Source organism: Marmota flaviventris, chromosome 1 (genome assembly GCF_047511675.1).
Source record: "Marmota flaviventris isolate mMarFla1 chromosome 1, mMarFla1.hap1, whole genome shotgun sequence".
Lineage (NCBI taxonomy): Eukaryota > Metazoa > Chordata > Mammalia > Rodentia > Sciuridae > Marmota > Marmota flaviventris.
This window is the reverse complement of record NC_092498.1, coordinates 203556946-203801669: the sequence shown is the minus strand read 5'-3', so window position 1 is coordinate 203801669 and position 244724 is coordinate 203556946. Positions and strand designations below refer to the sequence as shown.

The following is a 244724-nucleotide window of genomic DNA, read 5'->3' as shown; positions in this document are numbered from 1 at the left end:
ACCACTGACAACAGTCACTACCACCTTAGGCTCTTCTCCTTCATTGTGTTTAACAAAAATGGGATCATACTCTACAGCTTATTCTGAACAGTCATCCAATAATATCTTTGAACTTCAGTAAATAGTAATAAAACATTATTTCTTGGTACAGGGGATTGATTCCCTACTGAGCTACGTCCCCAACCCTTTATTTATTTTGAGACGGTATCTCTAAGTTGCTGAAGCTGGTCTTGAATTTGCGATCCTCCTGCCTCAGCCTCCAGAGCCACTAGGATTACAGGCGTGCGTCACTGTTCCCATCTTAAAACATTCTTTTAAAAGACTAGGGAGGGCTGGGGTTGGGGCTCAGTGGTAGAGCACTTGCCTAGCATGTGTGAAGCCCTGGGTACGAGTCTCAGCACCAAGTAAAATAAATATATATATTTTAAAAAAAGAGAGACTAGGGAATTCGTTTTATGTAGATCATCTGTTCAACCACCTGCATCTAAAGTATCTCAGCTGCTTCTCTCCTACCCGCTTCAGTGCTGAGAATGAAACCCAGGCCCTGGAACGTGAAAGGCCAGCGCTCCACCGCCGAACCACCCCCGCCCTGCCTTCAATGCTCTGCTGTCGTACACTAGAGAACACGAGCATCTTGGGCATGTTCTTTTGCTCCATCAAGGCTCCCGAGCGCTCCGCCGCACTGCACAGCTTCGCGCACTCGCGCTTCCTGGGGCTGTGCGGCAGGTGGCCGCCAGAGGCCGCGCAGGAACCGGACGAAGCCACCGCGCACGCGCAGGACGCTGGGCGCACGTGTGGAGGGCGGTGGGCGGGAGGGGAAAGGTGGGAGGTGAGAGGTGAAGGGGCGGGAGTTGCGCGGGCGCCACGCACCGGACCGCGGACCGGGAGCGCGCACGCCGTGCCGCTGTCGTCGGGAGCTGCCTCGGCCACAGGTATCTCCGCGCGCCTCTGCGGCGCCTGCCGGCTTTGGGCCCGGCCTCCGTCTGCCGCCGGGGAGTGTCCAGCAGCTGCGCGGGCCTCGGACCGCAGCCCGCGGGGGCTGCCGGTCTCGGTCACCCGTCCTCACACCACCCTGTTGGGCTCCGCGCCCCCGCCGCGCCCGCCGTCCGACCCTGCCCGGCAGTTCTCCAGGACCCCGAAGCCCCTAGTCCCGCCCTACGAGGTCTGGCTGGGCTCCGCACCTCCGCCCCAGCATCATCTGCTCCGAGCCTGCTGTAGGGCTGCGGGGGTTTCCGGAGCACAGGGAAGCGTGTTGTCCGTTTTTCTCTCCAGGTCTGAGAGGCAGCACTACTGTTTGCTGGTTCGTTCGATTTCTAGTTCTCTGTGTAGCTTGCACCCTCAACTTTGCTCACTGATGTTGATTCTGTTGACTTCCAGGTGGGTGTATCACCCCAGTATATGCAGGGTTGTAATGTCACGCCAGCGCCAGCTGCAGGGAGCCCTAGGTGTGGACTGCGTGCATCGCAGCGCGCTGTGCAACTGGAAGCGATGGAGGGACATTGAATCCCTGGTGCCGGCAGGCTCCCCTAGTGCCGACGCTTACTACACCCCTTTCTGCGGTGGCAGGTAGAGCTGGGCCACTAAACTCTTTCTGGCGATTTGGTAATAATTCTTGTGAAGTGAACATAGGTTTCTTTAGCGATGTTATCCTTGTGTATGTTTCTTTCATTTGACCAAAGGTTTTGTGGAGTTTGGTTATGCAGTGCTCTTACTGGTGTGCTGCTATCTCAGTGTGTTGTGCTAAAGGTTGAAGGTTTTAGTAAGGAGTGGAGATCAGGTGTACTTACTTGGTGCTGAATGCATTGTAGGTGTTCCTAAGTGATGCTTAATTATTTTGAGACGGGGTCTCGCTAAGTTGCTGAAGCTGGCCTTGAATTTGGTTATCTTTTTAACCATGTGTTAATATAGTTTAGATTTTAAATGTTTTACATATTTTCAGCATTCCCACTGGCCACATGATATAAAAAACATAATACAAGTATAAATATTATCTCCATATTCATTGTTTTGCTCACAAGTTGAAGTGGTAAGAATTAGTTTTCATTTATTATGGACTAATCTGGGGTTTGGAATGCTCTCTACCTTGTTTTGCTACTGTGGCAAAAACAGCCCCTCTCTGGAGGCTTCCCTGTACTTTGATAATCACCAGTTTAGGACCCTTCCAAATTAGTTTATTGTCATGAGATGAGTAAAACTTTTCTCCTAGTTTATGACAAGATAACAAAGGCATCAAGGTTGTGATTTGCCTGATGGGCATGTGAATAAGTTAACTGTCCTGTTAGGGAGGAACTGTGCCTGCTGGACTTCGGGTACACATGTATTTATTAGAATTGGTGATAGACTTTAGGGATTCCAGCGCCTAGCCATTCATATGAATGTGTCCCAGGAACCCTGGAAAGGCACTTAGGTTCAGGTGCTGTTTATTTACTCTCACCATGGGTGGCCATTTGCTGGCCACCCATGTTAGTTTTACTGGCGAGCAGGTACTCTGTATACAGTTTGTGTCATTACTCCCATTGGGAGTGGATTCCCAGCTGTAAAGGATGGATCAGGCCTTCAGACCAGGTGTGCTGGACTCTACCACTTGAGCTGCTGCCCTTGTAACTTGTTATATTCCTGCACTGGCTAAAGAAACAAGGTGTACTACTCAGGGGGATGCTAAGTACAGAGACAGATTGGGTCACTTAATAAGCCCCTGTCTTAAAAATAAATAAATAATTAAATAAAGGGCTTGGGTTGTAGCTCAGTGGTAAAGCAAGCTGTGTTCAATCCCCAGTACCAAAAAAAAAAAAAAAAAAGGAAACAAGATTCATATGCCTTCTGCCCCCTGAATTAACACTTCTGGGTTGAGTGCTTATGCTTTCTGGGCACTCTTCTATGTGCTTTAATGTTATCTTATCTTACTTAATCCTTATAATCAACAAATGAGATGATACTATTATCCTTTCTGTTATGGATGAGTTTTAGAGAAGTTATCTGACTGGCCCTGGCTCACTGGCTAGTTAGACCTAGGTCTGTACCCAGGACCAGGCCCTGTCTGACAATAGAGCTTCCATGTTTTCATGCTATTGGACCTGCTGACTTTAGTCTTCTGTTTGCTGCATTGGCAGATGAAAGGCAGTGGAAGAAGGTATTGGGGTGGAGGGAGGAAGACAGTGTCACACACTTGAATTAGACATGGTAGAACTCAGCTGAAGACAGCAATTTAACCCATGATTTGACAGCTTCCACTTGGGCTGTTAGGGGCATTGAGTGGGAATGCTTGTAGGGTTTCTGGGTCTTACATAAGCTTTGCAGTGGGATCCAAAGAGGGTGTGTATGCAAGTATCAGAGTTACCTGGGTTTTAGGGGGGGAAAAATATTTAAACTGATCTTTGTGTTTATTTGAGACTTAATTTTTTATGCATTTTATAATGTACAGTATATTGTCACAGTAAGTCATGTATATAATTTATATGTAAACATATATATTGAGGGCATGTACTTAATTTTTTGGGGGGAGGGGGCAGGGAAGGGTGAGTCTCACCATGTTGCTCAGGCTGCTTTGAACTCCTGGGATGAAGAGTTCTCTTGCCTCAGCCTCCTGAGTATCTGGGACGACAGGTATATGCCCTCGCCCCGCACAACTTGAAATTTTGTTTTTGGGAACTACTGGTTTCTTTGATATTTACCTTTTTTTTTTTTTCTTTTTTGAAAAGAAAAAAACCCAGGGCCTCGTGTATTCTAGACAAGTGCTCTACCGCTGAGGTACATCCCCAGCCCTTTTTAAATTTTATTTTTATTTTTATTTTTTTTAAAGAGAGAGAATTTTTTTTAATATTTATTTTTTAGTTCTTGGCGGACACAACATCTTTGTTGGTATGTGGTGCTGAGGATCAAACCTGGGCCGCACGCATGCCAGGCAAGCACACTACTGCTTGAGCCACATCACCAGCCCTTAAATTTTATTTTGAGACAAGGTCTTGCTAAATTGCCCAGGCTGGCCTTGAACTTGTGATCCTCCTGCCTTAGCTTCCTGAGTAGTTGAGATTATGGGTAGGCAAGCCCACCCTGACTGATTCTTAGCATTTTCTGAAAGTATAGAATATGCAAGGCATTGTGTTCACTGGTTATTCTTAAGCAGGAGTCTAGTGAAGTTCAGTGTAATTCCACATAATCAGAGAGGATGAGTATTCATATAAATAACCAATTACAGCTTATTTTTTAAAAATTGCAATCACAAATGTGAAGAAGATCTGATATTTCAATAGTCTATGTCTCAAATTTAGCACCAGTCTTAAATTTGAAACTGTGGTAATTGATATGGCCCTGTAGACAAGACTAGAAGTTAACATTTTGTTGAACTCTTATTTTTTTTAATTTGTTCTTTTTAGTTATACAAGAGAGCAACATGCATTTTGACATATGTACATGGAGTATAACTTTCCATTCTTTTGGTTGTACATGATGTGGAGTTTCACTGGTGGTGTATTCACATATAAACATAGGGAAGTTATGTCTGATTTATTCTGTCTTTTCTATTCCCATTCTTCTTCCCTTCCCTTTATTCCCCTTTGTTGAACTCCTATTTTATTTTATTTTATCTTTATTTGTGTATTTTTAATGTGCTGAGGATCGAACCCAGTGCCTCACGCATGCCAGGCAAGCGTGCTACTACTTGAGCCACATCCCGAGCCCTAAATTTCTATTTTAAATGTTAATTTAAGTTGGAGACCAAAGCGACTAAATCAGTTCACATAAATATTGCAGTTGTAATAATTCTATTTGGTCCCTTCTCGATCTAGAGTATTTTCAAATCTAAAGATTGAAATTCCAAATACATCGATTCTTTATCATTTTTTACAATCAGACTTCATTTTTCTTCAGTGTCACTGCAATGATTGATACATTGTCTCAAAATGAACAGCTTTGAATTCTACCTAATTTTAAGAAATCTTTATCTTCTTCCAGTTTATCTTTTCACAGTTGAATGGAATAATTTGTGTTTTGGAGATTGAATAATTATAACAGTGAGTTTTGAGAAAGAAGTGTTTTCCTAACTAGAGAAAGTGTTTTTACCTTTGGGAGACATTATTACTTCCTACCATTGGTTTTTAAACTTCAGCATGAATCAAAGTCACCTGCATGGTTTGTTTTAACCCCACCCTTAGAGTTGCCCATTCTCTGGGTCAGAGGTATGTCTGGAAATTTGAATTCCAAACAAATTAAACTCTCAAAGCTGCTGCTGCTGACCTGGGTACAGCTTTGAGAGTTTCATAGAAAAGCACCTAAATTAACTCCAGCACAACCCTGGGGCTCACCTGTGCTTCCTGCTGAAGCCCATCTGCATCAGTCAGTTTCATAGTGTTGGCTTGCCAATGCATTATTGACTTTTGTTTTTAGCCCATTTTCTTATTACTTTTAGATGATGTCATAATTAATATTGTATTCTTGTGGATGCTATGGCACATGCTTGTAATCCCAGTGACTTGGAAGGCTGAGACAGGAGGATTGCAAATTCAAGGCCCGCCTCAGCCAATACATGAAACCCTTAGCAACTTAGTGAGACCCTGTCTCAAAATAAAATTTTTAAAAAGGGCTCTGGAGGAGCTGGTTTGTGGCTCAGCTGTAGAGAGCTTGCCTAGTGTGTGTGATGCCCTGGGTTCGATCCTCAGCACACATAAAAATAAATAAATAAAACAAAGGTATTGTTTCCAACTTCAACTAAAAAATAAATATAAAAAATAAAATAAAAAGGACTGGGGGCATGGCTCCAATGGTAAAGTGCCCCTGGTATATCGCCAGTAACCCTCCAAAAAAGATTACATTCTCAATTATAAAAGTATTTCCATTTCCCCCCTTAATCTCATATTTCTAAATTTCTCAAGAGGTTCAAGTATTTATTTATCTATCTTTTTTGTGGTATTGGAGATCAAACCCAGAGCCTCTCCAATTCTAGGCAATCACTTTACTACTGAGCTGTGCCCCCAGGTCTTTTTTAAAATTTTATTTTAAGACGGTCTCTAATTATCCAGGCTGTGGGCTGGGGATATAGCTCAGTTGATAGAGGACTTGCCTCGCATGCACAAGGCCCTGGGTTCAATCCCCAGCACCACACAAAATAAATAAATAAATAAACAAACAAAAATAAAATTACCCAGGCTGGCCTATAATTTACAATCCTGCTCCAGCCTCCCATGTTGCTGGGATTATCTGTATTATCAATTCTACTGGTTTATATCTATTTTTTTTTTTGTTGTATCTGGGATTGAACCCAGGGATGCTTTACCCACTGAGCCACATCCCCAGCCTCATTTTGTATTTTTTTTAGAGACAAGGTCTCATTGAGTTGCCTAGTGCCTTGTCATTACTGAGGCTGGCTTTGAACTCACTATCCTCCTGCCTCAGCCTCCCAAGCCACTGGGATTACAGGTGTGTGCCACTGTGCCAGGCTTGGGTTAATTTTTGTGTATGATATAACAGGGTATAAAGAGTAAGGGTCCAATCTTAATCTTTTGCATGTGACTGTCCAGCTAATTCTATTACAGTTTGTTGAAAAGACTGTCTTTTCTCCCCATCAAATGGCCTTGCTCCCTTTGTTGAAAATCAATTAATCATAATTGTGAGGGTTTATTTCTGGGTTGTCTGTTCTGTTTCACTGGTCTATATGCCTGTCCTTATGCCCGTTTCACTGTTTTGATTACTGTTGCTTAGTAGTAAGTTTTGAAATCAGGAAGTATAAGTCCTTCAATTTAGTTCCTCATTTTCAACATTGTTTTGAGTCTTCAGGGTCCCTTGAGATTCCATGTGAGTTTTAGAATGGGCTTCTCTGTTTCTGCAAAAAATTTTGTTGGTATGTTCAAAACAGTTACATTAAACCTGTAAGTTGCGCTGGGTGGTGTGTTGCTTTAAGTATATTCTTCGAATTCATGAATATAGGCATTCTTTCCACTTATGTCTCTAGTTTCTTTCAGCAATGTTTTGTACTTTCACTTTATCTTTGTCCCTCCCCTGTTAAATTTGTTTCTATTTTTTCTTTTTTAAAATATTTTTTTTTATTTATTTTAGGTGGACACAATATTTTATTTTTACGTGGTGCTGAGAATCGAACCCAGTGCCTCACGCATGCTAGGCGAGCACGCTACCACTTGAGCCACGTCCCAGCCTCTATTTTTTCTCTTTGATACTATTGTGAATGTAATGTTTTCTTAATTTTCTTTTTAGGTATTCATTGTTAATGTATGGAAATGCATCTGTCTTTTGTATATTCATTTTGTTCCTGCAACTGATGCATTAATTTTGTAGCTGTGTGTAATTTTTAGGGTTTTCTACATATAGAAGTATGTCATCTGAAACAAATAATTTTGCTTCCTTTCCAATTTTGATGTCTACGAAAAGGGGGAGATTAGAATGGGAGAAGGTGCTTGACTCTGTGCTTTGACTAGAAAAATTTTTTTCCTCCAGTACTGGGGAATGAACCCAGGGATGCTTAACCACTGAGTGACATCCTCAGCCCTTTTTTATATTTTATTTTGAGACAGGGTCTTACTGTGTTACTTAGGGCCTTGATACGTTTCTGAGGCTGCCTTTGAACCCCAAATCCTCCTTCCTCAGCTTCCCGAGCTTCTGGGTTTATAGGTGTGTGCCACCGCCCCAGCATCCTAACCCTTTTTATATTTTATTTTGAGACAGAGTCTCACTAAGTTCCCCAGGCTGGCAGTCTTCTTGCCTTCATCTCTCGAGTTGATAGCATTATAGGTTATGGCTCTATGCACAGCTGGCTAGAATTTTCAATACAGTATTAAATAAAAGTGGCAAAAATGGTCATACTTATTTTGTTTTTGATCTTCTACCATTGAATGTGATGTTAGCTGTAAATCTTTTATATATGGCCTTTATCATGTGGAGATTTTTCTTCTATTCCTATTTAGTGTTTTTATCAAGAAAGGGTGTTGAGGGCTGGCGTTGTGGCTCAGTGATAGAGCTCTTTGCCTAGCATGTGTGAGGCACTGGGTTCAATCCTCAGCACTGCATATAAATAAATGAATAAAATAAAGGTCCATCAACAACTAAAAAATATATTAATAAAAAGAAGGGGGTGTTGAGGGCTGGGCATGTTGATGCATGCCTGTAATCCTAGTGGTTTAGGAGGCTGAGGCAGGAGGATCCAGAGTACAAAGCCAGCCTCTTGAATCACTGGGATTACAGATGTAGGCCACCATGCCCAGCTAAGATAATTTATTGGGTTTTTTTTTTTTTCCCCCTAATGCTGGGGATTGAACCCAGGGCCTCAGGCATGCCAGGCAAGCTCTGTACTACTGAGTCACATCCCAAGCCCTCAGATGCTTTTTCTGCACCAATTGAAATGATCATTGTGTTTTCTTCTCTCATTTTGTTAATCTCATATATTACATTAATTGATACTTGTTTGTTGAACTCTCTTTGCATTCTGGGAATAAGTCTTTGTCATCTGAGATGAATTTTTACTATCTACTTTTTATAAAACTCAGTTCCCCTTATGTGCTAGATACTATTGAAAATCCTGGAAATTCAGCACTGAACAGGGCTGTCTGAGTCCCTGCTTTCAATAAGCTTATGTCATAGGGGAATGGGGTGATACACAGAATAAATAAAGAAAATTTCAGTGGAAAGTGTTGCTGTGGAAAGCAGAAAGTTGGCAAAAGCACTTAGCTCAGGGGCTGCACACTGTGGGTGTTTGCTGTGGTTTTAAGTAGGGTAGAGTTAGACTGGCAGGGTGGAGGGAGGTGTTTTAGTTTGAGTTGGGACAGGTCTTTCTGAGATGAGAGGTGAGATGGTGGCATTATGTAAAGATCTGGGGACAACTTTCCCAGAAGAGTAGGCAGTACAGAAACCCAGAAGTAGGACTCAAGCTTGACAGTCCTTCCCACTGTCAGAGTCTGGAGGAGGTTGGAGGAGGGAAGGTCTGAGAAGTAGATAGGGCCCAGATTTTGTAGGGATTGTAGCCTTGTAGTAAGCTTGGATTTTACTTTAAGTGTAATGGTCAACATGGGAGTGTTTTAAGCAGAGTAGTGACATCAGTGATTTGTGCTTTAGAAGATGTATGGAGGCTGGTACTCCTGTCCCCCATGGCGCATGAGGGAGAAGCCGGGAGCTGATGATATGTGATCTGATTGGAATCTAGCTGGGAGGTGTATTTGTTATAAGCAGCAGATTCAGATGTGGGCTCCTTTCTGGGTTGCTTCTTAAACTTTGGCCTGAGCAATAAATAGGGTGGCTAGCAGTATAATTAACTGAGATGACTGAGAAAAGAACAGGATTTTGGCCAGGCATGCCTGTGATACTAGTGGCTTGGGAGGCTGAGGCCAAAGTATTGGGAGTTCAAAACCAGCCTTAGCAACTTAGACCCTGTCTCAAAATTATATATAAAAATGGGCTAGTGATGTGGCTCAGGGTTTAAGCTTCTCTGGGTTCAGTCCCCATACCAAAAAACAAAACAAACAAAAACCAACAGGATTTTTTTTGGGGAAATCAAGAGTTCTGTTTCGATCTCACTTTAGAGTTGAGATGTTTATTAGACATCTGAGTGGAGATGTCAAGTAGAAATGGGAGTTTGAGGGAGGTGCTTGGGGAGAAGCTTGAGATGCATGTCTGAGAGTCATCAGCAAACACAGGAGACTTGAACCAGCAGACTGGGTTGGAGACTTGAGCCAGCAGACTGGGTTTGAAATTCTGGGGAGAAGGGGCAGATGAAGAAGCCAGCCAGGAACAGTCTCTAAGGAGGCAGCAAAGGAGGCTAAGAAGAAAGGAGCACACAGGGGGACATGATGAAATTGAAGGCTAGGAGGTAGCATGGTGCACGGTTTTGGGATACTCTCAGCCCTTTCAGTGGCTGCCTGTGTTGGTGTTTGATCCTGAGAGTCCCAACTCAGTTCACTAAGTGGTTTTGCAGCTCTTAGATTGAAAGGATGGAGGCTTCCTTGTGTTCTCAGTAGCCTAGGGGGCAGAGGTTGCCAGATACTGTTTAACAGGAAAAACTTTGACAAGTTACATAGTAAATTTCTTGTTAAGATACAAAGTTAAACTTTCAGTTAAGGCAAAAGATACAGTTTGGGAAAATGGAAAAGATGTATGGTAGTGATGGGTGCACAACAATGGGGTTGTACCTAATGCTGCTGAACTGTACACTTAAAAATGGTTAAAATTGTAATTTTCTGTTTTTATATGTATATGTGTGTGTATTTACTGCACAAAGGTACATCACTTTGTCACTGATTATAGTAAGATAAACCTTTAAATATGAATGGTAGACTGCTCATATTGGTTAAAGTGAAGTATTTTTTGGAGAGGTATTGTGCAATCAACTTTCTTTTCTTTTTTGGTACTGGAGAGTAAATCCAGGAGAGCTCTACCACAGCCCTTTTTGAATTTTTAAAATTTTGAGACACAGTCTCACTAAGTTTCTGGGGCCGACCTCGAACTTGAGATCCCCTCCTGAGCTACTGGGCTTACAGGCACACTCCACTGCTGTTCACCATGAGGAGTGTTCCTTGGCTAGGAGTTGGAACCAGTGCCAACCATTGTCACACACTGTGACCTGGGTTGTATGGCATAATCTCCCTAAGCCTCAGTTTCTTTATCTATAAAACAGGATTTTGTGCGATGTGATCTCATCTCTCTCATCTCTGAAATTCTGTAACTTCCTAGTCCCTTTTGCCTACTACCTGTCTGAAAGTTGGCACTTTATAGTCTGGGAAGTGATTGAACATTTGGGAGAATTTTGTAGTCCCAGAGCATATCATAATCCATAAGTTTCCATAGGTGGAAAATGTTATTTAATATCAGACTATGGATAAGGAAAAAAAAGCATTTGCATGCCTATAATTCCAGCGGCTTGGGATCCTGAGACAGTAGAATCGTGAGCTCAAAGCCACCTCAGTAAAAGCGAGGCACTAAGCAACTCAGCGAGACCCCGTCTCTAAAAAATACAAAATAGGGCTGGGATGTGGCTCAGTGATCGAGTGCCCCGGAGTTCAATCCACAATCATAAAAAAAAAAAGAAAGAAAAAAAGAAAGCATTTGAAACTTTAGCAGGCGTTGCAATTTGAGGCAGAAATAAAAACTTCATTTTTTAGAAAAACCAAATATTTGGCAATGAGTATCATGTAAATGTGATTTCAGTTTATCTGTGAGGCTTCACACTGTGTGACTTGACAGGGACCACAATGCTTAGAAGGTGTTTAAGCCCTTTGCCTTCAAGAGTGTGGAATGAGTCTTGGGGCCTGGTCTGGGCCCAGTGATGAACAGTGTGGGAGATATGGGGACAGGAGACCCTTGATGGCAGGTGGCTGTGGAGTGGCCTCAGGAGAGTTGTTGGAAGGGATCAGTGAAGTCTGCAGTTGGTATGCTGGGGAGAGCTCTGAAGGTTTCCAGACTCTGTCCCCAAATAAAAGAGCCTGGGTGAATCTCATTTCCTGGCTCTCTTCTGTGCCACACTTCCCTCATAGACAGCTCTCTGCACTCTGGAACCATCTTCCATGCAGCATTTCTATTAAGAGCTCTTGAAGTAGCAATAAAACCGATTCATCAAACCTTCCATTTTTGGGATAAGATTGTGAAAATTATCAAGAGCCTTGGTATCTTCCAGCAGAGCACACTCCTGATAGGAAGTCAGGCAAGGAGCCTTCAACATGTGTGGCTGGCAGCGGGAGGCTGGTCCTGGCCTTGCTCCTGCTAGCACCTGTTGGGGCCAAGGCTGAAGGCACCGACTCCCTGGGCCATAGGTCTTATCCTGTGTAATGAGACTCATAATGGCCACTCCCCATGGGCTGCTGGATTATTTCTAGCTTTAAGATGGATTCTTTGCTCACATTCCTATCAGCAATCGGTTATCTTTTTGTTAAGTCTTTCCTGACTAGGTCAAGATGGAGTAAAACTGTAGGTCACTGGCATTGAGGAAAAAAATCTTTAATATATTTGTTGTTCATTTGTGAAGGGAGTTGGCATTATGTGCATGGTTATTTATTATTGCAGCCATGACAACCAGTAAACGTAATTAAGACTTCATTCAATCTGGATGTTTCTGTACCATCCCAACCATTATTCTAAAATGTGGCAATAGTCATCCTCTTGTATGGGTTTGTGCTTCGAACTGTTTGAAATCAGCTTTCATTCATTAACTGAAATTCCTTTCTTTTTTTGGTACTGTTAAGTTAATCTTCTGAAAATTCTTCCAGCTTATGTGGCTAATTTTGATTCTTAGAGAAGCAAAGTTTCCTGCCCTGAGCATTGGTCCACTTTGCAAAACAACTTTCAGAAAAGCTTCCCTGAAGAGAGGAATTGTTTGCACCAGTGGACTAGTTTAGCATAGTGAATGGACCCGCAGTGACTTTCCACCCTGCTTCAGGCAGGCCCTGGGTGCTCTAGGGAACACAAGGTGATTCAGCTGTGACCTTTTCCTGAGGGGGACTACAATCAGTAAGGGCAGGCCAGAGAGTCCACAAGAACAGTGTGTGATGAAATACAGCTGCAGAAGCTCCAAGACGGCTGCTGCTTTTTACAGCAAAGTTTTCCTCATTTTTTTTTTTCAAGTTCCTTCTGCTTGCTCATCTTTAAAAAAAAAAAAAAAAATTAACTTTTTAATACAGGAATTCATTCACATGACACAAAATTGAAAGGGGGCAATAGAGTATACAAGGGAAAGTTTGCCTTCCATCTTGTTGCTGGCTACCAGATCTTTCCCCAGAGGTGGCTGTTATCTATTCTCAGGTGTCCATTCAGGGACGTTTTGTGCATATACAAATACTCAGAGAATGCTTTTCTTTTTTTTTTTTAACTTGAAAGTAGCACACTGTATGCCCCCCTTTTTTCCCCTGAATATTTCTTCTTTTTTAAATATTTATTTTTTAGTTTTAGGTGGACACAATATCTTTATTTTACATTTATGTGGTGCTGAGGATCCAACCCAGTGCCTGGTGAAGAGTTAGGCAAGCACTCTAACACTGAGTCACAATCCCAGCCCCCTGAATATTTCTTTGTGATTGTCCATTGTCAGTACCTGAGAGCTGAGCTGGGCTGGGCAGAGAGTTCGTGATAGAGCACTTGCCTAGATGCACAAGGTCCTGGGTTCTATCCTCAGCACCAAAAAGCCAAAACAAAAATGCACAAGAACTTCTTCATTTTCTTTTACAACTGAATAATATTCCATTGTCAGGATGTACCTAAATTTATTTAGCTAGAGCTCTGCTGATGGAACTATAGCCAGTTGTAACTTGTGTTGGCATGAGTGACTTCCTGTGGCATCAGTCCATCCATAGCCAAGTGCTTCTGCCCATCAGTTATCAGAGGCAGGAGAGCTGGGTTGATGAAAAGGTGCTTTTGTAATTTTGATAGCTCTTACCAAATAAACCTCCACAGCAGTTTTATTCACGTATGTTCCTAAGTAGCATATGACAGTGCCTCTTTATCCACACCCTTACCCACACTGTGATACCACAGTTTGATCTTAACAATTTGACAGGTGAAAAATAGTTTCTCTGTATAGATTTCATACATCCTCATACCCTCATACCTTTCAGTTCAACCTGCAGAAAGGTTGAAAGAGTAGAAGAATGAATGCTCATATTATCCCAGTGGGAGTTTTAATTTATATCTATCTGGTTGCAATAAGATTGAAGGACCATTTATTTATATTTATATTTTATTTTTAGTGAAAAAGCTGTTCATATCCTTTGACCAGTTTCCTTTGAGCACTGGTATTTTTTCAATTGATTTTGTAAAAATGTCTTTATTTATGAGGAAACCAGCATCTTGTTAGTGATATGAGTTGCAGCTATCTTTTTTACTTAGGATGGTTTTGTCATAATTTTTTTTTTTGGTTCTCAGTTGGTTATATATTGGCATTTATTTATTTTCAAGTATTTCCTGAGTATCTGGGATTACAGGCATGTACCTCAGCTCTAGAAGTGTCATGTCTCCAAGGAAGGGTCTGAGGGGTTCCCATAGAGAAGAGGGAACTTGACTCAGATCAGCGGGGTTCTTGGCATTTGTGTTGTAGAAGAATTTCAGCATGTGCCATTCAAAGGCATAGACAGGAATATTTGGGAAAGTAGATAACATGTTTAAGGGAGAATGTGTGCTGTCTCCAGAGGGAGAGACAGCCACCCCTTGGTGTAGGGTGTTAACATTTATAGAGGATTGGACTAGGGGCTGGACTAGAGGTGGAGGCAGGGTGGAGTTGCGGTTTCATGCCAATGTTCCCTCTGCTTGTGCTTTTCCCTCATTTTACAAGGGCATTGGCAAAGGGCCTGTTGCTCAGGTGTTGCAGTTGTTCCTGAGTGCTTTTTGGATGTCAGTGAATTCACGGGTGTTTCCTTTGAGACTCAGAATCTTTGTTACAAACCCCTTTCAGAAGTACCTATTTATTTATTTATTTTTTAAAGATGTATAGAGATGTGTAGTCAAAAGTCTTAGCCCAGAGCCTAGCACATGGTATATAAATGCAAGTTATTTTTATTTGATAAATGAAGAAAGCTGGAAAGAATTTTCAGTACATTTTGAGGGGACCTGTATAACAAACAAATGTGCCCTTGAAGTCACTAGAGAACCATTAAAGGCCTTTGTGCAAAGGGTGACTGACACAAGCAAGTGTTTATTTTTGGCAGCTGTCCCTACTAGCAGTATTGGAAGATGAACCAGAGGTGAGGTGCAGATGCAGGTAGCCAAGTCACACAGGAGACTTCTTAGAATCGCACTGGCTAAAGGTTATGGGGATCCTGCCCTGCTTGCCATTAGTCGAGTTTAGGATATATTAAAGATGTGGGCACCATAGGGTTGACTTAATTTGGCAACTCTTGGATTCTGGATTTGGTAAGGCAGTGGTTCTCAGAGGACATGTTAAAACACAGATTGCTGGGCCTCATGCCAGACTTGTCAGTCCCTCGGGTTTAAGGTAGGTAGGCCCAATAATCCCCCACCCCCTTATTTTGGTACTGGGGAATGAATGCAGGGCCTTCTGCATGATGGGCAAGCACTCTATCACTGAGCTACATGTTCAGCTCAATAATTTGCATTTCTCATAAGCTTCTACTTGTTGTTGCTGCTGGTTTGGGGAACCACACTCCAAAAATCACCTTGGAAGAGGGAAGGATGAAAGAAAGGAGGCGGTTTATAATCGGGACAGTTGTGAAGAACAGGATAGATGAAGCGCTCCTTATTTAAAAGACTTTATGGGGGCTGAGGTTGTGGCTCAGTGGTAGTGCTTGCCTTGCATCTGTGAGGCATTGGGTTCAATCCTCCTCACCACATAAAATGAATAAATAAGTAAGTAAAACAAGGATGTTCAACTAAAAAAGTTTAAAAAAATAAAAATAAATAAATAAATAAATAAAAGACTTTATTCAGAGAAAGGGGATTATTATCTGACCTTCTCGGAGAACACCTCTCAGAAGCTGAGAGGAAGGTGTGTGATGAGCGCTGTCCTGATAATCTGTATCTGACTCTGGTTGGTTGGTTTGCTCATTACTTATTCAGCAAGTTTTTTCTTCGCCCTGATGTACAATCATGAGCAGGGAATTTGTTGATAGTCTTGACAGAGGACAGATAATAAACCAGGGAACAAACCACTCATAGAATTAGAGTTCTTAATGCTCTGAAAGAGAAGAAATAGGCTCTGTGCCTACGGTAAAGGGAACTACTGGTAACATTGTCAGGGGAGGTCTTTTTGTAGAGTGACATTTCACGTGAGACCTGAAGGGTGGAAAGGAGCCAGCCAATAAAGAGAAGAGGGAATAGAGAAGGGAACAATATGTGCCAGGGCCTTGAGGTGGAAATAAGGCTGGCACACACGAGGCATTGGAAGATAGCAGGGGACATGGAGGTGTCACAAGGTGAAGATGGGGAGGACCAGAGCAGGTTGTACAGAGCCCTTGGAGCAGGGGCAGGCATTTGGGCTTTGTACTAAGTACAGAGGGTATCTGGCCCAGGACATTGATGGAATCAGGGTACAGTGGCGCATGACTAATCACAGCTACTCAGGGGACTGGGATGGGAAGATCCCAAATTCAAGGCCAGACTGGGCAATTTAGCAAGACCCTTTCTCAAAAAATAAAAACAGTGGGGGATGTAGCTCAGTGGTAGAGCACCCCTGGGTTCATTCCCCAGTAACACTAACACATACACACAGAGGAAAATAAAAAAAGAATCTGTGTCCACTCTGACCTCTGAGACAGGTGGATTGAAGGATAAGAAGGGATCTATGAGGCTTGGAAGGTGGCAAGACAAGATCCACACAATAACTTAAATCAGAAATGTATTCCAATACTATTATAAAGGTGTATATTGGTTACTTTCATAATTGGAGTATCAGTATTGGGGCTCATAAAGAGGGCTTCAGGGGTAATACTGTGTTTTTTGATGTGGAGGATATTTAGGATACATGGCTATTTACTTTGTGGCAATTCATGGAGCTGTAGGTTTATAGGATGTATGCCTTTCTGTGACATTTTAAATTTTAAAAGTTTATCTGAAATTAAAAAATCAGTACTCATAGTAAAAAATGTAAAAGTATAGAAAATTAATGAAAAAATTTCTTTATGTAATCATACCACATGAAGACCAGCAACCACTAACAACATTTTCTTCTGTTCTCTTTATGTGTACTTTTTGCCTGTAGTCTTTATTTTTTCTACTTTATTTAAAAGTAGTAGATGGACTGGGAATGTATCTCAGTGGTGTAACACTTGCTTAGCATGCTCAAGACACTGGGTTCCATCCTTAGCACCTCAAAAAAATTTTAAAAAGACAAAAGTAATATGTGCCCTGTGTAGACAGTAAAGTACAACCTGCTTCTCACAATGAAATGATGATGTGATTGAAAAAAAAAAAAAAAGAGATACTGACAGCCACATTGTGGAAAGTTTCTTTAATGGCAAAGAATCCTAAAAATTTTGAAGATTTTTATGTAAAAAAAAGGTAAGGATTCTGGGCTGGGGATATAGCTCAATTGGTAGAGTGATTACCTTGCACGGGCACAAGGTTTTGGGTTCAATCTCCAGCATCACACACATAACACACACACACACACACAAAAAAAAAAAAAAAAAAAGGATTCTGATTCTGATCAAGGTGGAGTAAGCATACTCTACCATTTCTTCTGAAAGAGTACAGATAGAATTCATGGATAGAATGCATGGATAGGTATATGAACCCCCCCAAAAGATAAATGGTAGCAGATGGATTGGGGAAGGAAACTAGAACTCGAAGTATCACTGAACTGTAGTAAGCTTCCCGTCCCCCACTCTCCACCCCATATGATATGTTCCATCCTGGGTGGACTCAAAGGCAGCCCAAACCTGGAGCCTTCTCTTTCCAATCTGAGGTACAGGAAAGGGGATCCCACAGATCAGGAGTGGGAGTAGAGGAAGAAATTTCATCTCTATTATTTGCTTTGTCTTTTCCTACTTTCTCTTGCCCTGGTTGCTATGCAGTTCTGTATTAGTAGAGGCAGCAGTGACATTGGTGCTGGGGGAGAGAGGAATTCTTTAATAGGCAATGGATACAAGAGGGACTGGTCCCAAGAGCACAGAGGGAATTCTTTTTTATTAATTGTTTGTTTGCTAGATATCAAACTCAGGGCATTCCTTGCAAATGCTAAGCACACACTCTACCACTGGGCTATGTATCCCCAGTCTGGGCCTGGCTGTCACTTTTTGATGATCTTATCCTCTTTAAATTTTCTTTTTTCCTTGTGGTGCTGGGCATTGAACCCATGGTAGTTTTACCACTGAATCGCATCCCCAGTCCTTTCATTTTTTACTTTGAGACAGAGGCTTACTAAGTTGCTGAGGCTGGTTTCAACTCGTGATCCTCCTGCCTCAGTGCTTGTTTTTGCTTACAGCGGGGTCTTCCACAAAGGCAGTATTACTTATGAGTTTATGTAATATTGTCCATTCAGGCCTCCAGGGCAAGACTGTCTTTAGATTTGGGAAGCAGAGTTATAGATTCTGATCTGAAGCAACCTGTAAATGTGGGGCAATGTAAGAACATATTTTTGGCTCAGGTTGGGTAAATTTTGCTTTGGAGTAGCTTTGCATTAAAATTTATGCTGTGGAATAGAGGTGAGTAAAGTCTCTTCTTGCTAGGTTCAGGTAGATGGGCTGTGTAATGAACTAGAATTTAGATTTCTTTTTTTCCAGGTGTTGTGGAAATTATTAATAATTAATGTAAGTAGTAAAGATCAGTGGACGTTAGAAAGATTTGTATTGGCTACAGGGTGAAAGTGAATTAGATAGCTTTTACCTCATATTAATAGTTCTAAGTGTAACAGCTGAACTACAGGTAGGCTCCCCTCTCTTTGTTGCTGATGTGTGTGCAAGAAGGCCTGGGAAGGGGTTTGGGGCAGTAAGATTTCCTGGAGTGCCTAATCTTGGGAAACATTTAAAGGAAGAGGTGTGGGGCTTCTCAAGGACCAAAGTTTGAAACTGCAGCTGGCTTGTGGCTGCCTGTCTTTAGGAAACCCCAGAGTCTTTCTGTAGCTGCACACCTCCTTACGGGCAGACGGGAGGGTTTCCTGGGCAGAAGCAGCTAGTTGCTTCCTCAGTTGCTTTCTGTGTGCTGGGTGTGGAGCACAATAGTGGGTGCTTGAGATTTCTTTGGCCTTCATGTGTGGGTGAGCCGCGTGAATGATGGAGCTGTTAAGCACCTTTGCTGCTCAGACCAGCAACTCTTACCTGCTGCCTTCTGTATCCATTGCCTACTGAATGGGCCCACAGAGTTCTTAGTATTTCCTTAGAAAGTTCCTGGCCTGGAAATTGCACATACACTTAAGGCTGGTGCTTCCAGGAAGGTGGAAAGAGTGACAACCATTCCTTTTAGTTTGTGCATTAGTTGTGGTATGACTCCTTCTCATTTCTGGTCTTGACACTTTTGAGGAGTCATCCTTTTAGCCTGGGTTTTTACCAGGGATCCTAATCAAGCCAAGACACATGTCTGGACAGGTTCCCTAGAGCACAGACCAAAGAAATGGTGACATGGAATGGAGAAGTGGATTTAAACATGAATTCCATTGGAGAGCTCAGGAAGAGCATTCTAAGTTCTTGGGCCTTCTACTAGAGTTTTCTATTTGATTTTTTTTTTTTTTTTGTTGTTGTTGTTGTTTAAGGGTCTTTGTTTGCAAGCAACAGAAATGAACTTTGGCTAATACATGAAAAAAGAGGATATGGGATGGCATACAGACTGGAAAGAAAAGTTGATGAGCCAGTCTTCAGAAAGGACTAGAGCCAAAACAGCCTGGGGATCTTGGGTGCAGGAACATCTTTGGGGATGAATAAGCATCACCAATACCCAGTTCCTCCTCCTTTATGTTCAGAAGTCAAAGTCCAGTGAGAGAGGCCCAGCTAAGAACTTGAGCTGGGAGGGGCCCCTTGCCTGATGGCCAAATACTGTGGAGGGAGTGGGTTCCCCTGAGCCACAGAAGGTTTGTATTTCTCATAAAAGGGCACAGCTACTGGGCAGGTAGGAGCAGGAGAGGCCTCTGTCCTCCCTGCATCCAGGAACAGCTACAGGACTAGGATCCTGCAGAGGCTGCACCTAATGCTATTACAGATTGCATGTAGTCTGGTAACTCTTACTCAAGCTTTTGGATGTTTTTATTGAACATTCTTTATCAGTAATTGTCATTTGTGTTAAGAATGTGTTTTTTTGTGGGGAGGTGGCATCCTGTTGCAAAGGTTTTTTTCCGAGTATTTTTCTCAAGCTGGCCTGTGCACAGAGGAGCAGGGGAAGATGTGCCAAATGCCCATTTGGCAGAGAGCAGCTGAAGGTGATATCTGTTACCCAGGTGTGCTTTTCTGTGCCACATGTAAAAAATGCCCTCTTGGGAGTGGCCTTTTAGAAATAGCTAAAAGAGAAGAACAGGGCTGGGGCTGGAGCTAAGTGGTAGAGTACTCGCCTAGCATGCATGAGGCACTGGGTTCAATCCTCAGCACCACATAATAATAAAATAAAGATATTGTGCCTACCTATAACTAAAAAATGAATATATATAAAAAAGAGAAGAACAGAGTTTATAAGCAGAATTTAGAGGGGAAGTTCTTTGGCTTCTTGGGTTATACTAATTAATGCTCAGAGATGTTCAAGAGATTACTGTGTGTGTGTGTGTGTGTGTGTGTGTGTGTGTGTGTATTGGGACCCGAGTCTCCAGACCTTTTATATGGGCATCTTGAGACCATTCCCCAGCCACATAACTGCTACCTACCCTTGGCAGCCCTGGTGTGCAGAGCCATGTACTCTTTGTTAATTGGCTTTTCTCCCTTCTCCCCAGGTTTCTGCAGATGGTTTGCATTGTCAGTGGTTTCCAGCGTCTGCCAGGCTGATCCATGGTCACTTTCCGGGATGGCAGCAAGGTGACTTCAGCTGAGGATGACCCTGACTGAAAGGCTGCGTGAGAAGATATCTCAGGCCTTCTACAACCATGGGCTGCTCTGTGCATCCTACCCCATCCCTATTATCCTTTTCACAGGACTCTGCATCTTAGCCTGCTGGTATGTTTCTGGGCTGCCCTGGATTTAGTGGGCCAGTGTCTTGGGACAGTAGTTTTCTGGACCTTAACTGCTATGCAGCCCTTGAACTCTGGGATTTTTATGCAGTGGGCACAACACTTCTTTTTTTTTTTTTTTTTTTGTTTGTTTGCAGTACTGGGGATTGAATATTGAATCCAGGGCCTTGTGCTTGCCCAACAAGCACTTTACCACTGAGCTACATCCCCAGCGCCTTTTTATGCAGTGGGTACTTGAGCTTATTATAGCTGCTGAGTGGAGAGCTCTAGTCCTGGGGTGTTTAGCCAATAAAATAAAAAAGTTCAGGTTGGCCCTGACTTGGTGATTTGCCAGATTTGTTCATGTCACTCTATCTCAAAATAATGTTCAGCTGGGCACAGTGGCACATGATTATAATCCCAGCTACTCAGGAGACAAGGCAGAAGGATCACAAATTGAAGGCCAGTCTCAGAAACTTAGCAAAATCCTATCTCAAAATAAAGAGGGCCAGAATGTAGCTCAGTGGTAGAGTGCCTCTGGGTTCAATCCCCAGGACCATCCCCCCCAAAAAAGAAAAAAAAGTTTAGATATTTATAAGAAACTCTGAAATAATTTAAAAGCATGATCCTCTAATTTTCCTTCTTAACAGTTGCAGTTTCCTTTTAGTACCTGGTTAAAAACAGGAGCCTTCAAGTATAAGGCCAAATCCATTTGAGCAGTTCCTTGGATACCCTCTTGCTGGCTAACTCCAGAGACTTCCTTCTCTGCTCTTTAGTCATTTTCTTTTTCTTCTTTCTTTGGTATTGGGGATTGAACCTACGGGTGCTTAACCATTGAGCCATATCCCCAGACCTTTTTATATTTTATTTAGAGGCAGGGCCTTGCTAAGTTGCTGAGGTTGTCTTTGAACTTGCAATCCTTCTGCTTCAGCCTCTGGAGTTGCTGGGATTACAGGCATGCACCACCATGACTGGCTTCCTTCTGACCTCTTGCTGATGTGTGGGGCCTGCTGTGTTGCCAAGGACTGTAATGAGAGCTGTAGGTGCCATTGGTACCAGCCTGTCTTTCTCAGGGCCTCCTAGAAGCCTGAAGACTGGCTAGTAGGGTTGTAAAAGAAGGGGCTTGATGTAAGAAGATCCCTAATGACCCTTTCTTCTAGAATATTGACGGCCTTGTAAAGAGCCCACCTTATTGTTGTTTCTTCTGGAAAAAACCCTGGTTTCCAGATCATTGTGTATCTAGCTTGTAGGTGTTGTCAGTGCTGTGCTGGAAGGAGACTCAGGACAAAGCCTCCAGTTCAGTCTTGTTGTAAATGATCCCAGTTCTCCTCTCATTAGCAGGAAAACGGGAAGCATCATTCGTGGAGCATGCACTACTGGGTGACAGGTCAGTGCTTCAAGTATATAATAAAGATCTTACCTGGCCTCAGGGTAAACTTATGAAATGGTTCACTTATACTTCCATTTAACAGAGGGGGTTGGTAGTGTAGAGATTTGTCTTGTCCACACAGCTGATAATTGAAGGCCAGTCTCAGAAACTTAGCGAGTTGGGAAACTTGGGTTCAAATCCAGGCACCCATGGTACTCATCTCCCTGCCTCTCCTCACTGGCTCAGTGTATTTGTATTGGAGTTTAAACTTTGCTAAATTGTGTTGTACAGAATAAAATACTTGTTGTGACATACTGTAAGTGATGAATTAGGAGTACTCTGGCAACCCCATTTTTATTTTTTTTCCTGAGTTAATTGACACCTCTCTCAAACTTTCAAAGTCATATTTTCTAGGGCTGGCCTATGGCTAAGGTGGTTTCCAAACCTGAGCTAGCATCAGAGTCACTTGGAGGACACATTAAACACAGATTGCTCAGCCTTACTCCAGAGTTTCTGATTTCATTAGGTCTGGGATGGGCCCCAAAATTTGCTTCTGACAAGTTCCCACACCAGGAAATACTATGACTCATCTTTCTTGAAAAACTTCTCTGACCTTCTGCCACATTACTCAGCTAAAGCATTTCCTTTTCTCTTTTTTTGCGGTGTTGGGGATTGAACCCTGAGCTTTGCATATGTTAGGCAAATGCTGTATTACTTGGCTAAATCCCCAGTCCAAGTGTTTCCTCTTTTATTCTAATTTCTGAAGCAGTTTGTAGCAATACTCGTGGTTGTTGTCACTCATATTGCCTTCTGTTGAAGGAGGTTAAGTTGAAGAGGTAGTTGTTATTCTTTTTTCCAAAGACAGCCCTAACTACAGGAAAAGGGAAGGATGTTTCTTCTTTGCCATTTGTCTTCTGGATACCTAGTGTAGTGACTGGGACCAGGCAGCTTCCTGGCAATGATGTAGCATGTGTGTTGCAGCTGTTGGGTGCTATTGGGTCTTGTCTTTGAATGAGTAATTTGATATCTCATGAATATCTCAAAATAGACTGTCCTTGGATATACAGCATGAGGGCCTCTGCTATGCAAACTCCATGAGATTGCCAAGGTCTCAAGTATGGGGGACACTTCCCCCACTTGGGTTGAATTAGAATGGGATAGGGGCCTGGGTGCACCATGGCACATGTCTGTAATCCCAGCAACTGGGGAGGCTGAGGCAGGAGGATCACAAGTTCCAAACTAGTCTCAGAATTTAGTGAGATCCTCAGCAACTTAGTGAGACCCTGCCTCAAAGTAAAAAGTGAAAAGGGGCTGGGGATATAGCTCAATGATAAAGCACCCCTGGTACCCCTGCTTACCTCTGAAAAAAAAAAGAATGGGATGAAAGGTTGGGGAGTAGGCAGATGCAGTAATGACACTGTTTAACTACCAGTACAATGCAACTGCACCTGAGTTGGACAGATGCCCACCTTCTACTTAGCAGCTGGCTGAACCCCCATCCTGAGAGAGAGGGTGAGGCTCAGGCTTGAGCTCATGGGAAGGAAGGAAGATCAGCCTTTATTGACCACCAGCTCTGTGGGTCATCAGGCGCCGTCACACGTGGCAGGTACTTCATTTAGTCTTCCATATCCTTGGAGATGAGTGTTTTCCCCTAGTTCTCTAAAAGATGAGATTTGCTTCCTAGAGCTAGGAAGTAGTAAGTGCCATAGCTTGCAGATCCTTGTGGCTGATCCAAATGCATCCTGTCTCCACTTCACCCGGGGAAGTGAACTTTGAGGGGTACTGGTGCTGGTACCTTTCATTGTAAGGAGTTTGCCCCTTGAACAAAAGGCCCGAGAAAAGGGTCCCAGCTGTAGTTGCCAGAAACAGGGCAGGAGGGCTCTGCCTAGGCAGAAAACAAAGTTTTTTTTTTTTTTTTAATATGTATATTTTTTAGTTTTTAATTTTATTCATTTATCTAAATGCCATGCTGAGAATTTGATCCAGTGCTTCACACGTATGAGGCAAGTGCTCTACCACTGAGCCACAACCCATCCCAGAACAGAGGCCTTTTAAGTAGAGTGGCTTCTTCAACAGAAGCTGAAGAGAGAGCACAAAGAAGGTTTTACCTAAAGGTGGCCAGATTCGGTGCAGAGACATAGTCTTTCCCTTCAAAACCCACCATGTTAGTCTGGAAATATAGCTCAGTGAAACACTTGCCTGACATATCAAGCCTTGGGTTCAGTCCCCAATGCAAAAGAACAAAACCAAAAACAACCCCTCCCATCTCAGCCCAGGGTCATTGGTTGGATAGTGTGCACAGCAGATGCTACCTAGCCTCAGTACAGAGGGCGAAGTTGAGAACATTTGAGCCAAGCCCTGCAGGAAGAATAAGCAGCATCTTCTCGCCTTTTTACTGATGATAGCAGATGATAAATTATTAGAATCTTCTGGTCAGGAGACCAGAGATGCTGTACCCAGCATACAAGTCTCTCTGTCACCTTCTGCCCTGGGAAACCTTTCTGCCCAGAGTGGCTCTGTCTTTTTCCAGAGTCTCAGGTGCCCAGAGGAAACAGTGTGGGTGATAGACAGTGTTTAGTAGTTCAGTTAGATATTCAAGTTCCATTTAGTTGCTTTTTAGTCCTCCTGGGTTGAAAGATTTGTTCGGCTTGAATCCAAAGGACCACTGCACCTAATATCTCTCTTTGGATCCAGCAGCACCTGAGCTCTAATATTACTTTTGCTCACCCCTATTCACCACCCCTGGGTCACCCCAGAAATGAACAGAGCAGGGCTAGAGGGGATGATGACTAGTGACAGCTTAGGATTATGCCCTCCCTCAAGCAGAAGACTCCTGGGAGTGAGGGGGCAGGTGTACACAGGAGTGACACCCCTCTCAAATAGCACCGAGGGTGTGGCTTTCCCCTCTGAGCTTTTGTGGCTGTAGGGTTCAGTAACTGAGAGCTGAGGACAGTTCTTCAGATGACCTCAGTGCTGAGCCTTGTGCATGAGCTGCTGTTAGCTGCTCTTCCTGCTTGGTCCCTGGGTGCAGCACCTGCTACTTTCCTCTGGGAAAATCTGATGAAACTGGTAGCAAATGGGCATTGTGGCAAGAACTGTCTGTTTACATTTCCTAGAGGTTAGGGCCACTGGGACCCAAGGGGAGGCCCAGCAAGGCTGAGGGTGCTGTTGCTCTGGACCTGTTGTGGTGAGTGGGAGGTGTACCATAGTGTGAAAGAAGAGGGTGCCAGACTAGCTGGCCCTCCCCTGCCTAGCCCTGTGCAGGTCAGAGAAGGATACTCATGGTGAGACATGGTGGGTTTCAGCTTGGAGAGGAGCTTGGAATCATAGCAAGGGCATGCAAAGCCTCCTGAAGGCTGGAACCTTGCAGGTGCTTGAGAACAGACTTGGCCTCTCTCCCACTCCTTTTTCTTTGCAGGAGAACGGTACTGTCAGTTGTGGCAGACATCTCAGTTGTGGTGGCCTCTGCTTCTTAACTCTTTCCCCTCTCTGTCCGCCTCTCCTTCACGATTATTATGGTCTCTTTGGATCACATGCGGGGCTGTTCCGGAAGCTTACATACAGGGTGAAACTGCACTCACAGGGAGGTGGTTGGGAAATGAGATGGCAGGGAGGGTGCCTCATGCCTCACCCAGCGAGCTACTGCCGTGAGCAGCCGGGTGTGCTGCTGGGGATGCAGTGGCTGTGGACATCTCAGTGCTCCCCACCTGAGTGGGAAGTTACTGTCTAGCCAGGGCTCTGCAAACTAGAAAGGGTCAGGTAGTAAGTATTTTAGGCTCTGCAGATCACCTATTATAGTCTCTGTACCTATTCTTTGGTTTTTGTTTTTGATTTATATAACCCTTTGAAAATGTGAAAACTATTATCAGCTCACAGACTACACAAAAACAGGCCATGGCTTGGGGGTGTAGCTCAGTGGTTGAGTTCATACTTAGTATGCACAAGGCCCTGGGTTCAATCCTCAGCATGAAAAATAAACAAACAAACAAACAACAGCCGTGGGCTGGGGTTGTGGCTCAGTGGCAGAGTGCTTGCCTTGCACATGTGAGAGAGGCACTGGGTTCAGTCTTCAGCACCACATAAAGATATTGTGTCCATGTGTAACTAAAAGAATATTAAAAACAACAAATAACATCCATGGCTAGATTTGGGCTGTTGTCTGCCAGCTCCTGACCTAGCAGCATCAGCCATTGGTTGAGGGCTGCTTCTAGCTAGTGTTAATTCCTAGCACTTGTGACCAGTCACAGTAAGGCAGCACAACACTCTCAGGTGAAGAGGTGTAAGTCCTGGTATTTGGAAGTTGAGCTAGCATGCCCAGAATTAAGATCAGAGGGGATGAGCCAGGTATGGTCACATACTCCTCCTTGGGAGGCTGAAGTAGGAGGATTGAGACCAGCCTCAGGAATTTAGTGAGGCCCTAATCAACTTAGTGAGAACCCGTCTCAAAATAAAAAGGGCTGGGGATGTAGCTCAATGGTTAAGTACTCCTGGTTTCAATCCCCAAAAACAAACAAACAAACAAATAAATAAATAAATAAAATAAAGATCAGAGGGGATGAGGGTAGGGCACCAGCAGCTTCTGAGAATGTCTTGGGTACTCCTGTGGGGATAGGCCATATAGGAATGACAATAAAAAGGCGTGTGGCCAATGAGGGACGAAGGGTACCAGTCATAAGAGAGCAGGAGAGGAGGGCCCTGGTACTAGTGGACTCTGTAAGCCACACATAGGAATTTGGACTTCAGTTCCAGATCTGATTAGGAGATAAGGAGGTGATTTCAGGACTGGAATCAGTGATTCAAGCTAGGCCAGTGAATGATTCTAGGTGACAGTTGATGGTTGCTTCCTTTAAGAGGAAGCCATGGAGGTGGTGAAACATGGTTGATTCCAGATGTGTCTTGAAGGTGAAGCCCTTAGGATTTTCTGAGGACCAGATGTGGGATGTAGGAGAAAGGAGTTAAGATCAAAGTGCTTGGCTGAGCAGCTGGATGCATGGACCTGAGACAGGAAAGGCAGGGGAGGTTTTAGAAAACTGCTTTGTTTCCTCTGCCCTGTAAGATCAGGGTGCACCGAGATATAATCTGGTTTTAGAAACAAGTTTTGCAGAAGCAACATGGGGGTTGGTGGTAGAAACTCCTGGGTAGCTTCTTCCTCAAAAAAATGTCTTTGGTCTTTTATTCCTGATCTAGGCACGATAAGTGTTTCTGACATCTGAAAACTGCTTAACACTTTGCTACCAGGCTTTCCTTTTGGTTTGGAATGTGTGATCACTGTGGATAGATTTTTCTCTTGCCTTTTTTCTTTCTGTGGAATCTTTTTCTTGATATTTTTATTATAGCTATATTAAAAGGAATATATGTTTCTTAAAATTTTCAAATAAGCAACACAGTACAGGGCAGCATAGCATGATGTTAAGAAGACAGATGTGGGCCAGATTGCCTGTGTTCGCACACTGGTCTTGTCATTTTCTAGATGTAGCTTCTGCAGGACTCGTTGGGTTGCACTACAGCTTGAATGAGTAAATACATGGAAGGCACCATCGGTGACTGGCACATAGTAGGTGCTCCATAAGAGAAGCCATCATCATTGTGCCAGACAGAAACAGCAGGTCCACTGTGAGCCATAGAAGCCACATGGGGCACAGGCACTTTGACAGCTCCTGGGAGTTGGGGGACCCAGCCCAGTCTTTGGGGAACAGGGAAAGCCTTCCTGGAGAGAGAAATGTACAGCCCGGGCCTTGAAATGTGTTGCCATCAAGGAAGAGTGGGCAGGAATGTTCCTGTAGGTTCACAGCCTCAGAAGCAAGAGGGGACAAACCACGAGGAGTTATGTGGGATCTAGGACAAGGCTGGAGAAGAATTGAGTTGTTTTAAGCTTTTCAAAACCTGTGCGGGGCTGGGGATGTGGCTCAAGCGGTAGCGCGCTCGTCTGGCATGCGTGCGGCCCGGGTTCCATCCTCAGCACCACATACCAACAAAGATGTTGTGTCCGCCGAAAACTAAAAAATAAATATTAAAAAATTTAAAAACAAACAAACAAACAAACAAAAAAACCTGTGGACTTCCAAAGGGGGATGAAGGGAGGGGGATAGGAATAGGAAAGACAGCAGAATGAACAGGAGATAACTTTCCTGTGTTCTTGTATGAATACCCGACCAGTGTCCCTCCACATCGTGTACAACCACAAGAACGGGAAGTTATACTCCATGTACATATAATGTGTCAAAACACACTCTACTGTTGTGTATAACTAAAAAGAACATATAAAAAAACCTGGATTTCTAAGAGACTTTGTTCTAGGAAGTGGACACTGAAGTGTGCTGCCTTACGGTCTCCTTCTGCTGGAGTGTGCAGACTCCTGGAATCCATGGATGCTTTTAATCGTTCAAGAAACAGGCCATGTTTAGCGTAGTTTGAAGCTGACTGCTTGAGTTGAAAACCTAAGTTGATTGACTCAGCTGCGTGACCTTCAACCAGTGACTTAATCATTCTGTGCCTCATTTGTAGAATGGGTATTATAATAGCACTCACCTCCTAGGGAGAAGTATTCTTTGTTTTTCTTTTTAAATATATGTATATATTTTTTTAGTTGCTGATGGGCCTTTATTTTATTTATATATGGTGTTGAGAATCTAACCCAGTGACTCACCCGCTCTACCACTGAACCACAACCCCAGCCCCTGGAGAAGTATTCTTATAGCTAATATATGAAAGTGCTTACACTAGTTCCTGGAGCATACAAGTGACATATAAGAGTTTTCCCTTATTATTATTCAACCTCTCTCTGGGCTTCTACTTGAATAGCCTAAAAATAAGAGCAGATTCCAAAATAACATATGCATGTTCTAAAAGGAGAACAAAATCTGACCACATCCTATGTTTTGCTATGCAAACTTGGTAATCACAACTTAAACTAATTTTTATCACATTCTATCATAATTGTTTAAAAGAATCTTCCTTCCTAATCAGAGCATCTTGGAGACAGATTGTAGTGTTATTTTTTTGTATTCCCAGTGCCCAGCATGTAGTACATACTTAATGTTTTTTAAATGTAGGTGGGTAAAGATGAGAAGATTTCACAGATGAGGCCAAGTGGCCAGTGAGCTTATGAACAATTCTTTTTTTTTTTTAATTTTTTAAATATCTTTATTTTTATTTATTTATATGTGGTGCTGAAGATCGAACCCAGGGCTTCACACATGGTAGGCGAGCGCTGTACCTCTGAACCACACCCCAGCCCTGAACAATTCTTAGCATTGTTTCTTCTCCGCAAAATATACATTTAAGCCACAGTGAGACTGAAGGTGCAGCTCAGTGGTGGAGTGCTTGCCTCACACGCACCAAGTTCCAGGTTCTCTGCCCAGCACTGAAAAGAAAGCCCCAGAGATGTGACTGTCTCCTCCAACACATGGGTAAAATTAACTGGACTGACAGTATTAAGTGATGGCAAGGATTTGGAGCAACCACAACCCCTATTACACTGTGATGCTGGAAACATAAGTTTGTACAATTGCTTTGGAAAACTTTGGTAGTGTCTTAACCTAACCATATACACTGCAGGTCTTGGAAACCATTCTTGGGGTAGACCCAGCACAAATCAGAACTTATGGCCTCCAAAAGCCATATTTAATAAGCATGATCATAATAGCTTTGCCCTTAATGGCTCAAACTGGAAACAACAAAATGTTTCTTGACAGTGGAGTAGAAAATGCACTGTAATATATTCAGTCAGTGGAAGAGTGTGTGTGTGTGTATGAGAAAATTATCTATGGTGTGTATCAGTGTGGAGGAATCATTGAGTGAAAGCAACTAATCATAAAAGAATATATAAGTAGAATGGATTATTTCACTTACGTGACATTCAAAAATAGGCAAAACTGGGGCTGAGGCAGTAGCTCAGCGGTAAAGCATGTGCTTGGCATATAACATTTGTGCACTGAGCTATATACAAGTTATTTGTGAATTTTAAAAAGTTGTTTTTTTTTTTTAAGTGAGACCTAAAACAAAATAGCACATCTGTTTGTCAAGGCAAGACCAGTTTGTTTGTTTGTTTTGTTTTTGTGTGTGTTTTTTGGTACCAGAGATTAAACCCAGGGGTGCTTTGCCACCAAGCCATATCCCCAGCCCTTTTTTTTTTTTTTTTTTTTATGTTTTATTTAGAGACAGGGTCTTGCTGAATCACTTGGGGCCTTGCTAAGTTGCTGAGGCTGGCTTTGAACTCCTGATCCTCTTGCCTCAGCCTCCCGAGCCACTGAGATTATAGACGTGTGCCACCCTGAGCCTGGCTGCAGGGCCAGTTTTTAATTTGCACAAGATGTGTCCACTTGGTCTGATGTCACCCACAACCTCGTCACGTCTGTCCCTTTAAGGGGAGCAGTTGCTCAGCTATCTGAATCAGAATCCATCTGAATTTTTGTAGCACCCCTGCCCATTATTAAGTGTTATTTGATGGATTTGTTTGTTCGTTTGTTTTTAGTCTCTGAGAACATTCAACCAGTCTATCAACTGGACTTCCTTGTAGGCTTTATGTGTCAGGAATGTTGGGACCACCCCAGCCTTGGTGACTTCTGGCCGTTCTAGTGTTTTGTGCCCTTGTGTGGCCCTCCTGGCAGAGAGAGCCTAGCCCAGGCTGCTGTGTCCCGTGTCACCAAGGTCTCGCTGACTCTGCCCGCCCTGCATTCTCATTCCTCTCTCCTCTTCTTTTGTCGCAGCTACCCACTGCTGAAGCTCCCCCTGCCGGGAACAGGACCTGTTGAGTTCTCCACTCCTGTGAAGGATTACTCGCCCCCGCCCGCGGACTCTGACCGCAAACAAGGAGAGCCCTGCGAGCAGCCCGAGTGGGTAGGTGCTGGCCCGTCCTCTCTGGGGAGACCGTGGGCCGGCCGCTGATTGGCCAGGGTGGGCTCCACAAGCCAGAGCCGGTGTGGTCAGCCTGGGACTCGTGCGTTCACCGTACCTGAGCAGATTCATGAAGGCACCAGAGATATTTAGTTATACACTTAATGAATAACCTTTATTGAAAGGAAGCTCCAAGTGACGCAGAAGTTGGCTGTCCTAGAAAAACTGGGATCTGCCTTCAACCTCAGGGTGGCCAGCTGGGGCTGGGTTCATACCTGGGCTACTTGCACACCGTGGAGAGGTGTTACGTGACTGGCCATCTGCTTCTTCCCCATGGGTGGACATGAGAACAGCTGAGCATGGCTGAGTGTTCAGTCATCAAAATTACCCATACTGTTTTAATATTTGCATCCTGTACCTAATTTTTTCAGATGTGTTAGGTTCTACTTTATTCTCATGACTCAGGTAAAAAGTGCAGTACTTTTTGATCTTTTTTTTACAAAAGGTGGTCAAATGCTTCAGTTATTTAGTTCATATAGACCAACACTGGATTAGAACTCTCAGGCCTCCTGACCCCAGCCTACTGCTCTTTCCGGGCTGTGCTGTTCTCCATAAACTGTCTCTGGGCTCAGCACTTATGTTAATGAGAAAAAAACAGTTTCTCTAGTTAAGCTCAGACTGGAAACCTGCTTACTGCAACCCTGCTCTTGTCGTTTGGAGCATAAACAAGCTAGAGTAGCTCATCTCTAGGTGTTTTTTCCTGCTGTGTAATGGACAGTGTGCCTGTCCTTCTTACGTTGTGCTTTGGTTGTTGCTGGACTTGCTGAAACTCTTGAGGAGGTAAAGTGAAGTTCAGGGAATAGAGCTCTCCTACCTTCTCTTTGACAGCGATGATACCATTCTACCAGTTTTCTTTTTAGTTTAATGTAGCAGCCAAGTAACTTAATGTGAACTTTACTGTTGCTGAAATAAGAGACATATCTGGTGGCTCAGTATGTGTGACCACTGCCCATGGTGTCAGTAGGAAGTACACAACCCTGGCTTGGGGACTCTGCCTGTGAAGGTCAGAGGGAGCATGGTCTGATGATGGTAGAAATCATTTCTAAGCCAGGTGCGATGGCACACGCATGTAATCCCAGCAGCTTGGGAGGCTGAGACAGGAGGATCACAAGTTCAAAGCCAACCTCAGCGAAAGTGAGGCACTAAGCAACTCAGTGAGACCCTGTCTCTAAATAAAATATAAAATAGGGTTGGGGATGTGGCTCAGTGGTCGAGTGTCCCTGAGTTCAATCCCTGGTACAAAACAAAGAAAGAAAGAAAAGAAATCATTTCTATGGCAGCCTGTAGCTTCATGTCCCAGGTTCACGATGGGACCTTCTTGGTTTAAACCTCTCACTTTTGTTGACCTCGTAGTGTAGGTTTACTCTATAATGGAATGGATGGTTCCCAGGTCCTAACAGGTTAGACTTGTGTTTGTGGCTGTTTCTTGGCTGGTCGAGTTCATTGGGCCTGACAGTGAGGGACGGATGTTTAACAAGATCCCTGGGGGGTGGGGGGGACTTGGGGGTTGCAACTTCTTTTCTCAGTGCCCTTTGTTGGCCTGGGATGATGACAGTGAGTGGTTGTGCAGGGTCACTTGATGGTTCAGTAATCAGAAGTGTCTGTTTTCTCTTTCTGATTGGAGCCTCAATTCCCCTGTAAGATGGAGAAGGAGACTTGGGTCTCTGTGCAGCCTCCTGGTATCACATAGCTCAGTGGTCATCCCCTCACCTCCATTGACTGTCCACGATACAAATACAGGCAGTGAAACTGGAGTGGTGAGGGTTGTTTTAGTTACGAGGAACAGAAAACCCAAACCAGAGTGAGTGAGACTCCTGTAACTCTAGCAGGGCAGGGCTGCCTTTAAGCACTACATGGCTTTGACCTCTCTGGGTCAGCTCTACTCTTGTTCCTCCCAGCGGTGGCTCTAGGATGTGAGGGTGATGTCCTGTGACATCTGTCACCCCATTGATGGCTCGGGTAGACTCAGCTGATCTGACTGCCTAGATGGGTGTCCCTTCCCTCCCTTACTATTCTACGTGTGCCCCTCCCAAAGCCGTGCGCCCAGTGCATGAGGACTACCTTCTCTGATAAAGGAGGACCGTTTTTCGGTCAGGACTCCGTGAGTAGCTGTGCTCCCTGGTAGAACCTCCAGGTCCAGCAGTGGCTCTAGGAGCTCCAGTGGGTGGTTGTGAGGAGTTGGGGTGGAGCCCAGGACTCCTCACGTGCTCGGCAAGTGCTCCACCACTCAGCCGTGCCCTGGCCTTTCCAATCCAGTGGAGGCAAGGGAGTCCAGCTGGCTCTGAACCGGGTCCCCTGCCTGTCCCATCACCAAACCCTGTTGCTGAAGCTGGGTGCTTTGTTGTCAGCCTCCTGGCTGAGAAGGCGAGAGGAGAGGAGGCTTCCAGAGGGAAGGTGGGAGCACACCAAGGAACCGGGCCCCTCCTCCCTTCCTCATCCCCTGCTCGGTACTGCCTTTGCCTGTTTGCGGTGTGTCCACAGGATGTCAGGGACACCTAGAGGCCCACCGTCCTTGCGGAGATCCTGCTCAGGCTGGGAAGAGAAGATTTTTTTTTTTTAAGTTTAAAATAAATAAATGTTAAAGAGATATGGGTGCCAGTTAAAAGAGTCCCAGTGGTCAATGCTAGAATAGTTTTTGCAAAAAACAAACAAACAACAAACTATGGAATATATATATTTGTATACCTAAATTATAAATATTGGTAAGTCCACCCTGAGTCCATTTGATTAACTAAATGAATAGTAAATGGAGGATGTAGACTATCTCCTAGGTAAAAAAAAATATATATATATAAATAATTTATGTAGATACTCCTCTCTCAAGAAAGTCAAACATAACTCTCCACTTGCCAGGTATAGACTGCGCATAGCAATTACCTCCCAAAGAGTACGGTACCGGTGCCCACCTGCCATCCTAGTGACTTGGGAGACAGAGGCAGGAGGATTGCAAGTTTGAGACTGGCTTTGGTAACTTACTGAGACCCTGTCTCAAAATAAAACAAAAAAGACTGGGGCTGTAAAGCACCCCTGGGTTCAGTCCCCAGTATCAAAAAAGGAGTACAGTATGGAGAGTGTGAAGAGTGACTCTGTGGTGAAACCTGAAACCTGACAGGTAAAGTGACAGAGGCTAACCACAGTAAGGGTTGTGCTGGTGATATGTGCTCTTGACCTGTGAAGAGGAGGGCACTTTACCTCAGGGTCTTCCTCCCCGAAACCCACAACCCTAGACTAATAAGTAAAATATCAGACAAATCCCAATTGAGTTGCACCCTGCAGAACACCTGACCAGCACTCCTTAAAACATCAGGGTAGCTGGGTATTATGACTCAAGCCTGTAATCCCAGCAACTCAAGAGGCTGAGGCAGGAGGATGGCAAGTTCAAAGACCACCTCAGTAACCTAGCAGGCCCTGAGCAACTTAGCAAGACCCTGTCGCAAGATAAAATATAAAAAGGGCTGGGTTGTGGTTCAGTGGTTAAGTACCTTGGGTTCAATCCCCAGTATCAAAGGACGGAAAAATCTACCAAAAGCAGGAAAGTTGGGTTGGGCTGTAGCTCAGAGGCAGAGTGCTTGCCTAGAATGCGTGAGGCTCTGAGTTCAGTCCTCAGCACCACATAAAAGTAAACAAATAAAATAAACAAATTCTGCCCATCTACAACTACAAAAAAATTTAAAAAAACTTTAAAAAAGCAGGAAGTCTGAGGAACTGTCATAATAAATATAATATAGTACCCTGATTAAGATCCTAAAAGACAAAAAGGACATTAGGCAAAAACTAAGGAAATCGGAATACACTAGGAAGACTACCAAGATCAAGTGTCATTTATTTATTTATTTTTTACTGAAGATTGAAACCAGGGGTGCTCTACCTACCACTGAGCTACAGCCGCACCCCTTTTTATCTTTTATTTTGAGGCAGAGTCTTGTTGAGTTGCCCATGCTGGTGCCTCTTGGGATCCTCCTGCCTCAGCCTCACATGTAGCTAGGAGTACAGGTGTATCCCACTGTGCCTGGCTTTCCAAATTTATTTTTAAAATTTCATACATTAAGGTTCAGTCTTTGTGCTGTACTTGGTTTTGTGAATTGTTCGGTTTGTGGTTAAGCCCCTCTGATAGATGTTTAGAGAAATCTCATTGTGGTTCTAGTTGGCATTTCCCAGATGACTAGTGATGTTGCTCGCTTTTTCAAGGGAATGTTGTACTTGGCTGTGTGCTGCGTGTTTAACTGTTTGGCTCCTTTGTATTGAGTTGCTTTCTTTCCATGTGGTTGTGAATGGGGTGGGGAGGGAAGGAGCTCTCTTCTCCTTTGCTGAGGGGCTCTTCCCCAGGGTGGGTGGGGGAGGCAGCCTGCATTTGTTCCTCCAGAAAGGTCTCTGATTGACCCTGGAGTTCCTTTTGTGGAGTTTGGCCAGCTCTGAGTTGGAGTAAGGGCCTTCTGGGGCAGGAAAGGGCAGTTCCCCCTGGGCAGAGGGCAGGTTTTCCCAGAGGAGAAGAACAAAGCAGAAACAAGATTTTGTGACCTTGGGCAAATTACTCAATACTTTTTGCCTTAATTTCCACAATCATAAAATGTAGACAATAATTATACCTACAATAAACATTGTCCCAAGGATTAAGTGAAGGAATGCAAGGCCTTAGTCCAGTGCCTGCCCATTGTTTGCATTTAGCAAATGTTCTTGGGCTGTCACCATGGTTGTCATTGTCTTTGATTGAGTCTGGCTGGCCAGAGCAGCTGGAGAAGGAAGGTTCACCTACTTGGACAGCCCTGCAGTGTGACCAGTGGGAATGCCATAGGCTTCCCTGGCTCTCACCCGAGTGCATCGCCTCTCTCTGCTCCGTCGACTCCCTGATGGAGTCGGTTTGGTTCAGATTTACAGACGCCTGTGTTTTACACATAGTGAATGCTCAGGGAAGGTTTCCTTTTCTTCTTTTTCATTGATGCATTATGGTTGTACATAATGGTGGGATTCGTTGTTACACATTCAGGAAAGGTTTCTTGTTGAGTAAAGAAATGGCAGGTGTGGGCCTGGGGTTGTGGCTCAGCGGTAGAATGCTCGCCTAGCACGTGTGAGGCTCTGGCTTTGAAATAAACTTATGGTGTCCAACTAAAAAATAAATATTAAGAAAAGAAAAAAGAAATGTTAGGCTTGTTGAGGAGACAGTGAGTCTGCAGTTTTTCTTGGAGCCTGGTAGGTGGTAAAGTAGGTGGGACCAAGTTGAATCTGGGCTATTGAATTTAAACTAATCTGTAGGCAGAGGAAGCTGTTCCCTTAGAGGCAAGGCCACTTGTGTCATTGATAAGAAGATTGATCTTACTGAAGACCAAGATGACTGTGTCTCATACACCAGTTTGTTTTCACAGGTTTAAGGGGTGACATATTAGCCAGAAACTTATTTTGGTTGGTAGTCAGTGATCTGGTGAGGCCTGAGATTTTATTCCCATTTCCCTGAGTGAGTCAGGAAGGGAACCCAGTGGGCTCAGGGAACCCAGAGACCTTTGCCCGAGGCACAAACCGGGGAGTAGTGGAGCTAGAATTTGAACTCAGGTGGGTCTTCTGAACCTGTTCTTCCCTTTATCCTCCCTTACTGGCCCAGGCGAGAGGACAAGGATTGGAGCCCTCTTTTCCAGAAAAGCAGACCTACGGGAGTCCTCTATATTGTGTTCTGAAGGGAGCTGTAGGTGGGTCAATGTGAAGGTAAAATACCTGAGTTGGTAGTTCTGTCTACATGTGAGGGAAGGATTGTACTTAAATTTAGAAAAAGAAAATAATTTTTTTTTGTGTGTGTGGGGGGTTGGTACTGGGGTTTGAACCCAAGGTACTTTTCCACTGAGCCTTTCTTTTTTTGAGATAGAGTCTCACTAAGTTGCTAGGGTCTCACTAAATTGATGAGGATGGTTTTGAAGTTTTGATCCTCCTGCCTCAGCCTCTTGAGTTACTGGGATTACATGTGTGAGCCACCACACTCAGCCTAGAAAATAAAATTTGAGGACATACTCAGGTCTCCTGCACTGTCCTGGCTCTCCTAGGCCAGCCTGTTGTGGAAACCTGAAGCGTACACCAAGTGCCACCTAGCAGTCCACAGGGGTGGCTGAGTTTGTTCCATGCTGGGCTTCCAAGGCTAGTGTTGCGGTGTCTGCCTGAACCTGGACACAGACTTCCTCAGAAACCCTGAGCAGGGGTTTCATGCTGTAAGTGGTAGTGGCCCAAGAGGCCCTGCTGGCCCCCAGGACCTCAGTTTCTCCCCACGATGCTCATGCTGGGCCTTTGCTTCCTTAGCCTGGTCTCCATGAGCACTTCAGAACTGCTCAGGGAGGTGGCTGTAGAGGAAAAAACAAGCCTTGAGAGTCACAGCCCTGGCTTTTAATCCTGTCTCTGCTTGCTATCAGCTGTATGACCTTGAACACATCTTTTATCTCTGAGCCTGGGTTTTCTTATCTGGTCCTCAGGCTATAGTAATCTCCAGAGCTCTTCCTCCATGCTCACTCACAGGCTGGCTGTCAGCAGGTCCTTGCAGACTGTTGAGCTGAGTCCTTCCTCACTGGATGTTGGAGAAAGGCTCTCCTTGGTTCCTTACTCACAATATGGCATCTGATTTCATCAGGCAGTGGTTCCAAAAGAGGGGTGATTAGTCAGTGTTTTGTAACCTAATCTCAAAAGTGACATCACTGTGGTGTATTGTTTGGTAAAAGCGTGTCAGTAGATTCAGCCTGCTTTTTAAGGGATGGGATCACACAAGAGCATGAACTGCAGGAAGCACAATTTATTGGGGACATGTTAGAAGGCTACTTACACTGCCCCCATGTAGCCATAAGTGCCCACCCCTTTTGTTTTGGTATTGGGGATTGAACCCAGGGCACTTAACCACTGATCTACATCCCCAGCCCTTTTTATTTTTTATTTTGAGGCAGGGTCTTTCTAAATGACTGAGGGTTTTGCTAAGTTGCTGAGACTGGCCTTGAACTTGCTGGGGTTTCAGGTGTGCACCACCATGCACAGCTCAGGAACCCCTTTCTGCACAGGATACCTGGATTCTGTTGGTCCTTATGCCTCCTCTATCCTTAGGTCCTTATCCTAAATAGGATACCATATTTCATCTGTGGCCAAGTCTGTTTCTCACTTGAGTGTCAGGTAGGGACATTGAGTGGTGGGCCCTGCCACATCTTCACTGCCATTTTAGAGTCTCCCTCCCTTCCCTCCATGAGCATCTACCTCTTATTCTCAGAGGATCTTAGGTTCAGAGGCCTGAGGTGCTTGAGAATTCATGCCCCCAGGAACAGTCCCCAACCGGTAAGTGCAGGAGCCAGCAGGTAACCCTTTTGTCCCTCAGGTATCCCCAGAGATCACTCACTCAACACCCCAGGTTGGTTGGTTTGTTTTTTGTGCTCAAGATGAAACCCCAGGGCTCTTTAGTACTGAGCTACGCCCCCCACCCTTTTTATTTTTGAGACACCAAGTTGCCTATGGTGGCCTTGAATTTATGATCCTCCTGCCTTAGCCTCCCAAGTGACGGGGATTACAGATGTGCACACTGTGCCTGGCTCTTTTTTTTTTTTTTTTTTAAGTTATACATTGACACATATCTTTATTTTGTTTATTTATTTTTATGTGGTGCTTATGTGGTGCTGAGGATCGAAACCAGGGTCTCTCACGTGCGAGGCGAGCGCTGTACCACTGAGCCACAACTCCAGCCCCTGGGCCAGGCTCTTTTTTTTTTTTTTTTTTAAGAGAGAGAGAGAGAATTTTTTAATATTTATTTTTTAGCTTTCGGCAGACACAACATCTTTGTATGTGGTGCTGAGGATCGAACCCGGGCCACATGCATGCCAGGTGGGCGCGCTACCGCTCGAGCCACATCCCCAGCCCTGTGCCAGGCTTTTAACACATCCTTTGTCAACTGTCTCCCTTCCCTGTTTCCTACACTGCCCAGGTAAACTCATCTTAGGATCTGCTTCTGGGGGCACTCAAACTAAGGTAGTGACAAGCGATAAGCCAATCCTATGGAATAAATCACCAAAAGAGGTTTTTTTTTTTTTTGGGTACTAGAAATTGAACCCGGGATGCTTTACCACTGAACTATCCCCAGCCTTTTTTATTTTTTAACCTGAGACACGGTTTCCCTAAGTTGTCCAGGCTGGCCTTGAACTTGTATGATCCTCCTGCCTCAGCCTCCTGAGCCTCTAGGACTATTGGGCATGCACCAGCATGCGCAGCCATAAGAGAATTTTCATACCCAGAAGAGGGAACTTGCAGGCACACATGTTGGATGGCGAGTTGATGATAAACGATCGGGCCAAGATCTTGAAAGAGCTAGGTAGATGTGGAATCCCTGCTTGGAAGGTTCCGTTGGATGTCAGTGGAGATGAATCAAGCCCTGGCCAGCAGGAGGAGGCCTGGCCAAGCTGGAGAGCAAGCCTGTGCGGAAGTCCCATGTGTATCTGGTTCCCATCTGGGCAGGCTTTCCCCCTGGAGGAGCAGACATAGGAGCTGCAGGGAGTTTGGGTGGAAAGTCAAAGGAGAAAGCGATGTCTAGGGCAAAGGAGTAACATATTCCTAGAAAAATCTGATGAAGTCTGTGGCACTCCCCTGCTAAAAATGATGATGGTAGTGACAGTGTGTGCACTTCCAAGCAGAAATTGGAATAAACTTGCGGAGCAGGGTCCCCAGAGAACCCTGGAGCCTGTCCTTAGATTGAGATTTCTGGTTCTGAAATATGTTCATTAGCACTCTGATGAAATCCTGGCCCCCGTGGTCCTGGGTTCGAGGGAGGCTGAAGAGCATTGGAGGACCCTGGAGCTGTCCTGGCCTGGGATGGACTTGGCTCAGTTGCACAGGCTTGATAAGCTGGTGGGTGGGTGGAGGGTCTGAAAGATGAGGTGGGCACAGGAGGTGATGTGTGCAGTCACAGCCTTGTGCCAGTGGGAATAATCTGTGTCCTTCACAAGTTTGAGAGGTGACCCTGTGGGATGGCTCCTCTTTCAGAGCTCCCCCTTCTGGGCAGCTCCTTCTCCCACAGGTAGAGTGTGAGCCCGTGGGCTGCTGCTTCACTCAGAGCCTGGCAGCCTGTTCTCTCCAGGTGTCTCAGTTCCTCTGGTGATTTCTGGTGGTCTGAGTGTGGTACAGAAGACAGCAAGTGAGGCCTTCCATCCCCAGAGCCCTCACTGACACAGGGTCATGAACTCAAAGTCACAGAGCCCCAGATTATGTTGTCCCTTTGTGCCCAGGGGTGCTGACTTGCTGTCCTCCTAGGTCAGCGTCCTGACCCTTGCCCCTGAAGTCGCTGGAGTATGGCACCATTCAGTGGCTCTGTGGCCTTCTTGCCATCCACACACATGTGCTGTGGCGCTCTTGACTGTGGCATAGGCGTGGAGTCAGCCCCTCATTCCTCAGCCAGGCAGTCCCTCTGGCCTGTCTCTTTCTCTGCCTCCAGTTGACAGGACCTCTAGGGCCTGCTTTCATCAAATCAGGTTGTCCCCGCAACTCAGAGTCACTTGGCCCTTTTCCTTTCCTTTGGGTGCTGGGGGTTGAACACAGGGGTGCTGTACCACTGAGCCACTTCCCCAGATCTTTCCATTTTCATTTTGGCACAGGGTCTCACTAGGTTGCTCAGGCTGGCCTCAAGCTTGTGGTCTTCCTGCCTCATCCTCCCAAATCCCTGGCATTATAGGAGTGCGTCACTGCGCCTGGTTGGGTTTTTCTTTGTTACCTGTTAAAGTGCAGACGGCTGAGCCAGGCTTGGTCCTAGCCCACCTCAGTTTCCCTGTGATTTCCTTCATTCCCTGCTGATCTGTCTTGTGCCATCCAGGCCTCTGTGCTCTTAGTGCCCTTTGTTCATCCATCAGATGCCCTCCCTCCCTCATCCTCACAGCCACTCGGCCACAGCTGACCTAGCATGTATTTTAGGGGTGCATTCTGACGATGCCTGTCACTGGGGCTTGCACACACTTGTCACTACATGACTTTTGTATACTCTGTAAGAGTAGACAGCAGGTTCTACTGAGAAAGTGTAGTGGGGAGACCTGTGTTTGAGTCCCTGTCTAGTTCTGAAACCCCCGACAGGCACTGAACAGGTCGGATTGTCGTGGGGCCAGACAGAATGATGTGCCCTGCTGTTTATTACTGCCATTTCTGTGACTACTTATCTCTGCATGTGCCATTTATATTCCTGTGTGTATTTGTGTGAGGGAGGCAGGTGAGGACCTCTGGATGCTGCAGGAGAACGTTGTCATCCCTCTTCCACAATGAGGAAGACGGAACCCAGAGAAGTTCAACGCTCTTCCAAGACCATGTAGTTAGAGAGCCAGAATTTAAATGGGGTCTTTTGATCCTCGCAGCCCATTGCTGTGCTGTGTGTGCGAAACCTGGATCAGTGACACAGGCTGCATCTTTTTGGGAGCTGATAGTTTATTGCACAAATTTCTCAAAAGCTACATAGTGAGCATTTTAGGCTTTGCCGACCACACAGCCTCTGTTGCATTCAGCTCTGCCACCGAAGCATGGGAGCATCCAGAGACAGTAATGGAAAGTTGGGGACAGTGTTCTCGGAAACTTGATTGAGAGGAACAAGCCCGGGCCCTGATTTGGCCTGTGCATCACAGCTTGCTGACAGTGGGTCCCACAGTGCTGTGCTCAGACAGTTGCTCAGTAAGTCCTTTCTGGATGTGGGCCCATGTTTCTCTCTCCTGTGCTGAGCTGACCTTCCTGCTCTGCCCCCATTTCTTCTGCAGTATGTGGGTGCCCCTGTGGCTTACATCCAGCAAATATTTGTGAAGTCCTCAGTGTCTCCCTGGCACAAGAACCTTCTGGCAGTAGATGTGTTCCGCTCACCTCTGTCCCGGGCATTCCAGCTGGTGGAGGAGATCCGGAATCACGTGCTGAGAGACAGGTACCCCTGTCAGGAACCCCCCTAGACCCCTTCTGAACTGAAGTGAGCATTACAGCCCTCAGTATAACTCCAGCGAGCCAGCTAGCTCTGCAGAAATAGAACAGACAAGAGGATGAGGGGAGCCTGCTCTGAACTTTTCTACATTCTTGTGGGTCCACTGTGGCTGCATTCCCCCTGGGCTGTGCAGATGGCACAATTAGAGCCCCGATCCTCACATCTTAGAGTGCGTGCTCATAGGCCTGCCTCTGGTGAGCTCGCTAAGGACTCATGACTCATGTGGCTTCTCATCTCTCCGTTGTTAGATGTGAATGTCATAATGGCTCTGATAACAAGAAGCGAGCTCCAACTGGGGACATCTTCAGAAACCTTAACCCAGGGCCCACTTCCCAGCCCACTTCCCGGCCTCTGGAGCACTCTGACTTCGCAGGCCGTCACTACCTGGTTTTAGTTAGCTGATGACTTTGACAAGGATTTTGGTGAACTAAATAACACCCTAAATTTCTCCCTATTCCCCCCTTGCCCACTAAATTGGCTATTGTGGGGGCTGTGCCTGTTCTTCCACGTCCTCCTCTCCTTGGAGGCGATGTGGGCTCCATGTTCACTTGGAAGCCCCGGCAGCCACGTGGTTTGGTTGTTGACCCCCTGGCAGTACTTTCCCCTGATGGCAGAGGTGCTCCCTAAGTGCGGTGGGCCTGCCCTGCGCTGGCGGGCACGGCAGATACCTTGTCCTGTCTCCTGAACAGCTCTGGGACCAGGAGCCTGGAGGAGGTGTGCCTGCAGGTGACCGACCTGCTGCCAGGCCTTAAGAAACTCCGGAACCTACTCCCTGAGCATGGCTGCCTACTGCTGTCCCCTGGGAACTTCTGGCAGAATGACCGGGAACGCTTCCATGCTGACCCTGACATCATTGGCACCATCCACCAGCATGAGCCCAAAACACTGCAGACTTCAGCCACACTCAAGGGTACCCCAGCACAGGTTCCCTGAGGACCCACGAGGGAGCCTGTTGGCCACTATCTCTCCTGTGATGGGTGCTCTGGCAGATCAGGGGTTGCCCTTACTCCAAGGGTGGGGGTGGGGAAGGGCCCTTGGTGGCCCTGCAGTGGCTGCCATTCCTTGTCAGTGCCCATTGGTCTCTGCCCGCAGACTTGCTGTTTGGTGTTCCTGGGAAGTACAGCGGGGTGAGCCTCTACACAAGGAAGAGGATGGTCTCCTACACTATCACCCTGGTCTTCCAGCGCTACCATGCCAAGTAAGGCCATCAGGCTCTGGGTTCTGACTGCTCCATGGTGACACGAGGCTGAGAGGCCCCTGTTCTGCTTACAGTGTCCCCTGACAACTTGGATAGTGTTTTGGCCTCCTGGTAAAATGTTATATCCCTTAGACCAAAGGATGTTGCTTGCTGCATTCAAATGGGGATGGCTGGATGGCTGGCCAAGAACAAGGGACTGAAGCAGGCTAATAGTTCAGTGTCCCTGTGTCTCCTCCAGTTCTCTCCAGGCGAGGCAGGCAGCCCCAGCAGATAACTGCTGAGTCCTCCCCCATGGAGCACAGCAGGCGGCCCTCCTCAGTTGAAAGGACACTTGAGGGGCCTCCAGTCGAGCCTCCTGGGCCTTTGGTGATCGTGGAGTGGCATAATAGATCAGGGAAGGACGGGGAGATCCTGAGACAACGTGGCCAGCTTTGTAATTCTTCCAACACCCCTGGAGACTATGAGGAAGCTTAGAACCTTAGAGAAGTTTCCTCCCGGCATGGGGGAGAGAGGCCTAGAAGGACCCCTCCAGAGATTTTCTCGTCTCCAGGTTTCTGGGCAGCCTGCGTGCCCGTCTCATGCTCCTGCATCCCAGCCCCAATTGCAGCCTTCGTGCAGAGAGCCTGGTCCATGTGCACTTCAAGGAGGAGATTGGGATCGCTGAGCTCATTCCCCTTGTGACCACCTACATCATCCTGTTTGCCTACATCTACTTCTCCACACGTAGGTCCATGGCGGGGAGCGTCTCTGCATCACCCACTTCCCTGCCTCTGGTGGGGCTTGGGGTAGAGATGTGGAAATGCTAAAGCTAGAGTCTCAGGGGCTCAGGTGGGTCCAGGGCTCCTCTTACTTCTTAGGGAAAGACGCTTCCTGAATTAGAGTTCCCAAAGAGTATGTCAAGTGCACGAGACTGGGAAGTGTCTGTGACTGTCCCTTTCTCGTGGTTAAACCAGGAACCTCTTTCCTTGATTGTCAGGGCAGATTCTGCTCCCAGGGGATCAGTTAAGAAGGGCCAGGGGCTGGGGGAGGTGCTGCCCTGATGTGCCCTCTCTGCCCTCCAGGCAAGATCGACATGGTCAAGTCCAAGTGGGGCCTGGCCCTAGCCGCTGTGGTCACGGTGCTCAGCTCACTACTCATGTCTGTGGGGCTCTGCACTCTCTTCGGCCTGACGCCCACCCTCAATGGCGGGTAGGTCCCCAGCAGGTTCCACTGGGCCACAGGGGGGCCCTCAGGCCAGAGAACCTTGCACATCTGGGCACTTGGCCCTCCCTGGACTGGACACTTGCTGTTCCCCAATGTCTTCACTTTGCAATTTTTTTACCTTTAAGAGGTACATATTCTTTCTCTTTAAGCTCCCAGGAGATCAGTTAAGAAGGGCCAGGGGCTGGTTTGTATCCGTACGTGTGTGTATAGTGTGTATCTATACATATAATATATACACAGGTGTGTTTGCTTATATGATTTTGTGTATATATGGAATATATATTTTGTGTATCCATGGGTATATAGTGCATATGTGTAATGGATGTGTTTGTATTACACACACACACACACACCCACCCACCCACCCACCCACACCCTTCTTGGCGGCTTTTGCCACAGAAGGGTGTGAAAGGTACATTTCTTTTCACTGTTAAGAGATTTAAAATGCCCAATCAGAGAGTAGGCTTAGAGTGAGCTTTGTCAAAGACATGAGAATACTGTGACTCGTCACCTTTGTCAGTAGTATTTGTTCTGCCCTTGCTTTTCCTCTGTGAGTCAGTCTGGAAGCCCTCCCCTGTTTGTTCTCAGGCTTTGGTCCCCTCCTCTCTGACTGGCTCTGCCTACCTGTTAGTGTTACTGACCCCCTGGTCCGTCCCTGATCTAGGCTTATCTGCCTGATTATAGCAAAAATGACCAATGGTCCTTCTTCCCTCCCTTACCCACTCCCTTCCTTCCTTCCATTTATTTTGTGGTTTGGAGGATAGAACTCAGGGTTTCGCATGTGCCAGGCAAGCACTCTACAGAAGAGTGGCTTTGTGTTGTTTCTGTCACTTCCCTTATCAGTGGAACTCCTACTTCCTTTCCCAAGCCTTTCTCTCTCTCTCCTTTCCTTTCTCTCATCCCTGCCTGAGACCTCTCCTCACTTCCATCTTCTTGGAGTCTGTCAGGAGTAGCGTGACCCTGGCTCAGCTACCTGGAGGTGTCCTTTAGGAGCAGTTGTTGTTCTCCAAATGCAGCTTGTGAGCAAAGGCTTTAGGTCGTTTTTTACCCTTTCCTTTAGTTCAGATGGTGGCTGGGCCTGGAGTTGTTGTGTGGGCCTTGGTGGCAGTCACTGCTCTAGCCAGCAGAGTCTGCATGGCCTGGCAGTGGGACGGTCGCTCTCCCCAGGGGCCACCTCCAGCCTCCTCCTGTGCTGGTGGGAGGACTGGCATGATTGTTGGTGCCTTGGCAAGGCTTTGGACCTGCCTAAAAGCCGAGAGCTATACGGACAGAGGCCCTGGCGTGTGAGGGCAAGGCAGGGAGGGTTTCACCCTGTGCCTGTGGGAGCTGCTTGGCAACCTCCACTACAAGCTGGAAACCCCGGAGCCTCCTGAGGCTCGAACCCTGTGAAAACCAGCACTATTTGGGAGCCTGCCACAGCACTGTCCCTCACCATCTCCTCCATTCCCAGTGAGATCTTCCCGTACCTGGTGGTGGTTATCGGGCTAGAGAATGTGCTGGTGCTCACTAAGTCGGTGGTCTCGACCCCAGTGGACCTCGAGGTGAAGCTGCGGATTGCCCAAGGTAACACGTGGGGCCCTGTTCCTCTTGCTAGTGTTCCCCTGAGGAGATGGAGCCCTTGGAATCTGCCCAGCTCTGGCTGCCAACATAGCACTCAGCAGGCCAGCAGGCCTGGACAGCTTGTTACCAGGTGCCCCAAGGAACCATGGCGTCACTGGACACTGCTTGTCCTGGTTCATGGGTCAGTAAGAGAGGAAACCAGACTCTGCTACAGAGGTCATGGTTGGTGGTGACCTTGCATCTGGACCAGTGCTAGTGTTTTCCTGCCACACTCTATCACACTACGCCAGGTGCCTGGGCTGTCACTCTGGAAGTGCTCCTCTACAGCTGACCTCACAGTGGGGAGCTGGGGATTGGGAGTTCTGTGAAAAGTGAGAAAAGCAAGAGCCTGTCCCGGGATGTCTGGTCTCTTGAGCAGCCTCTTCCTAAAGCCCATGTATGTGAGGAACAGGCTGGAGACTGGCTGTTCATTCATTCATTCATCCAACCTCTGTGAGTGTCTAACAGGCCAGACCCTGCACAGGGGTCCTGAAGAGATGAGGCGAAATAGTCCCTACCCCATAGCACTCAGAGCCTTATCGAGGCAACAGTGTGATAGTGTGGGGACCAGGGACTTGCCATGGAAGAGCCAGCTAGTCCTCCACTCCAGCCACTCTGCCACTGGTGGGCACGCTGAGGTCACCCATGCTGACCAGACAGGATAAGCACATGGAGGTTCTGTGTGCTTAGAGTGGTGATCCTTGCCTTTCCTCAGGACCCTGCTTCTCCCTCTAATGGCTGTAGCTCTGCCCTGTAGCTTCAGTGGGCTGGGCCCCCTCCCCATGCCTCTGCCCTTCTGTGGACCATGAGGTGGTGTGCAGACACGGAGCACAGGGAGGTCCTATATTGCCCCCATCCATGCCGTTATTGCCCCCTCTGCAGGCCTTAGCAACGAGAGCTGGTCCATCATGAAGAATATGGCAACTGAGTTGGGCATCATCCTCATTGGCTACTTCACCCTCGTGCCTGCCATCCAGGTAAGGCCCCAAGGCCGGCTGCTTGGTTGAGCATTGAACCAACTGCTGGGCTGTGCAGCTGAGGCAGGTTGCACCCTTCTTTCAGCAGTATCCTGGTCTATGAGAAGGGACCCCTTCCCAGAGTGTGCAGAGGGCTCTGGCATGCCTGGCTCAGCAGCACTCAGTAAATCCTGATTGGGCTACAGAATCCAGAGCCTACCTGGGCAGTCCCTGCCTTTGACCTGTCCTCTTTTTTTGGGGGGGGGGGGAGGGCTACCAGTGATTGAACTCAAGAATACTTGACCACTAAGCCACATCCCCAGCCCTATTTTGTATTTTATTTAGAGACAGGGATTCACTGAGTTGCTTAATGCCTCACTTTTGCTGAGGCTGGCTTTCAACTCGTGATCCTCCTGCCTCAGCCTCCCAAGCTGCTGGGATTACAGGTGTGCACTACTGTGTCCAGCCTGACCCTGTCCTCTTAATCTTCCCTACCTGCTTTCTCCCATTCGGCCCAGTAGCAGAAGGAGGCTCTGTAGGCCCAGCAAAGCTGGCGTCTGGCTATGCACTTCATCAGCCCTGGCTGCCCATTGCAGGCAGAAACACTGGAGTCCCTGAACTGGTCTCACCCTGCCCCACAGCTGCAGCCTCCAGATGCATCATGACCTGGTCTCCCTGGGGGTGGACTGCCACCCATAGTACAGTGACCCCATGCCCTTAGCAAAGTGCCCTCCTTCAGTTGTGGGGATAGAGAAGAAAGCACAAGGGCTCCAGGCTTTTCCTCCTCAAAAAATCAGTGTCTGCCAGGCAGGGTGCAATCCTGAACCTCTAGAACCACTGTATGTCACACCCTGTCATCTTAACATACAGACCAGGGAAGGGGAGGAAAATGGAAATCCCAGAACATTCCATCTCTTGACAGGACGTGGGGAGCAGAGAGAACACTTTTTTTCAGTTTTATGGCAGAATAAATCCCTCCTGCCCTCTCCTTTCATTGGTCCAGTACAGTTACCAGCCAGGAAGTGTTCTGAGAGCCCTGAAATTGGGACAGCCCTGAACTTTTGCTAGATTTGTGGCATGTGATCAGGGTCAGGGCTCAGTGGGAGGGAGGGTGCTTTGGGGAGCAGGCTGATGGGCCCAGAGATTTCCAAGGTGGATCAGGCCCTCCTCTCTCTGGGGACAGGAAGATTCAGGGAGGGCACCACCTTTCCCAGTCCTTTGGAGAGGGTTGAGGGATCTGCGCTGCCCCCTGGTGGTGATGGGGTGAGCAGCTGGTCTCTCCCTCCCAGGCTGCTCCACGTTCAGAGCACAGCATCAGCATCTCTCTGCCTCTCCTGTGCCCTTCCTGCCACTCCCTTGCAGTTTCTGAGATGCCTGCAGCCAGGAAGCTGCCTCTCTGGGCTCCCTGCCATGCAGTCATGGTGCCCCTTGTGTGCTCTCATCTAGGAGTTCTGTCTCTTCGCTGTCGTGGGCCTGGTGTCTGACTTCTTCCTCCAGATGCTGTTCTTCACCACCGTCCTGTCTATTGACATTCGCCGAATGGAGGTAGGAGTGGCTGAGTTCCACCCTTCCCGCCCTCCAGGGAGCCTCTGGGTGAGAGAGGGGCAGACCCCAGGCCTAGGCAGTGCTTCCACACAGGCAGTCTCTGGACAGCACTCAGGCCTGACTATTGCCCCACAGCTAGCGGACCTGAACAAGCGACTGCCCCCAGAGGCCTGCCTGCCCCCAGCCAAGCCTGGTGGGCGGCCGGCTCGCCAGGAGAGGCAAGTAGCTGTGCGGCCGTCCACACCCCATACCATCACACTGCAACCATCTTCCTTCCGAAACCTGCGGCTCCCCAAGAGGCTGCGTGTCATCTACTTCCTGGCCCGTACCCGCCTGGCACAGCGTCTCATCATGGTACGTGCCTGCCCTGCCCTCTGGGATGCCAGCACTAGATTCCCTTGGGGTGTCGCCCTTTGCCTTGAAGGGGAGCAGTGCTTCTTAGGCCCTAGTGGCCCCTTGAAGCCTGGCCTTGGGAGCTGCCCACTGTGCCCTCCCTGCCCAGATCCTGGTGGTCTCTGAGGAGATAAGCCTACCTGTGCACCTGTGGAAGAAGGAGCTCCAGGGCCATCAGCTAGATAAGTGACCAAGAACTAGAGCCCGCAAGACAGAGTGCTCTAGACTGGAACCACCATGTGGCAATCGTATTTCCTGGGTGTGGTTCCTTGGCTGCTGTATAACTTGCAGGCAGCAGAGAATGCTAGGCAAAATAGATCACCAGCTGGGCCAGGCCGGCAGCACCTGTCCTGAGAAGCTGGAGGGAGAGGGGAGTGAGGCTGAGGCCTCCGTAGCAGGTCAGGCAAACTGGTCCTCTGGCCATGCTGACCTGGGAGTGGTGGCAGCTCTCTAGCCCTAGCTGAGGGGGAGGTTAGGGTTGAGGGAGTTCTGTGTCAAAGCTAAAGGTGCTCCAGAGATTTCCAGGCCCCTCCAGTAGCAACTACCAGCAGGTGGCACTAGGAGGGGACTTGGGGAGGCAGAAGGAGAGGACAGGCCAGGGCCTGTATGATCTCTCTATACACCCAGGCCAGAGGTCCCTGAGCCCTGATGCCCCTCTGCAGGCTGGCACCGTTGTCTGGATTGGAGTGCTGGTGTACACAGACCCAGCAGGACTGCGTACCTACCTTGCTGCCCAGGTGACAGAACAGAGCCCCCTGGGAGAGGGCGCCCTGGCCCCCATGCCTGTGCCTAGTGGCATGCTTCCTGCCAGCCACCCGGATCCTGCCTTCTCCCTCTTTCCACCTGATGCTCCCAAGCTACCTGAGAACCAGACATTGCCAGGCGAGCCATCTGAGCGTATGGGTCCAGCAGAGGGTGTTCATGACAGCCCAGTTCCAGAGGTAACCTGGGGGCCCGAGGATGAGGAACTGTGGAGGAAATTGTCCTTTCGCCACTGGCCCACGCTCTTCAGCTACTACAACATCACGCTAGCCAAAAGGTGAGCTGGGCTGTGCCGGCTGCCCCTCTCACTTGGTGGTCCACTTGCCAACCCCTCCCCCTCAGGTGGGAGATCCACTGGGTTGAATTATGCATTGAATTTCAAATAAAACAATTCAAGATTGAGATATGGGAATGGGAGCTCTCAGCAGCCACCACTTGAGAGGGGGGCCTTGAGTCCTGGCTCTGAGGAGCGATTGCTCCTTCTTCCCCTGGGCAAGAGGAGACTTACCCACTCTGCCTGGCAGGGTGAGGGAGTTACTTACATGGCCCTGATGGCTGCTTGGCTGCTAGTGTCTGGGAGGGAGCCAGGGGTTGGGGTGCCAGAACAGAGCGTCCACCCCTGTCTCCATCCTGCATGCTGAGAGGACTAGTTGGGGAGCAGTAGTAGTCCTGGGTGGAGAGTAGGGAGGGGAGATGGCTGGTGGACAATGGCAGGAGAACCAGTGAGTGGTCCCTGCTGCTTGTTCCCAGGTACATCAGCCTGCTGCCAGTCATCCCAGTCACACTGCGTCTGAACCCAAGGGAGGCTCTGGAAGGACGGCATCCACAGGATGGCCGCAGCGCCTGGGCCCCACCTGGGCCAGTGCCCATGGGACTCTGGGAGAGCGAACCCAGAGTGCCTGGTGGGGTTCAGGCCCACCGTGACGTTACCTTGTACAAGTAAGGACAGGACAAGGTGAGGTGGGGTGGGCCCTTGGTGTTTGACAGGTCGACAGGCCAGGCTCACACCCCTCCCACACAGGGTGGCAGCACTGGGGCTGGCCGCTGGCATCCTCCTGGTGCTGCTGTTGCTCTGTCTCTACCGCGTCCTCTGCCCGCGCAATTACGGACAGCCTGGCTCCGGCCCTGGTCGACGGCGGCGCGGGGAACTGCCCTGTGATGACTATGGCTACACGCCGCCTGAGACGGAGATCCTGCCGCTGGTGCTGCGTGGCCATCTCATGGTGAGCAGTGGGTGAATGGGTGGGCCACCTGTCTGGGCACAGCCTGTGCCAACATTGCCTGTTCCTGCAGGACATCGAGTGCCTGGCCAGTGATGGCATGCTGCTGGTGAGCTGCTGCCTGGCCGGCCGAGTCTGTGTGTGGGACGCGCAGACCGGAGATTGCATCACCCGCATCCCGCGCCAGGGGTAGGTGCTGTCCCCTTATGTCCTCAGTCGTCTGGTGCTCTGCCCCGGACCCCGCTGTGCATCCCCATTTCACCCCATCCTCTTGGCCCCCTCCCAACAGGCAGCGCCGGGACAGTGGCAGCAACAGCGTGTTTGAGGCCCAGGAGAGCTGGGAGCGGCTGTCAGACAACGGGAAGGCTGGCCTGGAGGAGCTCGGACACAGCCCCCCACTGCGACACCGCCCTCGAGGCCCTCCACCACCTGCCCTTTTTGGGGACCAGCCAGACCTCACTTGCTTAATTGACACCAACTTCTCAGCACAACCGCGTGCCTCTGACCCAGCTCAGCCTGAACCCCGGCACCGCGCGGGTTGCAGCCGCACTCGGGATGTCCCAGGTTATGACTTCAGCCGCCTGGTACAGCGGGTGTACCAGGAAGAACCGCTGGCCACTGTGCGCACGCCAACCCTGCGCCCACCCTCGCCCGGACCCGTGCTGCCTCTAGCCCCTGAGAACGAAGGGGGCTCTCCTGAGAAGGGCTCCCCTTCTGCCTGGGCCCCCAGTGCGGATGGCTCCATATGGAGCTTGGAACTGCAGGGCAACCTCATCGTGGTCGGCCGGAGCAGTGGCCGGTTGGAGGTGAGCCCAGGGTCTATCCGAGCAGGGCTCGCGGGCCTTCCTGCTGCGTAGTACTCACCCCTCCTGGCTTGCAGGTGTGGGACGCCATTGAGGGTGTGCTGTGTTGCAGCAGTGAAGAGGGCTCCTCTGGCATCACAGCCCTGGTCTTCCTGGACAGAAGGTAAGAGTGCTGGGCTGCCTGCTGGCCCGCCTGCTGGCCCCTGGCTGCCCTCTACTGGCATGGAACTTGACTTCCTTTCTGGTGCCCAGCCCCACACCTGTCCACCTGGTACAGAGGGGTGGTGACTAAATAAGAGTTTTGGGGTATGATGTGCTTGCAACAGGGCCCACAGCCACTGTCACAACTGGCAGTGAGGACAGTGTTCTTTTTTTCACCCTTCCAAAGTCAGTGTTTCTTAGAACCTGATCCATACCAACCTGTCTGGGTCTCAGCTGCATTTTTTACTTGCAGAGAATCCATTTTCAGAACAACTTTGTTAAAACTCTTACTTGGGTCCTGGCTGCTGCCCCTCTTTCATCCCTCCCTCCTGTTCCTCTTGCCCCTTGGCACCCTCTTATGAGGGTGTTCCTGACTCCTCTCTGTACACACACTCCCAGGGGCTCCACCTGTGAGCTTATGGACTCAGGCCATGGCCAACAAACAGGTCTTCACCTGTTGGAAGCCAGCTTGTCCTTCAAAGACTGGCTGTAGATGGCGTCACCCTGTAGGCGGGAGCCATTTTTCCTTTGGAGTTGGGGAGGCCCACCCGCCTTAGCTCTCTTGGTGTCCGCCCGCCTTCTTTCCTGCAGCACTGGGAATCTTGCAGACCTTTGCCCCCAAGCTTGTGAGAAATCCTCCCTTGCTGCTTTTCTTAGGGAAAGTGCAGTCTTGTGTCACCCCAAAGGTTCCTGCTGGCTGTGTCCTCACCCCTTTCCCCTCCCCATGGGCACAGGTTGTAGACATGCTGGAGTAAGGTGTTTTTTTAAACCTCCATTCCATAATTTTGGGGCCACTGGGCAAACGTACCTATCCCTGTCAGCCTATGGCTAGGAATTCTTGGGAGAAAAGAAAATCCTTGTTTTTTCATGGAAAAAGGAACAGTGGGCTATGTGGAGGTCAAAGCTGCTTTTACATGATGAGACAGACAGCAGCCCCTGTGGCCGTAGGTCCTGTTTGCCTTCTCAGAAATGTCCGGGGCTCCTCCACTTGTTTTTGTTTTAATTCATAGCTGGACGTGACAATCACTAGGTACCACCATACACATTCAGGTCATTTAAATCTCACAGCCACCCTGTGAGGTGGGCACAATTGTCCCCGTTTCATAGATGAAGAAACTGAGAGGCAGAGAGAGGCTAATAATAGGAGTTACAATTTAAACACTCAGGCTCCAACAAATATTTTCAGCACCTTGTGTTGTCCTCTTGGTCATAGTCCCTCCTGTCACTTCCTGAACTGGCCTTTTGTCTTTGTTGTTTCCATCTCACTGAGGGGGAGCCACCCTGCTATTCTCTTCCAGGATTGTGGCTGCTCGGCTCAACGGTTCCCTTGATTTCTTCTCCTTGGAGACCCACACTGCACTCAGCCCCCTGCAGTTCAGAGGTCAGAGGGTCTGGGGCAGGTGGGTGGATGCTGGGGGTGCAGACAGCTGCCTTTTACACACTTGGCCCATTTTCTTTAGGGACTCCAGGGCGAGGCAGTTCTTCCTCATCCCCCGTGTACAGCAGCAGTGACACCGTGGCCTTTCGCCTCACCCACACAGTGCCCTGTGCACACCAGAAACCCATCACAGCCCTGAAAGCTGCTGCAGGGCGCCTGGTGACTGGGAGCCAAGACCACACGCTGAGAGTGGGTAGTGTGCGTGCGCGTGTATCTGGGGCTTGGGGGTGCTGGAGTACTACAGGAATGATGGAGGCACTTCCAGGCCAAAGTGTAACTTAGGAAATCCCAGACATGACAGCTTGCTCATTCCTGTCCCAGGTGTTCCGTCTGGAAGATTCCTGCTGCCTCTTCACCCTGCAGGGCCACTCAGGAGCCATCACTTCTGTGTATGTTGACCAGGTGAGGGACAAAGCTAGGGTCCTATTTTCTATTCCGTGAAGAAGTAACGACCCCACCCACTGGAACATGCTTATTGACAAAGGTGGTCCACCCGTACTAACCAGCTCCCTTGCTTCTTCCCCCAGACCATGGTGCTGGCCAGTGGAGGACAAGATGGGGCCATATGCCTATGGGATGTACTGACTGGCAGCCGGGTCAGCCACATGTTTGCTCACCGTGGGGATGTCACGTCCCTCACCTGTACCACTTCCTGCGTCATCAGTAGTGGCCTAGATGACCTCATCAGCATCTGGGACCGCAGCACGGGCATCAAACTCTACTCCATTCAGCAGGTAGGCAGGTGGGGGCTGGGCCTAGGGTTCCAGGTGCTTTAGAGAAGACTCAAGACACTGATCCTCTCCTGGCCTTGCCTTCAGGACCTGGGCTGTGGCGCAAGTTTGGGTGTCATCTCAGATAGCCTGCTGGTGACCGGCGGCCAGGGCTGCGTCTCCTTTTGGGACCTAAACTACGGGGACCTGTTACAGACAGTCTACCTGGGAAAGAACAGCGAGGCCCAGCCAGCCCGCCAGATCCTGGTGCTGGACAATGCTGCCATTGTCTGCAACTTCGGCAGCGAGCTCAGCCTGGTATATGTGCCCTCTGTGCTGGAGAAACTGGACTGAGCAGGCAGCTGAGACCCCCCCACTCAGCTGGCTGCATGGGGGCCTCTTGCCCAAGCAGGGCTGGGGTGCTATGAGGGGCCAACGCACTGGACCTGTACTGAGGGCGGGAGCAGAGTTGTCTTGTGGCAGCAGTTCCTGTCTGTGATATTAAACTTTTTAAAAAACCACGTGATGGGGCTTGAGCTACTTGTCTCCCTTCCTCAGCGATGCAGACAGCACAAGTGGCTTGGGTTTGGTCCCAAGTTGGCAGACTCAGACACTACAGCAGAACAGGTTCGTTTATTTAATAGCAAAGAGCTGGAAAATGTCAGGTCTCACAAAGGAGCAGAACCTGGCCCAGGGCCTTAAGTATCTCTACCCAACAGGGCTGCCGGCTGGGCCTGGTGGGGCTAAAGGCAGCAGGAATGGGAGTTAAGAGACTGTGCCCACCCACAGAAGTCTTGTGGCGTTTGGGTGGAAGAGATGACGTAGTGTGTGGACCAGGCAGGCAAAGCCTGCTGTTCAGGTCTTGTTCAGTGTCCAGAGTGGATCCAGAAGGCTGAGTGGGTCGTCAGTGGGCCGGGCAGCCCGTAGACCCTGCCCATTATGGGCTTGCAAAAAGTTCTGCTTGCTCATCCGCTGTTTTCCTCTCAAGGAGCTGTCCAGGGAGAAGGCCTCTGGGGTCAAGGAGGCTAGCAGCTCCAGGGAGGAGGAGGGGGGCCCTAAGCTGGGGGTTTCAGCTACTGGCTGTTCCTCCTCAGGCTGGGGGGCTTCGGGCAAGGGTGAAGAAATGGGGGGTGGGGAGGAAGGTGGTGGGACTGGGATGGGGGTTGGCTCTGGGAGGCTAGATGGCGGTGGGCCTGGAGGCTCTGCAGGGCCAGACATGTTGGCAGCAGGGGAATCCGAGCCCCCAGGGGGCCGGATGCTGAGCTTGGCAATGGTGGCCTGAATGGAACTGATGGGCACGTCCCCACCGAGAACGAGATCCTGGGAGTCCTGAGGAAGGTGATTCTGAGAAGACAGAATAGGTGAGAAGAGAGATTCGCAAGCCCCAGCAGCCCAGGGAACCTTCCTTACCTTCTGGCTGATGCTTATGCTGGCCAAGGTTTTACATGGCGGGGGCACCCCGTGGCGCTGTAGGACCTGCTCCACGTGTCTCACCACTGCCTCATGGCAGAACCTGAGGTGTAGCTGAAGAGATGCATTTGGCCTGGTTGGCTGAGCAGAAGCCATCACGCCCATCCCAGCCGCCACCCATCCACACTCACTTTCTCCTGCAACATGTGCTTCCTCTGCTGCCGCATGCGCCGCACCAGCTGAGGCAGCTCGGGGATCCCATTTCCAGCCTCCACCTCCTGCACAGCTGCATAGAGCAGTGCAAAGGCTCCTGTGCGGCCTACACCAGAGCTATGGCAAGAAGAAGGGGGTAAGGCCAAACCAAGAGCCCATGAAGGAGGAACCCTCAGGCTGCCCACCGCTACCTGCAGTGCACAATGATGGGCGTGTGTAGGGGTCGCTGGTGCAGGTAATGCGTGTGTACCTCCTGGATAAAGCGCAGCAGGTTACCTGGGCTGTCGGGCAGGCCTCTGTGGGGCAAGGCAGCATTATGGAAGAGTCAGGCCTGATCCAAGGCCCATGCCCGTCACAGAACCAAGGGGTGGGCTGCCTTCCCCCACCCCAACCTTGTGACCACCCACGTACAATTCAGGCCAAGTGGGGAAGTGGAGGTGCACTAGTGAGCGCTTGAGGCTCTGGTCGCGGAACTGCAGGCTCAGCACACGTTCCACGTGGGTTTCAGTGGTGCGGACACTGCTCAGTGCCAAGCTCAGGGCTCCATGCACCATGGATTGGCCCCTCTCAGTGGGGAAGTAGCGTGCCACCTTTTGCTTAAGAGCAGAAAGGATGAAACCATTAGGGCTAGTCTTCCAGAGTTCCTCACCCACCATCCCTTGTGGGTATCCACCCTAAACTCCCTCTCACCTTCTCGATCTCAGCCTCAGACACCAGCATGACAATGACAGACACTTTCTGCTCATGCACCATGAGCCAGAAGTCAGCAGCTGTGCCAGGCAGTGGGGCCTGGGTGGCCACTAAGGGTGGACAGTATGGTGAAAGCCCCTCCACACAGCTGGCATTGATGTAGTCATCCTTGCCTGAGCGCAACACCACACGGTTACTGTCATAGGGCATGACGTCCTGGTGTCTGTTCTTCAGTGAGTAGCAGCGGGCAATGGCGATGGAACGGCCTCGGGCATCGTGTTCCTGTGCATCTTGCAGCTCCCGCCAGACGGCATCCAGAGCTCCTGCATCCCCTAGTTGACCTCGAAAAGACTCCAGCTCCTGCTGCAACTGTCGAAGCCTCTCAGGATGCTCATATGGGTCCCGCTCGATCAGCCGCAGGGCCTGTGGCCGCCGGCCCTCAGCTGCATCCACCTTGGTAGGCTGCAGCAGGGGCTGCCCACCCCCAGGAGGCTGAGTGCCACCATGTTGGCTCTCAGGGCTAGAGGAGAGCAGGTCTGCAGCCGCAGTGCCTCGGCGCAGGCACGGCGGTGGCTCTGCTGCTGGGGGCCGAGAGGGTACGGGGCCAGGCCCCGGCGATGGAGCAGGTGAAGGCACCAGGTGGGGACTAGGAGTGGGCTGGCCAGTAGGCGGAGGACCTCGAATGGAGAGGGGGACTGCCTGGGGGCCCAGGGGCCTGGGAGATGGGGCAGGACCATATGCCAGGGTGGGATGGGGAGGCTGAGGTGGCCCAGGGCTGGGGAAAGGCAAAGCCCCCGAGTGTGGGGGCAGAGGATCTTGAGAAGGGCCTGGGTAGAGTTGGGTGTGCATGGGGGGTGGTGGCTGCCCCAGGCTGACACCAGGTTGAGAGGTGAAAGGGTATAGGGGTTGTGCCGGTATGAGTCCTGAGGCCTGGGGTGGGAAGAGGTGTGGATGCTGGAATGGAAGGGGCTGCTGGGGGTGCTGAGGTCCAAATGCTGCCTGTGGAGGCTGAGGCTGGGGTGCAATCCTGGGGGCTGGAAACCCTGTTGGGATGCCAGGAGGAAAATGGTGCTGAGATGGGGGTGCTGTGAGGGGTGGCTTGGTTCCTATAGGGTAGGTGTAGGGTGGGGGAAGGGGCTGTGATGGGGGAACTGGGAAACATGGCTGGGAAGGAGTGGGGGTGGGGTTTGGCCGGGGTGCAGCATGGCTGGAAATGGGGGCCTGGACACTATCTACTGTGGTGGTGGCTGGCCGAATTGCCATGGCCAACTCGGGGCCTGAGAACTGGGGAGGTGGGGCTGAAGGCAGACCAACTGCTGGGGGTGGCCCTACCCCCCCATAGGGACTGCTCACAATACCATGCTGTGGGGAGGACCGGGGCACAAGGCCCATCTCTGGTGTGTAGGTAGGGGCTGGGTAGAGAGCAGGCCCAGGTGCCATGGGCATTGCAGGGGGGCCTGAAGCCCTGGGCTGCATCAGCTGGGTAGGGCCTGAGTAGGTGCCAGGGGGTAAGGGGCCTGAGAGATAGTGAGGTCCTGGGCCTGTGGAGCTGGGGAAGGGGCCGGGAGGAAAGCGGAGTGGAGTAGCAGTTCCCAGGAAGGTGTCAGGCAGCCATGGGCCAGCCATCATGTCAGGGGGCAAACTGCGCAGCTCCTCGGGGGGGTCTCCTGTCTCCACCACCTCACCCTCCTCCCTGCGGGGTAGCAGTGGCTTTGGGGCTGTAGGCCGTGGTGGCGGCTTCTTCTTCAGCTCCCTGTGGGATAAGCAGGGAAGTAAGACCAGCCCTCAGGAGGTCAATCCATGCCACAGCCTGGGCCATACCTACCTCTCTAGGAGCTGCTGGCGGGCGGCCTCTCGGGCCTGGCAGGTAGACTGTGCTCGTTCCAGCAAGGTAGCCACCTTGCTTTCCAGGTCTGCATAGAAGTCCTTGCCCTCCTGTGACTTTTTCATCAAGTCCTCATAGGCTTCATATGAGGCCACCAGGGTCTGCAGTGTAGAGTTCCACCTGCAGGCAGAAGGGCAGAAATGAAGCATACCACTAGGGCCAAGCTCCTGGTAGGGCAGAGACCAGAGTACAGCCAGACAACTGACTTTTGGTCCAGTTCGCTAAGCACCCGCCGCACAGCTGCATATTGCACATTGGCCTCAGTCAGTGCACGAAGGACGTTGTCCTGGGCAGCCAGGTTCTGCTCAAGGTATACCCTCAGCTGGTCATACTTCTTCAGTTGCTCCTCAAACAGCTTCTGAGGGAAGGAGGGAGGGAGGGAGACTCAGGGCCTCACCATCTAAGAGACAAGCCCAGAAGCAAAACCCCTCCACCCTGCTCACTCAGCATACCTTCATCTCTGAGTGGTCTGTGGTGACCAGAGAGGCAGTGATGTCATCCTTTTGAATCAGCTCACGCAGCTGCTGCTCTAGAGACACGCGTTGGTCCCGCATCTCCTGCACCTTGGCCAGGATGCGCTTCAGGTTCTGCAGCACAGCCTTGTCCTCTGGGGGCAGCAGTAGTCAGTGAGGCCAAAGAACCCCCAGGGTCTGAGCCTCTTCCTACGGTGACAGGCAGACTCACCTGGGGTGAGGGCTGGTGTGGGCAGGGCAGCCCGGACCTGGTCCAGTGGCCCACTGAGCAGGCGCAGGTTGCTGACATGCAGATTCATGGCACGGTGCAGCTCGCTGTTGGTGAAAGAGGCCTTCTCGTGCACTTCCATGTACTTGGCCCATTCTCGCCTCACTTCTGCCAGCTCAGCTTTGGTGACAGCTGGGCTGGCCCCAGCCTGGCCCACTGCCTCCTGCAACTTCTGCTCTTGCAGTTCATCCTCTTCCAGAAGGTTCTTGATATCCTTCAAGGAGGCCTCCACATCCGTGAACACGCCTGACAACACTGGGGTGTATTGGGGGAGCAGCCCCTGAGGCAGGTAGACCAGGCTCCCCAGACAGAACTGCCCACTCAGGCCAGGGCCAGTGTGTGGCCCAGGCATGCTGAACTCCACAGACATAGGGTTCAGTGATCCACAAGGGTGTGAGGGTAGATGCCTGAGCCAGGACTTAAGAAGATACAGCCTCCATCTTTAGTGAATGGGCCATAGAGATGAGGCCACAACAGATGATATGCGTGGTCCCCCTCCACCTGCCTACTTTGCCACTTGCTCACCTTGCATGGACTGAACAAGGTTCTTGACAGTGTCAGGCCGGACGCTGAGTGCCGCACACTTCTCCATGAGCTGGGGTGGGATATGGCTATAGGCATCGAGGTTGTCCACTGTCTCAGGATCCAGCTGCATTGAATCCATGAATTGGCTAGGGGGCAACAGGGCCAGGTGGGTGCTGAGTGCTGACCCAATTCCATGTCAAAGGGGCCTGCTAGGATAACCCCCTCCACTGACGCTGGGCACAGCAAGTCACTACCCCCAGCCTCTGCCAAAATGTGAATCCACAAGCACTGCTGGACACAGTGAAATGGAAGGGACGTGTTCCCTCCAAGACAAGATACCTTATGATCTAGCCCACAAGCCCCAAGCAGGAAGGCAGGGTGAAGAAATCTTGTGGTACAGATATTTGAGACCTCACACCTCTCCCTTTCACAGGCAACACTGGAACCCCCACAATGCCTGATGTGTCTTCCCTGTCCCCAGCCCCAAGTCTCATACTTACTCAAGGACCTCATTCTTATCTTCAATTTTGGCCATCATCTCCCGAAGCAGCTTGGCTTTCTCCTCACTGTGGAGAAAGTTATGAGCCACATCTCTGAGACACCCAGCCACCTCTGCCAAGGGCAGGGGCAGCCCATCCCACCCACCTGTACAGTGATGAGGCCTCATGGGCAGCCATGGGTACCAGTTTGGCAAAGATGTCAGGACCTGTAACAGCTGGGTCTGTGGGGTTCACCGGCAAGGGCTTCACCAAGGGGGCTCCTGGAAGATGGAGAAAGAACTGTGGAGCTCTGGCTCACAGACCCCAAAGCTGCCATCAGTCCATCCCCCCTACACCTCCCCTGACACTACTTCCCAGACCTTTCACTGGCTGAAGGGTGTCCAGTGCTGGGACTGCCTCATGGTAGATGAAGTCATTGTCCTTCTTGGCAGAATTATATCTGAGGGTCAGCAATGAAGAGACGAAGAATCAGGGGTCAGTGGAGACCCACAACCTACAGACTCCCATTTGGATTATTGTTCCCTGGCACTGGTGGCTTCCTCCCAAGGTCACAGGCAGAGAAACAAGACCTTTATAATAAGAGGAAATCTGACCACCTCAACCCCACAGACTCACTTTCCTCCAATGACATCCATAGCAAAACGAAGTGCATCCTGCACAGTATCAGGCTGGCCCTGTGGAGGAGGGACAGAGGGCATCAGCACTAACCAAGGCCAGTGCCAGAATACCCAATGGGCCTTCTCCGTGTGTGCGCAAGGCTGCCAGACCTTCCTCAGCTTTACCTTGGCCAACTTGATAGCTTCATTGAGCTTGTCCAGGGCACTCTGGAAGTAGGCCACCTGTGGAGGGCAAACCCTAGTCTTGTCTTTGCCTGGTCCTTAGTGTGCCTCCCTACTCACCCTGGCCATCAGGCAACCAACCATCAGAAGCCACGAAGCTATGTGTTAGCCCAGAAAATAGCACCAAGGTAGCATCACCCTACAGCTTACAGTCCAAATAGCCTCCCTCTCTGGGGAGCCTGCCAGGCCTCCTGAGAACCTTAGGGAAGAGGGCTGCACTGGTGGGACAACATTAAGACACACCATGCCTATAGCAGGGCAATAGCAGGTTGGAGAGAGACCACCTCCCCCATTCTGTAAGGGATGGAACCAAACTAGGATCCAATAAGGCTGGACAGGTCCTGAGTGTTCTGCTCACCAAAGCCCACTCACCCGCTCTCCAAATTTCTGCTGCTCCTCAGCCTGTTTCCCCATGTGCAGCTGGAAAGAGGAGGCACCATGACTTGTTTCCTGAGCCGTGGCACCTTGGCCCAACCCAGACTCAGTGACCCCTCGTACTCACATGAGCCACAGCTGCAAAGTAGTAGATCTTCATTTGCACCAGTTTCTTCCAGTCCTTCTGGATCCGGCCCAGCAGTGAGGCAGTGTCAGGGTTCTCCAAGGCCCTGCACGCCTCCTTGTAGTAATCCACCACCTCAGAGCCAGGATAGGGTTACTTGGTGGGGGTCAGGGGCAAAGCAAAGACCCATGCTTAGTCCCCTCTCTACCTGTGCACTGATGCGAGCCACGAGAAAGCTCTTCCTGTTGTCTAACATCGACTTCTCCAGCAGGCACTCCTGAGCCTGGCCCTGGGGTAATACATGCAAGTCAATCCCTTGGTCACCTGGAAGTCTTTCCCCTCCCTAGGGCAGGGAGTGGGAAAACCAAAGGATCCCTTTCTTTGCTGTCCTCCCCTACCCCAAGAAGCACTGTCCTGTGCCTGATCCACCTAGAGCTCAACAGACCAAAGCCAAGGACCCTGCTTGTCTCTTACTGCCACTTGTGCATGGCAGATTCAGCCCCTTTTGGCCATTTCTGGATTCAATTCATTTTCAACAGGGCACTTACCAGCATGAGGTTCACATTGAGAGTGAGGATCTGGCGGCTCATGTCAACACTGTACGCCTGTGTGAAGTGCTCACGCAGGTAGGCAAAGGCACCTGCTGCACATTGGAAGTGGGTACAGGAGACCTTCATGCCCTGCAAAGGAGGAGGAGGAAGAGGGCTTCTGTCTAATCCCATGGGACAGGAGTCATTCAAAATGTACATGTCCCGCCACTGCCCCCCTCCTCACCTCCTCAGACACCCTCTTGTCCATGGCCCCCAGCATGGAGTGCAGTGCACCTGGGGAGGCAGAGAACATGGTGTGAGGAGAGCTTAGGGCTGCTTCCCCAGGCTGCCCATGCCTGTGTTGAGGGTGAGGCAGAAGGTCTGTCATCTTAATCAGGAGAACAGGTCTGAGACTGGAGCAGTCAGTGCAAAGACACCCAAGCTAGAGCAAAAAGGAAGCTCAGAAGCCTTGCCAGGTCTTCTGTCTTTAGCTCTGCACTTGGCAGGTGGACAGGGAAGGAAACTCCTGTCCATAGCCTAGGGATTCATCTTGAAGCTTCAGGGATGCTACACAGAGCTCTAGGGCTCCCCATGCCTCTCCCTGAACCAGGATAAGGATAACCCACTGGGTAAGCCAAGGCCATGCCATGAGGGGGAGGGAATGCTGTCAGTCAAAGAAGAAAGGCCATCTCTCCTAACCACAGAGCACACAGTGGCAGCTCTGTGTAACAGCCAGCTCAACAGAGGCTCTCCCAGCACAGTGACTCCCCATGAGCCCAGAAAATAGCAGAGAGCTGGCAGAGCTCTGGTGAAGTCAATGGAAGGGCCAGAACCCAAGTATCTTCCCCCTCACTAGCCATGGCCTTTGTGGTCACCTGATGAGCGCAGGGCTGGGGAGCAGGGGCTATGGGGAAAGGATCAGGCAGCTCACCAAGGTTGTAGAGAATGCAGGCCTGCTCATACTTGATGTCCTCATGGGCCACAGACTTGCCTGAGAAGATCTCAGTCCTATAGACATGACAACTCAGTCATCTAGAAGGCCGGAGTTGGCCAGGGCCTAACTACCCCAGTGTGGGATCAGAGAGGTGAGGCCTGGGGAGACCATACTAGGCTGCTTGCCATCCTCTGCATCAAGAAGAAAGGGGAAGGGAGGAAAGGAGCCACAACCCCCCAGGCTTCCAAACTACCCAACCCTGCCTGCTAGCTCTCACCAGGTGACAGGGACAGCAGCCTCCTGACCCGAGCCCATGGGCACCCGACTCTGCAGATAGTGGAGTTGGCCAAGGTACTTTCGGAGGACACTGCAGCCCTCAAAGTCCCGTGGGACACGGACAGCATTCTGCGGGTCAGAATGGGAAAAACAGAATTGCTGTCATTTAGGGTACAGGATGGGGAGGCCAGCTCACCCACAAATACCAAGAAATATACATCATCCAGGCATGGTGGCACAGGCCTGTAATCCCAGCAACTTGGAAGGCAAAGCAGAAGGATCACAAGTTCAAGGCCAGCCTTAGCAAGACCTTGTCTCAAAAAAAAAAAAAAAAAAAAAGAGCTGGGAATGTATCTCAGTGGTAGAACACACTTGGGTTCAATCCCCAATTACTGCCATGTTTCTAGAAGGCTGGTTGCAACATGTTATAAAATTTTTATTGTACTTAACTCTTTTTTTAGCTTTAGGTGGACACATATATTTTATTTTTATATGGTGCTGAGAATCGAACCCAGTGCCTCACGCATGCTAGGCGAGCACGCTACTACTTGAGCCATATCCCCAGCCCCTAACTTTTGACTTACAGTTCAAGACATCAGGGAAACCAAGTATTTGGATGTGCATTCTAGGATATTCATCACAACATTATTATATATTACCAGAGTAAAAAACTAGATGCTACCAAACTTTCCATTAAAGAATTTGCTTAAATAAATTATATTGAGGCTAACTAACCACACGAGTGAACACTCTACAAACATAGAACTATTGATACATTAAGATGTTTTGTGCTGGGATTGTGGCTCAGCAGTACAGCACTCCCTTAGCACAGGCAAGGCGCTGGGTTTGATCCTGAGTAAATAAATTAAAAAAAAAAAAAAAAAAAAGATGTTTTCTGCCTACTATTAGGCAAAAAAAAGCATGTCATAAATGACTGGTATGATCTCATTTATGTAAAATCACATATATAATGATATCCAAACAGGTATGCTGACAAAAGGAAAAGATTCAGAAAGTGACACCCAAATGTTAAACAGTTATCTGTGATTAAAGTGATTTATCTATATATGTAAATATAAAAATGGATATGTGCCTTATGGAGACATATATTTGATTATTTATAATAACAAATGTTTCACATTTGGGGTGGGGGAGAGCAAATGAATACCCTGCTCAAACAGAAAAGCAAGACAATACACCCTCCAAGGAGCAGGTGCCCAATGAGGGGCTGGGTCAGAAGCACTGCAAACCCTGGGCCGCCCTGCCCCACCCTGCTGAGAAGACCAGAGTTCCTCATTGGTGTGCCACAGCAGTGGGGCCAAGAGGTCAGGCTGGCCAGCACCAGCTACAAGAATCCTCTGGGACACCTACTGGGGAGCTCGGCTTGGGATGCCAGACAGGATGCTCTCAAGGAAAGCATTTGCCCTGTGGGACAGCAGAGAGCCCCTCACTAGCCCCACTCTCCACCACTTCCTGGCAGTGTCTTAGGAGGCTATCTCCCCTTTACACAGGAGGATAATCTCCCTTGCGAGGCCTCTAGAATGCCCAATGTGAGGATGAGGCGTGTCACAGTCACTCAGCTGAGGAGTCACTTCAGGGGTTTGTCCCACAGGCCAGGGCTTCTCAAATCTATTCACTCTTATCACACCCTCTCTCATGACCTCTACACATTCAAACCCCACTTGTACTTAACATTTTTCTTTAAATCAACCCATTTTAAAAATCAGATCTATATCCTAAGCAGTAAGAGCTCTGAAATAACAGGTCTAGTGTGCTAGCTACCCACTTTTCAATACTCACTAAAGCATATACAAAAATACTAAAGTAAAAAGTATTTGTCTTCTACCTCCTAAAACCACCTTTGGGGAACAATGAAAAGAATTCCCCTTCCAGGTCAGACAGATCCACTCACACAGTGTTACCCAACCAAGCATGAAGGATCCTCTTGTCAGAGGCTACTCTGACAAGCCTCGTGTGGTGAGCACAGCAGTGCAGGAGTTGGAGAGCAGACTCTGACTGGTGCCACCCCCACATCACCCTTGCACCTGACAATTTTATTCCCTATATCAAAGTTAAGGATTTAACAGTTACAAAAGGGAAGTCTTCTTAGAAACAGCTAATCCAATCCCAGTTTTACAAATGAGGAAACAGAGGCTTACATCAGGGGAAAAGATTCCCAAATTACACCCACCTTCCCTTGTTCCTTTACAAATCACTGAGTTATGGTAAAGGGACAACTTGACTTTTGCTGTTTCTGCTTTGTACATATCTGGGCTGTGACACACTTTCTCTTACTCATTAAAAACCAGACCCATGTTAATTCTAAAATTGCTCATTTAGTTTTTACTTTTATATATTGCTGACTCTGGGAATAATCATCAGTATTCTAATACAAAATGTTGTCCTGTGGTCTCACGGGTTTAAGAAACACTGATCCAGTTCAACTCCCAGGAATGAGCCCAGGCCCAGGAGGCTGTGCCCAGGCAGTACAGGTCTCTTGGGGGTGGCTCTCTCCAGACCACTGCTCTGTATAAGCCGCTGTCCTCTGCTCAGAGGCTTTGGAGATGGGTGACAATGTTACTCCTGTGCTGTTTGTATATGTCTAATGCATGCAAAATGGTGCTAATCCTAAGGATTAAGATTATTTTACTAGTTTTCAAACTTTGTTCAAATAAATTTTGTTAAAATTCAATTTGAAGATGATTCTGGGAAGATAGTGGAATAAAGAAACACCAGAAATCCATCTCCAGACCTAGATAACAAACTGGCAGATCAGATCTGCTTTAAGTAACTACCTCAGAATTCAGGAGGCTATTAAATAGTAAAGGCTTACAACCTCCAAGGGAAGGGTGGGACAGTAAATTGTGGTTAATTTCAGCTCCTAGCACAGTAGCAGCCACCTATTTCCCACCCCCAGCACCTAGCAGGCAGTTACACGTAGTTCCAAGAACATCTTGTGGGAACCAGGGTGGGCAAAAAGGATTCTATTCTGCAAACACAGGAGATAATGTGCTCCTATTGCTGGTTCTGATCACAGAGATGCACAGAGGCAGAAGCCATTGTTACTACACCTCCCTCCACTGTTGGAAGCACCTCCACCTCTAGCTGAAGTACCTTCTTCCTATCCAGCAACACTTCATACTTCGCTTTTTCCTCTTATGGAAGCCATATAGTGAAGAGTAGAATGTCCAAAAGTAATCACCCATATAGGGGAAATCTGAAAATCACCACACATGCCCAGGGAAACGCACAGGCTCAGAAAAGACCTAAGACGACCTTCAGTTAACACCTCAGGTTGATCCATGGCACAGAAACAGCCTACAACAACCAGGAAAAAACCCACAAAAGTCAGCAAACCCCAGGAAAGGGATGAATCTGATTTCCAGTGATATTACATCATAGATTTAAATGCGCATTTTTTTTCCTGTGTGTGTGTGGGGGGGTGGACCAGGGATTGAACCCAGGGGTGCTTTACCACAGAGATACATCCCAAGCCCTTTCTATTATTTATTTATTTATTTTTGAGAGAGAGAGAGAGAGAGAGAGAATTTTCTTTAAAAAAAAAAATATTTATTTATTTATTTATTTTTAGTTTTCGGCGGACACAACATCTTTGTTTGTATGTGGTGCTGAGGATCGAACCCGGGCCGCACGCATGCCAGGCGAGTGCGCTACCTCTATTTTTTATTTTGAAACAAGGTCTCACCAGGTTCTTAGGGCCTCACTAAATTGTTGAGGCCTGCCTAGAACTTGCAATCTTTCTGTCTCAGTCTCCTGAGTCACTGGGATTACACGTATGTGCCCCTACATCCAGCTTGAATGCCCAAGAAATTACAAAGCATATGAAAAAAAAAAAAAACAGGAAAGCATAGCCCATTTAAAATAAAACCACCACCAACAACAAAAAATAAATAAATAGGACTGGGGCTCAGCAGTAGTGCACTTGCCTGGCACGTGTGAGGCACTGGGTTTGATTCTCAGCACCACATATAAATAAATAAAGGTCTATCAACAACTAAAAAAATATATTTACAAAAATTAAAAAAAAAAAAAAAACATTGATAGAAACTGTCCCTGAAAAGACCAGATGGTGGAACTACTAGGCAAAGACTTTAAAAATGATCATTTTTTAAGAGCCTCAAAGAACTAAAAAAAGATGTGGAGAAAAATCAAGAAAATTGGGCTGGGGATGTGGCTCAAGCAGTAGCACGCTCGCCTGCCATGCGCGCGGCCCGGGTTCGATCCTCAGCACCACATGCAAAAAAAGATATTGTGTCCACCGAAAACTAAAAAAATAAATAAATAAATTTAAAATTATCTCTCTCTCTTCTCTCTCTCTCTTAAAAAAAAAAAGAAAGAAAAATCAAGAAAATAATATATGTAAAAAATGGAAATATGATAAAGAAATAGAAAACCTAAAAAGACACTGGGTGTGGTAGTATACAGTTATCCCAGTGGCTCGGAAGGCTGAGGCAGGAGAATCAAAGTTCAAAGATAGCCTCAGCAACTTAGGAACCCTGTCTCAAAATAAAATATAAAAAAGGCTGGTATGTGGCTCAGTGGTTAAGCACTCCTGGGTTTAACCCCCAGTACCCCCCCCCCAAAAAAAAAGACACCTCCCCACCTGCCCTCACCGCTCCCAACAAAAAAATCCTGGAGCCAAAAAGTGTAACAATTGAGATGAAAATCTCACTAGGAGACTCAAAGACAGATCTGAATTGACAGAAGAAAGATTCAGCAAACCTGAAGATAGAATGATGGAAATTACTGAGTCAGAGGAATGGAAAGAAAAAAGACTGAAGAAAAGTGAACACAACCTAAGGGACCTGTGGGACATCATCAAATGAACCAACATAAATATTGTGGAAGTCCCTGAAGAGAAGAACAGGCAATATCCGAAGAAATAATGGTGAAAAACTTCCTAAGTCTGATCAAAGCCATGAATATAAACAAGCAAATAAACATGAAACAAGCTCAACAAATTCCAAGAAGGATGAACTCAGAGACCCACACTGAGACATGTTATAACCAAAGAGAAAATCTTGAAAGAAGCAGTGGAAAGCAATTCATCACGTACAAGGGATCTCCAGTAAGATCATCAGCAGATGTCTCACCAGAACCTTTGAAGAACAGAAAGTTCATATTCAAAATGCCAAAAAAGAAAAAAAGAAAGAAAAGAAAAAATTCAACCAACAATCCTATATCTGGCAAAACTCTCCTTCAAAAGTGAGGGAGAGGGCTGGGATTGTAGCTCCGTGGTAGAGCACTTGCCTAGCATGTGGGAGGAACAGGATTTAATTCTCAGAACCACATAAAAATAAAGGTATTGTGTCCATCTACAACTAAAAAATAAGAATTAAAACAAGTAAAGGAGAATTTAAGGCATTCCCAAATAAACAAAAGCTGAGGGAGTTTGTTACCAGTGGAACTTTCATTGTAAGAAGTTCTTAAGGGATTCCTGCCTGTTGAAATGAAGGAACACTACACAGTATAAAGAAATAAAGATCTCAGTAAGGGCACATACATGGGCAATTATTAGAAACAAAACCCAAAAAACTTTAAAATTATTTTAATATTATTTTAACAATGTTATGTGACATTTTTTGTTTTCTACATGATTTAAAAGACTAATAACATCACTCCTATACTCAATCACTCTTACTTTTTAGGGAATGACAAAATCTCCTACACTTTGAAATTATAAATAAAATTTTTACTTAAACCTTCTTCTATTATTCAGTTGAAAAAAAGTTGTTTTTAACTACTAAAACAGAATGGGCAAGTGAGGTGAACGGCCTTTTTGACAATGTTCTTCTGTTAAGAACCGTGTCACTTTCCTTAAAAGTCACACATGTTCCTCTACTCCGGCAAAAAAAAAAAAAAATAATAATAATAATAATAATAATCCACATATTAAAAGCCCTCAGCTAGCACTATACTCAATGATGAAAGACTGAAAGCTTTACTTTAAGACCAGGGAACAAAACAAGAATGCCTGCTTTTGCCATTTCTATTAACATGGTGGTCCTAGCCAGAGCAATCAGGCAAGAAACAGAAAGGCATTCAAACTGCAAACAAAGAAGCAAAATTTTCTCTGTTCACAGAAAAGATGATCTTATGTCCAAAAAAATAAAAAACCTTCAAGATTATCCTCAAAATTCTTAGAATAAACAAATCAGCAAAGTTGCAGGATACAAAATCATCACAAACAATAATCGCATGGGTCTCTACATAACAACAGTGAACAATAAAGTCTAATTTATAAATTAGGCACAGTAAGAGATTAACAATAATTAATAAGATAGGATAATAACAACATTATACTAATAGTACAAGTTATGTAAACGTGGTCTTTCTAAATATCTTACTGTACTATACTCATTCTTGTGATGATGTAAGATGATACAATGCCTATATGGTGAGATAAAGTGAAGTGATATAGTGTTAGGCTACTATGGAAGGTTTACCTGAAAACAAGTAACTGCAATATAGTAAAAATTAACCAAGCCAATCAAGATGAACACTAAGTTATTAATGGACAGATAGCACATACAGCATGAATATCCTGGACAAAGGGATGATTCACATTCCCTGTGGGACAGAGTGGGACAACATGAGATTTCATCACACTACCCAGAACTGTGCACAATTTAAAACACAGATTATTTACAGAATTTTCTGTCTGATATCTGCAGGCCAAAGTTGACCAAACAAGCCGGGGGTGGTAGCGCACATCTGTAATCCCAGCAGCTCAGGAGGCTGAGGCAGGAGGATTGCAAATTCAAGGCCAGACAGCAACTTAGCAAGACCTTCCGCAACTCATGGAGATCTTGTCACAAAATAAAAAATTAAAAAGGACTGGTGGGGGGCAAGGTTGTGATTCAGTGGTAGAGCACTCACCTGGCATGAGTGAGGCACAGGGTTTGATCCTCTCAGCACCATATAAAAATAAATAAAATAAAGATATTGTATCCAACTACAACTTAAAAAAATAAGGGAAAAAAAAAAAAAAAAGGACTGGGGATATAGCTCAGTGGTAAAATGACCCTGGGTTCAATCCCTGGTACCAAAAACACAAAGTTGACCACAGATAACTGAAACCATAAAAAGTAAAATCACAGATCAGTAGATGACTCTACTCCTTAATAGGTACACAAAATGAAAAAAGTTAGACTTGTATGACAATGTGAATACACTTAAAGCTACTGATCTGTATGTTCACTTAAAAATGGTTAAGTTGGTAGATTTTATATATATCATAATTAAATTTTTTTTAAATATTTATTTTTTAGTTTTAGGTGGACAAAATATCTTTATTTTATATTATGTGGTGCTGAGGATCAAACCCAGTGCCTCATGTATGCTAAGCAAGCCCTGTACCATTGAGCCACAACCCCAGCCCCACAATTAAAATTTTAACATAATTTTTTAAAAGTTAGCTAAGTTCCTTGTAATAAGGCTTCAAATAAATAATACATATTTTTTCCATAATTAGTTTATGAACTATTGTATAGTAATGTATTTTCCCTTGTGTTTATTAGAAGTTAAAAGAGTCTAAAGTCTGCAATGGTGTGATTGAACCCGAATTTCAGTGATATAAATACTAATTCTTTTTTTTTTTTTAATTTTTTTAGTTGTCAATGGACATTTATTTTATTTATTTATGTGTGGTGCTGAGAATCGAACCCAGGGCCTCGCACATGCTAGGCAAGTGCTCTACCACTGAGCCACAATCCCAGCCCATAAATACTAATTCAAAGCACATAACAAAGGCAGATACTATGAAGGGAAAAATGAGATGAATCAGATTTATAAATATTATACATGTATAAAATTTGAAGTCTATTAAAAATACAATAAACAAAAACTATTGTTTTGGAAAAATATTTACATGATATAAGGGAGCAATATCATTAATGTATGAAGAAGTCTTATAAATTAGTAAGGAAAAAGCTACAATACCCTATTAAAAAAAAATTAACAGATAATTCCCAAGATATAAAACAAACCCATTAACAATTATACAACTCTACCATTAACTAAATGACTAAAAATTAAAATTAAATATCCTTTTCATCTATCAGACTGCCAAAGTTGACAAGGAGTAGCAGGACCAGGTACATATCCTCTTTGGAAGTGAACAGGAAAATGTGTACCCCACTTACCCACCAACTCCTTGAGACAGGGTCCTAGAAAGGCCCACATACGCACAGAAAATATAACGATATTTTTTACAATGATGAAAAGTGGAAATGGTTTAATATTCTCAAGAGGAAGCAGGTTAAATTATAAGGCAATATAATGGTCACAGGTCATTTAAAATACTCTTATCATATGTTCATTGATACAGGACATAGTCATAGATTATCAAGTAAAGAAGGCAGGTTACAAACCAGTACAGGTGGTGAACAGAATCCTACAGTGATTTTATATTATATATATATATAGTGTCCCTCAGTATTCACAAGGGATTGGTTCCAGTATATCTGCAGATACCAAAATCTGAGAACGCTCAAGTCCCTTATATGAAATGCATGGTATTTTCCTCCACATAATCATCTCCAGATTACTTATAATGCCCAATACAATGTAAATGCTACATAAATAATTGTTACTACTTTTTAGGGAATAAAGACAAGAGAAAAAGTCTTTACTTATTCAGTACAGACTCAACCACGGAAGTTTTAACTATATTTTCAACCTGTAGTTGATTGAATCTGCAGATGTGGAACCCATAGACATAGAGGACCAACTAATGTACAAAAAAATTATAAAAAGGTGTTTTAAGATTTTATTTTGGGGGCTGCGGTGGTATCTCAGTTGGTAGAGTGTTTGCCTTGCATGTGTGGGACACTGGGTTCGATCCTCAGTACCACATAAAAAAACAGTTAAATAAAATAAAGGTATTGTATCTGTCTACAAACTAAAAAACATTAAAAAAGATTTTATTTTTGTTTTTAGTATTTGCGAATGTTTCTACTATCAATTTCACTGCTTTTGCAGAGGAAAAAAATAAGACCACAGTTCTAGGTGTTTTCTTTACCTCTCTATCAATGATCATGACTACCTAAAAATACCATCATCTTACCTGTCTGAGCAACTCCAGCTTCTTCAGTTCCTCATTGTAGGCTTCTGGGTTCTCTCCATAATTCTTTAGGACAAACTAAAAAGACAAAGAAAAATGCAAGCTAGTGAGATAACACACACACACACACACACACACACACACACTCCCCCCACCCTGTGATCTGGGCAATCATCAGTTAGGATATACAATCAAGTCCAGACCCATAACTGCAAGCTTGTCTCCCAGCCCACCAGGGAACTCTACCTTCAACAATGGGCAGCATAAGATGCTGAGCAAGCAATCTCCTCCTCCTTAGATCACAGTGGAAAATAAGACTACACACCCTACGTAAGTACCCTAGCAGGTCCTCATACTGCTGTGGCCTGCTCTACAAAGTCCAGGATTCTGCCAGCTCAAAAAGCCAGGCAACTTAGCCGGCTGAAATGGGACCCTAGGAGAATCCCCTAAAGGGTCACAAACTCACAAACTCAAACCTCCCTCCAGAATTGGGCCTTGCTTTGTTCTGGAGTGACAACCATAACTCTAAGCACATGTAGGCAAGAGGCACCAAACAACAGTGAGAGTACAAAGCTTTCCTCACCTTCCTATTTTCCTTTCTGGGAAAGTGCACCATAGAAATAGGTGATCTGCAGTGTCCTGTCTGCAGAGACTGCCCACATCAGAGAGGGGACTGGCATACCTGCCCACAACAGTACTCACCACCTCAAAAGCTTTCTTTCTTTAAAAAAAAAAAAAAAAAACTCTTAAAATATTTATTTATTTTAGTTGTAGTTGGACACAATACCTTTATGCATTCATTTATTTATTTATTTTTATGTGGTGCTGAGGATTGAACCCAGGGCCTTGCAAGTGATAGGTGAGTGCTCTACCACTGAGCCACAACCCCAGCCCTCAAAACCTTTCTAGAGGGTGAGCATGCACACCAGCCTAGAGGCGTGAACCAAACAGCCCCTTGTTCAACTAAGATAAAAAGATAAGGCAGTTGGAACCACCCCTGCTACAATACCTGTTGCCTGGTGTGTTCAAATTCTGGGGGCCAGACCTACCAGTTCCACAAAGGACATTAATGATCAACTCAAGCTGAGGCCCTAGCCAAGGCATGTGAGGTGAAAAAGGGAGGAAGCTGAGAAAGGCTGTCTAGTAGCACATTTCTCTCACAGCATGTCTGTAGCCTGCCCAACTTTCCTGTGGTCCTTTTTCACGGCTGGCTACTAAGGAACTAGCCGGGCAGAAACCTACAAGGTTGTATGACAGCTTCTATCTGTTCTAGCAGGCAAAGGGAGCAGAAGGACAGATAGAAGGGAGGTATTGCAGAATTAATTACAGCACCATCCAGTTACTGAGTCTAATTCACTCTTCTGTTCATTTGGTTTCTGAAATTCCCTGTATCTGTGAGCTTTTTCCTCTGTTCCCCTGCCACCTCTGGCCTGGACAATCCACCTATTCAAACCCATCCCAACCCAGGCTTGAACTATCTTTCTAATACAACTCTAATGTCACTCCTGGCTTTCAATCCTTCTGACACACACACACACACACACACACACTCTCTCTCTCTCTCTCTCTCTCTCTCTGAAAAAATAAACCCAAAACACTCTTATCTCAGGTTAGTGATATCTTAAGAAATATGATTTCTAAAGAGAAATATTGGGGCTGGGGCTGTGGCTCAGTGGTAGAGACTTGACTAGTACGTGTGAGATACTGGGTTCGATTCTCAGCACCACATAAAAATAAATAAATTAAATAAAGGTATATTAAAAAAAATAGCTGGGCATGGTGGCGAACACCTATAATCCCAGAAGCTGAGGCAAGAGGATTTGAGTTCAAAGCCAGCCTCAACAAAAGCGAGGTACTAAGCAACTTAGAGAGATCCTGTCTCTAAATAAAATACAAAATAGGGATGGAAATCTGGCTCAGTGATTGAATGCCCCTGAGTTCAATCCCTGTACCCCCCCCAAAAAAAAATAAAGAAATACTATAATCTAAAAAGAACATGCTACAATAACTTCCTAAAGCCTCCAAGACGAAATCTAATCTTGGCACAGAGTTCATGACTTTTTGGAACCTGCTCCCAACATCTTTTAAGAATTGTCCTCTGGCACATCTCAGGGACACCCACCCCATTATACTTTGGAATGACTGATCTCAGGTGTTAAGGCTTGTTACATGTTTTCCCCAGACCATGTGTTCACAGAAGGGCCAATGACCCACCCTTGCCATGCCAAACAATAAGAGTGAGTAAAGGTAGGCCTTATTAGAAAAATGTGTGCTCAGTAAATGGCTGCCTTTATAGGAAAGGGAGGAAACAGATGGCAAGAAAAATTCAGAAGATGAGGCATTTTATCCAACAATTAACCCAGTCTCTTCAAAAATTAATGTCATTTAACAGGTAGGGACACTAGGGATGTATCTCAGTGGTTAGAGTGCTTGTCTAACATGTGCAAGGCACTGGACTTGGTCCCCAGCACCACAAAAAAATAAAAGTAAATATAAAGGCAGGCCTGGTGGTGCATGCCTGCTACTAAGGAGGCTAACACTAGCTACTCAGGAAAATGACAAATTTAAGCCTGGGCAACTTAACAAAATAAATTTTTAAAAAGGGAGAGGGAAAACCTCAGTGTTAGAGCACTTGACTAGCATGCTCGAGGCCCTGCGTTCAACTCTCAATCTTGCAAAATAAATGAATAAAAATAAAAAGTAGGAGGCAGAAGACTATTCTAAATTAAGAGTGATTAAAGCAACAATAAACAAGTGCAATATGAAAACTTAAGACTGGATCAGAATTTTTAAAAAAGCTCTAAGATATTTTGGGGTAACAGGTGAAACTTAAGTAGTAAAGAATTATCACAAATATTTGTAGGTATAATAATACTGTAGTTATATAGGAAAATATCCTTAACCTTAGGAAATGCATGCTGAGATGTGTCCAGGAGAAAAGTGAAGATGTCTAAAACTTATTTTCAAAGGGTTCACAGGATCAATCAATCAATCTATCTATCTAGAACAAATATGGTGAAATATAACCATTAAGATGAGGTAGTGAAGCTGGTAGGGTAGCTCAGTAGTAGAGTAAGTGCTCTGGGTTCAATCCCCAGCCCCACTTAAAACAAAAAATAAAAAACCACTCTAGATACCAAGGATTTGAGTGAGCACTGCATTAATTCTTCCAACCTCCCTCTCAATGTTTGAAATTTAGAAAATTGCTTTAAGAGTTACTGAAGAACTAAATGATACCTGAAAAACACTTTCCCCTTTTTGGGTCCTTTGAGAAGGTAAAAGCCATGAAAGAAATGCCCCCGAGCCAGGCATGGTGGCACATAGTTATAATCCCAGCGGCTCACGAGGCTGAGGCAGGAGGATTGCAAGTTCAAAGCCAGCCTCAGCAACTTAGAAAGGCCCTAAGCGACTTAGTGAGACCTGTCTCAAAATAAAATGAGCTGGGATGTGGCTCAGTGGTTAAGTGCCCTTGGATTCAATCCCTGGTACAAAAAACAACAACAAAAAAAATCTCCTTAAAAATATTCAACTACATGCGTGTGCGCGCGCACACAGACACTCTCTCAAACCTTAATAATTTTCGAGGATTCAAAGACACTGTGAAGCCCATTTATGCACTCTTGGTTAATAATTCTCCCTCTGATTTATCTAAATCCTCCTCCCTTACCCCCTCCCCCATCAAAACAAAACAAACCTTCATAAATATAAAATATAAAACTATAAGGTAAAACTGAACTATCTAAATGAGAGTATGTTCTTTGATTCCCTTTTAGTAAGAGGTTTTAGGTTTACCCATCTTCAGGTTAGAGAAAATAAGTAAAAGTGCAGCCTAGAGGCCCCATGAAATAGAAGCCAAAGGAATCAGAGGGACACTGGAGTGTCCTAAAAGGTTAAGAACATCTGTCCCTGCTGTTCACCCAATGGTGAAGGGGAAAGAACTGCTGTCCCCACCCCCTGCAAATTGTCCTTAGAGACACATGCAACCTGCCTCACTGCTCCTCGAAAATGAGCAGCAGCAGACACTACTGAGCTCTTACCACAGGCAAGGCACTATGCTGAGGGCCTAACACTCATCTTTACATGCCCCACAAGGTGGACACCATTATGATCATTACCATATGACAGATGAGGAAATGAGGAAACTGAGGTAAAGAAGTTAGGGGGCATTTGTCAAGGTTCCAGTCCTAGTAATTAATGGGACAATAACCAAAACTCAGGCCTTCATGCTCTAGAGCCCAAGTTACATCTTAGATCAATGTGCTTCTTTTTAAAAATATGATTCCAATAAATAACTCTGGAAAATGAGCAGTTAAAATAAATCCCTTACCACTGAGACCATAGAGCAGCCAGGATGTTTTTGAAACCCTGACAAAATCCTCTATGACTGCTAATTACTCCCCACTACCAAAAGGAGGAAAGAGGCTGAGTGAAGTCAAGAATAAGGAACAGAGACCCTCCCAACCTCCCTGTATTCGGAGACTTTGCAGAACTCCTAACAATCAAGCGAGGACTCTGAAACTCCCAGCAAAGCTTGAGAAGGCAGCCCTGCAGAAGAGACATTGAAAGGACACCACGCACCTGCACAACAGATGGAGGACCTGGATCAGCTGGGGTTGCTTCTGAGAGAGCAATACTGGTGGCAAGGTGGGGGGATAGAGGTGAAAAACAGCAAGAGACTGGCTTCATTTCCAGAGAGATACCAAGAGAGAAGCCATTTCCAGAGAAAAATCCAAGATACAGTTTCAAGTTTTAGCTGTTGCCCTGAGCTGCTATAAAATCTGGGCTTGGATTTTTTTTTTTTTTTTTTATGTGTGTAGAACGGGGTTAATATTACCACTCACAGGGCTATCATAAAGACTTGAGTTTTTTTTAATATAACTTTATTTTATTTATTTATTTTTATGTGGTGCTGAGGATCGAACCCAGGGCCTTACACGTGCGAGGCGAGCACTCTACCGCTGAGCCACAACCCCAGCCCTTAACACTTGAGTTATTTTCTAAACAGGGAGAGAATGCTCAGCTGAAAATACTATTTAGAGTATGTCAAGACCTGTACTAAGGACTCAAACTTTTTTTTTTCTTAATTTAGTACTGGGGATTGAACCCAGGGGTGCTTAACCACTAAGCCACATCCCCAGCCTCCTTTTTTAAGAAATATATATTTTATTAGAGACAGAAATATATATATAATATATAAATATATATTTCTCTAATATATATTTATATTATATAAATATATATTAGAGAAATATATATTTATTAAAAGGGCCTCACTAAGAGGCCCTAAGAGACTGGCTTTGAACTAGTGATCCTCCTGCCTCAGCCTCCCTAGCCACTGGGATTACAGGTGTGCACCATCACACCTGGCTTCAAACATTAACTCTTGATTCTCACAGGCTTGTACAGTTCCACTTAACGGGAGAAAAGTGAGGATCAGATTAGTTATGCGATTATTTGTAGCAGTTGAAGGAGCAAAGAAAGACCTCTAAGGAGCAAAGAAAGCCGTAAATCAGGGTCTGGCTCCAGCGGCTATGTGTTTTCCTTGTTACTTTATTCAGTCACAAATGGCACAGAATTTTATAGCTAATGATCACTGGAAATATATATCCTGGGTCCTGCCATTATAATACTATTGCTGAATGTCAAATGAGACAAATTTTATTAAGAGAAGAGAGCAATGCCAAGGAAAATCATCCCCTTGGTCCAGTTAGCAAGCCTGAGAGAGAATCACAGGGCAATAAGTACCCAGCACGAGAAAAGACTTTCATCCTGTCCTAGTCTAATCCCCACATAATCTTTGAGGCCTCTTTCCCACATCTCATCTGAATGGTCCTTAGTTTGTCTGAACAAGTGAAAACTCAAGTTACATCTCATAGAGGGTGCTAGAGCTAGACAAAGTCATTCAGCCCACACTTGTAAGCCCAACAACATCATCTGACAAAAATTTATATAAAAACAATGAGTACAATAAATACAAGTATTTATTACTTCCCAAGTAAAGGAAGAATCCTAAGTGAAATAGATACAGGCCCTTGGAGTATGAGATAAAAGTCAGAGAATAAAGTAGACAATCCAGGTCATCTGCGCCTAGAGCCACTCTGCTGTAAAACACAAGAGGGAAAGACAAGTTCAGGCAGACCAGCTGGGTGACTCCAAATCTGTGATAAGAAATTAATACAGGTCAAACCACAGGTAACTAACAATGTCCAATACCCTCATTGCCAAGTACCCAGAGGCCTTTTAGGCCTTTGATCCTCTCATTTAACTTTCTCTGTGTGTGTACATATAAGCTTTTTTCTTTTTTTTAAAGTGTTAGCTATCCCATGGGAAATCTGGAAGGCAGGGAGTAAGGGACTTCCACAAACCAGAAAAACCAGGCTCTATCTAGATGTAAATAAGACGAACAGTAGTAAGAAGAGCCAACAAGTGTGTGCAGTCTGTGTTGGAAGTCAACTGAGTGATCAGACAGTGAAGACCTGTATGAATTCAGGGAAGGGTAGTACAACTGCCAGGCAGCCAAAGGGATCCTAATGAGATATGCTTCAACCTACATGATAAGCAGAAGCAAACAAATTCCAGTAAAGACCCAAGCAAGGACAACGATCAGATGTGGAAGAAAGTGTGGCTGAAAGTTCCCATTGGAGTGGCCTGGTGAAGTCAAGTCATAGAAGCAAGCTCAGCAAGCAGCTGACAGGCCTGAAAGGCAGGCAATTTCTCTGGAGGACTCTAGGAGGAAAATGGAGATTTACAGATCAATTCAATCCAAGTGGGAAGAGGTGCAAGAGAAGCCAAAGGAAAGGCAAAGAGGCTACCAACCCACACTTGATGGATTACTACTTGGATGGCTAGAAGGTAAGCTCCAGGAATGCAGAGATTTTTGTCATCAACCATATTCCCAAGGGTGGCACATAACAGGCACTTAATAACTATTTGTTCAATACAAGAGGCAGGGATGGATGCATCATTTCAGTTCAAGAGAGCCTGACTTGAGCTCAAGTGCTATTGGTTCAGGGCAAGTGTTTGGGAAAGAAAGAAAAATCTTTAAACGCGAACACTTGTGACCAAATCATTCACTGATAAAGAGCAGAAGTCATCCTTCTTCTGTTTCCAGTGAGTCAGCAAGATCTCTAAAGTGCAAGTAAGAAGGCACAGGGCTGCATTTGTAGCTCAGCGGTAGAGTGCTCGCCTAGCACATGTGAGGCCCTGGGTTCGATCCTCAGCAACACATAAAAATAAGTAAATAAAGGTATTGTGTCCAACTACAACTAAAATAAATGAATAAATAAATATAAAAAAAGAAGGCGCAGGGTGGACTGGGGGGACATGGCTCACTAGCAGAATGTTTGCCTGGCATCCACAAGGGCCTGGGTTCAACCCCCAGCACCAAAAATGAAAAAATAGAAGTGCAAAGCCAGCAGCACTTCTTCACTAAAAAAATCACTTGGGTCCAGGTATATCAAACTAAAGTTTAGCACTGCAGTTCAAAACCAATTTGCTCTTTTAACTCCTATTTCCCATTATTCTATAAATGGAGGCACGCCCATTGGAAATGAAAAAAATCAATATTGTTAAAAGATAAATCCTGGGGCTGGGGATGTGGCTCAAGCAGTAACGCACTCGCCTGGCATGCGTGGGGCGCTGGGTTCAATCCTCAGCACCACATAAAAATAAAATAAAGATGTTGTGTCCACCAAAAAACTAAAAAATAAATATATAAAAAAAGATAAATCCTTCCCAAGTTTAATTTAATGGAGTTATCTGAGTAAAAGCAAGAATACAACAACAATTTGCAAATCAGGCAGTCCTCCAACCAGTGTAGGTTCACAGAATTCCAACCAACATCATCTGACAAAATTTATATAAAAACAATGAGACACAGAAAACAACTTAATTGACTACAGCTTAGTCTATCAATCAGTCAACTGGTTACAGCTTAACTAGTTGGTTGTTTAGTCTAATTAAGTGGTTACAGGGCTTCCTGAAACCAACCAAGTGACAGTGATTAAACCCAGTGACTGTGATTAAACTTTATACTAGTTTGGTCTTTTGGACCCAGTCCAAATGTATGTCTTCCCACAAACTATACTTAACAATACTAACCACCATGAAAGGTTTTGTCAAAAACCTAGCCCTCACAATGAAACTGTCTAGAAACTCCTATTCATCCTTTAGAATCCACTTCTAGCAAACGTCCCGACAGCCCCTCCTTAGATCAGTACTTTGGTACACTGCAAATACTTCTCTTATACTAATGTCATTGCGCTAATTTTTAAATTTTCCCTACCAGACTATGAATTCCATGGGGGAAAAGACAGATTCATTTGTCTGCAATCACCAGGACTCGGCATAGTTCTTGAGAGGCTGACATAAACAGAATCAATTTTTAACTTTACTATTCTAAATTAAATTATTTCCCCCAGCTCTGAGCAAAAAAAATAGAGAAAGACAAGGGGACCAGTGGCAGAATGTAGAGAAGGGGCTCTAGAGTTAGGGAAAGAAGAGTTCCCAGGTTACACTGGCTTCTGCAGAAGGGAGGAGTCCCATGTCTAGGGAAACAATTATTTCTTGAGCAGTTCCTTCACAGGGGCCCAGGTGCTCTCAGGAAAGTCACTGCTCACAGTATCTTACTGACTTCACAAGATTGACCAATTAAAAAAAAAGTTAAAACAAAAACATCTCCCACGAGTTTCTGGGCTGAGAAATCCACTGAATTTCTATATAGCTAGGGTTGCCATAATTAAAATCTAATTTAAGTTCCCTCTTGACTGTCATTCAGTTATTTGAGAAATACTTTCCTGACTGCCAACTACGTAGAAGGTATTCTGCTAGGTTATGAGGAACATGGAGATACTGTTTAGAGATTCCAACTGAAGAGGAGTTGTTAAAACAACACATATTACTGTCATCAAGGAAAGAAACAGAGTGGAATTCAGAGTATTCCACTCAGGGAAGACTAATCCAGATGAAAGGATTAAGGGAGAGAGCTCATACTGGACCTTAAAGATAGAACGAGTATACACCATTAAAGAAGGACGCTACCACCACATTACAAGGCAAAATTGAGAGCTCTAGGAGGAGGAATTTCATGACCAAAAGTATATAACAGGACACACAGCATGTTAAGGAAATGGCTATGAGCAGAATCTGAGACACCTGTACCAGAAACACATACATCAGGCACAGTAGGGTTTGGATTTTTGGTTTTTTAGTTGTAGATGGACACAATACCTTTATTTTATTTTATTTATTTATGTGCTGCTGAGGATCAAACCCAGTGCTCCACTCATGCAAGGCAAGCAGATTACCACTGAACCACAACCCAAGCCCAATAGTAGGGTTTTGATAAATGCTGAAAGAAGTGAACTAGATTAGGGAGAATTCTCAGTGGGAAACAAAGATATTGTCTTTAGCTAAGTGCAGTAGTATATGCCTATAATCCCAACTACTCAGGAAGCTGAGGCTGGAGCATCTCAAGTTAGAGGCCAGCCTGGGCAATTTAGGGAGACTCTGACTCAAAATTTAAAAAAATTTAAAGAGGATTTTTTAAAAAAGCCTTTATTTTATTTATTTTTATGTGATACTGAGGATGGAACCCAGTGCCTCACACGTGCTAGGCAAGTGCTCTACCACTGAGCTACAACCTCAGCTCCTCAAAATAAAAAATTTTTAAAGGGCATATGGGGTAGCTCAGTGGTAAAGTGCTTGCCTAGCACTTGGGATTGAGCTGGGTTCAATCCCCAGTACCCTAAAAAAAATAATAGTAATAATAATTGACTCATTCTGTAAAGCTAGAAAACAAAAAGTTTTGCTGTTTTAGAAAAACTCACCTGGTTGTGTTTTTACAAAAAAAAAAAGCAGATGTGGAAAGTGTTAACAAAATTCCGGAATTTTAGATCGGTTTATCTAATTTCCTGGTTTTACAGCTTGGGAGTGTAGTTCAATGGTAGAGCACTTGCCAAGCATGCATGAGGACCCTGGGTTCCATCTCCAGCCAAGGAGGAAAAAAAAAAAGGAATGCAAACTAACAGTGCCTGAACTAAGGCAGTGGTATCATGAAAAGAAGATGGGAGACAGTTTCTTGGGAAACTACTTCCAAACTCACTTTCTCTCTCCTAGTTCTTTCTCCAAGTGTTGTCTGCTGCTTACTCCAGCAGCTAAAAACCCCAAGGCCTCCCACCTGCAGCAACCTCCAGGTTGTTCCTTTTAACTTCTACTCTGGCCCTCAATGCCACGGGGCAGCCGGTCCTAAAGCAGCAGCTAGTTCAATCACCACTCAATCTCTCACAAAGAAGCCCCTTGCCTCGGTCAACATCAAACCCGTCTCCTCTGTTCAACACAATGACTAGTAAGGTCTCTCTGAGAGCTACAACACAACATGTTGTCCCGGCAGTTTTGAAAAGCGGTAGCCCTCCTAAAAACGGCAAAAATTGTGTGTTTAGGTTCAAAAAGGTTTTCGAATAAGATTCTTCTTGTGAAGAGACCATGCAGAATTGTAGTCAGCGTCAGGGGCTGAGCATCTCTATAGGCCACCGGGGGTTGCGATACTCAACACACATCCTGTGCCATCCTCAGCATCTGTCCAGTGGGGTGGTGGGTGAAGAGCCCACCAAGGGCCAGCCGAGCAGCAGAACTTGCACGGTCTGGGCTGCCTACCGCTCCCAGTGGGGCGGTCCTGCCGTGGAAACGGGCGGGGCAGTACTGGGTTAGCACGTCGCCCTTAGGAAGTGGAGCCTCCGTGGGACTGCAGGGTGGCCCGGGGCAGAAGTAGGGAAGCGGTTCCGGCAAGGATGCGGGAGCTTGCTTGCGAGGACAAGCAAGAAAGGGAAGGACTGTCCGCGAGCGCAGGAGTGGGCGAGGCGGAGGAAAGCCGGCCTGCGACAGGGCTTCACAGGGACGGCGCACAGGGGGCGTCATGCGCTGCCAGACGACTGAGATCAGCGGCGGACAGGGAAAGGTGGGAGGAACGCTCACCTTCTTCACGGCTGGCTGGAAGAGGAAGTCCCCGGCCTCCTTCAGGTCCAGCCAGATCATGGGCATGCGGGGCACAGCCTCCATGGCGACAGCGCCCTGCGGCCACTGGCCGCTCCCTTCGCCGCTTAGTTGCGGGTTCAACCGCGCGCACGGCCCCGCCCCTCCGCGCCGGAAGTCGCTCGTCACGCGGAGACGCACACTACCCCACGGCCTGCTGGGAGGCGCAGTCCGCCCCGCGCCGCCTTTTACCCAGGTGGTCTCCGATTGCGCATGCTCGGTTGCCTTCGCGTGGAGGAAGTCGGGAGGGGAAATTCCGCCGAAGGAAAAGGGTTTCTGGGAGTGGTGGTTTCTGTCCGCTAAGCGGCGAGGTCCTGCCCACTCAGTGCTTAGTATGGGCCAGTTAGAGATTTCACTGGGAATTTACATTTCCAGTATCCTCGAAGGCCGAAGGCCGCGGAGGACTGGGGCTGGGGCTGTTTGAAGTTGGTGCGCGGCGGGCCGCGCGAGAGGAGTAACAGAAAACATCCCTCAAGGCGGTGCGAGGGAGGCTTCCGGGCCATTCCAAGTCCTCGGAGGACGCACCGAGTGGAGACTGGCGTATTTAGCCCCACTTGGAAGGCCTGGCACTGCCTGAAAGAACAACACTTCCTCTTGTGGTAAAAGGAAAAGAGTGGACTTAAGAGGACCTAGGAGCTCCCAGACTCCGGAAGGGCCCTTGTCTCCAGAAAGGCGACCTGTAGGGCAGAAATTTTTAAATCCTATGTATATACTACCTAGTTTTAGAAATAAATAGAGAATGGTTTGCAGATAGTGCAAAGTGGAAGCCTTTTGTTGTCTTCCAGGAGAGAAGTGATGGTGGCTGTAGTTGGGGGAGGTAAACAGTGGGCAGAGAAACTTTGTGCCCACTTTGAAAAACATGTGAAGACTATTTTGGCGATAAAATGATTAGAACTAGGCGTGGATGGATTTAAGGGGAAGGAGGATGTCAAAAGATAATTTCCAAGTCCCTAGCCTATGTAGCTGGTGGCTGCCGTCCTGTTTGACATGGTCGGGTTCAGGTCTGTGAAGCTGGAGACAGATACCTTCAGAGGAAATGTGGAGCAGACCATGAATGTAAGATGTGGACTCATAAAGCAGGCTTCAACTCCAAAGCAGGGTCCAGGTCTCCTTTGCAGTGAAACCAGAGCCTTTCAACACTCAGTCAAGAGCCTACCTTCATGCCAGCTGGACATAGAGCAAAGAGGAAAGAAAAAAAGCACACCAGTATTCATGGCAGCGTTATTTACTATAACCAAAAGATGGAAACAACTCAAATGTCCAGCAACAGATGAATAGATAAACCAACTCAGTTTATACATACAATGGATACTATTCAGCCATACAAAGAAGGAATTTCTGATATACTAAGCGAAATAAGGTAGTCACAGAAGAACAGATATTCTTTATGATTCCACTTATAAAAAAGAAATGATAAAAAGAAAATTTTGTCATCTTAAAAATATCTTATTTCTAGAAGACCATCTTGAGGTCACTTTATCAGAGGTGGAGGAATTAAGGACAAGTCCCACACCCTTCAAAACTACCCAACACAATTTATAGTAAAGGAAATGCAGAAGTGTAAAAAGGCTTCCCTTAAGGCTCTCTGATGGTAAGGTAGCAGTCAGGTATAGGGTTGATATAGAACTGCAAGACCCAGGTATAGAAGCTGGGTCCAGAGCAGACTGAGGAGTAGGAGCTAGTGTTGCTAAGCAAAGAGGCAGAAGCTTAGCCACAGAACACAGGGTAGCCCCCAAACGTGAAGCCAGCAAAGGGTCAGATTTAAGCAGTTGCAGGTCAGTATGAGCCAGAACAGGAAGAGAAGCAGGGTAGGAGCCTATAAATATGCCTTTCAAGACATCGAGAAGACATGCAGGCTAGGTACAAAAAGGAGCTCTGGCCAGGTTCTGGGATTCAGAGCAGCCAGGCAGATTGAGCTTCTGAGCTTCCCAGAGTGACAACTTTGGGTGGCAATGATTGTCTCCTTCCTTGATCCTCAATCCTCTAGAATGGGAATACCTGGCCCCACTTGGTGTTTCTGGGGTTGAGCTACAACAGACAACCTGTGATTTCCAGGTGTATCAGTTTTCTAGAGTTGCCCCAATAAAGTTCCACAGAGTAAGTGGCTTAACATGTTTATTTTCACACAACTCTGAAGGCTGGAAGTTCAAGGTCAAGCTGTTTGCAGAGTTGGTTTCTTCTGAGGCCTTTTGCCTTGGCTTGTCAATAATCATCATCTCCATGTGTCTTCAGATCTCCCTTTGTCTCCAAATACAGTACTGGAGATATGACTTCAACATAGGAATGGGGTGGGATGCAAAATTCACATAATAAGGTTTCAATTACACGAAGGGTGATTGGTGTGAAAAACACCAAATACCTGCATAGGTCTTGAATACTGAGGCCAGGATGGGACAGCAACAGTGGGACAGCAGAAAGTATGTCTCTGGGGGAACAGGGGTTGGGGGTGGGGGTGCCCTCCTAACACATATTTCTCCAGCACAGTTGGGAGTTACAGGAAGCATAGCTTCAATGGTACTGGAGAAGAGTCAGCTTCATCACAAGGGGGCAGCAAACACCTAATTTACCCAGGTCTCCTGACATTTACCTTAAGACAACTTCATCACACTTAGCAGAGCTGCATGGGTCTTCAAAGATACACACACACACACACACATGCCCTTTCCTGTGTTACCCATGTGGAAACAGCCTGGGCTTGGGGAGGAGATCACCTAAAGTCTTCCAGCAAGTGAATATAAGAGACTGGGCTGAGCATGGGTCCCTTACGTTCACTTATTCAGCAAATATTTTCTGAACACCCACAGTGTCCTACAAATGGTGTCCTATAAAATGGGTGAGGGGTTCACCCTCGTAAGGTCACATTCTAGCAAGGGGAGATGTATATCAACTATAAAGAACAGTATGTGGGCTCAGGTTGTGGCTCAGTGGTGGAACACTTACTTGCCTAGCATACATGAGGTGCTGGGTTCAATTCTCAGCACCAGATATAAATAAATAAATAATATCCATTGACAACTAAAAAAAATATTAAAAAGAAGAAGAAGAAGAACAACAACAACAACAGTATGTTAGGGGCTGGGATCATAGCTCCATGGCAGAGTGCCTGCCTAGCATGTGTAAGGCACTGGGTTTGGTCCCTAGCACCACATAAAAACAAAATAAAGGCATGCTATCTACAACTACGAAAAAAATTAAAAATAAAAAACAAACAAGCAAAAAAAAACCCAGTCTGTTAGATGGCAACACCTGCTATGGTGAAAAGAAAAAAACAGAACAGGGATAGTTTTGGGAGGAGGACATTTGCAATTTTATATCAGGTAATCAAGGGAGGCTTCACTTTGAAGATACTTACTGAGCAGAGATCTGAAGGAAGTGAAGGAGCAAGCTAGGGGCATAGCTAGGGGAAGCATATTTCAGAAAGAGAGCCGCAGATGCAAAGGCGCCAAGCCAGGACTATATCTGGCGTGCCTGAAGAACAAGCAGGAAGCCAGAGTGGCTGAGGCTGAGTGCCTGTGGAGAACAGCAGGAGGTGAGGTCAGAGAAGCACTGGGAGAGGGGAAGAAGGTTGTATATTGCATATTGAGGACTTGGGTTTTTCTTTGGACAAGTTGGGAGACCATAAAGAAAGTTCATAACAGAACCAGAAATATGGTCTGACTTAAGCTTTATAATGGTCACACACACTACTGTATGGATAGACTAAGGAGGGGACAAGAAGAAAGGGCCCACCAAGGATTTCAGATTCCTATGACACTGTTCTGGGTTCTGGGAGAGTGTGTGGAGGGTCGAGAACTGCACCACTTGGATTCAGCCTTCAGCGTCTTCACAGTGAAGTCTGGGATGTGGACACCCAGAAACATATGAAGGGACTTCAGGATAGTACATTTCTCGACAGGATGGGGCAGAAGGGTTTAATGTGCTCAAACTGGCCAAGGAGGCCAGGCCACCTCCACAGAAGTGGGTTGGGGTAGTGTGAACCCAGAGTGACTGAGAGGGTTGGTGAGGAAGAAAGGCTTCCAGGAAGATGAGTGTAGTCCATAGGTTCAGTACAATTCCCACCAAACCTTTTTTTTTGAGGGTGGGGGAAAATTGACATATTTCCCAAATATATATGGAAAAGCAAAGGCCTTAGAAAAGACTAGACAGCCCTAAAAAAGAAAAAAGAAAAAAAAAATAGAAGCCCTATCCCACCAGATATCCAGACTTGTTAGAAATCCTAGTAATTGGGTATTTATTCAGTGTGGTTATTTGCTCAGGAATGCAACATTAGACCATCCAAATGGAAGAGAGAACCTAGAAGCCGGACCCAGGACATCCACCACGTAGATTCCAGAGGAAAGGAAAGGTTACTGAATAAGTGACTCAGGCCAACCAGTCACCCATCTATATGAGACAAAAAATAAAGTGGAGACTCTTTTGGATTGAGTTTTCACCCAAAAATATATTGACGGCATACCCTATTACCCTCAGTATCTGTGAATGTGACATTATTTGGAAATAGGTCTTTGCAGATGTGAAATTAAGATGTGATCATTCTGGATTGAGGTGGATCCTAATATGCATTGACTGGTAACTTTATAAGAATTTTTGTGGAGCTGGGGTTATAGGCCAGTGGTAGAGTGCTTTTCGAGCCTGTGTGAGGCACTAGGTTCAATCCTTAGCACCACATAAACATAAAAAATAAAATAAAGGTTTTGTGCCCATCTACAACTTACAAAAAAGAAAAGAACTTTTGCCTTAAGTCTGTGACAGCAACTCATACTCAAGTTTCTAACCTGTCAATCTGCCCTGTACACTTTGGACTAGCCAACCCCCACAGTCATATGAGCCATTTCCTTAAAACAAATCTCTATCTCCTGTTGGCTCTGTTTCTCTGGGAAGCCCTCACTGGTATAGAGTCATACCTCATGCTATGTTTCCAGTAGTGTTTGAAGTCAGGAGAGTAGTTTAGATTTTTGTTTTGTTTTTTGGTGTCAGGAATTGAACCCAGGGGCGCTTTACCACTGAACTACATCCCCAGCCCTTATTTATTTATTTAGTTAGTTGGGGGAGTTCTCACTAAGTTGCTAAGGTTTTCACTAAATTGCTGAGGCTGGCCTCAGACTTTCATTCCTCCTGTCTCAACCTCCAGAAATGCTGGGACTGCAGGGTTGCACCACCATTCTCATCAGGAGAATGGTCATCCTTGGGGCTGGAAGCAGAGTAGAGATTGGAAATGGGATACACAGAGGACTTTGGGGGGATTCTGAGAATGTTCTGGTTCTTGGTTAGGGCACTGGTTTCAGGAGTTTGTTTCCTTCAGGAAAAGAAAACAAACTGCATACTTATTCTGAACAATTTTTTTTGTGTATATGTTGCGTTGTTCAATAAAAAGTTAACACAAAAACTTAAGTCCAGTAGATTAGGGACCAAAATGAGAAAGACATATATTTATAATTTTTAGAAGAAGATATAGGAGACTATCAACTCCAGGAGGGAAGGATTTCTTCAACAAGACAAAAAACAACAATAACAATAACAAATAAAAATAAAACAAAAAACCAAGCACCAGTAGTGATGGAAGATCAATAAATTAAACTTAATTTGCATTAAGAAATCCCAGTGAGGGCTGGGATTATGGTTCAGTGGTAGAGTGCTTGCCTAGCATGTGTGAGGCACTGGGTTTGATTCTCAGCACCACATACCAATAAATAAATAAAATTTAAAAATTCAACAACTGGGCTGGGGTTGTGGCTCAATGGTAAAGTGCTTGCCTATCACCTACAAGGACCTGGGTTCGATCCTTAGCACCACATAAAAAAATTAAATTAAATAAAGGTGTTGTGTCCAACTATAACTGAAAAATAAAATATTAAAAAAAATTAATCAGGGGACTAGGGATATAGCCCAGATAGTAGAATGCTTGCCTTGCATGCACAAGGCCCTGGGTTCAATCCCAGTACCAAAAAAAAAAAAAAAAAATTAATCAACAACTAATAAAAATATTAAAAAAAAAAAAAGGAAAAAAGAAAGAAATTCCAGTGAACAAAAGACATAAAATACAGGTGCTAGCTTAAAGAGGCTCCTACTTGCCAACTCTGGGACAATTTGAGTATTAAAATAAAATAAGGATAGAAAGAGATTATAACCCATTGAATAAAAGAATATATAAATTTACATAAGTATAAATAAATAAGTGAGGGTAAAAGCCTTCTCCACTGTAAGAAGCCAACAGACAGATGACATTAGAAAATCAATATTTGGCAAGCATTTTAATAATTCAGACATAATTAATAATGGACATAAAAATCAGTGCACTTGAGAAGTAAAGTAGAGGGTAATTGCCCAGTCCCACAGTGTCTCCCCACAGGGCACTTATTAGTTACAAAGGGAAAAGCAGAAACTGTGTATGGAGACACCTGGCACACCTTGGCTTAGCCAAGTGATCAGACTTAATATCACCAGCAATGTGTCTTAGCCAAATGATGAGATTTAGTATCATCAATGAGATAAATCTACATCATATGCCTTCTGGTATAATGCTCTTAATATTTTTTTAAATTTTCAATTGATTATTGTTTTTAGTTGTAGATGGACACAATACCTTTATTTTATTTATTTTTATGTGGTGCTGAGGATTGAACCCAAGTGCCTCACACATGTTAGGCACGATCTCTGAGCTACAGCCCTAGCCCAGATGCTCTTAATCTTAATGTAATTATGAAACAACATTAGACAAATGTAAATGAAGGACATTCTATGATATAATTAGTCTGTAATCTCCAAAAAATTTCAAAATTCAATGTTCTGAAACACAAAGAAGTACTAAACAGACAACAAAAAGAATATAAAACATAATATGGAATTTTTCTTCTTCTTCTTTTTTTTTTTTTGCAGTACTGGGGATTGAAAGCAGGGGTGTGCTCTATCTACCAATGAGCTACATCCCTAGCTTTTTTTTTTTGAAACAGGGCCTTGTTAAGTTGCCCAGGCTGGTCTAGAATTTTCCCCAGCCTCCCAAATAGCTGAGCTTATAAACATATGCCACCATGACTGCTCATGACATGGGATTTTCTTTTGCTTCAAAGGACATTGCTAGGAAAATTGATGATATCTGAATAAGGCCTGCAGATTAGATAATGGTAGCATATCACTGTTAATTTTCTGATTTTCATTATTGTCCAGAGGTACTTTTCAATGTAGGGGAATGGTCTTGTTTTTAGGAAATAGACACAGAAGTATTTAGGAGTTAAAAGGCTCTGTTCTTCTCAAGTGGCTTGGGGCTCAGCAGGGTGTGTGTGTTATACATTTAGAGTGAAAGAGGGAGGGGCAAATGTAAAGTGTCAACATTTGGAGAATTTGGGTAAAGGGTATGATGGAACTCTTGCACTATTTATGTAACTTTTCTGTGTAAGTCTGAAATTATGTCAGAATTAAAAGTGAAAAGAAAAACAAGACACTGTAAAGAAAGTGAACACACAAAGACAAATTGGAAAAAGATATTGCTAAGTCATAATCAAAGAAAGATTATCATCTAGAATATATAAAGAATTCTCATGGGGCTGGTGTTGTGTAGAGTGCTCACCTAGCATGCACTAGGAACTGGGTTCGATCCTCAGCACCACATAAATATATTGTGTTCACCTAAAACTTAAGAATACAAAAAAAAAAAAAGGATTCTCATGAGGGCTGGAGTTGTAGTTAGTTCTGGTAGAGCACTTGCCTCACATACATGAGGCCCTGGTTTCAATCCTCAGCACCACATACAAATAAATAAATAAAAACAAAGATATTGTGTCCATTTACAACTAAAAATAAAAATATTTTTTAAAATTCTCAAGAAAGACAGCACAATAGAAGAAGAGGCATACAATTTGGACAGGAACTTACAGGAATAGCTAAAAATCACATGGAAAAATGTCCCTCTTCATCAGTAACCCCCCCCCAAAAAAAAATGCAAACATACTATACTGAAAGGCCATCTTCAGATGGTGAGTATGCACCAGTCAATAGTATGTGTTGCATATAGTCCGTGATGGGTATGAATTACTTTCATGATCCAAATGAAATTCCAAAAATAAAGCTCTCATAATGCACACACAAAATGATAATGTTGAGGTGTTAGTGAGGATGTGGAGCAACAGGAACTCTGATCTGCCACAGCTGGGATTGTATATGAGTGCCACCACTTTGGAAACTGGTATTGTCTAGTCAAATCATCACTGTTTATCATCGCTGTGACCAGCACAGGGCTGTCTTTTTGCCCTGCAAGGAGTCCCGCCCACAAACACCAGGAGGTATGTCCAGGAGAATGATCATCACAGCCCAAACAGGAAACAAGCAGGTAGAGTGTTTGCCTAGCATGTGCAAGGCCCTGGGTCCAATCCCCAGAACCACAAAACAAACAAACAAACAAACAAAAAACATTTACAAAAAGGTAGGTGGGCGCTCTGAAGAAGAACCAAAAGAGAGGTGTTATAGGGTCTTGATTTAACATCTGAGCAGCCATCTTAAGTGTTAAGTTTCACTTCCCTGTACTTCCTCTCACTGGAACTCCCCCCAGCCCCATTAGTGACCTACCCCATGGTATCATAACCCCAAGCCAATCCCAGAAGGACACGACCCCATGACTCTGGGAAGCCATGGTGCCATGGACCTAAACCAATCCCATGCTATTCCCACCCGCCCAGCTCTGCTGCAAGCACCCCCAGCCTCTCCCATAGCGCCACAGCTCCAGCTCCAAACCCCTACCCCACAAAAGCTGAGCCCCGAACACCTCACCTCAGGCGCCTCTCTCCACTCTATAGAGGGATGCCCTTTATTTGGCAGCTTTGACAAATAAACCTTGGTGTGGATCTCTGCCTGGTCTCAGTCTCACTTTCCTTTCAGGTGTGGCTTGGCAGGAGAAAGAAGACAGGAGGAGAGGGAGCTCTCCTGGTCTCAGAGCTGGCAGAGTGGGGGCCAGAGCAGGAGCACCTCCATCATATGCCTGTTCTCCCAGCTACCATCTGGGTTCCTGGAGTTTGGAAGGCAGCCTTCTCCCACAGGCCCCAAACAATTGGGAACCTGCTCCATCAGGGCAGCAAAGAGAGGCTGCTGGGCCTTGCAGCACAGCCTCTTCCTCTAGGAGGTCCTGCCCCTCCAGAGACCTCATAGCACTGGACATTTTCTCCTGCCAAAAGGCTCCAACACATGGAATTTGCAAATAAGGAACAGGTCAAAGACCTTTGAAGTCCATCCCCAGAGTCAAAACTGCTCCCTGGGGCTGGGGTTGTGGCTTAGCTGTATGTACAGCGCTTGCATAGCATGTGTGAAGACCTGGGTTCGATCATCAGTACCACATATAAATAAGTAACATAAAGGTATTATGTCTACCTACAACTAAAAAATATGCATATTAAAAAAATGGCTCCCAGGCTCCCAGGGCATTGCCAGCAGATGACCCCAAAACCATAGTTTTGCCATAACACAGCCACAATCCTGGGGGCCTTTGGCTGCACCAAAGTCCAGCAGATTTGAATTATGGGTTTTGGAGGGTTTTTTTTTTTTTGGGGGGGGGGGTTGTTGTTGTTTATTTGTTTGTTTAGGGATAGTTTTAATTCTTGGGTAGGTGGCCCCATTGGACCAGTATCTGTGAAGGGAAAGGGAGCAATGGTGGATTTACCTGTTTCCTACCTAGAACAAATTCCCCAATTCAAGCCATTGATATGGAGGGACTCCAGGGGCCTTTCAGGATTGTAAAGCTTACCCTCCCAGATTGCCTGGTGCTGGGCAGTGAACAATAGCACAGACAAGTGTGACAGAACTTTTGAGACATCTGGCCCTTGTAGGGAGACCCTATATTCTGGCCAGCATCCCCATGGGAGAGCCAAACCCATTGGGTCAGGATTGGGGTCAGTCTTGGGTACTCTCAGATGCCACCAAGGTCTCTGTGCCTGGGGTAGTGAAGTAACTGGTGTCCACAGTGCTGGTTTTGGAACAAGAGGTGTGTGTCTCCATGGAACCAATGTGGCCACAACTTCTTTCTTCACCTGACTCAACTTGCACATGTCCCTTGGGTAGTGGAGCAACTTGTGTCCACAATCTGGGTTTTGGAACATCAGGTGTGTGTCCCCATAGAACCAAGGTGGTCACAGCCACTTTCTTCATCCCACTCAACTTACACAGGCCACTTGAGCAAGGGCTCCTGGGATCTGTGCCCATCTCCTGACCAACCCAATACAGCAATGGAAAGCTGAGGCCTGAGAAAGATAGGGGCTTTCACAAGGGCCCACTGCTGGACAGGGGGTGGGGGGGTCCTTTCTTCACAATTCCAGCCCTTATGAAAGGTGTAGCTCCAGTCATCTTTTCAAGAGAGGTGTGGGAGTCATGGGGACATTTAGGAAGAGACCTAGGTCTCTCTTTTGAGCTTGTATAGAGCACAGGGGCACATGTACCCCTGGAGGGACCACTCGCTTGAACAGTAGCTCTTGCCCCTCACAAGTGGAGGACTTCCCTAGGTGTGGGAGGGAGGTTCTATTTCCCAGTGTTTAGGACATCCACTGTCCTAGACCTGGCCCCAGTGGAGGCAAGTCTTGGAGAAACTTCCTGCTGGACACCTGGAATCCTGTCCTCACCCCCGGAAGCTCATCTCCCAGCAACTAGACCAAGACCAGCCCTGCAGCCTCTCCTCTGAAGGGAATGCGCTGCAGTAGATAACTCTAACTCGGGTTGAAATCGCATCATCCCCACTTGCCAGCTCTGTATCTGAACCCGGTTCATAACCTGCTGGTGCTTTAGTGTCCTCATCTGCAAAATCGGGTTAATGATGGCCCCCTTCTCTGTGTTTGGCAGAGGCAGGCACTCATGTTTAGTAGGGGTCTTGGCTGTGCTGCAGTAAAAGCCACCACACCTGAGGCTCCCTCTGCCTCACAAGTTGGCGCAGGGTCTCCACCCATATCAGCTTTTCTTTGCTTTACAGGCAAGAAAACCAAATCACAGAGAGATTGATTAAAAAGCAGCAAGAAAGTGGCAGAGGTGGGATTTGAACATGGACGTCATAATGGGACTATTGAAACTAAGGCAAGGCTCACAGGCTGTACTCTGAAACAGCTCTGGGTTGATTATAAAACACAAGTTATTGAAAGATTTTTATGTAGCTATCAGAGTTTGATCATCTGAACTCACATTCCTAAAGCTTATCTGTCCAAAAAAATAAAAATGAAATAAAACACACACACACAGGGGTCGGAGTTGTGGCTCAGTGGTGGAGCGCTTGCCTAGCATGTGTGAGCCATTGGGTTTGATTCTTGGCATATAAATAAATAAATAATAAAGGTCCATCAACAAATAAAGAAAATATTAGTTAAAAAAATCCACGTGCAATGGCACATGCCTGTAATTCCTGTGGCTCGGGAGGCTGAGATAGGAAGGTCGCAAGTTAAAAGCCCGCCTCAGCAAAAGAGAGGTGCTAAGCAACTCAGTGAAATCCTGTCTTTAAATAAAATAAAAAATAGGTCTGGGAATGTAGCGCAGTAGTTGAGTGCCCCTGGTACATCCCCCTGCCAAAAAAAAATTTTTTTTCATCCACTTGAGAGCCTCCTACCTCAGCCCCCAAGACTGACTCTGCTGCCTTCCAGCCTCAAGCCTTTGGACATGTTATGTAGTCTTAAGGTTTGATACAATTATAAAGGTAACAGGGTCTAGCCCTTATCCATGGCTATCAGATGCTTGAGTCCTACATTTATTACAAGCTTGTGTTGCAAGTAACAGAAAAGCTCACACAAACTAGTTTAGACAGTAAACCTGGAGGCCCTCCACCTTCAGGCAAGGTGTGACCCAGCAGCTCAGTGATGACAAGGATCTGCTTCTTTCTCCCTCTGCCTTCTGTGATGTTGACCTCATCCTAAGAGTGGCCCATCTCATATCACAAGGTATCCTCTTTGTCTCATGTAGTCATGTCTCCTTTTAATTCTGGAAGGAAAGAAAGCCTTGTACTCTCGCCAAAAGTTTTGAGATGTATTCTAATCAGACAAGGTTAATCACATGCCCACCCTGAACCAATGGTATAGTGGCGAGATGGCAGGCACTGGTTGGCTTAGACTAAGTCAAATATTCCACTCAGAACCATGCAGATCCTCAAAAGGAAACCGGGACCTGTGTAAGTTAGGTTTTCATTGCTATGACAAAATACCTGACAAGAACAACTTAGAGAAAGGAAAATTTATTTCGTTCACAGCCTCAGAAATTCAGTTTGTGGTCAACCAACTCCATTAGTCTGGACCCAAGGTAAGGCAGAACATCATAGCAGAAGGCAAATGGCAGAGAAAAAGTTCTCTACTCTTGGGGGCAGGAAGTAGAGAGAGAAAGGGGGAGGGGTCACAAGGAAGATGAACCCTTCCAGGACATATCTCCAGTGACCCATCTCCTCAGTCACACCCCACCTGCCTAAAGGACTGATTAGGTTACAGCTCTCATAATCGAATCAATTCATCTCTGAATATTCCTGCGTTAACCTAGGAGTTAATCCTATAATACCTCATATCCACACCACAACAAAGCCTCATTGGAAGGGAAAAGAAGTAGGGGAAATAGATGCCCCTCCAGTCTCCTACAGTTTTCCTGCCAACTGGTTTTCCAAACATGGTTCAGTGTCTCCCAAGCTGCCTCTACCATGTGAGATTCCAGCTGCTGTCAGGGGGCTGTCTTGTTGACATGTCTCCCTGACTCTCCGACCTTTGGTTCTGGCTCCAGTCCTGTAAGGCCATAGAACAATCTGGTTGTCTTGTTTGTTGTCTTTCAGAAACAAAGTGGTGCATGTCTGTGATTTCAGTGACTCAGGAGGAAGGAAAGAAAAGAAAGAAACCAAGAGGAGAATCAAAGTCTTCTTGTTGTTCCTCTCCTCCAAGTCAGGATCCCCAGTTTCCCATTATTCTACAGCCAGGTCTTGGCTGTGTCACTTGAACAACTTTCCTAACTTGCAGGGGCCTCATTTTCTTCATCTGTCAATGCTGGAGATAATGTGAGCTTCTCAAACTGGTGGGAAACCCTGCATTAGAGTCTGCAAAGTCCCTAAACGAAACACAATGCAGCATCTAAAACTTTTTTTTGGCAGTTCTTGGGACTGGACCCAGGACCTTGTGCATGCTAGGCTAGCACTTTACCACTGAGCTACAGCCTGAGCCACCCCAAATCTTGATTTTACTGGATTTTCCCACTCCCAAGGAAATACAAAACATCTGAAAACACTTATGGACAATTCAACAATAAAATAACAAATAACTAAATTTTAAAATGTGCAAGCTGGTCACGGTGGCATGAACCTGTGGTCCCAGCTACTCAGGAGGCTGAGGCAGGAGGATCACTTTACTCCAGAAGTTTGAGGCCAGCCTGGGAAAATGTGAGATCACGTCTCTTAAAACAGCAAATATGCAAAGGACTTGGGTAGATATTTTTCCCCAAAGATATACAAATGGACAATAAGCACATGAAAAGATAGTCACCTTCATTAGTCATTAGGAAAATACAAATACAAATTGAAACCACAATGAAATACAACTTCACTATTCTTAAAAATATTTTGTTTTAATTGTAGTTGGACACAATACCTTTATTTTATTTTTATGTGGTGCTGATAATTGAACCCAGCGTCCCTCACATGCTAGGCGAGCGCTCTACTGCTGAGCCACAACCCCAGCCTCTGGAATAACTATTTTTTTAAAAAAGAGATAATAACAAGTGTTGACAAGGAATGTGGATTGTATTGGAATCCTCACAGATTGCTAGTGAGAATGTAAAATAATACAGCCTCTTTGGAAAACTTAGCAGTTTGGCAGTTCCTTAAAAAGTTGAACCATGGGCTGGGATTGTGTGTGGCTCAGGGATAGAATGCTTGCCTAACCCACATGAGGCACTGGGTTCAATCCTCAGTACCACATAAAAATAAATAAAATAAAGGTATTGTGTCCATCTACAACTAAAAAAAGTTAAACCATAGAGTTATCATATCAGAAATTCCACTCCTAGGTGTAGATCTAAGATAATTGAAAATATCTCCACTCGAAACCTTGTACACAAATATTCATAGGAACATTATTCACAATAACCAAAACATGAAAACAATCCAAAGGTCTATCAACTAAAGAATGGATAAATACAATGTATTATATCTGTACAATGGAATACCATAAAGCCATAAAAAGGGATAAAGAGGCTGGGTATGGTGGCATACCCCTGTAATCTTGGTGACTTAGGGGCAGGAGGATCTCAAGTTTGAAGGCAGCCTCAGCAATTTAACAGGGCCCTAAGCAACTTAGCAAGATCTTATCTCAAAATAAAAAGGGCTAGGGATGTGGCTCAGTGGTTAAATACCCCTGGGTTCAAACCCTAGTACCAAAAAAAAAAAAAAAAAAAAAAAAGGAATAAAGAGTTCTCCATACAGATATGCTACAACATAAATGAAACAAAAAAACTGTGCCAAGCAAAAGAAGTCAGAAACAAAATGCCATGTAATATATAATTTCATTTACATGAAATGCCCTAAGTAGGTAAATCATAAAGACAGAAAGTAGATTAGTGGTTGCCAGAGCCTGAGGGAAGGGAAAAGTAGAGAATGAGTACAAATGGGTGCAAGGTTTCTTTTGGGGGTGATGAAAATATTCTGAATTGTACATTTTAAAAGGATAGGTCTGGAGCTGGGATTATAAAGCATCACATACAGGGCCTAGAGTTCAATCCTCAGCACCCTCCCTCAAAAGGGGGTATGTGTGAATTTTATGCTATATGAAATTTATCTCAATAAAAAGAGCTTTACTAACTTGGAAAAAAGATCCAGTTGCAGATGTATTATGGAATAGAATCCAAGTTCCATGTGGGTAATATCTTTGTTTCTGGGATCAAAGCAGATCTACCAGATAGAGACAGCAGAGTCCTGTACTGGACTCTCTGAATGGACCTCTTGTGGCACAGGTGGAGATACAAAGCCCAGAGTGAAGGGTCTGTGTCCAGCCACCACAAAGGTCCCTTGCTCCAGTTCAGGGCTCTCATATCACTCTAGGCCCTAGGCTGTTGCCAAATCTTCTTGCCCCTCTTGGCCAATGGTATTTCATAACATTGCCCAACACTTGGTTTCTAGCCAAGGAAAGGATTAGCCCCCCCTTTCAGGAAGGCCTGAGCCTCATGTGTCACCAGAAGCCTTTAGGCAAGGTCCCTGAGTAAGACCTAAAAGGGGCTGAAGGTGGCAGTGTGTCAGAGAGGAGACAATGGCAGGGGCCTGGAAGGCACTTGTATTGGTGGTGGGCTTGGCAGTAGTGTCCTGTGAGGCCTATCGCCGTCTGAGATATGAGGATATCGTCAACAAGGCTGTGAACATCTACAATAGTGGGCAGCGGGGAAAGCCTCTCTTCCGGCTGCTGGAAGCCATTCCACCTCCATCGGTAAGTGTCTGTGGGCTCTATCTGGGAAGCAAGCAGCAGGGGTCATATACCCATGAGGCTGATGGGCAGGGCACACTGCCTGGCACAGGCACAAAGTGCGTGGTTGACATCAGCTATTATTATTATAATGTTTCTTCCACCTGAAGGTAAAACCAGATTATAATCTTAGCCTGACCACTGCCTGGCTGGCCAGTTTGGTGTTTCATCCAGCAGGGGGTCTGGGAATCCAGCTTTCATTCAGGTCCTGGGTTTGAGGGAATGTGAGAGCCCTTTCAAGTGGACCAGTCTGGCCTTTGGGGGTTTCCAGCTTTCCCATCCCAGCTGTTGTTAGCTCTCTCAGGCAGCTAAGGGTCAGGGCAGGGGTTCTTGTTCATATTTCACAGGCAATTATATTAAGAAGCAAAGGTAGGAAGGTCATATAGGTAGTGAGTGGTATTCTTTGGATTTCTTTTCAAAAGACTGCACACTTTAAATCGGCTGATTTAATCTCAACAAGCCCCAGGTTTGGTAGCAAATGCTAAGTCCCAGTTTCACCATGTAACCTTAACCTCTCTGTGCCTCCATTCCCTCATCTGTAAAAGGGAAGATGGTCATGAGTTTTCTGTTGTTTCTTTAGAACTTTACCTTCAGGATCCCACTCAACTTCACCATTAAAGAGACAGTATGCATTTCCACCCCAAGGAGCCAGCCACAAGAATGTGCCTTCCGTGAAGGAGGGGTGAGTCTCATCCCTCCAACTCCCAGTCTTGGGTGAGGGGAGAGGCCCTCTCCTCCCTTTGGCTAAAGGGGATACTGTCTGCCTCCATGCGTCTCAACTACCCACCTTTCCAGAAGTTTTGAATGTGTAAGCCTTTTTCAAAGTCAGATTTTCCTTGTTGCTTATTTTTCCTCCAATATATTGTCAATCCTTATTACCAAAGCGATATACCCTAAAAAAGAACAAAGTGTGACCATAGTCCCCCTCAAGACCACTGCATTTATTTATTTATTTAAGCTGTGAGGGATTGACCCCAGGGGTGCTTAACCACTAAGCCATATCCCTAGTCCTTTTTATTTTATTTTATTTCATTTTGAGGCAGGGTCTCGCTAAGTTGCTGAGGCTGGCTTTGAACTTTTGATCCTCCTGCCTTAGCCTCCTGAGTCGCTGAGACGGGCCACACAGGACACTATTGCCAAGCAGGCCTTCCCTACCGTGCCAGGGGAGACCACTGCTTTTTTTTTTTTTTAATATTTATTTTTTTAGTTGTAGTTGGACACAACTACATTTATGTGGTGCTGAGGATCGAACCCAGGGCCTTGCACGTGCTAGGCAAGTGCTCTACCACTGAGCCACAACCCAGCCCCGAGACCACTGCTTTAAAAAAAATAAATTGGAAAACAACATTTAAAGTCGTATTTCGGTACTTCACATTCTAAAACATTTCTGATCAGCAACCCCCACTACCCAGGGACAGTCACTAACCGTTGATGCATCTTCCTCGGTATCTTTTTTTATGCACACATATATTCTAAACAAACACGGTTTCCTCTGGGCACGCTAACTCACGGATGCCTTTTCCTAATAACGTACCTGGACTTCCCTTATTTTCATGGGCATCATCTACTCCGTTGGGACCTTCCCAGCGATGGCCCCTCACTCCTGCTCTGGCTGGTGCCTGTGGTGTGAGGACATCTGGGGTTCTCACGGGCTGGAGCCGTGGGGTTGGCGCGGGTGCGGCTTGCCCTTGGGGGCCGGGCAGGGGCGCTGTCGTGGAGGGTGGCTGGACGCTTACAGCTCCCGCCGGGCTCGCCGCAGGAGGAGCGAACTTGCACGGGAGAATTCTCGCGGCGGAGGGTGAGCTTCCTGATCCTTACCTGCGACAGGGTCTGCGAGAACCCGACACAGGTGAGCCATCGGGTGGTGACAGGGACAGCAAGGGCCGACCACAGGAAAGCCGCGGTCTGGATTCCCTGTAGGTACACCGTCCCCTAGGGCTGGCTTTGCCCCCGGTGCTACCCTCACCGTGGCGCAGCCACGTGGGCCACTGGCGCCACGCAGGGAGCCTCGGGGAAACGGGATCCTGCTCCGGGAAAACGGGATCCTGCTCTGGCCCATCAAGCTCTAGAATGCGAGGAGGAGGGATCCGTCTTCCTGAGAGATAGTCGTGGCCCTGCGCTCCGCCCGGGAGATCCCTCGAAACTCCCCTATTCTCCCCCAGGCCTGCCCACGGCCTCTGGGCCCGGCTGGTGGGAGCCGGGGCGTCTTAGCTGCATCACATGCTCCCCGCCCGTGCCTCAGTCTCCTCTACCCCGCCTTGAGGGAGGGCCCCGGGCAGGGCAGGAAAGAGGACGATCCATGACAGTCATGGTGGTGACCAGCCAGCATCGTTCCTGCAGGTCAACAGGGTGACGCGTTCTGATGATGACCCTGCTGAAGATTTCCTGGGCAATCTGCCGCCTGCGGCCAGGGAAGCATATGAGAAAGCCAAGTACGACATCATCTCCAACATCCTGAGTAATTTCTAGGGCTGGCGAGGACAGCTTCCCCTACCCCACTCATCCACCTCCCTCTGCTACCTTCAGCACCTCCTTCCTGCACAGTCCAGGGTGCCCCCTTGCAGAACACCCCCAACCCTGAGCTGAACACTGCACTGGGCCTTTGCACACTGCTTCTCTCTGCCTGGACTTCCTGCCCCTCCTGTGTCTGTAGGTTCCACCTCCAAGGCATAGCTCATAAGTTACCCCTTGCAGGAAGCCTCCCTGCTCTCCCAGGGCAGAAGTGGACTCCCCTCATCCCCTCACTCACAATTCTCAAAGCCATGTTGGTATTATCTGCTATATTCCCAGTCAGCTGACTGTGGAGTGAATTTCTCAATGAGATGCTTCTGGTGTCCTCGGAGGGCAGTTTCTTTTGTGCAAGACACCTAATACCCTTGCTTCCTGCCCAGTTACTGTGACAACCAAATGCCCCTTCACATATCCAGACTCTTCTAAGGAGATCAACATCATCCTTGAGAAGAAAGGGTGGGGGTGTCAATGAAAAGTTTCTGATATAAATGACTGAGTGAATGAATAAACTGTTAGAGACTGGACTGAACTGGCTGAACTTGGGTGAGGAGATCAGTGAAACTGGGCCCTTGGTGGGGGGTTAGGGAGATTTGGAATCCCTAAGGTCAGGGCAGGGTCCATGGAGAGAAATGGAGAACAAGGACAGAGGGGCCAGGAAGGCAGAGTAGTTGGCCTCCAGCCTCCTCAACTGCCTTTACTTCCTTTATGCCTCCAACTTTATCACAAAGCTTGTCAGAACTTTTCCCTGAACCCTGACTTGTGTATCAGTGCCTCCTGGACACTTCTCTGTGGAGGTCCATGGGGAGTCACACTCTCAGTATTTTCCTGCAGCCTACCTCTAGCATGCAAGTCTTTGCTATAGAAATGACTTAATGAAAACTCTCTTTCCAGGGGCTGTGGTGTAGAACCCCTTGGGGACATTGGATTTTTAATAATGGGGGCAGCAAGGATTCCTCTTTGTGAATCATAATAATAGCTATCATTATCTGAATGTCACATTCCATAAGTGTCTCATTTAGTTCTCAATACTGTCTTAACAAACTATACACATCATCTGCAACTTTCAGTGAGGAAACCAAGTCATGGTTTCCTCATGGGGAAATTGGTTCACTGCCTATAGCCCAAACTCTAACTCCCTTGCCATCTAAAACCTGGTAACACCCACTGGTGGGTGAGAGGAGGGATAAGGGAGATGACATATAGTGACCTGGAGTGGTGTTACCAAATGGGCTGAACAGAATAAGCTGAGACCTTCAAACCCTATTCCCCATGGTAGAGAAAATGGTATTTGCCATCCTCCTGCCTCAGCCTTCCAAGTTGCTGACATTACAGTTGTGCACCACCATGCCTGGCCAAAATGGGCAACTTAATAAAACCCTGTTTCCTGTTCTCATTGGAGTCACGAACACTGTCAGTTATGCCCAGCAGATGTGAAGTCAAATCCTTTCCTGCTCTAAAACTTCCAGTTTAGGTTTCCTTTAGTTTCTTGAAGATTAAGTAAAATTTCGCTCCAAATTAGAGCCCAATTTTATTAAAAGCCACAAAATAAGATCTGGGGCGGGGGAGGGGGCACAGAAAGAACAAGGCTTGTTTGAATTTAAGCTTTAAGAGGTATGAAATTTTATCAGTTTTGTTCACTGCTTTAGCTCCATACCTAAATTTCAGCATTTGTTGATAAAAAAAAAAAAAAAAAATCTGGCTCTGGGTTAAATCCCTAGCATTTCAAGACAATAACAGAAACAAAACAACAAAAAAAGAAACAAAAAAAAACTTTAGGGGCTTAGGGATGTAACTCAGTGGGTAGAGCACATGCTTAGCATACACAATACCTTGGGTTTAATCTCCAACACCACCAAAAATAAAATAAAATAAAGATCCATAACAAATGATAAGATTTGATATCTTTGAATAAATCAGTTTTCTTAAGATACATAAATGCAATGCATTAGAATCCACTAGACTCTTAATAGTGTTTGTTTTTGAAGGTAATAAAAATAATCTTAAAATTTACAGGGAAGAATATTTGTTTAAGAATAGCAAGAAAATTGTGAGAAAGAATGAGTTGGGACAAAGTGACTGTGGCCCAGAAGGGGTAATAGAGGGTCTACTGAAAGAACAGGAAACCCTAGAATCAGGTCAAATATATACAAAAAGGAATATACATCCAAAACAGCAGTTCCATCAAATATGGAAAGGGGATTTTTAACAAATGAGGAGGCTTAACTTGTTTATTGCTGCCTGGAGAAAAAATAAATAAATAAAAAACAGCTGAAAACAATTCTAACTGGATTTAAAGAATGATTTGTTAAAAACAAAACCATAAAATCTTTCAAGAAAATCAAATGGGGGCTGCGGATGTGGCTCAAGCAGTAGCGCGCTCTCCTGGCATGCGTGCAGCTCGGGCTCAATCCTCAGCACCACATACAAATAAAGATGTTGTGTCCGCCGAAGACTGAAAAATAAATATTAAAAAATTCTCTCTCTCACTCTCTCTTTAAAAAAAAAGAAAATCACAGCCTTTGGGGACAGGAATCCCCCGTGTTTCTCCTTTGCTAGCAAGGCAATAAATCTTGAAAAAAAAAAAAAAAAAAGAAAGAAAATCAAATGACCCAAATCTGGAAAAAAAGAGAAACTCATCTGAGGTTCACTGGCAGAAAAATACACCCCTGGGACATGACATGGTTTTAAAAATGGATAGCTGGGCTTGGTGGTGCACTCCTGTAATCCCAGAGACTTGGGAGACTGAGGCAGGAGGATTGCAAATTAGGGGTCAATCTTAGCAATTTAGTGAGATCTTGTCTCAAAAAAAAAAAAAAAAAAAAAAAAAGAGGATTAGGGATGTGACTCAGTAGTTAAGTGCACCTGGGTTCAATCCCTATTACCAATAAATAAATACATAAATAGATGGATGGATGGATGGATTAGAACTTGGCAGAAGGTATGGAGAAGATGGAAAAAAGCTTTCAAATATGGATATGCAGACATGTATAAACAGATGGTTTGCATGAACATGGGAAGAAATAAAGATAGTATATTGTGTTAACAAGTGGAGGCTACTGATAAAAATGGCAGGAGAACAAGGAAAATGTCAATGGGAAAGTAAAAAGTGGGGATTTGGTTTAGCAAAGCAGAATTATGAAACATATTTCGTGTTTATGTGATATGTGGAGGTATGTTTGGGATAGGCATGTGCATATGCATAGAGGAATTAAAAACTACAAAACAGCAAGACTATGCAACATAAAGACACATGTCTGTGTCAAATGACAAAAGAAGGATCTTGAAGTTCACCCATGTGAGAGGACCAGTGATCAGGTTCCACACACCCAGACTCCAGCACAGAAGCTGTTCCTCACACCATGGAGAACACAATGCATTTGGAGCCCACAGGTCACTTTATCATCCCAGCCAGACCTCCACCCTGGGACCCAAAGCCCCATATGGTCAGAAGAGGTTCCTCTACTTGGGAAATGACAGAGCAGACCTTGGGGACCCAGGAGCCATAGTGAGAATCAGTGTTTTGCTGCTTTTGAGTCATATTTGACATTCAATATCTTTTTTTTTAAATATTTATTTATTTATTTTTTAGTTTTCGGTGGACACAACATCTTTGTTTTTTTTTGTATGTGGTGCTGAGGATCGAACTCGGGCCGCACGCATGCCAGGCGAGCGCGCTACCGATTGAGCCACATCCCCAGCCCCATCAATATCTTGCATATACACAGTGTATACTGTGTGTGTGTGTGTGTGTGTGTGTGTGTGTGGTACTGAGGATTAACCCCAGGGGTACTTTTTCACTGAGCTACATTCCCAGCCCTTTTAATTTATTTTTTGAATTTTGGTACAGGTTCTCATTAAGTTGCCCATGTTGGCTTCAAACTTGTGATCCTCCTGCTTCAGCCTTCTTAGTTGTTGCCATTACAGGTGTGCACCACCATGCCCAGTTGAGTTTTATAAATGGAATCATACAGCATATACTCTGCTGCCTGGCTGTTTTCATTGCACATCATAATTTCATGATTCATCCATGTGGTTGTATCAGTAGTCTGTTTCTTTCATTGCTTAATTTGGACATATCACAATTTGTTACCTATTGATATTTTTTGGCCATTTGTTGAGTGACATTAAATGGTTCTACTCCTCTTTTAGTTTGTTCATCTATAAAATGTCTCTTCAATCAGGCTGTTGGGAGGATATGATGAGACAAATCCTATACAAAGAATTAGGGAGAACTCTGCTTGGAATGGAGGGGCTAAGTACCCCCAAACCCTCTGTCCCCAGGGTCACACATCCTATCTGTGGGAGATGTGTCTCAACTGTCCCCCAAATCATCCCCAATGAACAGGGCCTGAGGCCCTGGGGAGCCACTGCAGGGGTCTTGGCATGCTATAATTTGATTTGCAACTTTATAATTCCACTCTGGTTATTCTGCTGACTAGAGACTGCAGCGGGTGAAAGGGTAGACATAGGGAGACCACTGTAGTAATCCAGGTTCTAAGAAAGATGCCGCAGTCTGGCTGGGCACAAAATCACGAGCCACCACACAGCTTGTAGATTCAAACAGCAACTCTTTATTCCCGAACTCACACCAGCCGTCTACAATCATGTTCTGGGGAAATCCACGTTCTCTGCCCAAATCCACCCCCACTGGGCTTCTGTCTCCCAAAAAATACTGTCTGAATCCCGTGAGAACTCAAGGGGAACTCAGGCAGCAGGATACGCCCTATTCCCAGCAGGAATAATCTTAAACCTGGAACCACCCTAAACCCGGATAGTCCTAAACTGGGAACGCCCTAAACTCGGATCATCCTAAACCGGGAACACCCTAAACCCGGATCCGCCTTGGTCCTTGAGCAAGGTCACCTACATGCAATGTCACTGCAAAATGTCCTATTTCCACGAGTCCTTCCACTAAGCAACATGGGGTACGCTGGCAAGGAAATTGTCATACCTACTTGGCTAATGGCTCCCAGCAGAAAGATATGATGATTTGGGGCTGGGGTTGTGGCTCAGTGGTAGAGCACTTACCTAGCATGTGTGAGGCACTGGGTTCAATCTCTGGCACCATATAAAAATAAAAACAGATAAATGTGTTCTATCCATCTACAATTAAAAAAAAAAAAGATATGGGGTGTGTTGAGAGCCACAGCCGAAGGGGCCCCAGCAAACTTCCAGCTGCCAGCAAACTTCCAGCTGCCGGCTGATGATTGGCTCACAGCGGCCCCAGCAACATCTAGCTGATTGGCTCCTCTGCGGTGATGCTCATTGGAGATGCTCATTGAGCTGTTTCCCTGCCCTTTCAGACTGTCAGCTGATGATTGGCTCACAGCGGCCCCAGCAACATCTAGCGACCCGCGACCTTGGCGTTATCAGCACCAATACAAATAGATCAAGGAACAGACAGACATGGGTTGGATTTTCAGAAAGGGCCACTGAGACAATAAAAATTACTTGGAAATCAGAAAGACCAGTATGGGTTCCTCAGTGGCCCCTGACTAAAGAAAAGATACAAGCAGCCCATGACCTGGTCAAACAACAATTAGCGGAAGGACATATACAACCTTCTGTATCTCCCCATAATACTCCCATTTTTGTCATCAAAAAGAAATCTGGTAAATGGAGATTATTGCAAGATTTAAGAGCCATTAATAATGAGATGGTTATTATGGGACCTGCTCAATCAGGGATTCCTCAATTGTCTGCTTTGCCAAAAACCTGGTATGTTTTAGTTATAGATATTAAAGATTGTTTTTTTTCAGTTCCAATTCATCCTGAGGATAGTCCACATTTTGCATTTACTATCCCTGCACTGAATCATGAAGGTCCTGATCAGAGATATGAATGGAAAGTACTCCCTCAAGGGATGGCTAACAGCCCAACTATGTGTCAAATTTATGTTAACAAAGTAATCCAGCCACTTAGAAATCAAAATCCTGAACTACAAATATTTCACTATATGGATGATGTATTATTAGCACACAAAGCTAAAAACACATTGCTAGAATGTTATGCCACACTTACAAACTTATTAAAAAATTATAATCTAGAGATAGCAATAGATAAAGTACAATTAAATTTTCCAATTAATTATTTAGGAGTTCTATTATCCTCAACCATGGTCTGTCCACCAAAAATTCAAATACGAGTAGATCAACTCAAATCACTTAACGACTTTCAAAAGTTATTAGGAGACATAAATTGGATAAGGCCTTATCTAGGTATACCAACAGGAGAGTTGGGACCTTTATTTGATATCCTAAAAGGTCCATCAGATCCAAATTCACCCCGAATGTTAATGCCTGAAGCAAGAAAGGCATTAAAAATCATTGAAACATATATGGAAAATATGCATTTGGATAGAATTGATATAAGTTTGCCTTTATTATTTATTGTACTACCAACAAAAAATATTCCTACAGGAGTATTTTGGCAAGAAGGTCCATTATTATGGATACATTTATCTTATTCTCCTAACACTATCCTTACTAGGTATCCTGAGGCTGTAGGACAATTAATACTCAAAGGAATAAAAGCAGCAAAGGGAGTGTTTGGAATTTCTCCCAATAAAATTATTACTCCATATACTATGAATCAAATTGATGAGTTAGCTAATGAGTTAAATACTTGGGCAATAATCATGTGCAAATCTAATGTTTCATTTGATAACCACTTACCATCTAATCCTTTATTGTCTTTTTGGTCATCACATCCTATAATTTTTCCAAAAATGACAAGAAAAACACCTATCATGAATGCTCCAAATATATTCACTGATGGATCAAATAATGGTACAGCAGCAATAGTTACACCTGATCAAACTTTTACATTTTTAGTACCCAAACAATCAGCTCAAAAGGTAGAGCTTAATGCAGTATTACAAGCTTTTGTGATGTTTAAAGATTCTGTATTTAATTTATTTTCCGATAGTCAGTATATAGTTAACGCTACAGTATCCCTTGAAGATGCTGGTAGGATTTCCCCTTCCTCTACTGTTTTCTCTTTGCTTTCCACTATACAAAGTCTAATCTGGGACAGAAAAGATCCATTCTTTATAGGACATATCAGGGCACATACAGGATTGCCTGGAGCCCTTAGTTTGGGCAATGATTTAGCACTTAAAACTACACATGACATACATATTTTCTCTACACTAGAAGAAGCTATAAATTTTCATAAAAAGTTCCATGTCAATGCTAATACTTTACAAAAGCATTTTAAAATAACTAAGGAACAAGCTAGACAAATAATAAAACAACGTCAAAATTGTGTGACCTTTTTACCACAAGTTAAAATTGGAGTCAATCCTAGAGGACTGATACCTAACCATATCTGGCAGATGGATGTCACACACTTGCCAGAATTTGGAAAATTAAAATATTTGCATGTTACAGTTGATACTTCTTCTGGATTTTTGATGGGCTCCCTTCATGCTGGAGAAAAAACTAAAGATGTTATAGCTCATTGCTTACAAAATTTTGCCACTGTGGGCATTCCAAAACAGTTAAAAACAGATAATGCCCCTGGTTATACTTCTACCTCTTTAAAACAATTTTGCTCATCATTTGGCATTACTCATATAACAGGAATCCCATACAATCCACAGGGACAAGGCATAGTTGAAAGAGCTCATCAAACTATTAAAATGTACTTATTAAAGCAAAAAGACGGAATTGGGAAGGGGTATATATTCCCCAAAGATAAACTTAAAATAACCCTTTTTACTCTAAACTTTTAAAATTTGGATTCATCAGGACTTAGTGCTGCGGAAAGGCATATATGTCCAAAAAATGTGCATAAGCCCAAGGAACTTTGGAAGGATATTCTAACAGGACAATGGAAAGGTCCTGACCCAGTAATTGTCTGGAGTCGGGGGTCTGTTTGTGTGTTTCCACAGGGAGAATAGCAGCCGATTTGGATTCCAGAGAGATTAACCAAGGTCCTGACCCAGTGATTGTCTGGAGTCGGAGGCCTGTTTGTGTGTTGTTTCCACAGGGAGAACAGCAGCCGATTTGGATTCCAGAGAGATTAACTAAAGCGATTTCTACAGACCAAAAAGAAGATGATTTGACTCAAGTCCATAACAGCTGATATCCAAAACTCCAGTTTGGCTATCCTTACATCTGCGATAGAACCAGGATGCTTTTTTCAATATCTATTTTATTATTGCCCTTTCCCATATTCTATTTTGTTTTTTGAGCTCATACAGACCTAGGTTAATGTTTTGCTGATCAGTTCTATTTTTTGACTATAGAGTTTTTAAACATTGCAATGGAGATTTCACCTGTAAAAAGTTATAAGGCCTTTACTATTAGGTTATGTGTTGCATGTATTATATTATGTGTGCACACTTGTGTTTTGTGTTATATGTTTGAATGTACGTATGTCCATATATCATATATGATGAGCGCTCATGAAAAAATGGATCCAAATATATATTTTTTTATTCACGTGATTTAAATGGTTTAATTTAAATTGGGTAAACAACTGTTGAGGATTGTTTTAATATGTAAACAAAAAAGGAGGTTAACAGATCTGTTTGTTTACTTTCACCTTTCCTTTTCATTATATTTAATAATTCTCTTAAAGACAATGTAAATTATTAAGAAAATTGTTTTCTTTTAGTGCCTTCTGGAATGTTACATAATTTTTTCTTTAGCCATTATTGCCAGAATTCCTATCTTCATCCCAGTGCTGGTGAATATAAAGATAAAACCAATCTACAGCTTCTGCAATAGCCATCACTGAACTGCTTGTAGAACTTGCCTGGACACATTGTGAACTCACCTGTATGCATTGTGAACTATCTGTTGGTGCAGCGACTTGTGGTAGTGTTGGGGTATTTTTGCTGATGATGTCATCGGTGGTACAATTTTTCCAAAAGGAGCCGTCAATTAGCTTGGTGTATCTTCCTCCCTTCTGCTTGTCATGATCGTTCAGCTAAAATTTGGGGGCCAACAGAGGTGAGGCAAAGAACCTCACCACCCCCCCCCCCCCCGCTGGTACAAAGACCTCTCCACAGGTGTGGCTGTATACTGGACCGGTAGTCAGTGACGGGTAAGATCCAATTGCAATGGTACCAACCTAACGGGTAAGGACCATATGTACTATTGGGCAACCTAAGGCAGGCACGGTCTGTAAGCCACATGCTTGTTGTTTAAACAGAGAGGGGGAGATGTTGAGAGCCACAGCCGAAGGGGCCCCAGCAAACTTCCAGCTGCCAGCAAACTTCCAGCTGCCAGCTGATGATTGGCTCACAGCAGCCCCAGCAACATCTAGCTGATTGGCTCCTCTGCGGTGATGCTCATTGGAGATGCTCATTGAGCTGTTTCCCGCCCTTTCAGACTGCCAGCTGATGATTGGCTCACAGCGGCCCCAGCAACATCTAGCTGATTGGCTCCTCTGCGGTGATGCTCATTGGGCTGTTTCCCTGCCCTTTCAGACCACGGAGCTGCTCATTGGAGGACTTTTTTGGCTCTGCCCACGTGACCCAGCCAATCGGCCTCAAGAGCAGGAGGATGGTGGGAGGTGGTGAGGCTTGTGGTTGAGAGAGAGGCTTGTGGGAAGCCAGTGGTGGCAGTTGGGGCTCTGAGGGTTTTTCCTGAGGAGCTGTTTTGTTTGGCGTGTGTGGTTCTAAAAATGAAGTTAGTTTCTTTTGACAAGTGGCTCCTGATTGTGCCCAGCCAGACTGCAGCAGGGGTGGACTAGAGTGGAGGCAGAGGAGAGAACTGGATTTAAAATAGGGGTCAGAGGGCTGGGGATGTGGCTCAAGTGGTAGCGCGCTCGCCTGGTATGTGTGCGGCCCGGGTTCGATCCTCAGCACCACATACAAACAAAGATGTTGTGTCCGCCGAAAACTAAAAAAAAAAAAAAATAAATAAAATAAAATAAAATAGGGGTCAGAGATCTAAGTCGTGCCTTAGCTGTTGAGAGGAAGAAGAAGAAATCAGTGACTCTCATCTTTCTCCCCTCCAAAACCCACTGCTGGGTTTCTGAATGAGTAATTGGGAAGGTAAGAGCTACATGATGAAGATGGGGAGCACCAGGGTTGATCAGGGTTGAGGGTAAGGTCAAGGTTTTCATTTTGAACAGGTTATAGTGGGGCATATCTAAGAGAAAATAGGAATCTCTGTTGGTCCAGAAATAAGACTTTAGACTCCTTACATACAGGAAAGGCTATATTATATAAGGAAAGCATATGGGGTGAAATCTGAACCCAGGGATAAACTCAAAGGTTTCTTGTATTTGGAACTTAAGAAAAAGATGGAGTGGGCAAGAGTGAAAAACAGCAAGATAAGTACCAGAGAAGGGAGAGAAACAAAGTGAGGGTTTATAAACAAGCTCTCAATTAACTTAATCCCTGCTAGTAGGGCAAGAATCTCCCTAACTATAAGGATCCAACTTGCTAGGAGAAGCAGGTGCCCATTCTCAGGGAGACTTCAAGCAAATAGAAAAATTGAATCGGAAATTCTAAATCTCATCTCAATGATAGAGACCCAGGTGGCTTCATTGGTGAATGTCATAAAATATTTTAGAAAAAAAAATCCTTCAAAAACTCTTACAGAAAGAAGATAAGAAACACTTTCACATGCCTGTAATCTTAGCAACTCAGGAAGTTGAGGCAGAAAGATAGTAAGTTCCAGGCCAGCCTCAGCAGCTTAGTGAGGCACTAAGCAACTTTGAGAGACTTGGTCTCAAAATAAAAAAATAAAAAGGGTTGAATATGTAGTACAGTGGTAAAGTGCCTTTGGGTTCAATCCCCAACACAGGTTATAGTGTGTGTGCGCTTGTGCGCGCGCGCACACACACACACACACACACAGAAAAAGAAACACATCCAACTCATTCAATGAAGTTAGCATTACCAACTAAAGACATCACAAGAAAACAACAGAAAAAAATCTGTTGTGAATACAGATGCAAAAATACTTCACAAAATATTAGCAAATCACATTCAACATCATAAAAATCCCCAACTAAGTGGGATTCATCTCAGAAATGCAATATTGGATCAACATCTTGAAAACTAATTAATGTTATAACTATATGAACAGGCTAATGGACAAAAAACACATCACCTCCAAGATGAAGAAAAATCTTCTCATGAAATCTAACACCCATTCTCAAAAAACTAACAATAGTATGAAACTTTCTCAACTTGAAAAAGGTAAAGAATGGGGGTTGGGATGTGGCTCAAGCGGTAGCGCGCTCGCCTGGCATGCGTGCGGCCTGGGTTCGATCCTCAGCACCACATACAAACAAAGATGTTGTGTCCACGGAAAACTAAAAAAATAAGTATTAAAAAAAAAAGGTAATGAATGAAAATTCCATAATTTAACATCAGAGTGAATGGTGAAGGACTGAATGTTTTCCTCCCCAAGATTAAGAACAAGTCAAGGATATTAACTTTTGCTACTTCCAGTCAACCTTGTATAGGAGGTTCTGTCTAGTGGAATAAGACAGGAAAAATGAAAGATATCCAAATTGGAAAGAAAGAAATAAAATTGTCTTTATTAACAGATGATATGATCAAGTATTTAGATGGTCCCAAGGAGTGTACACACACACACACACACACACACACCCCACAAAAATCTTAAAAGATGAATGGACTAAATTTCCATGTTTACAGAAGGCTTTATATTGTCAAGATGGCAGTTCTCAAATTAATCTATAAATTCCAGTGCAATATCTATTAAAACCTCAAGGGGATGGGGGTATAGTTCAGTGGTAGACCATTTGCCTTCCATGTGTGAAGTCCTGGGTTTGATCCCCAGCACTGTAATAAACAATTACACAAAAAACTCAGAAAAGACTTTCTGTAGAAACTGACAAGCTGATCATAAAGTTTACGTGGGAAATCAAAGTACCTAGAAAAGTCAAAATCATTTTGAAAAAGAACAAAGTTGAAAGCCTTCAGCTTTATGATTTAAAGCCAGAGTAATCAATATTACACAATTATGAACAGGCATATAGATCAATGAAAACAGAAATGAGAGTCAAGAAATAACCCTTATACTTAGGGTCAACTGACTTTTTAAAAAAATATTATTTTAGTTGTAGTTGGACACAATACCTTTATTTTATTTATTTATTTTATGTGGTGCTGAGGATTGAACCCAGCATCTTGCATGTGCTAAGTGAGTGCTCTACCGCTGAGCCACAACCCCCACCTCTGGTCAACTGATTTTGACAAAGGCACCAAAGCAATTCAATGGAAAGTATAATCTTCACAACAAATGGAAATTCACACATAAAAAAGATTAGAGAGCTTCCTTATACCATAAACAAAAAATAATTAAAAATAAATCATATATCTACATGTAAGCTTGAAACTATAAAACTTCAAAAAGTTAAGCTATTACAAACAAAAGCATAATGTGATAAACTGAACTTCATCAAAGTTAAAGAAAACTTTCACAATTCAAATTGGGCCCAGTGGAGCACATTTGTAATCCCAGCTACTCAGGAGACTGAGGCAAGGAGATGGAAAGTTCAAGGCCCACCTGAGCAATTTTGCAAGATCCTGACTCAAAGTAAACATTTTAAAAAGGGCTGGGGATGTAGCTCAGAGGCAGAATGCTCCCAGGTTCAATCTCCAGTACCAACCCCTCTCACCAAAGGCACCATTAAGAACATGAAAAGATAAGCCAGGTGTGGGAGGCTGAGGCAGGAAGATCATCACAAATTCAAGTTCAACTTAAGCAGTTTAGTGAGAACTTCAGCAATTCAGCAAGACCCTGTCTCAAAAAAATGAAAGGGGGAGAAAAAGTGAAAGGAGTTGGGGACATCATAGCTCAATGATAGAGCCCCCCCTTAGGTTCAATCTCTAGTATTAAAAAAAAAAGAAGGAAGGAAAAAGAAAATAAAAGACACAGACTACATAAAATCATAGCCCTGATAAAGGATTTGTATGATCTGTATTCAAAATACATAAAGAATTCTTACAACTTATTAATAAGACACATGACCCAATTAAAAAATGAGCACAGGCTAGTATGCGCTCGCCTGGCATGCGCGGGCCGCTGGGTTTGATCCTCAGCACCACATAAAAATAAAATAAAGATGTTGGGTTCACCGAAAACTGAAAAATAAATATTTAAAAAAATTCTGTCTCTTCTCTCTCTCTCTTTAAAAAAAAAAAATGAGCACGATTTGAATAGATATTTCATCAAAGACACACAGCTAACAAGCATATGGAAAGATGCTGAAAGTCATTAGTTGAAACAGAAATGCAAATTTAAACCACAATGAGATGCCATTTTGACCCCACTAGAATGGTTATAATTAAATAAGAAAGAGGGGATGAGGTGTAGATGGGTGATAGAGCACATGTTTAGCATGGGTGATTTCCCTGGGTTTGATTTCCAGCGCTGCAAAACAAAACAAAAACCTGCTGGGTGGGTATGGTGGCCCATGTTTTAATGCCAGCTATGCAGGAGCCTGAGGCAGGTGGCTCACACAAGCCTAGGCCAGGTTGGGAACCTGTATCATAATAAAAAATAAAAAGGGCTGGGATGTGGCTCAATGGTAAAGCACCACTGCTTGTAGTCTCCAGTACTACAAAAAGAAGAAAAAAAGAAAAACCAAAGAACAGGCTGAGTATTGGCAAGGACAGGGAAACTACATTGCTGGTGGAAATATAAAATGGTATAGCCACTTTGGGAAAGTTTAGCAATTTCTCAGAGTTAAACATAAACAGCATATGAACCAGCAATTCCTCTCCTAGCAACCTATCCAAGAGGAATGAAAACATATGTCCACTAAGACCTATACATGAATATTCATAGTAGTATTATTCAGAATAGCCCCAAATTAGAAACCATCCATCAATTGATGAATAACATGTGGTATATCCATACACTGACAATTCAAAAATAAAATAAAAGGAACAAACTGATACATCCTACATGAAAGAACCTCAAAAACATTAACCTAAAGTATGCAGCTGGGCTAGGCGCAGTGGTGCATGCTTATAATCTCAGCAGCTCAGGAAGCGGAGGCAGGAGAAATACAATTCAAAGCTAGCCTCAGTAACTAAGTGAGGTCCTAAGCAATTTAGCAATAATCTGTCTCAAAATTAAAAATAAATAAATAAAAGGGTTGGAGCTATGGCTCAGTGGTTCAATGCCCCTGGGTTCAATCTTGATACCAAAAGAAAAAAAAATATATATATATATATATATATGAAGCTGGAGTTGTAGTTCAGTATCAATGGTAGAGCATGTGTGTGCTTAGTATGTACAAGGCTCTGTTTGATCGCCAGCACCTAAATAAATAAATAAATAGAAAGCCAGACACAAAAGATCACATATTGTGATTCATTTACACAAAACAAGGGGCAAGGGATGTAATCCAGTGGTAGAGTGCTTGCCTGGCCTAGCATGCACTGGTTCCTGGTGGGCCCTGGGTTTGATTTCTGACACTGAAAAGGAAAAGGAAAAAAATAGCATATAAATCAATTCACATAAAATGAACAGGAAAGGAAAACTTATAGAGACAAAAAGTAAACTAATTGCTTGAAGATGGGGGTGGGGAAGAGGATTAACTGCAGGAACTTCTTAGAATGCTGAAAACATTTAATGCTGAAAACATTTAAAAATGGTAATGGTTATATAACTCTATACATTTACGAAAAATTAGTGAACATTTAAAGTGGATGAATTTTAAGCTTTATAAATTATGCCTCAATAAAACTACTGGAAAAGCAATGATGTGAAATGGAGGAAGACTAGAGAAGCAGGAGGTGGTGACCAAGGAATGTGGAAATACTTGACTGTCTGTAGATATTCCAAGAAGTAGTTATTGAGGCTCTTCTTTGTGCCCAATGCTAGGCACACAATAATGGAGACTTCCAAGGAGCTGATCACCAAGCATGGACTAGCACATACAACAGATGAGCAAACAGGCCTCTGCGTAGGGCCACCAAGCCTACCCTGTTGTTGCAAGGACAACACCTAAACTGAGACCTTGAAGGATAGTTTTAGGGAGGCTTTGTGGAAAGAAGTGCCATATTGTGGTGTCCCTTCTGCCATGAAATGGAATTTAGGTTTATATGAATTGTAAAACTAGAAAAAGAGAATTCACTAGGGAACTGAACTGGTCGTGTTAATGAGAAAAACATCTCTTTACCACATACTTGGGATAATTCTAAGATAACTGGATTAATATTGTATAAATTTTTTGGTTGTGTACTGTTATATTATTATGAAAATCAGCAGTGCTGGACTTTGGGGTGGAGAGAAGTGGGCTCTGAGGCTAGTTGTGAGAGGAGAAGAGTCCAAAGAACAGAACACAAAACAAACAAAAAGCAGATGAGTCTTCTCATCAGTCTACTCTTCACCATGGTTCTGGTGGAGAGAGTTGCTGCTTATGTGGAAAGGCCTGGGATTACTTTATAAGCGTTTGGCCTTTCTCCCCCAGCACAGAGCCCTTAGATAATCTGGCTGCTTGATTTAGCACAAGGGTACTCTCTTTTATGATCTTCTGCTCATTGCCCATCACAGTAGGGGCTGAACTCTCCACACATTGGACCTGGAGGCTGGATGATTCTGTTGCTTCCGGATTGAAGGTGAACCAGACTGAGTATGAACATCTGCTCTCAATTCTTGACAGTACCACTGATGACTCAGGTTAGTTGACAGTTAAAATGAGTGATGCAGTGGGCACAATGGTGCACATCTGTAATTCCAGCAACTTGGGAGGCTGAGGTAGGAGGATCACAAGTTCAAAGCCAGCCTGGGAAACTTAGCAATACCCTATCTCCTAAAATTAAAAAAACAGAAAGGGCTGGAGGTGTAGCTCAGTAGTAGAATGCCCATGGGTTCAATCCCCAGTACTGGGCAGGGCTTGGGGGGAGGGCTCCCTGCTCTTAGGGATTACTGAGAGGACCAAGTGAGAATTGAGTGGTTATGTGTGAAACATGGGGGCTATGTGGGACATAGCACCCTCCCCCCAAAAAAGTTGCCATCCAAGAGTATCACCAATGGATGAGACCACAAACTGACTTTCCATATTATATATATATATATAATATATGTATGTATTCCCCTCAACCCCCAGTGTTGGGGATGGAACCCAGGGCCTTGCACATGCCAGGCAAGTGCTCTACCACTGTGTTACACCTTAGCCCACAAGCTGACTTTTGGAAAAGCAGGAGTGAGAGTGATGACTCACATGTGTAACCAAAGAGAACACAATGTAACCTTAGGAAGGCAGATCTGGAACATGGCTGTATTTGGGTAAGTGGAAGCTAAAAGCAGTTCTCATCACCACGTAACCTGGACCACCTCAGAGTGCTGAGCTGTACCCCAGTCCTGGGAACCCCCCTCTGAGGAGGGACCTAGGAATAAATATGTGGTTTGAAATTGTCCCAGTAGCTTTCATGTGTGTACCCAAGCACTTCTGCCCAAAAGCATTAAAAAGGAGCTGGAGGTATTGGTTTCCAGCAGTCAACAGGGCAGCTGTGTTCCATTAGGGAATTCTGGAGTTTTCCAACAGCTGAGTGAAGAGAAGGGGAAACCTAAGCGTGATGGAGAGCTGGACAGGAGCACAGATGCAGCAGCAACATGCAAATGGAGTCTACGTTTCCCCACCAGAGCTCATCTGATAAAAGACATTTTTTCAAAAGCTGCTTTTGCTGTGTATACACCTGGCATTTCCCTTATTTTCACAAGACTATTCATATTTTATCCAATATATTTATTCACTGAATTGCAGTAAAATATGATTTACTTATAATAGTTAAAAAATAAATCAGAAAAGAGCAAAAACTATTAGGTGTGTTCTCTTTATTTCTCTTTGGTTTCTTAACACAAAAGACATGCGTTCCATAAATAAAAGATATTCCGTGAAATGATAAATTGGGGTTGAGGGGACTGAACTCCTACCCAGTCAGATCTCTCTGTTGTGAAGTCAAGAGGCTGGTCTTTAGCTCCTATCTGGAACAATTTCAGGTGAGACCCAGAAGGGGAGGCTCTGTGTGTCATCCAAGGTGAAGTGTCCAAGGACAATGAAAGCCATAGTCCTCTGTTCAGAGGTGGGCTAGACCCCAAGCCCGCTGAGCAGAGAGTATCTGCCCTACTTTATTTTGGGGTACTGAGGATTGAACTCAGGGGTGCTCAACCACTGAGCCACATCCTCAGCCCTTTTTAATATTTTATTTAGAGACAAGAGTTTTGCTGAGTTGCTAAGAGCCTTGCTTAGTTGCTGAGGCTGGCTTTGAACTCACAATCCTCCTGCCTCAGCCTCCCGAGCCGCTGGGATTACAAGTGTGCACCACCACACCCAGCTGCCCTACCTCCTTGTTAAAACCTTTTCACAATACCTTGGGCCGTGCCTCTTCTTTTCATGGTGCTATTGGAAAGATTCCAACACTGAAGAGCCAGACCAGCCCTTTGGGATCTGACTGGGTGAGTGTAAAAAAATTAGTGTTTGCTCAGTTGTGCTCAGAGCCCAGATCAAAGCACTGGTTTGATCTTACATGGAAACAGTGACCTCAGGTGTGCAGTGCAACTTCTGCGGTAGGAGGTGGGAGTGGACTCAGGAAGGCCACCACAAGAGCAGCAGACTCTGGGAAATATCTATCATCCACAATGGCATCCCGAGGACCCAGCAAGACCTACTCAACAGCTACTAGATGAGCTCTTCACAATCCAGGCTCATCAGTGCTGCTTCAAATTCACAAACAAAAGGGTCCATAACAAGATACACTGATACACTCTTCTTAACAGGAAATGCAGACCCCAACTTCCTTCAGAGTCTACCTCTGTAGACAAACCAATGGCGAGTGAGAAATGCTGGGGCTTCCCAAGAGCCCAGGCTATATCAGCTATCAGATTGTTGAGTCTATTAAAATAAAAACATCACTTTCAAGTGCTTGTAGCAGAGGCCCAGCTCCTAAGTTGCAGGCAACAAAGGTCCTTCCCTCTGAGTACATGGCGATTGCACACACAGGTGAACCTGATGGTCCTGGGGTGGGAAGACAGCCCCAGCTCCACACTGTGCCTTTCTGAACAGGCTTCCAGGCCACTCCAGGAAGGCAGCAGAGGACAAGAAACCAAACAGGTGGAGAGTGGGACCCTAAGACTCAGTCTTGTGCTAAAAGGAATCGTATCCTCTTTTAGTCCTTTACTGGAAGAATTTTAGAAAACCAGATTTTGGCAGCAGCAGTTGAAGGACAGCCCCACTGCCCAGTGCACTGGTAACAAAAAAAGTCCTCCTTTTTGGGTCCTGCTGTGCTACATTAAGGTCCCATCCAGGGGGTAGGAGGAAGGAGCATAGAGTCTTTTCACGAGGTCATTTGCCAAGATTAGAGGAAAAGATATAAAATCTGTTCTTTGCAGCAGCAAAAGATTCTTTCAGCCTTTTGTTTTTTTATGTCATAAAGCCAGCTTTGCTTGAACATAAAGATCCACCTTGCTGGTTGGTCTGCCAAGGAATACAGGGAAGACAGACCCCTGGAATTGGCGAGTTGATGGTGGAACAGTGGAATGGCAGGGCAGATGAGGTTACCAGACCAAGCTAGCTCATGGCTGGTAGAAGGAGCAAGCCCCTGGTTAAGTTCTAGAGGTATGAATGGCAATGTGCCCCAGCAACATTATAATGAGGAAAATTATACAAGAATGATACATGGGCAAGTAAGAGTCTGTGAAATGCCGTTTCCTGCTGGTCAAAAAAGGAAGGAATGTAAGTGGGAATGGGGAATCTGAATGAGTGCTGTGGTGGCAGTGGGAGATAATCACAGGGGCATCTGGAGCCTACGGCGATAGCCAGGAGCTCCCACCTAGAAGAGTGGCAGTAATTCAGCAGACTCGCTAAGCCTACAATTAAAAAAGTCCTCTGATGGTGGGTGTGGAAGACAAACCCCATGAGCACCTTGCTCTAGGACCAGTCGAGAACGCACTGATTCCAGACACAGTGGGGCTCAGAGGGAACCCCATCTTCTTTGCGAGGCCTCAGGACCCTGGGATCCGAATATGGGAGTAGATACCGCCATGCTCGTGTTTGACGGTTTTCTGTTTAAATATATATTTGCCTTTAGTGTCTTTATATTTTCTTCCTGCAAAAAATTGTTCACTTAAAAAAAAAGGTATTTTATTTCCAGTTTCTTTCAAGTGTTTCTTTGTTTAAATTTCCTTCAGTTTCTTTCAAGTATCATTTTCCCTTCTGAGTCTCTTGGGCAAGATGAAAAAGATCTCATTGAAATCCCAAAATTAGACATGGGAAAGACATCTGTCCTCCCTGCTTACCCAGAGACAAGGATGAAATCCTCGGTGCACTACCGTGGAGGAAGAAGCATGCTTGTGTGCCACGAGCACGCTGCTGTAGTTGCACCATTGCAGGCAATAAGAACACTTGGGTGTGTCCTTTCTCTCCCAGCTAGACCCCACAGTTTTCAACAGCCCTGGCCGCTGCAGCCTTCCCTGGCAAACTGGCCACAAAATGGCAGAACAAGCAGGTGAGGAGCATCAGATGGAAGACCTTCGGCGAATGGGCGGCTCGCTGACCTGTGGTGGGAGCGAGCTGGGCTTGGATGGAGCCTGTGGATGTGTGGACCAGCAAAGCAGTTCTGTGTCACTGGCTGCGGGACCCAGAGGGGCTTCTGTCCTGTGCTGTACGTCTTGATGACTCAGGGTCACAAGGGCTGCACAGTGAGGGAGGACTAAAGCACCTGTAAAAACTGTACCTCTGGTAAACTCATATTTCACCCCATCTTCTGGTCCACAACCTCTCCTGAGAGGGATTGTCCCTGGAAGGAAGCGCCTATGTTTGTACCAAGTCCCTTCCCCACCATATCCCATCCTCTGTCTTAGATGGTGAGAAGAGGGATGCAGCCCACACCAACCCCTCCCTCATGGCATGCCATAGGGGCCATGAATGTCCAGCGGTCCGTCTCTGGGTCATACATCTCAACTGAGCTTAGGTTCGACTGCCCATCATAGCCCCCTACAGCATACAGGCGCCCACAGCTGGCCACAAGGGAGACCCGGCTTCTCCGTGTGTGCATGGGTACCATTAGGCACCACTGATCTGCCACAGAGCTGTACATCTCGGTGATGCTGAGGAAGCCAGAGCCATCGTAGCCTCCACAGACAAACATCTTGCTTCCCAGGGAGGCAGCGCCATGTCGACAGCGCTTGTTAAGCATGCCAGCTGCTGGGTGCCAGGTGGCTGTGTGGTGGTTGTAATGCTCCACCTGTAGTGGGGAGAGAGGCACAAGTAAAGGACAGTCAGAGACAAAGCCTGACCCGTAGGTGGCCTTGCAGGGCACAAAGGCCCATGTGGAATCAGACTCTGGAGGATCCTGGGGAAAGGAGCTTGGCCAGTAAGCTCTGGCTCTGATGCTCTTCCTTGGCTGTGTGCCTGCTCTCAGGCATGTGGAGGCAGTAAGAGAGGATCACTGAATATGACTTCTGGGTACATCCAAGGATGCCCTGCTAGGTAATGACAGAGCTGGGATGAGAGCAGGATCTCTGGACTGTCCAGAGGGCTCTAGGGAACTATTTTTAAATGGCTGTTTAGCATTTAAAAAAAAATTTTTTTGGTAGTATTGGGATTGAATCCAGGGGTCCTTTACCACTGAGCTATATGCAGTCCTTTTTGTTTTGAGACAGGGTCTCACTAAGTTGCTGAGGCTGGCTCTGAGCTTGCAGTCCTCCTGCCTTAGCTTCCTGTGTCGCTGTAGCTCAGATTATAGGTGTGTGCCACCATACTCAGTTGCTGCTGAGCTTTTAAAAATCATAATTGTAATTTCAAACAAAATATCCAGAAGAGTTACAACTTTATTCAATTTCATGCTTACTTTGGGTAGAAATTTCAAAAGGTCTTTTGTGGTATTCCACAGACAGCTAAATGGGTTTGGGGGATAGCAGTGACTACACTTTACCCCTCCTTTGTGAACACTGGCTCTCCCTCTCTAGAAATTAAGCATTTCTGAGGATGAATGACACAGGCTGAAACCTCACTAGGTGATGTTTTATCCAGCAATGGCAAGGCTGAAATATTCCTCAAAATACTCTCAAAGATACAAGGAGTAGGTGCCCTTAGCCCAGGAGGAGCTCAAACTCACACTGTTGAAGATCTGCAAACCGTCATGGCCGCCCGAAACATATATCCTGCCCTCAAAGATTGTAACCCCAGCAGCACTGCGGTTTGAGCTCATCGAGGTCACCACTGTCCACCTTCAGAAAAAGTCAAAACAGGAGGAGGGAATGAGATTCAGTTTTCCTGTCCTCCTAAGACAGCTTAGTAAGTTCCTGATGAACTGTGCTAGGTCTCCTATGCCCTGGACAATCTCCCCACAATTTTTTTTTTTTTTTGACAGGGCCTCACTAAGTTGCCCAGGCTGGCTTTGAATCCACTTCCCTCAGACTCCCCACTTGCTGATGCTAGGATTACAGGCTTGTGCCACCATGCCTGGCTAACTTTCCCTACCAGTTATTGCCTCTCTGACCACTTCTGCTGATTCTCTGGCTGCTGCTTCTCACCTGAGCTTCAAACCCATAGCCCAAGTTCTCTGTTCATCACCATGAACACTCAAAATCAGCATATCTCAAACCGTTTTTCCTATACAGATGCTCCTCTGACGAACTCACTGGTCCTGTTAGTGGAAGCTTCAGCTACCTAATTTCTTTATTTATAAAACCCCAGCATTTATTTGGCTTTTTCTCCCTCACTCTCAACATTCTTGTGGTCCCTAAGTCCTGGCTGGTCTGTTTCCTGGTCATTAGTTGTCCCCATTCCCACTGTCACTGTCTAGTTTTGGTCCTTACTTGGACCAAAAAAATCTGGACTAAAAAAAATCTCTTAGATGGATTGGCTTTCCGACCTTTCCCACTCAAAGCTCATATAGCCAGGGGAATTGCTCCTCCAGTGGCTCCTCATTGTCTCCTTTCAGGCATAATCTAAGTTTCTTAGTGTGTTTATTTACCAGATAGTCTTCACCTATCTTCCCTTTACCCTTACAACATACCACCCATATCTGCTATCTTTCTTCCACACTCCACACTCCTACTCCTAGATCCTAATTGCTGCTGTCCTTGATTACAGTGAACACATTCTTTTTTTCCCTGTACTAGGGATTGAACTCAGGAGTACTTTACCATTGAGCACTTTACCACATTCCCATCTGTTTTTTTTTTTTTTTTTTTAATTTTGAGACAGGGTCTAAGTTGCTCGCTAAATTCCTGAGGCTGGCCTTGAACCTGTGATTCTCCTGCCTCAGTCTCCTGAGTTGCTAGGATTACATTTATATGCTGCTGTACCCAGCTTATAGTGGGCACATTCGTATCTGAGCCTCTCTTCTTGTTGTCTCCCTGGCTATCTATGCTCATCATGAGTACCTCCTACTGTCTATCCATAATAGATCTCACTTTAGAAGACATTCCTATCACCTTGCCTTTTCCTCAAAGCCAGGGAAGGAGAGGGCCAAGGGCTCCAAACTCAGGGCTCCATGTAGGATGATCACAATGCATCCATAGTCCACCACACTGGGTATTACTTATAGGGTCTTTTTTTTTTTTTTTTTTTTTGTAGTACCAGGAAGTGTGTTTTTTTTTTTCCCCTTGGGAGGGGGTTTCCAATTAGTTATACATGACAGCAGAATGCATTTCAACCCTTGTACACAAACAGAGTACAGCTTTTCATTTCTCTAGTACTTACAGGGTCTTGAACATAAAACTTGCTGCTCAAAGCTAGTAAGTTGGTTAAGAGACAGAATATTAGCTTAAAAGCATTCTGATTGGTCTATCCAATTCATTTGCTTAGGTTTTGCTACATGAGAAAATTCAAATGTTGAAATAAAAAAATTCTGGCTAACCCTGTCAGTGTTTTCCAAAGACTGTTGTGCAAAATTATGCCACAAGATGGCGACAGGTTTTACACAACACCTATTAAACAGAGTTCTCTACCACAGAATTTTCCAGAGCCTTTGCAATGCTAATGTGATTATGGAAAGATAAGGATTCTGGTGGGATAGAAGACATCCACATTTCCCAAGTTTATTTAACTATGTAACTTTTTTCTTCTTTTTTCCAAATCATACCCTACTGGCTTTGGAACATACTATACTGTTCATCTATTAGTATCCTCTTTTGCCTACCTTTCCATTAAAATGGGCTGATTTAGCTAAGAGGTACAGACCATTAAATAAATGTTTCCAATTTCTAGGAAAACCATTGTTTTAAAAATGTATCTATCCTGGGCTGGGGATGTGGCTCAAGCGGTAGCCTGCTTGCCTGGCATGTGCGCGGTGCTGGGTTCGATCCTCAGCACCACATACAAATAAAAATGTTGTGTCTGCCGAAAACTAAGAAATAAATATTAAAAAATTCTCTCTCTCCTTTAAAAAAATGTATCTAATCATTCATTAATTTAATCAAGGGTTAATAAATAACTACAATGTGCAAAGTACTAAAAGGGACAAAAATAGTACCACATTTTCTACCTTCAAGAGGCTTAAATAAAAAACTGCAGCTCTAATTTTTAAATGGTGTAGTAAGCTCAAGTTGCCCCAGGGAGTTGGGGATCCTTACTTGTCCGTCTCAGGTGAGTAGGTCTCCACAGAGTTGAGGGAAGAGTTGCCATCGTAGCCTCCACAGACGTAGATCTGCCCGTCCAGCACAACTGTCCCCATGGCACTGAAACAGATAGAGCTGTCACCCAAGATGAGCCTTAGACTTCTTAGAGCAGCCTTTCATGCCCACTGAGAAATTAAACTATCACTCTTTCTAGACCTAAATCTCAGGTACATGCTTAAGTAAAGGTGTAAAATTGAAGCCACTGAGGCTGCTCTATGGTTCCTCTTATGCCCTGCAGCCCTGGGCTAGCTCCCCTTCCAGCTGGTTTCAGTTCTCAATCTGCCTGAAATGCTCACCATTCTGAGGTGAGGCCCAGGTCAAATTCCTCTCTCCTCTTCCTCCAAAGCTGTCCTGGATCCCTCAGCCAGAATCATTCTCCCTTAGCCCCATGCCCCCAGAGTGGCTTCTTTATCACAGCACTTGTCACAACCATTCATTCACTCATCAGCAGCTACTCTCAAGGCATGCCATCTTAGGTGCCAGCTTTAGAAGCTCCCACCCTCAAGGGTTTTATGTTCTGGCACGATGGGGTGCCAGGAATCTGTTTGCCATCTCTCACCAAGTGGAGACCTTCTGGAAGACCTCAAATTCATCTGTGTGCCCTCAATAGTATTTTTGTTGTGTGTTTTGTGCATAACTGGCTCTCACTTTACCTCTGACTTTTCACATTCAATTCACTATAAATGTGTTTCTTTACACGCATGACCCTAATCTGTCTCTGTGGGTGATGCTTCAGTTTCTGCTTGTTGTACATTTATTACATGTGTCAGGTACTCCATGCTTGCTATTTCCAATCCTCACCACACCCTGCAAGGAAGCAAGGATCACAAATTACAGTATAAGTGAGCTGCTAGCTTGGGGAATAGGGCTTTTTTTCTCAAGGCTGCCTTGGAAGAGGTGTGCCTTGGATTTAAATGACATAAGCCCAACTCCCTGCTCCTCACCTGATAAGCTCTCTTAGCATTAAAGACGGGGTGGGTGGTGGTCTGGTGCAATCATAATTTTCCACTCTATACAAGCCTTATGAGAAATGCCAAGCTGCCGGATTCACTGTTTTTAAACATGATGACTAAAAATGAATCTGGGTGTCTAACAAATAGGAAAATAAAATACACCAGGGTTACTGATACCTTTCAAGTATACACAGCAAATTAAATTGATCCACATAATGTCCCAGTATCAGACCCCTGAAGGACACAGTATCAGACCCTTTGAACCAGCCTGAAGGAGAAAAGGGACTTATCTTAGACAAGGACTACAGGAAGATGACAAATTCCTTCTAGATATGGACATGAATCTGACATAAAAATTAAGTAATAATTCAGGAGTTCAACAGTGATATGAGAATGAATGTATGAGATTAACTACAAAATAAGTGGTAAAGACAAGTGTAAGGAGATAAGGGAAAGTGCTGATCTGTGTGGACTGGTATAGTCCACTGCAGGAAAGCTCCGAGACTGCGGAGAAATGGCATGGAAAATGAGCAGAAAGGAGGCTGCGCTAACTGGCAGGATGGAGAGTTGTGTGGGAGGTTAGGAGAGGAACGACCAAGAAACATTTTAGGTAACCTATAATTTCAAAGGGATGAAGTCGAATGGGGCCCTGCAACCTAATACCAGGGCATTAACCACAGTGAAGGAGAGAAATACCCAGAGGACTTTCTTCCCAGACAACACTTCAAATTCACTGACATTGAAGCAAGGAAGTGGCCCAGAACAGACATACAAGGAATGCCAAGTGACTACTGACACAGCAAAAAAGCCACTTAAAGAAAGTTGCAAAGTGTCCAAGGGGCAGAGGGGGAAACATCAAGGTGGGGGTAGGTGGTGCGAATAAAGGAACTGTGCAAGCATTCTTGGGAAGTGCAGACCTTATGTACATATTTTTTTCTTCCAAAATGAACCTACTTGATCCCTTTGTGAATCTGGTCTTTAATTGCTACAAAGATTCCTCCTGGCTTGTGGTCACATGCTAATACTACTGAATGTGGAACATGTGTATCATGGCCATTACACTTTTATGTGGCACAGGACTTTCTTGTTAACTCTTCTTCCTTATCACACATACTGTCATTTGATTTCCCTCTTTTTTCCTTTTCAGTCACGTGCTCTTACAAGTGGACACCCTGAGGCATAGAAAGGTGAAGGGATCTATGAGGCAAATACTTAGATCACAGAATTACAAAGCAGAAAAACCAATAAAGAGCAACTGGTCCACTGGTTTTCAAATTAAAAGAAATTCATGTAGCTTCCCCTCCTTAAAACAGGGTCTATGTCAAGGAAGCTTGAAATGCAAAAGGGGAAAATACATAGCTGTTCTGGGTAAGTGGGTAGAGACTAGGACTGCTTTCCTTTCTCCTGTCAGTCTTCTGAGGAAAGACATCAGAGCACCAGGTGAAACCACTCATTTATTTTAGTGACCTCACAGGGACAGAAGAGCAAAAGAACTTGTCCAGTGACATCCCTTGAGCAGTATGGGCCTTCTCACTGCCCGAGCACATGTCTGACATAAGGAAAAATCTGCCTACCAGCTCTGCACTGAGAAAGCTCAATGCAGGCACTACTGGGATATCCTCTAATCCCACTTGTTATTCAGGGTGAGCAGGCAACAAATAGCTAGAATGTGTTCAGTGACATAAAAACGTGGTCCATCTTGCCACAAGACCTATGTGACCCTGAAGTAAAAAACACTACTTTGTTTCATATATTCCCTGGGCAGCGGGAACACACATGAAGCAAGAGTCCTTGGAGAAAGAAAATATAAAGAAAAACACTTTGGATTTCCTTTTATCACTAAGAAAGTTAAATCCAGGCTGGGGTTGTGGCTCAGCAGTGGAGCACTCGCCTAGCGTGCGTGAGGCCCTGGGTTCAATCCTCAACACCACATAAAAATAAATAAATAAACAAAATAAAGGTATTGTGTCTAACCAAAAAATAAATATTTAAAAGAACTCTCTCTATAAAAAAATTAAAAATAATTAAAAAAAAGAAAGTTAAATCCTCCTTATTCTTCAGGTTTCAACTTTAATCCCACCTCTTCCCTGAAATCTTCCAGACGTTCCAGTCCAGTTTCTCTCCCTCCTTGAATCTTCCACAATACATATTTTCAGTCCTTATCTGGCACTTAAATAACAATACAATTTCCACATGTCCATGTCTTGTTTCCCCAGGTTCCTCAAAGGACAAGGCAGGTATTTTATGTTTAAGCAGATGGGGGCTCACTCCCAGGAGGTGCCGGCAGAGCCTGGCCTGGCTGCAAGACCTTCCCAGGCCAAAGCTTGTATTTTACTTTATTACGTGCCCCTGTTCGTCTAGCATGGCGCTCCCCAGATGCTCAGTGTGTGTGCTCGGCCTGCACATGGCTTCCAGAATACCTTCTCTTGCTATTCATGCTCCCCACTCTCGTCCATGTGTCCGTCTCTGGGTTGTAGGCCTCCACAGTGCTCAGCCGTAGCTGGCCGTCATATCCCCCGATGGCATAGAGAAGCCCGTTCACCACAGCCACACCCACCCGGCTGCGGGCTGTTGTCATGGGATGGCACTTCTCCCAGCGATTGGCGACGGGATCGAATACTTCCACCACATTCAGGGAATCACCTGCATAAAAATTTGCTACTCAAATTAAAACAAATGAGACCACTTGTTTAGATCATAGCTATTGGGCATTGATTATATGGAACATTTGACTTGATTCTATTAGCTCTCTTCCCATAGAATTACTCAGGGCCCAAGTGCCCCATGCAGAAATTTTAGCCATGGTAAACTCTGATTTTCTTTAAGGAAAATCATAATCACATAGGAAGCATTTACTTTATTGAGATAGTACTTTTCAGTTACCATCACCTGCCTAAAGTCAAGGATAAAGCGATTGGATACAGTTTCTGTAACTCAGGAGGCATGATCAGAGGGAAGAGCATGGATCCCAATGCCAACTTTCACTTCCTGATGAGTAAACCTAGGCAAGTTGTTTTGTGTCCCCATTCTGTTTCCTACATGAAATTTATGGCACAGCTACCATGAGATTACATGACAGAATAGATACAGTACCTAGCATGGCTCTAGAATATACTTAGTGCTCAATAAATAATATTCACAGCAGTAAGAAATGATAATTCCAACTCTACCCTTTTTGATCAGGTTTTTATGACAATCAATTAAAATAATTCCTTCCTTGGTATATGCTGCTTTGGGACACTTAGTACTTGCTATACTCCAGTATTCACTGAGTTAACAACTTACTTCTTTTGGTCATACGGTTAACAAGCAGAAGACTAGTACCCACCTCTTCTTAGCTTTCTTTTTTTTATTTTAATTTTTTTAGTTGTAGATAAATACAATATCTTTATTTATTTATTTTATACGTGGTGCTGAGGATCCAATCTAGTGCCTCACATGTACTAGGCAAGCGCTCTACCACTGAGCCACAACCCCAGCCATCTTTAAGTTTCAATTAAAACCAGAATGGCTCAGGACTGCCCACCAACTCTTACTGAAGAGGACAGGGCCCGTGGGGCATTTCTGAAAACCTGACTGTATGATACAAGAGCTGCCACTAACACAAGACTTGTGAGTGCTTCACAGGAGGTGATATATAGGGGTGAAAGTAAGAAGGATTACTGATAGTGGCAGAGTAGCATATTTGGATAATCTTCCTTCTCTTGGTAACATTCTCAAAGTCTAACTTCAGAGATCCATTGACTCAATGTGAATAGTCTGATTATAAAACTGGGTCTCTGTATCCTGGCTAGGGCTGAGTAAATGCTATAGCTAATGTGGTATTAGTGAAGCATGATGCTTCGGGAATAGGACATTTGATTTCTATTCTTTTCTCTGCCCAAAGCAACTTGTGTGAACATAGTGAAAGTTATATGGGCCTCAGTTTCCTCATCTGTAATGTGAAGAGGCTAGGCCTCAAGGATAGCTTAAGGCTCCTTAGCACTGACATTAGGATTCAATAGTATGAATACAGGACAAGTGCTAACCACAGAGCAATTACATCAGTCAGGGCAGGGGAGGTGACAGCACAAAGGAGAGGAAGCACAATGGCCAGGTAGGTTGACTGTACTTCTTTCTTCATGGAGCCCCAGGTAGAGCTCTGCAAAGGGGAGTTGCAAGATACCTGCTGAGTTGAGGCCTCCCACAGCGTAGATAAGCCCAGCGATGGATGTGCAGCAGCGAGGCCGAGTTCTGAAAGCGGGTAGGTGTGGCCGGCGCTCTGGCATGAGGTGATAGTCCTTCGCTTCATCTACAAGGTCCCTGGAATAACATGCAAGGTGCTAGGACAGGAGGTATCCTCAGCCCTCAGTCCACAGATGCACTTCTGAGCCTGGCTTCTCCACCCCCAACTGCAGGAAAACCTGAGAGAAGTTTTCTGGAAAGTTTGGTCTCAAAGAATCCAAGTGAGATCTCAGGAAGCCATGTACAGCTGTTGAGACATGCTCAAATTGAAGGAGCAAGACAAATAAAACCCACCTCAGCTAGCGTAACCAGAACAATTGTCTTCTAATAAGCACAGACTGAGGAGTGAGAAAAACAGGGTGTTGGCTAAAACAGCTGGGCTAGGGGAGGCTCAGCAAGCAGTCTGCATCCTAATGCTGGCTAGATCTACCTCTTTCTTTCCACCCCATGACTGAACCACAGCACACACCTTGTAATCAATTATCTCTCACCTGCACTGTGACTGCAGCCACCAACTGTTCTGGATGGATTTCCCTGCCTCCAATCTGCTTCGGCAGCACCCCCTCCACACTATAGTCTATGCTTGTTCTTCTAAGAACTTTGATAGCTAGCTATGCATTGCCAACAGCATTGTTCACACTCCTCAATAGCACTCTTGGGACTGCTGGTCACAGGGTGCCAGCGACTTTACATCTTCACACTACCTGCACCAAGCCACTGACTTTCTCCTGAACCAGTTGATCTCAACTAGGTGTGAGAAAATGAAGGAGAGCTGTATATGTGCAAAAATCTTGTCAGCAAAGGAGGGAAAAACATTCACTGCTGTGGGTATGACAAGCAATTTGGAGGATGGACATTTTTCTCTGCTGCTCTAATTTTATACACTACGTCATATCATCAGTGCTTTTCTCTGGACAGAAGTTTCCCATGCCAGTAATTTGTCCTCCCCTCACCCATCACTTAGATGCAAAGCCTACACCCACAGCAGGACAGTGCACAGACCCATATTTACTGAAGGGGTTAAGAGCTGCAGGAAGTCCCATTTGTACCACCAGTACGGGCAGGGCCAGGGCAGGGAGTATAGATTGCTTGTACACTCACAAGAGCTCAGTGGATGAAGACGCTGGAGTATACTCAGATAATTTAGGGGAGAAAAGCCCTTCTGCCTTGATGCTCTCACATGTACATTTTTCTGCCCACAGTGTAAGACTCAGGCTCCTTCCACTTCCTCTTCCATTCTAGACAGAGGACAGATCAATCTGTGTGCCATGAATTAGAACACTCCAAATCCTTCCTCCCCTGAGCTGGACTAGGTGGCCAAATCCTCTTTTCTGCATAGACCCTCAGCATTGTCCTGTGCAAGTCTGCCCTTGCTCACCTGCATTTGTGGCAGCAACGCACCAGGTCATCTTGCTGCACTCGATCTGACAGGAACTGGGGCCGGCAGAGAGGCAGGCGAATATTGGACAGCAGCTCTGGCAGACAGGGCCCCCTCTGTTCCTGGTCATATCTGACCCAGGCCAATGCAGCTTCAAAGACCTAAAGAATGGGTGTTGTGGCAGCAACTCAGAGGATACACCCCTACCCCCAATCTCAAGCCCTCCACTTCCTATACTGAAACCCATCAACGTTTCCTCCTAGTTGTCTCCTGAATCTACTGCTCTCTCTCCAACTCCCAGCTACTTTATTTGGCCCAGTCTTTTGTAATGCAAACTGTTATTCTAACAGCTTCCTAGCTTTCATTATGATTTCCTAATGACAAACTGTCAATGATACAATTTTCATTCCTGCATCACAACAAAATGCCTGTTTCTCTCCTTTCCTGCTGCTCCTATACCCTACCCCCTCTAAACTCCCTCTGCACCTCCCTCTACTCTAGCTAAGCTGGGCCCTGATTCCCCTGTTCTGTGAACATCTCTTAGAATGTCCTCTCCTCTCCTCCTTTTTGTCTAAATGTTTCTCTCCTTTCTCTAAGGCCTAGCTTGAGATCCATGTTCTCCAAGGGTCCTTCCTTAATGGCCCCAGCCACAAAATTATCTCCCTTTAAAAACTGGGCTGGGTTGTGGCTCAGAGGTAAAGCGATACCTTGGGTTCGATCCTCAGCACCACATAAAAATTAATAAATAAAATAAAGGTATTAAAAAAAAAACAACTTAGAGCCCTTACAATGGATTACTCAAATAAATGTGAGCTGCCTCAGTCATACTAATTAGCAGAAGAGCTAGGGAGAGAACATCCTATTCTTGGAATAAGGCTCCACTCTTCCCTTCTAAATGATGGTGCCCATACTGCCAAGCCCAGGGGTCACTTCCAATCACTAATTAATATTCAGGAGTCAAGGACTCTTAGACATTCAGGAAATTAGATAAGTTGTGCCTAACATGCAACAGTTTTCCTCCCAGACCCGGGGCTCCTGATGAAGCCCAGCTCCACGGCAGGCCACGTCAAGGCCACGTCAATATTTGATATTCAGTCAAATATCCCAAGGGGCTTGGCCTTTGATTAGACTTCTCTATTGACCAAGGACAGAGGCCTTTCGGCAGTGAAGATCTTGGTGCCTGCAGGGCCAGGTCCAAACTCCTTATTCTCACACTCAATGCCCTTCACTGCCAGCCCTCCCCACCCTGTACCCAGATATGACAGCTACTCATCATTCTCTTAAGGCAACTTGCACAATGCCTCAGGAACAGAAAGCATTGTCTTATGTTCCTCTCTGGCTACCAACACCCTATGTTCTCATTTTAGTTTTCCTGAACCATTCCAATAAGATCTGTCTACTTTGTCCTTGGAGGACCCTGTGGTTGCCCGAACCTCTCTCTACCAATAGCCTCACCCTCCCTGAGGACTATAACTGGTTTTATCAAGAGCTTCCTATCTTCCACAGTTTCAAGTAAATGAGCACTAATCACCACCTCAACCCTTCAGTTCAGGAATTGACTCCCATCAGTCTTTGACACTGTTCCCCACCTCCTTCTCAGCTCCCCATATCTAGCCTATTTCCTTGTCTCTCCACCAGAATGGGCTCCATGGGTTATTATGTAGGTGCCCCCAATTCTCATGCCACATTCCTCTCTCAGTCACACTCATCTGGGAAAAAAGATCTCTAACCCAGTAAGATCTAGTTCTTCAAGTTCAACTCAACCCTATTCTGTACCGATATCAGTACATGTGGCTGACCACACAATGGAGCTGACCAGTTTATTTAAAAAATTTTACTATAAATTTGCTTCTTTTTCTTTTTTTAATTATTATTTTTTTTTTTTTTGGTATTTGTAGATAAACAAAATGCCTTTATTTTCTTTGTTAATTTTTATGTGGTACTGAGAATCAAACCCAGTGCCTTGTGCATGGTAGGCAAGTGCTTTGCCACTGGGCTACAGCCATAGCCCCAAATCTGCTGCTGCTGCTGCTGCTTCTTGTTCTCTTTTTTTTGTTTTTTTTGGTGATGCTGGGGATTGAACCCAGGGCCTTTTGCAAGCACTCTACCAACTGAGCTATATCCCCAACCCCACAAAACTGCTTCCTATCACCAGGTGTAGTGGTGTACACCTTTAATTCCAGTGGCATGGGAGACTGAAGCAGGAGGATTGCAAGTTCAAGGCCAGCCTTAGCAACTTAGTGAGACCGCATCTTAAAATAAGAAAAAGGCTGGAGATGTGGCTCAGTGGTAAAGCATCTCTGGGTTCAATCCTCAGTACCCCCCAAAATAATAATAAAATAAAAAAATGCTTCCTATCAAGCCCTCTTCATCTGCCTGGCAGTGTCCATTTATTCTCCCATAGAAGACTGCTTCATATCCTTTCATCTCTCCTTACCTTCCTCAGAAGAGAATTCCAATAAGAAGCAGCATCTCAAAAAAAAAAAGCATCTCCCTCTGTTGTACCTGGGTGTGTGCACCCCAACCTCTCCTCCCTGCATCTGGGTGTGGATGGCAGTGCTCCTATCAAATACACATTCCCTGCCCTAAACTCTCTCTTTTCACTCTAAAATATCACCCAGTAACTATTCTTCCATTTCTCTACCTGTTCTTGTCTCTTCTGGAAAAGTCCCATCAGAGTCAAGTATGTAGTAATTTCTTCCACCTTAAGAAAAACAAACATCTCCTGACTGCCACAATGTTATCCTCTTCCTCAGAATAATACTCTTTCACAAAATTATCTAAGCTTATTATATCCAGTTCATGGCAATATCATTTCTGATAGTAAATACTGAAAATAGCCCAAATACCCAAGAATAAGGGAAGAAAGTGGGGTTGATAAAATAAACAGAATATTATTTAGACACTAAAATATACGAAAAATTTTCATGAAAAATACTTATAATAAAACTATCTGTCTATATGTCATGATCTTAATTTTGTGAGAAAGAAAATAACAGAAAACACTGATGGAAAGAAGAGCATCCCCTGTGTCACCTGTGCAAACTGCCACTGTGTCACCGACCTGTTCCTCTGACTTTACATTCAGCTCATCCCGGGACAGGAGCTCGAGCACATCCTCCAAGGGCAGGGCTAGGAACTCTTCCGACATAGACACCTCCACAAAGTGCTGGTGGATGAAGCTGTTGGCTGCGTCGTACAGCACGGCACACATCATTGTCTCTGCAAACTGGCGCACACCCAGGCAATTTTTTGGGTGAAGCCTTTTGGCATAAGAAAAGATGAAAAGAAAAAAACCAGAGGCAAGAAGAATGTTTGATTATTCTAAGGGTGGTTCTGGGTAGAGGTACAGAATAAAAACAAATTTTGGCCTCAATTTTTTTGGAAACCCCTTGTGATACCAGGTGCACCTCTCTGGTACTCAACATCAAAAGTATAAAATAAAGATGGATTATCCTCAAAGGCCTTTGCTTCTTGGACCTGGTGATCTGTGTCAAGGTGGAATGGGCCCTCGGGAAGTCTTGTAAGGTAACTATCAGAGAAGGCCCTGAAGTTGTAGACAGACAAAGGCTCTGTGGACCTAACTCTTCAGTTCTCTGAAGAGTTAGGTCCACAGAGCCTTTGTCTGTCTAAAAAAGAATCCCAATGTTAGAAGCATCATCTCTCCCCATGGTTTAAATTCATTCTACAACTTCAGGGCCTTTTCTTGGTGACCAGAGGTATGGTAATGCTCTAGACCGTCAACCAGGAACAGCAGCAGCTGTATGTGGCAGATGGGTTTCCCAGCACATGGCTCTCCTGCCCCCTTCTCTGACAGTTACTTCACAAGACTTCCCGAGAGCCCATTCCACCTGGACATAGATCACCAGGCCTGTACTCGCCTATAATCACTGTTCAGCATCTTTTAGTGTCTACTAGTGTCTGAATTCACTGTTGAAAGTGAAGACCTTGAAAGCCCCTAGGTGGTGCTGTTGTCCCTTGGCAAAGCTGTGAGAACGGCCAACTTAATCCTTCAAGAACAAACCGTTCTTCAAGTTTTATGGGAACAAAGAAATGAACTAAAACTGGTCTGTCCTTAAACATAGAAATGAATAGGAAAGGGCTGGGGCTGTAGCTCAGTGGTAGATTGCTCGTCTAACATGTATGTGGAAGGCACTGGGTTCAATCCTCAGCACTACAAAAAAATAAAATAAAGGTATTGTATCCACCTACAACTAAAAAAAAATATTAAAAAAAAAGAAAGAAATGAATAGGAAAGATAGTTGTACCCTACATATCCCCATGTACCCCTCCAGCCTGACCCAGAAGTCATCCCAAGGCAGGCACAAGCCTAGCTCTGGAGCTACACTGTCACTATTAAGTCTCCATCTACAAAACCAGATATGGTACCATTGAAAATATTCACCTTTTACCTAGCAGATGAATGCCCCTACATGTGAGGCATCACTTCCAGTTATCATGACTAAAAGCACACATGCTTGTGAGTACCACACAGACAAAATGAGGACAGCAGGTTGGGTCCACATAGCAACCACTTGAGTTGGTAGAGTGGGAATAGGGAAGGGGAGGTCAGCTCTAACAGGTGATGAGGTTCAAAATGGCAGAGCTGAGGCAGAAGGAATACTGGTCTTAAGGCAAGAGACCCGGTGATCAGAGGAGGCTCAGGTGAAGGCTGGCCTAGGAGAGCAACATGCAGAGAGATGCTCTTTCAGTTCCACCCTGTGTGTATGTGGCCTAGAACTAACCCTCACCCTCAAACCTCTGGTGGTTAAAAGACCTTTACCTTATGACTAGGCTGCTCAGCCTCCTGAGAGGGGAGAGAAAAAGCCTTCTTATTTGTTATGTTACAAGGTCAAGGGAGAACCATGAAGCCCATTGCCAAGCACCAGAAATGAGCAGGGAAATGATCCATGGTCTTTATCCTAAAAAAAATAATAATGATTGCTCCCAGTAGATGAAGGGAGACAGAGAATTATAGGAGGTGAAATGTGGGTGGGCTCTAAAGAGTTAAATCCTAAAAGGGAAGGCAGGAAGTTTAAGAAATTTAAGGAGGAGGAAGTAGCCAAACAAAGATGGAGATGGTTATGGAATAATAATGAATGAATTAGTTTAGTGAGAAAATTAGCTAAATTAGCTAATTTCCATGTTGATCATATTGGAGAGGGAAGATGAAAAGAGGAACGTCACAACAAGGGAGAGGGCAGACACAGCAAACTGTGTTCTGCAGAGGCTGATCTCAAAGAGGTGGGCACTGTTTGGTAGTGATTTCAAGAACTGTCATCTCCGCATACTAACCTTCTCACTTCACCCACTTCATAAATGCTATATGCACCAAGGACAGCAAACTGGCAGGGATTTTAGAAAGGGGATGACCATGCTCCCCACTACACCACCTCACCGTTCTCTGAGGAATGTGCAGCAGGCGTCTTTGATGCTTTGCAGCTGCAGGAAACTCGCCCCCATGAGCAATGACTGGACATTTTGCTGGTCAATGGCAAGGTTGCCGTTATAAGCAAAGTTGATCAGAGCCTCCAGGGCACTAAAGGAAAGAAGGAAAGCCATGAGAAGTTCTTCAGAGAGGAGTATTGTCCCACAGGTGACTCCAGCCTAATGAACTGACCTGACTACATGGACAACAGATGTGCCCTGTGTAAACATCCATTTACCCATGTCCTTTGAGACTCTAAGTGAAATAACTACTTCAACACAGCCAAAGACTCACTTTACTTAGCTGTCTTCATTGTTCATATAATTTTACTGCAGAAAAATTATCTAGGTTAGGGTTGTAGCTCAGTGGTAGAGCACTTGCCTTGCAAGCGTGAGGCACTGGGATCGATCCTCAGCACCACAGAAAAATAAATGAATAAAAAATATTGTGTCCATCTACAATTAAAAATAAATAAATTAATTAAAATTAAAATTAAAAAAAAAAAGAAAATTATTCACAAACTCACTATTGAAAATGTCAATGGTGACCGTTTCAAAGTTTGTTTTCAGTCTCTGTTTACCTATATGCACAAATTATATGGCTATAATCATAAAATACTTATCAAACCCTTTCTTATATTGCTATCTTTATTATTTTTGGTAGCTGCTATATGATATTTCAACATTGGAAATGTGCTACAATTAATTGCTGTTACTGGTAGGCATCATAGTGGTTACTGTCTCATTGCCATTATGTTTTAGATTATTATTATTGTTTGGAGGTAAATTTCTAGAATGAGACTTCAATGTATTTATTTATTTATTTGCCTCCAGTTCACACTGAGAATCAAAGTTAAATTCAGCCATAGGGCTGGATGAGTTCTGACCCCTCTCTATCTCTCTGACCTCATTACCTTCTACTCTTTTCCTTTTTTTAAAAAAAATATTTATTTTTCAGTTTTTGGCGGACACAGCATCTTTATTTTATTTTTATGTGGTGCTGAGGATGGAACCCAGCGCCCCGCGCACACCAGGCGAGTGCGCTACTGCTTGAGCCACATCCCCAGCCCCTACTCTTTTCCTTTTTGTGCTCTGTTCCAACAACCTGTACACACTCTCACCTCAGATCTTTTGCACTGGCTGCTCCTTTTGTTTGGAGGGCTGTTCTCCCATTTGGCTCATTTTCTCACCTCAGTTAAGGTCTTGGAACAAATATCACCCTACCACCTGGTCGCTCTGAAATGACCCCACCCATCATTCATTAACCTGTACTCTGCTTTACTTTTCTTATACCACGTTCACTCCCAGCCATACCATTTATGTACTTGCCTCAAATTGTGCATACCATAGATGCTCAGTCAGTTTCTGTTGATGAAGCACTTGGATGCACAAAGAACTCAGCATGGTTTGTTCAGACGCAGACCTCAGAGAAGAGTGCACAACTGCCCTGGAGACCCACTGCTGTCTTTCCTTACTAGTAGCTGGCCTGAGATTCCTGTCTTGCAGTAGGTACAGATAATCCCCAATCATCCAGAGGTGACACACTTTCTCCTAGATCCCCTCCCTTTCCCTAGGTCTCACCACTATGAGATTAAGAGATAAGGTAACATATAATCATATGTTACTAGCTAATGGGATAACCTTGGGCTGGGGCTTTAATTTTTTGACCCATCAAATAACCATAAAATTCTGCCATATTCTAGACCTACTGTCCAATACAATAGTCATTACACATGACTACTTAATTAAAATCAAATTTAAAATTCAGTTCCTCTGTCTTACTAGTCACATTTCAAGAGCTCAACAGCCATCTGTGGCCAGTGGCTACCATTTTGGACAGCACAAAAAGACCATTTCCATCACTGTAGAAAGTTTTAATGAATACTTTTCTAGAATACCGAGAAGGAAAGTAAATGAAGATATTTATTGGAAGAATTATTTTGCCAGCTAATAAATAGTTAGCTCAAAAAAGTATAGAGAGTAATACACTATCAAACTGATATCCAGCCCCAACTTATAAAAATATCTTAGACTTTAATAGTAGAGTAAAAACAACATCAAAACTCCCTTCATGGGGACTGGGGATATAGCTCAGTTGGCAGAGTGCATGTCTTGCATGCACAAGGCCCTGGGTTCTAATCCTCAGTACCACATTAAAAAAAAAAAAAATCTGCCCCTGGGGTAGACTCAGCAACACATTAAAGGCAATAAAGGAGGGGGGAAAAAGTATTTCCTTAAAACTCCCTTCATTTGAACTCTGTCTCAAGCCACTGGCTGAGATTCTAATGTGTTTACTAATCATCTATTATCTGTATGAAGATGTGTTCTTAGATACCATATCCTGTTATATGATACAGGTCCTCAAATGGTCCCAAGCATAGGGTAAAATTGTGCCTGGAAAGCAGTTGGTAAATCCTAATGGTGAACCAGATCAATGAAATATCTGGTTGAAATATATGAGGAAAAAAAAAATCCTAATAGCAGGATTTAGTACCTTGGATCCATTCCTTGCATTACAATCTCATCCTGCTTGCACTCCATCATATCATTTGTAAACATAGCATGGAAGTACGGGATTGAGGCTGCTAAGACGATCCGGTGAGCACTGAATTTGTGGTCCCCGATCTGTGGGCAAAGTAAAATACAAAGACATATTGAGGAATGCAAACATAAAATCCCAATTTGGCCCTCCCACAGCTTACTCCTTTGCCCATTGCATCACAATCAAGGTTTATGATGAAGACCTGGAAATATTTTAAATTCAACATACAGTAGAAGAATGTAAACATTTCATTTAAAAAATACTTATTTTTTTAGTTATAGATGGACACAGTAACTTTATTTTATTTTTATGTGGCGCTGAGGATCAAACCCAGTGCCTCAGGCATGGTAGGCAAGCGCTCGACCTCTGAGCCACAACCCCAAACCAACAATGCATTTTAATGAGGTGTTAAATGATTAAAAATGTAAGCCTGAATGCTTCCAGTGATAAGTTTTTACTTTAATGGCATTCTCCAGTGTACCCCTCTCAACTCCTCAACCAACTCAAATACCTGACTCCTTCAATGCTAATCGCAACCTCAGTTTTATTGGAAGGAAGATGGATGCTAGGTATGGTGGCACACACCTGTAACCCCAGTGACCTAGGAGGCTGAGGCAGGAAGATCACAAGTTCAAAGCCAGTCTCAGCAATTAGTAAGGCCCTAAGCAACTTAGCAAGACCCTGTCTCAACAAATAAAAAAAATGGGCTGGGGATATGGCTCAATGGTTCAGTTCCCCTAGTACCAAAAATAGAAGAAGAAGGAGGAGGAGGAAGAGGAGGAGGGAAGGTAAAAGAGGAGGAGGCAGAAGGAGGTGGCAGAGAGAATACACAAACTGTCCAAGAACACTGGAGCTCCTAACAGTATGTTCTTCAATAAAAGTAAATATATAGTGAAAGTAGAGATGAGGAGAAATGAGACCAGACTTGAATAGGGGCTGTTTGTGAAGACCAATGATAGAGCATGATGCACCATGGGCTCAAAAGTTGGCGGTGGTGGGTGGGTAGGGGGTGCTGGGGCACCAAGCAGGCTGTGGTAGACAAGGAATAGTCCACAGCACCTCTGCAAAAAATAACTCTGATAGCAGCCAGCAGGAATGAATTGTGTTGCAGACAGGCCAGTGATCTGTATAGCCCAAAGGGACAGAAGCCAATTCTCTCTCCCAATTTGTATCAAACACTAACAGACACATGCCTGAAGAATTCTATAAAGTGTTTCACAACTATCTGCCAAAAGGCTATTCCCTTCAATAAGCTTTACTATTTATAGCTCCAAGCTATATAAACATTTCCACTTAAGAACTTTCTGTTCTCTAGAAACAGCAAAACAGCATTTCCATCCCACTTTTCTCAGGTTCCATGTTACAGAAATGCCAGGGCATCTCACTACTTGATGCTCATCTCTGTCACATTTACTCAAGGATTCCAGTTCAAGTTCCATCATTATGTTATCATCTCCCTCTTCCTTTTCTTGTTTTTATTTTTATTTTTTTATTTTTTGGTACTAGGGATTGAATCCAGAAGTGCTTAACTACTGAATCACATCCCCAGCCCTTTTTCTTTTTTCTAAATATTTATTTTTAGGTGTATATGGACACAACACAATGCCTTTATTTTTATGTGGTGCTGAGGATTGAACCCGGGTCCCGCCTGTGCTAGGCGGGTGCTCTACTGCTGAGCCCCAATCCCAGCCCCCCTAGCCCTTTTTCTTGATTTTTAATTTTGAGACAGGATCTCACTAAGTTGCTTAGGGCCTCCCTAAGTTCCTGAGGCTGGCTCTGAACTTGCAATCCTCCTCCCTCAGCCTCCCAAGCTGCTGGGATAACAGGCATGAGCCACCATGCCTGGCCATCACTATGTCTTCTTTGACTTAATTATTATCTTATTATCTGAAAACAGCCCTTCAAGATCATAAACACAATCTTGCAAATGCCAAAGGATCCTTATCAGATTCAAATTTTTAAAAAAATCACAATAATACAATAATACATTTCTCAAAATTGCTCTAGAAGATACATAATGAAAAATAGCAGTCTGAGTCCACTCCTGAATCCTGCTCCCAGGAACTTCCTTCTTCTGGGATTTAGTTTCACCTTTCTAAATAATATGCCAAAATGTTACTTCTTGAATTTTCACTTAAAGATATCTCCTGTGGCAGCCAGCTCCAAATAGCCTCCAATGACACTGCCTCTAGGTATTCACATCCTTATGCAGTTCTCTCTCACAATGCATCATGGTTAGTGTATGTAACTAATAGAATACAGCAGAACTGATCTTCAAGAGTAGGTTGAGTGGGCTGGGGTTGTAGCACAATGGTAGAGCGCTTGCCTAGCATGTGTAAGGCATTGGGTTTGATTCTTAGCACCACATATAAGTAAATAAAGGTCCAACGACAACTAAAAAAAAAAAAAAAAAAGAGTAAGTTGAAAAAGGAAACTGAAATTCCTCTTAATGTCTCTCCTGGGTCACTTACTCCAAAGGAAGCTGGACCACACAGCCTAAGCGGAGGGCCCTATGAAGAGGAACTAAAGCCTCCTCCTCCTCCTCCAGCCACCTTTCTGAGCTTGGAAACAGAGCCTCTAGCCAGTCAAGCCTCAGATGACTTCAGGTGTGACTGATGTCTGGACTATAACCTCATGAGAGACCTCTAAATGGTTTCTGTATTTTTTAAAATAACTTTTTAGTTGTAGATGGACACGATATCTTTATTTTGTTTATTTTTATGTGGTGCTGAGGATTGAACCCAGTGCCTCCATATGTGCAGGTAAGCGCTCTGCCACTTAGCCAGAATCCCAGCCTCAGTTTCTGTATTCTTTAGGGAAACTTTGAGGTAATCAATACCTGTTGTTTTATGTCATTAAGTTTTGGTAATTGTTATGCAGCAAAATTACATTGCTAGTTTAATTGCTGTTATGGAATATTAAGAGTCTATTCTGACATCCTCTTTATATACTATCCAACAAACTCTATCTTTCCAATTATAATTAGGTCAAACTTTGATTAAATTAAGAGGTGATTAGGTCTGAATATTATTTTTCATCAAGCCAAGTTGTGAACCATGACTACATTTCTTTTTCTGTATGATCTGATTTTCCCTCTTAGTGAACTCCTCTTTATTTGTTTAACTGGGTACTCTATCAGTTAGTTGTCTATTTCTAGAGACTTCTCTGCTAGAACTTCCTCCTCCTGGGGGTTTCCTTTTCCTAACCTGTAATGGAACCCCAGTTTCCTGGATCCTCTTCACTTTCCTTCCTTATTTATTCTGGAGGACAGGGTCTTCTTGTAGGGGTTATATGCACAGTTTGTCTGAGAATGTCTTTGCTACCCTTCATCTTGGGTGACAGTCTATTGGTCAAAAAAAATTTGAACTGGGAATTTTTTTCTGTAAGATTTTTTTTTTTTTTTTTTGATACCAGAGATTAAACTCAGGGGCACTCAACCACTGAGCCACATCCCCAGCCCTATTTTGTATTGTATTTTATTTAGAGAGGGTTTCACTGAATTGTTTAGCACCTCATTGTTGCTGAGGCTGGCTTTGAACTTGTAATCCCCCTGTTTCAGCCACCCGAACCACTGGGATTACAGACATGAGCCACCATGCCCAGTTTTCTATAAGAATTTTGAAGGTGACTTTTAAATTTGTTGCTTTTGTGATATCTAATACCGTTCTGAATACTAACCCTGAGTATTCTCTCTAGAAGCTTTTAGAACTTTCTATTCTTGGAGTTCTGAAATTTCACAAGTATTGTACCTTGCTGTCCCCCCCCCCCAAATATTGTGCTCTATTAATCTATAGATATTATTTCAGTTCTGGGTAAATATTTTCATACAGCTTCTTTGATAATTTACTCTCCTCTATTGTCTTTATTTTCTTGTCCTAAATTTCTATTAGCCAAGTGTTGGATCTCTTGGAATAATCCTATCGTTTTCTGATCTGTTCTTGCCTATTTTCCATCTCTTTCCTTTACTCTATTATTTAGGAACTTCTTTATCTTGCAATCATTTTGGGTTGTAGTTTTTCTCATATATATTTTTAACTTTCAAGAAGTCTTTCTTATTTTCGTAATGTTCCTTTTTTTTTTTTTAAGAATCTTGTCTGTCAATATGAGATTTTCTGTTGGTATATTATATAGTAAATGTTTTCCCTTCTTTTCCATCCTGCTTTTACTGTTTCCTTTGAATTATTTTCTTGTCCATCTGTTTTGAACTATCCTTTGTTAGAGGTTTCTTTCGATGCCTAGTGACACTTGGCTATCTGTTGATACTTTTAAAGATGTTTGAAAGCTCTGTGTAGGTGGATACACTTGTCAATTTGTGGGCTTCACATTAGGATGATCAGACAAGATCTGACCTTCTGTTGGAGACCCCTAGAAATATTAGTATCTTTTCCAATCTCTTGTATGAGAATACCTGCAGCAGATATTCTAGAAACTGGGTGACAAAGGGGATGGTGCTACCATTCACTATTTAGAACTGTATCTTTAAGTCCTGCCTTCAGTTTTGCTTCCCCTCTCAACCTCCTGTGTGGTAGCCTACATTCAGAGCCTCAGGCTCAATGTCTAAGACTAAAACTCCTGCCTCTTGAGAGGGCTATCGGCCTCTAACTGCTTTTCACATAGATGTTCAACTTCTGTTCCTGTTTACAGTATCTGGTGTTTCCTAATCTGGAGGTACTCTAGGATTCTGAAATACAAATCCTCTTTCTTCTTAGTTAGACCAAGCTACGAAAGGGTCTGGAAGCCTATCTTATAAGGAATGGCTGAAGGGGACATGATGGTTGTCCTCAAATCCTAGAAGGATGGGGGCAAATGGATGGGGGCAAATCTAGAAGTTAAAAGGAGACAGATTTTAGTTTATCATAAAGAGTAAGAACCTACCACCTAAGAATGATTAGGGTGTTCCTGGACTGGTTCTAAATCTATGTGACCAGTCAAAGGATCTTCCAATTCTACTATCCTGTGACTACACTTTTGTGAAAAGCTTTTAAAAATCCAAATACTCTCACCTGTAATCTTAGTTAAAAAAATGTTACTTAAAATAATGAGATAACCATTTATTGTGATATTTTTATATGCCATAGACTATGCCAAGTACCTCTTGTGCACATTTTATCATTTTAGTCTTCATAGCAACCCTCTAGAGTAGGTAGCTACTGTGAGTCATATTTTATAGAAGAGGAAACTAAGATTTGGAAGTAAAGTAGCTTGCCCAAAGTCAAGTAGTATTATGTGAAGGAGAAGAAATTAAGTTTGAGAGTTTGAGGATGATCTAGTAGCTAACATCTTTTCTCACAGCTTCAGTTCTCAGGCAATTAAAATATTTAAAAATTTATTTTTTATTTTTATTTTTTCTGAATGCAGGAGTTCTCTACCACAGAGCTAAATTCCAACCCTTTTATTTTTATTTTTAAAAATTTTTAACCCTTTTTATTTTTAGAATCTTGTTATGTTGCCCAGGCTGGCCTTGAACTGGTTATTCTCCTGCCTCAGTTTCCCAAGATGCTGAGATTACAGATATGCACCAACAAGGAACACAGCAAAAAACAAAAACAGAAACAATAAAACTTTAAAATAAGAATAAAATACCTAGGGCTGGGGTTGTGGCTCAGCAGTAGAGTGCTCGTCTAGCACGTACAAGACCCTGGATTTGATCCTCAGCAGCACATAAAAATAAATAAATAAAACAAAGGTATTGTATCCAACTACAAATTAAAAAAAAATAAAAATATTAAAAAAAGAATAAAATACCTACATATATGATTAAACTGTATAGAATTAAACACATACATATATATAAATGATTAAAACTAAGGAAATAATCTGAATAAATCGGTAGATTTCATCAGTATCAATATCTCAGTGATGATACTATACTTTCAGTTCCTCTGACCCAAAAGTTTCGCAAGATACTACCACTAGGAGAAAAATGGGTAAAAGGTGCATGTCATTTCCTTGTATTATGTCTTACCACTGCATGTGACTCTATAATTAACTCAAAATGGTCATTAAGTAGGGGTCAGGGGGACAAGTTGGGCTTTTTGGCTGCATGCCTATAATCCTACCTACTTGGGAGGCTGAGGCAGGAGAATTGCAAGTTTGAGGCTAGCTTGGGCAACTTGATAAGACCCTGTATCAAAATAAAAAGGTTTGGGAATATAGCTTGGTGGTAGAGTGCTTGCCTAGCATGTGAAAGGCCCTGGATTCACCTTTGGTACTGTTTAAAAACAAAAAAGAAAAAAAAAAAAAGAGAAAGAAAGAAAAGGAAGAAAGTACATACAAAGCAAGAAGGAAATAAAAATATATATTTTTTACAGATGTAAAATTGTAAACTAGGGCTGGGGATGTGGCTCAAGCGGTAGCGCGCTCGCCTGGCATGCGTGCGGCCCAGGTTCGATCCTCAGCACCACATACAAACAAAAATGTTGGGCCCGCCGAAAGCTAAAAAAAATTAATATTAAAATTCTCTCTCTCGGGCTGGGGATGTGGCTCAAGCGGTAGCGCGCTCGCCTGGCATGCGTGCGGCCCGGGTTCGATCCTCAGCACCACATACAAACAAAGATGTTGTGTCCGCCGAGAACTAAAAAATAAATATTAAAAAAATTCTCGCTCTCTCACTCTCTCTTTAAAAAAATAAATAAATAAATAAAAAGCAAACAAATTTAAAAAAATTCTCTCTCTCTCTCTCTCTCTTTTAAAAAAATTGTAAACTATGGCTTTGTAAGCAGGTTCCCTATTATTAATATCTAGAATTACATAGACTCATGCAAAGACTACTCTTCCACTTATCAGGAATTATACACTGTTACTTCAAATCCTCCCTCTTCCCAATCTGTAAGATGGCAAAGAAATGTGAACTGATACAACAGAATTTAGTGAAAAAACTCAATAAGAAACACATAACTGGTTTGTCAGAAAACCATTTGGCACATATCCCTACCTTTAAACCTGCTTTGTTACATACCTACCTCCAAAACAAAACATCTTATAAAGTATTGTCAATGAAATGGATTCAGACAGTAAATTTAAAGTATTTGAAAGAGTCAGGTTCAAAGTTCAAGACAGGATGGAAAGAAACGAATCTGATGTACATGAAGCACTCTGAAAGAGCTAAACTCATAAACACACTTGAGAGCTGTGAGGCTGGATCAGGACATCAGATCTCCCTGTGTGTACAACAGACGCCAAGTGCCCATGGCCACTCCATCACTTACCCATCATAACTATCAGTGCCCACCATTTAAACACTGTGAGATGATCTGCAATGAATAGCAACTACATAGCAAATTAGGGGCAGTCATAGGACTCCTTTGGTATGTACAATACCCCTGAATTTACTTCCAAGAAAAAAAAAATCAATTCAAATAGAGAAGACCAAACCACTCCACTAAAACCACAGCAAAGACTCAGTATTCATGCAACTGGTTCTACAAAAGGTAGATATCAGAACCTCTTTTTCAGCAAGGCTCTGCATAGTATAAGCTAAAGACAGAGACGGAAGTATGCCTGCGCCCCACAGGCTTCCTCCATATTTGTTTCTTATTAAGCCCATGTACCTTTAATATTTGTCAACAATGTTGTTTGGAAAATTAAAAGAGTTGGTGGAATTATATGAAAGGGAGGGAGATTAGGTCCTAAAAGTAGATGGGAAACTTAAGTGTACATGTGTTGTAATCCCACTATACTTGGCTTTTAAAATCATGAACAAACTATTACTTTGATAAATGTTAAAGTGGCCTCTGTAATTCTAGTACAGATATGAAAGGAAGAGTGCTATGATGTGAAGTTGAAGAAAACGAAAAGGCAACTAAAAATTTCTACACCTTACTGTTAGATGTTAGAAAACCAGGGAACAATATTAAGGAAGGAATTCCAAGTTTATTAGGCCACTCTGTGGAGGTGGAGCATGAAGTGGAAGGGCAGAGTGCCTGCAAGGAGCAAGGCCAAGGAGCCCACTGCCCAGTTGAGAAGGAAAACAGAAGAGCTCAGCCTGGATGGTGCTGGTGGAGTTGGGAAAGGAGAAGAGGTCAGACTCAATAAAGGTGCTGAACTTAGACTCACTATGATCTGTGACTTGATACATGGGGGTGCCATACACATAGAAGGACAAAGTCAATGGTAGACAACCAGTAAAGTTTTGAAAGCTGACACTGAGTAGGAGGAGACATCCAAGTAGAGAATACCAGGCAGGAACAGGATGGGTAAGTCTGGAACACAAAGTTGAATCTGGATTCAACAGACACTTTTGACAATCATCAGTGTTGACAGGAGGAGATCACTTAGGGGGAGAGCTTGGAGTGTGAGGAGTCTTGGAGTGTGAGGAGTCTTGGATTATGACTCTTGAAGAACTCCAGCATCTGAAGGTCACATAGCAGAAGATGCACCTGTGAAGGTGACACAGAAAGAGATACAGAAAGGAAGAAAGGGTATGGGAAGAGAAGCAGGGAGGACTCTGGAAGTAGGGAAGAGCGCAGGAGCAGCACTGTGGCATAAACACTAGCATTAGAAGGCTCCATCAGCGTGGGTACCTCAGGCAGGCCTCCTCCAAGTTGGCTATAAAATAAAATGAGATCATTCCTACTTATCTGACCTCTTATAAAATGAGATCATTCCTACTTATCTGACCTCTCAGGAGTTTTTGAGAAGATCAAATATAAAAGTCTAGAATGATCAATATGAACCAAATCACCAGGCCACCCCAATTTCCTTAAGAGTCAATAGGAAAAAACTGTTGTCCTGTGCAGACCAAGTTTATGTTGCTGCCAACCCTGGGTCTTGTTTGGAAGCCTACATCTGTAATTTGGCAAATAACAGGATGTGACTCAAAGCTTGTTTGCAAACCTGACAAACAGAGGTGCTTCATAATGGTGAATGGATGAATAAATGACTGGATGAATGGGCTCTGGAGCACGCTGCAGCTACTTAGCTTTTTCTGAGAGGGACCTCAGATTTGCAATTTTGGTCTCATTAAATGATATATGTGAAAATACCTAGCATAATGATAGGAACTTAGCAGAGACTTAACAAAAAAATTTTTGTTACATTCAACTAAGAGTGTCAACCATCAAAGACTAAGACATAAATAACCGAAATACTCACAAGTTCAGCCTGATGAGGTACAGAGATTAAAACTCTGAATAATAATAATAATTATTTATTTATTTATTTTGGTATCAAGGATTGAACTCACCTAACCACTGAGCTACATCCTCAGTCCTTTTACTTATTTATTTATTTTTAAAATTTTGAGACAGGGTCTCACCAAGTTACTTAGGAATTCACTAAGTTGCTGAGGCTGACTTTAAACTTGTGATCCTCTTGCTTCAGCCTCCCTAATCAGTGGGATTACAGGTGTGCACCACTGTATCTGGTAAAACTCTGAATTTTAGGTGTAGCTCTATTATAGTTAAAAGCAAGCTGCCCAATTTTACCATGCCTCAGATTTCCAGGTTAGAATACAGATTATTACTGATTGGGGCATGCAAAGAATAGGAAAAAACTTTTGAGATTCTCAAAAGAAGCACTGAATACTGGTAAATATTATTCAATTAATCACTCTATTAGACAATATTAGAAAACACAGCATAGCCTTACAGATCAAAATACTTGCCAATCTCTTTACGCTGTGCCCATCTTAGGAGACAAGAGCACAAGCTATATGTTATGTGACAAACTTGCACCAGTTTCCAAGCCAGCTGTTACCTTTCTGTTTGACTTGCGTAAATTTCTTCCCTACCCCTGAGCCTCAGTTTGTTCATCTGCAAAATAAGGGGCTTTAACTGAACCAGGTTTCTCAAAAGACAGTAGTTCTGCTAACGACAATAGCCCAACTTGAATTTAGGAAAGCTCTTGATTTCTATTGTGGTAGCACCCATATATCTTTGAAAAGTAACTGTACATGCACATAAAAAATATTTATCTAGCTGACAGATTGGTACAAATGTGGATTGGTTTGAGGGTTATAATTCTAGGGATTCCCTGTGGCATGGGAACCCCTGCATCAGAGGTACTCTGAGGTCCCTCTGGTTAGTACAGTTTAAGACTTTGAGCAAACAAAAGGAACCAGAAATCTGGAATACTTCATTGTCTGCCTCAATTTTGACTTGTTCTCCCTCCTCATCCCCTCTCCTTCTCTCTCCCTCCCTCCCTCTCTCTCTCTCTCTCTCTCTCACTCACACACACACACACACACACACACACACAAAGTGTGTGCACACACCCCTTCCCATTTCTTTGCTTGAAAGGACTGGAAATATTCCATTCCAGCCTTGCCCTGGTGGTATCTTTGGATCAACAGGGAGAATGCAGTGTGACACCACAAATTCTGTTCCTGTCACACGCAGGTGGCTCAATATTCAACCAGCTGTGTATTTAAACAGGAAAAGCAGTCGGGTAAAATCTGAGTTGGGAGTAATCTGATAGAGGTGTTTGCAAAGAAAGCAAAAGATACATCCAGAATACATTTTGCTTTGATGGAAAACATGTTGACACAATTGCTTCTACTTTCAAGGAACTCACAACTAACATAAATAAAACAAATAGTTAAGTGCCCAGGCTGTACAGACAGAATCCCTAGGGATTAGTGGGGCTAAGGCTAAGCTTTTATGCAGTCATAAAGGAGGCTGAAAATGCATAATAAACTATCATTTTACTGAAGCATAAAATTGAGTCATAAATGCTATGAAGTTGGTGCATAAAAATGAGTCTATAAAATGGAAAAGTAATGATCTGGGTTTGGAAGTAAGTACCCATAGCCCCTGTTACTTGGTGGGAGGAGAAGGAAGTTTCACTTCAGCTTAGGAATTCAAAACCAAACTGAACAACAAAGGAGACCCTGTCTCAAATGAAATAAAATAAATAAATAGAACAGAAGGGATGACCTATTCCTTAAAATTCCTTTAGGCTCCATAGTCATTATGATTTATTTATTTATTTAGGTATGAGGAATTCAACTCGGGGGTGCTCTACCACTGAGTTACATCCCCAATTCTTTTTATTATTTTGAGGCAGTTAAATTGCTGAGGCTGGCCTTGAACTTGTAATCCTCTTGCCTCTGCTGCCCTAGTTGCTGGGATTACAGGCATGGGCCACTGTGTTTGGTGGTAAGTATAAAAAATTTAAGAAAGAGCATCAAGGAGAATAAGAACAGGTATTCTTTTTTTTTTTTTTTTAAAATGGGTGTTAATTTAATTTTACTTGTTTTAATTAGATACACATGGGCTAGGGATGTGGCTCAAGCGGTAGCTCGCTCGCCTGGCATGCATGCGGCCCAGGTTTGATCCTCAGCACCACATACAAAAAAAAAAAAACAAAGATGTTATGTCTGCCGAAAACTAAAAAATAAATATTAAAATTCTCTCTCTCTCTCTAAAAAAAAAAAAAAGAGTACGGGGCTTTAGCTGAAGTCTGGCCTACTTAAAAAAATTAGATACACATGACAGTACAATGATCTTGACATATCATACATTTGAATCAGATGAGGTATAATTTCTCATTTTTCTGAGTGTACAGGTTGCAGAATCACATTGATCATGCAGTCACGAACAGGTATTCTGGAGACAAACTACTCAGGTTCAAATCTAGATCCCATTATTTACCAGCTGTGTAACCCTGAGCCAGTTACTTAACTTCTCTCTGCCTTTAACTTATTAATTTGAAAAATAGGGAAAACAAAAAATAACCCTATGAGTTATTGTGAGGATTAAGTTAGCCAACATCTGCAAGTCATTTAAGACATGCATGGCATATACTAAATACTAAATTAGTACTTGGTAAATAAATAAAAGGGATATCTGCAAATTTAGAATTTTATAGAGGTTATTTCTAAGACTTTAGAGGAATTGTGGGCCAAATCTGTCCAGCTTCTTATTTTAGTATGGCCCATGAGTTAAGAATTGTTCACATTTTTGAATGGTTGGGGGAGATTCAAAGTATATTAATAGTTATGATGTGAAAATTATATGAAATTCAAATCTGAATGTACATATATGAAGTTTTATTAGAACACAGACATGCCCATACAATGTTAAAACTGAGTAGCTGTGACAGAGACCAACGGTCCACAAAGACAAAAATAGTTACTATCTGCCCTTTTATAGAAAGAGTTTGCTGACTTCTGCTCTAGAGACCCAAGGAACAAATACTGTGAAGAGGGAAGTGAATACATTCTCTAGAAAGGAGAAGGTGCTGATCCTTATCCACGACTCCCACCTCTAGCCCACATCATATCTAATTTTCTGCTGGTGTTCCCAGACTCGCCTTGCTGACTAGCATGAACTGTCCACAGATTGTAGAATTCAACACTGAAATGAACTGTGTCCCATACAAATTGCTTGTTCCTTTGTAAAAGCAAGTAAGCTGAGCCTGAAATAGAGGCATTCACAACAGAGCCATAAATGGCCAGTACAGGACTGTGCCACCACCAATGTGCCTTTTTGTTAAACTTTGGTTTCTTAACCATAGTTACACAATTGTTCTTTCTTTCTCCACCTCCCATGGAATTTAAGTGCTAACTAACCCCAGAAAATAATGCAGTCTTGTCCGACAGAAATGTAGGAGGTAAATCCTAGCTACTTGGGAGGCAGAGGCAGGAGGACTGCCAAATTCAAAGACAGCTTGTGCAAGTCAGCAAGATCCTGTCTCAAAAAAACAAAAGAGGCTGAAGATGTAACTCAGTGTTGAGCACTCCTGTGTTCAATCCCGAGTACCAAAAAAAGAAGAAAGGAATATAGGAAATAGCCGGAATGAGGAATCCTTGAACTGTTTTCCTACCTCAAGTATCAACTAATCCTCTACCTATTTCAGCAAACACCAAGCACAAAACTAGATCAGCTTAGCCCTCCGTTCATAACCAAATCTTATTCAGATGTTAGACAGGTAAGTTTATTCTACATTTGAGAGGTAAAAGCTTAGTCCAAAATGCTGTAGTTGTCTGTTATTTTTCAACTAGTGGATCTCAAACCCTTGAGGATAATAAGGGTCATGTACTAACCACCTCAGCAAGGATTTGTTAAAATTAAAATACCCACTTTTCTTCATAATCTCTGAAAAAACTCAAAAGTTAGCAGCCCCCCAAATCAACAGTTCTCTGTGAAAATAACTCTACAAAAAAGATGGCAGTTTCATTAAAGATTATAGCCAAAATGTGGCTGGGGGTGTAGCTCAGTGGTATAGCGCTTGCTTGACATGTGGGAGGCTGAGTTCAAACCCCAGTATTGCAAAAACAAAACAAAGAGATTATAGTCAAATGGACTATAGGTTCTCTAGCCTAAATTCAGAAAAGGATATCAAAGACTAAGCATAAGGCATTATGATTTCCTATTCATTTCCTTCAAGTTTTTCTTACATATACAAAATAGGTATAGTAAATTTTAAGTTCATTATTATCTATTAAATATATATACACATATGTACATACATGTCCTTTTTAGTTTTATTTTTTGGTGGTACTGGGGAATGAACCCAGGGGCGCTCTACCACTGAGCTATATTCCCAACCCTTTTTATAAAAAATTTTATTTTGAGACAGGGTCTTGCTAAATTGCCTAGGCTGACTAAATGGCTGGGATTACAGGAGTGTGGCTGTTGTGAGTTTTCTTGTTCTTTTTTTTTTTTTTTTTGCTCTGAGCCCTGGGATCCAAATGGGCTATACCCCCAGTCTTGGGGGTGTGTGTGTGTGTGTGTGCGCGCGCGCGCACACGCGCGCGCGTTATATGCGTCTGTGTATATACATAAGTAAATTGATTTTTTTTTTTTTGCAGTGCTGGGGACCAAATAAATCCTAAGTTGTCATTTTAAGAAATTGATCCATTATATCAAAGTTGTCAATTCATGTGGCTAGAGTTGTTCATGCTATTCTCTTTTATCCTTTTATGATTACTATACCTGCTATTTCCATTTTATACTGGTGATTTATGTCTTTTTTTTTTTTTCAGTTTTGCTAGAGGTTTGTTGATTTTATTGACTCTAGCTCAATGGTAGAGTACTTGCATGCATGAGGCCCTGGATTTGATCCCCAGTACTGAAAGAAAAGAAAAGGCAAAACAATCTAGAAATCAAAAACAAAAACAGGGGCTAGGGAAATAGTTCAGTTGGTAGAGAGCTTCCTAGCATGCACAAAGCCCTGAGTTCAATCCCTAGCACCACCAAAATAAATAAATAAATAGATAGATAGATAGATAAATAAATAAAACAAAACAACAATAAAACCCTAGAACTAGTAAATAAGTTCAACAAGGTTACAGGATACAAAAGCGACATACAAGAATCAATTGTAGGGGAGCTGGGATTGTGGCTTAGTGGCAGAGTACTTGCCTAGCATGTGTGAGGCACTGGGTTTGATTCTCAGCACCACATATAAATAAATAAAATAAAGGTCCATCAACAACTAAAATAAATATAAATACATATAAAAAGTCAATTGAAGGGTAGGGAAGTAGCTCAGGGTCACAATACTTGCCCTGGGTGTACAGGATCCTGGGTTCAACCCCCAACACAGCAAAAACAAAGCCAAACAAAAAAAAGAAAAACAAAACAACAACAACAAAAAAAAAAGTGAGAAAAAGGGAAAAAGACATGAAGAGCTATTTCATCAAATATGTTATATAGATGTAAAGTAAACATGTAAAAAATGTTCAGCATCATTACTCATTAAACAATGCAAATTCTAATCATGAGCTATTACTACACATTCAAATGAATGCTCCCAATAAAAAACAGTGACAATACTAAATGCGGATGAGGAAGCAAAAGAACTGGGTCAGTCGTTGTATTATAGTTTTCCAAAAATAGAACTAATATATAGCGAGAGGGAGAGGGAATTGAGCAATTGGCTCATGAGATTGTAGGGATTAGTAAACCCAAAACCTGTAGTGGGCTGGCAGGCCAGAGATTTAGATAAGATTTGACTTTACAGTTTTGAGTGTGAATTATGCAGGGCAGGAAAGCAGGCAGGAAATTCAGGCAGGTTTCTTTCTTAGAATTTTTTTTTTTTCTTTTGTGATACCAGAAACAGAAATTGGGGCTTCATGCTGGACGGGCAAGCACTCTTTCACTGGGCTATACCCCAGGCCAAAGATCAACTTTTTTCCCCCACATGGTGCTGGGGATTGAAGCTAGGGCCTCACACATTCTGAGCAGGCACTCTGACACTAAATGACATCCCAGACCTCTCTGCTATCTTGAGGCAGAATTGCTATTTCAGGAAACTTCAGTTTTTACTCTTAAGACTTTAAACCGATCAGATAAGACTGACCCACATTATGGAGGATAATCAGTTTTCTCAACATCTACTAATTAAATGCTAATTACAGACCTTGGGATGTAGCTCAGTGGTACAGTGCTTGCCTAGCATGCTCGAGGCTCTGGGTTCAGTCCTCAACGCTTAAAAAGAAAAATTATCAATCACATCTAAAAAAAATACCTTCACAACAGTATCTAGACTGGTGTTTTACCAAACAACTGGGCACCACAGTCTATCCAAGTTGACACATAAAATTAACTATCACACTCATACATGGCTGTAGGAATCTATGTATAGGCACTTTGGAAAACAGCAATTTATTCTAATACTAAAAATATACTATATTTTTGAAACAGCAAAATATCACTAGACATTTATCTCAGAGATAAATCAACTTAGAAATACGAAAGAGAAAACTAATCAACACACACAATAACTTAGAAGCACTTAAAAGGCATTATGCTGAGTAAAAAAAATTAATCATAAAAGGTCATATACTCTATTATTCCATTTATATAATATTATCAAAAATGAGAGATGAAGAATACACAGAGCCAAGTGTGATGATGCACACCTATAGTCCCAGCGACTTGGAAGGCTGAGGCAGGAGAATCATTTGAGCCAAGGAATCTGAGATCATCATCTCAAAAGAATATGCTATATATTAATAGTAATATACATTACTATAATATAGTACTGGTATGTAAGACATACTATAGTTTTTTTTTTATTGAAACCCCATCTCAAAAAAGAAACCAAACAAACAAAAACAAAAACGCGGTCTCCAGAAAGTAAGAAGGTTTGACAGGGAAGAACTTTGTGATCATAGAATAACTATATCAAGGAGGTCACTGGTAACCTGGACAAAAGCAAATGGTGGCAGCCTAATAGAACCAACTTATCTATTCTTAATGAAACAGGAGTTCCATCAAGGGAGCAATCTTTGTATGCTTCACTTTTCTTGGAACACTCTGGCAATTCACACTCAATATTTGTTGAACAAATGAAGCTTCTGAATGAGTCAACACCGCATACAATTGAGTCTAGTCATTTCAGTCCCTATTATTTTGGGGTCCCTACTTTTTTACAAGCCAGGTCAAACTCCAAGCTGGTCCTAATCTACTTCATCCAGTTTTATCCCCCTCCATGCCTCTCTTCTAAGGTGCTGGCAATCCCCCAAACAGCCCTATTCCTCTGCTTGTAACCTTATGCCCCATTTTTCTGCCCAGTGAATTATATTCCTTATCCTTCAAGATCCAGCTCAAATGCTGCCTCCTCTGAAGGACCTCTCTGACTTCCAGGCAGGCAGCCCTCCCCTTCTTGCTCAAGACTCCATTACTGCACACATTGTGTCATCACCAATGAATTTCCTTCTCTCAGGCTGAATACTCTTCCCACAGAAAGGCAGGTTGTATCCAAGCCCTTAACAAAGCACCTCATGCAAAAGTGTACTTAATGAATCCCAAAGCCTGTTGGTCCTGCATCTGAGGATAAACAAGTCACAAAAGTCATAAAACTTCTGATGAATTTTACCTCTTTTTTTTTTTTTAAACTGTTGACCTTCTAGTTCAGGACTAGTGGAACTGTCAATGTGGGAATTCAAAGGAGGCAAAGCACAGGAAATTTGTCAGCTGAAGTAAAAGTTTCAAGAAAAAGGTGGTGAGGCTTAGGGCCAACTTGTGGAGGGCTTGATTTCCAGGTAAGTAGAAATGAATAAATAGAAATGAACAAGCTACACTACTTACCTTGCTTAGGTGGGTTTCTAACAAGGTGGCATGTAAGGAAATGGGGGCAGGTAACCTTTCCCCTTAAATGTTGATGGATTGCCTGCCATTTCAGAATATAGACAGAGGTATGCTCATCCATCCATGAGCAGAAATGATCAGTCCTCACAAACCTATAGGGCCGGGAAACTGATGGCAAGTATAATAAAATATACTAGGGTCATTCTGAGGTTTTGATAGTATTTTAAAGCACACTGTCTAAACCCTCTACTGATGGAGTTTTGGTCTCTGCTTTAGGGGGCCCCACTGTGTAGTGTCAGGAAGGGGGTTAAAAAAGGAAGTGGCTAACCAGTTGACACTAAAAAAAGCTCTGTGGCAAATAATCCCACATAAAGAGCTGGTTAAGACATTTAGGCCTGTCCCCACCCCTTCCAAATCCTCCCCCACTGCCCACCATCCATATTCAGCAACACAGAATGGGACAAGGGGGAGGAAGATGGGAGAGCAGAATCCTCAGGAATCAATGAACAGTGAATTGTACCAACAAGGGATTTGAGATGTTCTTTTTTTTTTTTTTTTTTTACCAGTTCAAACTGCTCACCATAAGAATTCAAGTTCACAGTTTGCATTCAACCCACATTTCCAATCTCACCTTCTCACCTTCCACCTTGTTCCTCCATGTCTTTCTTCCTTGAGAAACCATGTTATTTTCACTCCTGGGCCTTTGAATAGATTTTCTATTAGCCTGGAATGCTTCTTCCCATCATGTCTATCTGTCAAAGTCCTACTCATCCTGTAAGGTACCAATCAAATGCCATCCTTTCCAAAGCAGTCACAAACCCTCTGAAATGTAACCGTCATTCTTTTGGTGTAAGGTCCCTTAGGCCCTGGTGATACCTGCTGTTATAGAATGTATCACACTCTGCTTGTCTCATTATAAACTGATAAGTATCCATCTCACCCACCAATTTATAAACACCAAAGAAACTGAGTCCTATCCATAGCAGGGAATCCCATGCACTGAGCAAAGCACCATGCAGAATTACATGCACTTCTACAGTAGACTGACTGAAGAAGCATCTCAAATATAATACCACAGCCCTTTCAGGTCATTCAGGAAACAAACAACTTTGAGAACCTGAAACATGCCAAGAACTATACTAAATAAAACATGGTTCACATGCTTCATGAGTTCATCCTTAAGAGGGGAAGAAAAACACATATACACTGTGTCTGAACACAGTGGTAAGGGGAACAGGGAATAGTGGTAAGGGGAACAAAATGCTAAGGCAATGTTCATCAAACCTTTGTGTGCACGCTATGTAAGAAGCACCAGATTCTAGTTCAGGAGGGCCTGAAATTCTACATTTCAAACAGGCTGCCAAGCACTGACAGAACTAAGCCATTATGCTACAAAAGAAGAGGGAGTGATTAATTACACCTGGAGGAACATTGAGAAAACAGTACTCAGAGAGGTGAAACTTCACACAACCCTCCAATGTGACAGAACAGGGCATGTGCCTCTGCCAAACGGAAATACATAGGCTGGCAGGGAGACAGGTGTATAAACTTGTGAAAGACAATGTTAAACAGATACAAATGCAAAGTGCTTAAGGAGAACAGAGGAGGAGTGTTTGGTCATTTATCTCCCCTTGAGAAAACACAAAAGAAGCCCTGAAGCATGTAGAGGACTGTGCCCAGCATCGAAGTATATATTCCAAGCCAAAGAACTAGGGGAAAGGCCCAAAAAAGGAGAACACAGGTCATGAAGAGAAAGCCAGCTGATGTAGGAGATCATGAGTAGTCAACTAGGGGAGAAGGGCAGAGAGCGGCCAAGTTTGGAGGACCCTAAATAGCAAATACTCAATTGGCTATCCTAGAAAAGTTGATCCAAAGTGGCTATCAATAACAGGAATCCTTGGGCTGGGGCTGGGGCTCAGCGGTAGAGCCCTTGCTTTGCACATGTGAAGGCACTTGGTTCGATCCTCAGCACCACATAAAAACAAATAAACAAAATAAAGGTATTGTGTCCATCTACAACTAAAAAATATATAAAGAAAAAAAAACAGGAATCCTTAAGTGCCTCCCTCTTGTGTCTGAGACAGCAGGGACAGCAACAGATTTCTATGAGCAGCTTAGAATAATCAGAGATTTAGTTAAATCAGCAGTCCTTTCCTAAATCCTATAGAAAACTACCCACCACCTGCTGCTCCTGCATTCCCACTACTCCAAGAGTTCTTGATGACTTATAGGACTAGTCCATAGACAGGAAAAAGATGAGTTTTACTTTTTAAAACCACCAACAGCGGGCTGGGGATGTGGCTCAAGCGGTAGCGCGCTCGCCTGGCATGCGTGCGGCCCGGGTTCGATCCTCAGCACCACATACAAACAAAGATGTTGTGTCCGCCGATAACTAAAAAATAAATATTAAAATTCTCTCTCTCTCTCTCTTAAAAAAAAAAAAAAAAAGCAATGGAGCCAACTGATCATGAACTAGAACTCCAAAATCATGATGCAAAATAAACATTAAAAATAAATAAATAAAAATAAAACCACCAACAGGGCTGGGGCTGTAGCTAAGTGGTAGAGCACTTGCCTCGCAGGTGTGAGACCCTAGGTTTGATCCTCAGGACCACATAAAAACAAATAAGTATAGGATATTTAAAAAATAAAATAAAACCACCAACAGCTGCTCCCCTGACAAGCCTGTAACCTTTGACTTTCACTCTACACAGAATTTCCTTCAAGAACCAGACAGAGGGCTGGGAATGTGGCTCAAGCGGTAGCACGCTCGCCTGGCATACGTGCGGCCCGGGTTCGATCCTCAGCACCACATACAAAGATGTTGTGTCCGCTGAAAACTAAAAAAAAATAAATATTAAAAAAAAAAATAGCACTCTGGGGCCTGTTATCCAGCTTTATTTTTCTTCATAGCACTTATCACAGCGGAAGTTTTCTATCTGTTTATTGTCTGCTGCCCCACTAGAATGTAAGCTCACATTCACAAAGATGTGGCATACTCTGCTCACTGTTGTATCCAGATCTTCAGTGTTCCATTGACCAAAGTGAAATGTGAAGCTGCTAAGAGTAGGAGAACAAGATCAGAGAAAACCTGAAAAAATGGGGCTGGGGATGTGGCTCAAGCGGTAGCGCGCTTGCCCATGGCATGCGTGCGTGCGGCCTGGATTCGATCCTCAGCACCACATACAAACAAAGATGTTATGTCCGCCGAAAACTAAAAAATAAATATTAAAAAAATTCTCTCTCTCTCTCTGTTAAAAAAAAAATCCTATAAAAAAAACTGAAAAAAGCAACTTGTTGGCTGCACAAGGATCTTTTCCTACAGGGTTAACAAGAATTCTCTCAACACACTAGTAAAGTTAAAGGATTCCTGGGTTAGGTAAAAGGTGAAGAGGATCTCAATTAGGACACAGGTTTACTGATCATCTATTATAAAGCCTCCTCAGTAAATAATTCAGTCGCAGTCCTGCTCTTTTGGAGTTTATAAAACTATGTATAATTATGTAATTACTATTGTGATAAGTGTCACAAGATATACATAAAAGAGAGGGGATGAGCCAAAGCCAATTCCAGAGTTTTAATCACACATGACTAGATGGAAGGTGTGTCATCCTTACAAAAAGAAAACAAGAGATGTTTAGAAGGACAAGAAGATTCATTTTAGACATCATGAGTATGAGGATTAAATTAAATTCTACTGCTTGAGAAAAAAAAATAAGGCATAGAAATACAGATTTGAAAGCTATTTGTAATGTGTGGATGATGCCAATAAGCCTTCACTAGGAAGAAATGTTAGCATACATGGTCACATGTCTGGTCACAGGACAGCTCTGCCAAGGTAATGTGACATTTAGATTTTACAAATCAGTCAAGAAAAGTAGGCTCACAACATGTGTGAAGCACTTACATGTGTTATCTCTCAGAAGCCAATTCCTTTTAAATGACCAATTGAAGTGCAACTATAAATAAGTGCAACTTATACTATTTATAAATGGCAGGCACTTGCATATCCAGCTAATAGGGAAGCTGAGGCAGAAGCATTGAAAGTTCAAGACTAGTCTGGGAAAAATATACAAACAAGTAAATAAGAGAATAAAAATATGAATTACAACTGTAGGACTGAGCTAATACAATCTGGCTCTGTGTGTGTGTGTGTGTGTGTGTGTGTGTGGTGCTGGAGGATTAGACCTAGGGCCTTGTGCATGCAAGGCAAGCACTCTACCAACTGAGCTATATCCCCAGCCCCTCAATTTGGCTTTTAACAGCTGAGGCAATATGCTACAGAAAATACAGAGTAGGAAAAATTACTCCTTAGTATCACGTTTCTGATCAGTGTGTTTAGATCCAGAGACAAATTGGTTTTTAGTGTCACAAAGCACTATAAGCAATCTCCTTGTCCACCTGGTAACAAGTTTTCTTGAGCTTATTATCTCTCCCTTTTTTATTGTGATAAAATATTAATAATATAAGATTACCATTTTAACCTTTTCTGAGTATACAGTTCTCTGGCATTAGTATTCATCTTGTTCTTATAATCATCAACACCATCCATATCTAGAACTTTTTTATCTTCCTAAAATGAAACTTTGCATCCATAAAATAATAACTTCCCATTTCTCTCTCCTCTCAGATGCCAGCAACCACCATTCTAATTTTTGTCTTTGTAAATCTGAGGTACCTCATGTAAGTGGAACCATAGAACATTTGTGCTTTTGTGAATAGTTTACCTCACTTGACATAATATCTTCAAGATTCATCCATGTTGTAGCATGTGTCAGAATTTCCTTCCTTTTTAAAGCTAACAGTCCACTGTGTGTGTGTGTATTTATCTATGTACAATAACTGTACACACAATTTTTGTTTATCCATTTATCCAATGATGGACCCTTGGTCTGCTTCCACCTTTTAATTATTGTGAATAATGTTGCAATGAACATTTCTGTTCTTGAGCTTATTTTTTAAAAGCATTTTTGTATTCTTATCAGATTATCAGTATATTGCCCAGACATACCACTATACTGGGCCACATTTGAATTACTGATCCTTCACTTATTCCTATCAAAAGCCTAAACTCTGATCTTTACCTTCAAGGCCCTGAACACAAATGGTCTGTTCCACTAGAACACAGGATTCTTCGGGCCTACCATTCTGCAATCACCTAAGCATTCTCAGCTTCAACTGAGACAAAAAGGGAACATGGTGTCTTTAGTTAACACTTTGGAAACATTCTGCTTCAAGCTCCAGCAGAGACACAAAATTTAACAGTAATCTCTTCTATGTGGGTTATTCATTTATCAACCAGTAGAGTCACATGATCACCTGCAGTAGTCTGGAAATAGAGTTCTTCTGGTTCATCTGAACTTTTTTTTTTTTTTAAACTTTTTTTTTGGAAGTGATGCCAGGACATCACACAAACACTCTACTACTGAGCTACACCTTCAGTCCTCATCTGTACTCTTTAGCAAGAGATGTTTCCAACTCCTAGATGCTATGTAGGACAATAAAGTAGCTGTACTGCAACCTGCTCCCAAAACAAACTTTATAAAGGCCATATACTAGGGGGCACCTCATGAAAATCTAAGGGAGATCAGTGGAGTAGAGTAGAGAGACCAGGGGGGAGGAATGAGAAGGAGGAAAGGGGAAATACTGGGGAATGATATTAAGCAAATTATACTGTAATACTGTGTACTTGTATGAATATGTTAGAATGAATCCCACTATTATGTGTAATTATAATGCACCAATAAAATATGAAAAAAAAAACCCAAAGACCATATTGAAATATAACAGAGGTCAGTACACTACAGTCAACTGGGTTTGGTTTACAGTTGTTTTTGTAAATAGTTTTATTGGAATACAGCCACACCCATTCATTCATATACTGTGTATAGCAGCTTTTGCACTACATCAAAGCTACGTCATAAGAGAAACTGTATTACCCACAAATCCTAAAATATTTACTATATTTGCCAGCTTCTAGTTCACACCACATACCTTAGTTCACTCCTCTTGTCCCCACCTGGGAAGAAGCAGTGATGTAGTCAGCTGTTTAGGATTTCTTCCTAAGATCATCCTAAGCTAACCACAGGGAATTTGGCTGGTGCCATGCCAAAATGGCATCAAGATGCCTAGTAGGAAGGTAATGTCTTACTTGTAATTTAGCAGTAGCTAGAAATAACACCTTTAGAAAAACAATGTGGTCTCCTTTTCTATAACGCTAAACTAGGTGGGGCTAAATGGCAAGCAAAGGAGTCTCATGAACAAAACAATAAAGGAATTGTCTATGTAAGAAGCATCCCCAAACACAGGCTTTTCACATTCACCTAGCCAAGCCCAAGGGTGAGCTCATGAATGTGGCTCTGCTAGTAACAGATTTCCCAGCCTGCATCTTCAACTCTCTCCTCACCCATATGTCAGGCAGCATTAAGCTCTCTTATCCACCTAATCAGTGTCCAAATTTAACAGCATTACCCACAATATAATTTGAATAAGAAAGAGATCAAAGCTGAATTTTTATGAATATGAAGTTCACATCACAAGTGCTTTGCTCCTTAAGGAGCATATCTTTCCTCTCCACTCTAACTGCTCATTACCAAAAGATAAGGCTGAAGATGAACACAATAACATGAGAAAAATCAGTAGTAAATCCCAGAAATGAACAAGCAAGTATTCAGAAGCATGAGTTTTCCAATATAATGTCACTTCAAAAATCAAAAGGTGTCAAGAAGTCATGTGTAGAAGACTAACAGACAATACTGTTCAGTCACTGTCATGAACAGATGAGGTAACAAGAAAGTATGAAAGAACAGTTGACCCTGTAGTCAGAGACTAGAGTCTATCCCTATTTCTGTGTAATCCAAATTGTGACCTTGAACAAGTGCCTTCCCCTTCTGGCTTAGACCCCGATATTTAAAATGCAAGCTACTGGGACTGGGGTTATAGCTCAGTGGTAGAGCGCTTGTCTTGCATGCATGAGGCCCTGGGTTCGATCCTCAGCACCACATAAAAATGAATAAATAAATTAAAAAAATATATATAAAATGCAAGCTACTAAAGTATAATAGTGGTCTGCATTCTTTTCTTAGCTAAAACCATACCCATCACTGCCCTCCAGGCTCAAAGATGACACTAAAGATGTCCTGTTCCCTGCTCTGCTTCATACCATTAGCAGAGCAGGTGAGTAATGTGACAGAGGATATAAAAGCATTACTTCCACAAATATGAAAACAGCTGGGTTGGATCTCAGCAAATATCAAATATAGCTTTGTACCTTGGGCAAATCCTTTAATAGCTCTAAGCCTCAGGGTTGTTTTTTTTTTTTTTGTTGTTGTTGTTGTTTTTTAACCTTCTCAATGAGTGGCTTTGATAGAGGACCTCTACAGGCTCCTTTTAATATGATTACTATAGCTCTATAATTATCCCTGTGTAACTAACTCACTATAGTACACACAACAAAAATGGCATGCATCAACAAGTCCTTATTTCATTTCCTAACATCCTTCTCCACCTATTCTTTCATCACAAGGCCAGTTGAGACAACAAATTGGGCAAGACTCTAGACTCAAAATGAGCAGTTCTTGAAACCAGTTTATGTGAAAATTCTGTACCTGGATTTAGTGGATTAGAAACTATTCTAATACCATTCTTTTCCTTCTGGAGGTAAATTCTCAGATCCTGGCTCAAAAACCTCAGCAGGACCTTGGAGAAATGCTGAGAAGATTGATGGCAGTAGATCTTTCAGGAACCATTTAGCAGTGGTCGCAAAACAAAGAATGTGTATATACACACACACACACACACACACACACACACATATCTCCTCTCTCTTCTAAGTTTATTATAAGTTTGTGAATAATTTGCAGAGGTCTAATGACGTCATCCTGCTCCCATTCTGCTCTCACAAAAATAGAAAAAGGAAGGGAGTTGAGTGGGGAAAAAACACAAAAACCTGGTGGCTACAGATCGCCTTGAATCTGGGAAGTCTGTCCAACTAGCTGGACACAGATGAACCTAACAGATGCTGCCTGAGCCTTGGGCTTCTGTTAGCCCAGAGGAAAAAGAGATGAAATGGAAAGAGGGGATGAGAACCTCCATAGACACAAGCCTCTCTATCTAGACCAATCCTGATGCAAGTTTGCCAAGGATTCTTGCACTACTATCCTCCTAATCTTTAAGATAAAGGACCATTTTTTTTTTCCTGATAACAGGCTCAGATTACCACAGATACAGAATGTGATTAAAAAAAAAAAAAAAAAACTAATGTATTACTCTTTTTTTGTCATGCCTCTGCTTAACTATTCAATAGGTTTGCTGGGTATTTAAATTTCAAATATTTTTAAAAAATCAAGTCTAGGTTCAAATGTGGGCAGTGAATTTTGAGAATGTGGTTTGTCTGCAAATGTTCACTTTCACACTCTCTCTAAATCTTGGAAAACTAGTAAAAATGATATGTTGCTAAGCATGAGTATAGTGAATGGAGGGAGATTAATTCAAATTCACATGGTAGCCCCTGAAATCAGTTCAGTCACTGTCACAGATGAGATAACAAGAAAGTATGAAAGAACAGTTCATTCTGCACTCAGAGATTAGAGTCTATCCCTATTTCTGTGTAATCCAAATTGTGACCTTGAACAAGTTCCTTCCCCTTCTGGCTTAGACTCTGATATTTAAAATGTAAGCTACTAAAGTATAAAGTGGTCTGCAACTTTTTTAACGCAATGAACATTCTGTTCAGATAAAATCAGCCAAAATTTTTCAGGCACTAAATATCAATTCAAAATGGCAGATTGAACATACACATTTATCTCCACTCCCTCTAGAAACTTCATTAAATTACTAAAAAGTCAGGAATGGTGATGGACACCTGTAGTTCCAGTTACTTGGGAAAACTAAGGCAGGAGGGTCACTTGAGTCCAGGAGTTTGGGGCCAGTCCGCAGAACATAGTGAGACCCTGTCTCTTAAGAAAAAATTATTATTGACTGGCTGGTGGTGCATACTTGTAATTCCAGCAACTCTGAAGGCTGAGGCAGGAGGACATCAAGTTTGAGACCAGCCAGGGTGACTTAGTGAGACCCCGTCTCTCTGCCCCCACCAAAAAGGACTGAGGATGAGAGCACCCTTGGACTCAATTCCTGGTCACGGTGGCACACGCCTATAAACCCATTGGCTCGGGAAGCTGAAACAGGAGGATTATGAGTTCAACGCCAGCCTCAACAATGGTGAGGTGCTACACAACTCAGTGAGACCTTGTCTCTGAATAAAATACAAAAAAAAAAAAAAAAAAAAATAGGGCTGAGGATGTGGCTCATTGGTTGAGTGCCCCTAAGTAGTTCAATCCCCAGTACCCCCAACAAAATCTACTACTTACTAAGTATTTACTACATGATTATTTGAAGTGTTTCATTATGTTAACTAATAGAATCCTCACTACTCAGGTAGGTGATGATCCCCATTTTAAGGATGAAGAAACTGAATCATTAGCATTTAAAGAACTTGGGTTCAGGTTTTCACAGCTAAGAAGTAGCAGAGCCAGCATTCAAAACCAGGTAGTCTGGCTCCAAAGTCTGCATCATCCTGCCTCTCATACTAATGTTCAAGAAACAGTTAAGCAAGCTGGGTGCAGTGGCGCATGCCTGTAATCCCAGCTGCTTGGGAGGCTGAGGCAGGATAATGAGTTCAAAGCCAGCCTCAGCAACTTAGCAAGGTCTTAAGCAACTCACCAAGACCCTGTCTCTATAATAAAAGGGGCTGCAGATGTGGCTCAATGATTAAATGCCCCTGGCTTCAATTCCTGGTACCAAAAAAAAAAAAAAAAAAACCACCAAAACAAATAAACAAACAAACAAACAAACAGTGAAGCTCCCAAGGAAAAAGAAGCAGAGAAACAGATTAGAAAAATCTACAAAATTTTAGAAAATGGTCAAGTGTGGTGGCACGCATCTGTTACTCTAGCAACTTGGGTGGCTAAGTCAGGAGGAGCGCGAGTTTGAAGTCAGCCTGGGCAACTTAATGAGACTCAGTCTCAAAATTTAAAATAAAGGGCTGGGGCTGTAGCTCAGTGGCAGAGCACTTGCCTAGCACGTGTGAGGCAATGGGTTGGATCCTTAGCACTGTATTAAAAAATAAATAAATAAACAAATAAAGGCATGCTGTCTTCTACAACTACAAAAAAATTTTAAAAATAAAAATAAAAAGGGCTGGGAATGTAGCTCAGCAGTAGAGTACATCTGGGTTCAACCCCCATCCCCACCCCCCCCAAAAAAGAAAAAAAATTAGAAGATGAAAAGCAGACAAATGAGTAATAACTGACTTAGATGGAGAATTCTGAGTAATGCAGATGTAAAGCCACTGCAAATTCAACCACTGGAGCTGCCAGTTTCTTTTGAAGGTGTGTCATAAGGAGGAGCCCAAAACAGGCAGTACTGGTCCCCTCCACCAGGCAACACTCTGTCACTGCCCCAGCAGAAGACTGGAGATTTACTCTCTAAACAGGATGAACTAGCGACTCCAGACTTGTGTAACTGGGGCACCATTGAAAATAAGGAAATGGCACCATTTAGGGGGACTGACTCAAAGTCTGCCATACAAAAAGGAGAGACCCAAGTCCCCTTTCACACAAGACTCCTGGAATGATAACAACCAGATTTATATCATCTAGGAGGACACCTAGAAGACTGAGGAGTCTGAACACATTCCAGTGAAAAGGCAGGTCCATTATCCTACAGGCCCTACCTGATAGCACCACTGGAGAACATGACAGAAATGTATATTCTTGGGCCCATGCCAGACCTATGAATCAGAATTCAGGGGTGAACTCCAAAACCCAGAGTTTTTACAAGGCCAACAAGGAATTCTGGTGCCTGCTAAAGTTTGAGATCCATTGCCCTAAGGGAGGCCCACTAGTCAACAAGTCATCACATACCAAAAAACTTTTCAGTGCCTGTTTATCTGAAAAACAATCTGGAATTGCCAGAAATTTGAGGAAAGACTATATTTCCTGTGTGTGTATGTATGGGGGTGGTGACAAACAAGTTTCACAGCACAGTTTTTGTAGAGGGCAGTGAAATGCAGCAGAACCTGGTATGCTTGGCCTTTTCCTTGCCCTACAGTCACTGAACCACTTCTCAGGCCTTATAGAAGAGATTGGTCTTTACAGTTCTGACCAGCTCTAGCCTAGGCCTATACACTGGTCCTTATGCCCTTGAAACAGTAATTCAGACTGACACTCAGATGGTACTACATCTGAATGATTTACTTGTCCCTTTCAATAAACAGAAAGCATTTTAATTGAAAAAAAAAAAAGTCATACAGGCATTTTTTGCTATAAATCTACTATATTTGAAATTTTTATTAAATGTAGAAATGAAAGTTACTATTTTATGTAGAAATATCTGTGACCATTCCACTCTGTCATGCCCTTTTTGCTTCTCTGTGTTTCAAAAGCGTCCCTTAATTCACCATTACACCTTAAATCTAAATCCAAAAATCCCTCCTTATTACTGCTTTTCACCAGTCTCTATTCACACCAAATGTTACTTCCACAACTAGATCATTCTTCTGTTTACAAATCTCCACATCTCTCACATTTATTTCTGTGGACAAAAATCTCTCATTTATTTTTACTTCCTCTGCTTCCATTAGTCCAGCTCAGTTTTCTTAATCCTCTTGGCTCCTCTTTCTCACCTGAGAAGTTCCTGCCCCTTTCTCAGGCCACTGTATTCCTCTCCTGGAAAATCATTTCCTTCAGGAGGGGTTTAAAGGGATGAAAAGGAGAGACCCAAGTCCCCTTTCACACAGTGAAAAGACAGATCCATTATCCTACAGGCCCTACCTGATAGCACCACTGGAGAACTTGGCCAGGAATAAGGCAAAGAATACCACAAAATTTCTCATTTAATCCTCCCACTAACATGGAGAATTTAGGAACCTTACCTATTTTTACATTTGGAAGACTGAGGCTTAGAGAGAATAAATAACTTGTCCAAGGTTACAACTGGGATTTTAATCCAAATCCTCCTGTCACCAGTCTAAACTCTTAACTATCCTACTTTACCCTCTCTAGCAGGGTAGCTGGTTAAGGAAGAAGCAAGGTTTCCTTAACCATGTAGAAAATAAAAGCAAAAAGATCTCTGCATAGTTTTGTTTTTTTAAAACAGGAAGGTCACTCAGATGCTGAGAGCCTTCCAGCTAAAGTCCAATAGGGAACACTAATGACAGCACCATCTCCCCACCTGGAGGGTTCCACATGGCTCAGCAGCTTGTCCAAGAAGCAGCACAGCATGTCTCTCCGCAGGAAAAGACTCATGCAATGGGGGGGCGGGGGGTTGGTTTTTGTGACTGCTGGTAGGGAGGGTGGTTAAAATAGACCTTTTGGTGATGGTGGTGGGGGTGGGGGTCTTCCAGTGTGAGAGAGCATCTGTCCACCTCAAAGATTCTAACAATCAAGGACAAGCAATGACACCTAAGGAGAAGCCTTCACCTCTATACGAAAGCACAGTCAACTTCGAGCGGTACAAAGAAATCTCTATGTGCACAAGAAGATGCTTCAGTGGTATCCACCCAAATGTGGAGCCAGACACCGCCCCTTCCTCCCAAGAGAAGCTGTAAGTACATTTTCTCTGGTCTGTGTGACAGAAAAAAGGAGGCGGGCACTTTGGTGTCTCCCACTCTGAGGGCCTCGGCGGCGCACCTCTCAACCTTTTCTTCCAACAGCTGAAAGCTGTCCCTCTTCCGCGCCCAAATTGGCCTTAATACCCCTCTCCCATTTGGCACCTGTCTCCCTACGACAGGGTCTCCCTCCACTCTCTTCTCTCCACCCCTCTGCCCGCTCGACCTCCCTTCCCCGTCACCCGCCCCTCTTTACTTCCCGCTCGACCCCTTTCCTGTCAGCCAGCCGCCGCCCATCCCGCAGCACCTTGAGCGTCACGTCGCACAGCTTGCCCTGTCGCCGGATCTCCTCCATGACGCCGTAGCCGCGACTAGGCAACTCCGACACGGAGAAGTGCACCAAGTCCTCAAGCTCCTCCGCACCGTCCTCCACCATCTTCCCCCACCGCCGCAACTGCGCAGGCCTGGCCGGCCGGCTCCACACTAACCAGGGCGGGGCGTAGGCGCGCACCGAACGCAGCTAGGAACGCTGAGCCGGAATAGGACGGGCCTGCGCGGCCGCCGTAATCGCAAATTCTTCTGCGCCGGAAGACCTGCAGCCCCGCTTCCTGGTTCATACACAGCCTTCGTTTCCCCGCTACCTCGAACACGGCTTTGCGCATGGAGCTGTTGCAGTCTTCCTAGAATCACTGGCCACATCTCCTGTTTTCCGATTCTGTCCTGACCTTACCTGTATCCTCGACCTAGTGCTGTGCACTTCATTTCCGCCACCACCCCACGATACTTCCGGAATCCCCGACGCGACCCGTTGCTATGGCGACTTTATACACAGCCCGGCAGCAGCTCTTGGCGTGTCCAGATCGCGTGCAGAGCCTGGGTCTCTGCAGTCGGCAGCGGTCGCACTGGGCGAGTGCCGCTGCCTCGGGAGCGGTGAGCAGGGGCCGCGCGACAGTGGGATTAGGGAGAAGGGAGGCCCGATGGGGTTGTGCGTCCTGGCCGCTGGCAGTGGCTGAATTCCCAGCACCACTCTATCCCGGAGTTCCCGGCTTGGCTTGCTAGTTTGTGAAACTCTGGCAGAGGAAGGCACGCGGCTTCAGAGGGTCCTTTTTATTCTGGCAGCGATTTAGGACCTTCGGGGCTAATATTCCCTGGTTCCGTGAGGATCCCACGTCGTGCTCCAGACATAGAGGGCGTGAGGCAGGGGTGCCAGGGGTCTTCTGGACTCTTCTGCACTGTTAGTTTTCAAACTGGAGTGACCTTGGGGAACATCAGTCTGAGTCCTGCGCTTTGCAGATGAGGAAACCGCTCCAGAGAAAGAGAGGAATGGGCCCAAGGCCCACTGCCACCCACACTCCTCATGGGGCTCCCGCAAGTTAGGTGAGAAAAAAGAGAAAGGCTACTTTTGCCTACATGCTGGTCTTGACTCCAGCCCAAGGCCAGGTTGGACCCTATGTTTGGGGTTCAGATGCTGTTGTAGCCTCTGCCCCTGGTTTGTGCAAGAGCGCCAGAAAATAGGGACTGCCTGGGTACCAGCCATCACACCAGATGCTCCCTCATCTCCTGTCAAGCCTTCGGGAGCTGTGGGTGGCAATTCCTTTCATTGCCACCCCTAAAACAAATGAGGAAACAGTGAATCTCTCAATTTGGAGGTCTGCTGTTGGCCACTCAGATTCACTTTATTTCACAGGTGTTAAGGATGGTGCTCCAAAGAGAGGGGTATTCCTCACAAAGCTCTGAGGGAAAAGGACACTACTAAAATGGAGTATGTTGAGGGCCTCTAAAATAAACCTAGAAAGCAAGTATCCTGAAGAACAACTGAGGGGTCAGGGTACTGGATGTGGTTTGGAAGGGGAGTCACATCATCTGCGCCTTGAGACTCTCTTAGTAGTGACTGAAGATGGACCCACACATGGAGATTCACCTATCCTCTGACTTCCAGCCACGACCATCACCACCAACCACCATTTCTTGAGCACCTGCTATGCACTGAGCACTGTTCTGGATATTGTAGGGGGATTCAAAAGAGATAAAAGGCACATTCCTTGCTCTCAAGCAGCTTGTAATTTGGGAGCTGAAATCCACACAAATGAAGCGGCGTAAGAACAGTAACAAGCAGTATTTCAGTAAGTGCAAATGGCATGGGGCCCCCAATGTTTGGGTATTGAGGGGCTGCTGAATAGCAAGCACACAGTAGAGGTGTAGATCATAGGGAAGGCTTATTGCAGGCGGGTATGGCTCATGACATGCTTGGAGCCATAACATGAGCATCAGGAGACCTTGGGAACATGGACAGGCTGGTTGCATGTGCATGTGCATGTTAGCAATTTCATGGCAGAAAAGAGGCAGGTTCTGGGTTTACTTTGTGCTGGCTTGTGCTACCCCTTGCTGTTGGTGGCAGGGGCTTCAGGGAGGGAGGCCTGGGCAGCAGGTCCCAGAGCTCCCCTGCTTTTCTGTCCCTTTTAAAGAGTATCCTGAATGGTACCTGAACTTCCCTGGGCAGGAGGATGGGCCCTTGGGTCTAGTGTGGGGGAGTTGTTCCCAGAGCTTTAGAAATAGAATATTTTAGTCAAAATACACTTTGCTTTACTCCTAATTTCCCATAGCATAGATTGAAGTGAAATAGAAAATGAGATACTCTCTTCAGTTTTCTGGTAGGACTTTGTGTTAGAGTTATTGGTGGCTTTTTTATTTCTAGAGCTAAATTTTAAAGACAGATATGACAATTTGGACAAGCCATTTTCTTTGCTCACCTCAATATCTTTCAGATTAATTTTCTAAAAATCAAAAAGTCTGAATGACCCCATAGTGGCTAGGAAAAGATGATCATAAAATAGTGAATTGAGGAATGTAGGAAGTATATACATACTCTATAGTAGGCAAATATGTAAGTACTATGTTTGCTTACTTGATTTGACAGCTGAAAGACTCATAATAGGTCAGGGTTTTATTTTGCCCCCATCATCAAAAATGTGAGCTGAAAGAGGAGCACCTGTCTCTATTTAACTTGCTTCTGCAGGGACACTTAATGCCATTTGATGATAGTTCATATAATTTTAAGAGAAAACTGATCATCATAAGTTGTGTCTAGAAATGTGGAAGGACATTAATATTTTAAAAGAAAATTTTTTGTTAGGTAACTCCTATGTAAAATATTATTATTTTTTAATGTGCTTTTAAAAAAACAATTAATTGTAATTGAAAAAAAGAAATCCCTGGGCTGGGGCTGTAGCTCAGTGGTAGAGTGCATGCCTTGCATGTGAAGCACTGGGTTTCGATCCTCAGCATCACATAAAAAACAAATAAATAAAGATATTTAAAAAAAAAACTAAATAGAAATTAAAAAACACACACACAAAGAAATCCCTGTTGTGCCTGGGAGTTTTTTTAAAAAAAAAACTGAAAGGCCTTAAATATTAGGGTATCAGGGGCTGGGGTTGTGGCGAAGTGGTAGAGTGCTTGCTTCTCACATGTGAGGCACTGGGTTCAATCCTCAGTACCACATAAAAATAAACAAAATAAAGGTATTGTGTCCATTTAAAACAAAAAGAAAAATTTTTAAAAATACTGGATATCATATCATTTTGTTGAAGTACTTTGCAGGTTCAAACAAGCTATTTCTCCATATATATATATATATTTTTTTTTTTTTTTCTTTTTTTTTTCCATTTTCCAAATTGAAGGTTGAAATTGAGTCAGGTTCCTATGCTTCATGTTTCTCTAACTTCTCATAAATTTAGCAAATTCCTTTTTTTCCCCTGCTGCAGGGTTCAGGATCAAACTCATGGTCTTGTACATGCTAGACAAGTGTTCTACTGAGCTACACCCCCAGCCTATGATTGTCCTATTTAAAAGTGTTTCCAGGAGTTTTCTTTAGCTTCAACTCTATCCTCCCCCTTGAAAGTACAGGATTTTAGGGGCAAAAGTCACATTCCTTATTGAATTGGTCCAATCCTGATGGAGAGATCAAAAGACAAGTGTGTGATGCAACAAACATCCTGCCCTTTGGGCCTTTTGTCCGTTCAAATTAGAATATTAATTCCAAATGGACTTTTTTTTTTAAGAGGGAGAGAGAGAGAATTTTTTAATATTTATTTTTCAGTTTTCGTAGGACACAACATCTTTATTTTATTTTTATGTGGTGCTGAGGATCGAACCCAGCGCCCTGCGCATGCTAGGTGAGCATGTTACTGCTTGAGCCACATCCTCAGCCCCCAAATGGACTTTTAACATTTTTTCTTTATATTCATGGTTCTGTAAAAGTGAAAGTATTGAAATTTGAGAGCCCTATCTTAGGACTACATGACTATAAACTACATAGTGATATTATCAAGTTACGAGTGGGGGGACAGATAAAAAAAGGTTAGATTGATTTTAGGAAAATTTATATGTAGCTGGGCACAATGGTGCACACCTGTAATCCCAGAGACTCCAGAGGTTGAGGCAGGAAGATTGGAAATTCAAGGCTAGCCTGAGTAACTTAGTGAGACTCTATCTCAAAATAAAAAGTAAAAGAGGAGGAAGTAGCTCAATGCCCATTACCAGGGGGAAAAAAAAGGAAATAAGATATATTTATATGTAAAAAACTAGAAATCTTCCATTTTAGAAGAATTTAAAACTGTATTTTGTATTTTTTCCCAATAGTTTTGAACAATGATGTTATTCATTCAGTGTATTCTCATAGACATTATTATTATTATTAGGATTGGACCCAGGAGCGCGATACCACTGAGCTACACCTCCAGTCCTTTTTGTTTTTTATTTTCAGACATGGTTTTGTAGGAACAGACGAGGTCAAACACCAAAGAATTAGCAGGAAGCAGATTTATTTGGCTGCAGCCAGGTTCAGAGGGAAAAGCTTTCACTGTAACCAATCAATCCCCCTGAACCCCGAGTTCAAGCAGTTTCAGAACTTTAAACCCAGTGTGTAGGGGGAGGGGTTGGGAAGTTCACAATCTGCAGAAGTTCACACATAAGCAGCTTTTCTTTCTCTGTTCTGGGCAAGTTAACCCTTCAAGGTCAGCACCTGAGAAGGGTAGAGCTTCTTCTCCCCTTTCTTCCCTCCCCCTGCCAGCTGTTACCATGGAGCCCAATTAGTAACATCTTCTCTTTGAAATGTAAACATCTCTGAAGCTGCAGCCCAAGACCAGAGGCCTTGTTAAAGAATCTTTCTTATCACATTTTGCATTTGCAAACACTTCCCCCTTGAAAACTTTTACAATCTATTATATATCTTACAAAATACTAGATAGTCCCTAATTGTGAAAAACTAGTAAAGGGGTGTTCAGCACTTGGACTGCTGATCTTTTTCTGGCCTCTGGCCAAGTAAGATAGAGCAGCAGGAAATAGGAAGCTTAACTACATTGAACTGTTCTGTAGATTTTTTTGCTGATAGTCCTAAAGTCAATTATGGTAATGATTTCTGGAGAGGCTTAATTTAAGATTTTCTATGAAGAAGGGGATGCCACTACAGTTTTACAAGGTGATGAGGGTCTTGCTAAATTGCTGAGACCAGTCTCAAACGTGTGATGCTCCTGCATCCTGATGGGATTACCTGGATGCGCCACCACACCCAGCTCATAGATTTTTATCTTATTTTTGATATTACCTAGATTTAACAAAACTGATGATTCTCACAGATAGAATTTTACTTAGTTTCTTAGAGCTCTTGGCATTTTCTCTCAGTGTGTAAGACTTTATCACCAGGCATGGTGGTGAACGCCTGTAATCCCTGTGATGGGGAGGCTGAGACAGGAGGATTGCAAGTTCAAGACTGCCTCAGCAATTTAACAAGATCCTAAGAAACTTAACAAGACCCTGTCTCACAAAATATAAGACTGGGGATGTGGCTCAGTAGTTAATTAAGTGTTTCTGGGTTCAATCCCTGGTACCAAAAACAAAACAAACAAACAAAGATATTATCATCATTATATATAATGAGACACCTGAAAAGCTGGTCAGATTTTTAAAATCCTTAAAGCAATAAAAATCAGTGCAATTGGTTGGGTCTGATCATGCATGCTTGTAACTCCAGCTACTCAGGAGACTGAGGTTCAAGGCCAGCCTGGGCAACCTAGGAAGACTCTGTCTAAATAAAGTAAAATAAGATAAAGGGAAATAAAATACAGGGAATGTAGCTTAGTGATATAGCACTTGCCTAGCATATATGAGGCCCTAGGTTCAATTATAGTACACAAAAAGGAAAAACAGCATAATTATCACCTCTATTTAATCACCTTCTGTTTCTCCACTGAGTGTCAGTGTTAGAACCTAAACTTACTGTCTAATTAGTATTAAATATTTTTTTGCAGGCACTCCCAGGAGAGGGCCAAGTGTGATTTGACTCATAATACTAGTCTCCAAAAAGATATGAGATTTCTTAGTTATCATTTAAAGGATTTTGCAATTCGTTATTTAAAAGGTTTTACAAGAATATATTTTAATTGGGCACCTTGAGTTTGCTTAACTATTTATGGTATTTGTGGCCCTTACCTCTTTAAGAAAGTCTTTTCTATTATGGAACATTTACCTAAATGACTATCACTTTCATCTGTAAGCTTCCATCTTATTCCATACAGCCACATCAAATGTTTAATATTGTATTCTACGTATAATAATTGTCATAATATAAATGAAGGAAGATAGATATGTGTGGCTACCTGAAGGAAATTGATGAGAATGTAGTTAGGTTTTAGGAGAGGAAAAGGAGGTAGGGGACTATGGTTTTTCTCTCAATGGACTGTTTGATTATGGAATAGCTTAAGTATACTTCTAGGGCATTTAGTCATAGAAGTATGCTTAATCTGATCCAGCTAGTCTGATAGATGTAGAGGGGATGCTGCATCCTAAGCAAGGTATATTTTTTAAATGTTTTTTTAATTGTTGATAGACCTTTATTTTATTCATTTATTCATATGTGGTGCTTTACCACTAGGCCACAACCCCAGCCCAAGGTATATTTTTTAAAAAAATATTTAGTTGTAGATGGACATAATACCTTTATTTATTTATTTTTATATGATACTGGGGATCAAACCCAGTGCCTCACATATGCTAGGCAAGCACTCTACCACTGAGCCACATCCCCAGCCCGAAAGGTATGTTAATGAAAAAAACAAAACTAGGGTGTGGTCGTGCATATCTGTAATTCCAGTGACTCTGGAGGCTGAGGCTGGTGGATGGCAAGTTCAGTGCCAGCCTGGGATGGCAAGTTCAATGCCAGCCCGGGCAACTTAATAAGTTCTTCTCAAAATAAAAAATAGAAACAATTGGCATATTACTGAACCAGTACTGCTGGTTCAGTTCCCAGTACTACAAAAAGAAAAACTACTTTTAGTGAATTTCATAACAAGCATATAATAGATGAGGCAAAGCATAAGGAGACTCATCTTACGCAGAATATTTCTAGAAACAACAGCTTAGAATAGGCCAACTAAAGGGAATATTCTTTCTTCTTTGTATTTCAGTCTCTTTTGGGTCAGTGGTAGAAAATGATGAAGCAGCCTTCAAAGCAGGAAGTACACATACCTGTTGAGCGGTGCACTATCCAGAGGGCATTGAAAGGCAGAGGTGAAAAGGAAGATTGGCTCTCAGGGGGATAGGGAAAAATGGGCTGCAGGTCACTCTCTTTGGATCTTCTTAAATGAATGACTCCGCTAGTTGTTATTTGATGATGACTACTGAAAATTTCATTGTCCTCTTCTCTTTAGCTAGGATGGGTACCAGAAAAAAGGTTCATGCATTTGTCCGTGTCAAACCCACTGATGACTTTGCTCATGAAATGATCAGATATGGAGATGACAATAAAGTAAGTAGAATGTGTTTGCCTTTGCCTTCCTGGGTCCTTCTATCTCTGTTCTACCTCACTACAGTGGGATCCTATTTCCAAACAACTATTTAGGGACCAGGACAGAATTGATCCATCAAATCCAAACCACGCCCTCAACATCGAAATTAAATGAGAAAGTTCATGAGGTTCCCATCTTTAATTGTCCTTTATTAACAATTTTACTGTTAAGAAGTTTACCCTGCATTTTTCCACACCCATAAAATTTTCTGGTGATCGTATCTTCCATTATATAATTTCTCAGGGGTATAGTAAGAATGCATTGAGTTGAAGCAGGCATGGGGGTACATATCTGTAATTGCAGCGACTAGGCAGGCTGAGGCAGGAAGGTCACAAGTTTGAGGCTAGCCTTAGCAACTTAGCAAGACCCTGTCTCAAAATAAAAATTAAAAAAAAAAAAAAACAACAACAACTAAGGGCTGGAGAATTTGGCTCAGTGGTTAAGCACCCCTGGGTTCAATCGCTGGTACTAAAAAAAAAAAAAGAGTGTTGATTTGAGTTGATTATTGTTAAATTTATCCAAGCAGTAGGGGAGACTCTTATCATGAGTACTGAAGATTTATTCACCCTGTACCTTCACCACTGTCCTAAGAATCTTTCTGAAGCCTTTGACAGGCCTAGAACAGCATGAGAGTGTTAGATGTGAAAACGTGTACAGGTCCATCTGGCCAGCATTGAGACATTTTTTAAAAGAAGAATTCAAGGGCATTCTGCTCAAGACTTTAAGGTTCTAGCATTCAAAAAAGAGCTCAAATGTGGCATTATAAAACGTGCCCTATAGGGGCTGAGGTTGTGGCTCAGTGGTAGAGCACTTGCCTCGCCTGTGTGAGACCCTGGGTTCGATCCTTAGCACCACATAAAAATAAATAAATGAAATAAAGATATTGTGTCCAATTATAACTAAAAAAATAAATATTTTTTTAATGTGCCCTACAGTATGTGTTTTCAATGAACATAGAAGCACAGAGCATTTTATATATGTATGAACCAAACCTGTCTTCTTGGTCTTGGTTTTTCTCTGCGTGGCCAGGTCTTAGCTTTTGGATTAGAGCAGCCAGTATATAATTTCAGCAAGATAATTTTTACATCAGAATTCCCATCAAGAAGCTTGGAATCTTAAGAGGCATTGACCTTACCCAGTATGTTCCTAAGCCAGCTGCTGCCACTTTGGCTGCAATGAAGATACATACTTCTAAAAATCTTGATTACAAGTAGGCTGGGCACCTTCAGTTTCCTCTAATACCAGTGAGTGACTGACGGTGTCTGGGCGGCCCAGAGCCTTTTCTGTGGCTACCTCATCATTACTCACGTTGGGCTATGGTATATATGTAGAAATAGGTGCTTACCACAATGCAGAGCTGAGGGAGACCTTACCACTTTTAACCAGTGACAGGGCTCAAGCCCAGGCTTCTGTCACCAAGCTTACTATTCCCTCTGACCTAATTCAAGGCCTCCTATACTTGTAGGATATGTCTAAGTCTTGTTTACAAAGAACATGATAAATTGGTTTGACTCCATTTCATAGATGGGGGAGCCAAACAGCCACACCCTGTAAACTAGGATGAGAGACACTGAAACTAGGAAGTGCTTGTCTTCTGATCTTCCTCCACAGGGTGATATGGCCTCCCTGCAGGAGCTTCCTTCTTCTATACCAAATTGTTCATCCAAAATGTCATCTATATGGGAGTCCCTGCTCATCCTAAAGTTCATTAGCAACCTCAAAATGAGATTGCTTCCTCGTTTTTCTCCAGGTCAGGCCTTTGGTATCAGTGGCTTTTTTGTACCTGACATATAATTTCCTTCCTTCTTTCTCTCTCATTCCCCCCTCTCCATCTCCCCCTCGCCCCCTTCCTTTCTCTCTGTTTTCCTAGAGCATTGATATTCACTTAAAAAAAGATATCCGGAAAGGAGTTGTCAATAACCAGCAAACAGACTGGTCATTCAAGCTGGATGGGGTTCTCCATGATGCCTCTCAGGACTTGGTGTATGAGACAGTCGCAAAGGATGTGGTTTCCCAAGCCCTTGATGGCTATAATGGTAATTAAATTAATTAATTGTTGTTTTATCTAAGAACCTGAGGATCACTTTCTGAAGGAAGACATACAAGTATTTTTATGGTGAATAAAATAAAACATAAACTCACTAACATTTGTAGGCTCATTTTCCTGTCTCCATGTTCTTTTTTTTTTTTTTTTGAACTTTTTTTTTTTTTTTGAGAGAGAGAGAGAGAGAGAGAATTTTTTAATATTTATTTTTTAGTTTTCGGCAGACACAACATCTTTGTTTGTATGTGGTGCTGAGGATCGAACCCAGGCCGCACACATGCCAGGCAAGCACGCTACCGCTTGAGCCACATCCTCAGCCCCTGTCTTCATGTTCTTAATAGTGGAAAACTTCCTATTTGCTTGATGACATTGTGGGCATGCCTGACCCACTGCCCTAGGATCCTACCTTGATAGGATGATTAGAAGACCCTGGCTTTTTATAGGTTGTAGAGGTTCAACTATTATCCTGTTAAAATGTTAGTTTGACAATATGTCTTTATGATCAATTTGATGAAGTCTATACATTTTTCTCTTAGCTACCTGCTGGAAACTATTTCCATTTATTCTAACTTATTGTAATCCCTGTACTGTTCATATTCCAGTATAGAATTATTCATATTATCCCTAAAAGCTTCATCAGTGATTGATTTTTCTCAACAAAGTAAAAACAGCTTTATTAAGAATGTTTTAAAAACTTATTCAGTCTAAGTTTATTAATCTTAAAACATGGGATCAGTGGTGTAGAGTGCTTGCTCTGTCAGGTCTGCTGTGTAAACACCCAGAAGCAGTCTTTGGGATGGGATCAAGCCAAAAGCAAGAGCAGATGGGAGCCCAGGGTGACTACGTAGTTCATGTCTCAGAGCCTGGTGGTGATGCTAGACCTAAAGGATGTGAAAAGTACAAATGAAAAGTCTTTCAGGGTATTCAGTGGAACCAGATCAGGGACCAGTAATGATGGTCCATTTTTGGAAGTGACCTTGGACTAACTAGGAGCTCTCTTTGTCCTGTGCGAATCTGCAAATGTTGACAGGAAATGCCCTTTCTACTCTATCTCTTCCTGGAGATTTTAAAAGCCTTTTTTTGTTTTTATGGATAAGTTGATGACTCTTGCCAGACCCAGACCCAAGCAGTTCATGACCTTGCAAGAGAAGGATGAGAGTCTAATGCTCCTGTTCCCTTCCTCATCTTTTAAGTAAAAGTTCCCACTCTTCACTTCCCTGAAACTCCCTGTTCTCAGAAGCTCTAGGACTAGAAGCTCCCTCTCTCCCTCTCTAGGCCCAGAACATCTCTTGGTGCAGACAACATTAGAGCACTGGGTGGACTACAAATTCAGGCAGTTTTTCAGTGTCATCAGTTTTACTACTCCTTTGCTTGCCCATCCTCCTCCATGGTGGAATTCCTAATGTCTTTGGCCAGTTCCCACTGGCTACCTTCATACAAGGGTTCTGCTTGGCACTAGATATGCTGGGGAATGGGAGAACTGTCCTTAGAATTATTTTCCTGGATGTCACTGAGATGTGTTCTGAAATGTTTGCAGGTACCATTATGTGTTATGGGCAGACGGGAGCTGGCAAGACATACACCATGACGGGGGCCACTGAGAATTACAAGCACCGGGGGATCCTCCCTCGTGCTCTGCAGCAGGTAGAGAGTGGGCCCATGGGTGGGATGTCACATAGGTCCCCTCTCTGCCATAGATGCTGACAATTTCAGATCAGCTAATAGAAATAATGGGATCTGGCCCTCAGAGGAGTTGCAGCCAGTACTGGTACCAGTACTATAGACAGAATAAATTCACATGGCGGGGGGAGGGGGTAGAGGCCTCAGGAGATTAGAGGTTCAAACACCCACACTGTTTCCTTATTTGTAAAAGAGGGAGCAGGCATGTTCCAATAGTTTGTGATTCTGTAATTAAGGATTTGAAAGTCCTTCCTTGTTTTAACTAGTATAATGTGGGCTCTTTCAGAGCTACTTTACTGGCCGGCTTTGGCTTCTTTACCCAACATTGCCTTTAAAAAGCAAAGACAAGAAGCGAGCCATGACCTGAGCTTTCAAAACTGTGTCAACTATGGCTTAGTGAAGTATGACTGAAGACAGGGCATAAAGGCCTTCCTTTGGGGCCTGCTAGCCTGGGTTCTGTGAAGACTATGTTTGGAGGAGGAAGCAAAAAACCTTCCCACTAAAGCATCTTGTGGTTTGACAGCCTTGTCCTATGAGAAGTATAGATATCCTAGTATATAAACCATCTAAAGCTTCGGTATCTCAGCATCTCAGTCTTCAGTTGTATAGTCCAGTGCCACCTAATAGGAATATCATGTAAGTCACATATGCAATTTTGAGTTTTCTAGTAGCTACATTTAAAAAATAAATAGGTGAAATTTTACTTATTTGGGGGATATTGGTGTTTGAACCCAGGGCCTCACACATGTAGGAAAGCACTGTACTGCTGAACTATATCCCCAGCAGTTGGGAGTTGCCACATAGGAATCAAGCACCCCTTAGCCTTGAGCCATGAGAACATGGAGATGTGGCAAGCCAGCCATGGGCTGTGTGTGTGTGAACTATGAGCACTGAGTGCACAAAGTGGACTGAACCGACGTTGCCCCTCTGTTTAGGCGGGCCTCGCTCTGCTTATGATCCCCACACAGCTCATGAGATGGTCATGGCCTTCCTAGATGTCAGTCTGCTGACAGCTGACATCACGAAACTAGACTCAACCCCCTGAAACCTGACCCCTTGCCTCAATTGAATGGCTTCTCCCCAATAAAAGGGTTCAGCACATGCTCCTCTCTGTCTTTCCACGGACCCCTAAGGTCAGAGGAGCCGTCGTAACACCCAAAGGAAAAGTATTTCTCTGTCTCTGTGTGATTATTTCGTGCCAGCCAGGTTCACCTGGAGGGACCTTAAGTTTTAGTCATGGAATGTGACACCCAGCCCTTTTTAATTTTATTTTCAGAGAGGGGTCTCCCTAAGTTGCCCAGGTTGGCCTTGACTTTGTGATCCTCCTGCATCAGCCTCCTGAGTAGCTGGGAGTACCAATATGTGTGCCAACTACGCCTTGTGTGAAAATAATTTTAACAATATAATTTTTTATATTGTACTGGGGATGGAACCCAGGGGGTCTTTACTACTGAGCTACATCCCCACCCCTTTTTGTTTTTTATTTTGAGACAAGATCTTGTTAAATTCCAAAGGCTGGCCTTAAACCTGCAATCTTATCTCAGCCTCCCAAATCGCTTGGGATTACATGCAAGTGTCACCATTCTTGGCTTAATTTTAGCAATATAACTTAACTTGGTATATTCAAAATATAATTTCCAAATGTAATTAGTATAAAAGTTATTGAAATAGTTCACATTATTTTTCTATTAATAAGTCTTTGAAAGTTGATGTATATTTTATACTTGGGGAGTACCTTTCAATTTAGGCACTAAGTATTAGTCAGAAATACCTGTATTCACATTTTGTAAAATTTCGAGTTGAAAAAGTAGATTTAGCTGGGTGTGGTGGCATTGTCTATAATCTCAGTGGGGCAGGAAGCAAGTAAAAGGCCAGCCCCAGCAATTTAGTGAGTTTTTTTTTTATCTTAGAGATCTTGTCTCAAAATAAAAAATAAAAAGAAATAAAAAGGGCTCAGTGGTTAAACACCCCTGGGTTTAATCCAAAAAAAAAAAAGAAGAAGAAAAAAGAGAAGAAGTAGATTTACATACTAAACTTGTTACAAACATACTTAAAAGTTTACTGATAAATGAAATAAGTTTTAAAATTTAATTTACATAAAATTTTAAATTAAATTCATTTGCATTAGCAACATTTCAAGTGTACAACAGCCATCTGTGGTTACTATCTATCATTTTGAACATCTCAAGTCTAACCTCTTAGAAAAAGTGAGACTTGAGGATTATCAGCCCAATTCTCTATTTAATAAGGAAAAAAATTAAGGTACTGTGACTGAGGGTGTAGCTCAGTAATGGAGTGCTTGCCTAGCATGTACAAGGCCCTGGGTTTAATCCCCAACCAAAAAAAAGAAAGAAAGAAAAGAAACTTAAGAGGGGGAAAAGACTAGTCCAAAGTCATGCTGGGGAGGATATTAGGAATTAAGGAAGCTGAATTCTGGCTTTGCCTCTATCCTTATTATCAGAGTGACTATGGAAAATTTTAATGCATGGAACTTTCCATAAATGGGAATTGCTCTTGCCTGCCTCCCATAGGGGATTTGTGAGGATGAAATTAAATAATAGATAGAAAAGAGGTGTGTAGATATAGAGAATACCATATGTAAGAGATCTTCACTTCAGAATCTTTTTCACTCATCATGCCTCTACTTCTTGGGACTAGATGAGGGTTAGCCAATCAGGAAGTCATGCTTCAAACAACTATAAGATGATAATTAATATCACCCATTGGACTAATCATAATAATTATTGATGATGAACATCATGCCAGTTAGATTATGATGAATTCCTTGAGGACAAGAATTGTCTTATACTTTTTGATCTTCTCTCCTGAGGTAAGAGCGACCCTGGTTCTTGGAGTTCTGCCCTTGGTGACTGCTGTCCAATCTCCCATCTAGGTTTTTAGGATGATCGAAGAGCGCCCCACACATGCCATCACTGTGCGTGTTTCCTACTTGGAAATCTATAATGAGAGCCTGTTTGATCTCCTGTCTACTCTGCCCTATGTTGGACCTTCAGTCACACCAATGACCATTGTGGAAAATCCTCAGGGGGTCTTCATTAAGGGCTTGTCAGTCCACCTCACAAGTCAGGAGGAGGATGCATTCAGTCTCCTTTTTGAGGTGAGATGATCAAGTCAAAGGGCTCCTTTCCTTTCCTGGCCAACCTTTCCCTCCCACTCTCTCCCTCCTCCATCTTTAGTTTTCTACTTATTTTGAAAATAAATATATTAATATATGCAAATTCAGTCAGAACTAAATAATATGAATAAAAAAGTTAACTTATAAACTTATTCCCTTAAGGCAACAATAATGTATATTTTAGTTTATTTCCTTCCAGCCTTTTTTCCTGGGGCAGTTTTTTTTCTTTACAGAGTTGAAATTATTTGTGTTTTCTCTCTCACCCTGTCTTTCTCTTTAGTTAATATTAAATTGTGAGCCCTTATAACATAGAAAAAATAAGGATAAACATCTTTAGCTAGGCATGGTGGTGCATACCTGTAATCCCAGATACTTGGGAGGTTGAGGTACAAGGATCATAAGTTCAAGGCCATCCTGGGCAACTTAGACTATGTCTTAAAATAAAAATACAAATAAAGCCAGGTGCAGTGGCCCACACCTGTAATTCCAGTGACTTTGGGAGCCTGAGGCAGGAGGATTGCAAGTTCTATACCAGCCTGGACAACATAGACCCAGACTCAAAATAAGGGCTAGGAATGTAGGTCAGTGGTAGAATGCTTGCCTAGCATGTTCAGTTCTAAGGACTAGAAAACAAATGGAATTCTTACTATAAAAATGCTCTTACAGCCAGACAGGGTGGTGCTCACCTGAAAGGACGATCACAATTTTCTTTTAAGTTGAAGATGGACACAACACCTTTATTTAATTTATGTATTTTATTTTATGTGGTGCTGAGGATTGAACCCAGGGCCTCACACATGCCACACCCCCAGCCCCAAGGATCACAATTTTTTTTTTTTTTTTTTTTTTGGTACCCGGGATTGAACTCAGTGGCACTTAACCACTGAGCCACATTCCTAGCCCTTTTTTTTTTTTTTTTAATTTTTTTTAGTTATAGTTGGACACTATCTTTATTTATTTTTATGTGGTGCTGAGGATCAAACCCAGTGCTTCACACGTGCGAGGTGGGCACTCTATCACTGAGCTACAGTCCCAGCCCCCTAGCCCTTATTTGTTATTGTTTTTTAAAATTTTCTTTTTAGTTGTAGATGGACATTATACTTCTATTTTATTTTTATGTGGTGCTAAGGATCAAACCCAGTGCCTTCCACATGTGAGACGAGTACTCTACAAGTAAGCTACAACCCCAGTGCCCCAGGCCTATTTTGTATTTTATTTAGAGACCGGGTATCACTGAATTGCTTAGCACTTCTCTAAGTTGCTGAGGCTGGCTTTGAATTCACGATCCTACTGCCTCAGGCTCCTGAGCCAGTAGGACTACAGACAAGCTCCACCATTCTGGGCCCAGAATCACAAATTTGAGGCCAGCCTTAGCACCCTAGTGAAGTTCTGTCTCAAAATAAAACACGAAAAAAAGCTGGGATTCCCCAGGTTTAATCCCCAGTAATCAACAAAGTGTATGTTATTCTTTTAAAAGTCATATAGGCTTGAACTCATACATTACTGGTGAAAATGTGAAATGATACAGCCAGTTTGACAGTTTCCTAAAAAAAGTTGAAACATATAAAAAATAAAATAAAATTTTAAATGAAACAAAAAACAAAAACCACAAAAAAGTTAAATATCAGGGTGTTTGTTTTTTTGTTTGTGGTACAGGTGAATTGAACACAAGGCTCACACATGCTAGGCAAGAGCTCTACCACTGAGCTCCCATCTCCAATCCTAAACATGAATTTTATTACAGGACTTAGCAATTCTGTTCCTAGGTATCTACCCACAAGAAATGAAAGCATATGTACATCCAAAGAGTTATATGCATATGTTCCTAGCAGCATTATTCATAATAGCCAAAAGCTGGAAATAACGAAAACACTGTCAACTGGTGAATGGATAAATAAAATGTGGTACATCATCCATACAATGGAAAATTACCTAGAAATAAAAAGAAACGGAGTGCTGATATGTACTACAACATGGATAAGCCTCAAACATGCTGAGTGAAAGAAGTCAGTCACAAAGACCACATTATTAAATGATTTCATTCACATGAAATGTCCAGAATAGTCACATCTATAAAGACAGAAAGCAGAACAGCGGTTGCTTTGAGGAGAGAGTGGGAAGTAATTGCAAATAGGCCCCAGGGAGCTGGGGGGTTGGTGATGCAGCATTTCTAAAATAGGATGGTGATGATGGTGGCACAATTCTGTAAACTTAAGAAAAATCACCAAATTGTTTAGTTAAAATAGTAGATTTTGTGGTTTTTAAATTATAATCAGGGCTGGGGCTGTAGCTCAGTGGTTGAGTGCTTGCCTAGCATGTGTGAGGCACTGAGTTCTTTTCTCAGTGCCACACATAAATAAGTAAAATAAAGGTCCATCAACAACTATAAATAAATAAATAAATATATATATATATATATATATATATATATATATATATATATATATATATATGTATGTTATTATAATCCGTAAAACTGCTTTGAAAAAAAAATGTCAAAGTCACATAAGTGTCCTCTGGGTGATTTATGCCTGAATCCCTTGAGTCTACCAAGAAGAAAAAGCCTCCCTGGTGGCAGCAATGGGGCATTCTTGTTGTTCCTGACATTTCGTTTTGAAGAATGATGTTTGCTGTAAGTTTCCAGTGACTATAATAAAAGTTAAAAAGGTCAAAACTTTTGGAAAGTTTTTAAACATGAATAAGAATTCATATTCATACCCCTTAGAAGTAGCCACCATTTTGACTAATAAGATAATCATTAGCCTGGTCTTTTTTTTTTTTTTTAATTGGGGATTGAACCCAGGGATGCTTTGCCACAGAGCTACATCTCCAGCCTTTTTATTTTTAATTTTGAGACAGGGTTTCTCTTAGTTGCTTAGGACCTCACTAAGTTGCTGAGGCTGGCCTTGAACTTGGGATCCTCGTGACTCAGCCTTTGGAGTCACTGGGATTACAGGCCTGTGCTGCCTGGTTACTTACCATTCTTGAAAGTATGTTAGCCTGGATCCTCTAAGAAGCAGATGCCAAGATGGGATTAAATATGCAAAAAATGTTATTAGGGAAATCCCTGAGTCAAGGAATAGGAAGGGTAAGGCTGGAGGGATCCTGCAGACTATCTTCCAGCTCTTCTCATGCAAAAGGCAAGAACTGCCATGTGTATAAGGAATGTTCAGCGAGGCTATTGGGGGCCTTGAACCAAAATTGGCCCCAAAAGAATGGATATGTATTAATATTCATGTTACACTCAGTCCTTTCTTGGAAGCAGTCCATAAGAGCATAGTGTTTTGATTTCCTAGTGCTGCATAACAAATGACCACAAAATTAATAGCTTAAAATAACATACATAGCCGGGTGTGGTGGTGCATGCCTGTAATCCCAGCGGCTTGGGAGACTGAGGCAGGAGAATCACAAGTTCAAAGCCACCCTCAGCAAAAGAGAGGTACTAAGCAACTCAGTGAGACCCTGTCTCTAAATAAAATCCCAAACAGGGCTGGGGATGTGGCTCAGTTGTTGAGTGGCCCTGAGTTCAATGCCCAGTACCAAAACAAACAAACAAAAAACCACATTTATCATCTCACAGTTTCTGTGGATCAGGTGCCTAGGTTTAGCAAGGGTAGGTCCTTTGCAGGGTCTCATCAAGGTGTTATTGACTGGGCTTTTTTTTTTTTAGGGTCCTCTTCTGAGCTTATATGGCTGTGGGCAGAATTCATTTCCATGAAGTTCTAGAACTGAGATCCCATTGTTGTAAGCTGGTGGCTGTCCACAGCTCCAAGAGTCTGCTCACAGTTGATTGTCATGTGGCTTTTTCATTGGGGTCTTCCTAGAACCCTCAAGATATAGCGACTTCTTTCCTCAAGGTCAATTGCAGAAAGTTTTTCAAGGCTCTCCTGATTAGGTCAGGTCTTCCCAGGATAATCTCCTTTTGATTTATTTTAAGTCAGCAAATCTCTTCACCTTTATCATAGTCTGTGGTTTAGAAGCAAGCTACAAGATCAAGGAGATGGGGCTGTATACAGAGGCACAGTTGATTGGCAATAACACATGGCTTCCATGAAAACATGGTGGTAGATTTCAGAGCCTAGCAGCTGAGGGGCTCAGTAAGTTATGCTCCTTATGGAAGAAGAGCTGTGAGATGCTTTTTTAAATCTCCAGGTGGAGATTGAATCTCCAGGGCACTTTACCACTGAGCTCTATCCTCAGCCCTTTTTATTTTTTATTTTAAGCCAGGATTTCTTGTGATCCTCCTGCCTCAGTCTCCCAAGCTGCTAGCATTTCTGGTATGCACCACCATGCCCAGTTTGTTAGATACATTCTTGTGAGCAACACAAAAAAAGTAATTTTTGTGTGTGGTTGCTTTAAAAAGTTTATTTTAGCTTTTTTTTTTTTTTTCCTGCAGTCTCACTATAAATGATGTGATTTGTAAAAACTTTTTTTTTTGTCATATTAGGAATTTATTGGTTCTCCTGAACCTGTGTATTGTTAATTTTTATTATTTGGGGGAAATTTTTCAGCCTTTCTCTGTTCAATAAATTTTTTTTTCATTCTCTTATTCATATTCTTCTTAATTCTAACATAAGACCTCACACCAATCCTCTACGGCTCTCACTCCATTTTTTCTATCATTTTGTCTGACCCCCCACCACACACAATACTAAGGATTGAACCCAGAGGTACTGTACCACTGAGCTACATCCCCAATCCTTTTTATTTTGAGACAAGGTCTCACTAAGTTTCAGAGGCTGGCCTGGAACTTGTGATCGATCTCCTTGTGCTAACCTCCTGAGTCACTGGGATTATAGTCATATACCACCATGTCTGGCTATGATACATTTTTGATAACTTTGTGATCTTGCTTTTAGTTAACTAATTCTGTCTTCTTCTTGTCTAATCAATCATATCCACTAAGTTTTTAATTTTGGATATTATGGGTAGGGTTTGTTTCTAGGAGTTTTATTTAGTTCAAAAGTGCTATGTCTTATAATTTTCTCACATAAACTGGTTATTTCTTTTTTTGTTTATTTATTTAAACATGGTAAATATAATTATTTAAATTTTGATATTTTCAGTGACTGAAGTCTGTAGGATTTTCCACTTATTCACTTTTACAGTTTTTTTAATATTTATTTTTTAGTTGTAGTTGGACATAATACCTTTATTTTATTTATTTTTATGTGGTGCTGAGGATCGAACCCAGGGCCTCGCACGCACTAGGTGAACGCTCTGCCACTGAGCCATAATACCAGCCCCTACATTTTTTTTTTTTATAGTTATAGATGAGCAGCATGCCTTTATTTATTTTTGTATGTGGTGCTAAGGTTTGAACCCAGTGCCTCACACATGCTAGGTAAGTGCTCTGCCACTGAGCTACAGCCTCAGCCCTACAATTTTTTTTTAATATTTATTTTTAGTTGTAGTTGGACACAATACCTTTATTTTATTTATTTACTTTTATGTGGTGCTGAGGATCGAACCCAGGGCCTCTCATGTGCTAGATAAACGCTCTATCACTGAGCCACAACCTCTACCCCACTTTTACAATTTCTTATTTTCTTGAATGCCTTTGACTGTGTGCTAGTTATTGCTATTGGAAAATTATTTGTGGAAATTTCCCACTGGCCTAAGAAGAATGTGTATTCCAAAGAGAGATTTTGAATTTGCTTCTATCAGAGCCTGTGGGGACAATATCATCCAGGGACCACCTTAGCTTTAGGTTCTCTGGCCCACCAGACTGGGTCACAACTTCTCAGGGGAGGTTTATTTATTTATTGCTTTTCTTTCCCCTTTCTTCTTTGTCCATTTATAAAATGCTTCTCTATATTATTGTAGAGTTGACTGTTGGGGTAGATTGTTTGATTTCTCTCTTGCCTGGAGGGTAGAGTCTTTGGAGTGTCAGCTTAATGTATATGTGTTTGGATTGGTTGGAGGTCTTCTCTATGATTCTTCTTCTTGGGCCAAGTGCAGGCTTTGATTGTTTTTTCCCCTTACCCAGTGAAGCTGTTGTTGAGGTTTTCTAGTATGGACAAATATCCTTAGGACAAAAAACAACCTTAGTGCTCTGATCCTATCATTACTTCTCTGGGAACAGGATTCTCCCAGAATTAACCCTGTCAGTTGTCTACCAACTTGTCAGCTTTCACATTTTAAAGATGATGTTAGGGTTATTTTTATCAAGCACCTTTTTTATAGGAGGATTTGTCTATATAATGTAGTCTGCTATTATTGGAGATAGAACTCATCCTCATTGAAAGACTGTGTTACTAGGCATAGATTTTGAGACTGTTATTTTTTTTCTCATCATTTTGAAGGTGGTATTTCCCTTTTTTCAGCTTCCACAGGTGCTCTTTAGAAGCCAGCTTTTAGTCTACCTGCTGTTCCTTTGTGAGCAATTTCTCTTTTCTTCCTGGCAGCATTTAGATCTTTGGCATGAGGTAGTTTCCCTCTGATGAAGGTATTGTGCAGGTTTTGTTTTGTTGAGGGGTACTGGGGATTGAACTCAGAGGCACTTGACAACTAAGCCACATCCCCAGCCCTATTTTGTATTTTATTTAGAGACAGGGTCTCACTGAGTTGCTTAGCACCTTGCCCTTGCCGTTGCAGAGGCTGGCTTTGAACTCATGATCTTTCTGTTTCAGACTCCCAAGCTGCTGGGATTACAGGCATGCACCACTGCACCTGGCACCCGTGCAGGTTTTTAAAGTGTCCTCCTTGCAATTTGTCATGCTTCATGAAGCTGTGGATTCATGTCTTTCCTATCACAGAAAAGATCTCAGCAATAATTCTTTTGAGTGTTAGTGTCCATTTTTATCTTAGTTATCTCCTGGAATTCTGATTAGGTACACTTGTCTTCTTACTTTATCCTTCATATCTCTTTCTCTCTCTTTTTTTTTTTTTTGTGATACTGGGAATTGAACCCAGGGCCTCACATGTTAGGCAAGCACTCTCCCACTGAGCTATATCCCCAGCCCTTTTTGTTTTATCTCAGACATGTTTCATTGCAGCCAGCCACATGTCTTTTTCTTGTTATCTATTCTTTTGTCTCTCTGTGATTCTTTCTTGGTAATCCCTTCAGATTTATTTTCTAGTTTCCTAATTCTCTCTTCAGTAGATTAATATCTAATCTTCTCTTTAGGATCAGTTTCTATATTTTCTCATTTCCAAAAATTCTATTCTGTCTTAGGACATGTCAGGAAAAATTTGCAAGAAGAAATTGATGCCTTAAAATTCAGACTGAAATCACTTCATTGGGTGTTAGCAGATTTGAAAGTTTAGTTATATGCAAATTTTGGGAGCAGTATAAACCTTGAATGTAATGAAAGTTAAACATTTTATAATACTTTAAAAAATATGTTTAACAGGGCCTGGGGGTATAGCTCAGTAGTAGAGTGCTTGTCTGATATTTGTAAGATCATGGGTTCAATCCTTAGCCCCAAAAAAGAAAATTGCTTAATAAACTTAAATATTGTTTAAAATTAAAAGTTTTATTTTGTTCTTTTTTAACTCTACTAGTTATTTTTGAGAGAATTTTATTCATTTCTCATGTTTTGATTCCCTTTGTTAATCTAAAAAAGGAGTCAAATAATCAGAGATTCTCCAAAGAAGAATGACTTTTGGAGGGGAGAATGATAGAGTGCTATAAGGGAATACACATACCATAGTAAACCATGGATGCCGCAGTCTGGCTGGGCACAATCAGAAGCCACTTGTCAAAAGAAACTAACTTTATTTTTAGAACCAAACACGCCAAACAAAACAGCCTCTCAGGAAAAATCCTCAGAGCCTCAACTGCCACCACCGGCTTTCCACAAGCCTGTCTCTCCCCCCACAAGCTTCTCCCCACCTCCCACAATCCTGCTCTTGAGGCCGATTGGCTGGGTCACGTGGGCGGAGCCAAAAAAGTCCCCCAATGAGCAGCTCCGTGGTCTGAAAGGGCAGGGAAACAGTCCAATGAGCATCACCGCAGAGGAGCCAATCAGCTAGATGTTGCTGGGGCCGAGGAGCCAATCAGCTAGATGTTGCTGGGGCCGCTGTGAGCCAATCATCAGCCGGCAGCTGGATTGCTGGCAGCTGGAAGTTTGCTGGGGCCCCTTCGGCTGTGGCTCTCAACACATGGACATACTTGGAGAGATGGAAGTTGGGATAGGGCTGGTAGCTCAATGGTAGAACACTTATGAAGTTCCTGGGTTTGTTTCCCATGCACTGCAAAAGCAAACACAAAACAAAATAAATCAGGAAGTTGAGGCAAAGGGAAGGTTGTTTTGTTTGTGTGTGTTGGGGCGGGGTGCAGTGCCTCCCTTGTGCTAGAGATTGAACCCCAGGTGCCTCCTTCTTGCTAAGCATGTGCTTTACCCCCAGTCTGCTTTTACTCTGGAATATGAGCAAATTCTCTCTTGGAAAAAGATAAGATCTTGATCCTGGAATGTAAAAACTTGGTTCTGAGAAAGAAAGATTTTATCACCCTTTGAGTGGGAACAGATGGCTTGGGTGGGTAGGTTCCAGGTCTTCCTCCCCTAGAATGCGAAGAGCAAAGGGCTGTAGAAGAAAAGGAAACATCTCAGTTTCCTACCTCAGCACAACAGGGAGATGTACAGAGAGGACTGTCTATCAGCAACAGTCTGCAGGTGCCCAGTAAGAATCTTGGTTCTTGCTTATAATCCTTAGATTCCTGTTTTGAGTCTGGTCCCTGGCAGTTATTCAAAAGGAAGTTTCTTGCTTTCTCAGGCAGTTATTCAAAAGGAGTCTTAAACTGCCCATCACCTTCATGTATTTGGCAGGAGGATTTCTAGATATTTAGTCTATTATATTGCCAAAAATAGAAGCCTCTGTCTTGTTTAGGGCTAAAATACAGTACAACAAGTATATAGAATTTGGAATTAGGGAACCTGGGCTTAAGTTTATGTTTCTTTAAAGCTATAAAGGCTAGTTGTGAGCAAATCATTAATCTCTCATAGTCTCGTAATCTTACTTTGCTCATCTGTTGTAGTGTAGATACTGATAGTACTTATCTCAAAAGGTTCTGAGAATCAGGACCGGGCACCCTGAACACTCACTGCAGTGCCTTTTACACAATAGGTCTCAGTGGATGCTGCTCCGTGTATGATTAACATTGCTCTAGCACTCACTGGATGTAGACATAAATATAGGCACTTTGTTAATAGCAATAATTTCCTCAAACCTTGATGCCTTCCAGGACCATGTCCTTGCTGAGCTCTGGTGGTGACAGGACAAATGCAAGGCCTAAAGAAGCTCACTCTGAGATGGGCAAGAGAGTGGGAAAAACCTACGACAACTATAGCACAGTGTGAGCCCTATTCCAGGAATGACAGTCACCCCAGTGGATGCAGGGCAGGGTCAGTCAGCAGAAGACTCTGCATGGAGGAAATGGTACTTTCTCTGGCCCTTTGCTAAATAAGAGCCAGGAAGTTAAGGGGAAAAGGGTACTTGAGAAGAAGGGGCCTGACAAATAAAGGTGAAATAAGCCAATGTCACTGGATTTGTACAAAAGGTAAACAGAAGATGCATTGCCATAGGGGTCCACCAGACTCACTCCTCAACAGGGGAAAGCCCCTCTCCCCAGATGCCCATGGCAGCACTGCTTGGGGCTTGTTTATAGCACTTCTCAGGTGTCTTTTAGGAGACAGGAATTCATTCTGTAAGGAGTTTTTTTCTCTAAATACAGCCATTTCTGCTATATCCCCTTGTAAATGTATTCTGGTTTTAGTGTCCAATCCTATGAATTAAAGATAAGGGCTGACTGTCCCTTTAAAAATATAAATTATTGCCAGGCTCAGTGGCTTATGCCTATAATCCCAGTAACTTGAGGGTGGCTGAGGCAGGAGGATCACAAGTGCAAAGCCAGCCTCAGAAACTTAATGAGGACCAAAGCAACTCAGTGAGACCCTGTCTTTAATAAAATATAAAAAAGTGCTGGGGATGTGGCTCAGTGGTTAAGTGCCCCTGGATTCAATCCCTGGTAACAAACACACACATACATGTTCACCGCACGCGCGCGTGCGCACACACACACACACATAAATTACTTATTTTTCCTATATTTAAGAAGTAAAGTAGTACCCCTTTATGCATTAGAGATACATTCCAAGACCCCCCCCAGTGGATATCTGAAAACTCAGATAGTACTGAACCCTATATACACTATGTGTTTTTCTTATCCAAATAGACCTATGATAATTTATAAATTTATTTAATTTATAGATTAGGTACAACAAGTGATTAGTTAACAATCACTAATAATAAAACAGAACAATTATAGTGATACACTATAATAAAAAATACACTATAATAAAAGTTATTTAAAACTTGTGAATAGTTTATTTCTGGAATTTTCTATTTAATATTTTCAGACCTCAGTTGACTATAGGTAACTGAAACCATAGAGAGTAAAACCATGAATAAAAATAGATCATGTAATACATGTTTACTGTAAAAAATATGAAATACAAATGGTAGAGAAAAAAATCCTATAAACCCCAACTCGACTATAAACCCCAAAACAATTATTTTTAACATCTTTTTTGAAATTTTTTTTAGAGCTAGGCATGGTGGCATATACCTATAATCCCAGCTGCTCAGGAGGCTGAGGCTGGAGGATCACAAATTCAAAGCCAGCATCAGCAATTTAGGAGGCCCTAAGCAATTCAATGAGACCATGTCTCTAAATAAAATACAAAAAAAGGGCTGGGATGTGGCTCAGTGGTTGAATGCCCCTGAGTTTAATCCCTGGTACTTAAAAAAAAAAAAAAAAGTTGTAGATGGACACAATATCTTTATTTTATTTATTTATTTTTATATGGTGCTGGGAATCCAACCCAGTGCCTCATACGTGCTAGGCAAGCACTCTACCACTGAGCTATAACCCCAGCCCTATTTTTAACATCTTGGTAGCAAATTCTTCTTATTTTGTCTGTAAATGTTTTTGTATCCTTTAGATCATACCATAGTGTGATTTTAGATTCTGCATTTCTCAGGTATTAAAAAACGTGTTAGTATTTTCCTGAATGCCTAATATTCTATTGTACTGATTGATCTCTGATTGTTGGATGTGCAGGTTGATTCCAATTCAATATTCATGAACATTTTAAGGCTCTTTTTTTTTTTAGTTGTAAATGGACACAGTACCTTTATTTTATTTATTTATTTTATGTGGTGCTGAGGCTCAAACCCAGTACCTCACACATGCTAGGCAAATGCTGTACCACTGAGCTACAATTCCAGCCCCCATTTTTTTGTTGGGGGGGTACCAGGGATTTAACTCAGGGGAACTTGACCACTGAGCCACATCTCCAGCCCTATTTTGTATTTTATTGGATACAGGGTCTCACTGAGTTGCTTAGCATCTTGCTAAAATTGCTGAGGCTGGCTTTGAACTCCCGATCCTCCTGCCTCCATCTCCAGAGCTGCTGGGATTATAGGTGTGCACCACTGCGCCCAGCCTCCAGCCCCCATTTTAAGGCTCTTGATTCTTATTGTCACCTTGCTTTTCAGAGAGCAATACCAATTTGCACATCTCTAGCACAGGTAAAAGTATAGGTCTAGACTCCAATTTCTCTCCTTTTTACTAGTTTATAAAAGAGGTTTTTCTGGAAGTCCCAACTGATTACAGTGATATGAGATCACTTGTGTAGCTATTGGTATAATTGAAAGAGTTATTGGAATGCCTTGTTATTTTCACTTTTCAGTATGTGTACATTTCCCTTCCTCTTCAGGGAGAGACCAACAGGATTATAGCTTCCCACACGATGAACAAAAACTCGTCCAGGTCACACTGCATTTTCACCATCTACATGGAGGTGAGTGCAGCTCTGAATAGCTTGGGAAGGGCAGTCAATTCCCCTGGGGACTGTCTGGTCAGATGCTCCTCCCTGGGACCATCTAACTTCTGTTTGGATGTTTTTTGTAGGCGCATTCCCGGACCTTATCAGATGAAAAGTATGTTACTTCCAAAATTAACTTGGTGGATCTGGCAGGCTCAGAGAGGCTGGGGAAGTCTGGGGTAAGTGAGAGGAGCAAGAGGTTCCTTTTCAGCCAGACATGGGACCTGTGTCTGGCCCAGTGCCTGTGCATATGGACTATCCCTCACTGGGATATAAGGGCATAGTCCTGAGCCAGGTGAAGTGCAGCACATCCATCTGCTTGCTGGTGGGACAGAATTAGTACAGGTGGAATGGCTGCTACAGAGGGGTAATTCAGCTCCATGGGATTTTTCTGAACCTTAAATGAAATGATAGCCCCTAAATTATTAGCAAGGTGCCTGGCTCAGTAAACACTCCATTTTAGTATAGTGTTTCTCTATGTATGAATATAAATATTTACATGAGTGTCTGCATTTCGAGTAAATATTCATATGAGTGTATTAACACAAGTATTCACAAGAGTATTCCACATGCATATTCACATGTTGCTTTGTATTGGTGTTTGTGTGAATGCTCATAAGGTTACTTGCTTAGCTCTCTGTATTAGTATTCCCATGTGCATTTATGTTAGTGCAAATCTTTGAATATTTATATGAATATTCATGTAAGTATTCATATTTTTTGCGAATATTCACATGAATGTTGTCTTAAGTTCCTGAGTTTCAGTATTACATTTATTAGCCCCAGATGGAATACAACCCTACAACATTGAGGGAAGACCCTGGTTCTGGGAAGGAGGTTTTAGCCTGTCTGTAAACATGCAGTATCACCCCAAACCAGGAGGGCAGCCATTCTTAGCCATTCCCTCTCAAGTAGAACTGCCTTTGCTTTGTAGTCCGAGGGTCGAGTTCTGAAGGAAGCCACCTACATCAACAAGTCGCTGTCTTTCCTGGAGCAAGCCATCATTGCCCTTGGGGACCATAAGCGGGACCACATCCCTTTCCGACAGTGCAAACTCACTCATGCCCTGAAGGACTCCTTAGGTGAGGATGTGATTGGTGCCCAGAAAGGAGGATTTGTGTCCCAGGGAGGGCAGGCCTGGCACATCTGCCACTGTGGATTTTAGAACTGCTCCCTCATAGGAGCATGAACTTACCCACAGCCCTCTCACCGTGATTTCAGACACACCTGAAAAAGCAGAATCAAACCCTCTTGTATCCAGCACATGCCATTGCAATTCACTTCTCAGAACCTTTACTTAAGATTTTGCCTCTGCTGGGAATACCTTGTCTTTTCCCCTTGTTCCTAAACCAGAATCCTTCATGGTCTCAAAGGCCAGGGTGAGGACCTCACCCATCATGTCCTTCCTTCCCCTTGTAGCTCCTGGGCAGAGCAGTGGTGCCTATGTCTTGTCATTTCCATGGTCCTCAGGCCTTTATGTTGGGCCTAAGGACACAGTCACTGTTTTCTGATTGTTAGGTGAGTGATGCCCTGAGTGGAACCCTGGCTCACACCCTCTATCCTGACCCTGTCCCCTTCCCCCGCCCACTGCTATCTACTGTTGTCTCTTGGCTCCTCTTTTAGATACATCTGATGGCCTCTTTCTCTCCCTCAGCATTATACAGGCTTAGGTTGTCTTATCTGACTCTTAGTTTGGGCTGATAAAACAAAATATCATAGACTGAGTAATTTAAACAATAAACATATTTCTCATAGTTTTAGAGGCTGGAAGTTCAAGGTGCTGGCTTATTTGATTCCTGATGAGGGTCCTCTTCCTGGCTTACAAATGGCCACCTTCTGGCTACATCCTCACACAGAAAGAGTGTTCTAATCTCTTTTCTTATGAGAACAATAATTCCGTTATAGTAGCCCCACCTCTTCTAAATCTAATTATCTCCCAAAGTCCCTACCTCCAAATACTGTCACATAGGTACTTGGAGATTGGACTTTGAGGGTTAGGGCTTCAACATATGAATTTTGTGGAGATACAAACATGCAGTCCATAACAGAACCCCACCAGCCCCAAGGGAGTCTCCTAGGAGAAGATCCACATGATTCATGCCCTTCTGTGTCTTTCTACAGGGGGAAATTGCAATATGGTCCTTGTGACAAACATCTATGGAGAAGCCGCCCAGTTGGAAGAAACGGTACGTAAAGACAGCCACTGCAGGCTGGGGTTTTGGCTCAGTGGTAGAGCACTTGCCTAGCATGTTTGAGGCCCTGGGTTTGATCCTCAGCACCATATATAAATAAATAAAATAAAGGTCCATTGACATCTAAAAAAAAAGTCCATGCAACTAGACTGGAGTCCCTCTTCATGAGTGCCAGAACTGGGTAAGACTGGCTCCTGATTGGCTTAGCTGCCACACTAGCCATAGTCATTATCAAGGATCCCAGGGAGGAGTCTGAGCCAAAATTTCCCTGAGGGGCTCAGTCATGGATCCAAACACCAAGCACTGAACTGTGTTAAGGAAGAAGACAAGGCGGGAGGCTGGCTGGGCAAGAGAGATTATCAAAGGAGGGAAGGCACATGCCTCCTGGGGGGGCTGCTCCTCTGAGTTTGGATTGAGAAGGACAGTTGATTGTTCTTTATGATCACACATATTTGAACATCTTGAAAACACTACAGTGTTCAAGGCTATACTACTAAGGCTGGTATGAGTAGATAGGTATTAAAACCTGCCATGTACCAGTGGTAAACAGGGATCAGCTTGGTAGAGATGAGTCATATCACTCTGGCTTTGAGCTTCAGAGTTCCCAGCCCAGGAAGAAAGAAACCATGGCCTTAAGTAATGCGAAAGGCCAAGATGGAGGATCCCTGTAGAGGAGTCCAGGGAGGAAAGAAGGGGGACTTTTCCCGAAGCTATTGGCACTGAGCTGGCTGGAGTTTAAGGATTGGTGATAGGATGAGCAGAGGCATTCCTGGCAGAGGTAACAGTGGGACTGAAGTTGTGACCCATGCCAGGAACATCTGGCTCCTGCAGAGGAGAGCTCAGGAAGGAGAGAAAGAAAATTTGCAAGATTGAATGGTACCTGGTCACCAGGCTGAACACTTGGCTATTCTCCTGTAAGTGGCTGGAGCCACCACAGGGTTTGAGTAGGGAAGAGCTGTGGCCACAGGTATGATTTATGAAGACTAACCCAGTGGCATGACCCATGTGACCAGGGGAGAGGAGAGGCTCTTGGGAACCAGAGGCAGAAATAAGGTTCAACACAGTGACTCAGGTGAGTTCACACAGTTGGACCCCTCCAGGCTGGGCTTCCTCCTCTCCTTTGAAGAGCCTCTCATCATAAATAAGACAGGTCTGGAAGGCCATCACTAGATACGTTACTCTACAAGTGTGAATATTTGGTCGGATGCTGTGGCATATGCCTGTATTTCCAGTGACTAAGGAGGCTGAGGCAGGAGGATCACAAGTTCAAGGCCATCCTGGGCAACTTAGGAAGATCCTGTCTCAAAATAAAATGACTAGCAGGTGTAACTCAGTAGTAGAGCACCCCTGGGTTCAATCCTCAGTACAGGGGGAAAAAAAGTATGGATACTTAAGGCAACCCTTTTCATTTAGGTGAAACAGGATGCTATGGGGCAATGCACACCTGCAGGGCCTCCAAGTGGTGTTCATTAGATACAGTCCTAACTTCCAGGGGGAGTACACCTGCCATGAATCCAGTGCCCTGGGACTTGGGAGGCTGGGGCAAGGAGCTCCAGCTGACGTGCAGGTGGCATCCTCAGAGGAAGGCTACAGGAATCTCTTGGTCTCATCTCATAACAAAGCATGGTGAAACCCCAAGGGGAGTCATAAAAAACGGGTCCCTTGGATGCCTCATTAAGAAAGACGTCCTCTGGGCTGGGGTTGGGCTCCATGGTAGAGCCTGGCATTTGTGAAACCTGGGCTCCATTCCCCAGCACCCCACATACATACTCCTGCACATGCTCTCCATGACAGTGGAAGCCCCCTTTCCACAGCACAGGAAGCACCTCTCCTGGTACTTACAGGGCCTAATGCCCCACCAGTCAGGGTCTCTATCCAGGAGAGCCCACAGACCTATAGGGAGGGCCTCAGGTGTTTGGGACAAAGATATATGAGGGTGTGGAAACTAATCATTCTCTTCTACAAATGTTTTAAAACTATAAAATGTTTCTACCAAGCATATTGTGAAGAATTAAATTTAAAATTAGTGTTCATTGTTTTCTCTAATTAGATGACTAACAGTGGATAAATTTGAAATTTAGAAGAAATAATTTTTTAATAACTGTGACCCTTATGTTTAACAAATATTTTGGTATTGCAGATTTGCTTGTCCCAATAGAAGAATAACAAAAGAAGAAACTATGGGAGAAAAATTTTAGGCCATTTTTTTAAATATTTAAATTTTATTATTTTAAACCATAATTTTTCTCAGAACTTCTTTGGAATTTCTAACATTTTTGGTCATTTAATTTAAGAATGAGAGCCATATGTTTTGATTTCTAAAGGCAAATTTAATGCAAAATGGGTAAGATTAAATCCATAGCAAAGTTTTCTATTAAATTTTTTAATAGATTTTTTAAAGCTAATTCTGTCCTAATTGTATTTTGGGGATTAAACAGCAACAAACTATAAAAAAAAATGTTTCTGGCATGGATTGTGTTACTTTGTACACCGATATATTGTGTGTGTGTGTGTGTGTGTGTGTGTGTGTAACCACAGCAATGGAGTCATGACTACACTTGGCTGCTGTGCTTAGAATAGGAGGGTCTGATTTGGCCCTTCACAGAAGCAATACCATCTCTCACAATAGGGACTTCTGAGGGCTGACATTGTATACTTTGCCACTAAGCCTCCCAGGGATCCCACAAGGCAGGGCTCCCTTCACTTTACAAGGAAGAGGGGAGATCTATCTGAGGTCACACAAGTAGTGAGTGGAAGAGTTCTTAACTACCAGACCCGACAGCCAAGGAAGAATCCTTTCAGTTCTTCCTTGAGGGACCACTTCCTTGAGGCAACCCATCCCCTTTCCAAACCTTCCTTATTTCAAGGCCCCTTTGGCGACAGTCAGCCCAGCATGGGATGAGGCTGGAATCTCCATGTCTGCTTCCTGATGCTTCTGTCTGCTCCTTTCTGCCAAGAAGGAGCACTCCAGCCCTCATCTGACATCGTGCAGTGGGGCATAGCATCTGGGCCATTTCCAAAATACCTGCTCATGTGGCCACCTCATAAGTCTCCTTTCATAATTATCCCTGGCTGGCTGCCCCTCCAGAGGGATTCTGGTGGAACCTGGTAGGCTTAAGAGGCATGTGGAGCAGGTTTCTGTTTAGGGTTCACCTTTCACAGTGGTCTCCTTTTGTTCATTTTACAAATATCTCCACCCACTGTTTTCCAAAGACAGAGGCCAACCAGTACACATGCACACACACAGTTTAAACTCTGCTGAATTAGATTTTTGGCTTTACCACTAAGTAGCATCCCTGTAGTGTATAAACTGAGGACCAGGCTGCATTATGTACTCTCTGTCAACTTCCTGCTCTCCCTATTATATTCCTTATCCCACTGGGGGACACTTTTATTTATTTATTTTTATTTTATTTTATTGGTACCAGGGATTGAACTCAGGGGTGCTTAACCACTGAGCCACATCCCCAGCCCTTTTTTATATTTTATTTAGAGATAGGGTCTCACTGAGTTGCTTATTAGCACCTCGCTTTTGCTGAGGCTGGCTTTGAACTCCCGATCCTCCTGCCTCAGAGTTGCTGGCATTACAGGTGTGAGCCACTGTGCCCAGCTAACCCTTTTTATTTTTTTTTATATTATTTTTTGATTCTGGGGATTGAACCCAGGCCCTGGTACATGCTAAGCAGGCACTCTCCTGTTGACCCCCAGTCCTACCCCTCAAACACCCTTCCAGCCAAGGTTTCCTGAGGGAAGAGAACCAACACCAGTTGACAAGGTGCCTGAAGAAACAGGAGAGGTCTCTGAGTAAGGCAGCTTTCTTGGGGTCTCACTTGAGTGGGAAGCCATCTGACATCCATCTGCCTGGTCTGTTTTTCAGTTATCCTCACTGCGATTTGCCAGCAGGATGAAGCTGGTCACCACTGAGCCTGCCATCAACGAAAAGTACAATGCTGAGGTACTAAGGGGCTTGTAGGCACTTGCCACTGTGGGAAGATGTGGGTGGGTTTGCCTCTGTGTGTGTTTCTTTGGCTGAGGCAGGAAACCACACAAGCCTTTAACCAGAAAATGCAAATTAAAATGTTACATCCTCACACTAGCAAAAATTGGAATTTTTCTGATAAGGCAAAATGATTTTTTCTAGACTTTTTTCCCCATTTCTAGTCAGAATGAATTTATACAATCATTTGGGGAGCATTTTGACAACATCTGATAAAGCAAAAACACATTTACTGATAATTTGGCTTTCTTTTAAGATGCCTGCAGAATCATAGTTTTTGGAGGCAGGGACCCTAAGCTCATGACAAACCAGTTAAACTTTCCAGGTTCTAAATCCTGAAGAAAAGGACAGTCCCATGGCACTGTAGAACTAACTCATGGTTTGAGGTGTAGTGGTTCTCAAACTTGCCCAGCCATCAGAATCACCTGGCCAGCCTGCTGAACTGTGGGTTCTGGATCCATTCCCAGAGTTTCTGATTTAGTCTGTCTGGGTTGGGACCTGAGGATTTGCATTTCTAATAAGTTCCCAAGTGATGAAGCTTTTGCTGCTGCTGCTCTGGGGGCTATGGTTTGAGAACCACTGGCATAGTAGTTAAGAACTGGACCCCTGGGCTGGACCGTCCTGGAGAAATAATAGAATTCCACTCTCAAAAGAGATCTTGTGAAGAATCAGTAAATGTGTACAAACTTCTTAGCCCAGTGCTGTCATGGAGAAAATGTTCCATAAATATTAGCTAGCACTCTAATATTTGACAGGATCAACAGAGTAACAGTGTCACTTCTAATATATAGTCTAGAGATACTCCCAAGAATGGTGCTCACAGTGCTTATTATTATAATGAAAGGTTAGAAACACCGCCAGTACCCTTTATTTTCTTTCTTTCTTTTTTTTTTTTTCTTTTTTGGTACCAAGGATTGAACCCGGGGTGCTTTACTACTGTAACTATTGAGCCACATCCCCATCTCTCTTTTTATTTTTTATTTAGAGACAGTGCCTCAGAAAGTTGCTTAGAGCCTCAGAAAGTTGCTGAGGCTGCCCTCAAACTTGCTATCTTCCTGCCTCAGCCTCCCGATCACTGGGATTATAGGAGTACACCACTGCACCCAGAAATCAGTACCTTTCACAGGAGAGGAACTCAAATGTTATAGAATGAGGAAGCCAGAGCTAGAGTTACCAGCATGAGTAAACATCACGTGAGAAAACAACTTGAGGATAAAAGTGGATAAAATGCCAGCATGTATTATTTACACTAAGTGTAAAAACATGCAGAATGATGTCAGTTATCATCAATGGATATATGTGTGCAGTAGAAGAGAAGATGCATGGAAATGAAAGACCACCTGAGGCCAGAGGTTCCCCTGGGGTGGTAGGGGAGTAGACATGGAGTGGGGTATGCAGGGGCTTCACATTTATCTGGAAAACAAACAAACAAACTGGAGCCTCTATAGTACCATGCTATCAAAGTTAGATTTGGGGTGGCCACCCAGGTTTCACTGGCATTCTTTCCTGTAGGCTTGACGTTTTCTTTATTTGGTTGCCACCTGCAGCCAGTATTTCTAGGTATTTGTAGCACTTTTTTCAGTATCATGCCTGTTTTCCAGGGGTTGGAATAGCTTCTGCAGAATTTCCTTGGCTGGTAGGGCTGGCTGTGAGTTGGGGGACTGGGTTCCTAATCTACTTCTGCCTCCAGCTTTCTGTAGTAAGCTGCTCAGACTCTGAGCCTCAGAATCTTCTTCTGTGAACATGGAGGTTAGACTGATGCTATCTGGTGACCTTCCTACTCTGTCAGTCTGTGAATCTCCGAGGTGGTGTGAGCCTCAGGCATAAACAGACAACAGAGACAAGCTCAGTATTTCTGCCAAGTGGGGGAAAAAAAAAAAAAAACCTTATGTTGCAGTGTAATCAAAATGAAGAAGGTGTCTGTCCTGAAAGTTACCCAGCAGCCTGGTGTAGGATTGAAGCAGAACTCTGAATTATCCTATTACATTTGAGATAGAAATGCCTAGGCATCAGGGAACTTATATGAGTTTATGCCATTTCCAAGGCATTTTTCTTTTTCTTTTTAAAAATATTTTATTATTTTTTAGTTTTAGGTCGACACAATATCTTTATTTTATTTTTATGTGGTGCTGAGAATCGAACCCAGTTCCTTGCGCATGCCAGGCAAGCGTACTACCACTTGAGCCACATCCCCAGCCCCTCCAAGGCATTTTTCTATCCCAAAAAAATGTTACTGGTGTAATAAAGGAGTCGGTCAGCCAGGAAGTGCTGCTAGACCCTGATCTGTAGGGTGTGCTGTTCCACCCCTGTTCCAGGAAGTAGAAAAGGCTATTATGCCTACCAGGTCTTAGAAGAAACATCTCATGAATTCTCATAGTGTGAGTCAGATGCTGGTGCCTCATGGGAGTAGATGGCTCATTTCCCCATACCATCCTCTGATTGACCCAAGGTGTGCCACACTGAACTGTCATCCAGCTAGAGGTCCCAACAGCTCAGCCAGACTTTCCCTACCTGGGGCATAATGCATTTTCCAGAGCTGGGAAGAGGGCATGGGGACAATTGGGGCTGGCCACCAAGCCTCTCCTCTTGACCACACAGGAAGTCCATGCCTGAAAGAGACCTACATGGGACTTCCTAAGGGACTAGGCCAAAGTTTGGAACTCTGATCACGTACCTTGAGCCCCAGGTTTTGTGCCAGAATTGTCACAGAGCCACCTTAATGCCAGATGTCTGGTGCCCCTTGCTAGGTGAGGGCACAGTGACCGGTGGACTTCAGTACCCAGATGATCTGGCTGGATGAGGACTGTATTAAGAAAGCCAGTGGGGCTGTGAACTGGTCACTAGTCCCAGGATCCAGGTGTCAGGGGCTCCCTCCAGTGGCCATTTTGTGACAACAAAAGAAAACCCTGTTCACAGTGAAGGTTCTCAACATCTTTTATGAAAGGCATTCAGGTAATATCTATCAAATGATGTAAATGACTTAACAATTCTGCCTCTGGTGTCATTTCTCCACTTGAGCCTAAATCTATTAATGGAGTCTTTACTAATGTGCCAGTACTCTTTGAAGCATTTGGGACACAGAGCTGCATGAACCAAAATAACAATCTCTGCCCGAGCTTACTGTGTTAGTCAGCTTTCCATCACTCTAAGAAAATACCTGAGCTGGCTATGATGGTGCACAACTGTTAATACCAGCAACTTGGGAGGCTGAGGTAGGAGGATTGCAAGTTTGAGGGCACCCTCAGCAACTTAGCGAGGATCTAAACAACTTAGCAAAATTAATTCTCAAAATAAAAAATAATAAAGGTCTGCAGATGTAGCTCAGCAGTAGAACACCCCTAGGTTCAATACCCCAGTACCAAAAATAGAAAAAGAAAGAAAGAAAATACCTGAGATAATAAAAAAGAGAAAAGTTTATTTTGGCTTATACTTTTAGAGGTTCCCATCCATGGTCTATTGGCTCCATTGCTTTGGGCCTGGGGTGAAACAGCACATTAGGGTGGGAGGGGCATGATGGAGCATTCTCAAATGTCATGGCCAGGAAGCAGGAGAGAAGGCCAAAGGAGCCAGGATCCTCATATCCCCTCCAACTGCAAGCTCTCAATGACCTGAAGACCTCCTACGAGGCCCTACCTCTTAAAAAGTTCCGCCATTTCCCAATAGCACCACCCTGGGACCAAGCCTTTAACACATGGGCCTTTGGGAGATATTTAAGATCCAAACCATAGCACTTAGAGTCCACTGGAAGTAGAAGAAATAGATAATAATAAGCACAATAAATAGGTAAGTTCTAGGACTGGGGAGTGGTGCTCAGTGGTAGAGCACCTGCTTAGCATGTGCAAGACCCTGGATCTGATTCCCAGCATCAAATTAAAAAAATAGAGCTTCATGTCCAATTCAGTAACCCCTACTCATGTGGTATTCCGTAACATTGAGAAATTCATTTCTTCAGTCACACTGGCCACATTTCAAGTGTCTAATAGACAACACAGAGAACATTTTCATCATTACTGAAGGTTCTGTTAGACAGCACTGGTTGAGAGTATGTTGGAAGGTAATATGCGCTATGAAAATAGAGTGAGATTTTTCTTAGAGTAAAATTTTTAAAAACAGTGGTGAGAGGGTTGGGGTTGTAGTTCAGTGGTTGAGCGCTTACCTCGCATGTGTGAAGCACTGGGTTCAATCCACAGCACCACATAAAAAAAATAAATAGGGCTAGAATTGTGGCTCAGCGGTAGAGCACTCGCCTAGTGCTTTCGAGGCCCTGGGTTTGATCCTCAGCACCACATAAAGATAAGTAAATAAAATAAAAGTATAAAAAAATAAAAAACAAACAAAGATATTGTGTTCATCTACAACTAAAAAATTTTTTTTAAAAAGAGTGGTGTGGAGATGGGTAGGGGACTGCAATTTTTAAAAAGTTGACTGGTACATCTAATTGAGAAGCTTTTGAAGAAAGATTTTAAGGAGGTTTTGGAGTGAATCATGGAAATACATGGGAGAAAAGCATCCCTAGGCAGAGGAGTAGGCATGCACAGGCATGAGTACACCAATTTGGAGAGAATAGAATGGGCCAGGAGAGAGCAGTAGAAAAGGGATAATGGGGGCAGATTACACAGAGCTGCACAGATAACTGTTATCCTACAGAAATCTATAAGGACACAGAAATATTAGCACAAAGACATTCTTACAGCGGCAAAAAATTAGAAGTGATGGAAGTAATCATTATTAGTATTTTTTGGCGGGAGTGGGTATCAGGGATTGAACTCAGGGGCATTCAACCACTGAGCCATGTCCCCACCCCTAGTTTGTATTTTATTTAGAAACAGGGTCTCACTGAGTTGCTTGGTGCCTTGCAATTGCTGAGGCTTTGAACTTGCAATCCTCCTGCCTCAGCCTCCCGAGCCACCAGGATTATAGGTGTGCGCCACAGAAGTGATCATTACTGGGGAATGGTAACAGGTTCATGCAGTGGTTGGCAAGGCTAAGGATGCATAGCAAGCATCCTGGAGCCGGTGGGCTGCAGTGAAAGGGCTGTTATGCTGGGTGATTAGGAAAAGCCTGGGGCCCTGGGGAGTCAGGGTGTGAGGTGGAACTGTGGCCTGTGTTCTCTCTGTTCTCAGTTTACTCTGTTGGATAAGGCAAAGGCAAGGGGAGCACTAAAGCCTCTCAAACCCTACTCATTCTTGTTGGGAAAGGGTCACCAGCAGGGAAGGAATGGCCTAGAAACTGAGCATAAACCCTGGGGATTGCCAGGATGTCTGGGCACAGAATAAGGAATTGTGTGGAAGAGGGAGAGTGGTTTCTCTGATGATCTCCCCTTCTTTTATGTTTCCCTGGCAGCGAATGGTCAAGAACCTGGAGAAGGAGCTAGTATTGCTCAAGCAGGAGCTAGCCATCCATGACAGTCTGGTAAGGGGTTGCAGGCAAAGGATGCTAGAGGGCATGGGGCCAAGGGCATACAACATATGGGTCAAGCTCAGGGGAGGTGGGACAGATTAGGTGGTGGGGAAGGGGCAGCAGCAGGGGTTATGAGGGAGAGGGTAGGGTGAGGTCCTGCCTGAGCTGATGTTCATGGTCCTGAGGGTCTTCAAAGCAGAGGCAACTTATCCCATTTTGTGGTCTACTGAGATTTAGCCAGTAGAACATTCTGGAGCATCAGGCTTCAAGTCCAGTGGTCTTTCCTTCCCTCATCCCATCCATTACCTTTCTCTATCCCAAGCACTTGGCCCTCTGTGACAGATGGTGAAGCAAATAGGACCAGCTTTGGCATCTAGGGGATGTGCCCAGTCTCCAACTTTGGTTCTCAGAATGACCCCTGCTACTCCTATGTGGGCTCAAGTCCTAACTATTTACCTACCACATGTTCTTCTTCCTTCAAGGCCAACCGCAACATTGTGACCTATGACCCCATGGATGAAATCCAGATTGCTGAGATCAACTCCCAGGTGCGGAGGTACCTGGAAGGGACACTGGACGAAATTGACGTAAGGAGCCCATTTATAGGACACCATGCTCAGTTGGCTTGGGCCTCCCTGTCCTAGGCACACCTACTATGTGCTCTGCTGGCTTTGGAACCTGACACTAAATGGATGTAGTGGGCTGGGGATGTCATGCTGGACCCCTTCAACCCATCATAGCCTCAGCTTCAGTGTTGAGGGTTTCAAGGCTATGGGGCTCCACAGAGTGTGCTCTTAAACACACAATGTACGGGAGGTGGTCTGTCTCAGGGGTGTAAGCATAGGCCCTGGAGCCAGGCTGCCTGGATGGAATTCCGGCTCAGCTATCTCCTGCCTAAATGACTGTCAGATACTTCAGTGGCTCCATGTGCATAGTGAGGAGGGAAACTGAGCTGTGATTAACTGAGCTGCTGCCCCTCAGGTGCTTGCCAGTGCCTGGTGAAATGAAATTGATAAAGCATGGCAGTAAGACTGGTTGTCTACAAGGAGGACTCCCAGGGCCCATGTTGGAAAGGGCCAAGGAGGAGAAACAGCAGATACACAAGGAAGGGCTCTCGGGGGAAAATACATCCTGTTCTTACAGTGCAGGCCATCAAACCCTCACCAGGGAGCCACATAGGCCCCTACCTTTCCCTGCTCCCCAGCTGTTAGTGTTGGCAGTTTGCAAGAGGCAGGTCTGGGACATCTGAGGGTTGGGCTCTTATGGCTTTCTCAGCAGGGCCATTCTTATATTTTTTCTTTATTTATTTGTTTTGTTTTGGTACTGGGTATTGAACCTAGGGATACTTTACCACTGAGCTGCATTCCCAGCCCCTTTTTCATTTTTTATTTTGAAACAGGGTCTCGCTAAGTTGCTGAGGCTGACCTCGACCCTGAGATCTTCCTGCCTCAGCCTGCAGATGTGTACCAGTATGCCTGGCAGGGACATTCTCAAACTAGCTTTTGAACAGGGGTAATGCCATAAGCATTAGTGCCAGGAGGGAAACTAGTGACCTTTCTCCAGCCACAGATGTACCCACACCTAAATGTTTGTTAATGGGGTCCATCTGAAGATGGCAGGCTGAACCTTTTGGAAACAGGAGAGAGTTGATTAAATTTTATTAAAGTTTCTTTCTTAGAAAATGTTTTCAAGAACCAAAGATCTCTGCTTAGATTTTATAGAGATCTTCACTTAGAAAAAGTGGTTTTTCACTTGAATCAAATTGTGAAATATGATATATCAAGAACTATGTAATGTTTTGAACAGCCAACAATAAAAAATTAAAAAAAAAAAAAAAAAAAAGAAAAAGTGGTTTTTATAGATTTAGCAAATATTTAGTCTTAAAGCTATTAATCAGGTGTTTCTCTGATCTTGAGGAGGGCTTGACTACCACTTTACTGAGAGGCTGTTTGCAGATGACCCATTCTCAAAACAAGATGGTCTGAGTCAGCTAAGGGATCCAGATTTCTCTGCTAACATAACCACAGCTTAGGCCCTTGGTGTACCCATGATCTAACTTCTGCCTTGTTCACTTCCCTCCAGATAATCAACCTCAGACAGATCCAGGAGGTATTCAACCAGTTCCGGGTGGTTCTGAGGTGAGGGACTTCTTTATGGCCCCCCCATTCTCATTTCAGGCTACTATTTTCATTTCCTGTGGTCTGGGAACCTGCCTCCAAGAACATCCCTTTCTTTCTCCCATAAGAGGAGCCAGAGCAGTGTTTGGGGATGCCCAGGTCCTGGATGGATGTTTATTGAGTTCATTATTTAAACAGGAAGTCTTATGGAGTGCTAGCCCTAAATGTGCCCAAATCAGGGATCATGAATCTTTCTCATACCCAACCTCAGGAGGCATTTATGGTTTATTTGGGTACAGGTATACCCACAGCCTGAGTAGCTCATACTGGCTGATGTCACAGAAGCTGGTCACATGATTCTGAGGGGCCTGTTCAAGATAGAACCTCTGAGTCAGCATGATCCCCGGTCAGGCTTAAAGCCTTTATTAAGTGTCATCTTGGAGCAGATGCATTTGGTGCAAAGGGTGGCTTGTTCAGGTTTTGGAGCTGGATAATGCTATGTGAATTGTAGAGAGAAGATGAGCCCTTTTGTCTGCTTTGTGCTCTGGCTCTTGATGATAGGGGTTACCCTTATCACATACATGGGATTTCATCCAAACAACCTCTAATCCCAGTACTTGGTTCATGCCTGAGCTTACTCAGCATAACCACTATATTCTCTCACTTTCTTTCCCAAGCCAACAGGAACAGGAAGTGGAGGCGGCCTTACGTAGGAAGTACACTCTTATAGACAAGAATGACTTTGCAACAATTTCTGCTGTCCAGAAGGTAAGCACAGTTACCTCTTGCTGAAAGTACTTACCTCCAACTTTCCATCTTCAGTCAAACCTTTACAGAAGCAGCAGGTATAGTGTATTAACCCAGAGCTAGGATTGCCACAGGGAAGGTAACACCAGAATATGCAAGAATAAACCACTTTTGCTTTGAAAATGACTTCTGTAAATTGGAGATAATTTATAGAAGTGGCTAATAATAAACAAGACCAATTCCTGGAATTAGGTTGGCAATAGGTGTTAAGATCCTCAGGAATGAGCTGGGCATGGTGGCACACATCTGTAATCACAGTGACTCAAGAGGCTGAGGCAGACAGATCTCAAATTTGAGACCAGCCTTAGCAACCTAGTGAAACCTGTCTTAAAATAAAATAAAATAAAATTGAAAAAGGACTGGAAATACAGCTCAGTGTTAACGGTGCCCAAGAGTTGTTTCCTAGTACCACCAAAAAAAAAAAAAAAGAAGAAGAAGAAGAAGATCCTCCATCGCCATCTATCCTAGCTGGCGACCTAATGCTGGATTCACAAAATCTGACTATTCCAATAACTTAAGAAAATGATTTTAAAAAAGCACACAAACACACAGAAGTACTTTTCAAAATCCATGACATCTCTCCAACCTTAAGGGTCCTTCAAAATCCATGATGTCTCTCCAACCTTAAGGGTCCATGGAAAGAGAGAAAGCCACTGGAATTCTTTATACTTATCTAGGGGACACACAAGGGAAGGTTCCATGGAACAATCTATCCCCAAAAGGGCAAAGGGGTAGGATAACAAAGGAACAGTGAGTATAACTCAACCCCAGCAGGTGACGCCTACTCTTGGAGCCACACCTTGGTAATGCCCAAGTTACTGCAACCTGGCACTACCTTCCCAGACTGAAGGCAATAATTGTTCAGAACCCTGGTGCATCAGGACTTAAAGGTGTCTGCATCCAGGGCAGCTCCCAACAATCCTCAGGGATGGATTAGTCAGTGCCTTGATATGGAAAGTAAACATTCATCAGGGTGGTCAGGGACAGCCCTGTTGAGAACAGACTGGCATCAGCAGCAGCCAAGTCTTGGTTTATGGGGTGAACATACCCACCCCAAGCCTTGGGCCATATACACTTGTGTTGATGAGGGACCCAAACTTTCAGTCTAACCCAGACCCTTTGGCTCACCTTTCTGTTCAGGCAGGGCTTATTGATGTTAATGGCCACCTAGTAGGTGAGCCTGATGGACAAGGCTTTGGACTTGGAGTTGCCCCTTTCTCTACCAAACCTGGGAAGAAATCCAAGTCCAAGAAGACAGTCAAAGATCCGCCCAGGTGAGTGCTCTTCCTGCTCTTCTTGCTTAGTACCTTAGTACCTGGCCTACTTGGTGCTCTTCTTGCTTAGTACCTGGCCTACTGTGTCTTCCCCTACCCTTGTGTCTCAGCTACTGGGTAGTCACAATGGATATTACTGCTGTCAGTGCTAGTATAGCCTTGAGGCTCAGGTTGGGACCAGTTTGGAACCAGCCATAATACAAGTGTCACCTCTAACCTTCACAGCAACCCTGAGAGGTGGAAATTAATATCTGTTTTACTAATGAAGAAACTGGGGCTCAAGAGGAGAATTCACTTCCCCATATCATACCATTGTGGAGTAATAAAGTTGGGGAGAGGATCTCAGCCAGCATACAGAGGTCTCTGGTACTTCCTGTGGTCCCCCCATCACCACTTCAACAGAGTACTTCCACTGTAAAAATCACTTAAGTCTCCAGTTCACCTTTCAGGCAAGACTCATTTGTATGTACAAGGTAGGAAAAGTGTTTAGGTCCACTTAATATGCTATGTCCAGGCTGGGCTGTGTAGCAGGAGACAGAGGTGCAGACTTCAGAGTGATGTCTGGCCTCACCTCCCACTCTGGGCTTCTTAGAACCTAGGAATCACCTTGAATAAGAGGTATGAGAACCCATCTATGTCTCTGTTTCCTCATCCTTAAAATGAGAATAATAAATAATAACATCAAAGTCATTGAGGGCATTGTGAAGATAAGTGAGTGAGTATAGTCCATGCACATGGGCCAATGTGGATTGTAGAAAAACGTCACATGTAGGACAGGAGTCATGTAGCAGAGGATGCCAATGACCCTGGTCACTACCTGCCCCTTTAGGAGAAGCAATCATGTCCCAGCTTTCTCTGTTCAGTAGTCGGTACAATAACATGCATTAAGCTTGATTTTCTAAGCAACACTTGTTACAAGAGGAGGAGGAAATCGTGGAGTGAGCCAGGGCCTGCTCTTGCCAGCAGAGTCCTGCTCAGATGTGCTGCTCCTAAAGGGAAGGCACATGAAGTGCCATCACTTGGAGAGGGAGGATGGCTATTTTTCTGGGAGCTGGTATGGGCACTGATGCAGGTGGGAAGCACAGACCAAGGACTGGTCAGAGCCACAGGGCAGACCTGTCCTGATTTGCCATTGGCCCACAGACAGGCCTGATGGGGTTTCTTCCCAGGGCATAGTGGTTTCTGAGAGCTTGCAGTCCGCCCCACAGGTCCACATGATTTGAAGCCCATGGAGAGTGTGTCAGTCAGCTTTCTGTCACTGGAGCAAAATATCTGAGATAAACACCTTAAACGAGGAGAGACTTATTTTGGCTTAAGGTTTCATTTCATGGTCACTTGGCCCCATTGTTCTGGGCCAGTGGTGAGGCAGAACATCCTGGCAGGGAGCATTGGCAGGACAGAGCTGCTTATATCATGGCTGTTGGGAAGCAAAGAATGAGAGACAGAGGAAGGGCTGGGGATAAATGTAGACCCTGAGAGGATGCCTCCAAGGACCTACTCCCTCCTAAGTTTTTAGCACCTCCCAATAGCTCAGTGAATTGTGAATCCATCAATAGATTAATCCTGTGATGAGGTTAGAGCCCTCAAGATCCAATCACCAGGGCTGGGGATGTGGCTCAAGTGGTAGCGCGCTCGACTGGCATGCGTGCGGCCTGGGTTCGATCCTCAGCACCACACACAAACAAAAGATGTTGTGTCTGCCAAAAACTAAAAAATAAATATATATAAAAAATTTCTCTCTCCCTCTCTCTCTTAAAAAAAAAAAAAAAAATCCAATGACCTTCTGAAGGCCCCATCTCTGAGCATTGCTTTGAGGTGCTGGGGATTGAACCCAGGGCCTTGTGCATGCCAGACAAACATGAACATTGCTATCTTGGGAACAAAGCCTTCAACACTTGAGCTTTAGGGGGATATTACAGATCTAAACCATAAAAAAGACAACCTGTTCTTCCTAGGTGTGTCCTGCTGGGATTGCTGAGGGATCCTCATTCTGATAAAAGGAGAAAAATGCTCTCCTCCTCTTCCCCGTCTGCATGGCTTAGGGTCATACTGTTTGTCCTTGGGACATAATTAGGATAAGAGCTGGCGTGGCAGAATGCCTGCCTAGCATGCACAAGGTCCTGGGCTCTATCCAATGCCAACACCAAGAAGAAGGAAAAAAAAAAAAAGGAGCTGAGTGAGGTGGATGCCTGGTGGAGTGAGGGCTGAGAAAGGTCACACCTCCATGCCTGAGTTACCTTACTGCCCATGACTGAGCCCTGGGGTTTCTTTGCTTCTTCCTCCAGCTCATCAGCAAGAAAGGAAGGTGCTAGCAGCCCTGTGAGTGGCAAGGACCTAGATATGATTTCTACCTCCAAGACCCAGCTAGTCCCATCCTCTAAGGATGGGGATGTCAAAGACGTGCTTTCACGGGATCGGGAAACTTCCAGCATTGAGCCCCTTCCCTCAGACTCCCCGAAGGAAGAATCACGCCCACTCAGGTAATCATCTAAAGGACAACTCCTGGACCAGATAAACTCAAATCAGAATGTGATCCTCAATACATAGTGTCTTCAGATAAAAAAAGAAAAAGAAAAGCCAGATGTGGTGGCACATGCCTATAATCCCAGAGGCTGTGGAGACTGAGACAGGAGGATCGTGACTTCAAAGCCAGCCTCAGTAAAAGAGAGGTACTAAGCAACTCAGTGAGACCCTGTCTCTAAATAAAATATAAAATACAAAATAAGACTGGGGATGTGGCTCAGTGGTCGAGTGCCCCTGAATCCAATCCCTGGAACCAAAAAAAAGCGGGGTGGAGAGAGAAATAAAATAGGGAATACTGGCCCAGACTAGGAGCAAGTCCAGAAAGAAGAAATTTAGGCTGGACACAGTGGTGCACAACTGTAATTCCAGTGACTTGGGAGGGTGAGGCAGGAGGATCATAACTTTGAGGCTAGCCTCAGCAACTTAGCAAGTCCCTAAGTAACTTGGTGAGACCTTGTCTCTAAATAAAAAAGGGCTAGAGGTGTAACTCAGTGGTAAAGCACCCCTGGGTTAAATCCCCAGGACCAAAAAAGAAAGAAAGATTCAGCCTCAGGAGTCATCCAAGATACACAATTAAATCATTTCAGACTCTCCATGTAGCAATTATTTAAATAAAGTTAAATATCTTTTACATAAGTAATACATTCAAAATATACTAAATGTCAAGGTATAAGAGTATAACTTCTTCCTTTTCCTTCATTCACCTCCCTGGTGAGTCAGTAATTGAGTTTTTAGGAATCTCTTCTAAGGAATAATTATCTCTTCTAGATAATATTCATGCAAATAAAGTTCATCACATTATTAATTTAAAAAGCAAAAATAAAATGTGTTTGAAACACCTGCAGTAGGCCACATTAGGGAGAAGACATTAAATTATTTCTGTCTTTGGAGTGTTCAAGGATGTGCATGAAGAACTTTTTTCTCAGACTATGCCCATTTCCAAACATTCCAAGAACTTGAAGAATTAGTAAATAACCATACACTGAGCACTCTCTTAATTCTACAGTTAGCATCTATATACTTATTTCATCTTGTGTCTAGCCCTCTTTTTTTTTTTTGCAGTGCCAAGTAAGATGCCAATATCCATCTATTTCCCCCCACATCAACATTTCATCTTAAAACTAGAATTCTCAAAGAGTTTTTAATAGTATAAAAGATGCTTTGGTGAAAAAGATATAAAATTATATATACTGCATTGGCCTCAGCCATTTCAAAATATATAAAAGAAATCCCAAGAGACATATTGAGGTGTGGTTGCTAATAGGTAGTAAGTGGTTGTGTTGTCTGTTTCTTATCCTTAATTTCTGTGATAGGCATGCACCCTTGTGTGCTGAGTAAAACAGAAATTAGGGAATGATTGCTACATAGTTTGGCTCCCATTTGGGAAGGTGGTACCTAGAACTTTTGCCTCCTGCCTACAGAAGCCACAGGGAATAAATATGGAGTGCCTGGTACTTCTTAGGTAGCTGCCCAATTTCTTACTTCTCCCTGGCCTCCCCCTTTGACCCTAGGCCTACCACCCCACCCTCCAAGCTGATGGCCTTTGAGGACTTTAAGAATGAGCGAGGAAGTGAGATCAACCGCATCTTCAAAGAAAACAAGTCCATCTTGAATGAGCGGAGGAAAAGGGCCAGCGAGACCACACAGCGCATCAATGTCATCAAGCGGGAGATTGACGTGACCAAGGAAGCGCTAAACTTCCAGAAGTCACTAAGGGAGAAGCAAGGTAAATGTGATGGGAAAGATGGCAGGGAAAATGGCTGTGGGGTCTTAGAGTTATCCCATGTCAAATGGGGCAACCTTGGGCACTAAAGGACAGATTGGGGAGGGATAGCAGAGGGCACTGGGATGGAGCCTTCACTCTTGGGTCATATGGCTTGGCTCTGGTCAGTTCCTTAGGGACCACAGAGTCTTTCCCTGTTGGCCAGTCTCTATCTGTCCCCATTACTGCATTATCTCAGGCAGATGGTAGGCCTTCCATCTGAAAAATGCTGCTGTCCATGAAGAATCTGGCCCTTGGTCCTGCAAAGGTGTCCTCAGGTAGCTGGTGACCCCTTACAAGGTCCTTGGGTCTTGCTGGGGTCTCTTCACTGTCCTGGGGAGTCAGATTGCATCAAGGATGCTGGTAGGGACTATAGAAAACTGAGGAGGGAAATGAGAATGTGAATGCCAGAGGGCCAAGGAACTCACTGTCAGGAAAACCGTTCCCTATGCTGAACCCCTGACATCTGTGCTGGTTTGGCAGTCTTGTTTCCTAGGGCAGATGACATGTTGCCCAAAAATCAGAGGGTAGAAACCTCTGCATGGAGACAGTGCTTACCTGGTTGCCCTGACTCAGTGCCCTTGTCCCTGCCTACATCCTCACTGTGGCCAAGCTTGATTATGCAGAAGACTCATCTGCAAGCGACTATCAAGTGTGGATCCCCAGGCCCCCAGCCAGTGTTTCTGTACAGGAGATATAGAGCAGGGTCCAAACCCTGCATGTTAAAGAGTGACCACCCTGACTCTGAGAAGGGGTTCAGAGACCACCATTACTCACTTTCCTGGCTCCATCTCTTCATCTTCTTCCAGCTAAATTACAAACTGGTTTCACACCAGTTTTCGTGAGTGATCTCTTAATGTCACATGATTTATTCCTGCAGGCTAGATGAGTCATCTCACCATCAGGGAGTACACTTTACTTATTTATTTCTCAGAGAATAACTTTATTTTCAAAGTCTTGGAGCCAGTCCACTCATATCCCACAGACCAACCATGACATGCTATTCCAAAGGGCAGAGCCCTCCAAACACCTGGGAATCTGAAGGAATAGTGATGGTGACTCCAAACACTCCCTCACATAGAACCTCAGGAAGAGAACATGATGAAGGTCCTACAGGACCAGCAAACATTTCTTTGTTCCCTCTGCTTATACCTTTGAACATACAGCTCCTTATCATGTATTTGCACATTTAAAGTAAAATGCCTGCATGCTATACTGACAAATCATTTACTCCTAAGTGTACTTTTTTAAAAAATTTTTTACTTATTTGCTTTTAATTATAGGTGGACACAATACCTTTATTTTATTTTTATATGGTGCTGAGGATCGAACCCAGTGCCCCACACATGCTAGGCGAGCACTCAACCTCTGAGCCACAACTCCAGCCTCTCCTAAGTGTATTTTAAAATGGACATTTCAAAGGCTGAAATGAAGAAGAAATAAACAATATTTTAAAATATCTTTTGGGGCTGGGGTGGTAGCTCAGTGGTAGAGCACTTGCTTAGCATATGTGAGGCACTGGGTTTAATTCTCAGCACTGCATATAAATAAATAAAATAAAGGTCCATTGACAACTAAAGATATATATTTTTTTAAATCTTTAAAATTTTTGTATCAAAAAAAAAGGTTTTTTTCTCTTTCTTCCCCAAAGCAGTTTTACATCCGTTGTTATTAATAAGGAACCTTGTCCAAATGCCTTATGGTACTAGCCAGTGATGAAAGTTCACATACATCATTTGCAAGAAAAATAAGTATTTGGTTAATAGAAGAACTACTGAATATTTTTGGCCGATGAAGTTTAAATAAGCATGGTGCATGGGCCATCTCCTCTGCCCACCCCTTTCTTTCATCCTAAAATGATTTGCCAGCGTTTTTCCTTCTTTCTTGGATACCTGCCCCCACCCCCCCACCAATGCCAGGTGGATGCCCTCTCATTCCCTGACCTACTCCATCCCTGCAGGTGAGTATGAGAACAAGGGGCTGATGATCATTGATGAAGAGGAATTCTTGCTGATCCTGAAGCTCAAAGACCTCAAGAAGCAGTATCGAAGCGAATACCAGGATCTGCGTGACCTCAGGGCTGAGATTCAGTACTGCCAACACCTGGTGGACCAGTGTCGCCACCGCCTGCTCATGGGTGCGCAACTTAGAAGGGTTAGGTAACTGCTCAAGGTTGGGAGGCTCAGTGTAAGGTCCCAACCCAAGTTCTGAAAATCAGAAGATCTCAGAGCTGCTTGCTGACCCAGGCAAGGCTGGGAGGGGCTTCAGGCATGTGGTTCCCAGGTCCTTGAGGGCTAGAGATGGAGATGAAGACAGGGTGAGACCCTGGAGCAGGAAGTGTATGAAACTGAGTCTGCATTGAGAACAAAATACCTTGGTGCATGCAGCCTTTACCTGCTTCCTCGGGGGCTCCCACACCTCACCTCAAAGTGCTATCTTCCACCTCCTCACAGAATTTGATATCTGGTACAATGAGTCCTTTGTCATCCCTGAGGATATGCAGGTAGCACTGAAGCTGGGCAGCAGTATCCGGCCAGGCATGGTGCCTGTCAGCAGGATTGTGTCTCTGGTGAGTACACAGCGTAGGGGCATGGTATGGCAATGACCGAACTGGGGAATGGCAGTGTCTGTACTCTCTGTGAATGTCAGTATGCAGGGCTCTATAGCTTCTTTCATGGCTGTCCCAGACAGGAGGCAGAGAGGTCTCTTCTCAGTTATTGAGGGATGGGGACAGAAAGAAACACCATTGTTTTTTTTTTTTTATTTTTTAAATTTTTTATTTAAAAATATTTTTGTAGTTGTAGATGGACAGAATATATTTGTTTTGTTTATTTATTTATTTTTTTTATGTGGTGCTAAGGATCAAACCCAGTGCCTCACGCATGCTAGGCATGTGCTCTGCTACTGAGCTCCAGCTCCAGCCCAGAAACACCATTCTTATTACTGCCCTCTGGGGCGACTCATCCTGCCCAGGTGGCAGTTACAGGGGGTCTGTGAGGATGCTACAGGATTGTGAGATTCCTGGGTGGGGCTTTCAAACCCAGAAAGGGGACTCTCTTGATACCTACCACAGGCCCTACCAGGGATGATTCTGACAATGCCAGGCTGAAGGAACTCTACTATATTGGGCCTCCTCCAGGGAGAAGATGACCAGGACAAATTTGCTCAGCTTCAGCAGACAGTGCTACCTGAGGGACCTGATGCCATCTCCTTCTACAATGCCAAAATCAAGACAGAACAGAAGGTAACTTGTCTGTAGGAAGGGTGGGGGGTCTTCAGGGACCTCATTACTAGGGCACCCAAAATCACACTTCCTACTTTAGAGCTTCAGGGGAGGAATGGTGCCTACCCAGAGAGATCAGAGTTGCTCTCAGTCAAGAGTGTCTTCTGAAGCTGAAGACAGGGACAGGGCTAGACCATAGAAGGGTCCCACAGACCATTGCCAGGCCTGGACATGGCTGAGCCATCCTGTGGGTGGTTCACAACTGAAGACAAGATCCAGGGATCCCCTGAGGCCACTCCCCTGAAGACCTCTCCAAGGGCAGGCCACTCTGTGCAAGTGGCAGAGGACAGAAGATCACACTCAGCCAATGCACAGATAGACATGGTCTCAGCCTTAGGTTGGGCCTGTGACTCTTCTTCCTGAGCAGGTTGGGCTGGAGCAGAGGATCTCCACTGTTCCAAGGCCCAGCCTCAAGCCAGAATGCCATGTACCCTTCTATGTCCAGAGGCAATTTGTATACATTGTGGCAGATGCACATGGGATCCCTACCCAAATGAGCACATTCTTTATATTTTTACAAACCAGGAGGCTGATCACTTGAGCCCAGGGATTCAAGGTCTGTATGGTCAACATAGCAAGACCCTGTCAAAAACAACAACAACAACAAAAAAAAACCACAATATTTTTTATAGTTATTTATTTACGTTTTAATAGGTGATTCATTTGGGTGTTTTAAACTTTAAAAAAGCATAGGTGGGGGGTTGAGATTGTGGCTCAGTGGTAGAGTACTTGCCTCTCACACGTGAGCACTGGATTCAATTCTCAGCACCACATAAAAATAAATAAATAAGATAAAGATATTGTGTCTGTCTACAACTAAAAAAAAAAAAAAGTATGGGTTGGAGGAGCCGGGCGCAGAGGCACATGCCTGTGATCCCAGCATTTTGGGAGACTGAGACAGGAAGATCAAGAGGTCAAAGCCGGTCTCAGCAAAAGTGAGGCTCTAAGCAATTCAGTGAGACCTGTCTCTAAATAAAATACAAAATGGGGCTGGGGATGTGGCTCAGTGGGTAAGCACTCCTGAGTTCAATCCCCAGTACCGAAAATGAAAAACAAGCATGGGGGTGCAGCTCAGTGGTAGAACACTTGCCTGGAAGTGCAAGGATGTGGGTTCAATTCCTAGCCCTGCAAAAAAATAATAATAATAGTAATAATTTTTAGCTGGATGTAGTGGTACATGCCAGCTACTTGGGAGACTGAGGAAGGAGGATCCCAAGTTTCGGGCCACCTTGGCAACTTAGTGAGACCCTGTCTCAAAATAAAAATAAATGTGAATGAGTGGTTAAGCACCCCTGGGTTTAATCCCCAATACTTCAAAAATTAAAAAAGTTAAAAAATAAAAAATAATAATTAAAATAAAAACAGAAAGGGCCTGGAGTAGCTCAGTGGTAGGGCATTTGCCTAACATGCATGAATTCAATCCCCAGTACTGGAAAACAAACAAACAAAAACATGAAAATACAAGCACATCTTTTAAACTCCCATTGACTCTCTGACAGGAGAAACTTGCTTTTCCTATTTAGCAATACAAAAAAAAGATCATTCCAGGTCAACCTATGAGGATGTATCAAATATTTTCTTTTAGTACTGGGATTTAACCCATGGGCATTCTACCATTGAGCTACATCTCCAATCCTTTTTATTTTTTGTTCAGACACAGTGTCTTACCAAGTTGCTGAGATTGGCCTTGAGCTTGCCGAGTCTGGTCTCAGCCTCTAAGTGACTGGGATTACAGGCATGTGCCACCACAGCCAGCCTCAAAAGGTTTAACCCAACTCATATTAATGAACATTTAAGAGTTTACAGTTCTTTTTTAAATTTTTTTTTTCACTTTATGGTGCTGGCAATTAAACCCAGGCCCTCTTTTTATTTTGTTTGTGATACTCTTTACTAATACAAGTATAGCTGAGCTCTTACAAATGTGGGTTTACACATATGTATGACTATACATGAAAAGCAATTTTGTAGAAGTGAATTTCTTGGTTAAAAGGTCATTTGTATTTTTGATGGGTCTGCCAAAATGCCTGCCTAGAGTTAAACCTCTCTGTACCCTTACATCAGCCTATAGGATGCTCACAATAAATGGTATACTATTTTTGCATTGTTTTCCAATCTGAAGGGTGAAAATTTTTCTCAGTGTTGCTTTGTGTTTCTCTTACTATAAGCGAATCTCTTTTAATGTTGAAGCACCATTTTGATTTTTTAAAATATTTTTTTGCAAACTAATCACATTTTTGCTTGTTTTTCTTTTCTTTATTTATTTTTTGCAATACTGGGGATTGAACTCAGGGCTTCACACATACTAGGTAAGCACTCTACCACTAAGCTACATCCCCAGCCCCTTTTGCTTGTTTTTCTATTGGTTGTAAGGTTTCTATTTATTCTTTTTTTTTAAAGCATGATAGTTGTACACAGTAGTTGGGTTTATTTTGACAATCATACCTGTATGGATTTTGATTATTGCATTCTAATTCCCATTCCCTGACCCTTCCCTCCCTTTTTTCCTCCTCCTTGTTTCCTTCCTGTACTCTACTGATCTTCCTTTAATCTTTAAGGTTTTAGAGTATTGGGGATTACACTCAGGGACACCTGACCACTAAGTCACATCCCCAGCCCTATAGTTGTTTAGCACCTCACTTTTGCTGAGGCTGGCTTTGAACCTGTGATCCTCCTGCCTCAGCCTCCCAAGATGTTGGGATTACAAGCTTATGCCACCATGCCAAGCTGTTTAGTTATTTTTTCTTTTTTAAAAAGAGAAAGAGAGAGAGAGAGAGAGAGAGAGAATTTTAATATTTATTTTTTAGTTTTTGGTGGACATCTTTTTTGTATGTGGTGCTGAGGATCGAACCCAGGCCACACGCATGCAAGGCAAGCGCGCTACCGTTTGAGCCACATCCCCAGGCCCCTGTTTAGTTATTTTTGATTGGTGCTTTCTACATATACATAAAGGTGGAATTACTGTGGTATATTTATATATGTAAATAACATGATTTTTGTTAAATCCATTCTATATTTTCTCCTTTCCTGTCCCTCCTCCCTCCATATGTCTTCCTATAACTCTACTGATATTCCCTATATTGTTATGATATCTGATCCCACTCCCTCCTTCTTTTTTCCCTTATTTTACTCTAGCTTCCACATAGGAGAGAAAACATTTAACCCTTGATTTTCTGATTCTAGCTTATTTCACTTAGAATGCCATTCTTCATTTCCATCCATTTATCAGCAGATGCTATAAACTTTATTCTTTTATTTCTTAATTGTAGGAATTTGTTATATATTAGATTAATTATATTTTTTTGTATGAATTGCAACTACTTTTTTCTATTTGTTGTTTGTCTTTTGACTTTACTTTTTTGTTATTTTTTATTGATTTTATTACATTGAGCATCTTATTTGAGCTGCCATAAAAAAATATATTACACTGGGTAATTTATAAAAAAGCCAGAAATTGTTCCCAAGATCAAGGGTTCAGCAGTCTAAGTGTCTGGTGAGGGCTCTCTGCTTAAAGATGGCACCTTCTAGTGTGTGGCAACTTATATGGTAGAAAGGCAAAGGTCTAACAAACTCTCTCAGGCCTCTTAAAAGGGCACTAATCCCATCCATAAGATCAGAGTCTCCATGACTTAATCCCCTCCCAAAGGCTTCACCTCTTAATACCATCACCATGGTAGTTATATTTCAACACATGAATTTTGGAGTGACACCAACATTCAGCTCATAGCACAAGTTTTGTCTTTCTTAGCTTCTGGATTTGGTAGCTTGACTAGAAAGCCCTTCCTCCAATTGAGTTCATTCTTTCCATTTAGGTGACATCTTCACTGGTGACTATGAGGAGCTGAAGCCCATTCAAAGAGGATTGAGTAAATGGGGGTTGTTATATGAAGGTCCCCCAGAGCTGCAATTCTCATCCTATGTCATATACACAAATAACAGGGATTTTGTTAGGATGCAGGTTCTGATATAGTAAGTCCAGAATGGGACTTGAAATTCTGCATTTCTAATAAATTCTCAGATGATGCCCAGGATGCTAGACTAGGGCCACACTTTGAGTAGCATTCTTAGAGGGTCTGTCTTAGGATCTGCCTTTGTTAGGTTGCAGATGTTCTCTTCTGTTCTTAGTTCATTGAGTATTTTTTTTTCATCATGATTGGATATTGGGGTCATATTTTTTTGCATACTGCCTTCCTTTTCTCTCCATTAGATATATTTTAGGCATTCTCATTCTGTCCTCTCTCTCTCTTAAAAATCTCTCTTGTTTCTTCTAGCTCCTCATCTCTCTATGCTGTAATTGGGTAACTTCTTTAGATTCCTGTTCCAGTTTATTAATACCCTTCTCAGCTGTGTCTAATCAGCTATGTCTAAAAATTCTATTTGATTCTCCTTCAAATATACTTGGTCATGTGTTATAAACTCATTTCTTTTTTTTAAATTCTTTTTTTTTTGGGTAGTTGTAGATGGACGGAATGCCTTTATTTATTTATTTTTTATGTGGTTCTAAGGATCAAACCCAGTGCCTCACACATGCCAGGCAAGCGCTTTGCCACTGAGCTATAGCCCCAGCCCACACCTTATTTCTTGCTCTTTAAAAATAATAACTTTTTTGATATATAATACCATATATTTCACCCTCAAAATTGTACAACTCAGTAGTTTTTAGTATCTTCACAAATATGTGCAACCACAGTGAATTTCAGAACATATCATGCTCTGCTTTTTCTTAACTCATAAATGTTTCAGTGTTCATGTCTTAAACAAGGACATTCTCTTAAATTATAATGATGTAATAATCAAAATCAGGAAAATAAACAGTAAAGCAATAATATTATTTAATCCAAAACCCATACTCAACTTTTTTGTGATACTGAAGGTTGAACCCAGAGCTTCACATATGTGAGGCAGACGCTCTCTATCTCTGAGTTATACCCCCAACCCTTTTATTTTGAGATAGAATCTCACTAAGTTGCCCAGGCTGGCCTCAACTTACAACCCTACTATCATAGCTTCCCAAGTAGCCAGGACTACAGATATATTTCACCACACTTGGCTATTTTTGACTATTCCAAAAATGTCCTTGACAACTATTCTCCCCTCTTCCTTTGGTCCAAGATCCAATCTAAGATTACATATTACATTTTGTTGCAATGTCTTCTCAAATCTAGAACAATTCCCCAGTCTTTCCTTCTATTTCATTATCTTGATATTTTTGAAAAATACAGGCCAGTGTTTGGTAAAATGTATCTCAACTTCAGTTATGTATTTTCAGCAAGTGTTAACAAAAATTATGTTTTTCTTGGTATATTGTATCAGGAGGCACATGAATTTGCTTTGTTCCATGACTTACTATTTTAGAATCTGCATCCTAATAAGACCCCTGTTATTTGGGTATATGATATAGGATATCCTGAGAATTGCAGCTCTGGGGGACCTCCATATAACAACCCCCATTTACTCAATCCTCTTTGAGCTTCAGCTCCTCATAGTCATCAGTGAAGATGTCACCTTAATGGAGAGAATGAACTGAACTGGAGGAAGGGCTTTCTAGTCAAGCTACCAAATCCAGAAGCTAAGAAAGACAAAATTTGTGCTATGAACTGAATGTTGGTGTCACTCCAAAATTCATGTATTGAAATATAACTACCATGATGATGGTATTAAGAGGTGAAGCCTTTGGGAGGGGATTAAGTCATGGTGACTAATTTTGGTCAACTGGTTGAGGTCATCCCGAATATATAAGAGGATAATATATCAATGACTTTGGAGAAAGAGCTTCAAAAATTTTATTGCTTTATGTAAAATTAACTTTCTTTAACTAGCATAAGTTATTTCAAGATCATAGAAAATATGAATAAAAACAATTTGCATGATTACCATCATGAGTTTCTCTCTTGATATCGTAGATAAATTTTGCATTTTCTTTTTTTTTTTTTTTTTGGTGGGGAGGGGACACTTTTATGTTTGTTTGTTTGTTTTGGGTACTGGGGATTTAACTGAGGCGTTCTACCACTAAGCTACATCCCCAGCTCTTTTAAAAATTTCTTTCTTTCCTTCTTTCTTTCTCGTCTTGTCTCGTCTCTTTTCTTTTCTTACCAGGGATTGAACTCAGGAACACTCGACCACTGAGCCACATCCCCAGCCCTATTTTTGTATTTTATTTAGAGACAGGGTCTCACTGAGTTGTTTAGCGCCTCACCGTTGCTGAGGCTGGCTTTGAACTTGTGATCCTCCTGCTTCAGCCTCTCAAGTCACTGGTATTATAGGTATGAGCCACCACACCTTGCTCATTTTTTATTTTGAGGCAGGGTCTTGCTAAGTTGCTGAAGCTGGCTTTGAACTTTTGATCCTCTGCCTCAGCTTCCTGAGTTGCTGGGATTACAGGAATGCACCACCGTGCCCAGCTCAAACATTGCTCTTTTATTATTTTCTTTCAAACTTTCAAAAAAAATTAAATTCTAAATCATTAAATAGAGGAACCATGTGTTTCTACAGGTCAAACTTCTATTCCACTATCTCTAGGAGAACTCTTCGTATTGGCCATTTTTATATAACTGAACCAGTTATACTGCATATATATAGTTATATAGTTATATGTATAGTTATGTAGTAAATATAGCTATATAGTAACTATATAGTTTTATAAATATAGTAACTATACTATAGTTACACTATATATAGTATATATAGTAACTATAACAGTTAAATATACATAGTAATTATAATTATACTTACTATCTATGTTTATAGTTACTATATATGACTATATTTAACTATATAACTATATATAGTTACTATAAGTAACTATAGCTACTATATATATAGTTATAGTTACTATATATAGTTATAATTACTATATAATAACTCCATATATAGTATAGTGACTCTATGTAGTGTATAGTTACACTATATATATGTGTGTGTATATATTCAACATACACACACATACACATGAGATCAGATTTTTTTCAGGATCAAAATTTGTTTCCTGTTTTACTGAGTTTCCTCCATAATTTTTTTTTTTGTGTGTGTGTGTGTGTTTAAATCTTGAGTTCATTGCAAGTTCAAGGCCAGTCTCAGCACCTTAATGAGACCCTAAGCAATTTTGTGAGACTCTGTCTCAAAATAAAAAAAATCGAAAGGGATACAGCTCAGTGGTAAGATGCCCCTGGATTTATCACCAGTACCAATAAACAAACAAACACATAAATAAATAAGTCCCCAGTACCAATAAATAAGTAATAAATCATGAGTTAATGTTTTATTGCTTAAGCTCTAGGAGTCCAGAGCACATATGTCGAAATTCTGAAAGGGTTTGTTCTTGTTTCTTGCGATTAGCAAGGGAGCATCACCAGCCCAGGACATTTTAACCCCATCAAGAATCTAGCATTGTGGGTTCATTCTTCTGCCTTGTGTGGGAACTTAGGATTTGGCTCCATATTCCAAGCTGGTTTTAACATGTACTTACTAACTGCCCACTCTTTCTGTTTCAGCTCATTTTTCCCACCTGCTTTCTAAAAGCAGAGCAATGCAATAAAAGAGTAGAATATGTGAACATTTATGTGATTGCAGTTATAGAGGGAAGGCCTTTCAGAGTTCCTTGACATTGACTCCTCTAGAGACAGAATCCTCTTTTCCTTTTGAACCATTCTGTTAAAAAAAACTTTCAAATAGGTCCCTGAAACTTTGTATCAGGGATTGAACTCAGGGGCACTCAATCACTGAGCCACATCCCCAGCCCTATTTTGTATTTTATTTAGAGACGGGCTTTCACTGAGTTTGCTTAGCAAGCCTTGCCATTGCTGAGGCTGGTTTTGAACTCTTGATTCTCCTACCTCAGCCTCCCAAGCCGCTGGGATTATAGGCATGCACCACCGCACCCAGCACCTGCAGATCATTTTTTTTTTTTTAGTTGTAGTTGGACACAACACCTTTATTTCACTTATTTTTGTATGTGGTGCTGAGGATCGAACCCAGGGTCTTGCACGTGCAAGGCGAGCGCTCTACCGCTGAGCCACAACCCTAGCCCTCCTGCAGATCATTTTAATGCAATTTTACATATTTTCTTTAGGATGAAAGAATGAAAGTGTTTGAATGTAATTTCTCATAAAATTGGTGCTATTCATAGGGAATCCTTATCCAGAAACAGTGAAGTTTGCAGGAAGAATGATGAGGTGAATGTGAGTGACATAGTTTTAGAATCCCTGTTAAGTCCACACCTCCTGATTTCCTGTTTTCTTTTTTCTTTGTCCAGCATAATTACTTGAAAACCACAATGGGCCTCCAGCAGACACATAAAAAGTAGTCTTGTTGCCAGTAGCTTGAAGTTCCTTCAATTCCAACCTGCTTTAGTGGAGCTGCAAAACCATCTTCTGAGAGCTTCAACCACTTTGCTCCAAGTCTGTGACCCACCACAGAGAACACATAATGGCCTGCCTACTAGGAAGGGTATCGTCCAAAGGACAACCTGCTCAGCTCCACAGAACCCTTTGGGTTTTAATTTACTGTCTTATATGCAGGAACAGGATAAAATTACTTTCTAGTTTGGACTTCTAATATTCATTGAAGAAATTTGTTTTATTTCCTGTGTGAAAGGATATCTTCCCTCTGTACAGGTGGGCTTGGAACTGAGTGTACAGTAGGAAAGCAAAAACATAGCTCAGCCAGTTTCCTCCTAGTGGGATTTATCCCTCTGGTTATCCCCTTTCCTTTACTGGATGGAGATCCTGGGGCAAGCTTGGCCTTGGTCTCATAGTTCCCTTAGACCATAAGTTCTATAAGGGCATCTTTTCTATGTTGTTGAGCCAGTGGATGCAGGGGGAGACCCTCCTTCCTTGGCAACCAGGAGAGAACCTGTTCTAGCCAGTGGTCCCAGGAAGGAATGAGGCAGATCTTGGTCCATGTGACTGTAAGTGAGTGAACAGCTTCTGGGAGACATGCCCTTGGTGTTACCAGCACATGTGTGGGCTAGGTGTCAAGGTCTCTCTCTGTCCCCCTGTGACCCAGATAAATACAAGTAAAAGTGGCCAGGATTCCCTGGAGAGAAACAGGGGTCATCACACTGGCAGGGCTGAATAGGAAAGAAAAGACATTACTGTCCAGTCCAGTTCTCAGGTATGGCTGGTGCCCCTCATTATATTTCCAAAGAGTGCTTTGCTCAGAGGAAAAATTGAGACTCAGGGAGTCTCAGGGCTTCCAGGATGGCTGATGCACCTCTGGGCTGGGAAATTTTCAACGGAATAAGAAGTTTTAGTTTCTTGGAATCTTTCCTCTTACATCCACTTCTGTTCTTGTGGCTCAAGGGCTCAGCATTGAGTATACTCTGTGAGTGCTTCCTGAATACCCCTTGGTGCTGCTATGACTGGGGCCAACAATGGGAGAAGGAGGATCTGGTCACCTGTGAGGACATGAGAGATAATGTCTGGTGGGTGGTATCTGGCTCTAGGGCCACTTTTTATGAGGAAAGAAGGAATGAACCGAGCCTTCTTACCTGAAAAAGAGAAATGTGACAGCATCCTAGGGGGCGTGCCAGGTAGAAGGGAAGCAAGGGGATTTGATTTGTGTGGTCCCCAAATGTAGAATGGAGGCATAGGAGCAGACATTTCACCAAAAGGTAGAAATGGCTGAAAGGCAGATTGTCATCTCAAGAAGAGGCTTAAAGTGACAGCAGTCCTGCCATGAAGTGAAAGCCCACAGTAGTGGGCTATCTGGCAAGGGGGCTGTTTGTGGTGGGAGGTTCAGCTGAATGGCATCTACCGTCTGACCCTACCATTCTGCTCTTCAGTCCATCCAGCAATGGATGTGGGTTTTGTTAAAGAGAAAGCAGAAAGTCTTTCTTTGAGATCCCTGCACTCTTTCCCACTCACTTTCTCTTTCACCGAAGGATAATGAGTCCTGAAAAAGGTTTCAGAGATTCTGGGCAGAGGATTCTAATTCCTTCCCTTCCTGGCTGTCCTTACCATTACAAGGACTTGTTTGGGGTTTCTAGATCTTTGGGGGCTTCTCAGGAAATGGGACACAGTAAAAAGGGGATATATCTTGTTGGGGCCATGGGAAGCAGATGTTTGTGGTATTTCTGATCTCTCTTCCCTTCACTTCCCATAAGTGGATGGAATGGCCTGGTCCTGCTAGACCTCCTGTCCACCAGAACCCTTGGACAGCCATCCCTGAAGTTCTTTGGCCAGGTCAGTTTGGGTCTTTGCAATGGCAGTTGATCCTGGATGGTGAAACATTTGTTTCTAATTCTTTTGTTTATCACATAGGCCTCTTTGGTCAGTACTGGCACAACTGAAGCAAATAATCATCAGGGCAGGCACAGTCATAGGAATAAAATTGATGGTACCCAGTAGATTACCATCCTAAAAACTCTCTAGAGAAGCCAATGCTTACAATATGACAAGAAGGTGGGGGGCATTATGTGAATGAAATGGGCCTGTCACATGGGCATATCATTCCAGAAAATAGTTCCTCCTAAGTTCATATGACCATCCAAATCAACTGTGATTTCCAGTTCTATCAATGAGATACCTGAGATAACTTGAACATATTTCTTCTGCAAACAGAGAGGCTGGCTAAAATATAACATTTTTTTGAAATGCAAAATTAATTTGTAGTAAAGAAGGAACTGCCAGGAGCCGGAAAAAGGAAACTGAAAACTAAAATGGTAAGGACTGGGATAAAGTGTGTGAATGGATTGTTGGGACTTGAGAATTAATGTCCAAGCAAGTATGAGAAATAAGACATTGATCCATGCCAGATAGGAAGTTGGAAATCAGACTCCCTGCATAAAGATGGTACCCTAAAGATTTCATCCTTATGAAGAATTAAGCTATAAAAAGTTCCCTCACTGGTACAAAGAAAAAGGAATTTTTACAGAAATGCAAGGGAACAAGTTCCGTGAGAGTATGCAACCATGATTTGAGATTCAAACTTACACTGTGTGGGCCACAAACCACCAGGCTGAGAAATTAGCATGAAAATTATCCCCAGGCTAGGGATAACCCTGAAATACTTAGAAGAACCAAATTAAAAAATCTACTGTATATGCCCTTTCCTGAGCCATTCCAACAGAAAAAGCTCTAGCTTCACTGTGGCATGGTGGTACACACCTGTAATCCCAGATACTTAGGAGGTTGAAGCAGAAAGATAACAACTTCCAGGTAAGCCTGGGATACTTGAAATAAAATTGGGCTTCTGGTATAGCTTAGTGGTAGAGTGCTTGGCTAGTATGCACAAAGCCCTGGGTCCAATCCCAGGAGTGAGGAATGAACATATGTGTATCAAAGCTTCAAAGAATAAACACACAGAGAAACAAACTACCATGTTGGAGGCACACTGAAAGTAGTGTCAGTCTTCATGTAAATTACTGGGAAAGATAATATATGTATGTATTAGATGTTTTAAATAAAGTAAAAAGAAAAAAGGCTAAAAAAAATCTGATTTTTTTTTTTTAAAAAGCAGAAATACTAAGAATGAAAAAATGGCCTATAAATTAAAATGACAAACTAGAAATAGTAAAAGAGAGAATTAGTATCCTGGAAGTTAGATATGAGGAAATTGCTGAGAAAGCAGCATAGTGGGACACAGTAGTGGAAAATTGAAAGTGTGGATAAGAGATATAGGTGGACAGAGGGAGAAGATCCAGTATATAGTGGCAATAGACCACTCAGTGATCTCATCCAGTCTTATGGCTTTAAACATCTCTATTCCAACTCTAAATTTTATATATCTGGTCTAGACCACACTCCTAAACTCCAAATTTATATAGCCAACTGCTAACTTGATATTCCCACTTGAATGTGTAATGGACATCTACAAATCAGTGTGTCCAAACATGCATGAATGCCTGGGGTGTGGCTCAATGGTACTTTTTTAGAGTGGTACATTCTAGAGTACTTTTCTAGAATGCACAAGGTCTTGGATTTGATCCCTAGCACTGCAATAAATAATCCAGAATGCATAATTGTCCCCCTAAACATATTCTACCCATAAAACCCTTATCTCAGGTCAGTTACTTAGGCTAAAATCATAAATTTTATACTTCACTTCCCTCTTTCTCTCACACTCCACATTGAATGTGTCAAGAAATTCAACAGACTTCACCTTGTTGCTACATTCAAAAGCTAACCACTTACCACTTCTGACCTACCTGATCTAGGCCTTTATCATCTCTTGCATCAGTTTCCTGTCTTCCAGCTTCCAGAGCAGCAGCCTGGTTGATCCTTTTGAAATATGTTAGATCACATCACACTTCTCAAACTTTTAATGACTCCCAATTTTAAAAAATTATTTTTTTAGTTATAGTTGGACACAATACCTTTTATTTATTTATTTTTATGTGGTGCTGAGGATTGAACCCAGGGCCTTGCACGTGCTAGATGTACCACTGAGCCACAGCCCAGCCCCATGACTCCCTATTTCTGTCATGGTAAAAGCCATGTTCTTTTTTTAAAAAAGTATATTTTTTAGGCGGTGCTGAGGATCGAACTCAGGGCCTCACCCATGCTAGGCAAGCGCTCTACAGCTGAGCCACAACCCCAACCCCCACCCCCAGCCATGTTCTTAAAATAGCTCACAAAGCCCTACATTATCTTGCCTGCTATGACTCTCTGCCATCATCTTTTCTACTCTCCATCTTGCTCACTTTATTCCAGTCACATTGGCCTCCTCTCTGTTCCTCAGACTGCCAGGCAGCTTCTGCCTCAAGGCCTTTGCAATAGCTATTCTCTCTTCCTGAAACATTCTACCTCCAGATATCCATGTGACGCAGTGTCTCACTTCAAGTGTTTGCCTACATGTCACCTTTTGTAGCAGATGCGATCATGCCTTGACCACAATTCCTTACATTTGCCATGTCTGCTAAAGGTTTCCTACTGAAAGCATCTACAATTTTCTATAAGAAGGTTTTCTAAACATGAGTGCTCACTTGCTTCAGGGTAGGCCCAAATATCAGGAAGTTAACACCGTTAGGAGCACCCTTCAACTACTAACCCTTGCTTAGGAGTCAATGGAGGAGTCCCCCTACCTCCTATCCCCTTGGGTGGGCCAACTCTGAGGCATTTCTCCAGTATTTCCCAGGACTTTACAGTATAAATCCAAACTCACACACAAATAGAGCCAAAGGAAAAAAAATAGTTGATATATTGTTAGTAGGATTGTCAAGGAAATAACATCTTAAAATACTTAAAAATAGTCATTTTAAAATGTTAAATATCATTAATAATATATTTCATAATCATACAATGGAAAGGATAAGGTTGACAGAGTATGGCACCCAAGGTTTCTTTCTAAAGGTCTGATGTTCAAGGTGACATGAATTCTGGAGAGATTTCCCTCTGTTCTACTATCTAAAACTCTCGAGATATTAAGGTGGGACATGAATTCTGGAGAGCCCCTCTCTGTTCCACTGTCTTTAATCTAAAGGGCTCAGATAACTCTGTTGCTATTTCTTCCATCATCAAATGGAGGTTCCAACCCACCAGCTGGACCTAGAGAGTATTACTGTGAACTTGACTTGTAGTCATTGTACCATAATTTTCTGAAGCATTACAAAATTGGGGTAGAGCATGGGCTTTGGGACAAAGACATTGGAGTTTAGATAGGGACTCTATATCTTACATGGGACCTTGGGTGAGTTGTCCAAATTCTCTGCCTAATTTATGATAAAAAAATCATGGGGCTGGGCAATGGTGGTGCACACCTGGGATCCTAGCAGCTTGGGGGCGCTGGGGTTGTGGCTCAGTGGTAGAGCGCTTGCCTAGCATGGGCGAGGTCTTGGGTTTGATCCCCAGCACCACATAAAATAAATTAATTAAAGATATTTTAAAACAGTCTTAGCAGCTCGGGAGGCTGAGGCAGGAGGATAGAGAGTTCAAAGCCAGCCTCAGCAAAAGTGAGGTGCTAAGCAACTCAGTAAGACCCTGTCTCTAAATATAATACAAAATAGGGACTGGGGATATGGCTTAATGATTGAGTGCCCTGAGTTCAATCCTTGGTACCCGCCCCCCCCCCCAAAAAAAAAGCATGGGGCTCTGTGAAGTGAAGGAATTAATTTACATCAAATTCATAGTGGGTCTCCTCAACCAACTGTAATAGCCATGACAGTAACAATAACAAAATGCGAATGAGGGCTGGGGCTGGGGCTCCAGCGGTAGAGTGCTCACCTAGCATGTGTGAGGCCCTGGGTTCAATCCTCAGCACCACATGAAAATAAATAAATAAAATAAAGGTATAAAAAAAGAAAAGAAAATGTGAATGTGCTCAGCATTAATGTCAGATAGGTGGTGAGCTCAAATGCATACAACACACATCACCTAAATCAATATTCAGCTTCAATTTCCACCTCACCAAATGGATTTGGGACCTGGAAAGGCAGCATTTGGGCTGACATTATCTCTTTCCAATTAATGCTCACTGTGATGACTCTTTAGGACCAAAAGGTAACTTTAATAGAGTGAAGTAGCTGTTAAAAATGTGCTCAGTGCTATCCTGGACAGTGTTAATAGTTGTCCTGGATCAGGGAAGCAATAGTTCACTTTTCTGGTTACACTTAGAATGTTCTAACAGGGTGTGGAGGCAATGTGGACACATACTCCAGGGGAAGGTGACCCTGCAGCACAGGAGGCTCTGAAAACTGTCTAGCAAGGAATATTCACAGAAACTAGGGACATTCGATCTGAGATGAAAAATCCAAAGGGTTTTTTTTTGTCATTTCAGGAGGAAAAAATGGGAGTTTTCCAACCCTGGAATAGATGGTCTTGCAGCAAACTGGGCTCCCAGATTCTGGAGGATGCAACTTGTGTCTTGGCAGCCCCAGTCAAAGCTCATGAAAGAGGAACTCTCAAACCAGGAGGAAAGGGCTTGAATGCCTCTATGTTCCTTCAAAATCTAAATTTTGTGATTCTGTATATGTGTTTCTAAAGTCTGACATAAAACCAGGATCTACTAAACTATTGAGGGACATTAGCGAGAGGGATATTATGGTGCTTAGTTGTTTGCAATTCTTTCAATCTTTTCATCTGAACTTTGTGACCATCTGTTTGGCCATTCTAATATTAGTAAAGATGTCTAATTAGCCATAATAGGGTTCATGGTCTCCAGCCAATGCCACTCTCCTAAAAAAGTACCGGTGGCAAGAGAAGGGTTAAGATGTTCAGCCATCCTGTGATCCTGGGCATTTGGGCTTCTAGATCAATTCCCTCTCCCCATCACTCACCTATACACATACATATAATTAAAAAAGAATTCAAGGGCATGTTCTTACACCAAACCTTATCTGAAGATTGGACTCTGAATACAGAAAAAAAAAAAAAAAACACGTGTTGTGTATATGCACAAGAAAAAAAAAAAAGCAAAGAAAAAGGGAAGGAGACCCATGCTTTGCGTATAACTCCCATGCTGTGATTTCCCCCTGTGCACACTAATTTGTATACCTTTTTCCATATTTTAAAAAAAGGTGCATTTTTGAGCTCTGACAGCTGTTCTTAACCCTGGTATACATATCATAATCATGCAAGTTGCTTTTGTAAGATCCTCATGCCTCAGCCACATCCTAGACCAATTAAACCTGGGACCTGGGCATCAATGTTTTTTAGAGCTTCCCTAGTGGCTCTAATGGTCAGACTGAACTGAGATCCCCTGGTAGAAGAAGACCTAGACATTTGTTTGTTTCATGAATTAATATGATTATGCTAATTAATCTTAAATACACATCACATTTCTCTCAGAAACAAGCACAGAAATTTCTCTACTGATAAATGTTCAATTCACAAACTTCCATAGTTTGATTATGAAACTCTGAATATTCCTTGTTGATAACTGAGCACTTGAATGCTTTACACACTCCATAGTTGATTCTTTCAGTCAAGACTGAGAGACATTGTTGTAAGTGTTCAATAAACATTTAGAAGAATGGGTGTAGGTGATTGGATGTGGCACAGTGGGAGTTCTTTATTTAAAAGGTTCATGGACCTTTATTTTTTATTTTTCTTTTAATATTTTATTAGCTATAGATGCAACCCCAGCACAGTGGGGATTCTTTTTTTTTTTGTTTTGTTTTAGTTGTAGATGGACACAATACCTTTAATTTTATTTATTTATTTTTATGTGGTACTGAGGATCGAACCCCATGCCTCACATATGCTAGGAAAGTACTCTACCTGAGCTACAACCCCAGTACCAGTTGGGGTTCTTAACCTAGGTAATATTGACATTTTAAGTCACTTAATTGTTGTTGGGGCTGTCCAGTATAATGTAGGACACTTAACAGTTCTTCTGACCTTTATCTCAAAGATGCCAGTAACATCCCCCATTATGATACCCTAACAATGTCTCCAGACATTTTTATATGTCCCCTGGGGGCTATAAGTGCCCCATGGTTGAGAACCCCTTGAGTAGATTAATGAATGGGTACACAGATGAATGAATGCATGCATGCATGCATGCATGGATAGATACATGGATGGATGGGTGAATGAAAGGGTAGATGGATGAATGATCAGGACTCATAAACCTAAATGCATGTCTTTGTTTTTGAAGGTTTGACTCCGAAAACATTCTTTCCTCTTTGTCCATAAAGTACCATAGGAAAGCAAATATTTGGCACATCAAGTAATTGGAAGAATACCAAAGGACTGAATTTGAAGTTTCAGACATTGATATCATTTGCCAATGTAAAACTAAATTCTAAAGCTGATCCAGGAAAAGACTTGTTAAATATAGCTGACCTAAAATAAAACTGTTTATGAGGGAAAAGTGAACATGGTAAACTGTTCTGTCTAAAAATTAACAAATAAAATCTTTATCACAACACCAAGATATAATAAAATTATGACCTGAGATAATGAATTTTTTTAAGTGGTAGGGATCAGATCCAGGATCTTGTGCATGCTAGGTAAGTGCTCTCTATCACTGAGCTCACTCCCAGCCCTTTTTTTATTTTGAAATAGGGTCTCATTAAACTGTCCAGTCTGACCTCAGTATTCTCAGTAGCTAGAGTTATAGGCATGCACTGAGGCTAGCAAAAAACTAGACTTCAGGGCTAGGGATGTGGCTCAAGCGGTAGTGCGCTCGCCTGGCATGCGTGCGGCCCGGGTTCGATCCTCAGCACCACATACAAAGGAATGTTGTGTCTGCAAATAACTAAAAGATAAATATTTTTAAAAAATTCTCTCTCTCTCTCTCTCTCCTCTCTCTTAAAAAAAAAAAAAACGACTTCATAGAGATAAAGGATACAAAGTAAAATTTGTGTTGACAAAATCTATAATTAGTTACTTTTTTAAAAAAACATTTTTTTTTCTTTCCTTTTTTGGTACTGATAGAACCCAGGACCTTGGACCTGCTAGGTAAGCACTCTACCACCAAGCTACATCCTCAACCTAAGATTCCAATATTTAAATATCTAAAAATTGCTAATAAAAATAACTTCAAGGGGCTGGGGTTGTGGCTCAGTGGTAGAGCACTCACCTAGCATGTGCGAGGCCCTGGGTTCGATCCTCAGTACCACACAAAAATAAAGATATTGTGTCCAACTACAACTAAAAAATAAATATTTTTAAAAAATAACTTCAATAAAATCATTTTAAAATACTTTTTTAAAATATTATTTTTAAATATTTCTTTCTTTTTATCCCCCCCACCCACCATATTGGAGATTGAACCCACTGGTGTTTTACCACTGAGCTACATCCCAGCCATTTTTTTCTTTTTTAATATATTGAAGTTGTAGATGGTCACAATAACTTTATTTATCTTTATGTGGATAGAACCCAGGGCCTCACACATGCTAGGTGAGTGCTCTACCACTGAGCCACAACCTCAGCTCCATCCCAGCCATTTTTATTTTGAAGCAGGATCTCCCTAAGTTGCTTAGGACCTCACTTACTTGCTTAGGCTGGCTTGGAACTTGTAATCCTCCTGCCTCAGCCTCCATAATCACTGGGATTATAGGCATGGAGTATGTCACTGAGCCCTACAAAATACATTTTATTTTTTATTTATTTTTTAAATAATTTTTTTTTTTTTAGTTCTAGTTGGCCACCTTTATTTATTTATCTTTATGTGGTGCTGAGGATCGAATGTACCTTGCCCATGCTAGGTGAGCACTCTACCACTGAACCACAACCCCAGCCCACTAAATACATTTTAAATGAACATTTAAAATGTGTGGAAAATTTATGGAGGGATTAAACAAGTTTAATAAAGCCTGCTCAAGAAAATCATTTCTTGATTAAATTTATCATTGTTGCCTGGCACCGTGGCACATAATCCAAACAACACAGGAGGCTGAGGCAGTTGTTAGCAATTTATCTAGAGTAATTTAGCAAGACCCTGTCAAAAAAAAAAAAAAAAAAAATGCTGAGGAGGACTCATGGTTAGGTATTCCTGGGTTCAATCCTTGGTACAACAACAACAAAAAATTATCATTGTTGGACGTGGGGAGTATAGCTCAGGTGTAGAGTGCTTGCCTACCATGAGATGCCCTGGCATCCATTCCCAACACCATACACACAATTTTCATAGTTCATATGAGCTGATTAAAATATTTTTATGGCTGGTAAAATACTAAAAATAACAATGGAATCAAAAGACAAAGTTTCTCTAGGTAAAATATAGCTACTTTCTAGATATATGTGGGCCCTATGTTCAGAAATAGCTGACTTTTTTTGTGGGTCGCTATTTTTCCAGTTGCTTAGGCTTTTCTTTTTTAACAAAAATACAGCTTACTTTAAATATAAAGATTTGCCAAGCACATGGCCCACGCCTGTAATCCCAGCAACTCTGAGGTAGTAGGGTTGAAAGTTCAAGGCCTGTCTCAGCAATTTAGGGAAACTCTCAGCAACCTGGTGAGACCATGTCTCAAAAAAGGGACGAGGGTGTCTGGGTTCAATTCTTAATACTACTAGAATAAAATAAAGATATTTACAGAAGAAAAGTTTGCCCAACTGTACAGAAAAATTGTGAAAGACTTTGAAATAGAACAAAAGATTGGAGATTGGAAGTCTTTTTTTTTTTTTTTTTTTTTAAATCCCAGTGCTCAGGGTGGAACCCAGGTCCTTCTGCAAGGGCTTTATCCCTGAAGCCTGGGTGGTATATAACAGATCCTTCCCAGCAGGATTGAGCTATATTACAGCCCAGGAAACCATAGATAATAGGTAGAAATGCAAATGTCCTTATCAGTAGACATGCAAATTATGTTTTTCCATCCATCACTCCTGATAAAAAACATTTGTGGGGCTGGGGATGTAGCTCAAGCAGTAACTGTGCTTGCCTGGCATGTGCGGGGTGCTGGGTTCAATCCTCAGCACCACATAAAAATAAAATAAAGATGTTGTGTCCACCGAAAACTGAAAAATAAATATTAAAAAATTCTTTCTCTCTTAAAAAAAACACAACAACAAAAAACAGTATTTGTAGATCTATTTCAGTACTCCTGATCTTTATAAGTAAGATATTTTAAATTCTCCTTTGAACCTGTAAAATCTTATTGGCTCCCTCATTAATGAGTAGAATAAAATCTTTGACACATTTTCATTTTATATGACAATCATGATTATAACTTTGAAAAATTATCTTTTAACAACAGATAAATGGATATTATTTGTCGATAAATTGGCTCATGTTCTCTGGAGAACAATTAGGTAGTGTATCCCCAAAACCTTAAAAATATATATATTTGTATATACTTGATGTTAGGTTTGTTTGAGGTGGCTAAGGGAACAAAGCACCTGAGAACAACCTATCATGTGCTGACAGTCAAGCAGTGATGGTCCTTCATAACCACTTGTCAATCAGCAGGGTCTCCTGACCAATCCTGGAAGGATATGGATCTCAGCAAGATCCCCCGACCAACCCCAGAAGGACAAGGGACTCTAAAAACCTCCCTTTCCTGCCCCAAGCCCTCCCTTCCCTGCCCTAAGCCCAATAAAATTCCATTCTGGCTGAGCCTGGGCCCGATTCCCCCCAGACCTGCTCTGTTGGACTGGAGGGCCTGCCCCGAGCGAATCTCAATAAAGCCTTGTTCAGCAGCTTTTAATCTGCCTCTTTTTGATCACTGTTGCCTGAATTTACACTTGACACAATATGTAAGATAAAATTTGGGAATATCTTTAATTTTTTTTTTTTTGCACCAGGAGCATTTTGCCACTGAGCTACATTCCTAGACCCCCTTTTTATTGTCTTTTTTATTTATTTTTATGTGGTGCTGAGGATTGAACCCAGTGCCTCACACATGCAAGGCAAGCGCTCTGTCACTGAGCACAACCCTAGCCCCACCCTTTTTATTTTTTAAATGTTGAGACAAGGTCTTACTAAATTGCTGAGGTTCTTCCTAAATTGCTGATAGTCTCACTGAGTTGCTGAAACTGGTCTTAAACTTGCAATCTTCCTGCCTCATCCTTCCCAGTCACTGGGATTATAGGCATGTGCCACCATATTTGGATAAATTTTTAAATTGTGTATACCAAAGATGTTTCATAAGCACTTTTGTTCAGATGCAAAACTTAACTATTATTTTTTAATTAAAAATTTGGGGGTTGGCTGGGGTTTTGGCTCAGTGGTAGAGTGCTTGCTGAGGGTTTGACTGTCAGCACCACATAAATAAAATAAAGGTACTGTGTTCATCTACAACTAAAAAATTATATATATAAAATTTGTGGGCTGGTGGCATAGCTCAGTTTTAGAGCATGTGCCTAGCAAGTATGAAGCCCTGGGTTTAGTCCCTAGAACACATACTACAAAATTTGATAGCCAAATTTTTTGTTTTGGTACCAGGGATTGAACCCAGAGGCTCTTTAATTTAATCACAACCACTGAGTCATATCTCCAGCCCTTTTATATTTTTTGAGACAGGGACTTTCTAAGTTACTTAGGGTTTTGCTAAATTGCTGAGGCTGGCTTTGAAGTTGTGGTCACTCCTGCCTCAGCCTCCAGAGCCGCCTGGATTACAGGTATGCACCACCATACCCAACAGTAGCCAAGTTTTAAGTTTAATATTTTATCTGGGCATTGTGGCATACACATTACTTTAGAGGCTGAGGCAGGAGTATCACTTGAGCCTATTACCAATCTGCAGGAGTATCACTTGAGCCTATTACCAATCTGTAGAGAGGTTCTTTTGCTCAATTCAGATAGAAATCGCAGATAGACAAAATGCACCTCCCTCAGTATTAGCAGCTCTTGGCTTTGAATGTCAGTAGCTTTCAGCTCTTAGTGTCAGGAGCCTTCCCTGCTCTTCTAGCAGCTGGAGCCAGCAACTACCCAGCTATTCCAGAAGCTGGAACTAACAGCTTCCAGCAGCTCTCTGTTGCTCCCCATCATTCTATGGCTGCTAGCTGCCCTCAGTGTTACTAGCTTTAAGTGCAACCAGTTCAGTCTGTTCTACTCAAGATAGAAGACATGAATAGGCAACATATTACCATCCAAAAGAGGCTTTATTAGGTCTCATGCTGCAGCATAAGGGGAAGCAGTATACAGACTGTTCTAATAAGAGTATGGGAATGGGTAATGTAGACAAAAAAAAAAAAAAGGTGAATTTATGCAAACACAATATCCTGCCAGCTAACCCCAAGCTTTCTCTTCAGTCATGGGGAGGGGAGGGACTCTTTGCTAACTGGATTGGGTATAGCTGAAATGACTGCAGTGGGGTGGAGTTGTCCAGAGAGACTATGGGGCAGAGTCATTTGGCATAGACTCAACACTCAAGCTGCCTCAGTCAAAGCAAAAAATCTAGTGACTGAGGAGTTTGGGGCAGCCACAGCTGTCAAAGACAGAAGAAAGAAAAATTTAAAAAGCACATCTTAGGGAGCATTAGGCCTTTCTCTTCAGTCTGAAATGCATGAATTCCAAACCAGCCTGGTCAATATAATGAGACCATCTTTAAAACAGAAAATAGCAACAAAAACCAAAATCCCTGAGTTCAAGCACATTTTTAACATTGAGGGACTGGATACACAAATGGACAATGGCTAGACTATGGCCTCTGATTCATAATTTGCAGCCACCAGTCTAGGAAACCAACTCATTATCTACAGTAACCTGACTACTATCTACAAGTCAGACTTGTAGAAAATCTGACCTTTATCTTTAGCAATCAATCCAGGTAGCCAAACAATAACCCATGTAACGATAAGCCCCAAATAGCCAGGACTTGATTAATAACTGACAGCTTCCCTGATTTTTTTCCCCACTTGCAATTTAGGACCAAGGAGAGAAAGCCACATATGTTCCCCTATCCAAACACATAGGATGTTCCACTTTTTTTTTTTTTTTTTTTTTCTGCAGTACAGGGGATTGATCCTAAGGTACTCTACCACTAAGCTATACTCCAGCCCCTCCTTTAAAAAAATTGTAGTTGTAGATGGACACAATGCTTTTATTTTGTTTATTTTTATGTGGTGCCAAGGATTGAACGCAGTGCCTCATGCGTGCTAGGCAAGTGCTCTGCTACTAAGCTATAGACCCAGCCCTATCCCAGCCCTTTTATTTATTTTTTATTTATTTTTTATTGTTGGTTGTTCAAAACATTACAAATTTCTTGATATATCATATTTCACACTTTGATTCAAGTGGGTTATGAACTCCCATTTTTACCCCATATACAGATTGCAGAATCACATCAGTTACACATCCATTGATTTACATATTGCCATACTAGTGTCTGTTGTGTTCTGCTGCCTTTCCTATCCTCTACTATCCCCCCTCCCCTCCCCTCCCCTCCCCTCTTCTCTCTCTACCCCCTCTACTGTCATTCATTTCTCCCCCTTGTATTATTTTTCCCTTTCCCCTTACTTCCTCTTGTATGTACTTTTGTATAACCCTGAGGGTCTCCTTCCATTTCCATGCAATTTCCCTTCTCTCTCCCTTTCCCTCCCACCTCTCATCCCTATTTAATGTTAATCTTCTTCTCCTGCTCTTCGTCCCTACTCTGTACAAGTGTACCCTTTTCCCCACATCCTCGCCAGCACTTGTTGTTGTTTGACTTCATAATGGCTGCCAATCTTACTGGAGTGAGATGGTATCTTAGGGTGGTTTTGATTTGCATTTCTCTGACTGCTAGAGATGGTGAGCATTTTTTCATGTACTTGTTGATTGACTGTATGTCCTCCTCTGAGAAGTGTCTGTTCAGGTCCTTGGCCCATTTGTTGATTGGGTTGTTTGTTATCTTATTGTCTAATTTTTTGAGTTCTTTGTATACTCTGGATATTAGGGCTCTATCTGAAGTGTGAGGAGTAAAGATTTGTTCCCAGGATGTAGGCTCCCTATTTACCTCTCTTATTGTTTCTTTTGCTGAGAAAAAACTTTTTAGTTTGAGTAAGTCCCATTTGTTGATTCTAGTTATTAACTTTTGTGCTATGGGTGTCCTATTGAGGAATTTGGAGCCCGACCCCACCGTATGTAGATCGTAACCAACTTTTTCTTCTATCAGACGGCGTGTCTCTGATTTGATATCAAGCTCCTTGATCCATTTTGAATTCACTTTTGTGCATGGCGAGAAAAAGGGATTCAGTTTCATTTTGTTGCATATGGATTTCCAGTTTTCCCAGCACCATTTGTTGAAGATGCTATCCTTCCTCCATTGCATGCTTTTAGCCCCTTTATCAAATATAAGATAGTTGTAGTTTTGTGGATTGGTTTCTGTGTCCTCTATTCTGTACCATTGGTCCACCCGCCTGTTTTGGTACCAGTACCATGCTGTTTTTGTTACTATTGCTCTGTAGTATAGTTTGAAGTCTGGTATCGCTATACCGCCTGATTCACACTTCCTGCTTAGCATTGTTTTTGCTATTCTGGGTCTTTTATTTTTCCATATGAATTTCATGATTGCTTTCTCTATTTCTACAAGAAATGCCGTTGGGATTTTGATTGGCATTGCATTAAACCTATAGAGAACTTTTGGTAATATCGCCATTTTGATGATGTTAGTTCTGCCTATCCATGAACAGCCAGCTCTTTTATTTTTAAAATTTTTTAGTTGTAGATGGACATAATACCTTTGTTTTATTTATTTATTTTTATGTGGTACTGAGGATTGAACCCAGTGCTTCACACATGCCATGAGAGTACTCTACCACTGAGCCACAATTACTGTTTCCATTTTTAATCTTAATAAATATTCAGCATGTATTCATGTTACATTTGTATGAATCATGTTTCCAATTTTTTGAAAATTTTACAATGTTCAACTTAACCAGTATACTTTGCGGAAAAAAGCTGTCATTGTCATTTCACCAAGAAACCCAACTCCATTGTCACTGAATTTCTCATTCTTCATGAATTTGCAAAGGACTAAATAGCTACTCCAAACTTGTGAAAAAGTATTCCAGGGAAGATCTCTCCTGAGGACAGTTGTGATGTTACACCACAGTATAAACTGCAAAAAGCCAGACATGTCAGGTGAGTCAACATTCTCATATGAGTGTGTATTTAAAAATAATCTCAGGCAGTTTTTCATCTTAATATCTATCTTGGTTAACTGCTGCTTCATTATTGAAAGCCCATTTTAAGGCACTGAAGTATTTAGATCTTAGCACATAAAGCTAACTGACCAGAGGTTTGGTTATCTGAGAGAACAGGAGGGAATACTTCTCTTGGCTTTTAGTATGGTCCCAAAGCTACTAACAAACTCACCCATGGGGCTGAGGTTCATTGCCTGGAAATGCCTTCATCTGCCTTTTTTTTTTTATGAGATGAATAACTATTCATTATTTGGGGTTCAGCTTATTTATTGACTGCTTTCCCAATGCCTCAGAAGAGAGAGGTACTTCCTCTTCCCTTAGCACTGTTCCCATCATCAAAGTACTTTCAAGCTGGTTCTATTCAATCTCTATTATTAGGACACTAATCCTGTTCATGAGGGTTCCACATAATTAATTCCCCAACGACTACACCTCTTACTACTATCACATTGGACATTGATTTCCAACTTAAGAATTTGGCCCAACATTCAGACAATAACACCAGACTAATGGATGTGAGGCTGTATCTCATTGTAACTTTAATTTGTATTTACTAATCAAAGAAAAATATCATTTACAATAAAACCAAAAACATTAGTAATGTTTAGTAATAATTAGTAATGTTGTACATCCTTTAATGTGCTTATTGGTCATTTGTGTTTTTTGGAGAAATGTCTTTTGCCACATTTGAATCAGACTGTTTATTTTTGTTGTTGAGTTTTAGGAGTTTTCTATATATTTTGGATATTACTCTTTTGTCAAATATGTGGTTTGAAAATATTTTCTTCCATTCTGTGGGCTGCCTATTGATTTTTTCCCACTTCTATATGCAATAGTATTTATTTTTTTCTTAGCAAGTATAAGACAAATCTTTTATAGATGCTTGAAGATTTCATTTTCATCAAACAGGCTAAAAATTCTTATATGACTTAAAATTTTATCTTACAACACCATAAGTCTAATACCTCTTTTTTTTTTTTATTAAATTGGTTCTTTTTAGACACATGGCTGAGATGCTCCTCATTAGAGTTCATTTTGACATAACCGTACAAGAATGGAATAGATTTTGTTCTAATTCAGACCCCACTACCTCCTCTTCTCCTTCCATCTGTCCATACCCTGCTTCCTTTCCTCTATTGATCTTTCTATAAGTTTTACTCTAACAAAACGTAATTAGCTCAGAAATGTTTTATTAGAGAAATAAGAATAGAAAATAAAGATCAGGATCAAAAACATAAATTTCATATTAGTCTCCACATTCCATAAAAGAGTATTAAGGGCAAATATTTTCAGTATTTATTTTTGTTGGAAAGGTTGTTTTCTTTTTAATTATCATCATCATCCATGTCATCAACGTCATCATCACTTGACTATTCTTCATGGGTTTCCTCATCATCATCCTCTTCTTTCTTAATATTTTTATATTTATTTTCTTTGATTTCGTGAAGGAGCATCTCAGCCATGTGTCTCTGGTGAATTTTTTCAGGACTTTCATGGCAACCTCCACTGCATAATTTGACCCGTAATGGTTGACCAGGATTTCAGCAATATGTTCACTAATGGAGGTTTTTTTAATATCTCCACTAGGAAGATGCCTAATTTTTTTTTTCGCTTGACTTAATTAAGTTTACTCTTAAACTTCAATTCTTCATCTACAAGTTCTTGAAGAGAATTTTTCAGGTGCTTACACACCATTTTATACATCTTTGAAGACATTGACCAGCGTCTTTGATGTCATATGACTTCTCTTCGCTGAAGAGCAGACATCATTGTTGCCTTGTGGTTCTCTCCAGCCAAGGATTGGATGTCAGGGAATAGTAGAATAGATCCAGGGACCAACAGTCTCAATCTGCCTATTGATTTTTTTGATAATGTCATTTGATGCAGAA

At 43.3% G+C, this 244724-nt stretch overlaps 5 protein-coding genes across 12 annotated transcripts; 3 read left to right on the top strand and 2 right to left on the bottom strand.

The window, feature by feature from the left end:
- The first annotated feature begins 844 nt into the window (after positions 1-844).
- Positions 845-54240, top strand: Scap (SREBF chaperone). 5 transcript variants are annotated; one of them, XM_027932297.2, is made up of 23 exons: positions 845-932; positions 20279-20498; positions 30569-30698; positions 41480-41637; positions 42381-42601; positions 42784-42889; positions 43440-43612; positions 43951-44077; positions 45543-45655; positions 46574-46668; positions 48094-48192; positions 48328-48546; positions 49248-49624; positions 50098-50286; positions 50369-50570; positions 50641-50756; positions 50857-51373; positions 51448-51533; positions 52870-52952; positions 53032-53198; positions 53331-53411; positions 53537-53743; positions 53828-54240. In XM_027932297.2, the coding sequence occupies exons 2-23, from the start codon at positions 20377-20379 to the stop codon at positions 54071-54073; spliced, it is 3834 nt and encodes a 1277-aa protein (XP_027788098.1). In that variant the 5' UTR covers positions 845-932; positions 20279-20376; the 3' UTR covers positions 54074-54240. The 5 variants fall into 5 exon arrangements, with proteins under 5 accessions (XP_027788098.1, XP_071456673.1, XP_027788101.1 ...); XM_027932300.2 differs by lacking the exon at positions 845-932 and adding an exon at positions 1002-1162; XM_027932296.2 differs by lacking the exon at positions 845-932 and adding an exon at positions 1191-1300.
- A 93-nt stretch (positions 54241-54333) lies between these two features.
- Ptpn23 (protein tyrosine phosphatase non-receptor type 23) lies at positions 54334-82978 on the bottom strand. 2 transcript variants are annotated; one of them, XM_027932295.2, is made up of 25 exons: positions 82818-82978; positions 71850-71924; positions 62763-62890; positions 62483-62559; positions 61796-61845; positions 61570-61701; positions 61230-61310; positions 61025-61156; positions 60895-60942; positions 60466-60522; positions 60299-60357; positions 60043-60122; positions 59829-59943; positions 59684-59749; positions 59184-59329; positions 58602-58913; positions 58370-58524; positions 58124-58275; positions 57858-58037; positions 56033-57785; positions 55754-55938; positions 55534-55638; positions 55321-55459; positions 55130-55243; positions 54334-55063 (listed from the first exon to the last, which is right to left on the bottom strand). In XM_027932295.2, exons 1-25 carry the CDS (start codon positions 82899-82901, stop codon positions 54575-54577), a joined length of 4914 nt encoding a protein of 1637 aa, XP_027788096.2. In that variant the 5' UTR covers positions 82902-82978; the 3' UTR covers positions 54334-54574. The 2 variants fall into 2 exon arrangements, with proteins under 2 accessions (XP_027788096.2, XP_027788095.2); XM_027932294.2 differs by having other exon boundaries at positions 54334-55243.
- A 15047-nt stretch (positions 82979-98025) lies between these two features.
- Positions 98026-101337, top strand: LOC114090376 (15 kDa protein B-like). Its single transcript, XM_027932568.2, has 4 exons — positions 98026-98266; positions 98883-98984; positions 100062-100151; positions 100643-101337. Exons 1-4 carry the CDS (start codon positions 98093-98095, stop codon positions 100769-100771), a joined length of 495 nt encoding a protein of 164 aa, XP_027788369.1. The 5' UTR covers positions 98026-98092; the 3' UTR covers positions 100772-101337.
- A 16246-nt stretch (positions 101338-117583) lies between these two features.
- On the bottom strand, positions 117584-169005 carry Klhl18 (kelch like family member 18). 3 transcript variants are annotated; one of them, XM_071600533.1, is made up of 11 exons: positions 168807-168876; positions 144497-144612; positions 138866-138996; positions 136343-136483; positions 134009-134207; positions 130945-131105; positions 129508-129644; positions 127763-128000; positions 124345-124449; positions 121881-121992; positions 117584-121007 (listed from the first exon to the last, which is right to left on the bottom strand). In XM_071600533.1, exons 3-11 carry the CDS (start codon positions 138928-138930, stop codon positions 120621-120623), a joined length of 1545 nt encoding a protein of 514 aa, XP_071456634.1. In that variant the 5' UTR covers positions 138931-138996; positions 144497-144612; positions 168807-168876; the 3' UTR covers positions 117584-120620. The 3 variants fall into 3 exon arrangements, with proteins under 3 accessions (XP_071456634.1, XP_027788054.1, XP_027788055.1); XM_027932253.2 differs by lacking the exon at positions 144497-144612 and having other exon boundaries at positions 168807-169005; XM_027932254.2 differs by lacking the exon at positions 144497-144612 and having other exon boundaries at positions 127763-127985; positions 168807-169005.
- A 350-nt stretch (positions 169006-169355) lies between these two features.
- Positions 169356-233331, top strand: Kif9 (kinesin family member 9). Its single transcript, XM_027932374.2, has 23 exons — positions 169356-169429; positions 170187-170622; positions 176206-176303; positions 178214-178379; positions 179925-180031; positions 182961-183185; positions 194927-195010; positions 195121-195213; positions 195969-196116; positions 197156-197220; positions 201104-201181; positions 206567-206635; positions 207106-207210; positions 208706-208761; positions 209418-209508; positions 210688-210821; positions 213107-213301; positions 214856-215070; positions 217067-217243; positions 217560-217675; positions 218246-218350; positions 226638-228567; positions 233099-233331. Exons 2-22 carry the CDS (start codon positions 170586-170588, stop codon positions 226686-226688), a joined length of 2415 nt encoding a protein of 804 aa, XP_027788175.1. The 5' UTR covers positions 169356-169429; positions 170187-170585; the 3' UTR covers positions 226689-228567; positions 233099-233331.
- Positions 233332-244724: the final 11393 nt, after the last annotated feature.

What these genes read in the sequence shown, in the direction of transcription:
- Ptpn23 (XM_027932294.2), bottom strand. Translation starts at nt 82,901, where the DNA reads ATGGAGGCTGTGCCCCGCATGCCCATGATCTGGCTGGACCTGAAGGAG. An exon ending in CACCCTTCAGCCAGTGAAAG is followed by an intron (nt 59,944 to 60,042) that starts GTCTGGGAAGTA and finishes TCCATCTTCCAG; the next exon opens with GAGCCCCCTTGGTGAAGCCC. An exon ending in CAGACCACTCAGAGATGAAG is followed by an intron (nt 58,276 to 58,369) that starts GTATGCTGAGTG and finishes TCCTTCCCTCAG; the next exon opens with AAGCTGTTTGAGGAGCAACT.
- Scap (XM_027932297.2), top strand. Translation starts at nt 20,377, where the DNA reads ATGACCCTGACTGAAAGGCTGCGTGAGAAGATATCTCAGGCCTTCTAC. An exon ending in GACTTCAGCCACACTCAAGG is followed by an intron (nt 42,602 to 42,783) that starts GTACCCCAGCAC and finishes CTCTGCCCGCAG; the next exon opens with ACTTGCTGTTTGGTGTTCCT. An exon ending in AACATCACGCTAGCCAAAAG is followed by an intron (nt 49,625 to 50,097) that starts GTGAGCTGGGCT and finishes GCTTGTTCCCAG; the next exon opens with GTACATCAGCCTGCTGCCAG.
- LOC114090376 (XM_027932568.2), top strand. Translation starts at nt 98,093, where the DNA reads ATGGCAGGGGCCTGGAAGGCACTTGTATTGGTGGTGGGCTTGGCAGTA. An exon ending in AAGCCATTCCACCTCCATCG is followed by an intron (nt 98,267 to 98,882) that starts GTAAGTGTCTGT and finishes TTGTTTCTTTAG; the next exon opens with AACTTTACCTTCAGGATCCC. An exon ending in GTGCCTTCCGTGAAGGAGGG is followed by an intron (nt 98,985 to 100,061) that starts GTGAGTCTCATC and finishes GGCTCGCCGCAG; the next exon opens with GAGGAGCGAACTTGCACGGG.
- Kif9 (XM_027932374.2), top strand. Translation starts at nt 170,586, where the DNA reads ATGAAGCGGCGTAAGAACAGTAACAAGCAGTATTTCA. An exon ending in CAGTAACAAGCAGTATTTCA is followed by an intron (nt 170,623 to 176,205) that starts GTAAGTGCAAAT and finishes TCTTCTCTTTAG; the next exon opens with CTAGGATGGGTACCAGAAAA. An exon ending in CAGTTCCGGGTGGTTCTGAG is followed by an intron (nt 208,762 to 209,417) that starts GTGAGGGACTTC and finishes TTCTTTCCCAAG; the next exon opens with CCAACAGGAACAGGAAGTGG.
- Klhl18 (XM_027932253.2), bottom strand. Translation starts at nt 168,935, where the DNA reads ATGGTGGAGGACGGTGCGGAGGAGCTTGAGGACTTGGTGCACTTCTCC. An exon ending in ATGCAAGGAATGGATCCAAG is followed by an intron (nt 136,484 to 138,865) that starts GTACTAAATCCT and finishes TCTTTCCTTTAG; the next exon opens with TGCCCTGGAGGCTCTGATCA. An exon ending in TACTCACCTGAGACGGACAA is followed by an intron (nt 121,993 to 124,344) that starts GTAAGGATCCCC and finishes CTTTTTCTGAAG; the next exon opens with GTGGACAGTGGTGACCTCGA.